Source organism: Homo sapiens, chromosome 8, assembly GCF_000001405.40.
Source record: "Homo sapiens chromosome 8, GRCh38.p14 Primary Assembly".
NCBI classification, from domain to species: domain Eukaryota; kingdom Metazoa; phylum Chordata; class Mammalia; order Primates; family Hominidae; genus Homo; species Homo sapiens.
The window spans coordinates 108,258,849-108,547,206 of NC_000008.11; the positions used below are offsets into that span (position 1 = coordinate 108,258,849).

The following is a 288,358-nucleotide window of genomic DNA, read 5'->3' on the forward strand; positions in this document are numbered from 1 at the left end:
TAAAACAAAACAAAACAAAAATGACTAAAATACTGTTCCTATGTAAAGGAACTCACTGGTTGGTAGAAGGGACAGATAGGTCAAAACTTAGAATTCTGCTGCAGTGTGATAAGTACAACCATAGAGATGGGTTATGAACTATTAATGGAGTAGTTTAATTAGATTAAAATATATACGTATCTTACATCTAAGTGTTTTCTATGTCTTTTTGTAAAATAATTATTGTTTCTTGGAGTATGTATCTTCAGAAGATGACTTTTTCCTGACCTTATTCTCTTGCTCTTGAGGGACCTTATTGGAACTTCCTATGATTACACCTAATGCCTGTGTGAGAATTTCCAGAAGCCTCAATCCTGCTGTCATCCTCATTAAAGAATCACCTGGAGAGAAGATGCCTTTGGAGAACTTTAATCCCCTTCTTTCTTCACTTACCACCTCATATAAAGCTAGGATTGACAGTCAATTTTACTCTATTTCTGAGGCCTCGTAATATGTGAAGTGAAGGATATTGGGAAAGGGGAACTGTCACTGTTCTTTCTCATCTGTCCCCAACACTAGGCCCTGGAATGTGGCTACCCCATTCTTTGGGGGAAGGTAGCAATTTCCAGTAATTGGGAGTATCTCAGAGGAATCTAAAAGAATTGTGGTAAAGCTAGAAGAGTTGACAAGCTAATATAAACCACTAGCCAGTTCAGAACATAATTAAAATACCTATGTATTTGTTTAAATACTTCTAATTTTGTGTGTCTCTTGTAGAATATTCTGTCTGTGTTATCCGTCTTTAAAAATTCCTGCAGTATAGATAAACACTCCCTGCCTGATTACCAGACCAAGTGGTTGGTGATTGTGCTTACTGATAGAAATACAGTGATACTGGAATGCAGCATAGATTTCTAATAATGACAGTTACCCACTGAATGCATTCTCTTGGCTAATAGACAGTTTGAATTATCTGGCCAAAAATCTTATTTAGCATTTATTTAAAATATTTGGTGTGAAAAATACAGGCTCTTTAAGAAAGTAATTTTAAAATAAAATTGTCATGTTACATTAAGTCATGTATCTCAAGCCAATGCTATAATTAACTGACTATGAGGGAATTAAGCTAGTATTGCATGCAAGTCAAGTTACTGATCTAGCCAAAAAATAAAAAGTAAATATTGAGATGATGTAGGGAGCCAGGCAGATATTCAGCCTGGAATTCAAACAGGAAAACAGGGTTTTCCAGGGACTTCAGAGGCCCAAGGCAGAAGAGTTAACCAACGAGAACAGTAATACTGTTCAAAGTTAAGGTATGCCCTTTGTCATGTTGTATTTACTTACCTGTTTACCCATCTGTCCCTTCCACTAAACTATGAGTTCTACAAGGTCTGGAATTAGGTGTATTTATAACTATACCCCATGTACCTTTTGGAAGGAATAAAGAAAAAGGAAAGGAGGCCTGTAGTTAGTTCACAGAAGAACAACTGGGATTCATGGGTGCTTGAATATTTTAACATTATATCAAACTAACCTGATAATGTGAGGCTATGAATATGGTTAGAGAAGTCTTCCCTGACTTTCCTATGTAGAATGGCTCCCCCAGTTTCTCATCACCTTCTTGTCATGTGACAAGAACTAAGTGAAGCCACAGAGATACAAAGATGCCTAAGACGATGGTTTTAAGGCAGCGGCAGATACAAAGCAGAGCTCTGTCTGTAGCTGCTGGAAAAGGTTTATCTAGACTACTAGCTTCACTAATAGTCTTTATCTCTTCATGTCTTTTTTATTTTAAAAATATTGCTTTTCTAATTTTTTTAAATTTCCTTTTTCACTTCCCTTCTTTTTTTTTTTTTTTTTTTTAAGATGGAGTCTTGCTCTGTCACCCAGTGCAGTGGGGGACTCTCAGCTCACTGCAACCTCCACCTCCTGGGCTCAAGCAGTTCTCCTGCCTTAGCCTCCCAAGTAGCTTGGTCTACAGGTGTGTGCCACGTAGCCCAGCTAATTTATGTTTTTCCAGAAGAGACAAGGTTTCTCTATGTTGGCCAGGCTGGTTTTGAACTCCTGACCTCAAGTGATCTGCCCGTCTCAGCCTCCCAAAGTGCTGGGATTACAGGCGTGAGCCACCGTGCCTGGCCAATTCCTATTTCTTTTAAGGCATTATCTCTTGTGTTTATTTTCTCTGGTATTCCTTTTCATTTCATCTTTGTGTTGGAAATGTTTTTCCTTTTATCTCTAATTCTTTTGTCGTTTTGTCCCCTCAGTACTGAGCTTTTCTGATTGTAACTTATAAGTTACCCAGTGAACACATTCTTCCACAAAACACCATTATTCAAAACCTTGAATAATTTTCCTAATGTTCTTAGACTTGTTTTAACGTGTGAAGTTACTATTTTGAGCTGTTTTGTGGGCACATCTTCCTGGCCTGCTTTCCTTGTCTGTAGATGTTTATTTGCTCCTTTTTTTTTTTTAAATAATAATTGTGTATGGGATTTTCCCTCCGTACTCTCCTGGTGTTCAGTTCTAGTTTTTCCCACATTTTTACAATGGGATGGAATGGAGGAAATCTTTTCTGACTTTAAGAAGCTCCCACTTCTGTTGTTTTTGCATAGTGGTCAAAGCGTCAGTGGCTTGCTTTCTGGGATTTCCTGGCCCCGAGCCCTCTCCACTGGACCTTTACTTTTCTTTATCCCATTTATCCCAATGCTGCTTTGGATTGTTTGCAGCAGATTCTTGTCAGTGTGGGGCCATGTCCCAGATGGGAGTGAGCAGTGGCGAGTCACAGGTTTTGGAGTTACAGGCAGGCTGGACTGCTCCGGTGCCCACAGACTGCCAGCAGGAGCGCCACCCTGGCTAAGAGGACAATGTGCTGTCTCCTATCTGGCTGCTCTGAGCAGTGGCCTGCAAGCCCACAGCTGCTGAGGCTCCTGCCTGCACCTGCTCTCACCTGCTGGCAGTGATCTCAGTCCTCAGCTTCATGGCTACCTTCTTCCTCCCGCACAGAACCTGACAGTCTGTGACTGTTGAGGGGTTACCACCACCTGCTTGTATTTTGAGGTCCCCTAGCTTTATTGTAAATGTTGCTTAGGTGTTTTGGCTTTGCCATCTAGTTGCTGTGTGTGTGTGTGTGTGTGTGTGTGTGTGTGTGTGTGTGTGTGTGTGTGGTGTGTGTGTAGGAATTCAGAGATTGACAATTTGGGCCACCGCCATCTCCCCCAAATACCAGTCAACTGCTTTTAAAACTAGGACAAACTAGAAATGAGCATTTATGACCTTCCAGAAAGGCTCTTTGAATTAAAGAACAGTCCTAAATATTTATCAAATGTATTTTCCCATGTCCCTATCAGCACCCACTATTCAGCCACTTATTGTTTTCCTAACCAGTTCAGCTGTGTTCCGTTTACTCCCACCCCTCACTCACAGTTTAAGTAACCTTTCTAGTATGCAAATACGACTATGTCACTTGTATTCCTACTGATTCAATCCTAAGTTCTTTGGCAGGGCATCCAAGGTCCCCATGACTGGGGTCTTTCTCCCTCTTTGCTCTGATGTCCCGTCACTTAGCCTTCAAACTCTGTACATTAATAATACTGGTCTGCTTGCAATCATGTACATACATGATGTTCTTTCAAGCCTCAGTGCTTCTGTGTGTCTTATTGTGTCTGCCTGGATTGTATTTCCCACTTTTCTTCTTCTGGCTAATTCTTACTGGACTTCCCAGGCTTCACTGCCCTTCTCTGAGTTCCCACAGCATCTTGTACTTATCTTTATTCTGTCATTTACCAAGTAAGATATATGTTATATGCTAAAGTGTCTATTTCCTCTACTTGGCAGTAAACTAGGGTCCATATGTTACTCATCCATGTGCCCCAGCATCAAACACAGTGTCTTGCACATAGATAGTTTTAATATCTTCACTGCTTCTTGCTTCTACCTGTCCTTTCTGAGTCATTTTACCTCTCTTGGTATTTCAGCTATGCCCCATTTCATCTACTGCCATGGTATATTAAAAGAGAAAAATATCAGTGCTGATGACTCCCAAATTCCTCTTTCTGACTCAAGCACCTCATCTGAGCTCCAGATCATTTATTCAACTTATTCGTTAACATCTGCAATTGCATGTCTCCCAGGAATCCAAAATCAAGGTCCAGCCCTCCACTAGTGTTCCCTTTCTTGATCAATGGCACCCTGTTGATCATGCCAGAAGACAAAAGTCATGCTAACTCATTGTGTTTTTTTTAATTGCCAAGCATCAGCTTTCGTTAATTCCACCTTCCAAGTTTATCTCAGATTTATTGTTTTCTCACCTTTTCCAGTCACTGCACCAGTTGAAGCCATATCATCTCTCACCTGAAGCCACTGCAAATAGATTCCTAACTATATCCCTGTTTCCACTCTTGACTTTCTCTAATCAATTTACACACGATAGACAAAATTACCCTTTGAAAATGAAAACCTGATTATATTATCCTCTGCTTAAAACCAATCAATGGCTTTTTGTTGTTCTTAGCATGAAACCTGAAAATCCTTAAATTGGCCTGTAAGTTCCTGTTCTTCCTTTTGTGCACGGGCTTTCTTTAATTTCCTTAAATTTAAACAGCTCCTTCCAATCATCCAGTTATGCTGTTTCCTCTGCCTAGATTCTCCTCTCCATCCTCCTTCATCCTCACTGGGGCAAACTCCTATTCTAGCTTTGAAATGGTAACAATTTTTCTTTTTATATTATTTGTTGCATCCCTAAGCACAGTTCCGTTTTGCTTGTTTGTGAACTTTACATAAATGAAAACACACTGTATCCGTCCTTTTGTGACTTGGATTTTATGTTCAACATTATGTGTAAAGGATTCATTCATGTTGCTGAGTGTATTGTTTGTTCATTTTCACTGCTTTATAATATTTCACATTTCCACAAAATCTATTTTAGACTCGATGAAGTTTAGGGTTTCTAGTTTTGGGCTATACTGAGCTATGAATGATGCTGCTATGAACCTTCTACAAATATTCTAGTCTACCCATGCACCCATTTTTTCAGGTATATACCTATGAACTTTGGCAGTTAATACCAAACTGCTCTCTAAAGTGGGCATTCAAGATTACACTCTTCTCAGGAGTATATAAGAGTTATTGTTGCTGTATATCCTTGCTGACACTTTTTAATTCATGGCAATCTGATGGAAGTATATGTTGCATACACTTTTTTATTGTAAATTAGTGTTATATAAAATACTAATATGGTGATATATGGTTGATTAGTTCCAAAAGATGACCACAACAATTCTTCTTACCTCAGTCTCCTTCTGCAATGTGAATCTGTAGCTTCTTCATTAAAAAGTAGAGTCTACTTCTCTTCCCCCTAAATATGGGCTGGCCCCATGACTTGCTTTGACTTCTAGGTCTGGGTCTTCAGAAGCCTAGCAGCTTCTAAGTTTATTTTCATGGAATCCAGCTGCCCTATAGATAAGTTCAGGCTAGACTACTGAATTATGACAGTCTATGCAGAGTGAGGCCAAGTCATCTCCCAGCTCTTCCAACCATCCCAGCTGATGTGGGTTGGATCTGTGTCCCTTCCTAAGTCTCATGTTGAATTGTAATCCCCAGTGTAGGAGGTGGGGCCTGGTGGGAGGTGATTGGATTATGGGGGCAGAGTTCTCATGAACAGTTTTGCACCATTACCCCCTTGATACTGAATAGTAAGTGAGTTCTCATGAGATCTGGTTGTTAAAAGTGGGTAGCACCTCCCCTGCCACCTTCCTCCTGCTCTCAGCCATGTGAAGTACCAGCTTTCTCTTCACTTTCTGCCATGATTGTAAGTTTCCTGAGGTCTCCTTAGAAGCCAAAGCTGCTATGCTTCCTGTACAGCCTGCAGAACTGTGGGCCAACTCTTTTCTTTGTAAAATTACCCAGTCTCAGGTATTTATTTACAGCAGTGCAACAACTGACTAATATACCAGCTAAGATGCCAGATATATGAGTGAAGTCATCTTAGACAACCAGCCTCGGTTGAGCCTTCAGCCGAATGCAGCTGCATGAGTGACCCCAGTCAACATCATGCAGTGACATAATATATGGCTGTTATTTTTTTTCTTTATTACCACTCCCTTAGAACAGCATGAAGGCTGTGATTCTAAAGCCACAGAGTTGTAGAAATTTTATTATACAGCAATAGGTCGTTGAATCACAATATATAAAAAGCCTTAAAAATCCTTATATCCCTTGTATCAGTTTCCTTTAAAAAAGAATCTATCTTAAAGATATATTCAAAATATTATCTTTAAGTGAGTACAAAAATATTCCCTGTAGTGTTATTTACTTTTAAAATATATATATAGAGAGAGATGGGGTCTCACTTTACTGCCCAGGCTGGTCTCAAACTCTTGGGCTCAAGTGATCCTCCCACCTTAGTCTCCCAAAGTTCTGGGACTACAACCATGAGCCACCACACCCAGCCTACATCTTTTTTTTTTTTTGACACGGAGTTTTGCTCTTGCCACCCAGGCTGGAGTGCAGTGGTGCAATCTCAGCTCACTGCAACCTCTGCCTCTTGAGTTCAAGCGATTCTCCTGCCTCAGCCTCCTGAGTAGCTGGGATTACAGTCACCCACCACCATGCCCAGCTAATTTTTGTATTTTTAGTAGAGACAGGGTTTCACCATGTTGGCCAGGTTGGTCTGGAACTCCTGACCTCTTTTCAAAGTGGAAATAACCTCTAAATTTAAAAATTGTAAAAGGTTGTTAATAAAATAAATTATGAGGCTGAGCATGGTGGCTCACACCTGTAATACCAGCACCTTGGGAGGCCAAGGTGGTGGATGGATCACTTGAGGCCAGGAGTTTGAGATCAGCCTGGCCAACATGACGAAACCCTGTCTCTACTAAAAATACAAAAAAAAAAAAAAAATTAGCCGGCCATGGTGGTGCACATCTGTAATTTCAGCTACTCAGGAGGGTGAGGCATGAGAATCACTTGAACCTGGAAGGCAGAGGTTGCAGTGAACCAAGATTGCACCATTGTACTCCAGCCTAGGTGCCAGAATGAGACTGTCTCAAAAAAATAAAAATAAATAAATAAATAAATTATGATGCATTCATGAGATAGAACACTATACAGACAAAACTACATTGAAAGGATTTTAATGACATTGGAAACTGCTGAAGAAAAATATCAGGTGGTAATGAATCTATCTATCTTTCTACCTTCATTTCATTCCTGACTTGTTTAAAAAATTGTACATAGAAAAAGACTAAAATTAAATGGAAAAAAATAAACACATTAACAATGGTTTGATGGTTTGATTTAATTTTTCCCATTCTTTGAAAGTTTTTTACAGAGACCATATGTTGCTTATATATACAGAAAAGAAGCTAAGGTTGTTTTTTGGAGTACAGTCATATACCACATAATGATGGTTTGGTCAGTGACAAACCCACATATACTATATCATGGTCTCCTAAGATTATAGTACATATTTTTACTGTACTTTTTCTATGTTTAGATACACAGATACTTACCATTGTGTTACAACTGCCTGCAGTATTCAGTACAGTAACATGCTGTGTGGGTTTGTAGCCTAGGAGCAATAGGCTATACCATCTAGCATAAGTGTGTGGTAGGCTATACCATCTAGGTTTGTGTGAGTACACACTGATGTTAGCACAGTGATGAACTAGCCTAAGGACACATTTCTCAGAACATATCTCATCTCCTCATTGTTAAGTGACAGAAGACTGTAGTAGAAAATCTGCAGTTAAATTTGACATGCTCTGGCAGAAAAAAATGCCTCTACAGTTGAAATCACACAGGCTGTAGTACTCTACTTCCCCTGGTGGCAATCGGTTCAAATTTCAGGAGCAGACCTGAAGGCTTGATAGCTCAGATTTTTCAAAGTTGAACAATATAGCGTTTCTATCTCTTAATTTATCAGAATTAATAAGAAAAAAAGGCCATACTATTTTACTGTTAGAATTATTTTGTAAAGCAAAGAGCATTTGAAAGTCCTGAAGGTAGGAAGAACATAATCTGAAAATAAATGACAATCCTTTAGATACATCTAACTTTATGAATAAATAACTTTATGAAAAATATGGTCTTATTAATTTTCATTTTTCTATGGACTGGTGGAAACTTCATTTGGGAAACTCTGGCTCAAAGAAAGAAAAAACAATGCTAAAAGTTAAAATTACACAGGGATAGCAAATGTCATATATATTCTTCCTTGGTAGGAAAGCACCTAGGTTTCCCAATAAATTATCTTTAAAGTAGAGAGTAATAGAACTTCTAGAGCCATTGAGTTAAGTTAGGTTTCTTTCTAGGGCAGAGTTTCTCTAAGTGGAAGTGCTTATTAAATAATCGGTCTCAGGGACCCTACCCTAGACCCACCGATATTGAACCTCTGGGATTGTGACCTAGGAATCTAGATTTTTAACAACATCCTCAGGAGAGTCTTACACACTTAAACTTGGAAACATTGTCTTTGAGGGGTTCTCTATCTTGATCTGGTTGGCGGTTACATGGCTGTAGACTATGGAAAGATTTATCAAGATGTACACTTGTGTACTTTACATAAATGACACCTCATTAAAAAGCAAAAAGAAACAAAAAATGCTAGGAATTACATAATGCTTTAACAAAACAAGTAAACTTATTGTTTTGAAATTTTTAATTAACATTTGTGGCCATAATTTATATATTTCTGTTGTACTGAAGCAGATTGTTTTGCATTTTTGTTAGCAAACTTCGGCAGTGGTCATTTTAGAAACAATCTTGTACATACTTTTGATTAAAACACTTGATTTTGTTAGTGAAAAAAGAATTCTAATTTATAGCCAAGAATTTTTGGCCACTATTTTTTTTCTTGGATATAGATAACATTTATTATTTTACATTTTAAAAAATTTATATTACTTTAGGAGGTTGATGAGTCAAGTAAATGGTACTTTGAACACCCTGTTGTCTTTGTTTTGTGGCAGTGAAGAAATGAAAATTTCTGTAAAAAGAAAGAGAGGAAAGAAGGAAGGAAGGGTGGGAGCTGGAAGGAGAAAGGGAGGGAGAAAAGAAGGAAGAAAAACAAGGAAAAACAGAAGGAAAGAAAATGGAAGCAACCATTGCCCCAAGGACAAACTATTCCTGCCCACCCTCTCAAAACTAATCCCCTCAAATAGCCCAAGACGTTTCATATGTTTTTATCCTTAGTTACATCTCCAGCTATTTATTCTTTGATTCCCATCTAGAACAGCCTCTAGCTATTGTAACACTTTATGTTTGAATATATTTTGTCATTGTTTCCATTAGTGTGTCTGTACAAACTTTTTTTTTTTTTTTTAAATATGACTGTTACTCCATTGAAAAGAGAAGAGCAGGATTCACTGTAAGGGGCAGAGAATCTGTGGCCTCTCATTTTGATCCCTGATTTATCACACACCTTCACAGTTTTACCAGTGTCAGAAGGAGGCCTGTTTTCTCCTGGAATGCTACATTCTTTGGGGATGAAGTGTTTTGAGTCTTTAGCACTGCATTGGAGTGTCTCTGGAGTGTTTAGCATCTGGATACAGCCGTCATCACAGTAATGAGAGATAGAGCAGGCCAGAGCTGGCTCTGTCTGGAGGGAAAAACAGGATCAACACCAAATCTACCATGGCTCTTTCCGTTGTTACAAAAATAATGGATCAATAAGGCATCTCTGTGAAATACTTATTCCATCACCCAATCTATTGTTTACACATAGTTAGAAAGTGAGTCTAATAGTTAATGACATTACTATAAAATTTCAGGAGATTATCAACCATAATTTTCAGGAGATTAATAACCATAACAACAGTTGCAGTCTGTTTTTGTAAACTCTGTTTTCCTCATACAAATGTAATATCTTTCTCTTTTTCAATAATAGTACTAATAATATTAGAAGGACTTCTGAAATATAACAAATGGCCCATGTTTGCTCAAATAGTCTTTCGTTAGTATCACCGAGAGACAAAATTCTATGCTAGATAGATCATCTGATGTATTTTGTATGTATAAAAAATTTGCATAGCTTTTATTATAAAAATCACACACGTATGTAATAAAAAGATAAGCTGAAAAGATCATAATTAAAGTCTCTGGTGGAACAGCCACTTAGAGATAATCACTAATACCAACTTACAATAGAGGTATGTTCTGATAAAGCCATCATAAGTCAAAAATATCATAAATCAAAAATGCAACTAATATCCCAATAAACCCATTGTAAAGTCAAAAAATCATAAGTTGAATCATTGTAAGTCAGTGGCCATCTGTATTTGTAGAGATACATCAAGAGTGAGATAGATCATTGCATTTATTTAGCACAAACTATGACCAGACCTTGTGTTATGAATACTAGCTCATCTAGGTATTACTGTTATAAACACTATTTTTACAGAGGAGAAAGCCAAGAAACAAAGTTAAATAATGTATCCAAGGTCATAACACTAGTAGATGGTAGAGCTAGAATTTGAGGCCAAGCAGTCTGACTTTGAAGTTTTTATTCTTAATCAATTGCTAGGGTTACAATTACATATATATGTGTATATAATTTTTTTGAGACAGGGTCTCGCTCTGTTGCCCAGGCTAGAGTACAGTGACACAGTTTTGGCTCACTGCAGCCTCAACCTCCTGGGCTGGAGTCATTCTACCTCAGCCCCACAAAAAGCTGGGACTACAGGTGTGCACCACCATGCCTGGCTAATTTTAAAAAATATATTTTTGTAGAGATGGGGTCCTGCTATGTTGCCCATGCTGATCTTGAACTCCGGAGCTCAAGTAATCCTCCTGCCATGGCCCTCTAAAATGCTGGGATTATAGCCATGAGCTACTGTGCCCAGCCATCAGCATATTTTTAAACAGCTTTATTGAGGTATAATTGATATAATAAACTGCACATATTTAAAATGTACAATTTAGTAAATTTCAAAAACTATTTTTCAGTGTACATTCCAATAGTGTTCAATATATTCATATTGTTGTGTAACACATATTCAGAACTTTTCATCTTGCAGAACTGAAACTCTACCCATTAGACAGTAACAATCCATTTCTCCCTCCCCTCAGCTTCTGGCAACCACCATTCTACTTTTTGTTTCTATGAATTGACTATTTTAGATAGTGGAATCATACAGTATTTGTGATGTTGTTACTAGCTTATTTCATTTAGCAGAATGTCCCCAAGGTTCATCCATGTTGTAGTATGTGTCAGAACCTCTTTCCTTTTTTTAAGGCTGAATAATATTCCATTGCGTGTATACCACAATTTGCTTATCCATTCATCTATCAATGAACAATGGGTTTCTTCCATCTCTTGGCTATTGTGAATAATGCTGCAATTAACATGGGTGTGCACCTATCTCTTTCAGATCCAGCTTTGAATTCTTTTGGAAATACATCAAAAAATGAAATCACTGCATTATACTATAATTTTATTTTTAATTTTTTGAGGAACTGCCGTATTGTTTCCATGGTGACCATATCATCTTACATTATTACAGACAGTGCACAGAGGTTCCGATTTCTTCACATCCTTGTCAATATTTATTATTTTCTGGGTATTTTTTTTTTTTTGGATGGTAGACATCCAAATGGGTGTGAGGTGATGTCTTATTGTGGTTTTAATTGGTGTTTCTCTGATGATTAGTGATATTGAACATCTTTTCATATGCTTGTTGGTCATTTTTATATCATCTTTGGTATATGTGCTGCCAAAGTGAGCACTGTATATCATCTTTGGAGAAATGTCTGTCCAAGTCCTTTGCCCATTTTTTAATCAGGCTATTTTGTTGTTGTTGTTGAGTTGTAGAAGTTCTTTATGTATCCTGGATATTAACCCTTCCAATATATCTTTTTAAACAAATGGAATTACACTTTGCAGGCTGTTTAGCAAACTATTTTTTCATTTTATATATGTTGAATATATTATTTTATATTATTTTGCTACAGGATTTATATTCTGTCATATCTATAGTATACTTTTTAATGCTTTCTCTATTGTAGACACTTTTACTTTTGCTATTATAAATAAAATTATACTGATCATATTTATTAATTTTATGGATAATTTCTGTATTAGCTTCCTGAGGCTGTTGTAACAAAGTACCACAAATTTGGTGGGTAGAAACAATAGAAATTTATTTTCTCACAGCTCTGGAGGCTATAAATCTGAAATCTAGGAGGGCCACACTAATCCAGGGACTCAAGTAAAGATAATGTTCCTTGGATTTTCAAGCTTCTGATGGCTGTTGGCATTCCTTGACTTGTGGATGCATTTCCTCCCTGTTCATTGCTTCCTGCTCATTTGTCTGTGTGTTCTCCCACTGCCTCTGTCTTATAAGGACAGTTGTCATTGGGTTTAGGACCCACGCAGATAATCAAGGATGATCTCATCATCCCAAGATCCTTAATTATATCTTCTTCAAAGACCCTTGTTCCTTATAAAGTAACATTCACAAATTCCTGGGGTTGGAACATGGACATGTCTTTTAGGGGAACACAATTCAGTCCACTACAGTTTTATGAAGATAAATTCCTAAAATTAGAATGGTTAGTTCATGGTATGTAAAATTTAAACATTTTAAGATAAGTATTTCAGAATTGTGCTCCAAAATGACTTTGAATTTTTAATGTTCTTAAACACATGTGTGTATTGTGTCTTCATGCATAGACACCATGCAATAACGTATATGTGTGTTGTGTGTGCATGCATAGACACCACACAATACATATGTGTGTGTTGTGTGTGCATGCATAGACACCGTGCAGTAACATAGGTGCACCCCATAAAATAAAAAAAGGAAAGCAAAGAGAAAGTTGGAGTTAGGGAGAAATGAGAAAAACAATGGTAGGGACCACTCAGAGGTGCCCTTGATAATCTTAAGTACTATCAGTAGCTGTTTCAATAAAACATACTTTATTGGTCTATGTCCAGAAAAATGGCCAAACTTGTGTTTTGATCTATTTGCTTATGTCTGTCTTGTTTCTCTCTAGAAATATGTTTCATTTTTCAAATCTTTGCATTTTGGTGTAAAAAGTTAATCTTCAATTTTGACCAATGAACATTTCCATGAAAAAAAAAAAACTTTTTATTCCACTTTCTTCATTTGTCACATAATCTTTGATGTATGGATTTGTGAACTTTTAAAAAATGATTTCATGAATAAGATCAGAAAAGCTTTATACATACGTACGTATGTATGTATTTTGTTGGGAGGTAGAAAACCACCAGTATGGAGTATTTCTTTTATTAAACATAGTTGAAAAGTTCACCAAAAAGGAGCTTTGTTCCAGGATAAAAGTCATTTTCAAGAGCATTTAGGTAATAAATCATGTGGAATTGTATTTTCAATACTTTATCATGAATAGCAATCAATCACTGGTTTCTTGATAGAGGGTTACTTTTTGTAATCAACTTACAGAGCTCATTACCCATTGAGTGTGAGTTCCTTCAAAAGTGGAAGCAATGCACTTATTCCAGCAATGTGATCATTGCTCAAAACTCATTTTTAAACTTGCCTTAAAACTAACTGCTTTTAAATGGAGCATTAAAGAGTCTCAAAAATAAATCAATTTCATTTATCTGATAAACTCACCTAGTTTTTATTCCATAATGTACATTTATTTTTCAGTTTGACCATTCATTGACTTGACTTTGAATAACTTCTATTTGGTTCCAAAAATCAAGTCTACCTTTGTGGAAAAATAATTTGCCACCAGAGGAGGATACTCAAAAGAATATGCTGCTATATTTTCTAAAAACAATTTAAGCTACAATATTATCATCAGAATAACCTCACCTGGGGAGGTTACTTTGAGAGACAGAATACTCAGAAGTGTTATTTGTGGTATGTTTTTACTAATATCCTGACACAATACTATGACGTAACACAATAGAATCATAAGAAAATAGATTTAATGAGGGACAAGCTACCCTTGGTGTTTTTCAAGTCAAATTTTACAAATAAAGAAAGAGGCAACTTAGGCAACCTAAGTAAGTTACAGAAGGCTAGCCATATTCTCAGTTGGTGATGGAGGTTACGGAGATCCAAGTCTTTTTTTTTTTTTTTTAATTTTAGGGCTTTTAAAAAACCCCTATAATATAGTGAGCTGAATTGGCAAGTGGCTAGCAAAGTTTAATCTGCAGATGTGCTCCTATTAGCTGGAAATTTTAAAATATGATTGTAAATACCTTTAGGTAGGGGGAATAATTCTTCACTTCATATTAGCAACAGGTTTTAGTCATGTCTGAAACATATGGCCCTTGGGTAAAGTTGTTAGATTTAGCAAATAAAAGTTTGAATTTCTGATAACACTTAATTTTTTACTCTGAATATGCTCCAAACATTGCATGGGATATACTCATACTCAAGCTATTCATCGTTCATTTGAAATTAAAATTTAACTGGGCATCATATATTTTATTTGGCAAACATAGCTTTGGAGGATATGAAGCATATATACTGCCATTTTGAATCCAGTCTACCAGCCAGATGTGGCAGAAATATTTACTATTCACTAAACAGGTTTAGGTTCTCCCACATTTTGCAGCTTCCTTAAAATTAGGCAGAGCCATATGACTAGTTCTGGCCAGTGCTATGGTTTTACAAATGCTGTTATGTCAGTTGACTAATATACTTAAAAGCCAAACACAATTCTCCAGGTCACTCATTGCCTGTTGCAGTGAACTAGAACCATGTGTTCAAGATGTTCTAGATTCAAGACCCAGCAGCCTTGGATCCCTGAAGAAAAGTTGGATCGAAGGTACTCAGAAGAACCACGGGACCTACAGCATACTTTGTGTGTGTTGGGAACAATCCTTTATTAGTTAATCCACTGAAATTTTAGGGTTGGTTCGTTCCTGCAGCTTGGCATAAACTATCCGGACTAACACACTGTATCATCACATGAATTAAATAAATTCTGTGAGTCTAACTTTGTTGTTGTTGTTGTTTAATCTTCATGGAATTGCCATCAACTTGTCAGATTTATTTGGAGGACTGAATGAGAATTACAAGTAAAAGTCTTCAGCATTCTGTCTGCTGCCTGGTAGGTTGCAGCAAATGAGACCAATATTTAATGATAACATGTCCATTATGAGTATTATTTTAATTATTATAGCAATCTTATGAAATTGGTGTTATTATCTTTTCCATTTTATAACTTTCCGTATAAATTTTATAAGGAAAATGAAGCTTGGAGTGGTTAATAAATTTGCCCAACATCATTTCACAAAGCTCTTGTTAAAAATAGAGATAAGTCTCTATTCCAGAACAGTCTAACTCCAAAATCCCTATTTTCAAATCCATGCCACATACATATTTTCCTGTGACATACAGAAGCCTGTTTCTGTGTCATTCATTCATTTTTAACACAAATATGAATTCAGATGCAGTGGCTCACACCTGTAATCCCAGCTACTTGGGAGGCTGAAGCAGGATAAACCCTTGAGCCCAGGAGTTGGAGGCTGCAGTGAGCTATAATTGTACCACTGCACTCCAGCCTGGGCAACAGAGGGAGACCCTGTCTCTTAAAAAACAAACAAACATTTATATATATAGATTGATTGTTGACCTCATAAAATGCCATGTGTGTTAGTATGTTTTTGTGTTGCTAGAAAAGAATACCTGAGACTAGGTGATTTATAAAGAAAAGTGGTTTATTTTGGCTCATGGTTCAACTGGACTCTTGATGCGCCCCTAGTGGAAATGTTCTCCTTTGGAAAGCAGAATCTCTAGATCCACAGAACTCAAAGATCTATGCTACAATAATAAAGAAACCTTAAATTTCAGTGAAGATCAATCTTTAGGTCATTTAAACAATTAGCAGCCAAGAAGAGAAGAAAAAGGTAGAAAAGGAGACCAAAAAGGAAGTGGTCAGTTATGAGGAGGGAAAAAAAAGTGTGTAATGTTGCTGAAGCCAAAAGAAAAAAGCATTTCAAGAAATAGAGTTTGATCAATTATTATCAAATGCTGCTCCAAGAAAGGTACAATAAGTTAAGGAGTGAGAATAGACTACTAGATTCAATAAGAATTAATTAACTTGGCTGGGCACAGTTGCTCACATCTATAATCCTAGCACTTTGGGAAGCGGAGGCAAGAAGAAGACTTGAGGCCTGGAATTCAAGACCAGCCTGGCCAACACAGTGAGACCCCCATCTCTACAAAAAATAAATAAATTTAATTATCCAGGTATGGTGGTGTGCACCCATAGTCCCAGCTACTTGGGAGGCTGAGGTAGGTAGATTTCTTGAGCCCAGGAGTTGGAGGTTGCAGTGAGCTATGATTGTGCCACTGCACTCCAGCTGAAGAAATGATGTCCAGACACAGGGCTCATGCCTGTAATCCCAACACTCTGGGAGGAGGCAGGAGGGTTGTTTGAGCCCAGGAGTTCAAGACTAGCCTGGGCAACATAGCTAAGCCCTGTCTCTATTGAAAAAAAAAAAAAAAAAAAGAATTGATGGCCTTGAAGAATGTATTTTCAGTGGCGTGGAGGTGAAGAAAGACTAAAATAGAAGGAAAGAAAGTGAAGATGGCGAGTATGGATGCTTTTAAGATGTTTTTCTATAGATGGGAAGGAGAGGTAAAGAAGGTACCTTAAAGCAAAAGGCACAAAGGATTCCTTTTTAAGGTGGGAGATATTACGGAATGTTGATGGAAATAACCCAGTAGAGAGGAAATGACTAAAGCCGTTTGATTCTTTTTTTGTCATAGGTGTCTAACAAGAAGTTCTCAGTAAATGCTATTTACTCTGATTATTTTATGCCACTTTTAAAATCAGACCTTTATCATTATAAAATCACCTGCCCCCTTATCTTATTGATTTTTTTTATTTCTAGCAAGTTTCCAAGTATGTCTTCAATATACTTCAAATTTCAAATGTCTATGAATGTTGCTATGAAAAATAAGAAATAGGAAAGTTTACTGTTTCTTATGACCATGTGAAAATAAAGTTACATACATTGTTTTGGAGGGAAGGGGTTATGTAAGCCGGTTCGTAATTGAATAAAAACCTGTTATCCTCCACCCCTCCCCCGCAAATAGTTTAGAAGTATGATAACGTTTATTATTTGACGAGACTTTTGTCAGTAGTCAATACTAGAATGCCCTGTGGATGTGTAGGGCCACCAAGCCAAAGAAATAAAAAATACAAACAACCACAACACACAGAATAAAGAATATGTTCAGTGGAACTGTTGCAGAGCATGAAGCCCAAGTTGAGTGTTCAGATAAAAACTCTCCCTGTTTAAAAGTAACTGTGGTGACTGGGTAACTAATCAAGATGTCTGGGATTAGACCTATTAGTTTAGTGAACGTAGGACAAAGACAAAGGGATAGTATGGCATAGAGTTTTGTTATTTTGAGCAAAAGAGAAAAAAATGAACCTCTCATGAAATTGTTCAATTTGTGTGTGAGGAAAAGCCATGGCTATAACCAATCAGAGCCTTCGGCCAAGTGAAAGATTACAGAGAATTATTGTCAGATGCTGGAATTTTCCTTCCAGATAAATGACAACCCTGTACCTTGAAAATTTCAAGAGCAGTCTTCCAAAACCCCTATAAAATATTAAACTAATATACTTGCAATTTTAGTACAAATCAGGAAATGCAAAAATTACAGTACTCATAGTGATATTAACTGAGTTCACAGGGTGCACATCAGGACTTTTATTCCAAAGCAGCCCAGTTTGAGGAGTTAATATTTCTTTGGGGACTAAAATACTTGTATTTTCCATCTTCTCTGAATTAAGATTAGAAAATGAAAATGAGGGTTTACATACTGCGTTTAAAATATAATTTCTCAGCATTGCCAAGATGTTTGGCTGACCTCTGATTTTCTATCAATATTTAAGGGAAAGTATTAAATAGAAAATCATCTTGAAGCAAATTCAAAGAACATGTCATGTACTAGGGCTTTTATATGTTTTATATTTATAATGTAGTAATTTTATTTTGTGACTAGTTTCCATAACATGTTTCTATAAATTAAAAGGAGAAAAATATCTAATTTCTAAGGGCAAATCTCCAAGTTTTTCACTTTTTATGTGAAAACACTGAACAGAATTATGCAGATAACTTAACATTGAACTTACTAATTTTTCTCAGTAAAATTTTTCTCATGCCGTATTTATGTTTTAAATTGCCCAAATATTTTATATTGGCCTAAACATTTTGAAAAATATTCATATTGATTTGAAAGCTGATACAACACTTCTAAAAGTCATGATGGCACATCTTGCCAATGTGAAAATGGACATAAAAATATCTCTGGCCAGGTGCGGTGGCTCACACCTGTAATCCCAGCACTTTGGGAGGCCGAGGCTGGCGGATCACAAGGTTAGGAGATCAAGACCATCCTGGCTAACACAGTGAAACATTGTCTCTAGTAAAAATACAAAAAAAATTAGCCGGGCCTGGTGGCATGCGCCTGTAGTCCGAGCTACTTGGGAGGGTGAGGCAGGAGAATGGCGTGAACCAGGGAGGCGGAGCTCGCAATGAGCTTGCAATAAGCCACTGCACTCCAGCCTGGGTGACAGAGCAAGACTCTGTCTCAAAAAACAAAACAAAACAAAACAAAATCTGTAAATCCTACATTTTTCAACCAAGGAAAAAAAATACAGTCATCTTAAGAAATGTGGCAATCAACCAATATGGTTGTATCATACGGGGTCAGTTTGAGGAGCTCTGTGCAGCTCGCCTCAGCATTATCCACTCAAGGGATGGATGAGGGGGGACTCTTGCCCCTCATTGTGTTAACTCACTCACACTTCCAGGTTTGTGAGTGAGTCAAAATAGCTGAAAAGGTACCCACAGGTACTACAACAAAAATTCCCTGATGTAGAAAACAAGAAATTTTCACTGCAGTGGAGACAAGGTGCTGTCACATCATACTTTTGCACAACTGGTTGTCATAGCAACAGCTGGGCTAGAAGTACATTAACAGGATGTGAGGTAGGGCACAAGAGGTGTCTCAACACCCTCTCATGGCGAATTTTTAAAAAATAACATGGCATAACCATCAATAGATGTGGTTACCTGTAAATGAATAGTTAAGGTGACACAGGACCATGCAAGATTTATCAAGGTGACTATAAGTAAGAATGCCTAATTCCAATCAAATGCTGATTGATTAAAGAAAAGACAAAATATACTATACACTGCTGGTGGGAATATAAATTAGTTCAACCTCTATGGAAAACAGTGTGGAGATTTCTCAAAGAACTAAAAATAGAATTACCATTCAACCCAGCCATCCTACTACTGGGTATCCAGCCTAGGAAAATAAATCATTATATAATATAGACATTGGTCAGGCGCAGTGGCTCACCCCTGTAATCCCAGCACTTTGGGAGGCCAAGGCGCAGATCACCTGAGGTCAGGGGTTTGAGACCAGCCTGGCCAACATGGTAAAACCCCGTCTCTACTAAAAGTAAAAAAATTAGCCAGGACTGGTGGCAGGTGCCTGTAATCTCAGCTACTCGGGAGGCTAAGGCAGGAGAATCGCTTGAACCCAGGAGGCAGAGGTTGCAGTGAGCCAAGGTTTAAGCAATAACCCCAACTCTGCTCAGTGTTCTTCATCTCATGCTACTCAAATTCACCAAGGACCAGTATGTAAACCATGGTTCAACTTTAAAAATTCACAGAATGGAGGTTGGAGCGAACCCGGATTGCACCACTGCACTCTAGTGTGGGTGACAGAGCCAGAACATGTCACAAAAAAAAAAAAAAAAAAAGAAAAGAAAGAAAGAAGGAAGGAAAGGAAAAAAGATAAGATATAGATAAAGAATATATCCCACGTTTTCAATCATGCATATGGGCTCTGGTAAGAGGGAGGCAAAAGACTATAGAAGCTTGTGTACCTTCAGTGTAGTTACAAAACATTGCTTCCTGATAAACTGGTCAAATATCCAGTCTATTTAGCAGCATGGCCCTTAGTGAAGAGGGGTGCCAGGCAATTATAGCTGAAAGACATAAACTAGAAATACCATCTAACTAACTTTACCTACTCTGCTTCCTTTTCACCAAACAGCTTTGTGATTCTACTGAGGCTTCCTTATAAATTGGTGTGCATGGACTAAATGCCCTAATTTTTACAATGTGTAATTGTTTTCTTTATAGTCATATGTATCGTTGTTAATTTTTAAAGTTGAACCATGGTTTATATACTGGTCCTTTGTGAATTTGAGTAGTGTGAGATGAAGACGACTAAGCAGAGTTGGGGTTATTGCTTAAAAATATATCAAGCATGGCTATAACAAGGAAACCAAGATGGTATGACAAGAAGAGGGTTACATTAAGTTCTGGTAGGAAAAGGATCTGAGTGAAAGTTTCTAGTGGAATGATAAATAGCTTGGAAGGAGCAGAAAGTGTAGAGTGTGCTGATTCTTCTTCCTGGCTCTGTGGGCAAAGAGAAGGAGTTTAGGAGATAGTATGGCTTTCAATTAATGGGAGATAGAATGTTTGTGAAAAGGTTCAAGACTATGCTTGGTTATTTTGACAGTGAAAGGGGCTCTACGAAAGACTGCAGACCAAGTTATCCTAAATTTTCAATTGTAATGCGGGGTAATGGTGCCTTCTACTTTAGCAAAGTCGCTTCTCCAGGTTGGTGGTTTGGTTTGATCCATTACCAAAAGTCTTTGAAGATGAGTAATAAAGGTGATTGCAAAGCATTTGGTAAACATAAATTAATATAAAACTCAACATTAGCAACTTTCCAGCAAATGTATCTGAAGTAAGTGGTGTGTTTTGTGTAAAATTTCATAGAGTGGTTTCTTAATACATTAAAATGTTTTTCTCTTATTACTGATGCTTTCATAGTTGGCTTGATTCACTTGATATCGATGATCTACACTATAATAAAATTTAAGCAGAGAAACTTAATACAGTCTGAATTAGGAACCACAGCTTCACCGGGACTTAATGTATCATGTTGCAGCATAACATTCTAATATGCATAATTTCCTATATCTTGCATTGACTTTGGGGAGTACTTAAATATTCAGCCCAATTCTCTTTTAAGCTTTCGGAATACAGTTAACAACGTAATGTCCTGCATGCAGAAGGTAGAAAAGCTCCCCTCCATACCCATATTCTCCAGTAGAGCCAGAAAATGAAGCAACAACTCTGTGAAAATCTCTCTTGCAGAATTATTTCCAGCATATTTTGATTAGACACAAAAGGAAGAAGAAGCAACATTTTTTGACTATCTACTATGTGAGAGCCCTATTACTAGTATTTTAATACACTTCAATCATCAAAATATATCTCCAAGTGTAGATATTTATTATTCTTATTTCACTTTTAAGGAAATTAAGCTCAGAGATGTTGCCAAAGTTAGCACATCTGTGATGGAAGTGAGAATGGAATACAGTTCTGTCTTCAATCTGTTCATATACTTGAATCTATCTAAAATCTACAAAGGCAGGAGAGATCTGTCTGAGAATCCCATAATGGGTATTTTAAAAGCATTATTTCCTCATCAGACAATTTCAGTGCTGTCAAAGTAGACATGAATTTAAGAAAGGACAAAATCTACACAACCTCGTTAAAGGCAAGAAGAGTGTTATCAGGCCAGTCTTTGCTTTCTTGCTTGCTTTTTTTCTTCATAATAAAGTATCAAGCAACAGTCTTTGCTTTCTTACTGACAACAGTTACGTTTCAGGACCCAAGCTCTGATATGTTCCCTGACTATAAACTCCTGAGTGCCAGAGGCCATGACCTTGACTTCCCATATTCAATTTATTTCTGGCTGCAAAAAAATCGTGCCCAGAGTCAAGCCATGGTAATATGTAATAACGTTATGTTTCAGTTGGTTAATTTTTGCTTCCTTTAAACACTGAAGACTCAAGCACCAAATTGTTTCAATTATTTAAAAAATAAACCAATGCTCAGGTTAGTACAGTTCTTTATTTATTTGATACGAATAAATGAAGAAACTGTTGGCAGTTGCTCACTTCGACAGTGAATAGGGTTTGGCTTGTTGACTGAGTGGCGAAGGATTTGGATATGAATATTTTCAGTTGGCAGTAAGGAGGAGAAAGAATTTTCTATTTTCTTTTTGACATTGTGAGTATAAGAAATGCTTTGTGCTGTTATCCTGACAACCTTACAAATCAAAATAAGAAAGAAATGGTAACCTACAGCTTTCAGTGGAAGATAATAAGTGGGGGAAAAGACAAGTATATTTTCATTCTCAAAAGGGTAAAATCTGTCAGTAGGAGGAAGAGGAACTCTCATTTTGAGGTTAAAGTATAAAATATTAACTTCAAATAGCTTCACATGCAGACAGATTAGCATTCACTCTAACTTCATGAGGGAGTTAATAAATACATGTGAAAATGAAGATAACAACTTCAAATAAATAATTGAACAGTCACTTTATAAAGGGGTGTTTTGTATGCAGCCTTCAGAACAGCCGCTAGTGGTCACTGACTCTTGGTATTCTCATTCTTGTGTAATCCCCTTCAATGGAGCGTGGGCTAGACTTACTTTCTTTGAATGAATAAAATAAGGTAGAACTAATGGTGCATGTCATAAAAGGAAGTATGTTCTTTCTCTCTCTCTCTCCTTCCCTGTCTCTCTCTCTTTCTCTCCCTCTCTTTTTGTCTCTAAGATCATTCACTCTGGAGGAAGCCAGCTGCCTGGTCATAAGCAATCCTATGGAGAGGCCCATGAATTGAGAAACTGAGGCCTCTTGCCCAACAGTCATGTGAGTGATCTCAGAAGTGGATCCTCCCAGCCCATTCAAGCCTTTGGATGACTGCAGCCCCAACTGACAGTTTGACTGCAGACTCATGACAGACTGAACCAGAACCACCCAACTAAGCTGTTCCCAGATTTCTGATCCTGGGAAATTGTGTAAGAAAAATGTTTGCTGTTTTAAGCCAGTAAATTTGGGGGTCAATTTGTTGTACAGCAATAGGTAACTAATACGAAAGGGCAGGAGTCATAACATGCCAGCCCATCCTGGAAAGGAGAGCCAGGGATCCACTTCACTGACAGGACTAGACAGAAACATATTATGTTTAAGTAGGCCACTTAAAGTCGGTCTTAATAGCCAGCATGTCAAGCCTGCAGGATCAGAGAGACAGCAAAATTGGCACATTTTAGAAGACACCTCAGTATTTAATCTTAAAGGCTGCATGGACACAGCTAGAGAGAAGCTAAAATTACCTTACAAATTGGAAGACTCCATAAGACAGTGGATGTGGAAGTTGTTATAGTTATCAGCATTCAATCAGTTAAATATGCATCATTGTTACCCTTTAGAAATATTTTTAAATGGCTAAATTGACATGGGCCAGCATATAAAAGGATGTAACTCCAGATTCTAGAAGCACGTTCTTCTTCCTCCTCATCATTCTCTCTGCCACCATCTTAGCTTGAGCTCTTAGCACCTCACGTCTAGCCCTTAATTGCTACCAGGTTGTTTCTCATTCTTTAGTCCTGTCTCCTAGCTAGACTGTAGGCTACTTAAGGAAATGATCATGTCTCCTTCAATAATCCCCTCCAACCACAAGTTATTCTTATTCGAAATGTGAGTCTATACGGACTTATTTCTGTATACCTCCTCTGAAGCCACAAGAATTTTGGATCAACATGCACGAATCATTTCAAGTTGCCACCGTCTTCTCTCTAGTGAGATTTAGGGTCCTCTGGATTATTTGCTTCTACCCTCTTCTGCCTCTCTAGACTATTAGTTATGTTCTCTCCAGTTCTTATGGAGATGTATTGTCATTTTCCTGAAGCTGTGAATATTACCATGTGGCGCAAGTAATGGTGCTAGGTGTTGGAAAGACGTGCTGCCGTGGAACAGATAGACATGGATTCTGCATTCTGGTTATTTTCTACTCACACAGTCTGTACAGTACTAGGAAAAAAGGTAATTGAACAATAGTACACTTAAGCTGTGGCATCTTCTGGGATTGTTTGAAGGCACTACCAGTGACGTGTCATGATATTGCCCAATGGAGGACCTATTTTTTGATCTGACACTATGCAGTAGGTAATATTCCTTACTAAAGAAGACTCCATAGGACTTTCTTATACAGTATGCTTTTCAAAATAGAAAAATGCACTCACATAAAAGGATTCAAAGCACAAAAATGCTGGAGAGACAGAAATGCAATATATATATATATATATATATATATATATATATATATATATATATATATATTTTTTTTTTTTTTTTGAGACGGAGTCTCTCTCTGTCTCCCAGGCTGGAGTGCAGTGGCGTGATCTCGGCTCACTGCAAGCTCCGCCTCCCAGGTTCACGCCATTCTCCTGCTTCAACCTCCCGAGTAGCTGGGACTACAGGCGCCCACCACCACGCCCGGCTAATTTTTTGTATTTTTAGTAGAGACGGGGTTTCACCGTGTTAGCCAGGATGGTCTCGATCTCCTGAACTTGTGATCCGCCCGCCTTGGCTTCCCAAAGTGCTGGGATTACAGGCATGAGCCACCGCGCCCGGCAGAAATGCAATATCTTAAAAACAGGCAGCTAGCAATTGTTACAGTATATTGAAGGGAGGTAAGACCTTAGAAAATAACTTCTAAAACTTTGGGTTTTAAAAATTTTCATTTGAACAAGTGGATATATAGAGCATATTTTAAAAAGACCTTAATACATATCTTAAATATGATTCACTACAATTTTGTAAAATTACTAACTCTTTCTAATTCATTAGGTGTCCATTTAAAGTAATTTATTCCAGGAGTCCCTCCCTTGCAGTTGAATAGTTGTTTTTTAAACATAATTTAGAGTAATTCCATAATTAATTATCTATTTCCACCAATAAATTCTGGGCTTTCAATGAGCAGTGACCTTTCTCGATTAAATGTGTACTGCCAGTTCCCACCACAGTGCCTCACACATGAAAAGTCTCCTAAAAATATTTGTGGAATGAATGAAGGGGTAAGTAAATGGAGGTAAAAAGGGGTTATCAAACAATAATAACCACCACGAGCCCAGTTATTACATACACAATTTCTTTAAAAAGATAAAACACCTGAAAGAAATGAAATCAGCATGTAGGGCTATTCAAGCTTGTCTGATGATAAATAATTCACTAGGAGCACAAGCATTCATTCATTCTTTTTCATTCATTTCTTCATTTATTACCGTCCTCCTTCATATTCATCAAAGCCAGATTTTTCATCTCCTGTTTGTCCTCTGGAACCTTCCTTGGGGACTCTTCCTAGGTTTGGCCCTGGCAGAGAGACAGTATTTCTAGAACTCACTCTCTTTCTTATCTTTTGCTCTGAAGTGTCTGATATTAAACAGCCCAGCTTGTTCATTCATAACAGGCTGAAATGTTTGAACTTTATTCTGCCAGCAATAGCAGTCACAAAAGATGTATGAGCCAAAAAGTGACTTTGCGAAGCAGGGTTCAGGAAGATGCGATTGGAATTGCTTTTTCTCTGAAGGTCTGGTGTTGAACAGCCATAGTTTTTTAGAGGAAGGCCATGAACTGAATGTTAAAGGGTGAGGAGCAATACAATGTCTGTACTTGGTTCCAAGTGGGTGTCACTGGTATGAGTTCAGTGAAGGGGAGATGATGTGAGATGGCAGCTCAGGGACCCTCAGTGATGAAGGAAGACATAAGTTATCTTGGGCACAGCGCAGTGGCTCACATCTTTAATCACAGCATTTTGGGAGGCCGAGGTGGGAGGAATGCTTGAGCCCAGGAGTTGGAGACCAGCCTGGGAACATGGGAAAACCCTGTCTCTACAAAAAAAGAAAAAATTAAAAATTTAGCCAGGTTTGGTGGCACAGACCTGTGGTCCCAGCTACATGGGAGGCTGCGGTAGAGGATGGCTTGAGCCTGGAAGGTGAAGGCTGCAGTGAGCCATGATTGTGCCACTGCACTCCAGCCTGGGTAACAGAGTGAGACCCTGTCTCAAAACAAAAAATAAGTTACCTTTGAAGGCTAGAAGGATTAGATAAGTAAGAATGCATATGACTTGTTTACAGAAAAACATAGACAACAGCTTGGTTGTAGCAGTGGTTCTCAATCTCAACTTCAGAATTACTTTAGGAGCTCAGTAAAATGAAAATTCATGTGATCTGTCAAATGCCCTCCAGCCAAAGCCCACCAGGGACATATCTGTAGTTGAAGGATTAATTACAAAGAGAAAAATTACACACCATGGGTAACCCATGGAGTGTCTCCATAAAAAGGTGTTAAAAAGGATTTGGAATTGTACTAGGTGAACTTGAGGAGGGTCCAAGGAAACAGGCTTTTCCTCTGGATTAGGTGCTGTCACGAAACAGAGGCGCTTCTATGATTATCTTAATAATTTTTATCTAGAAGGTGGGACAAACCAAAGAATGCTGAAACTGTAGTTGGTAAAGAAGCAACAGGCAGTCATACTCACCAGGATGGGGGATATTTGTCTGTTCTTCTGGTTTGCACAATGTTCTTGTTTTTGTCTGTGTTTCTTCTTGATTACAGATTGGTCATCATGATCACCAAAGAGCCTTGTCTAATGTTGGCATTCTGTGAAATTACTTGTGTTCAACAGAAGTACATCATGGCCTCACTGCGAAGCCCAGCCAGCTCCTGGATGTCAGAGACTGCTTTCCAATTTCTCAGATGTAGCGCAAGATAGTGATTCACTGGCAGACAAGAAATCTGTATCTCTAATAAGATACCTATGTGATTCTGATTGAAGGAATCTAAGACCATGCTTTAATAACTATTCCTATGGTAAGAAGTAGGGCTGAAAATGGAGGAGCAGATTGTAAAGATCCTTAAAACACAGACTAATAGGTTTGAACATAATTCTGCCAGCAATAACAACAATTAATGGCATATGAGCAAAGAAGAACCTTCCCAAGTAGGGTTCAGAAAGAGTTTCCTGCTAGTAACAAATAGAAAGGTTAGGTACTGTCTAAGAATGGGGGCGAGCCTGGGGACAAGGAGGGAGAATAGAAGCAGATAAACCACCAGCTAGGAAACTCCTGCAAGGGACCAGCCCTGACAAGACAAGGAGTTAGATTAAAACATTGCCAGTGGGCATGGAAAGAAAGTATTGAATGTGAAAGACATTAAGTAAGAATCTGAAATCCATTCAAGGGCAGGGATTTGCGTTGATAAATTCTTAGCTCCCAGCCCTGTGCTTGGGGACAAAATGAGCATCCAATAAATATTTAAGAGCTAAATCAATTAACCAACTAATTGGATTATGTAACTGAGATGATGTGGGGGAAGAGGAAGAAGGAAAAATCAGGAGTGATTTAGGGAGAGTTAGGAAGGGAAAATTATTTCAGAAAAAGGAGCATCCACTTTAGTCAAGTTTAATCTCTGTAATGGTGAAATATTCTAGCCAGAAGTTACTGATGTGGGTTTGGAATTTGAATTTAAGAGAGAGGTTAAGGGGTCAGGCGCAGTGGCTCATGCCTGTGATCCCAGCACTTTGGGAGGCTGAGGCGAGCAGATCACTTGAAGTTGGGAGTTTGAGACCAGTCTGGCCAACATGGTGAAACCCTGTCTCTACTAAAAATACAAAAATTAGCCGGAATGGTGGCGTGCTACTCGAGAAGCTGAGGCATGAGAATCGCTTGAACTCAGGAGGCAGAGGTTGCAGTGAGCCGAGATCATGCCATTGCACTCCAGCCTGGGTGACAGTGAGACTCTGTCTCAAAAAAAGAGAGAGAGAGAGAGGCTAAGGTAGGGGTTGCAGGATGAATAAGTGGGTAGATTGAAGTCATTGGAGCACGTGGAATTTTCAAGAGTGGGCAGGTGAAGAAAGAATGGAAGACAGGGTCAGCCTCCCACTGATTTGCCATGGCAGTTCTTGTTTTCTACTTTAGAAGATGAGTTGACATCAGGGGAAATAAATTATGACTATTTCAGGAATACAACGTACATCTTCTGAGAATGGTTTCTGGAGTCATCAGACAGGGTTTCCAAGACACCTCTGTCCCACTCAAGCTGTGACTTTTCCTGTGTTTAACCTAAGTTGAAATTTTCTCATCTGTAAAAAGCTGGTGATAAATGTAAAGCAAGCTCTTAAAGATAGGCCCAGAAATAAAATTAAAAAATACAAACCTCGCATGGCAATGTCTGAGTGATGACACGCAGTAAGTATGGTGAAGCTTCAGTTAGCTGATGAGGATATATTAGTTTTCTCAAAACATCATCTCTTAAGTAGGAATGGCCATCCACAGTGACTTTAACCTTCCATATCATAGGACAACAACTACCAATTTAGGCTTATCCAGTTGTTGCCGAATGAGTGGCATTCCCAGAGCACTTTCAGAAACTGAGTATGTAGAAAATAAGAGGAAACACTCTTATCTTGACCAGACAATGCTATATCCAACCATGAATAGGATTGTTATATAAAAGTAAATGTATTTGAGATAGCTCTTGCCTGGCCCAATCAGTTTTGTAAAAACGTATTTTCAGATAGCTCACTTAAAGCATCTGCCTTTCTCATTGAAATCTAACCAAAAGGTGGCGGTATTCTATACAAATGCTAACTAGTCCCTTAACTGTTACCTGTGTTTTGTAAAACAAATGTCACAACAGCATACATTGAGAATTAAATTGCTAAAGAACCACTCCCCTGTCCCCACAAAAAAAAAAGAGTTACCAGGCTTCATTGAGAAAAATTGAGATTTGCAAGAAAAGATTAAAATGCAATGCAGAACACCACCCAGCCCAGTGTGTTAGAGTACTTGTGTACCCACCAAGATTCCTATGATACACTAGATGTCAGAGACACAGGGGGTGCCACATCATTTCCATGCTTAATACATACACAGCCATCTTCTTGCTTATCACACTATCCATCTGAACAGTCTAAAATTTATTAGGGCTTCTTTTTCTTTAGACAAATCTTTATTCCCCAGCCTTCTTCCCAGGGTGGCCTTCCAGTTTATCACAACAGTCTGTGTAATCTGTGGGGAAAAAGCACTGCCCTGTTTCTTTTTTTTTTTTCTTGAGATGGAGTTGCCAGGCTGGTCTTGAACTCCTGACCTTGTGATCGCCTGCCTTGGCCTCCCAAAGTGCTGGGATTACAGGCCTGAGCCACCGTGCCCAGCCCAGCCTCCTTTTTAAGATGTCCAGGTTTTAGGCTGGGTGCGGTGGCTCATGCCTGTAGTCCCAACACTTTGTGAGGCTGAGGCCAGCGGATGGCTCGAACTAAGGAGTTACAGAACAGCCTAGGCAACATGGTGAAACCCCATCTCTACTAAAAAATACAAAAATTAGCTGGGATTGGTGGCGCTGCCTGTGGTCCCAGCAACTGGGGAGTCTGAGGTGGGAGAATCACTTAAACCCGGGAGGCAGAGGTCACCGTGAGCCAAGATCATGCCACTTCCCTCCAGCCTGGGCAACAGAGCGAGACCCCGTTTCAAAAAAAAAAAAAATTCTAGGTTTTAATTCCAGCTGCATCCTAATCAGAAAAATGTAAGAAACAAATATTAACTGAGCATCTATCATGCACTAAGATATATGTAATCTTGCTTAAGTGGTAAAGGAGACCCAATAGGGTAAATATTCTTAGTCCCATCTGATAGATAAGGAAAACTGAGGCTCAGAGAAAGTAAATAACCTATCCAAGCCCATGGACTGGCAACTAGGATATAAACATTTAAACCAACTTTGAAGTTCTCAGTTCTTTCAATTATATAAACTTCTGTGACTACATACTATTTATATTTCTTGATTGTTTGATATTATAATGGGAGGGGGGAGCTACTACAATTTACGAACATTTTTCAGGGTGTCGGGATATTTTTGTAGTTCACAGCATGAGTTAGATGTGAAGTATAAAGATCTGGAAGTATGTCTTCTAGTGAGTATATTTTAGTAAGACTGAATAAAGTAGCTATATTGTGACATTGTTCAGTTTTATACTCAAAGCTTAATGTGAGAGAAAAACACGGAATTACAACATATGATCAGTATCCATACCTTATTTTTATGCATTATCCTACATTTTTTTCCCCAAGGGTCTGCATTTTCCACTACTGTTTAAGGGTTTTAGATTCCCTAGCATTATGTTTTTCCAGCCCAAATCTTTGACAGTCTCAGTCAAAATTCAATTGATGTCGTGGGTTGATTTTTTTCCCTAACTTTTTATTGAAACAGTCTATTGCTCTGGACTATTTTAAGGCTGTTACCATTTCCTGCTGGGTGGGACATTTTTTGGCTATGCTGTTTGCTTAAACTATGAAGCCATTTCAAGTAGACGTGTTTTATCATCCTTTTTTCCTCTTTAGAGGAACCTCCCTGTAATTTAAGGTTGTTAATAACCTCACCAAAATGACATTTTCTAATATTGATTTATTTTTCTCATTGGAAACACGGAATGAAGAACAGTGATTTTTCAGCAGTAACTGTAATTCTAACCTATTTAAAAACTACAATGAATTGTTGACTGTTTACTCTCTCAATGAAATGATGTCATTTATTATTATTTATTTGTTTCTGAAATGATATTATTAAAGGGAGTTCTTTTAAACATAAATATAAATAAAGCTAATAATTTTGAAAACAGTGCCTTAAAATACAGCTTATCTATTTTGAGAGTTGAAAACCAAAACATATGTCCTGAGGTTGCTTTTGGAGAGCAAAAGGCATTGGCATTAAAGCACTTCCACAAGTATTTAGGGCCTGCATATTATTATTTTCCCCATTGTTATTAGTAAGACACTTTATCCACACAAAAAACATTGTGGCATGTTTTCTCATTTACATGTCATCATATAATCAAATCTAGTGACATGCTCTTTGGGGACTTACTAATGAAACAGAATAAAAATGACAACAACTGCTTTAGGCCAACAAATGCAGTGAATCATTAAAGGTGGAGGAAAGAATGGACATCTTTTCCCTTTCACAGATGTAAACTTGAATGCTGTTTTACAAGTTATTTCAATATTTTCTGCTCCACTGAGAGATTTTTCTATTTTGAAATTCCCTTGCAAGGGTATCCTGACGTATTAATACATTACCGTTAGCTGCATTCCAGCATGATGCTAACAAAAGCCAATTAAACCTTCTTCCATCATACTCTTGCTCCAGCCACTGTCCTAATGTAATCCTTTGTTCTAGACCCCATTGGCTTAAAGAGTGTGGGAGGATCAGGGACCCTGGGAAAACAACTCACAAAGCGTGTTATACTGATGAGAGCAAGCACTGCCCTCTCACACCATGCAACATATTCCGTATTTCCCAAAATTATAGGGAAAGTTCTAGAAAGTACTGGACTGGTAGTCAGGAAACTGAGATTCTAGTTCTAACTCCATTTCCAACTTATTAGGCAATCCTTGGCCTCCCTTAGTCTTAATTTCCCAATGAATAAAATGAAAGAATTTTAGGCTAGTCTCTAAGACACCTTCTAGATGTAAGGGTTTAACAAGGCTGACAAGATCTGTATTTAATGACATAATCCAATTGGAATAACTACAAATTTTCTAGGTAAAACACTGAGCACTAGCAAGGGGACTGCACTCATCTGCTGAGTGATGTTTTGAAGCTCTCTAAACCATATGACCCTTTCCAAATATCAGAGCATCATACAATGTATTTTGTCCTATGAGCACGCATGCCATGAGAATGAATAAAATTCCCAGTTACAAAACTGCTTAGAGCTCTTTGGAAATCATCTTCAGTAAACATACAATGTATAGCTAGCTAACTACTAGAATGCTTAAATATGTATTCTAACAAAACATGCTAAGAGAGCTACCAGTCTGAAAGAAGAAAAAAAAATAAGTGAAAAACAATTTTATTTTCTTTTAGAGAAGCCCCAAATGTTTATCTCATCTATTTTTAAATTAATTTTTTAAAGGACTTTGTTTTATCTATTTCTTATTTTTAAAGAGTCTTTTACACAGCAGTTGTAGGTTCACAACAAAATGCAGAGGAAGATACAGATATCTCCTATACAAATTCCCCCACTTCCCTGCCTCCACTTGAGCACCACATCCCACATTATCATCATCCCACACCAGACTGGCACATTTGTCACAATTGATGAACATACATTGACACACCACAATCACCCAAAGTCCCAGGATTCATTCTCGTTGTTGTACATTCTATGGAAAAATGTATAATGATATGTATCCATCGTTACAGTATTCCACAGAGTATCTTCACTGCTCTAAAAATACCCTGTGCTCCACCTAGTCATCCCTCTCTCCTCTTCCAAACTCTGGCACCACTGATCTTTTTACTGTCTTCATAGTTTTGCCTTTTCCAAAAGGTCATGTAGTTGGAATCATACAGTATGCAACCTTTTCAGCTTGGCTTCTTTCACTTAGTAACATGCGTTTAGGTTTCCTTCAGTCTTTTCATGGTTTGATACTTCATTTCTTTTTAGTGCTGAATACTATTCTGTTGTCTGGATGTACCATAGATTACTGATTACTTATCTAATCACCTACTGAAGGACATCTTGGTTGCTTCCATGTTTTGGCAATTATGAATAAATCTGTTATAAATATCTGCATAAGGATTCTTGTGTGGGCATAACTTTTCAACTCCTTTGGATAAATATGAAGGATTGTGATTATTAGATCATATGGTAAAGTTTGTTTAGTAAGAAACCATCAAATTTTCTTCCAAAGTGGCTCCACCATTTTGCATTCCTACCAGCAATGAATGAGAATTCCTGTTCCTCCACTCGCCAGTATTTGGTGTCATTGGTATTCTGGATTTTGGCCATATAAGGGATGTGTAGCGTTACCTCATTTTTAAGTTTCCATTTCCCTAATGACATGTAATGTGGAGCATCTTTTCATATGCTTATTTGCTATCTATATGGCTTCTCTGATGATGTGTCTGTTAAGGTCTTTGGTCCATTTTAAAATCAGGTTGTTTCTTTTCTTAATGTTGAATTTCAAGATTTCTTTGTGTATTTTGGGTAACAGTCCTTTATCAGATATGTCTTTTACAAATATTTTCTTCCATTCAGTGGCTTGTCTTCTTATGTTCTTGACATTGTCTTCCACAGAGCAGAAGTTTTGAATTTTACTGAAGTCTGTCTTATCAATTATTTATTTCATGGATTGTGCCTTAGGTGTTGTATTTAAAAACTCATTGCCATACCCCAGGTCATCTAAGTTTTCTCCGATTTTGTTTTCTAGGAGTTTTGTAGTTTTACATTTTACATGTCTGTCTGTTATCCTCTGTCATCTATTTTGAAGATTAAGAATAGGAAATATCGCCTAATATTCAATAAATTTAACAACTAGGAAGGAGAAGCAGAGATTAGAGAGGAAACAAAAGATGAAAATGGGGAAAAAGAAAAATGAGGCAGATAAAGACATCCCCAAAGCTAAAGAAAGAGGCAGAGAAGCCACAAACACATTGACAAGGGAAACATCAGAAAGACCCTCTACAGAAGTTGATAAGTGGAAAGGCAAAGGCAGACTGGTACTCCACAAATGGAACACGAGTCGTTCTAAGAGAAAGGTTTTCATGGAGAAACAGCTTGGTCAATGGCCTTAAATGAAACAGATAGGTTTCATGAACATACTAGCTAGTTCTGTTTGTTTGTTTTTTCTTCTTTTTCTCTTCTAGTTGATTCGGCAGGTGAGTTGTTTGACACTCCTTAGCGAATTTCGACTTCCATGGCCACCGTCCTGCTCATACTAGCTAGTTTTAAGCAATGACAGTCATATGGAAATGATAACTTCTTGGTACTTACTTCTGGGCCAACTGAAGAGGAACTGAAGACAGAATCAGAGAATCCCCGATGTTATGTCAGTTAGCAAAGATTAGCTTCTTTAACGGGTATCCTTGTTATTGTAAAATGACAAGAACTAACTAGAAGTTTATATATCCCTCCTCTAGAAAAAGAGTGAGAAAAACCCAGGACAACAAACAATGTTTACAAAGTATTTTGTTCTCCGTGGAAAAAATAAATAATTTAAAATTTTTTATGGAAGTAATTTATTTATGACTTTAACATAATATACAACTGTCAACATCAATCTCTTTTATATTATTAACTTAAAATAGAATTTTTAAATATTTAGGTATTGTTCATTTTTTAGCTGTTATAGATGACAGCATAACCGTTACTTTTTAAAAAATATCTTTATCAGTTGGAGATGTAGATATTTATGAGTGAAATTACATGATTTACTTTGATAAAATCTGGCAAAAAATTTGTGCGGGGTATATAGATAAAACAAGTGCCAAAATATTGATAACTGATAAATTGGGAGGTGGGTATATAAAGGCTCATTTCATTATTCTTTTTAATATTGTGTACGTTTGAAAATTTTCCGTAACAAAAAGTAAAATTATTTTTCCTTTAACTGCATCAATTACATATAAAATATTTCACTGTGTTTAGAAGTAGCTCAAATGAATGCAGAATCTCAGTTTCACAGTATCATGAAAGAATCTTAGGTAATTTTTGTTACAGAAGTTTCTTTGGTTCCTACTTTTTTTGCGGTGATTTCTACGACTTTATTTTTCATCATTTAAGTTTTATTTTCAGAACAACTCAACTGTGTTTTTATAAATTTCCACTTCAGAAACACAGGAAATCCTAAGAGATGGATGAGAACCAGGTACTTAGTGTACAGTTTTTCATTGTGTTTTATTTAACCTAACTACCAAATTCTAAAAGCAGAAGTGGAAGTGTCTTTATGCCCTGGTTAAAGATGTCTCAATTGTTCCATGAGAAACCTGGAGAAAGAGCTGTATTTGGAAGCCTTGCTTTGGCTATCACCTGAGACTGGTATCCTAGAAGTGCAGTGCTAAGTCTCCTGGAGAAGAATGCTTGCCTCTTACTCACACACTGCTTTATTTGCAAGCTGAAGTCTCAGAGGAGACTGCCTGTCTACCCAGCTGCAGAATGTGTATGCAATGATTGCATCTGTTGACATGGAAACTGAAATATAACCGATAAACTACACACCCCAAACAGATTAAAATTGACTTGGGAAAACTATGTAGGGTTATTACAAAATTTATGATAAAACATCTTTTTGCTGCACCTCCCTCTATTTAAAATGATAGCCTATGAAGTAAAATTCTCATAGAAATCATTCTCCCTAACAGAGTTTGGTGGTAGTAGCCAGATTATTGCTGAATAAATCCTTAAAGTGGTATAAAATAGCTGCACATTACAGCAGATGGATGAATGATATAAAAACATATATGCTAAACATATATGTATAAGGCTACTGACATATTTATGAAAAATTATAAGTCCACATAATCTAGGCTCAAACATGTTTGAACATGATAAAAATACAACTGATTTGTTTTAACATGATTTACTGTTTCAAAGACATGTATCTACTGTCTTGTTTAATTATATCAACCTAAACATAACAATAGCTATTACTTATTCAGCACTTACTATTTGTGGGAAACTATGTTAAGCTTATTTTATTTAATTCTTGCTATAATTCAATAACTGGAGCCTTTTATTTTTACCCCCACTATAGATGAGAACTGATCTCAAAGAAGTAAAATATCCTGGTCTATAATAGTATGGGTTGTGAACCTTGGTCTGAGTAGCTTTAAACTTTAGTTGTATAAACCTGACTTTATTGACTCTCATTTTTACTGTGATGAAAAAAGCTTATTATAACACTGGCAGCCTATAATGGTGGTATTAGAAGAGCTTCCAATGACATGTTTATATAAAGAGTCTCTACTATACCCAGCTTAAATTTAGCTTGCGTGCTTCTATTTTTGACATATCATATTGTACGTTCTTAGAGGATAGGAACTGAAACTATCATACTTCACAAAGATGTATGAGTGGTGCTTGATTAACACTCATAATGATTAAAAGTCACACAGCTATAGACAAGTAATAATCAACACTTTTGTAGAAAATTAGTTGTTTAAAGTGGAGACACATTTTTATTTTTCTTGCTGCAATGTGCATATCATGTCTAGGGAGCTAGAACTGGTCATTCAGGGAAACTAAAAAATTATGATTGATAATTCTCTCAATGGTATGCACTTAGTAAAGCCTTTTTTGTTTTGTTTAGCTTTTGGCCAAGGACCAGGATTAAGGTCATTTGATAGCAACAATACGTTTTTAAAATTTTTTTCTAGGAAAAAATTTAAATGGCAGTGTATACTAAGGAAGAAGAGCAAACTGGGATTATACTTGAACACTTTTGAATGTTCATTGTTTATTGAATTTGTTATGCATTCGAGATTTTAAAAACAACCTCCCATATTATAAAGAGCAAGAGGACAGCTGATGAAGGACATGTCCTACACAAATTCTGAACAGTTTATTTTGTCTTCTTTCAAGTCAGAGGACTGCAGGATCTTTCTTCCCACTTGTTGCTTTGAAGATTTATAGGAAGGGGGAGGTTATTTTGCAGACAGCTGAAATAAAGTTCCAATGTTCTAAATTCCATCTTTGGAAATGAATTGTAGCTTCTAAAACAGGTAGTTCTAATGGTCCATGTATAGCTACATGGAATGTGAAATGGCCTAGGAATTATAATAACTGAATCTTTGGTTAGTCTCTCTTCTACCATTACCTGGCTATGGATCTCAGACATTTCTGTGCCACTGTCTTCTCCACTGTCAGATCTCAGTAGGGGGTGCCAAATAATCTTTGTATTCCTTTCAGCTCCAATTAGACTCAAACCTTGTGGTACAATGTTTCTGGCTGACCCAACCCTATCCACAATTTCTTTCTTCCTAGACATCTTCCAGTATTGGCCCAGGAGTAACCATGTGTCTAGTTCTGATCAACGAGCTGTTACTGGCTGGGACTCCAGGAAAACTTTTAGGATAGACTGGACTGGAATGTTCCTTTTGGTCTTTTTGTTTTATTTTGTTTGTTTGTTTCTCTGAGACAGGGTCTTGCTCTGTCATCTAGGCTGGAGTGCAGTGGTGCAATCGCACAGCTCCCTGCAGCCTCTACCTCCCAGGCCCATGTGATCCTCCCACCACAGCCTCTCGAGTAGCTGGGACTACAAGCATGTGCCACCATAACTGGCTAATTTTTTTGTATTTTTTGTAGAGACGAGATCCCACCATGTTGACCAGGCTGGTCTCGAACTCCCAAGCCCAAGCAATCCTCCAGCCTTGGCCTCCAAAAATGCTGGGATTACACAGACGGCCACTGTGCCCAGCCCCTTTTGGTCTTTTGAACCTGTCTCCTTCTTGCCTTCAACAAATGCAGTGCCTAGAGGTACAGCAGGTAACTAGTAACCATAAAATGACAGGCTAAATACTTAGGACAGCAGAGGCAGGAAGGTGAGAAGAATGTGTGTCCCTAATGCTTCCTTGAGAAGCTGCACCAACATTGGCCTGCCTATATCTGGATTTCTTGTTATATGAGAAAAATAAAGCCATAGTTTCAGCCACTGTGGTAGGGTTTACCATTATTTGCAGCAGAACGTAGGCCTAACTGATATGTCTAACACAACACATAAAAGTAACATGCTGTAAATTGAAGAATGGTTCTTATGGGGGCTACAAAGGTTAAAACCATGACTGCTTTCTCCAGGAGCTTGTAATTAATAGAAGGCAAAAGACAAGCACTGAAACAGCCACAATACAAGACAATACATTAAGAAGAGGCACAGTACTAACATTTTAAGCAGGATGTAGTCATATTTGCTTTCAGGGAGAGGTGTGGAAAAATCAAGAAAAGAGCCTTAAAAATATACATTTTAGTATTCTTAGAAGTTTATGCTGCTTCCTAATAATGACATCATTTCTCATTAAATTATTGATATAGAACTAATAATTAGATAAAGGGCTTTAATGCTGACCTAGAGATTATGCTGATCTCATCAGGATGTCACATTGTCTTGGCTTGACCTTCAAACTAAAATTGTAGCAAATTTAAAAAATATATATATTTTTAAAATTAGAATTTCATATTTTTGAAATGAAATAGATGATGGTAACCCCATTTCCTTCTGCTTGATCAGCTGCTGGCTTATGCAGCTACTCCTTGTGCCCTGGTAATTTGCTGTTTGGTACAAATATGTACTAAACTCTGTGCCCGTCCTTCCTTTGTTTTATACACTTGCCTCCACCGCTCCCAATGCAACCCTTACCCTAACTATTCGAGTCTTTCCTCAGATGGTATAATCTGATAACTGATTCAACATAGATGAGTTAGTAAATGAAAATGGCTTAGTATGGTACCAGCTCTCCCTCAGTATATATAGTTTTATAACATCTAACCAAATGAAGATAAACCCTGATCTCAAATGGGTTAAAGGAAGCTTTAAAAAATATCAATGTGTGTGCCCGCTCATCTAACCCGGTTTGAATTCAACTGGTCTCCCGTGTGATGCAGGCGTGGGTAGGTTTATTCGTTTTGAAGAGAAACCAGGGCATAGGCATGGGTAGGTTTAAAAGCATTCCAGGTATTGCTAATCTACAGTCAAGGTTAAAAACCAGTGGTCCAATCTACATTCAACATGTGTCCACCAGATGCCTGACATTGCTAGTTACTCTAAAAAGCTACCCTGGGCCTTGAGGGACTAGATGCCTAAAACAGGAATTATTTTGCCCTTGAACTAAAAAGGGAGTTTATTGAAAGAATACTGGATTTTCCCAAGAAAAACACAAGCAACAGTGTTTCTATAGGGTCTATACCCAGTATCAGGAAAGCTGACAGGAACCGACAGCAGCACACTCTCAAGTACTCTCTCTCTCTCTGTTTATTCTTTGTTTTTGCCCTCACATATCTGGTCCATCCTGCTCTTTCAGCAGCCCAGCTTTCTGCCTCTGTAGCTATAAAGGACAGTACTATGGCTACCCAAGGTCACTGCACACATTATACATTTGGGCCCAGAATCTGAAGCTGCACCTACCTAGAGGGCTACCTTTTTCTATTGTTTGTTTGTTTTGTTTTGTTTTGTTTTGTTTTGTTTTGAGACAAGGGTCTCACTTTGTCACCAGGCTGAAGTGCAGTCTTGTGAACACAGCTCACTGCAGCCTCAACTTCTTGGGCTCAAGCGATCCTCCTATCTCAGCCTCCCAAGTAGCTGGGACTACAGGCGCATGACACCATGCCAGCCTGGCTAATTTTTGCATTTTTCATAGAGATATGGTTTCCCCATGTTGCCTAGGCTGGTCTCAAACTCCAGAGCTCAAGCAATCTGCCTGCCTCAGCCTCCCAGCACGTGAGCCACCATACCCGGCCAGGGCTGCCTTTACTAATGTAAGCAAAGACGTCATGCTGGTGGGACCCACTCTCACAGGTATATTACTACTGGTTGTGGGCAACAACTCTCTAGTTCCCAGCTCCTCCATTTAGGAGACAGACGTAGGTTAAAAAGCTTTTTTTTTTTGTCGTCCCAAGTACATAGTCTCTGGAGAGAGAATCTAGCCAGCCCAGCATGATCAGGTTTCCATTCCCGATTGACTGGCTTATGTTCCAAGAAAGGCTAATCTGGTAGAAGCACAGCTGCAGAGGACTCACCTGGTATGGGGAAGAAGACACGTTCAAAAAAGGAGATCACTTATGAGGCAGGCAGTTAACTGAAAAGGTATACTTGATTGCTCAAAGAGCTAAATTTAGACTATGCGAGATAGTTTAAAATTCAAAATGTCTCTTACATGCTGTCAGTGGAATAAGCACATGGGGGAAAAAGTGGTTATATCTGACTGGTGTGTTCTAGAAAAGCGTCACAGAAGAGATACAATTTTTATAGACATTGTGGAGAAAGAGGCAGCCCAGATGGGCAGAAAGATTACAATAAATGAAGACATAGAGGTAAGAATGGGGACTCTTTCAGGTTGATTGGACTACACAATTTAGAATGCAGTGGTAGATAAATCTGGGGCCAGACTATGGAGATTTCTGAAATTCAGGCTGGGAGAAAAGACTCCTAGAAAAGGTATGTTTTTTGAGCAAGAGAAATATATAATCTCTCTCTCTCTTTTTTCTTTTCTTCCTTTCTTTCCTTTATTTCCCTTTCTTTCTTCCTTTCTTTGTTTCTTTCTCTCTTCCTTCCTTCCTTCTTTCTTTTCTTTTCTTTTCTTTCTTTTCTTTTCTTCCTTTCTTTCTCTTTTTTGGCAGAGTCTCTCTCACTCTGTCACCCAGGCTGGAGTACAGTGGCACAATCACAGCTCACCACAGCCTTGACCTCCCAGGCTCAGGTGATCCTCTACCTTACCACCTCCACCTCAGCCTCCTGAGTAGCTAGGACTACAGGCGCCCGCCACCACGCCTGGCTAATTTCCATATTTTTTTTGTAGAGACGGGGTTTCGCCATGTTGCCTGGCTGGTCTTGAACTCCTGGGCTCAAGCTATCTGCCCACCTTGGCCTCCCAAAGTATGAGGATACAGGTGCAAGCCACCGCATGTGTAGAAATATATAATCTGACTTGTATTTTAGGAAGATGGATCTTTTCTAACGTATAAAGTAATAAAAGTGACAGATTCTGAAAGTGGATGAGTAGATCAAGCAAGAGACAAGACAGGGTCTAATCTAGGTTGGTGGCAGTAAGAATAATAATAAAGAAATTGAAGGCATTTTTGAGGACTATGGGGATTTCAAGCAGCATGCCAGAGGCAAGGAGAGAGCTACTTGGATTAGGAAGCATATTCTCAGGGTTCTGGCTGCATTCGAGTATGGTAAAGTCAATCTTCTATAACAAGTTACTTTTTAAAGTGCCCTATTGAATTTGTGTATTTTACTAGATTCATTCCAACAGTCATTCACTCAACAAACATTTATTGAGTGCCTAATTTGATCAGACTTTTATAGTAGGAGGTGGTTCAGATAAGATGAGTAAGATTAGTCTCTTCTAATGAGGATACAGACAGGAAAACAATGAATGAGAAGACACCATAAAAAAGCCAGATTACCTCATAGGGCTGCTGGGAAGATTAAATGAGATCACGTCTGTAAAATGCTTAGTTAGGCACAGTGCCTGGTACCTAGTAAGCGCTCAGTAAATAGTAGTTATTATTCCATACAAAATCCTGTGAGAGCAAAAAGAAGTGATGAACTGTCTTAGGATATTGAGGACAGCTTCAGTGAGGAAGTGAGATAATTAACCAGGCAGAGACAAATATGGACATTCTAGATGGAAGAACTTGCATGAGGAAAAGCATGGTGTGTTCTGACAACACAAAGTATGGCCTGTATAGAGTATGGGAGGGGCATTTAGGAGAGGCACGTATAAGACTAGCAAGGTAAGTTGGGCCTAGATTTCAGAGGACCTCGAATGTGAAGCAAAGTTTAGACTTTGTATTTTAGGCAATCAGAAGCAATGACTAGTTTTCCAGCAGAGAGGGTATGAGCAGATTGCTTATTAGGAAAATCACCCAGGGTAGTCTGGAGGATGGATTAGGGGTGAGAGGTGAGAAATAGGTCAGAGGCAAAACAATCATTAAGCTGCTTAAATTGTTCGGACAAGTCAAGTGAGGTAAGGTTCTTCATGAATCAAGATGGTTGCAGTAGGAATGGAGTGGCAGAAAAAAATGATAAAGCTCTAAAAGTTTATGAGATCATGTTTTAAAATTTTTTATCTAATTCAAAATGTATTGCATTTTTACCAGCTCACTATTATAATATCAATCTCTTCTAAAACACAGGAAAGATCTTACTTTAGGGAAAAACCAAACCAAAACAAACCTTCACAAATATAACATCCATTATAACATTTTGGGTTAGATTACTTGCCTACATAGTGTGCAAAAGTAATTTCATGTAAACATTTTAATGAGTTGTTTCCATTTTGTGTATTCTTGACAATGTTACTTATATATTTCAAGATTATGGAATAGATGCAGCAAAATCTAAGTATTCTGGTGCTCTGATGAAGAATATCTTTTTCTTACTGGATTACATGATAACTGCACAGATGACCTAGACACAGGTTGCACATGGAGACACCAGCAGCTTTCCAGGTTGACAACTAACTAAGGCTTACCTTCCTGGCCCCTGGAAAAGATTACGGGGTAATTGCCAGAACTACCAGAGGTCTTATTAATGTAATTATGTGTATGGTAATGCCCATTCATTAAAAACCCAATTAACTAGAAATTTCATATAATAAGACCTTTTTGACTGAGTGCAGTGGCTCATACCTGCAATTCCAGCACTTTGGGAGGCCGAGGTGGGTGAATCACTAGAGGCCAGGAGTTTGAGACCAGCCTGGCCAACATGGTGAAACTCCATCTCTACTACAAATATTAGCCAGGCATGGTGCACACCTGTAATCCCAGCTATTTGGGAGGCTGAGGCAGGAGAATTGCTTGAATCCAGGAGGCAGAGGTTGCAGTTAGCCGAGACTGTGCCACTGTATTTCAGCCTGGGCTACAGAGCGAGACTCTGTCTCAAAAAAAGAAAGAAAGAAAAAAAAGAAGACCTTTTTTATAGTCCTATGTATAACTCATCCTCATAATGAAAGCACTTGTCAAAACTGTAAAATCTTGTATTTTATTTTAAAACAAACCAGAAACATATTTTATTTTTTAAATTATTTTTGTTGTCTTTTTAAAATTAAACTTTTTATGTTGAGATAATTAGAGATTCATATTCAGTTGTAAGAAATAATACAGAGAAATCCTTTGTACCCTTTGCCCAGTCTCCCCTAATGGCAGTAGCTTGCAAAAGTATAATATAACAACCAGGATATGGCTATTGACATAGGGTAGGCTATTTCTGGGTTCTTTATTCTATTCCGTCAAACTACCCACATTTTCCTCCATCAATAGCACACCATTCGATTACTATAGCTGTATAATAGGTCTTAACATTGAGATAGAGTGATTCCTCTCACTTTATGTTTTTTTTCAAAAATTTTTTAGGTATTGTAGAGTCTCATTTTAGTGCCTTTTATATTTGACTTATTTGAAAAATTTGAAATCCAGGTATATAATATATGGCAATTCCTATAAGCCACAATATTTAATTATTATAATCTCATTACTCAGAATTCTGAATAAACAGGATTTTACTTTTAGACCTTTCTTTTATGGTAGTATTACCATAAGCTAGATTACAAAAGCAAGTAATGGGATCTTCTCTGTCAGTATTTGAAAAACATCTATTCCCATTTAGATATGCCATGAATATCTCAGGTCTCATAACTCTAAGATATTCATCCTTTAAAATAATTTTAAATGCTAAAAGTTGTAATATGTTAAACCAATAGGGTGTTCCATAAAATGTTCTGTTTTATCGACCTTTAGCCATATTTACCTACCTATAACCTTTATAAAGCAATAAATAACTGCAAGCACAGAACATGAACAACAAATCCCAAGACCAGCTTATTGAAATGTAACTTTGTCTTTAAAGAATCTGCTGTGCCATTTACCTTTTGAAAATAAAGGCCAAAAAGGACAAACAAAGCTTCAGAAATGGAAGCTCTGATATTAAAGGTACTTGAGTGTGGCGGATATATCTTTATTCATGAGAATGCATGTTTTCACTGGTGGTGCTCTTTTGTAATTGCCTGATTTAATAAATGGGTCAGAATACCTGAGATAAATCTGCAAACTGTTGAATACACTTGCCAATTACTGAATTTTAAAACAATTGGCATCGTAAAATTTTATGCAACCTTCTTTGATATGTGGTACAGCTAATTTCTTTTTGAGGTACGAGGACTTTTTATTTTCTCCCAGACAATTGATTAAAATATTTGTAGTGTCTTTAAATAATGAAACAGGCTTTTAACACAGTGATCTTTTATTGCTGAAAAATGAGAAATCTAACCCTATCAGAAATCACTGCAGCTTATAATCAAAAGAAACAATATAAAACAAAAATATCCTCGCCATACTTGGCAATGCTTCCTCTATTTAGCTAATGAAATCTTTAAGCAAAAAGAGGTTTTTTAATTTTAATTTTTATCAGCTTTATTGAAGTATAATTGACATAAAACAAACAGCATATATTTAAGTGCATAAAAATATATAATAGTCCATAGTAATATATTGTACATTTAAAAGTTTGCTAAGAGGGTAGGTCTCATGTTGTGCTCTTACCACAATAAAGTAAAAAAAAGTGTATAGGTTTTGATGTATGCATACCCCTGTAAAACCATCACCACAAGCTAGATGATAAACATGTCCATTACCTCCAAAAGTTTCCTCATGCTTCTTTTTATTCGTTTATTTAAATTTCAGATTCAGGGGGTACATGTGCAGGTTTGTTACATGGGTATATTGTGTGATGCTGAGGTTTGGGCTTCTAATGAGCTAGTCACCCAAGTAATGAGCATAGTACTCAATAGGTAATTTTTCAACCCTTCCCCCACTCCTACCCTCCCCACTTTTGGAATCTCCAAAGTTTATTGTTCTCATTTTTGTGTCCATGTGTACTCACCGTTTAGCTCTTACTTACAAGTCAGAATATGTGGTATCTGGTTTTCTATTTCTGTATTAATTTCGCTTTGGATAATGCTCATGCCTCTTTTTAATTCTTCCTACCTCCCCTTCCCCAGCGCAGGTAACCACTGATCTGCTTTCTGTCACTATATATTAGTTTGCATTTTCTAAAATTTTATATAAATGAAATTATGCACAGAGTATTTACTCTTTTATTGTTTGGCTTTTTTTTTTTTTTTTTACTTTTTTATTCTGGGATTCATTCATGTTGCTGTATGTATCCATTACTTTTCATTCCTGAAGAATGGATGTACTACATTTGCTGATCCACTCTCCTGCTGATGGCGCATTTGCATAATTTCCAGTTTTTGGCTATTACAAATAAAAGTGCTGTAAATAGTTGTATACAAATTTTTCTATGGTTCCATTCAAACATATGTTTTCACTTTTCTTGTGTAAATACCTAGGAGTGAAATGGCTGGATCATACAGTAGATGTGTGTTTAACTTTTTAAGAAGCTGTCCAAATTTTTTCCAGAGTGGCTGAGCCACTTCAATTTCCACTAGTGGTGAATGACAATTCCAGTTGTTCCACATCCTCACCAATACCTGGTATGGTCAGTTATTTTCATTGTAGACTCACTGTTGGGTGGTCAGTAGTATCTCATTGTGGTGTTAATTTGCACTTACTTAATGACTAATGATATTAAGCATCTTTTAATATGCTCATTTCCTATTCATATATTTCTTTGATGAAGTATCTGTTCTTTTTTTTTTTAATGGGTTGTTTTCTTATTATTGAGTTTTGAGAGTTCTTTTTATATTCTAAGTCCCATATCAGATATGTGATTTGCGCATATTACATTTCATTTTATTGTTTTCTCTTATGGATTGTGCCTTTGGGAGGCCAAGGTGGGAGGACAGCTTGAGGCCAGGAGGAGTTCAAGATCAGTCTGGGCAACATAGTGAGACCCTGTCTCTACAAATAATAATATAGTAATAATATATTAGGTGGGTGTGGTGGTGCATGCCTGTACTTTGGAGGCTGAGGCAGGAGGATCACTTGAGCCCAGGAATTTGAGGCTGCAATGAGCTGTGATTGCACCACTGCACTCCAGCCTAGGCAACAGAATGAGACCCTGTCTCAAAAAAGAGAAATATTTGTCTAACCAAAAGCCCAAGATCTCAAAGTTCTTATACTATATTGTTATTTAGAAGTTTTTTAGTTTTGAGGTTTTACATTAAATATTTGATCCATTTTGACTTAATTTTTGTATATGGTAAAGAGTATGAATCAGAGTAGGCTTTTTATATATGCATAGTCAAGTGTTTCAGAAACATTTGTTGAAAACAATTATCCTTTTTCCATTGCATTGCCTTTGGACCTTTGTCAAAAATGTTGCCTATGCACTTATGGATTTATTTCTGGACTCTCTATTCTGTTCCATTGATCTGTTTGTCTGTCTTTATGCCAATTCTGTACTATCTTGAGTACCATCATGCCCTGAAATCAGATAGTATTTGTCTTCCAACTTTGTTCTTCTTTAGTTGGTTACCCAGGTATTATGGCAGAGAATAGAAAACATCTCTCAGTTATTCTAGTTGGTCCTGAGAAGATGGAATCAAAAATTCAGTTCAAGATGGCTCTGTGAGGGATGTGGTCACAGGTAATATATGGTGATGTTTTATTACTTGTATCTTGGACTTTGTTGAACATAGACCATGTTTCAATTATTGTGGCTGGAACCCACATTAGTCCAGTTCTTGATAAATACTAATTACTGTAGTATAGATACATGACAAGTAAGTGCTGAGTATAACTTTCAGAAGTTACCTTTGTCTTTTGAGTCCCTGATGCATCTAGAAAGAAACTTGAGGGAGTTTTAATGCAAAACTCCATTAAAAATTCAATAGGATTGAGGACTATTTAGTAACATGAAATGACATGTTTATAAATGAGAAACATAGCTAATCTTCTTATCCAATTATCTGCAACAATCCTCAGTAGTCTTTCCCATCCTTTCAGCCCAACCATTAGCTTGAGACCATGCCTGTGAGAAGTGATTAAAAAGTGGGTTGTTTCTATGACATACTGAGTAGGTACTATTAACTCTAGGTCTTTTCCTTTTTGCGAAAGTGATATTGTCAATATACTCTACCTCAGTTGAGTGTGAAAAATTTACGAATAGGAAATTCTCTCGAAGCTAGACAGCATTATAACTGAGAGCCTAAACTTTGGATTCAGATGAACTGGCTTTAAATATTGACTCTGCCTTGTAGTAGCTATCTGGCTTTGCTTCTGTTACCAAATATCTCTAAATTTCAGTTTATCACTTGGAAATTGAAGATACTACGGTGAGTGCTTGTTAGGATTGTTACAAACATTTACATTAGATAATGTTTATAAAACACTTGGACCATATGCACCTGTATGCAGGTACTGTTATGCACTAGGTCAAGGATTCCCAAACTTGCCTGCACAGTAGCATTACTTGGGACCTTAAAAAAAATTTTAAAGCACAATCACTTGGGATGAGACACAGAGATCAACATATTTTGAAACTCCTCAGGAAAATCCAATGTGCACACAACTTGGGAATCATTACCCTAGGTGATTTATATAAATTACCTTAATTTTATAACACTCTATAATTTATACTTTACTTCCATTTTATAGATGAGAAAACTGAGGTTCACACTGAGTGTGTTGAGTAAAGTCATACAGCAAATAGAGCTTAAAAGATTCAAACTCAGGTTGTCTGACCTCAAAATCCCTGCTTTTAACTATTATGCTGTATTTCTTTAAGCAAGGTTCTTAGAAATTCAATTTTTAGAAAATGCAATCTATAGCCAAAATTATATTGTAAATATTTGGCCCAGATTTGTGACTAAAGAAATGAGAGAATTGGAAACATTTTGATGCCATTTGTGAAGGAGTCTATCATAACCCATTAATATAATCTAACAAAATCAATGAAAATTCATGATCAGGGTTTCAGTATTAGTATCCTGGAGTAAACTCTGGTAGATTACACAATGTAGCTTTATATGCGCTTTATATTTTTTTTCCAGTCCTTGCAGTAGTCAAACAAAGTCCAAGCCACTAGTCAGAGCTTCTACCCAGTGTTTTCCTGAGAATAATTCCCAGATGTGCTGCATGTACAATAGCCAAGATAACCTGATGACTAGTTTTTGGAATACTACTCTGTTTGCTATAAAATGCATTCCTATGGGCATGTAATTTACTCCCTACACACCTAATTTAAGATATAGATGAACCAACATCACAGTTCTAGTGGGAACACTATGACAGGCTTTGGTATCTAAGTGGCAGATGGCTCTGAACATCACCATTGGCTATTGCTCTCCCAGGCTTATAAACAAGTTACATGAACTGAGCAAAAAATGACACTTCTGCATACATGATGACATAATTATGGGTGTAAACCTAATCTTAGAGAAGAATCCCAAAAGAGCTTATGTCAGTACAAATTGTAAAGACATTACCATAAGGGTATTTTTTGGATTTCTTTACTTCCATAGCAATTGCAAAGAACTCAATGTTATTTGACAGCAATTCTATTATTGTGAGAACTTTCTGCTTAAGTAGTAGGCAACTATTCTTCAGTCCTACCTGGCATTTTGAGGCTGAGGACTCTCCAGACTTCATCCACTGAAAGAACAGTGGTTTGTTTTCAATGTAACACACTGATGCAAATCAAGAAGTTAATAATACTTTGACATTATGAAAAGTGTTTTCCCACAAGATAGCTCCAAAACTACCAGATGTTATTTTCCAGGAGGCAATAAAATACTCAGCAAGGTTGATTTTTGTTTTAATTTAAGATTTTCTTTTTTTACAAAGGGGAAACAGTTTATTTTCGTCTTATGTTTATAAAAATATTACCTACTCTTTGTAAAATATCCAAGCCATACAAAAAGATATAATGAAGAAAAAATCACCTGATATCTCACTATGCAGTGAGAACCTCTAGGTATGTAGGTGTTCCTCTCTCCATCCTATCCTCCCCCCTTCCTATTATCTATCTATTTATCTACCATATTTGTCTAAAAAAAGTCAATATATACACATGCATGGGGAAAAAACCTAATGTTAGATAATGACATAAAACAAAAAGCAAAGTTCCCTTCTCTGTTCTTTTCCATTCCTAAACCAGTTTTCCAGAGGTTAAATGTTTGTTTTCTCACAATTATTTACACAGATGACTCCAAATAACATGATTTTACTGACATTTTCTTGGTTTATCAACTTTGGATATCATTTGTTGGCTCCCAGCTACAGAGAGTAAAGATTTAGTTCACTCATTTACTTCCTATTTCTTTTTCCTTACTATCAGTTTTAATAATTATATCACTACTTTGATTTCTATTTGTTACTTTCTAGCTTTAAATATTATACTGAAATTGCTACTGATTATTCCATCAACTGTCAAATTTATCTCTACACTTTTCATGTGAGTAAGATGATATTAACATTAGTATTTAAACTTCCACCTCTCTTGCCCATTTTTCAAGTCTCACTTTTTAGATTTATCATATTTATTTATTTTTCTTCTGCAAGAATCTAAAATGAAGAGACCTTCATTAAACCCTTCTCTTCATTACATCCAACCTGTGTAATATAATTCCGCTAAGCCTTGGTAGTGAGTTACATTTTCATTTTCTTAAAAGTATCTTTGGATTAGCAGAAGTTTCTAATTTTGATAAAGTCCATTTTATAATTTTTTTTCTTTTATAGTTGGTGCTTTTTATATATCAAAGATCATTGCCTATTCCATGACTGCAAAGATATTCTTTATGCTTCCTTCTAGGAACTTTACAATTTTCTCTTTTATTTTTAGATTAACAGTCCACTTAAGGCTAATTTTTTTAAAGATAGGGTCTCACTACATTGCCCAACTAGTCTTGCATTCCTGGATTCAAGCAATCCTGCCAACTGGACCCCCTAAAGCTCTGAGATTACAAGCATGAGCCACTGAGCCTGGCTCTGGTAAAATTTTAATACATTGTGATATACAGGTCAGAATATACAGATATGCAGTTGTTCCAGCATCATTTACTGAAAAGATTTTCTTTCCCCTATTGAATTGCCAATATATTTGTCAATTGGCTGAATATATGGGAAGGTCTACTTCTGGATTTTTTATTCTGTTTAATTCATCTATTGGCCTTTTCTTAAGCAAATAACACACTGTCTTAATTACTGTAGTGCTATAATAAGTCTTAAAATCAGTTATCCTAAGTCCTCCAACATTTTTCTTTTACTTTTTTCAAGATTTTGACTATCTTAGGTCCTTGCATTTGCATATAACATAACATTTCATGTTAGATTATTAATTTCCACCAAGAACCCATTCTGAGTTAGAAGTACGTCAATCTTACCGATCACTTAGGGGAGAAGAACAGCTTTACAATATTGAGTCTTGCAACCAACCAAGTGCATGACATATACATACATTTATTAAGCTTCTTAATTTCTTTTTTTCTGTTTCGTGGTTTTCAAAGTGGAGATCCTTTATACCTTTTCTTAAACTTATACATTTTTATATTTTTGACACTATTATAAAGGGTATATATTTTTAAATGTTATTTTCCAATTATTCATTGAAACAATATAGAAATACTGACTTTGTATCTTACAGCCTTGCTGAATACACTTACTGGACTAATAGATTTTTGGAGACATATAGAACCATGTTGTCTGTGAATAAAATCAGTTTCATTTCTGCTTTTCCAATCTTTAGTCTTCATTTACCCATTTCTTTATATGTTTAGTCTTCATTTACCCATTTCTTTATATGTTATATCCATCTTTTCCTGTAGATGTTTTAACATATTTGTCATAGTTATTTTAAAGTCTCTTTCTGCTAATTCTAACACCTAGGTCCTTGGTTGGTCACCTTCTATTTAGTATAAGTCACATTTTCCCATTTCATCACATGTCTAGTAATTTTTTTTGTTATGCTTTGAGTAATAGATTGCAGAGACTCTCGATCTTCCTCTGAAAAGTGGTGAAGTCTTGTTCTAGCAGGCAGTTAAATTACAGATAGATTGCTTTTAACTGGGGGAGGTCTGGTTTTCTCCTGTCAAGACAAGTCTATGTTTCAGTCTTGATGCTCTTTTGATGCATGTAGTCTCTATTCCTAATTCAATGGAAAGCCTGAAGTGTTTACCAAGCCCTTCTAACTTGGCTAGACTTAAACTCCAAAATTTCTCTTACCTGTGGTGGGCAGCCAAAACTCTCGGCTTAGCTCCTTGAACCCTTCCCAGCGTTATCTTCTGCTAGGCTCCTGAGGTTCTCACTGGCACAATCGCAGTTGAGTCATTTGGCCGTTGATTTTGTTTTTACTGTAGAATCAAAATAACAACAACAACAACAAAAGCTGTAATAAAAAGTCTCCCAGCAAAGAAAAGCCCTGAGCCCAATGGCTTCACTGCTGAATTTTGCCAAACATTTAAATAAGAATTAATACCAATCCTACTCAAATTATTCAAAAAACCCAAGAAAGAAATCCTTCCAAGCTCATTCTATGAGGCCAGTATTACCCTGATACCAAAACCAAAGACATGTCAAAAAAAGAAAACTATACCCAATGTCCCTGATAAACATTGATGCAAAAATACTCAACAAAATACTAGTTTCACTCGAGTCCCTGTGAAGAGACCACCAAACAGGCTTTGTGTGAGCAATAAAGCTTTTAATCACCTGGGTGCAGGCAGGCTGAGTCCAAAAAGAGAGTCAGCGAAGGGAGATAAGGGTGGGGCCGTATTATAGGATTTGGGTAGATAAAGGAAAATTACAGTCAAAGGGGATTTGTTCTCTGGCGGGCAGGAGTGGGGGTCGAAAGGTGCTCAGTGGGGGAGCTTTTTGAGCCGGGATGAGCCAGGAAAAGGACTTTCACAAGGTAATGTCATCCGTTAAGGCAAGGACCGGCCATTTTCACTTCTTTTGTGGTGGAATGTCATCAGTTAAGGCGGGGCAGGGCATTTTCACTTCTTTTGTGATTCTTCAGTTACTTCAGGCCATCTGGGCGTATACGTGCAAGTCACAGGGGATGTGATGGCTTGGCTTGGGCTCAGAGGCCTGACAACTAGCACATTTAATTAAACAAGGTATTAAAAAGATCATTCAACATGATCAAGTGGGATTTATCCCAGGGATGCAAGAATGGTTCAATATATGCAAACCAATGAGATACATCACATCAACAGAATGAAGGACAAAAACCATATGAGCATTTCAATTGAAGCTGAAAAAGCATTTGAAAAAATTCAACATTCCTTTACCAAAAAAAGCCTCAAAAAACTGGGTATAAAAGGAACATACCTCAATATAATAAAAGCCATATATGACATAACGGACATAACAGACCCACAGCTAGTATCATACAGAATGGGAAAAAACTGAAAGCCTTTCCTCTAAGTTCTAGAATATGACAAGGGTGCCCAGTATTGCCACTGTTATTCGACATAGTACTGGAAGTCCTAGCTAGATAAATCAGACAAGAGAAGGAAATAAAGGGCATCAAATTGGAAAGGAAAACGTCAAATTATTCTTTTGCAGAGGATATGATTTTATATTTGGAAAAACCTAAAGGCTCCACCAAAAAACTATTAGAACTGATAAATAAATTCATAAAGTTGCAGGATACAAAATCAACATAGAAAAACCAACAGCATTTCTATTATGTATGTCAACAGTGAACAATCTGAAAAAGAAATCAAGAAAGTGATCCCATTTAAAATAACTACAATAAAATAAAATACCTAAGAATAAACTTAACCACAGAAATGAAAGATTTCTACAATGGCAACTATAAAACTTTGATGCAAGAAATTAGAGAAGATGCTGAAAACATAGAAAGATATTCCATGTTCATGGATTTGAATAATCAATATTATATTGTTAAAATGTTCATACTACCTAAACCAATCTACAGATTCACTGCATACCCTATCAAAATACCAAGGACATTCTTCACAGAAATAGAAAACAATCCTAAAATTTATACGGACCCATAAAGACCCAGAATAACCAAAGCCATTCTGAGCAAAAAGAGCAAAACTCACATGACTGAGCTCAAATTATACTACAGAATTACAGTAACCAAAACAGCATGGTACTGGCATAAAAATAGATATGTAGAACAATGGAACAGAAGAGACAAACAAAAAACAAATCCATACATCTACCATGAACTCATTTTCAACAAAGGTGCCAAAAACATACATTGGCAAAAGAATAATCTCTTCAATAAATGGTGCTGGGAAGACTGGACATCAACATGCAGAAGAATAAAACTAGACTCCTATCTCTCACCATGTACAAAAATCAAATCAAAATGGATTAAAGACAAATTTATGACCTCAAAACTATGAAACTACTAAAAGAAAACATTGGGGGAAACTCTCTAGGACATTGGTTTGGGCAAATATTTCTTGTGTAATACCCTACAAGCACAGGCAAGCAAAGCAAAAATGGAAAATAGGATGCATAAAGTTAGAAAGCTTCTGCACAGCAAAAGAAGCAATCAACAAAGTAAAGAGAGAACCCAGACAATGGGAAAAATATTGGCATATTATCCATCTGACAAAGGATTAATAACCAGATGTATAAGGAGCTCAAACAACTCTATAGGAAAAAATCTAATAATCAGATTAAAAAATGGGCAAAAGATATGAAGAGACATTTTTCAAAATAAGACAAATAGCAAGGAGGTATATGAAAAGGTGCTCAACATTGTTGATAATCAGAGAAATGCAAATCAAAACTACAGTGAGATATTATCTCATGCCCATTAAAATGGCTTATATCCAAAAGAAAGGCAATAACAAATGCTGGTGAGGATGTGGAGAAAGGGAACCCTCATACACTATTGATGGGAATGTACCACCACTATGGAGAATAGCTTGGAGGGTCCTCAAAAACCTAAAAATAGATCTATCATATGATCCAACAATCACACTGCTAGGTATATACCCAAAAGAAAGGAAATCAATATAGCAAAGAGATATCTGCACACCCATGTTTATTGCAGCACTACTCACAATAGCCAAGATGTGGAATCTAGGTAAGTGTCCACCAACACAAGAATGGATAAAGAAAATGTGGTACATATATACAGTGGAGTATTATTCAGCCATAAAAAAAGAGTGAGATCCTATCATTTGGAATAACATGGATGGAACTTGAGGACATTATGTTAAGTGAAATAAGCCAGGCACAGAAAGACACACTTTGCATGTTCTCACTCATTTGCTGGAGCTAAAAATCAAAACAATTGAACTCATGGAGATAGAGAGTAGAATGATGTTGCCACATGCTGAGAAGGGTTGTGGGAGTGGGTAAGTGAGGCTGGTTAGTGGGTATGAAATATAGTTAGAATGCATAAGATCTAGTCTTTGACAGCATAACAGGGTGATTTTAGTCAACAATAATTTATTATAAATCTAAAAATAACTAAAATAGTATAGTTGGAATGTTTGTAACACAAAGAAATGACAAATCCTTCAAGTGGTGTATACTCCATTTACCCCGAGGTGATTATTACACATTGTATGCCATATCAAAATATCTTAAGTAGCCCATAAATATATACACCTACTATGTATCCATAAACATTTTTAAAAAAATCAAAATCTTAGGAGTAAATTTAACCAAGGAGGTAAAATATCTGTATACTAAAAACTATAGAAATAGAAGATGACACAAATAAAAGATATCTGGCGTTCATGAACTGGAAGAATTAAGATGTCCATACTAACTAATGTGAGCTACAGATTCAATGCCACCCTATCAAAATTCGAACATCATTTTTTACAGAAATAGAAAAAAACAATCCTAAAATTCATATGGACCCAAAAAAGACCCTAAATACCCAAAGCAACTGAGCAAAAAGAACAAAGCTCGAGGCATCACACTACCTGATTTCAAAGTATATTACAAAGCTATTGTCATCAAAACAGCATGGTAATGGCATAAAAACACACACGTAGACCAATAAAACAGCATAGAAAGTCCAGAAATAAATCCATTCATTTACAGTCAATTTATTTTTGATAAAGATGTCAAGAACACAGAATGGGAAAAGGACAGTATCTTTAATAAGTAATATTGGGAAAACTGGATCTTCATATGCAGAAGAATGAAATTGAACCCTTTCATGGATCATGAAGTAAATTTTTATGTGTGTTTAAATGAAATTCTTTATTTTCATTAATTTATTTAAAGATTACACATGTATTAGAGTTCTTTATTTTCTTTTCATAGGGAAATAATTATCTTTGCAAGGTAGTCTTAGATTTTTCATTCAAGTATTTATTGCTAGGTAACAAATTACCTCAAACTTAATTGCTTAAAACAAAAAATAGTTCATTTGTCCATGGTTCTGTGGATCAGGAAGTCAGGGATTGGCTACGTAGTTTTTCTTCTTCATGAGGTGTCTTGGTGTCTTGAGGGTGCTGGGATGGCTGGAGGTCTAACATAGTCTCACACATATGGTGGGAGATTTGCTGATTCCTGACTGAGGACTCAGCACTCAGCTGGAGCTGTCATCAGAGACCTTGATTTTTCCCCACAGAGTTCTCTCCATGTGGCTGTCTGGGCTTCCCCAAAGCATAGTGGCTGAATTTACTGAAGGTGCATTATAAGCAGTAAAAATAGAAGATGTATAACTTTTAAGGCCCAGGTTCAGAAGTCACAAAGCATAACATTTGCCATTGATCAAAATAGGTACTAAGACTAGTGCAAATTCAGTGGTAGAGAAACTAGGCAAAGCCCTCATGACTAATCACCTCTTAAAAGTCCCACTCCCAATACCATTACTGTGGCAATTAAATTTTAACATCAGTTTTGGTGAGGACATTCAAACCATAACAGTCATATTCCAAAAGAGCATGTCAAATGGGTATGTGTTATGATATATATACCCATTTATATATATAAATTAGAAGGCTGTGCAGAAGCCTTCTAACTTTATGGATCCCATTTGTCCATTTTTGCTTTGCTTGCCTGTGCTTATAGGGTATTACACAAGATACATACATACATATATATATATACACCTATATGTATATATAGGTTTTCATCTATAGCTCCTGGCTCCTAACCCCCATAGCCCTTGTTACAGTCATTTTTAAATAATGTTGGGTGTGTTAGACCTCAGGGACAGGCCTATGACCTTCTCCTGCCCAACATTCACCTGCCCCAAGGCAGGACTCTACTCTTGCCCTGCCTTTCTGATTGTGAATCTTAAGGCCCTCCTCAGAGGGTCCTGCCCTACACCCTGGAGGAAGGAACGCTGATGTCATGAAGTTCCATAAAAACACAAGAAAACTTGGTTCAGAGAGCTTCAGGATAGCTGACCATGTGGGGGTTCCTGGAGAGTAGTGGGCCCAGGGAGGGCATGAAGCTCTACGTTCCTTCCCCATTCCTCACCCTACACATCTCTTCATCTGTATCCCTTGTAGTCTCCTTTACAATAAACCAGCAAATGTACGTATGTGTTTCCCTGAGTTCTGTGAGCCATCCCAGCAAATTAATCGAACCCAAAGAGGGGGTCATGGGAACCCCAACTTGAAGCCAGTGGGTCAGAAGTTCCAGAAGCTCAGACTTGAGATTGGTGTCTGAAGGGAGCAGGTGCAGTCTTGTAAACTGAGACCCCAGCCTGTGGGACCTGACACTGTCTCCAGGTAAACAGTGTCAGAATTGAATTGGAGGACACCTAGCTGGTGTCTGCTGCTTGGTGTTGGGAGGAGAAACACACACACGTATTTGATCATGGCAGTCATCTGTGTTGATTGTTGTGGCTGGTGTGAGAGTAGAGGAAAGATGCGGTTTGAGAGTTTTTCCCAATATAATGGGTGCTATTGTAATGCTCTTTGGAAACACAGTCCACTCATGCTATCTAATGTTCTTCCTAGTTTACTAAAAACTTTTTATTTTGAAAAATCTCAAAATATATAATAATAGAGAAAACAGTATAATGTACACCATGTATGTGTTCTGTGTTTTCTTAGGTTCTTTCTCTATTTGGCATACATTCATCACAGGACAAACTTTTTTTTTTTTTTTTTTTTTTTTTTTTTTTTGAGATGGAGTCTTTGTTGCCCAGGCTGGAGTGCAGTGGTGTGATCTTGGCTCACTGCAACCTCTGCCTCCCAGGTTCAAGAGATTCTCCTGCCTCAGCCTCCCAAATAGCTGAGATTACAGGCATGCACCACCATATCCAGCTAATTTTTGTATTTTTATTAGAGACTGGGTTTCATCGTGTTGGCCAGGCTTGTCTCAAACTCCTGACCTCAAGTAATCCACCCACTTCAGCCTCCTAAACTGCTGGGATCACAGGCATGAGCCACCGCGCCCAGCCCAGACCAACTTTCTTAACTGTATTTTCTTTTCTGTGTTCTTGATGCTCTGGAATTTGGGGGCCTTACACACCTGAGGAGAGACTGCCCCTCCCAAGATTTGTTAATTCTTTTTTTTTTTTTCTTTTTTTTGAGATGGAGTTTCGCTCTTGTTGCCCAGGCTGGAGTGCAATGGCATGATCTCGGCTCACCGCAACCTCTGCCACCCGAGTTCAAGCAATTCTCCTGCCTCAGCCTCCCAAGCAGCTGGGATTACAGGCATGCGCCACCACACCCTGCTAATTTTGTATTTTTAGTAGAGACAGGGTTTCTCCATGTTGGTCAGGCTGGTCTCGAACTCCTGACCTCAGGTGATCCGCCTGCCTCGGCCTCCCAAAGTGATGGGATTACAGGCATGAGCCACCGCTCCCAGCCAAGACCTGTTAATTCTTAAAGGTCATAAACAACTTATTTGGGAGCATGACTCTCATATGCAAACCAACCATCTCTTTATCTCTCATGCATTGAGCCAATATTTCCCCTGCTCAAAATCATCCCAAGGCCAGGTACCAGTCAACTAGAGACCATCTCTATAGCCCAGAGCCCACCAGAATTATTCAAACTGGCCAGTCTTAAGCTATTTACTCTGCCATACGTTGCCTTTTCCATGGAAACCCCAAATAAAGGCTTTGGGCTAGATTTTTCTCTTGCTCCTGTCTTCTGCCTCCTGACCACACTGGTGCTTCCCCTATGGCCCTGTGTGGCATGACGTGCCCCCTCCTTTCAGAAAATTAGTAATAAAAATCTTCCAATGGCTTTAGCCTTTTTGTGCCAGGACTTAGTCACCTCCTTAAATTAAAATCCCTTGGGTACAAATGAGACAGTATGCATTACCCAGTTTCACCAATCCAGCAGTTAGCAACTCATGGCCAATATTGTTTCATTTAAATACCCACATTCTTTTCTACCCCTCCCCTGCAATATTTAGAAGCTAATTCTGAGTCTCATATAATTTTGTCTGTAAATATTCCGGTGCGTGTGTCTGTTTATATATGAATGTATGTAGCTACGCATATTTTTTCTTCAAATATTATCTCAATATCCTTATCTCAGCAAATAATTTTTAAATATCAGAAATATTCATACAAATATTTTCAATTGTCTCATAAATGTAATTAAAAATTTTTTTTTTTAAATTAGGTCCAGGCTGGGCATGATGGTTCCTGCCTATAATCCCAGCACTTTGAAAGGCCAAGGTGAGGCAGGAGGATTGCGTGAACCCAGAAATTAAAGGCTACAAAACCACCTTTACAAAATTATGACTGAGACAGTGAAAGAGATCTAACTTAACTGACTCCATCTTGCTTCTAACCTCCAAGCTGTCCTTGTTCATTCCTGGGTATAGGCTGAACTAACTTTGGGAGAAATTTACTTTGTAGTTTAAAACAAAGACAGTCCTTTCCCAAAGCGGACCTCATACTTGCCTGGGGATTAGATTGCCTTTGTAGGACTAACATTAGCCACAAGATTAGAAATTATGGTTTAGGAGTCAAGCAGCTGGAAGCTACAAGATCCTGACCCTCCTTAAACTGCTCCTAAGGTCAGTGCTTGACATGTTTCGCAGATCCTGTACTTGATGGATCAGCTGGCACCACCCTGATCAATAAACTTGCTCATCTGATCTTGTGGCCCCCTACCCAGGAACTGACTGAGCACAAGAAGACAGCTTCAACTCACTATAATTTCATCTCTGACCAATCAGCACTCCAGGCCCACTGGCTTCTCCCCCACCTACCAAGTTGTCCTTAAAAACTCTGCTCCCCAAATGCTTGGGGAGACTGATTTGAGTAATAATAAAACTCTGATCTCCCACACAGCCAGCTGTGCATGAATTACTCTTTCTCTGTTGCAATTCCCCTGTCTTGAGAAATTGGCTCTGCCTGGGCAGTGGGCAAGGTGAACCCATTGGGTGGTTAGAGCTACAGTGAGCTATGATTATACTACCGCACACCAGCTTGGGCGATGGAGCAAGACCCTGTCTCTGTAAATAAATAAATAAATAATAAGGATTCAAATGAAATCCGCATATTGCAACTAGTTGATGTGTCTTTTTATTCTCTTTTTAAAATATAGGTTTCTTTCTAAATTCTTTTTATTGCAGATTTCTTCTCTCTCTCTCTCTTATATTATTATTAAAGAAACCAGATGGTCTCTTGTAGAGTTCTGACTCCCCTCATTCTGATTATATTTCCATGATGCCATTCAACATGTTCCTCCACCCCTTTATTTTCTGCAAATTGTTAGTTAGATCTAGAGTTTTATCAGATTTGTGTTTGGTATTTTAGCAAGAGTTTGTCTCACTTTCAGTGATGTTAGCAGCCATTGATTATTATTCCCTAGATCTATTAATTTATTAGGGGTTACAAAATAGTGATATCATAATTCTATTATTTCTTTATCAGCTGAAATACCTCTGTAAAGTAAATCTTTTTGACATCAGTTATTTGCTTTTCCTGATGTATAGTCCATTTTCAAAATAATAATGATGAATGAAGTTTTTAAAATATTATTTTGAACTTAATATATTTAAATATATTGGATTTGCTTCAATTCATTGAAGTTATTAGCCTTATTGATGCTCAAGGTCCCAAGTCAATAAGACAAGCTGATCCCTGAGTTTTTTATCAAGTCCCTAGTAGTCTTTGATAACTTCATTGCTTTCTGCTTGACAAGATGTTGCAGGCTCATCAATACATTTCCTGTTTCAGAACTGGAATCACCCATCTATCCAAAGAGTGCTAGTTCCTTTTATTGGAAAATGGTGCTAAGACACCATGTTCTGTGTTTTAAGAGTGCTTATTGATATTAGGTTTGTTGTTTCTGAAATTTTGTAGTAGACACAATTAGAAAACTAGAAAAAAATTACATATATTTTTTTAAAGTAGTTGAGTTCATATTGATGTTTTTAATTCAAATTTTGGACTAGAGAGATTTTCCTTAACCTCCTATAACTTAATGTGTATCCTTTTCTATGCAAAAAATCTCTTATGCCAACATAATTACTCATTTGATTTTGTACACTACAAGATAATAATATAAATTTAGCTACCCATAATATGATTAGTAAAATATGTCAGACCTTTTGTTGCAGATCCTTTGTCCTTTGTACTTAGGTTATGTCATTTGAAAGATATGAAGTCAAATTACTGTATTTTAAATCACTTGACATAGTTCCTCAATGTATGTTTATGTTAGTAAACTAGATATGTTACACTCATTTGTTTCTTGAGGTTTTGTTTTTTTTTTTTTTGAGATAGGATCTCACTGTGTAACCCAGGCTGGGGTACAGTGGCACAACCATGGCTCACTGCAACCTTGACCTCCTGGGCTCAAGGGATCCTCCTGCCTCAGCCTCCCAAGTAGCTAGGACCACAGGCATACATCACCATGCCTGGCTAATTTTTCTAATTTTTTGTAGAGATGGGGTCTTATCATGTTGCTCAGGCTGGTCTTGAACTGCTGGGCTCAAGTGATCCTCCCACCTTGTCCTCCCAAAGTGCTGGGACTATAGGCTTGAGCCACAGCACCTAGACCACTTGTTTCTTCAACTTTATTTTTTATTTTTAAAACTTGATTTTCCCTCTCAACTTTATTTTTGTCTTATAATTACATAAAATATTTACATACTTCCAAAATCAACTGTATATAGTAAGGAATTTTCAAAGAAATTCATTTTCTATTTCTGTCCTCTCCACTCTATTCTCTTTTGCTGTTGTTGGTAACCATTTGCATGGTTTATGATTCCTTTCTTTCTTTTTCTGTTTTTTAAAAAATAGACTTTATTTTTTAGAAAGACTGTTCTTTTTTAGAGAAGTTTTATGTTTATAGTAAAAATGAGCAGTAGGCACAGTGATTTCCCATATCCTCCCTGTCCCACATTTGCATAGCCTCCCCCACTATCAAAATCCTGCACCAGAATGGCAAATTTGTTTTAATCAATAAAACTACTTTGACACATTTTCACCCAAAGTCTAAAGTTTACATTATGGTGCACTCTTGGTACATTCTATGGGTTTTTGACGAAGAATGACATGCACTCATCATTTTACTCAGGACAGGAATGCCATACAGAATAGTTTCACTGCCCTAAAAGTTATCTGTGCTCTACCTATTTATCCCTCTCCATCTGCCAACTCCTGGTAACCACTGACTCGTTTATTATCTTTACAGTGTTGCTTTTTCCAGAGTTTTATATAGTTGAAATCATACAGTATGTAGCCTTTTCAGGTTGGCTTCTTTCACTTAGTAAATTGCACTTAAGTTTCCTCCATGTCTTTCCATGGCTTGATAGTGCATTGCTTTTTAATGCTGAATATTATTCTGTTGTCTGAATGTACCAATGTTTGTTTAACCATTCACCACTGAAGAACATCTTGGTTGCTTCCAAGTTTTGGCAATTATTAACAAAGCTGTTACAAACATCTGTGTGAAGGTTTTTGTATGGACAGGACTTTTCAATTCATTTGGATAAACTCTAAGGAATGATTGCTGAAGAGTATGGTAAGATTTTGTTCAGTTTTGTAAGAAACTGCTAAACTGTTTTCCAAAGTGGCTCCACCATTTCATATTCTCAGCAGCAATGAATGAGAATTCCTGTTGCTCTACGTTCTCACCGAAATTTGTTGTTTCTTCCTCACTTTCATAAATGTCAGCATATCATAAACATTCCTTTTAAAATTTGATTATATCCTATAGATCATAATATCTAGAGATATTACTCATTCCTTTTTATAGCTGCAAAGTACTCCATTGTGTTGATGCAGGATGGTTTTATTTAACCCATCCCTATGGATAAACATTTGGGTTGTTTCCAGTCTTTGCTATTACAAATAGTACTTCAGTGAATTCCTTGGGAACCTAACTTTGTGAATTTTTGCCAGTGTATCTTTGTGGTAGATTCCTTGAAATGGGATTGTTAATTATGCATAATTTTGCTATGTATTTGCAAATTACCCTCTATAGGAGTGGTAACATTTTGTGTTTCCATAAACAGTGTATTAGGGTGCCTGTTTCATCACAGCTTTGTCAACAGAGTATGTTATCAGACTTTTGGATTTTCTCCAATCTGATAAGAAAGAAATAATAACTCAGTGAAGTTTTAAATTGCACTTCTATTGGTATGACTTGGGGTAAAATATTCTCTTACATTTAAGAGCCATATATATTTATTTTCCCTATGAGCTCTGTTCATATATCTAGCTCATTTTTATGTCATTTTTTTCTTTATTTTTAAAAGTTTATATATATGTTTGAGATATTAACCCTTTATCTGTGACATATGTTGCAAATTTTTATCCCAGTTTGTCATTTGCCTTTATTTTTACTTGTTTTAATAGTCACATTTATATTATTATCTAATCAAATTTATTATTTTAATTGCTTCTAGAGTCAAAGTTTTCACCACTTTCAGGCTATAGAAAAATTCAATTGTGTTTCCTTTTAGCACTTATATAACCATAATAGTTTAATGGGTCATAAGCCAAAACTTTTAAAATAAAATACAATACAATAATATAGAATAGAAAATAATAGCATGCATTGCACATAATAAAGTAAGTATTAAAAGAGCTTGAAAGTTTTCACTCCCATACTAACAATAAGAAAAAGGAACTGAACAAACTGAAAATCAGCTCCTCTTAGATTCATCAGAGAATTGATGTGAAAAGGTAAATTGCTTCCCCCAAAAACTAAAGGGACAGACAGGTGAATACAGAGAATCACAGTTTACCAGGAGCAGAAACTCAACAGGAGAAGCTGGAAGCTGCAGCCATTATTGATAGGTATATTTTAAATTGTAATTGATGAATTGCTGGCTGTTCAGTACAGACTAGTTTGAGTTAAAAATTTCAAGCATCCAATGTTAAGGAGACTTCCACACATTTGTGAGTTTTACCTCTAGGAGCCCTACTATGTTCTCATTGTAAAAATGGAAGAAAAATCCCCTCAGGCAGGAAGAGGGAAGAGTAATTGTTTTAAAATACATCCAGAGTTGTCTGTTCCTCTTAACAAGGCCTACCCTCAAGGGAAACTATTTACCAGATCCTAACTGGCTGGGGTTTTTCTAAATCATAACCTACATGGGGGAAAGAAACACCCAACTCAAGCTCACTATAAGACAGACTTAATCATAGGACTCAAATGCTTTCCCTCCTTGGGGATTACAGCTCAAAGAACTGTAAGCCTCAGGCCCTACAGAAGGAGTCTCTATGAAAACTCAAAGACAACAGTGGAAGCAAAAGCAAAGACAGTAAAGGAAATGTCAGCCTCTTACCCCACAACTATAGTAAACTGTAAGTACAGCCTAACTCCTAGTCAGATAAATATAAAGTGAGTATGGTTTTATAACAATTTTAAATGCTTAGTATATATTAATATAGACATAGTTATGAATGTGTATATTGGATTGTGATTTAAAGTGTATTTCTTACTGTGGATCACAGTAAAAAATGTGGAAAGCTATTGGCCTACAGAATCTCTTGGCTGTGCTCTCTCTAGAACGAAAGGCTACTAGTACCTACAAATGTATTACCCATTCAAGCAAATAAAGAATGTATTCCATGTCAGTGAAGTCATGGACAATGTATGTTCATGAAACTTATTATTTTCATGCATACAATGGGATCTCATAGTCTGGTACTTCTCAACCAGAACATACTCAAACTCCTCAAATCAAGGCAAGTCCTTAATGTCCCAGCAATGCTTCTTTTTAGCTGACTGTGATATCCACGGAGCTAGTAAAAGATATCAAAGATGCTAGAGCCCCTGTGACCCCAACAGACAGGCTTATCCTCATCCTCCTTGTGCTAGCCATAGTCTCTGTAAAACCACTGTCTCTGAAGCATGCAGAAGTTTTCAAGTATAAATATGTCACATAATTTATATATCCTTTAGCACTAAGTCTCTCAGCAATTTAGTCTCCTTAAGATACTAATGTTGTTACTCTCTTGTACTGCTTACCTATGTCTATATCTTTGTTCTGGCTCTTAGATCTCACTTATCTGTAAGAACAAATTCCTCTTAAGTCAAACTCCCCTATAAGATTGTAAAGATTTCTATCTAGGCCTCCTTTTATTTATCTGTCTCCAAGTGTCCCAAGACTTTATTTCCAGAAACATTCTTTTTAACCCAAGAATTATTTACTACCATGAGTATAGTAGTTAATTATTTCACAAGCATGAATCTTGACAGACTTGTCACATTACGAGCTCCTGGAGTAGATGGTCCTTTTTAAAATACTCTTCAGTAGTAAACAGATTGGCATACAGTTGGTACTCAATACATACTTCTTCAGTAAGTGGATTCACTGACATTTCAATACATTAATTCTTTAACAAGGACAGTTGTGGACATATATATGTTAATCTCTTTTCATTTCTATTATTTTTATGAATATGATGAATTATTTACAAGTTCACAAAACTAGCAATTCATGAGATGGGACCAGTACTTATAACCATGTCTTTCTAGAATTTTAAAATAACTGATGATGCTAGCACTCACAATAGCAAAAACATTTAGAAAGATGAATGATGAGGTTAGTCAGCCCTGTAGTCAGATGATAGACCTTCCTACGTAAGGCTATTTAGACACTTCCTTCTGCATGTAGAGTTTCTAATTAACTCCTGAACTCATAATCCCCTGGGGTTTTGCCACAACATCCATCAATTCAGTTCTTCTCTCAGTAATGCATGGATACCATTCAAAATATATTTCTAAGTATAACTCCTTTGCCATTTTTCCACCTAAAAAGTAATCTCTACTACAGGATGAAGAAAAGTCAAAGAACAAACAATATATAATTGAGTTCCGTGCCAAGTACAACTTCTTAAGACTTAAGTTGTATACATTAAGCAGTCAATCTCAACCATTCAACTTTGGCAATTCTTTTTTTTTAAAAAATCTGCAGGGCTCTTTAAGTATCAGCATCTTTGGAATCAATTATCCATCTTCTAATGTACACTGGTATTTCTTTTAGATTTTGGGTCCATAGATACTTCTTAATTAGTTGGGCTTTTTATTTTTTTTGTTTTATTTTCCTTAAAGAAAGGAAAAGTACCTGAACAGCCTATCAAAATCTTCTGTATCCCACTAAGTCTAGGGTCACTCCTTTTGGTTTTAGGTTGAAACTGCTGCCTAAGTAGCCAAATAACCAAGCAGCTGAACTAGTTGCTCCATAAATTCCACCTACAAGTAATTCTGATTAAGAATTTATTTAGTTATGTACATTCAGACCCTTAATTGGTTTCTTACCTAAACCACACATTTTTAAAAACATGATAATTCTTCCTTTTTTATTTTCCATAACAAATTCATTCAGAACTTGGGTTAGCCAGCTTTTTCTGTAGTAATAAACAACCCTAATATCTCTGTGACTTACAACAACAAACATATTACTTGCTCAAGTTTGAGAGGGTGGTAGCTCTGCCCAGTCTAGCTGAGCTTGGTTGAGTTAGACCTTGGCTTCATGAGAAGTATCTTTTTACTCCATAGCCCAGGCATAGGAGTAAGCCACTGTCTTGGACAAGCTGTTCTCATTCTGCAGGGCAAAATCAAGAGAGTGAGTACTATGCTGAGTGAAATATGCAAGCACATTTAAAACTTCTACTCAGATATTCTAGTGGCCAAAGAAAGTAATATGATCTAGGCCAAAGTCAGTGGGGCAGGAAAACACATTTTACTCACAATGAAGGATGGCAAAGGTACGGAGGGAACGAGTATTTGTGAAGTAGTGAAATATACCACAGCCTTTTTTTTTTTCTTAACAAATGTTCACTTCCTTCCTGTAGGCAAAATGTAATCACTTTATCCTAAAGATCCAAAGTCACATCCAATCACAAGATCTAACTTGAAATCCAGGATCTTGATAATACCTCATGCCCAAATGTAGCTATGCAAGGGTGAAAATTCCTATTCCAAAGTCCTATAAACTAAAAGACTTGTTATTTGCACTACATATACGCAACATAAAATGAGGGAACTCACAATAATGTCCCATTTAGAAACAGGAAGGATGGCAGAATCCAGCAATCACTGGGTCCTCAGCAATTCTGGAGTCCCATTGAGCAATTTTTAGCAGGTCCACTAACCTGGGAGTAGGAAAGCTGCTTCATCAATACTCAGTTTTGTTTTCTGGAGGTAGCTTTTGAGTCCATGATTTTCCGTGGCTCTTGGTATCACCTTCTGGGTGGGCCTTTCTTTCCAATATCCTTTTCAGGAGAAAATGCACTTCTTAGAAGATGAGTAGCTATTCAGTCTGCTCACACAAAGTCGAGGGCTCGAGGGTAGTTTACGGCTCAGTCATAAGTTGTTTCGTTCAAACTGGTAGCACTTCGGGTACTGCAAATCTTTGAAAAACATTGTTGGTTTCTTTAATATCTTTGTTTCTTGTTAGCTCCTCCTGCCAATAGCCAGATCCATGATTAGAAGACTTTCCTCTAGGTTGAATTACAAGTAATTTAGACTCTATTGGTTTCCATTGGGCCAAATCTACATTCTCTTTACCCTGAGCCATGTTGTACAAGTGAAATGATTTAATGGGGACCACTTTAAAGAAATCAGAGGTCTTAACAAATGGTGTGGTGATCACAGTCTTTATTTGTTCTTTGTCCCCAAGATTGGGTCTTTATTATTATTGATGTTATTATTATTAATTGGGTATACTTTCCTTAATAAGTTGAAAAGATTAACTTTATATTGTGAGGGATGCTAAAAATGTTTTCATAGGCACTTTACAATGAACTTTGCATAATTGCTCATTTTCTTTTTTCTTTTAAAAATTTCATTTATTTACTTTTTCCCTCACTTCTTTGAATTCTATGCTCTTGTTTTCTGATTCTTATAATGGGCATCTAAAAACTAATAGATAATAAAAGTTTCCACTTCTTCCAATATTTCCTTTAAACGCTATTTGAAATTATCCTTAAAATTGCTCACATATTACTCTGGTACTTTCATATTCAGAATTTGTTCAAGTTGCTAAATTTCTGATGTACTTCAAATTCAGTAAAAATCATTAAATTTTTTTTCATGTAAGGAAATGTACACATAACTAGAAAACAACCAGCCATGCCCTGTCTTGGTCTTTGCACTGAAATTGTGTCATAATTTGAAAATAGTTCTCTGACTAGAGATGAGAAACACTTGTATCTTTCAATTCTGTCTCTGGACTTTAGACTCTCCTCTTCCCTTCCATTCTCATTTGCAAAAAGGTCAGTTCTTTTCTGAGTTCCTCTTTCTTATAGAGCGTAAAAAGCAATTTTGGGCTACCAACATTCTGTCTTGAAATTTCTTTGCCTTTCAAGTTATCTCAGGTGACAGTTTTACTAAAATTTTCACCATTGCATAGTACAGGTATAGGTTGTCATTTTTCCAGCCTCATGAAACATCTGGGCTTCTATAACAGCCATGGTGCGGATATCGTATATTTTAGTTTTGTTGATTTTTTTGAGTTGTTGTTGTTACAGTAGTACCTTATTTCTATGTACTAATTTATTTATTAGTCAACTTATGTTGTGGCAACAAACAATCTCCAAATGTCAGCAACTTACAGTACCAAATAGTTTGTTGTTCATGTTACTGGACTCTGTTGGGCTCTTTTTGGCTCAGCTTGCATTATGTGTCTTCACTGTCTGCACTGAGTCTGAGGAGTAGCCACTAATGGAAACATGTTTTTCTGACTGTGGGAAGCAGGAAGAACAGGAGGAATGTCAGACCATGCAAGTGCATCTCAATCTTCTGCCCAGGCATGCCGCAGGTCAGATCTGCTCACTTCCCATTGATTAAACCAAACCATAGGGCCACACCCAAAGTTAATGGGTGAGGGGAGCATATACGGACCTTTGGGCAAAAAGAAGAATAACTACTAACAAAAATAAAATACACCCTAACAAATACTTATTGAAAAGCAACTGTGTCCCTTCCAGCTGTAAATACACTCTGTAAATGAAACAGTGTCTCTGATCTCAGAAAACTCAGTCTAGTGGAGAATTCAGCTAAATAGAGAGGCAACTACAATGCAATGTAAGGCACGTACAGGAATCTATGCCATCTAATTCAGAATTGAGGCATCAGGGAAGGCTTCCTGGAGAAAGAAGTAACTGAACTGAGCCCTGGATAGTGAATAGGAGTTGAGAAGCCATGGGCAGGAAGAGGGTTCCCAACAGGTCAGCATGAGTGAAGCGTGAGGCCAACAGGAAGCACGAAGGAACCAAAAACATTTGGTATGCATTTGCACTGCATAGACCAACCCTGTCAAGTACACAAAGCAATATTTGAGTATTTCATATTTGAAAGATAAACGTTGGTTTTAAAACTGCTAAGTCAGAAGTTTCATAAATAGTCTCATGGTAGTATACTACTATACACTGAAAACTGAAGAAAACGAAAAAGAAAAACTGCCTTTCAGAGTTGGAATGCCCCAGAGAGCATGGGCATTTACACTTTTACAGTCAGGGTGAAAAACAGAAGTAGTTTCATTAAACTGCCTCATGGCCTGGCACTTTTCTTCAGCATGCTTTGTGGGTGAAATCTTCAGTGTTGAAAATAGAGTTGAATGCAGTTAATGTAATGTAATTACATTAGCAGCAGAAAAATGTCCTTAAGGTTTATAGCTAATATATCTGATCAGAAAATACAGTACTTTTCATCAATTAACTACATAAACTAGATTTTGGAAAAAATAGAAATTGAAATGCAATTTTACTCTAACCCATTTCAAGGGTGTGGCCTTATGTTTGGTCTTAGCAAAGTGAAGAAACTTTAAGAACATCCCTATTTTGTCCACAGTGTAGGCAGCACAGTGTACTGCCCTGTGGAAGAGTCCAGCACATATCGACATGATTAAGGCCCTATTGTCCCCTTGAAATGAACAGCTGAGGAATGTTAATATGCTGATAAAACACATAAAAAATAGCACTCTGGTTCAGTTTGTACTCATTGTATATGTATTTTTAAAGGATTTTAAAAAATCCTTTTAAGTATCAGCCATAAACTGCTCTCAAAACAGGATCTGGTAAATATGGCTTTGCTAAATAGTCCAGGATACAGAATTTGTAAATATTCACCTTTAAGATACACTTCTCATTTGCCCGAAGTGCCTGTGCAGTTCCCTTGCCTATCTCTTTAAGGACTAGTCATAAGAAGAGAAGTTATAGTTGGTAAAAACAAAAATCCAGAAAAAATCATCTGAAGAGATCAAATGTTGATGCAACGTTAATATACTACATGTGATCTTTATTTCACCAGAAACACTGGACACATGGGGATACATTTGCACCTCATCTCCACCATTACATGCCACAGTGTTGTTGAAATCTGCATCTTGTCCTAAGCAAAAGCATAGAAAAGGCAAAGTGTGCCTTTGGTGCCTTCTATCCATTCAGAATCCCATTGCTCTTGCTGCAAAAATAAACCAATAAACAAATAAAAACCTCTTCTTCTCTACCCTCATATTAACAACTACCATTTATTGGTTGTTTAACCAGGCCATGGACACTGTGCTAATCAATGTATACATCATAACTGTAGGAAGTAAGCATATTTCTTTTATCTTACAAATGAGAAAACAGGCTAGCCATGGTGGCTCATGCCTGTAATCCCAGCATTTTGGGAGGCTGAAGTGAGAGGATCACTTAAGCTCAGGAGTTGCAGACCAGCCTGGACAATACACTGAGACCCCATCTCTATGAAAATAAAATAAAATAAAAAATAAGGAAACTGAGACAACTCAAACGATATTTTTTTCAAGGCCATAAAGCTAGTAAAATGGTAGAAGCAAGATTTAAAAGAGAACTTTTTGAATTTAAGAAAATCCATAGTCTGACCATTCCACATTACAAAATTATGTTTTGCGTAATTTAAATCTTTAACTAAAATGAAAAGACTGAAGAAAATCATGAGTTATATTAGTAGCAGACATTTGAATGCAGGTTTTAATTTTCCTGTTTAAGCACACAGGATGTTGGTAATCAGGGCTACTACATTAATCCAATTTATATAAATTTAAAGCTTCTGATACCAATGTAAACCTTTCACTTGTCCTCATTCATAATTTATTTACCAGGCAACTTCAATTTTCCTTTGTTTTCTTACTACTTCTAAAGAAAACTCTTTTCCATATGCTTCCTTATTCCCATTTACTTGCAGAGTTAATTTCTCTCTCTTTTGTATTCCCAAAGCACTTATTATCTCTCTATACATAACAGCTCTTACACAGTACATTGTATTTTTTACATGTTAATTATTTTCATCTTAACAATCCTAAGGTCTACATTGACTTACAGATTTTTAATGAGAGCATCTAACAGTATCTGACACTGATTAATTGCTGAAAAAATAAATATATAATTTCTGTCATTATTTCATATTTGAAAAATGGTTGCCAAAGAGTCAGTGTTACCTAAAATGTGCATCTGCAAAAGTTAAATTTTTATCTATGTAAAACTAATTTTTCTAATTCATTTTTATTTTTTTGAGATGGAGTTTTGCTCTTTCACCCACGCTAGAGTGAAGTGGCGTGATCTCTGCTCAGGGCAACCTCTGACCCCGAGGTTCGAGTGATTCTCCTGACTCATCCTTCAGAATAGCTGGGATTATAGGCACCCACCACCAAACCCAGCTAATTTTTGTATTTGGTAGAGACAGGGTTTTGCCGTGTTGGCCAGGCTGGTCTCGAACACCTGACCTCAGGTGATCCACCCGCCTCAGCCTCCCAAAGTGTGAGGATTAAAGGCATGAGCCACGGCACCTGGCCAATTTCTTTTTCTCTCCTTTACTTGTTCATTCCGTCCTGCTTTCTCTTATACTCACGCTCTTTCAGTTTTGCTTTTTCACTTTTTTTAAACAAATTATTATTTTAATTTAATTATTTTACACACTGAGTCTCACTCTGTCACCCAGGCTGGAGTGCAGTGGCATCATTATTGCTCACTGCAGCCTCAAACTCCTGGGCTCAAGTGATCCTCCTGCCTCAGGCTCCCCAGTCACTGGGATTACAGACACAAGCCACTGCACCCAATGCCTTATTGCTTTTTGCTCTCTCTCTCTCTCTCTCTCTGTCTCTCTCACTAACTCTACCTGTCTCTCATCATGGTTTGTCTCTGTTCAGCTTCATTCTGCAAACAGGCTTTTTACTATGGCTGGGAAGATGGTCACTGGTCCCAGGTTCAGTTTTTCCAAGCTTAGCAACCTAGCAGGAAGAGAAATTTGTTTCTTTTAGCACTGAGAATGTCATTACCCGGCTTTGGTACATCTATCTTACTTTTTGCTGATAATATTCTAACATGAGGGTAGGTCAGGAGGCTTGACCTCAGATACCTGTAACCTGATCTGTTACTAACTTTGGTGTATTAATTAGGTTTGCACTGTGATTATGCTGTGTAAGAAGCAACCCCCCAAAGCTCAGACCAATTCTCAGAAGATTCTCCCTGATTGTTCCAAAATTGTTGCCAACAGATCTCAAGGCTACTTGCTTCTCATTAACATACTACATTTGGCTCACTCCCTCAACCATTGATTTACAATCTCAGGCTTCATTCTTATTGCACTAAATTAGGTCATGCTGTTCTCTGAAACAATTACAAACCAGACTAATGCTAATTAGTTTAGGCCTGAGCCACATTTGCCATTCATAGATATGAGGTAGTGTCCTATTTTCTGAAGTGCATAAACTGCTTGGAGGGCTAACGAGTGATCATTTGAAAGACAACAGGGTGTGAGAGCCAAAAGAAGGTGATAAAAGGCTACTAGAATCAGCAAATAAGCACAGAATATCATGCTTACATTTCAGATTGCTTATTTCACTTCAAGTTTGTGGTTTAGCTAACTTGGGTCTTAGGAAGAAGAACCATGCAATGGCCGTCATCTGAACTCTATGTTAGTAGATACCACTTCAAAGACTGAACTGAGAAAACGTGCAAAGGAAAGATGGAAAGGTGATGAAGAGACACTTAGTAAGGGGTGATATTTTCCTTCCACCACCTGAGCTAGTGATAAAGAGCAGCTACTTGAATTTAAACTTTTTCCTCCCCTGGAATGAATGTAAGAAACATCTGTGGTACCTCAGTCATTTTTCCAACTCTAGGGGGAACATATTAAAATGTTGGTTATAATAGTAGAGAAAAAGTTACCCAGAAAAATTTTTTCTTGGCCAAGAAAATAAAATATATACATAAAAAATGGAAAAGGACAAATGTTAAATAATGCAGGAATTCTTTTTAAAAATCCAGTACATCTCAAATTTCTGATGTGACAAATAAGGATAAAGTTAGGAAATAATTTTAGCAATGGTGAGGACAAGATTATCCCCACTTCTGGGTCATACCCATGGAGTATCTTGGACTCAATGTTTATTCAATGCACTGCTATGACTTATCAATGAAGGATTTTCTATCCACAATTGACTGTAGTTATAAAGCTCCTACCTTAAGTTTTTTTCTATATTTCCCTGCAAGGTAGTTTTGAGCTACCCTGGAGATTTAGGGTGTTCTTCGTAACTCTACTTGCAGCTATTCACCTGGAGAAAGCTCACAACTGTCTGCTTGTTTATATTTTAGGGATGAAATGAAATAATACATGAGATATGGTTGAAATAGTCCTGGGTGGTTGGAAAGTGCATGACCAGTTATCTTTCTTATTGCTGCCTGTTATTTTGATCCATATAATTTGAATCACTTTTCTGTAAGGTCAAATTCTGTGTGCTAGTTGCTGCTTCAAGGATTGGGTGGCAGGAAAGTCCAGCAACACCTTTGTCTGATCTTACAGGATGAATGAAGGAGGCAGCTGGTTTCTAACATCTCTGCTTTGACAGCGCTCAGAGCCACTGGATCCTCAGATACAGTTAAAGTCGTTGGTAGCTTCTGGAGAAAGAGCACTTGAACATCTTCAAAATGCCAACTTTTTTTCAGGGAATAATATCCATGTGTCTCAAAGTGAAAATTAAATCCAAACTTCCCTCATCATCAAACACTTGCTGTTCCTCTTTGAGAACTTGGTGAATCTGGTGCTCGTGAAAACATGGGTTAGTGAGGATCAGTGCAAAAGGCCAAGTAACACGTCTTTTTTCTACTCTTTGACGCTTCATTTTCATGGCCCTAGTAATTCCTCAATAGAATAAAAGCAAACAGTGAAACAAAAAACATATAGAAATGATGCTGACAAGGTACAGAGTCCTCCCACAGTTAATGACACAATACTTGCTAGTTTAATGCAATACAACTTGTACTGATAATTAAACACTGATAATTAAATGACAATTTAAAGGTTTGCAGTTACTGCATTTTTACACCATGATTTATTTGAGTAAAGGTTTTGTGATATGTTTTAACTGCATTACTGAATGAAGACCAGTAAAATAATTTGCATCTTTATTTTGAGGTTTATTTTATTTAAAAAGTACCTATAGAGAAGTTTTGGAAGGTCATGCCCAAAATATAAAATGCAAACTGGAAAAAACAGTAATGAATATTTTTATACTTATTTATATTTAAAGGAATGTAAATCAAAGTGAAGTTTGATTTTTAAAAAAATGTTTAAGATTAGACCAGGGTGAAATAGTGGAGGATGTGGAAATAAGTTGTCCAATATCTTGAAGGAAGAACTATCAGGATTTGTAGATGGATTGGATGAGACATGTGAAGGGAGAAAGAGGAGTCAAGGATAACTCTGATGCTTTGAGTATGAGCACCTGGAACGATGAATTTACTATTGACTGAAAAGAGGAATATGGTGAGCAGAGCAGATTTGGGGTAGGAATGTGAAGAAGAGGGGTTTGATTTGGGGCATAATGGATTTTAAGTTTGATTCTACTATCATAAATGGTTTAAGTACTTTCCCCCAATTTATTTTAATTAGATCTATTGGTTTCCAGAATATAATATTTTTCAACTCTAACTAACCTAAGGAAGAGATTTTAAACTTAATTAATAACCTGGCTTTTCAAGAGCTCCAACACTAAAAAACAAAGACATAGGCTGGGTGTAGTGGCTCACGCCTGTAATCCCAGCACTCTGGGAGGCTGAAGAGGGCAGATCATTTGAGGTCAGGAGTTCGAGACCAGCCTGGTCAACATGGTGAAACCCCATCTCTATTAAAAAAAAAAACAAAAATTAGCCAGGCGTAGTGGCACACACCTGTAGTCCCAGCTACTTTGGAGGCTGAGGCAGGAAAATTGCTTGAACTTGGGAAGTGGAGGTTTCAGTGAGCTGAGATTGCACCATTGCACTCCAGCCTGGGTGACAGAGCAAGACTCATCTCAGAAAAAACAAAACAAACAAACAAAAAACCAAAAAAACACACAAAGATATAAGTATCAACATAGTGTCTAATAACTCCCAGGTATTATCACTATATGTTAAGCACTATACTTACAACTTTACAAATGTTATTTTATCTAATCCCCACCATACACTCAGAGATGGTACTATTATTTCCCAGATTTTAAAAAATTGGGGATTTAAATGGGTCAGGGGACACACAGTACTCAGCACAGCTGGGGGGATCCGTTTGACTGTAAAGTTCATGCTAAAAGCCATTAAAATATATTTCCTGTACTCATTTATTCTTTATGAAAAATAGTAACATTGATTTTTCATACATATATTCCTAAACATTTATAATTTTTATTTATCTCTTACTTTTTGCGAGCATATTCTCATTTAGTTTAAATGCAAAATGGAAACAAATATTTAAATATCAATCACAAAACAATATCTAACATAATTTAATATGACTGGTTTCAATGTAAGAATTGATTTGACATCAGGGCAGCCATATGGAATTGTCATCAGGATGTACAGTCAAAAATACATGCTTAAAATATTGCTGAGTAAACTGAAAAATATGTCAATTATATACACTAGATAACTTCTTTTTTGAAAATCAGATATATTAGCAAATTATTTTAAAAAGCTGAAAGTGTAGGTATTCCAAATACAGATACTCAGTCTAAATATTAAAATATTAAGGTGGGCACCTTAGTCCTTAGGAATGAAGAACAATCTGAATGAAAGAAAACAGGTTAATTAATTACCACTTGCCCTGAAGAAATGCTATCTCAGGATTTTCCACAGGAAACACCAAGTCTGTGAGGGATGTCCTGAACAAAACAAGACCAGAAGAGCAATCTTGTGGTGCCAAGAGCAAATCTGGATTAATCATTAGTGGCTGGTCCTTAGACAAGAGTGGTTTCCTGTTTGGGATGTCACACTCCTGTTTTGAGTTTTGACTACTACCATCAAGACCAGACACCATCTTTTCCTACACCATCAGGCCCTGTGGAAGATCCCATAATATGCCACTCTTCTAGCATTTTCTTTAGAGAAAATCACATTAAAAGGAGCATCAATAGTGGCACTGAAATGGAAAAGGACAGATTGGTGCTTGTGGGGGAAGGAAAGTCTGATTGCCCTGCTCTGGTTGGGTAATGAGGGTTATAAACTGATTCTCCAATAGAATCTTTGCTATAGAAAGCCTTCATATGTTATATACAGGTTACAGCAGTTGTCTTTTTTTCATATTTCCCTGGAGTGTCTATGACAGGCAGTATCCAATTAAAAGAAATATAGAAAGCTACCCCAAAGAGAGAATACACAAGTGCTGGGACAGGTACCACTATTTTAGGCACCCATGTGAGTTAGTGGAGCTGTGAGGGCTTGACAGACTACATTATATTTTCATTTTCAATTCCTGCCCCCTCTTGGTGCTTCTGGTGGCAGAATTAGCATGAACAGACAGGTTATTTGACTGTTTCCATCCTTGCTGTCACCTCTTTCACAGATAAAGCCTTTAATCGAAATCAACTATTGTATTCTACCCTGGGTGGCCTGTCACCTGCCCTTTCCATGCTGACTGGATAAGCCTAGCTAGAGACTTCCCAGGTGAGCCAGGAAGGGCTGCATCCTCCTCTCCCTCTCATGCACCCCCAACTTGTCAGGATGGGGTACAATTCTGTTACCCATTTGGAAAGGCTATTTGTTAAAAAGTAAAAAAAATGATTACACAGTGGACCCTTGAATCATGAGTTTGAACTGTGCAGCTTCACGTATACGCAGATTTTTTTTTCAATAAAAGTTGCACCAAGTGTGCCTGCCTCTCCTGCCTCGCCTGCCTCCCTTTCCACCTCCTTGATCTCTTCTGCCTCTGCCACCCCTGAGACAGCAAGACCAACCCCTCCTCCTCCTCTTCAGCCTACCCAGTGAGGATGAAGACCTATACAATGATCCACTTCCACTTAATAAATAGTAAATATATTTTTCTCTTTCTTATGGTTTTCTTAACAACATTGTCTGTTCTCTAGCCTGCTTTATTGTGAGAATGAATACAGTACATAATACATTAACATACAAAATATGTGTTAATCAACTGTGTATGTTATGGGCTTTGGGTCAACAGTAGGCTGTTAGTAGTTAAGTTTTTGGGAAGTCAAAAGTTATACATGGATTTTTTTTATTGTGTAGGGGGTCAGTGTCCCTAACCTCCACGTTGTTCAAGGATCAACTAATTTTATTATTTATTTATATATTGTGACAAGGTCTGGCTCTATTGCCTAGGCTGGAGTGCAGTGGCATGGTTTTGGCTCACTGCAGCTTCTACCTCCCAAGCTCAAGTCATTCTCCTTCAGCCTCCTGAGTAGCTGGGACTATAGGTATGCGCCATCAAGCCTACTAATTTTTGTATTTTTTGTAGAGAGGGGTTTTCACCATGTTGCCGAGGCTGGACTCGAACTTGTGAGCTCAAGCGATCTGCCCACCTCGGCCTCTCAAAGTGCTGGCATTACAAGCATGAGCCACAGTGCCCAGCCTGTTTTATTATTATTATTATTTTTTGAAGACAGGGTATCACTGTGTCACCCAGGCTGGAGTGCAGTGACACAATCACAGCTCACTGCAGCCTCGACCTTCCAGGCTCCAACTAGCTAATTTTAAAATTAACTAATAGTTAATAGTTTAATCCTATGCATCCCTAAAAAGAGAATTACAGATGTCTCTAAATTAGATCATTCATTTTCAATCGCCAATTAGCATTAATCAAGAAACCTCCTTTACCTCTGAGGCTCTTATGCCTAATCTTATGAAAGATCTATATGATTATGCACATCTCATGCTTTTTTCAGAGGGGCTGAATCAATCCTGAAATCAGACTCTCTCTTTTCCTGAAATTAGTAATATCTGAACTCAACCATGTTCTTTCTTTACTATAATCCATGGATCATCTTCCCTCCTCCCTCCATTTCTTGTTGATATTGACTGTTCTTCATGCCAGCTATCACTTATTACTTGGCACTTTGCTTTCGTTGCTACCAGCTGTCTTCAAACTTTACTTTTTCTTTTCTTTCTTTCTTTCTTTTTTTTTTTTGAAAACTGAGTGTCTTTGCAGAAGCACTCTTTCCTTAATGGTGAATGTAGTCCACAAACTTACATACATTGAGATTTTGGAAATAGTAGGCTTTTTTTCCTAGCCTTATTTAAAACCAGATTCAAAGTGAAATACTGAAGGAAAGAAAGAATCTGATCATCTCTCTTTGAAACAAATACCTTTGGAAATTCTTTTTTTTTTTTTCTTTTTCTTTTGAGATAGGCAGTCTTGGTCTATCGCCTAGCCTGGAGTGCAGTGGCATGATCTTGGCTCACTGCAGCCTTGACCTCCTGGGCTCAAGCAATCCCTCCACCTCAGCCTTCTGAGTAGTTGAGACCACTGGTGCATGCCACCATGCTGGGCTAGTTTTTGTATTTTTTTGTAGAGATGGGGTTTCACCATATTGCCCAGGCTGGTCTTGAATTCCTAGGCTTAAGCAATTTGCCTCCCTCCACCTCCCAAAGTACTAGAATTACAGGTCTTAGCCACTCTGCCCCATCTAGAAATTCTTAATAACCTAAATTAGTGCTAACTAGCAGGCTAATAAAGTCCTGTTTGCTAATTAACATTTTTTTGGTGCCTCATTGAATGTTAATGTGGTATACCTTCATGTTATTCATTAAAAAAAAAAAAGAATCCTGTGTATTTAATGCATAGAAAGCTGTCTTCCTTTTGGATGTCTTAGTCTCTGGTTTACTTCACCATTTCCAGTCTTTATTATTTCTACATGGATAAATGACGATATTTTTCTATTCTTAACTTAAAAACAGGTCACGAGACAAAAATTTGTTCCAATGCAACTAATCTTTAGATAGCTAGTGCCAAAAAAGCAGCATTCATAATATTGTCCTCAGTGGCTTTCCTTTTGAAACTGTGGTGCCAGGAAAAATGATTTACTGCCAGCCTGGACTGAGACTTGAGCTTTGTAGAAAAGATTTATTGGTATCAACTTAGCATAATGCCATAATCATCCTGAAAATACATCTGTCACTATAAACCCTTATTGTCAGGTGCCTGACACTTTCCATAAAACTATGCTTCAAGTGGAAAAGTGATTTGGATTTCACATCCTTTATTGCAATGTTTCTTGATCATTTAAAAGTCTATCATTTCTATGAACTTTCTGGATACACTAGGGCAGTGTTTCTGGGACCCATCTCTAGATTTCCATGAGACAGGGGTGGAAACCACAAATGTACACTTTAAACAAGTGCCTGAGGAGATTCTGTTGCAAGTAGTCTTTGAGAAACTCTCTTTGGAAATAGGTATGGTGTTCTGTGTATTCACTGTGGCTCTGGCTCTACTCTTTTTACATGCATAACTTTGAATAAGTTAATGTGGCCTCTGTGCCTCATTTGTTTCTATATGTATATTTCCTTACATATGCATTCATGGTGCAAGTAAACTTTCTGTTCACAAAGAGTGAAGTTTAAAGAAAATAAAGAAGTACCTAACAGAAAGTATAAGCAGGAAGCAGATGATACATCTTAGTTTTATTTCTCTATAATTCACGACAGCAAACACAAACCCACAAACTAAATTACATGTGTATATACATGTAGCTCTAGAAATAGGGAATTGGTTTCTGATCAGAATGGGAAACGAGGCCACAGCCTGGCAAACAGTCAAGGTTAGGAGACATAACCACAAGCCAGTGTTTATAGCAAGATGGACAATCAGAGAGGGCTTGACTTGGGACCCCAGTCCCAACGAAGACTAAGAAGCTGAAAACATTCCTCAGTATCAATGACAGTCCCTCAGATTTGACCAGAGTTTAAAGTGCTAAATGCACTTAAGGTAGCTTGAAATTACCATTTATCATATTTGTTAACTTGTCAAGATATACAGACTTTAAAACTGTGCACAAATTAATTAGTCCATCATTTATTCTTATCTTTGCCACAAATCAAAGGAGTTCAAAAGTCAACCTAATGGCATTTGTGCATTTCAATTGATTCCAAATGTAGGATTATTATAGCGTTTACTTTTTAAAAATAATTTATAGCGAGCATCCTTTGTAATGTGGATCTGTGAGATCTAACTGAGGCCACTTATTTAAAATGTGTAAGTTGATTTGTATGTAATTGCTGCATTCTGCTTTCTATTTGAAACTCAGAGAAATATCTCCCTTTAATGGGTCTTGGAGAAAGTACAGTGAATCTTGATGTCAATCAAAAGAAAGAAACTCCCAAGCAGCAGGTAGCTGTTTTATCAGGTAGCTGTTATTTCCAGAATTTTCTATTTTGGTGATACTCCAAGATTTACTGGTTAAATTATATACAGTAAAATGAGATATATATTCAAAAAAAGTTTTGCCTTTTAGTCACTGTATTAATCCATTTTCACACTGCTATAAAGAAATACCCAAGATTGGGTAATTTATAAAAAAAAAAGGTTTATTTGACTCAGTTCCACATGGCTGGGGTGGCCTCAGGATACTTACAATCATGGTGGAAAGCGAAGGGGAAGCAGGCACCTTCTTCACAAGGCAGCAGGAGGGAGTGAGTGAATGAAGTGGGAACTGCCAAACACTATTAAAACCATCAACTATTGTGAGAAGTCACTCCCTATCACGAGAACAACATGGGGGAAACTGTCCCCATGATCCAATCACTCCCCTCCTTTGGCACGTGGGGATTACAGGTCCCTCCCTTGACATGTGGGGATTACAATTCGAGATAGGATTTAAGTGGGGACACAGAGCCAACCCATATCATTCTGCCCCTGGCTCCACCCAAATCTCATGTCCTTTTCACATTTCAAAACCAATCATGCCTTCCCAATAGTCCCCCAGAGTCTTAACTCATTCCAGCATTAACCCAAAAGTCCAAGTTCTAAGTTTCATCTGAGATAAGTCCCTTCTGCCTATGAGCCTGTAAAATCAGAAGCAAGTTAGTTACTTGCAAGTTAAAATGAGGGTATAGACATTGGGTAAATATTCCCATTCCAAAGGGGAGAAATTGGCCAAAATAAAGGGTCTATGGGCCCCATGCAAGTCCAAAACCCAGTGGGGCAGTCATTAAATCTTATAGCTCCAAAATGATCTCCTTTGACTTCATGTCTCACATCCAGGGCTGGCTGATGCAAGGAGTGGGCTCCCACAGCCTTGGGCAGATCCTTCACAGGCTGGCATTGAGTGCCTGCAGCTTTTCCAGGTTCATGGTGCAAGCTGTCAGTGGATCTACATTTCTGAGGTCTGAAGGATGGTGGACCTCTTCTCACAACTCTGCTAGTCAGTGCCCCAGTGGGGACTCTGTATCGGGGCTCCAGCCCCACATTTCCCTTCCACACTGTATTAGCAGAGGTTCTCTGTGAGGGTTATGCCCCTGCTGCAGCCTGCTGCAGACTTCTGCCTGGACATCCAGGTGTTTCCATACATCCTCTGAAATCTAGGCAGAGATTCTCAAAGCTTTTTTGTCTTCTGTGTACTCACAGGCCCAACACCATGAGAAGCCACCAAGGCTTGGGGCTTGCACCCTATGAAGCAATGACCTGAGTTGTGCCTTGTCCCATTTTAGCCATGACTGGAGCTGGAGTGGTTGGGACGCAGGGCACCAAGTTTCAGGGCTGCTCTTGCGTGGAGCAGTGGAGCAGCTGGCCCACAAAACCATCTTTCCCTCCTAGGCCTCTGGGCCTGTGATGGGAGGGGCTACCACGGAGGTCTCTGATGTTCCCTGGAGACATTCTCCCCCTTGTCTTGACTATTAACATTTGACTCCTCATTAGTTATGCAAATTTCTGCAGCTGACTTGAATTTCTCCCCAGAAAATGGGGTTTTCTAATTTCAAACCACCTCTTAGTGAGCATATATAACTGATTGCTTTCAGAATCAACCAGGTGTCTTCTTGAATGCTTTGGTGGTTAAAAATTTCTTCTGCCAGATACCCTAAATCATCTCTCTCAAGTTCAAAGTTCCACAGATCTCTAGGGTATGGAGAAAATGCAACCAGTCTCTTTACTAAAGCATAGCAAGAGTGACCTTTACTCCAGTTTCTAACAAGTTCCTTATCTCCATCTGAGACCACCTCAGCCTGGACTTCATTGTCCATATCACTATCAGCATTTTGGTCAAAATCATTCCACAAGTCTCTAGGAAGTTCCAAACTTTCCCACATCTTTCTGTCTTCTTTTCTTCTGAACCCTCCAAACTGTTCCAACCTCGTCTTGTTGTCCTGCTCCAAAGTCGCTTCCATACTTTCAAGTATCTTTACAGCAGTGCCCCACTCCTGGTATCTGTATTAGTCCATTTTTGCACTGCTATAAATACATGAGATTGGGTAATTTATAAAGGAAAGAGGTTTAATTGACTCACATTTCCAGATCACTTCAGTCCAGGAGTTCAGTAGTGAGATTCCATCTCTACAGAAATTTAAAAATTGGCTAGGTGTGGTAGTGCATGCCTATGGTCCCAGCTACTAGGGAAGTTCAGGCCAGAGGATCACTTGAGTCCAGGAGGTCGAGGCTGCAGGTTGAGGTTGAGCAGTGATTGTGCCAAGGCAGTGCAACCTGGGTGACAGAGTGAGACTCTGTCTCAAAAAAAAAAAACAAACAAAAAAAAAACCAAAAAAGAATAAATGATTCAAGAAGAGAATTTTCATGGCAGTGCATCTTTGTGGGCCCAATTTCTTATCCATAAAATCACACACACTATTCCTTCCCCAAAAACCCACCCTCCGAACCCCACCCAGCATTCTTGGGAATGTTCAAGTACTAGATAGGTGATTTCACCATGAAATTATGAAGTAGAAATATGACTTTCTGCCATTTGATGAAATTAGGTTTTAGCTATTATGGAAATGTGTTTCAAAGTGAAATTAGACTTGATAGGTTACATTTTATTTCTGTATTTTAATCATATTTCTAATTCATAATTTCACGGTGAAATCATCCATCTTGTACTTAAACATTCTGAAGAATGGTGGGTGAGGGTTGGAGGGTGGGTCTTTGGGGAAGAATTGTGTGTATGATGTTATGGGTAAGAATGGGTTAAAAAGGATGCAAAGCCAGAAAAAGGATTTCTTGAGAAACTTATGAAAGAATGTTGTTACATACAAAATTAAGCATGCAGTGGAGTGGCACAGACAGTTGAGTGACATATGTATGTGTTTCACTCACCCTTCACGCCTCAGCTTAGAAATCCCTTCCTCCAGGAAGCCTGTCCTGATCACTAAGGTTAGATTAGATGCCCCTCCTATGCAGTTTCACAGCACTCTGTTCAACTCTATCATCGCACTCTTACATCCAATTGCCTGCTCACAGTTCTGCCTCATATAACAAAACAACAACAAGCATTCACTAAACATTTTACTGAATGTATTAGTCTGTTTTCACACTGCTGATAAAGACATACCCGAAACTGGGAAGAAAAAGAGGTTTAATTGGACTTACAGTTTCATATGGCTGGGGAGGCCTCAGAATCATAATGGGAGGTGAAAGGCACTTCTTACATGGCGGCAGCAAGAGAAAAATGAGGAAGATGCAAAAGTGGAAACCCCTGATAAAACCGTCAGATCTCATGAAACTTATTCACTACCATGAGAACAGTATGGGAGAAATCGCCCCTATGATTCAAATTATCTCCCACTGGGTCCCTCCCACACACTTGGGAATTTTGGGAATACAAATCAAGATGAGATCTGGGTGGGACACAGACACAAACCATATCACTGCATAAAGCACTCTGCTTAAAGCTTTAAGTGATTATCTTCTTTAATAATAACAACCACCTAGTAAAGTAGGTATTATTATACCATTTTGAAAATGAGGAAATAGAGGTATAAGGAGGTGAAGCAACTATCCAAGGTGAAAGAGCTTGGTACATTGGAGAGAAAGAAATCAAATCTAGGTAGTGTTACTAAAAAGCAGGGAAAGTATATTTTTATCCCATACTAGCAGAAAGCTGGGCACTTAACATCCAAATATTTGTTGAATGACTCGTTTAATGATTTCAGAGAAGAGGGAGACAGATGAAGACTAGAGCTATAGAGGAAAACTTGCTAGGGAAAGGGTGGAATTTGAGCTGGGCCTTAAAGAATGGGGGAGATTTAGATGAACTTAAGAGGAAGATAGAGAGCACTTGGTGTGGAGAACTTGAGTCAAGCAATGAGAATAGGTATGTTGTGTGCCCTGGGGTCAGTAAGGAATCTGTCATATTATAAAGGAAGAAGCAAGGTAGTGGGCATGAAGACTGGGTAGACAGGTTGAAGTTAGATTGTTGAAGCCCTCAGAATCCAAACAAAGTCACTGAGTAGTAAGTAGAAAGCCATTAAAAGATTTTGTTTATGAGCATTACATATTAAGAGCAGTTTTTAAGTCAAAGCATTATGAAAAAAAGCAAGCAACTATCGACAAATTTTGAGGAATGCATATTTAAACTGATTTCAATGAGGGTAGCTTTCATTTTATAATTTTTACTTAGTTGACTAATGTTAATTGAGTACCTTTGAAACCATCATTGCAAAATTGTAACTGAGGCAGTGAAAGAGATCTGACCCAACCAACTCCATTTTTCTTCTAACCTCCAAGCTGTCCTTGTTTATCCCTGGGCATAGGCTGAACTAACTTTGGGAGGAACTTAGTTTATAATTTAAAACAAAGATAATAACAGGTCTTTCCCAAGGCAAATTTCCTTCTTGCCTGGGGACTAGACTGCCTTTGTAGGAAGCCACAAGATTAGAAATTATGGTTTAGGGGTCATGCAGCTGGAGGCTACAAGATTCTGACCCTCCCTAAACTGCTCCTAAAATCAGAGCTTGAGATATATTGCAGACCCTGCACTTGATGGATCAGCTGGCACCACCCAGATCAATAAATTGGCTCATCTGATCTTGTACCCCACCCCACCCAGGAATTGACCCAGGACAAGACAGCTTCGACTCCCTAGGATTTCTTCTCTGACTTGACCAATCAGCACTCCTGTCTCACTGGCTTCCTGCCACCCACCAAGTCGTCCTTGAAAACTCTCATCCCCGAACTGTGAGCTTTCTAGGTCCCTAGGAAACCATTTCTGCCTTGCTTTACAGGGGTCCTTGGGGCAGGCTGCCCGATGTACTGGGAAAAGGCCACAGGGAGAAGGAAACCTCCAGCTGAACTTTGTAACAATTCCAACTGAATGAGAAGACTCCTGGCCAGAACTCAGGGGAAGGCATGAATCTGGTGTGCAGACTCCACAGGCAGGGAAGCAGGAAAGTCCTTCTTGCTTTCGCAGCTGGGAGGCGGGTAGCCTGTGGCGAGTTCTCAGCCCTGCTCACCCACTCCCTGGAAACACACTCAGTGCTGTTGTGGGGGGCAGGGTGGAAGTAAGATTGGCCTTTTGGGTTGTGTGGGAGCTGGGCGAGGTCTGTGACTGCCAGCTTTCCCCTACTTTCCTGACAACCTGCATGACACAGCAGAGGCAGTCATAAGCTTTCTGGGAATATAACTCCATTGACCTGGGAACCAAACCTTCATCCCCCACAGCAGCTGCAGCAAGACCCGCGCAAGGAGAGTCTGACCTCAGACACAGCTAGCCCTGCCCAACCTGGTGGTCACTCCCTACCCATCCTGGTAGGTGAAGACAAAGGGCATATACTCTTGGGAGTTCTAGGGCCCTGCCCACCACCTGATCCTCTCCATATTACCACAGCTGATGCTCTTTTTAAAGTACCACCTCCTGGCAGGAGGCCAGTGATCACAAAAATGGTAAGTTAAACAGCCAAAACTAAGGACCCTTACAGAACCCATTTCATCCCCCTGCCACCTCCCTGGAGCAGGAGCTGGTATCCATGGCTGAGACACCCACACACAGTTCACATCACAGGACTGTGCAGACAACCCCCAGTAGAGCCTGGAGCCTGGAAAACTTGCTAGGCGGCTAAATCCAGAAGAGAGATAACCAATCACTGCAGCTCAGCTCTCAGGAAGCCACATCCCTAGGAAAAGGAGAAGAGTACTACATCAACGGAACACCCTATGAGACAAAAGAATCTAAACAACAGCCTTGACCCTAGACCCTCCTTCAGACAGAGCCTACCCAAATGAGAAGGAAGCAGAAAACCAACTCTGGTAATATGACAAAACAAGGTTCATTAACACCCTAAAAAAAATCACATTAGCTCACCAGCAATGGATACAAACCAAGAAGAAATCCCTGATTTACCTGAAAAAGAATTTGGAAGGGTGGTTATTAAGCTAATCAAGGAGGCACCAAAGAAAGGCAAAGTCCAATTTAAGAAAGTAAAAAAATGATACAAGAAATGAGGGGAGAAATCTACAATGAAATACATAGTATAAATAAAAAACAATCAAAACTTCAGGAATCAAAGGACGCACTTATAGAAATGCAAAATGCTCTGCAAATCTCACCAACAGAATCAAACAATCAGAAGAAAGAACTTCAGAGCTCAAAGCCAAGGTTTTTAAATAACCCAATCCAACAAAGAATATTCATATATACATATATATATATATATATTTGTTTATATATAGGTTTGTGTGTGTGACTGCCAGCTTTCCCCTACTTTCCTTCCCTACTTACACACACACAAACCTAGAACCCAAAAGCAAATGCAATAAAAACAAAGATAAATAGTTGGGACTTAATTAAACTAAAGAGCTTTTGCACAGCAAAAGGAATAGTCAGCAGAGTAAACAGACAACCCACAGAGTGGGAGAAAACTTTCACAATATATACATCTGAAAAAGGACTAATATCCAGAATCTACAACAAACTCAAACACATGATCAAGGAAAAAACAAACAAACCCATCAAAAAGTGGGCCAATGACATGAATAAACAATTCTCAAAAGAAGATAAACAAATGGCCAACAAACATGAAAAAATGCTCAACATCACTAATGATCAGGGAGATGCAAAACCACAATGTGACACCATCTTACTCCTGCAAGAATGGCCATCATAAAAAAATAAAAAAATAATAGATGTTGGCATGGATGCAGTGAACAGGGAACACTTCTACACTGCTGGTGGGAAGGTAAACCAGTACAACCACTATGGAAAACAGTGTGGAGGTTCCTTAAAGAAGTAAAAGTAGAACCTCCATTTGATCCAGCAATCCCACTACTGGGTATCTAGCCAGAGGAAAAGAAGTAATTATATGAAAAAAGCTACTTGCACATACATGTTTATAGCAGCACAATTCACAATGGCAAAAATGTGGAAGCAGCCCAACTGCCCATGAATCAATGAGTGGAGAAAGAAATGAAGGTCTTATTTAGCAAAGTTGTAGGTGATAAGAATAGAATGTCAGGTGAGTTATAAACCCAGTTTCAAGTTCTTAGTCATCCAGTTGCCTTTTCCCATTAATTAAAAATGCTATTTAGGCTTACATGTACTTTCAACACTTACTGACTAGTTTCAAGAAAGATAGAAAGATTCATTATTTTGTTTGTGTTAGCTAAGAGTACTCAAGAGTTGAACTGGTTCCCTTGCTAGGGTAATTCAAAATTGCTACACTCATGAGATACCAGAATATTTAAATTTATTTTTGAAAGTCTGAATTAATAGAACATTAGCTTTTTTTCTGAGAAGATATATAAGAATTTGCGGCTGTCTCCCTTACGCTCTGGATTTGAACTGGTGAGACCTTGAAACATATGATATCATTACAGGGCCACACCACAATGAATGGGGAGTATACTGGGACGATAACACCTGTGCAGGAAAGTCTGCTTTTCTTAGTTTTTAAATTTTTGCACGTCAACTTATTTCACAATTTGGAGAAAACAAGTTACTGCTTCTCCATTGGTTCTCAGGACAATTGAATGTGGTAATTTGCATTTCTGAAAATATGTCAGTTTGGACATATACTTCAAACTGAACAAACTTCACATTTTAAAAATCACTAGCTATTATTCAAGTTCCAACTGCCAAATAGCTTGAATATTAAGAACTGGTTTTAAAAAGCCAAACCCACAAAGTACTCCAGGAATTGTAAATCAGTCTTCAATTGTCAACCACCAAGACACTTCAATTTAGAAAAGAATCAAGAGACTTTCCCGTTATTCAAGTCTAAATGTCTTAACTCACTTTCAGACTGAGGATAAAACACCCTAAAGAAATGAAAAATGTAACAACACTCACTCTTTTTTTCCTTTGGAAAGCTTTTTATACATTCTTTAAAAGTCAGGTATTATAAAACTGAGTTACTAGTCATTACTGATAGAGGTGAGAGGGAAACTGATGATCTGAACAGAGCTGAAGGAAAGTTGTCTAAGTAATCAAAATTCCAGACTTCCATTTAGACCCCTGAATCATTTCCCAAGTTTTTTTGAGGTGGTTAAGTCCATCTTCTGCATTATTTCTCAAATGCGTTATGATATTGTTACCGTGTGTGTTTTCATTTTTTGTTACTGGTTTTACAATTTACCCTAATTGAATGAAAAATGAGGGCATAAAGTAAAGCATGGGAGTTCTTGATCCTTTTTCTCCTTTAACCCCACACGTTAAATAAAGACTTGCCTCATGCTGATTTTTGTAGCATTTTGTAGGAGGCCCCTATCCAGCAATCATTCTCTGTGACTTCCAGACAACTGCCAGCCATATTCTTGCTTAGGAGAAATGGAGTTTAGAAAACTGACAAAGTCCCAGCCCAAAGCAAAAATTCACCAGGTCAGTAATCATGAAGCATCTAGCATTATTTTGATTATTTCAAAAATATTTTCCTTTATCTTTTTCAAATATATCATCTGAATGAAGTGGGAGTTATGTGATATTGCTATAATTACCAGCTTTTCAAATAACCAATTTTAACTCACTGTGTAAAGTACAGAATACTAAATTTGTATTGTAATTTGTGATAAATTTTAACATTCCCATTTGAAAGGTTAACTTATAATATTAGGACTTTTATTTAATGATTTCAAACTAATAGTGGTTGCTTTTAGACAGATGATACTGAGGAATTGGGAAGGACAAGAGAAATACCAATTATTTCCTATAAACACATTTGTGCTATTGGAGTTCCTTGCCATACAGAGGCAATGCTCATTAACATTTGTTGTTTTATTAAAAATTTTATTTCAAACTACATTAGAGATACTAATTGCAGAGCACTTGCTCTACCAACAAAGGTAGAAAGAATTAAATGGCTTGTCTAAAGGTTCCAGATATGTTAGATATGTCAGAGTTGGGAAGAGAATAAAAAATCAATATTCCAGTGTTTTCCTATCCATGAACTTCTCTACCACAATGCATTTAGATTTGGTTACAAATAAATTTTTATTTCCAATACCTATTTCAGGGTTTTCTTTGTATTTTATTCCTAAATTGCTAACCAATGTTTATTTTATTTGAAGCATATGTTAACCACTCTTGATTATGTTTTTTCCAAAAATGATTTTCCCTAGTGACAACTGAAACTCAAGTGATGATTACAACAAAAGAGATTTTAAGAGTTCTTCCAGAACCAGGGTCATTGGTGACATTTCCATAAATCACACACAAACTCAACAGAGACCATCTTACAGAGAAGCCTCATTCTAATAAGCATAATATACAGAGGTTAAAATAGCCCTGTTGTATTTATCTTTCACTGTGCAGCTTACCAAAACCAAATTTCTGTCATCAACAATTATTAATCATCCATATACCCCACAGAGAATTTTAATAAAGCATATTATGAACCTGGGGGTGGTGGTGGTATGAGAAAGACACAAATGTGATCCAAATTTATAAAAGGAGACGGGGGTCCCTGTTACTCCACCACATCTGTTTGCCACATGTTCATAAATCACATCAATGTTTTGAACATTTCTCCTAGCACCTTCCTGTCACTTCAGTTTTATAGTTCATAATTCTACCCCTCATCCTCACAAAAAGAAAAGAGGAGAAAAGTTTCTCATTATTGTATTTCAGGCTTGAGAGTGACATTTGACCAAGTATGAAGTCAACCAACTGCAGGTAAGGGCTGGTGCCAAAGGACCCTCCAATTTCTTGAGATTTGGTCACAGCAAGCAAAAGTGGTAGTGAAACTTCCCGTTTATTCTAAAGTAACAGTGTAATAACGTGAAGACACCAATGACCACCACTGCCAGACGAAAAGAAAGCTGCATTTTGAGTCTGAATCCACAAAATAGAATTGCCAAAAAGAAAGCTGCTAACTTAGAAAAAGATATTTTTCCTGGCAAATGGGATCCTCTGATACTCCGTGCACACTACTCTGTTTATTTTCATTTTCCAGTGATGCTAATGCATGTCTACATATAGTGCAGTGCCTGTTCTCCAGGAATTTGCTATCTGTGACAACTGTGACTTGTAAAGACAGAGCAACAAGATTCAAGCCTGCATTTTTTTGGACAGTTTATGTGATCCATTCGTTTATTTAATGGAAACAAAATTAAGCAAACTGAGAATACAAAGAAAGTCAAATTAGCTAGGTGGTATCATATAGATAAAACTGAAATTTTTGGTCAACATGGTTGGTTAACTTCCCCAACCACTTGCTTCAAACACTGCGCTGCTGAATAGATATAACAACCCTGAAAACAGGCATATACACATATCTCAGTTTGAAACAAAAAAAGAAAACTACATGGTACCAGAAATGAAGAAAGTCAATCCAAAACTTGAGCAGTGAATTGGAGCTAATGCCAAATGGCCCATAAAGTTACTGAGCCTGGATACTCTCCTAAATTACTGAGGTTTTAACCTAAGAGTAGAGAGTTGAGAAGTAACACAGAAGTTGAGTTTGCAGGCCTGGTGGCATGGGAAGCTACAATTTCAATCTCAACTTAAAACTGAGAGCCTAGAAGGGACTATAAAAGTTCTTTCCATTGGAATGGAGATTTAGGGAGAAAAATGGGCTGCCTGTCCTAAGTCATGGTCGAAAACTAATAATCTTGGAAAAATCTAAACCAATACTATGTGAATATTGGGTTGAATTAACATATCAAGCTTGATTTTTAAAAATCTGAAGTCAAGAAATTATTGTAAAAACTAGCTGAGAGACCACTGGACCTGGCAGAGGTAAACATAAACCACCAGAGTGATAACTTCACAATCCTGAGCCATGACACATCCTTGGAAAGCAATTTCCTCTGAAGATACTTTCAAAGTCTGAAATTTGAAACACTCAAGAAAACAGACCTTGTTAGAGCCAGGAGTCTCTTTTAAAATTATATATATTATTAATATTATTTATATATATTATTAATATTATTTATATATATATTAATAAATGGAGGTGGGGGTCTCACTATGTTGCCCAGGCTGATCTCAAACTCCTGGGCTCAAGTGATCCTCTCACCACAGTCTCCCAAAGTGCTGGGATTACAGACATGAGCCACTGTACCTGTCCAGAGCCAGGAGTCTCAACAAATGAGAATTTATATGCTAAAACCAATAGATCACGGGACAATGTGAAAACAAATTTGCTTTAAATGTTAAAATATGTAAATAAGGACAAAATAAAAATCATAAGGATAACATCTAAAAGAGAAGCAGCAGTTTTGAAAAAGAATAAAATGAAAATCCTAGAAATGAAAGCTATAATAATTGATCAAAAAACTCAATATATAAACTTTATCCAGTGTATTAAATACAAATAAAGAGGAAGAAATTAGTAAATGTGAAAACAGATCTGAGAAATTAACCTTATATGCAAAATAGATATATAGATGGATAGAGGATAGATATGTAGATATATAGATATGTATATGGTGCAGTAAGATGGTACCTAGCACACTGTATGCATGTTATTCCTGAATTTATTAATTATAAGCTCATTGGTAAATAAATAAATTACATTAAAAAAGAAGAAACATTGAGGATGGAATGAAAATCTCCAACATATGTTTAATAACTCTAATACATATTCTCTCTAGAATGAGAAATTAGGAGAGAAACAATATTCCAAAAATGAAAAATAAAACACGAATCTTCATACTCAAGGAGCAGATAGTCTTTAGTAGAGTAATTTTCTGAAAAATCTACACCTAGACTTAGCATGGTTAAGCTTTAGATTATCAAAGATGAATTTTAAAAATTTGTAGAAGAAACCAGAGAAAGTATAGTCCATCTACTAGGGAATGATGGTAGACTTGACATCAGCAAAAGATGCCGGAAGGAATGGTATTTTTATATTGCTGAGGAAAAATAACTGTCTGCTCAACTAAACTAAATGAACATTCAAGAGTAAGGGTAATTTTTTTTTTAATTCAGATGTACAAAGACTGAGAAAAGTTATATTTACAGATCCTTACTGAAACATTACAAAAATATAATTTATAATCTGTCATGGGATTAGAGGAAAAACAAACAAAGTTTAAAAATATAATTCAGTTACATAGCAGGAAAGAGTGCAGTAAAAGAACCAATAATGAACAAACAAAAGACCAAAAAGTACAATGATAGATTTAGGTTTAAATGTATGTGTGTGGACTAAAATAAACTAAAAAATAACACAGATGATGGGATGGGAGAAAACATTTTAAGATCCTTGTTTTATTTCAAGAGAAGAATAGAATTATTGATTTACCTCAAAACTTATTAGGCTATGTATATATTTTTATTAAGAGTAACTCCTAAAAGAATGGAAATAGAATGTCTAACTCACAAACGTACAAAAAGATACTTTCTAAAAGTGACGTAAAGATGGAAATAAACTCAACCATTACAAGAGATATAATCTCTAACCTGTCTGGGTTTTTTTCATTGATTTTTATAGCTTACCAAACATACTAGTAAAAGTAAGATATTACATGCATTTTCAGGAATTATGATGAAGATGAAGCTAGAAGAATTGTACATAGGGTATTTCGAATATTGAATGAGGAAGACAGAGCAAGATGGCAGAATAGAAGTCTATACCCATTAATTCTCCCCAACAGGAACACCAAATTTTAACAACTGTCTGCACACAGAAAAGTGCTATCACAAGAACCAAAAATCAAGTGAGCAATCACAGTACCTAGTTTTAGCTTCATGTCTCTAAAAGAGGCATTGAAGGGATCCAGAGAGACAGTCTTGAATTGCTGATGCTGCCCCCCAACCCCATTCCCCCGCAGTTGTAGGGTGTGGAGACTGGGGGACTGTGCACCTTGGTAAGGGAGAGTGCAGCAAATGGAAGGCTTTACATTGAACTCAGTGCTACCCTGTCATAGTGGAGACCAAAACCATGCTGGGCTCAGCCAGTGCCTGTGTATGGAGGGAGAATTTGGAAGACTCAGCCAGAGGGGAATCAGCCATCCCAGCAAGTTGGAACTTTGTCTGCAAGCCTCGCCCCATGGGCCGAAGTGCTCTGGGGTCCTAGGTAAACTTGAAAGACAGTCTAGGACACAAGGACTGCAATTCCTACGCAAGTCTTAGTGCTAGGCTAGGCTCAGGGCCAGAGGACCAGGGCAGCATGTGTCCTAGGGAGTTACCAGCTAGGGTGGCTAAGAGAGCGCTTGTGCCATCCCTCCCCCAACCTCAGGCAGTGCAGCTCGAAAAAAAAGGTGACTCCTTCCTTCTGCTTAAAGAGAGGAGAGCAAAAATAAAGAGGGCTTTGTCTTGCACCTTGGATACCAGCTCAGCCACAGTAGCATAGGGCGCCAGGCAGAATCATGAGGCCCACATTCCAGGCCCTTACTCCCAGATGACATTTCTAGACACATCCTGGGCCAGAGGTTACCTGCTGCCTTGAAAGGATGGACCCAGTCCTGGCAGGATTCATCACCTGCCGACTAAAGAGCCCCTGGACCCTGAATAACCAGCAGTGATACCAAGGTAGTACACTGTGGTCCTTGGGCTCTGAGATGTGCTGACTTCAGGCATGACTCAGCAAACTTCCAGTTGTGGTGGCTATGGTGAAAGACTCCTCTGAGAAAAGCAGAGAAAAGTAAGGGGGACTTTGTCTTGCAGCTTAGGTACCAGCTCGGCCACAGTAGGGTAGAGCAACAAGCAGGCTCTTGGGGTCCCGAGAGCATTTCTGGATCTTGGAGAGCATTTCTGGATCTGCCCTGGGCTGAAAGGAGTCCACTGCCCTGAAGCCTGAGTCTCAGGCCTGGCAGCATTCGCCATAAGCTGACTGAAGAGCCTTTGGGTTTTGAGTGAACATTGGCAGTGGCCTTGCAAAAACCCCTTGTGGGCTGTTGGTGGTGGTGGCCAGAGGGAGAGGCTCCTTTGCCTATGGAAAGGGGAGGGAAGAGCAGGAAGAACTTTGTTATGTGGTTTGAGTGCCAGTTTAGCTGCAGCAAAACAGAACATCAAGCAAATTTCTAAGGTTTTTGACTCCAATTCTGGCTCCCAGGAAGCATCTCTGGACTTGCTGAGGTCCTGGGGAGCTCATCAACCTGAAGGCAAGGACACAAACCTGGCTGGCTTTGCCACATGCTGATCATAGTGTTCCAGGGCCTTAAGTAAACATAGGCAGTAGTCAGGTAGTGGTTACAGCATGCCTTGGGTGAGACCCAGGGCTGTGCTGGCTTAGGGTCTGACCCAGTACAGTCCCAGTGGTGGTGGCCACAGGGGTGCTTGCATCACCACATCCCCAGTTCCAGGTGGCTCAGCAAAGACAGAGAGATTCCATTTGTTTGGGAGAAAGTAAGGGAAAAGAACAAGAGTTTCTGCCTGATAATCCAGAGAATTCTTCTGGATCTTATCCAAGGCCACCAAGGTGGTACCTCTATGAGTCTGCAAAAACCACAGCATTATTGGGCTTGAAGTCCCTTCAAATACCTGGAAAACCTTCTCAAGAAAGATGGGCACAAACAGGTCCAGACTGCGAAGACTACAATAAATGCCAAACTCTTCAATGCCCAGACACTGACAAACATCCATAAGCATCAAGATCATCCAGGAAAACGTGACCTCACTAAACGAATTAAATAAGGCACAAGGGGCCGGTCATGGTGGCTCATGCCTGTAATCCCAGCACTTTGGGAGGCCAAGGCGGGCGGATCATTTGAGGTCAGGAGTTTGAGACCAGCCTGGCCAACATGGTGAAACCCCCCTCTCTACTAAAAATATAAAAATTAGCTGGCGTGGTGGTGCACGCCTGTAATCCCAGCTACTCCAGAGGCTGAGGCAGGAGAATAGCCTGAACCCAGGAGGCGGAAGTTGCAGTGAGCAGAGATAGTGCCACTGCATTCCAGCCTGGGTGACAGAGTGAGACTCCATCTTCTCTCTCCCATATCCTGATCGCTTCTGTGCCTCTCTCATTACTGTGCAGCAGAAGACTGGGTGACAAATAACATAACATAACATAACATAACATAACATAACATAACATAACATAACATAACATAACATAACATAACATAGTAAATAAAATAAAATAAGGCACAAGGGACCAATCCTTGGAAAACAGAGATACGTGATATTTGCAAACTACCCATCTGACAAGGGATTAATAATTAGAACATACAAGGAGGTCAAGCAACTCTATAGGAAAAAAATCTAGTAATCTAACTTTAAAATGGGCAAAAGATATAGATAGATGGATCTCAAAAGAAAACATACAAATGGCAAAGAGGCATATGAAAAGGTGCTCAACATCACTGATCATCAGCAAAATTTAAATCAAAGCTGCAATGAGATGTCATCTCACCAGAGTTAAAATGGCTTATATCCAAAAGACAGGCAATAACAAATGCTGGCGAGAATGTGGAGAAAAGGGAACCCTTGTACACTGTTGGTGGGAATGTAAATTAGTACAACCGCTATGGAGAATAGTTTGGAGGTTCCTCAAAAAACTAAAAATTGAGCTACCATGTGATCCAGCAATCCCACTGCTGGGTATATACTCAAAAGAAAGGAAATCGCCAGGCGCAGTGGCTCATGCCTGTAATACCAGCACTTTGGGAGGCCGAGGTGGGTGGATCACGAGGTCAGGATTTCAAGACCAGCCTGGCCAAGATGATGAAACCCCGTCTGTACTAAAAATACAAAAATTAGCTGAGTGTGGTGGCGGGCACCTGTAATCCCAGGTATTCAGGAGGCTGAGGCAGAGAACTGCTTGAACCCAGGAGGTGGAGGTTGCAGTGAGCCGAGATCACACCACTGCACTCCAGCCTGGGTGACAGAGTAAGACTCCATCTCAAAAAAAATAATAAATAAAAAGAAAAGAAAAGAAAGGAAATCAGTATATCCAACAGATATTGGCACTCCTATATTGGTTGCAGCACTATTCACAATAGCCAAGATTTGGAATCAACCTAAGTGTCCATCAATAGATAAATGGATAAAGAAAATGTGGTACATATACACAATGGAGTACTATTCAGCCATAAAAAGAATGAGATCTTGTCATTTTCAACAACCTGGATGGAATTGGAAGTCATTTTGTTAAGTGAAATAAGCCAGGCACAGAAAGACAAACATTGCATGTTCTCACTTATTTGTGGGATCTAAAAATCAGAACAATTGAACTCATGGAGATAGAGTAGAAGGCTGGTTACCAGAGACTGGGAAGGGTAGTGAGTGAGGGAGGGGGCAGGTGGGGATGGTTAATGGGTACAAAGAGAAAGAATAAGACCTAGTATTTGATCGCACAATAGGGTGACTATAGACAAAATAATTTAATTATGCATTTAAAAATAACTAAAATAGTATAATTGGATTATTTGAACACAAATGATAAACACGTGAGACGATGGATACTTCATTATCCATGATGTGATTATTATGCACTTCATGCCTGATTCACAATATCTTACATTCCCCCTAAATATATACACCTACTATGTATCCACAAAAATTAAGGATTATAATTTTTTAAAATTTAAATGAGATAATACATTTAGAACAAGATGATCACACAGAAGGAACAAAGTGAAATAGCTCAATAAATGGTAGCTATTATTTATTGTCATTATCATTATATTTAAATGTTAAATTTAAACTTTCAGAGTTAACCAGAAGAATCCTGCACCTTCCTTGATATTAATGTCTAATGTGATTACAAATGAGCATTCTAAACTAAAAGGCAATTTGGCAATCTGAAGCAGGAAGCAGAAGGCCAAAACAACCAAACACTTCTGACATTTATTATACAGAAACAATAATAACAAACAGTTCAGTGAGAGAAAAGGATAAACAAAAGCCTCACAATTGAATTTAAAGGGATTGCATAGATTCATTTGAAAATTGGTACAGCTTTAAAAATGGCGAGAGGAAATTCAGCTTTGAGATAATGCTAGAAAACATTTAATATCTTCTACATTGAAAAGTGGTCTCTCTATTCTTAGAGACCTTACAGAACCTATTGCATTTTCATGCAATTTTCCACATTCTACTGTTTAATAATTTTTTGAGTACTTGTATTTTTTGTTGTATTTTGAGTACTTGTATTTTTTTTCTTCTGGATCATAAGAATTTGAAGGCCTTGAATAATGTTATTCATTTTTGGCTTTCCCCATTTATCTACCACGCCTTGTACATAGTTGAAACTCATTAAAATTGCTTTGTAGATGAAGAGATAAAAATAAATCTTCTAAAAATAACTGCATTTGTGATAAGAGCTGCTTAAATTCGGTAGTACTTACCCTTCCTGTCACAGAGAAAGACAAACATTCTCTTCAACCCTCTTCTCACCCCACCAAAGAGAGACCAAACAGGAGCCAAGACTAAGACTTATCAAGGAATGTATGCATCCAAGCTTTTAAGGTGAAAGTCTTCAAATGTTTCAGAAATAGATCCTTCTGACAGAAACTCAAATATTCCTAGTTTTGAAAGTATCAGACACATAATGGCTCCTTTGTTCTTCATTTAAGAAGCGTGTTACTTTGCAGCACATGACATAATCAAGAATTTTAGTGGATCCTGTTTCTCTCCAACCACCTATTGTACTTATAAAAAAAGAGGCAATGGTGTAGAATATTCACTGAGGCATATTCTTACTGAGGTTTTCCACGTTTACTTCTATCTTCTCTCTCCCATACCCTGATCGCTTCTGTGCCTCTCTCATTACTATGCAGCAGAAGACTGGGTGACAAATCATTGTCTAAATAGTATCCATTAGTTATCCATTAAGCCAAAGACTGCTTTCTTTTAAAGAGTGGATTAAAAACTGCACCTTACTCTTTGTGTTGAACTCTTTAAGTGCCAGATGGTTTCATTTCAACAGTAAGTTGCTGATCTTCCCATGACACTTGCCAGAAGAAAGTCTGGGACACCTCTTCACATGTTTCTTGAAGTAGTCTCTTGATACTAAGGAAACCTCTCCAGATGTAACCCAGTAAAGATAATACCTTACAAACCATAAATAAAATGGCCTCAACTAACTTCACATCAGGAGACGGACAGCCTGTAGGAAGGCATTCTTTTCTTCCTGTAAAACTCAACAAAGAAGGTGGCATGAAATTGAAGGTACAGGGTGTGATTCTCTACTTTCACATTAGAATCTTCCCAGATCAATTAAATTTGAATATCTAAGGAAGGGGGGATTGGGACATTTGCTATTATTTTTTTAAACTTCTTTGGTAATTCTAATGTTCCAGGTTTAGAAACAGTGCTATGAGCCTACTGGCAGGAGTATCATATTTGCTCCTTAAAATGAAAAAGCTATACATGCTTTATTGTTTTTTAAAAGATAGCTATAGATAACCAAAAATAAGACAAACAAAATCCATGTGTAGTCTCCATTTCTAGAGAAAAGAAGTATTAAAATCTGGGTGTATTTTCTTCCAGATCCTTTACTTTGCATGTTTGTGTGAAAACATGCATGCAAGCATAAGCAGTTTTGTTTCTTGCATTTTTTTCACTTCAAAGATTATAAAAAAAAATTTAGGCTTATAATTCCATTGAGAAAATAGCCAATAATGTAGGAAAGAGGGTCAATGTAATTCAGTCTTTATTTATATAATACCTCACTGAAAAAGTCTAATCCATCATTAGAATGACCCTATAAGCAGGAAAGCATTATCTGACTTATTCCTTCTTTCTTGCCTTCTTGCCTTCCTGCCTTTCTTTCTGTTTTTGCATAGGTGAATTTATAAAAGAGATTAAATAGGGCAAAATTGGAGCTCTCACCTTATACATTGCTGTTGAAAATGTAAAATTGTGCAGCTCCTTTAGAAAACAAATTGTCAGTTCCTCAAAAAGTTAAACATAGAATGACCAAATTACATGGCAATTCCACTCCTAAGCATCTATCCAAAAAAAAAAAAACAAAACAAAACATAAACCCCACAAAATCTTGTACATAAATGTCTAAAGCAGCATTATTCATGGCAGCCAAGATGTTTAAATAACACAATGTCCATCAACTCATTACATGATAAAAATGATATTCCATGATACACACTACAATATGAATACCTTTGAATATATGAGGCTAAATGAAATAAATAAGTCACAAAAGACTACATATTGTATGATTTCATTTATATGAAATATTCAGAATAGGCAAATTTATAGAGACAGAAAATAAACTAGTGGTTGCTTAGAACTGGGGTGGGGAAAGAGGAGAATGGTGATTGATTGCTAATGGGCTTTGGGTTTCTTTTAGGGATGATGAAAATGTTCTAAAGTTAGATTGTGCTGATGGTTGAACAATGCTCTGAATATGTTTTTAAAAACATTTAATAGTGCATTTTAAATGGGTGAATTGTATGGTATGTGAGTTATTTCTTAATAAAGCTGTTAAAAAAAAAAAGAGACAGAGGCAAGGTGCAGTGGCTCACGCCTGTAATCCCAGCACTTTGGGAGGCCAAGGCAGGTGGATGATGAGGTCAAGAGATCAAGACCATCCTGGCCAACATGGTGAAACCCCGTGTCTACTGAAAATACAATAATTAGCTGGGCATGGTGGTATGCACCTGTAGTCCCAGCTACTTGGGAGGCTGAGGCAGCAGAAGTGCTTGAACCAGGGAAGTGTAGGTTGCAGTGAGCCGAGATCGCGCCACTGCACTCCAGCCTGGCAAAAGAGTGAGACTCCATCTAAAAAAAAAAAAAAAGAAACTCAAAGCCCTTATTTTACATTTTAGTGTTCTGACTTGACCATTTATTACTTTTTAAAAAAGGATTGTATTAGTCTATTTTCATGCTACTGATAAAGACATACCCAAGACTGGGCAATTTACAAAGAGGTTTAATTGGACTTAACAGTTTCACATGGTTGAGGAAGCCTCACAATCATTGTGGAAGGCAAGGAGGAACAAATCACATCTTACATGGATAACAGCAGACAAAAAGAGAGCTTGTTCAGGGAGACTCCCTTTCTCAAAACCATCAAATCTCATGATACTTATTCACTATCATAAGAACAGCATGGGAAACACCTGTCCCCATGATTCAATTACCTCCCACTGGGTCCTTTCCACAACACATGGGAATTCAAGATGAGATTTGGGTGGGGACACAGCCAAACTATATTATTCCACTCTTGGCCCCTCCCAAATCTCATGTCCTCACATTTCAAAACCAATCATGCCTTCCCAACAGTTCCCCAAAGTCTCAACCCATTTCAGCATTAACTCAAAAGTGCAGTCCAATGTCTCATCTGAGACAAGGCAAGTCCCTTCTGCCTATGAGACTGTAAAACCAAAAGCAAGTTAGTTACTTCCCAGATACCATGGGGGTACAGGCATTGGGTAAATACAGTCATTCCAAATGGGAGAAATTGGCCAAAACCAAGGGGCTACAGGGCCCATGCAGGTCTGAAATCCATCATGGCAGTCAAATCTTAAAGCTCCAAAATGATCTCCTTCAACCCCATGTTTCATATGCAGGTCATGCTGATGCAAGAGGTTCCCATGGTCTTGGGCAGCTTAGCCCCTGTGTCTTTGTAGGGTATAGCCTCCTTCCCAGCTGCTTTCACAGTCTGGCATTGAGTGTCTGCAGCTTTTCCAGGCACACGGTGCAAGATGTCAGTGGATTTACCTTTCTGGGGTCTGGAGGATGGTGGCCCTCTTCTCACAGCTCCACTAGGCAGTGCCCCAGTAGGACTCTGTGTGGGGGCTCTGACCCCATATTTCCCTTCTGCACTGCTCTAGCAGAGTTCTCCATGAGAGCCCCACCCCTGCAGCAAACTTTTGCCTGGACATCTAGTCATTTCCATACGTCTTCTGAAATCTAGGTGGAGGTTTCCAAACCTCAGTTCTTGACTGCTGTGCACCTGGCAGGCTCAACACCACATGGAAGCTGCCAAGGTTTGGGGCTTGCACCCTCTGAAGCCATGGCCCGAGCTGTACATTGGCCCCTTTTAGTCATGGCTGGAGTGGCTGGGACACAGGGCAGTAAGTCCCTAGACTGCACACAGCATGGGGACCCTGGGCCTGTCCCCCAAAACCATTTTTTCCTCCTAGGCCTCGAGGCCTGTGATGGGAGTGGTCTCAATGGTCTCTGACAGGACCTGGAGACATTTTCCCTATTGTCCTAGTGATTAACATTTGGCTCCTTGTTACTTATGCAATTTTCTGCAGCTGGCTTGGATTTCTTCTCTGAAAATGGGATTTTTTTTTCTATGGCATTGTCAGGCTGCAAATTTTCTGAACTTTTATACTCTGTTTCCCTTTTAAAACTGAATGCCTTTAACAGCACCCAAGTCACCTCTTGAATGCTTTGCTGCTTAGAAGTTTCTTCCACCAGATACCCTAAATCATCTCTCAAGTTCAAAGTTCCACAAATCTCTAGGGCAGGAGCAAAATGCTGCCAATCTCTTTGCTAAAACATCATAAGAGTCACCTTTGCTTCAGGTTCCAACAAGTTCCTTATCTCCATCTGAGACCACCTCAGCTTGGATTTCATTGTCCATATCATTATCAGCATTTTGGTCAAAGCCATTCAATAAGTCTCTAGGGAGTTCCAAACTTTCCCACATCTTCCCATCTTCTTCTGAGCCCTCCAAACTGTTTCAACCTCTGCCTGTTACCCAGTTCCAAAGTTGCTTCCACATTTTCATGTATCTTTTCAGCAGCACACACTCTACCGGTACCAATTTACTGTATTAGTCTGTTTTCATCCTGCTGATAAAAACATACCCAAGAAGACTGGGCAATTTACAAAAGAAAAAGGTTTATTGGACTTACAGTTCCACATGGCTGGGGAGGCCTCACAATCATGGTGGAAGGCAAGGAGAGCAAGTCACATCTTACGTGGATGGCAGCAGGCAAAGAGAGCTTGTTCAGGGAAACTCCCATTTTAAAACTATCAGATCTTGTGAGACTCATTCACTATCATGAGAAAAGCACAGGAAAGACACACCCCCATAATTCAGTCATCTCCTACTGGGTTCTTCCCAAGACTCATGGGAATTCAAGATGAGATTTGTGTGGGGACACAGCCAAACCATATCAGAGATCCATCCCCTCAGTTATTCTTCCTTTCCTTCCTTCTCCCTATGGCTCTTTTATAAGTGAGCTGATAAGGAACTCTTCACCATCTGGTGTTCAGGCAATGATAATATCTGCTTAGTTCTAGCTTAAAAGACATTTGATACTACAAATTTCAATGTCCCTAGAGGCTCAACTTCAAACCCATAGCAAAAAGGAGATCTGAGTGAAGGCTGTGTCACTAAAAGATGCTGTCAACATTTGATATTAAAATAACTATTTTCAGGACTTGAATTCTCAGAATGTATTAACTGCACCCAACTAGCTGGGTTTCTGGTTTGTTCTTTATACTGTTGGCTGAAACACACCTTAAAATAAACTCCATGTTATTCTGGAAAAAAAGTTCCCAGTAAAAAATTCTGTTCTCAGAATTTATCTTCCTAAAAAAATTGGTACATAATAATTTAGATTGGCAATGGGTTGAGATGTGATAAGAGGAAGTTGGGGTTGCTAAGAGTGCAGTAGGGAGTTATGAGATTGAGTAGCATTTTGTATTAATAAGGAGGGATATAACAGCAAATGCCTACTTCTTTCCTGATTCTGTGTTGTGGTTACCGTGATTAAAAGGCAAGTTTAGAGTCAACTTGAGATTCAGGGTTGCAATAAACTGGTCAAACTCAACTATTATTTAAAATTGCACTTGGACACTTAGAAATAGCAATTTGGTGCCTTCTGGGGATTTTTCTTTCCCCTTTTGCTTTCAAGTGTTAGAAAATAATGTGAAATTTTCTGGCCAATCATAAACTAATGGAATATGTACAGTAAGAAGTCAACCACTAGTTAATCTCCTAGGGCAGACATCCCAGAACTGGTGGGTATATTTCCTTAGAATTAAAGTACCAGTTGAAAACCTCATAAAGGGGGGTAAAAGGTCCATTAATCTTAATAAAACCCCAAAAGCATTTCCCATAATTTTTAGATTGGTAGTCATGTAATAGCAACTGCAGGAGGAAAAGGTAATTTAAAAGAAGTGGTATATATAGTCCATTGAAACAGAAAGGTCCATATTAAAGTTTTATTCATGGTCCATTCAAGATGAGTCTCCTGTAGAGAAAAAGGATGGTATAAAAAATAAATGATATACTATGACAGTCCTGTGACATGAACTATCATTGTCTCTCAGAGGCATATGCCCTTAACTCATGTTGTGCTCATTCCTTTTGAACAAAAAGCCCAGAAATACTGGATCTTCTCTAAATATAATTACAAAAGTTTGTGGTCTTGAAACTTTATTACTTGACTTTCTTGTTTAGAGCTGTTTTTGGTTTACAGAAAACATGAGCAGAAATTACAGAGTTTCCATATGTCACTTCTCCCCACCTCTATCCTGTATACAGTTTCTCTTCTTACTAACATCTTGCATTAGGGTGGTACATTTGTTAGAAATGATGAGCCAATATTAATACTCAATTATTAACTAAAATCCATAGTTTATATTAGGGTTAATTCTCTATGTTGTATAGTGCTGTAGGTTCCAAAATAATGCACAATGATAATGTCATGTATGTAACATTGGAGTATCATATATAATAATTTCACTGCCCTAAAAATCCTACATGTTTCACCTATGTATTCTTCCTTTCTTACTCTAAACCTCTGGAAACAACTGATCTTTTTATTGTCTCTACAGTGTCGACTTTTCCAGAATGTCTTATAGTTGGAATCATATAGTAAGTAACCCACTCAGATTGGCTTCTTTCACTTAGTAACATGCACTTAAGGTACCTTTATGTCTTTGTGGCTTAATGGCTGATTTTCATTTGTTGCTAAATGGTACTCCATTAAATAGGTGCACCAAATTTGTTTATCCATTCACCTTCTGAGGAACTTCTTGGTTGCTTCCAAGTTTTGGCAATTATAAATAAAGCTGTTATAAACATTTTTGTGCTGGTTTTTGTGCAGACTTAAGTTTTCAACTCATTTGGGTAAACACGAAGGAGTGTGATTGCTAGTTTGTGTGATAAGAGTTTGTTTAGTTTTGTAAGAAACTGCCAAAACTGCCCAAACTGTCTTCCAAAGTGGCTATACCATTTTGCATTCCCATCAGCCAAGAATGAGAGGTCTTGTTGCTTCACATCCTCAACAAGCACTTGGGGTTGTCAGTGTTTTGAATTTTAGCTATTCTAATAGTTGTGAGTAATATCTCATTGTTGTTTTAATTTGCAATTCCTTAATGACATATGATGCTGAGCATCTTCTCATAGGTTTATCTGCCATCTGTATATCTTTGGTGAGGTATCTTTTCATATCTTTTGCCCACTTTCTAGGCTGTTTGGTTTCCTATTGTTAGGTTTTTAAGGACTTTTTGTATATTTTGTATACCAGTTCTTTATCATATATGTGTTTCTCTTAATACATTCCCTTAATGCTATCTTTTACAGTAGCAGAAGTTTTCAATTTTAATAAAGTAAAATTTATCAATGTTTTTTCATGGACCATGGTTTTGGTGTCATAGCTAAAAAACTCATTGCTATATCCAGCTCATCTAGGTTTTCTCCTATGTTATCTTTTAGGAGTTTTATACTTTTACATTTTTCAAAAGGCTAGGATCAATTCTGAGTTAATTTTAGGCAAAGGTATAAGACCCTTGTCTAGATTAAATTTTGATGTCCAGTTGTTTCAGCACCATTTGTTGAAAAGACTCTCTTGTCTCCATTGTATTGCCATTGCTCCTTTGTCAAAGAACAGTTCATTATGTGTGTCTGTGAGTTCTCTACTCTGTTCCATTAAAGTATTTATTCTTTTGCCAATACCACACTGTCTTGATACTGTAGCTTTATAGGAAGTTTTAAAGTTGGTAGTGTCTGTACTGTGTTCTTAATACTTTGTTGCCTATTCTGAGTCTTTTTGCCTTTCCGTATGAACTTTAGAATCTGTTTGTCAATATCCACAAAATAACTTGCTGGGATTTTGATTGGGTTAAATTAAATATATAGATCAAGTTGGTAAGAACTGACAACTTAATAATATTGAGTCTTCTCATCCATGAGCAAGGAATTTATTTGGATCATTGATTTCTTTCATCTGACCTTTGTGGTTTTCCTCATACAGGTCTTGTACATACTTTTAAAGATTAGTATTTATTTTTTCCTTTGGTGCTAAATTAAATTGTGTTGTTTACTCATATTCATATTTCAACTATTAATTGCTGGTATAGTGGAACAACACTGACTTTTGGTATTAAGCTTGTACCCTGCAACTTTGCTACAGTTGTTTATTAGTTTCAAGAGTATTTTTGTCAATTCTTTGAGATTTTCTACATATATAGTTATGTCATATGTGAACAAAGAGTTTTATTTTTTCCATCCCAATCTGTAAACTATTTCTTTTCTTGTCTTATTATATTAGCTAGGACTTCCAGTACAATTTTGAATAGGAGGGGTAGGACGGTAGGACATCCTTATCTTGTTCCTGATCTTAGGGGGAAAGCATCAAGTTTCTCACTATTAACTGTGATGTTAGTTGTAGGTTTTTTTTAGATGTTAGCAAGTTGAGCAAATTTCCTTCCATTTCTAATTGATGTATTTCTAATTGATGTATTCAGATCAATTACATTTAAAGTGATTATTGATGTAGTTGGGTTTTTAAATTTAATTTTATTTTTTTGAGACAGGACATTGCTCTGTTGCCCAGGCTGGAATGCAACGGGACACTCACAGCTCACTGCAACCTTTGCCTCCTGAACTCAGGCGATCCTCCCATCTCAGCCTCCCAAGTAGGTGGGACTACAGGAATAAGCAACAATGGCTTGTGACTTTTTGTATTTTTTGTAGAAGTGGGGTTTTGTCATTTGCCAAGGCTGGTCTAGAACTCCTGAGCTCAAGTGAGCCACTCGCCTCCCAAAATGCTGGAATTACAGGTGTGAGCTACCACACCCAGCCTGATATAGTTGGCTTAATATCTATCATATTTGTAACTATTTTGTATTTATTACTCTTGTTCTTTATTTTTTCTTTTGACTTTCACCCTTCTATTGCCTTCTCTGATTTTAATTGAGTATTTTATATGAATCTATTTTCTTAGCATAAAAATTATACTTAAAATTTTTTTTTAGTGGTTGCCCTAGAGTTTGCAATATACATTTACAACTAATCAAAGTTCACTTTGCAATAACAGTATACTTCTGTTAGTCTGTTTCCATTGCTATGAAGAAACACCTGAGACTGGGTAATTTATAAAAAAAAGTTTATTTGGCTCTCAGTTCTCCAGGCTGTACAGGAAGCCAGGTCCCATCATCTGCTTCTGGTGACAGCCTCAGGAAGTTTACAATCATGGTGGATGGCAAAGGGGAGGCAGTGTGTCACATGGCAAAAGAAAGAGTAACAGAGAGAGGGAAGAGGTGGCAAACTCTTTTAAACAAAGATCTTTCCTAAACTCTCATTACCATGCGGGCAGTATCAAGCCATTCATGAAGGATCCAACTCCATGGCTCAAACTTCTTCCACTAGGCCCACCTCCAGCACTGGGGATCACATTTCAACATGAGATTTGGAGGGGACACACATTCAAACCATATCAATAATGCTTCATTCTTAGTGCAGGTACCTTATAACAAAGTATTCCCAATTGCTGCCATTCATTCTTTTTTTTTTTTTTTTTTTTTGAGACAGAGTCTCAATCTGTTACCCAGATTGGAGTGCAGTGGCATGATCTCGGCTCATTACAATATCTACCTCCCAGGTTCAAGAAATTCTCCTGTCTCAGCTTCCTGAGTAATTGGGATTACAAGTATGCCAACCATGCCCAACTAATTTTTGTGTTTTAGTAGAGACAGGGTTTCACCATGTTGGCCAGGCTGGTCTTGAACTCCTGGCCTCAGGTGATCTGCCCACCTTGGCCTCCCAAAGTGCTCGGATTTATAGGCCTGAGCCACTGCCCCTGACTGCCATTCATTCTTTATAACATTGCTGTCATTAATTTCATTTATTCATAAGCTATAATCACAAAATTAATTTTTGTTATAATTTCAGACAAACCGCTCTTAGACTAATATTTAAAAAGAAAAATAACACATGAATATATGTTATTTTACTTTTGTTTACTCCTATAACACTCTTCCTTTTTTTTTTTTTTTTTAAGACGGAGTCTCACTCTGTCGCCAGGCTGATGTGATCTCGGCTCACTGAAACCTCCCGGGTTCAAGCGATTCTCCTACCTCAGCCTCCCGAGAAGACTACAGGCATGCGCCGCCACGCTCCACTAAGTTTTGTATTTTTAGTAGAGACGGGGTTTCACCATGTTGGCCAGGATGGTTTCAATCTCTTGACCTCGTGATCCACCCGCCTCGGCCTCCCAAAGTGCTGGGATTACAGGCGTGAGCCACCGCGCCCGGCCTCACTCTTCCTTTCCTTATGTAGATCCAAGTTTCTGACCTATGTAATTTTCCTTCTCTCTGAAGAACTTTTTAACATTTCTTGCAAGGTAGTTCTATTGGCAACAAATTTCCTCATTGTTGTTTGTCCAAGAGTCATTCTCCTTCACTTTTGAATGATAATTTCACTGGATACAGAATTCCATACTGGTGGCTTTTTTCTAACTTACATATTTCACTTCACTCTTGAGTGCATAGTTTCCGAAGAGCAGTCAGATGTAATTCTTATAATTGTTCCTGTGTAAATAGGTTTTCTCCACCACCAATCCCCAGCTTCTTTGAAGATTTTCTTTTTGTCTTTGAATTTCTGAAGTTTCAATATGATATGCCTAGGTGGAGACTTTTTGGTATCTATCCTGCTTGATATTCTCTGAACTTCCTGGCTCTGTGATTTGGTATCTCTCATGGCTTTTGAAAGATTTTTAGCCTTTATTACTTCTAATATTTCCTCTGCTCCTTTCTTTCTCTCTTTGAGTATTGATATACTTATTATGCATATATTGTACCTTTTGTAACTGTCTCACCATTCTTAGATATTCTGTTCTGGGTTTTTGTTTTTTTTTTTGTCATTCCTTTTTTTTTTCTTTGCTTTTCAGTTTGGGAAGTTTCTTTTGATGTATTTTCTTGCTCACTGATTTCTTCCTCAGTTATGTACATTCTTTCAGTAAGCCCATTAAACTCTTCATTTCTATTACAACATTTTTTATTTTTAGCATTTTCTTTTGCTTCTTTCTTATTTCCTATCTCTCTGCTTGTATTACCCATCTGTTCTTGCATGTTGTCCCCTTTTTAACTATACCTTTTAGAATATTATTCATAATTATTGTAAATTCCTGGTTTGATAATTGCAAAATCTCTGCCATATCTGAGTATCTGAGCCTGGTTCTGATGCATGCTTTCTCTCTTCAAACTGTTTTTATTTTTATTTTTATTTTTTGTTTCTTTTTTTTTGTTTTTTTGCATTTGTTCATGCTTTGTAATATTTTGCTGAAAGTCAAGAATGATGTATCAGGTAAAAGGAATCAAAGAAAATGGGTCTTAATGTGAGGTTTTATGTTTGTCTAGCTAAGAGTTAGGTTCTGTTTACTGTATGCTGTAGCTGCAGGTGTCAGGGGCTAAAGTTTCCTCCAGTGTTCTTGTTTCTATCCCATCTTTTGTCTTTGAGTTTTTGTAGAGACTCCTTAAACAGGATCCGAACCTGTAGTTCTTTTAGCTATAATCAACTATTATTATTAAGAGCCTGACTGATGGGTTGGTAAGGTGTGGGTACAGAGGATGCATTGTGTAGTCCTATGGTTAGGTTCTAGTCTTTTAGTGAGCCTGTGCCTCTGGACTGTGACCTTCACAATTGCTTCTCAGCTTCCCTCCCTATCCCCCTTAGATGCGGGGGGGGGGGGGAGACAAGACAATTAAATGGGGCTGGGGTTATTTCCCTTCCCCCAAAGGTCAGTTAGGTTCTGGTAAAGTAGTTTCTTTTCTTTTCTTGCCTTTTTCTTTGTTTTTTTTTTCTTTTCCTTTTGACAAAGGGTCTCCCTCTGTCACCCAGGCTGGAGTATAGTGGCACAATCACAGCTCACTGTAGCCTCGACCTCCTGGCCTCAAGTGATCCTCTCACCTCAGCCTCCTGAGGTTGGACACCATGTCCAGCTAATTTTTTTTTTTTTTTTTGTAGAGACAGGGTTTTACCAGGTTGCCCAGGTTAGTCTTGAACTCCTGGGCTCAAGTGGCCTACCCACCTTGGCCTTCCAAAGTGCTGGGGTTACAGGTGTGAACTACTGCACTCAGCCAAAAATAGTTTGAGGGAAGTCTTTGTTAAGAAAAACAGAAGGCCCTGGGTGCATTTCAGGTGGTTACTATTCCTTCCCCTTGCCAGGAACATGAAGGGATTTTTCCCTGCTTCACCCTTAGAACCTAATAGGGATCCTGGAGATAAAAATTATGAAAGTATGGGGTTATCCTAAAACCGAATCTTAACAGATGTCTTAACTCTCATTCTAGTCCACATTGAGCCTTCAGAAAGTCACCGTGTTAACTTTTCCTATCACTACTGCTCCCAATGGCAGGATTTTGCTTTGGGCTTCTGCTCCTGGTCAGTTGTGATTCTTGGTATTTGTCCCTCCTTCCAGTTCTGGGGGCCACAGTTAGCCCTGTGATCTGAATTCTCTGATGGCTCTACGAAGAGTTGTTGATTTTCAGTTTGTTCAGCTTCGTATATGCTGTGAGGATGGGAGTAATGACCTCTAAGCTCTTTACATATCAGACCAGAAATCAGAAGTGATCCTCAAACTCTGATGATGCTTATGCATAATCATCACTGGGAATCGCTGACAGAAAAAATCTCTAATGAAAATCTATTGTAGTGTGTTACTGGTGCAGCTATTCTTAAAGTAAGCTTGTTATAATCAACAGCCGTTAGACCTATACTGTAGCTATTTTCACCCTATATTTTAATATTTTCATGCAAGTTAAGGGAAGAACCAAGGGTTTTTTTTTTTTACACTAATGCCAGTACAGAGCACGTTAATGGGCACAAAATAGAATCAATAAATATTAATTGAATGAACAAATAAAGTAATTAGGGTCCATTTTCCTTTAGGCTAGTCAAAACCTCCAAGCATATGAAAACCTAACCACAGATTAATGGTTACTTTTAAAAAATCCATTGCTTAAAATGCACTAAACTTTTTGAACAACTGGAAAAAATAAATGTTAGAACACTGAATTAGCTTTAAATTGTCTCCACAGGAAACCTATGCCTCCTATTGGGATGTCTGGTAGTGACTCATTAGGGGAAATAGACAAATGTGACTTTAAGAACTGTTTCACAAGGAAAACTAAAGAATTGGGAACAATTTAATTTATCATTATAAAGCAGGTCTCGAGAGAAGTTTTTTTCTGGAATCTTTGTATAAAACCCAGTTTGGTTTCATACTTCTTTTCTTTATAGAATCATTCTCCATAAATCCAGGGCTTTCTGGGGATTAGCTATTCAAATCACATGTGTAAGTTTGAAACCAGTTATAACAATTTACTTATAAGATAAATGTGTAATTAATGACAGGGAGAGAGGCTGTTCCCCACTAAAATCTGTTGATACATTTTGAAAAGGCTATAATTGATGTGCTACAAGAGCCTAAAACAGTGTTTTTCAATTGCCCCTTGATTTTTAGAACAAAAAAATGACTTCTTTTAAAACAGATTCCCCAGTCAAATTCATCTTGGAATTTTTTATGCAATAGCTTGCTCTTGTTAGAGAGATTAAAATGAATGTATTATAACATATTGAAGTTTTAAAAAATTCTGCAGTAGAAAACTACCCAGATTTTAATTAATTTGGTGATAGAACCCATCCTTTACTTATTATTTTCCTCTGACATCTATTACTGTCTCATAAAATACACTTTGGGACATATCCTATTAAAATTTTTTTTTGAATAATCAATTTTGGAATAAATGTTTTGGAAATCCAGGAAAGGTAGAGCTGAGCTAATGAATAATTTAATGCTTGCTTCACTTTTGTCCTGGTATGATAGATTCTGCGGGAGGGAGGTATAATAGAGACATAAGCAATCTAAAATGGGTAATATAGAAGTCCAAATTCTCCTTTTGCTGATGGAGTTTTAATTACATCTGGTATCTACAATGACTCAAGTATAAGAAGATTAAGTGAATGTTTTAAAACTATGGTGGTAAATGTAAAGGTGAATAGATACCCCTTGGAAGGTTTGGATTCGCAAATTGATTCACATTCACCTTGAATAGCATATATTTTATACATTATATGTCTATATACTTTTGTTTCTTTTTAAGAATCATAGAGGAAAAGATTTCATTTCATATTTGTTTTCAATAGTCCATGAGAATTTAATGTATATAATTTGGTGATAACATCAGCCCTCTGTAAAGTATAGTCAGCATATTATTTAAGCACAATTGTAGCAAATAAGATTCAACCTTAATATGTTGTTATCTGTAAAAGAATTGTATTAAATCTAATTAAAATGAAAAACTCTTTCCATGTTAATGTAGCAGTCATTCTGAACCAGTTGTTTTTCAGAATGATGCCTTTAGAGAAGCAATCTCAGATTTAACACAAAAGCCCAAAGAAATGGAAGACACATTTAGCATACTTCCTAAAAGAGGAGTCACATTTCGCAGTGTTTTAGAAGATAGACAACTGAATTTAAGATGTTAATCAGTGTGGAGTGCATTAAAATCACAAGGCTGTCCTCTACGAGACTAACTGTATTAAAGAGAATTCAACTGGCCAAGTAGAATGGCTGATACTTTAAACCTGTATTGACTCATATTTGAAATAGTAAGACACTTGAAATTGAATTCTTTATTTTGGTTTACATAGTCCTTGATGGCTTGAATGTGTCATAGATTTCTCAAATAACTAATAAAAGTTGGAATTACTTTCCATAAGAATTAAAAGTGGTATTTTGGTGCCCATACTGTGAATCAGTGTAATTCTTCAGAGAAAGAACTTCAAAAAAAGCAAATAAACATGAATGTGAATCACTGGTATGGGCCAAGTGATTGGACTAAATCTACTCTCATGTCCCTTAAAACTGTAAAGTATAAACTGTCATGCAGTGTAATGTAAAGCACATGAGTTCTGAATTAGACTGTATTTGAATCTTGCATCTGGCAGTTTTTAGTTACATGACTGCAATGTATTCAATTTCTCTGAGTCTCAGTTTCCTAATAAAAATGATTGGATTAAAAATAAAATACTTCTCTTGAAAAGCTACTGAATACAGTCACCAGAAATGATACAAAAGCGTTTGGGAGGGCTCCCAGATAGCTGAACACATGAAGGTTCCTGGAGGGTGGTGTCCCAGAGGGTCATGGAAGTTCCACGCCCCTTCTCACATGCCTCGCTCTGCGCATCTCTTTATCTGGTGTTCATCTGTATCATTTGTAATGTCTTTTATAATAAACTGGTAAACCTAAAAAAAAAACTTCCAGTAGAAAAGTATCAAACTAAAGTATCTCATGTGAAGGATCAGAAATCAGAATGGTATCAGACTTCTCAATAGCAACACTGGAAGCTAAAGACAATGTCATAAGCCTTCAAAATACTAAGTGAAAATTATTTTCAATCAATAATTCTGTATCTGACCAATCTTTCAATCAAGTATGCTTGTATAATAAAGATAATTTTGGATAGGCAAAATTTAAAAATTTCAATATACTCTTTCCAGGAAGCTACTCAAGGGTAATTTTCACAAAACAAGAGAGTAAATCCAGAAAGAAAGATTAGAATCGGCAAATCTTCTCCTAACCAGGAGCACAGGAGAAGGATGTGCAATCCAGAAATCCATTTCATTAATTTTTAATGAGAAATATAATGGTCAAGTGCCTGCAACACTGTTTATCATCTGGCTGTTACATCTTTTCCCTAGAGGAAAACCTAGGTAACAGACATGGTTATAATCATAAAGCTGTTGCTTTGTTAATATGAATTAAAGTGAAGGGAGATAATCTATGAGGCCAAGAAATCCATGTCCATTCTCAGGGATCTCATCCCTCCTGGGGTAGCGGGGAAAATATGTTAGTGTTCTTATTTGATATATTATCTATCTACATTTAATTGTCACCTTCTGTGTTAACTTGTTCTTTCTATTAACTAGATTAAATTGATGAATTAACCTTTATTTGAGGAGTCCCAAAATTTCCTCAGTCACCTATTTACAAACCATCTTTCTAGACTGAATTAATGTTATACTTCAATGATTATGTATGATTCTTACTTCTTTTATTCAAAGAAAATAACTTTATTTCCAACTTCTGGGGGCATCTCACCATAGCTACTCATGTACTGACCACATATGTACCCCCAACAAACTGAATAAAATTAACAAGAATTCCCAAATAGAATAATCACAAAACAAACTTGTAATTAAGAATATGCTCAAAACATTTACCTTATTCTGAGCATTTTGGTTGCAAGGAACATAAATTAGCTCAAGCAAAGGATGGAGAATTATAATGACAGATCTTAGTGTATCCAAGGAAATGCTATACAATCATGAACAAATGAGGCCTTTGGGGATTTCAACAGCGAGAGATGCTGTATCATTACTCTAGGCTTCCACTACTATTTAGCTTAGCTACACAACTTTCTAGTGTTTCATTATTAATATAACTCAGCTACACTATGTATGACTATTTTCTGTTTCCCAGTCTCTTTGATTTTAGAATATGTATTTTCTGAGACCAAAATACATATATAAATATTCTCTACCTTGATCAGTCAAAACCACTATTGTAATAACCTCACACATGCATATACACACACATACACATATGCACACACTAATGTACACATATCAGCCATTCGAATCTGGTTTCAAATCTAGCAAAGAAAAGCAGAAATAAGAACATTTGGTATAATTTAAGAATGAAGAACAATTTTTGACATATTTTTTAAAGTGTCAGAAACATTATATCAAAGTATAGGGTTGACCCAAGGTTCCTACACAGGTTTGTTAAATTTGATCTATTCTATAATTACTGATATTTCCACTAATCCCAGTCACCTTCGCACTTTGAATCATTAGTCACAGCAGGGGATTCTGATGTAGTGTGAATGGATCAGTGCAAATCCACCCTTATCACTGGAATACTATCTCAAATTGCATGCCCTATAGCGGGTAAGGGTTAACATCTTGATATGTAAGTGATTAATTACAACCACCATTAAAATAATGATAGGGAGCTCATATTAAAACAAGCTAAAAGACAATCTAAAAATATAGAAAGATTAGAGAGCAGAGCAGCTGGAAGGGAAATGCTACTGTTGGGGAAATAAGAAAGATTAAAAGTCAATGTCTGATAGAGATTGAAGGGAATAGGAACAGAGAAATAAAAGAAAAATGAAATATTACAGATGGACTTTAAAAAGTTGAGCTAACTTCTTGTGAGCCATTACATTAAGGCCCCGTTTAAAAGGCAGTGTTCTGGTAATCATTCGAGGACTCCATTCTCTTTACCTTACCATTGCATATAGGTATCTTTAAACAAGGCGATCTTATAGCTATATTGAATGACGAGACTTGTTTCAAATGAGAGACTAATACTTTCAAACTTATCTATGATAGGCAGTTTCTTGATCTTGAATTCATGGTCTCCCAGATGACCATAGATAGAATTTGAGGATCTATAAACTCAGTTGAGAAAGATTATATCTTTATTTTTATTAACAGCCAACTTGAATTTAGCATTTCCTCCAATTGTGATTATAAACAGCAAACCACAATACTATTAATAATACCTGGAACTGTGTCATGGATAGAAGTAATATATATTTTCATGTCACATTACAATTGTTACAGATACCTCAAATTATCATTTATGCTTATTATTCCTTTGAATTTACAATAGTTATTAGATTTGCTTCTATTATCAAATGTGTCAATAAAGAAATACTTCTATTACTATATCACAATTTATTCTTTTTAATATTTTGATAACTATATTTCAATATAATTGGTTTCATTTATTTGCGTGTGTGTGTATGTGTGACACAGGGTCTCACTCTGTTGCCCAGGCCCGAGTGTAGTGGTGCGACCTCCCCAAACTCAGTTGATCCTCCTATCTCTGCCTCCTGAGTAGCTGGTACTACAGGTGCATGCCATTATGCCCAGATAATATCTGTATTCTTTGTAGAGATGGGAGTTTCACCAGGTTTTCCAGGCTGGTTTCGAACTACTAGGCTCAAGGAATCTGTCCACCTCAGCCTCCCAAAGTGCTAGGATTACAGGCGTGAGCCATCACTCCTGGCCTATTATAATTGGTTTCACTTGTATTCTTATTTATTTTATTTTAGGCATTTTAAAACATGATTGTGAGAAATGTTTCATAGATTGCAGGAATGTTCATGGAACAAAGTTTTAAGACCCCTAATTAAGGGGACTCAAAATATCAGTGATATGATTTGGATGTTTGAGTCCTTCAAATCTCATGTTGAAATGTAATCCCCAACGTTGGAAGTGGGGCCTAGTGGAAAGTATTGGATCATGGGGGCTCATTCCTCATAAATGGCTTAGCACCATCCCATGGGTGATGAGTGAGTTCTTGCTCAGTTATTAACAGTTCACATGAAACCTGGTTGTTTAAAAGAGTCTGGGACCTCGCTCTTTTCTCTCTTGCATCTGTCTCACCATGTGAAATGCCTACTCCCACTTCCCCCGCCATGATTATAGGCTTCCTCAGGCCCTCACTAGAAGCAGATGCTGGCACCTGGCTTCCTGTACAGCCTGAAGAACAGCGAGCCAATTAAACCTCTTTTATTTATAAACTATCCAGTCACAGGTATTCCTTTATAGTAATGTAAAAATAGACTAACACAATCAGTGATTCAGTAAGCATTTTCATGTTAATTAAAAATAGATTTTTAAAATAAGTAACACAGTATCATTTTTAATAGGAGTATTTTTAAAAATATCAAATAGTATAGAATATAAATAAAATAGTATATGAAAGAGTCCTGGACAAGTGGACAAGTGTGGTGGCTCACATCTGTAATCTCTGCACTTTGGGAGGCCAAGGTGGGAGAAGCGCTTGAGCCTAAGAGTTCAAGACCAGCCTGGGCAACATAGTGAGACCCTCTCTCTAAAATAAAAAAATTAAACAACAACAAAAAAGAGTTCCTTCTTACCTCCATATACTCCTGTTACCCAGTTCATTCTGTGGTGTCCTTCCTGACATTTTCTATGCATATTTAAAAGATTTCATTAAATGAATCTCTTAAAAATATATAAATATATAAACAGAATCATAACATACATACCGTTCTACAACATGGCTTTTAAATTTAACAATATATTGTAGATATTTAAAAATATCATTACATATAATTGTTTTTTCTTTTTTAAAAGTTATATTTTAAGTTCTGGGGTGCACCTGCAGAATGTGCAGGTTTGTTACAAAGGTATACACATGCCATGGTGGTTTGCTGCACCCATCAACCCATCATCTACATTAGGTGTTTCTCCTAATGCCATCCCTCCCCTAGCCCCCACCCCGCAACAGGCTTCTGTGTGTAATCTTCCCCTCCCTGTGTCCGTGTGTTCTCATTGATCAATTCCCACTTATGGGTGAGAAGATGCGGTGTTTGGTTTTCTGTTCTTGTGTTAGTTCCAGCATCATACATGTCCCTGCAAAGGACAGGAACTCATACTCTTTTATGGCTGCATAGTATTCCATGGTGTATATGTGCCACATTTTCTTTATCTAGTCTATCACTGATGGGCATTTGGGTTGGTTCCAAGTCATTGCTATTGTAAACAGTGCCACAATAAACATACATGTGCATGTGTCTTTATAGTAGAATGATTTATAATCCTTTCGGTATATACCAGTACACCCAGTAATGGGATTGCTGGGTCAAATGGTATTTCTGGTTCTAGATCCTTGAGAAATTGCCACACTGTCTTCCACAATGGTTGAACTAATTTACGCTCCCACCAACAGTGTAAAAGCATTCCTATTTCTCCACATCTGCTGCAGCATCTGTTGTTTCCTGACTTTTTAATGATCACCATTCTAAATGGCATGAGATGGCATCTCACTGTGGTTTTGATTTGCATTTCTCTAATGACCAGTGATGATGAGCTTTTCTTCATGTGTTTGTTGGTTGCATAAGTGTCTTCTTTTGAGAAGTGTCTGTTCATATCCTTTGCCCACTTTTTGATGGGGTTGTTTTTTTCCTGTAAATTTGTTTAAGTTCTTTGTAGATTCTGGCTATCAGCCCTTTGTCAGATGGATAGACTGCAAAAATTTTTTCCCATTCTGTAGGTTGCCTGTTCACTCTGATGATAGTTTCTTTTGCTGTGCAGAAGCTCTTTAGTTTAATCAGATCCCATTTGTCAATTTTGGCTTTTGTTGCCATAGTTTTTAGTATTTGAGTCATGAAGTCTTCTCCCATGCTTATGTCCTGAATGGTATTGCCTAGGTTTTCTTCTAGGGTTTTTATGGTTTTAGGTCTTATGTTTAAGTCTTTAACCTATCTTGAGTTAATTTTTGTATAAGGCATAAGGAAGGGATCCAGTTTCAGCTTTCTGCATATGACTAGCCAGTTTTCCCAACACCATTTATTAAATAGGGAATCCTTTCCCTATTGCTTGTTTCTGTCAGGTTTGTTAAAGATCACATGATTGTAGATGCATGGCATTATTTCTGAGGCTTCTGTTCTGTTCTATTGGTCTATATATCTGTTTTGGTACCAGTACCATGCCGTTTTGGTTACTGCAGCCTTGTAGTATAGTTTGAAGTCAGGTGGAGTGATGCCTCCAGCTTTGTTCTTTTTGCTTAGGATTGTCTTGGCTATATGGGCTTTTTGGTTCCATATGAAATTTAAAGTAGTCTTTCCTAATTCTGTGAAAAAAGTCATTGGTAGCTTGATGGGGATAGCATTGAATCTATAAATTACTTTGAGCAGTATGGCCATTTTCACCATACTGATTTTTTCTATCCATGAGCATGGCATATTTTTCCATTTGTTTGTGTCCTCTCTTATTTCTTTGAGCAGTGGTTTGGAGTTCTCCTTGAAGAGGTCCTTCATATGCCTTGTAAGTTGTATCTCTAGGTATTTTATCCTCTTTGTAGCAATTGTGAATGGGAGTTCACTCATGATTTGGCTCTCTGTCTGTTATTGGTGTATAGGAATGCTTGTGATTTTTGCACATTGATTTTGTATCCTGAGACTGCTAAAGTTGCTTATCAGCTTAAGGAGATTGTGGGCTGAGGCGATGGGGTTTTCTAAATATACAATCATGTCATCTGCGAACAGAGACAATTTGACTTCCTCTCTTCCTAACTGAATACCCTTTATTTCTTTCTCTTGTCTGATTGCCCTGGCCAGAACTTCCAATACTATGTTGAATAGGAGTGGTGAGAGAGGGCATCCTTGTCTTTTGCCGGTTTTCAAAGGGAATGCTTCCAGCTTTTGCCTACTCAGTATGATATTGGCTGTGGGTTTGTCATGAATAGCTCTTATTATTTTGAGATATGTTCCATCAATGCCTAGTTTATTGAGAGGTTTTAGCAGGAAGGGCTGTTGAATTTTGTCGAAGGCCTTTTCTGCATCTATTGAGATAATCATGTGGTTTTTGTCATTGGTTCTGTTTATGTGATGGATTATGTTTATTGATTCGCATGTGTTGAACCAGCCTTGCATCCCAGGGATGAAGCCGACTTGTTCAGGGTGGATAAGCTTTTTGATGTGCTGCTGGATTCGGTTTGCCAGTAGGTTATTGAGGATTTTCGCGTCGATGTTCATCAGGGATATTGGTCCGAAATTTTCTTTTTTTGTTGTTTCTTCCAGGTTTTGGTATCAGGATGATGCTGACCTCATAAAATGAGTTAGGGGGGATTCCCTCTTTTTCTATTGTTTGGAATAGTTTCAGAAGGAATGGTACCAGCTCCTCTTTGTACCTCTAGTAGAATTTGGCTGTGAATCCATCTGATCCTGGACTTTTTTTGGTTGGTAGTCTATTAATTGCTGCCTCAATTTCAGAACTTGTTATTGGTCTACTCAGGGATTCGGCTTCTTCTTGGTTTAGTCTTGAGAGGGTGTATGTGTCTAGGAATTTATACATTTCTTCTAGATTTTCTAATTTATTTGCATAGAGGTGTTTATATTATTCTCTGATGGTAGTTTATATTTCTTTGGGATCGGTGGTGATAGCCTCTTTATCATTTTTTATTGCATATATTTTCTTCTTCTCTCTTTTCTTGTTTATTAGTCTGGCTAGTGGTCTATTTTGTTTATCTTTTCAAAAAACCAGCTCCTGGATTCATAAATATTATTACATATAGATTTATCTCATTATTTTTTCAATTGTGGCATAATATTTCATGGTATTGTTAGATCACGAATTACATAATTGGTCTTCTATTAGTGGGTATTTAGATATTTTCAAACAATGTGCAGTGAACATCTTTATTTGAAGTGATATTGAAAATATTTAACAATCCTTGTCATGGGTACTGGCCAATAAAATGGATCCCAACTTTCATGCTGGAGGGAGGTCCTAGGGGTGCCCTGCTGGGCTACGTATTAACCCTTTCATTGCTGGACCACAGACAAGCCCACTGCAGAGGGCCCAGTCGCTGAGGTATTCAGTGAGGCAATCAGCAAGCTCTGTGCAGCAACCACTTATCAGTTGGCTTAGAAGTATTTCTGTGTTTTAATAACCAGCATGGCTATAACTTTGCCTACTGGCTGACTTTACAGTCCGCTTGTCCATATATCTTTGAGCATTTGTGAGTCTATCTACTGCTTAAACTGCTAAAGTACAATTACTAGTTCAATAGAAATTTATATTTTATACCTAGATAATGTCAAATTGCCTTTCAAAAAAAGTGCACAAATTTATTCTTCCACTTAAAACCTTCAAAAACAATATCATTTTTCATCTTTGTCTATAAGTGTATATTCTAATGCTTAATTTTATCAAATGTCAATCTTTGCATATTATGTGTTAATGGAATTGTATACTGCTCTCTTTTATTTTGCATTTGTAAAGTTATGAGTGGGGTTGAGTGACTTTTTATAGGTTTATATGTTAGTTGGCCTTTTTTTTTGAGCCCAGCCACTTTGAGTTCAGTATTTTGTCCATTCTGCTACTGAGTTTTCATTAGTTTTTTAAAAATGAATCTTTAAGAGTTTTAAAAAGATGTATTAAGGAAATTAGCCCTTTACCACATTTGTCAGGTTCATTTTTTTTCAGGTTTATTGGTGTTTTAAATATGCAGAAAACTTTCTTTTCTATGTAGTCAAAATTATCAGCCTGTCTCTTTTGAATTCTAGATCTTATATCACTTTTTAAAAAGTCTATTAAAAACAGTCTTCTTAGTTCTTTTTTTAAAAAACTACTTCTATGGTTTTAGTTTAAATTTATTTATCCATCTGGAATTTATTTTAGTATAATGAGTGAGGTAGAAATCTCACTTAATTATTTTCCAAATGGCTAGCCAGTTGTCCCAATACTATTTATTGACTAATCAGGTTTTTCTCCACAGACCATACTAAATTCTTAAATGTACTTACATCCATTGTTAGATTTTTTGATATTTTCTATTGATCTTTTATTCTTATTCTGATATCATACTATTTTAATTACTATAAGTTTATGATACATTTTAATATTTACAGGATTTTCCACTTTATTACTCTTTCCTTTTAAATTTTCCTAAATAATCGAATGCATTCAATCATCTGTCATATAAACTTTTAATTTTTTTCACATTTCATAAAATTAGTTTTTTTGTTGTTGTTGTTGTCCCAGGTTTATTAAAAATATTACAGCATTGCAGAACGATTCGAACAGCTCCACGAGGGGTTTTTAAATTCATCCTAACTGGTGCCAGGCGCGGTGGCTCATGCCTGTAATCCCAGCACTTTGGGAGGCTGAGGTGGGCGGATCACTAGGTCAGGAGTTCAAGACCAGCCTGGCCAATATGATGAAACCCCATCTCTACTAAAAATACAAAAATTAGCCAGGCATGGTGGCGCATGCCTGTAGTCCCAGCTACTTGGGAGGCTGAGGCAGGAGAATTGCTTGGACCCAGGAGGTGGAGGTTGCAGTGAGCTGAGATTGCGCCACTGCACACCAGCCTGGGCAACAGAGGGAGACTACGTCTCAAAAAAAAAAAAAAAATTCATCCTAACTGTAGGCTGGAGTGACCTGCAGGTTGGACAGACTGCCAAGGTCCAAAAGTTTCGGTATTTCTGTACTGCCTGGATCTACTTCAATGATCTCCTGATCAAGGGGGCTCAGACCTCAGGAACATAATTGTCTCTTCTTTCTCTCTCCTCCTCCTACAACTTAATGGAGGTACCTCACACTGGGACCCTCTGAGTCTGCTCCATCAGATGGGTTACACAGGCTGCTATCTTGTTCCAGAGATTCTTGCAGGGCATAATGGCAATTTCCTCGCACACATGCTTGTTGGTGTGGAAGTCATTGCCCAGGCACGTGTAGTACTTTTCTATAATGACCCAGGCCACCTTTCTCATGGTTTTGGTGCGAATGTGGCCCATGTTGGTGGGTCCTTAGTAAACGCACAAAATTAGTTTTCTATTTGGGATCAGAGTGAACTCATAGATTAAAAATAATATCATTACAAAGTTCAGTCTCTCTAGAAAAATAATGTTGTCTTCCACTACAATGGCATCTTCAGTAGAATTTTATGTTGTCTTTACTTTTTAAAAAACTTTATTCCTGGCTAGACACAGTGGCTGACGCCTGTAATCCCAGCACTTTGGGAGGCCAAGGCAGGCAGATCACCTGAGGTCAGGAGTTTGAGACTAGTGTGACCAACATGGCAAGACCCCATCTCTACTAAAAATACAAAATTAGCTGGGTGTGGTGGTGCATGCCTGTAATCTTAGCTACTCAGGAGGCTGAGGCAGGAGAATGGCTTGAACCCAGGAGGCAGAGGTTGCAGTGTGCCAAGATCGCGCCATTGCACTCCAGCCTGGGCAACAAGAGCAAAACCGCGTCTCAAAAAAATGTTTATTCCTAGATTTTTGATTGTTCATTTCTATTGTGAATTGGATCTTTTTTCTTGTATAATTTCAAGCCAATTTTTTAGTGTGTATAGAAAAGTTATTGCTTTGTTTATTTTTTAAACTAGTAGGCTTACTGAATTCTAATTGTTTACCATTGTTTTAATTTGCTTTCTTGGGTCTTCCAAGTAAACAACCACACCACTTGCAAATGCTGGCTCTTGTTTAGGATATTCATATCTTTTATTTCATTATCTTGTCTAATTGCATTTTCCAAAATAGGAAAAATATCAGAGTATTAAAAAAGAGACGGGGAATTTCTCCAAGGACAAAATTACATTATGAGTCTTGGATAAACTAAAATGCTAAGAATAACTCTTGCTCAGGGAAGCTCCTTTTGTATATCATTTTCATTGTATAAATCACTCTTGGTTATATTTTCAAGCTCAGCACATTCTCCCTGCCCCATAATTGGTCTAATAATTTTAAAGTAAAAATTGATAGCTGTGGACAGCTATAAATAACAGGCATTAACACCATGCTTTCAAAATGCGCTTGTTTAGCTTTATTTTGCCAATAACTTAAACCATATGGAAAGGGCAAATTCTCCTTCACAAATGCATTCTAAAAATAGCATGCAGTAAATGATAGCATTTGACAAGTTTTTACCAATTTACTGATTCTCAGAGACAGGAAACCAAGTTGCTATAATCAGTTTAAAGTGAAAAAACATGCACCTTCCCAATCCAAGGTGTTTTATTTTTTTATCTTGTATTAAATCATGTTTATAGAACAGCAGCTTTGCCAGACAGGTTGCTGTGTATTCGCTTCTATTTTCTTTGCTACTGTTCCAGAAGCTGAAGGGTCAGTGATGAGATTGGTAACTTTTAGGAGCTTTAAGCTAAAGACATCAATGGACTTCCAGATATTCTAAATCTTTTAAATATCAAAGTGTGAAACTGATGACTGAGTTTCACCACATCTAAAACATTAACTTAGTTTCCTTAGCTGACATGCTGTGGGGCAGGTATAGGGACAGAACATGAATAGGAGTAATGCCCAGAAACTGATTATTTACACCATTGACCCCCTTTTCTAACAGGGATGGGAGGTGAAGGTAAAAGTACCTAATGACACCTAGATTTGAGCTGTGAATATTTATTTGCATGAGATAAAAAGTAACCCCTCTGATGTGCTTATGTGTGTCATGGCCCTTTTCCTATACATTGAACACTTGGACTTGGAGCATGAGCCGAAAGAGATGAGAAGATGAAAGTGATGCCTGTTAGAGGCTAAATGAAGCCAAGGTTATGACTGCTTGAAGAATAGGGAGTTCTATAGCGAGTTAATTCTACTATGTTTCACAGTGAACACAAGTAGTTCTTATCTACACTCATTGTGAAATTGCATATTCCCATTTTTTTTGTATTTTTTGTAGAGACAGAGCTACAAAAATTAGAAACATTAATGTATTTGGCTACTTTTTACGTATTTTTGTAGAGACAGGATTTTGCCATGTTGCCCAGGCTGATCTCCAACTCCTGGGCTCAAGTGATCCTTCTGCCTTGGCCTCCCAAAGTGCTGGGATTACAGGCATAAGCCACTGTGTCTGGGTGATGATCTGTATATATTTACTATTTTATTTGGATCTCTATTGAAGATTTATTTATTTTTTTTCATGAGGCTGCTATTCTAGGTACCTTAAGAAAACCTAAAAGTGACCAAATTTGGTGAAACTATTGAATGATCTAGATCCAGGTTTAAGGGATCTCGTAGTCAATTATTAGTAGAAGCTTTTCATAAGGACCAGGAGCATAAGAAGAGAAAGGAGACAGGTGAGAAAGGATAACATTACAGTCTATGCTTTGAGTGTTGAAAAGTAAAGATAAGGTAAGATAAGCAATGATGTAGGCTGAGATGGTTTCATAGGCCATTATGTTTGCTATAGATACTGGGTTATAGTTGAGTGCCAAGTTCTAAAAAATTGAAAACAGAAAGAACCTACAAGATAGTGATTTTCAATTTTTTAAGTTGACAAAGCAGCCATAACTCTTGGTACTCTGACATTCTACTCCAAAATAGTTACAGATTTATGACATTATATGGCAAGGAATAATTTTACCATCAGTAACTGGAACTGTATTTGATGTATGAGGGTTTCTGAATTTCAGAAAGAATAGTGGATAAAATTTACAATAAAATATATATATTAGGAGGATAGACATCTATCCTAGTTACTTACTTACCTAATTTAATTTAAGGGAGGAGCCTTGCTGGTTGAGTAATAATTTAAAATTTAATAATTTCGGCTGGGCGCGGTGGCTCACGCCTGTAATCCCAGCACATTGGGAGGCTGAGGCGGGCGGATCACTTGAGGTCAGGAGTTCGAGAACAACCTAGCCAACATGGTGAAAACTGTCTCTACCAAAAATACAAAAATTAGCTGGGTGTGATGGCAGGCACCTGTAATCCCAGCTACTTAGGAGGCTGAGGCAGGAGAATCGCTTGAATCCAGGGGCTGGAGGTTGCAGTGAGCCAGGATCGTGCCACTGCTGCACTCCAGCCTGGGTGACAAGAGCAAAACTCTGTCTTCAAAAAAAAAAATTAATAATTTCATGTCACATTATTTTTACATTTGCTAGAAGAAAAGAAAAAGCAGGCACCCAAATCTTAACAGTTCTAGAAAAATTTAACTTCGAGAAACTCCATTCATTAAATTAAATTCATTGGTTTTGAATAAGGAAAGAAAAGCTGAGATAGAAAAGGGGCTTTTTGCCTGGGCGTAGAGGCTCATGCCTGTAATCCCAACACTTTGGGAGGCTGAGGCAGGAGGACTGCTTTCCTCCAGGAATTTTAAGACCAGCCTGGGCAACATGGCAAAAGCTTGTCTCTACAAGAAAATTAAAAATTAGTCTGGCGTGGTGGTGCATGCCTGTAGTTCTGGATGCTCAGGAGGCTGAGGTGGGAGGATCACTTGAGTCCTGGTTGAGGCTGCTGTACGCCAAGATCACACCACTGCAGTCAGCCTGGGTGACAGAGTGAGACCCTGTCTCAAAATTAAATTAAATTTTAAAAGTCTTTTAAATTTTTATGCATTCTTTAGATATGCCCAGTAACTCTTCTGTGTATTTAGGATCTACCTTTTTCTAGGAGTAAAATATTGAAGTAGAAATAAACTGCCTCTATGATTTCTTCTTTTTTTTTCATATTTTGAGGTGTTTATTTACACATAAACACAATGATCAAGTAAATATTTTAAACCCAAAAATTTTCATTATTTCTTCTCCTCTGCCCAGGAATGGCATAGATCACAGGAGTACAAAGACTGGAGAGGGAAAACAGACAAAACTAAATATGGCATTTGTATCAGTAAAAAGCGAAGCTTTGATCTCCAGAATACAGTAAAAGCAATTAGATGCAGACCTTTTTGGCATGCCTGGTGTTTCCTCACTTTTGGGCCCAGGACACCATTGCCACTTTTTTGTAAGGCGAGGAATTACATTTTTGAGAATCCACTTCTCTGTGAGGTTCTGAGTCAGTTTGCCAATGTGAAAAATTTGCCGGAGAGTCGGAAGATGGAAATGAAGAGGAAGCAATTAGTCTTTTTAGAGGTGTTTGCAGCTTGATGCTTGGAAAAATCAGACATTCATAGTGGCTTTCCAGCAATTTTTTTTTTAATTTTACTTTAAGTTCCAGGATACATGTGCAGAATGTGCAGGTTTGTTATATAGGTATACCTGTGCCATGGTGGTTTGCTGCACCTACTGACTCATCCTCTAAGTTCCCTCCTCTCACCCTCCACCCCTCAGCAGGCCCTGGTGTGTGTTGTTCCCCTCCATGTGTCCATCTGTTCTCATTGTTCAACTCTCTCTTATGAGTGAGAACATATGGTGTTTGGTTTTCTGTTCCTGTGTTAGTTTGCTGAGGATGATGGCTTCCAGCTTCATCCATGTCCCTGCAAAGGACATGATCTCATTCCTTTTTATGGCTGCATAGTATTCCGTGGTGTATATGTATCACATTTTACTTATCCAGTTTATTGCTGATGGGCATTTGGCTTGGTTCTATGACTTTGCTATTGTAAATAGTGCTGCAATAAACAAACTTTATTCTAGGTATGTCGATAAAAATCACTCCCATGTTCTTAGTACTGGGAAACCCTATTGATGCTTTAGCAAATTAATCAGGACTCTTTTAGTAGTAAGAGACAGAAAACCAATTCAATTCATTTTGGGAGAATGAATCATAACTTATCGATACACGTGGCTAGGAAGGATACAAAGGTAAGTCATAAAATCCAGGAAGAACTGAACTGGAGTTAAGACTCAATGCCACCAGGACTCTGTTCATCTCTCTACTTGTCTTTGCTTAATTGATTGATTACTTTTTAATTTTTCTTTTCACAAATAAAGCCTCCATTCTGGTTTGTTCTATAGCAAAGCAAATGGTGCATTAGGAGTGGAGAAAAGGGGCCAGAGGTTAAGTTTCCCCTTCTCTCCTCCCATTCACCAAGGTGCATAACTTCTTCAGTACAAACAGTCTAGGTGTCAAGGATTAATCTTCTAAGTCTGAAGAGTTACAGCAGTTATCTAACCAGATGACTTAGGTGAAGGGGACCAGCATGGCAGGACGAAACCTCCATCACATTTCCCAATTTTCATGAGGTTATTCTGAAGAGTTGAGAAAAAAGTCTCCATCTCTAGCGGACCTACACAGATTGGCAATCTCAAAGACCCATTGAAAGTTTTGCTTTGCAACTTTTAGGTAAAAATGGATGATTAAACTTATACACATCCAATTTTAGTCCCCCCACAAATCCCCCCTAAAAAAAACCTACCATAAAAGCGGATTTTTTTTTCAAGAAATGAACCAAAAAAGATGGGAAATTAGAAGAGGAAAAAAATAGCAGAATATTTTGGGACCTGGTAAGCAAATGAAAAGTGGTACTGATTTGGCATATCTGAGAGAGCTACATCTCAAGCTTACAGTGGAAACAGTAAGGAATAAATTTAGTTTATTTCACAGAATCCCTTAAAATGTTGGGAATGGGTGACACACAGTGCTCTTGGAAGGAGGGATAAAGAGAATAGCTAAATTAAAGAGGACTAGTAAAAAACTATTTAAAAAGCAATTAGATCTTCAGATCGACCCATCCTGTCTATACAGCTAGCACCTTACTGAAAACAAGATGTTGAGCTGTCTAGTTCTTTTTGTCCACTTGGTTCTGAGAATCCTGGAAGCCAGGCCTTTATCATCCAGGAGGGACACTGGAGGAGTCTCCTCAGGGGAAAATAGTTATCCTCAAAGAATATATATAAAGATTATGAAATTGGGAGCTCATCAACAAAATATCCTAGGCAAATTATCTACTGTGAAGGTTGTGGTTGATAAGCACTGCTCATGCTCAGTTCTTCCAATAAGTGCTTTGGTTCTCTAACCTTAAAAATGGGCAGATAATTAGGGTTACTGGACAGTTGAGGAAAGACTTTAACATGGAATATAAAGGAAAAAGGAAAAAGCAACACACTGGAGAAAACAGAGGCTATGCAATGAGAAGAACACTTGACAATCATTAATATCCTCAGGGAATGTGGTGATAGTACAAACCTGAGACAAGCAAGAGCTCTTAGGAATTAAAAATATGAAAATAGACTTTAAAAAGTAATAGACAGATTGGAAGATAGAGTTGAGGAAATCTTCCAGAAAGTGGAGCAAAAATCCTAGAGAGTAGAGCAAAAAGATAAAAGAGTTGGCAGGAAGAGAAAAAGTGTGAACATTAGATCGAGAGTCCAGGAGATCAAAAACAATTATGATGTGCCAGTCAGGCTTTACATACACCAAATCATTTAATTCTCAAGAAAGCCTATGATGTAGGTACTTTTATTATTTCTTTTAACCAAGTAGAAAAACTGAATCACAAAAATATTAAAAGTCTCACCGTTTCTAAGGAGAAAATCTAGGTTTCAGGCCCAGGCAATCTGACCCCAAAGCGCAGGGATTTCACCACTTAACTTTTCTGCAGTTCAAGAAGAGAGAGATAGAGATGGAAATAGTGAGAGAGAGAGACAGAGAGAGAGAGAGAAAGAGAGAGGAAGAAAACTTGGTTTCCTGGATAAAAAAGACATTTTCAGACACACTAGGTCTCAAAAAAATTGTCTCCTATGTATCTCTGTTAGAAAGTGGTTAGAGGAAAGCTCCACAAAATCGAAGGAAGAAGACTTGGGAAGAGAAGAAAGGCAAAGAAAATCAGTCCCCAGGGTATAAGCAGTTCAGATGAGAGTAGGTCAGAATGCTCTAAGAATGGTTTTTCCAAGAGATGGAATTAAAAGACTACCTGATATGTCTAAACTTTTTTCTTTATTTTTCTTTTTTTCAGAGAAAGGGTCTTGCTCTGTTGCCCAGGCTGGAGTGTTGTGGCACAATCATGGCTCCCTGCAGCTTCTAAACTCTTGGGCTCAAGCAATCCTCCTGTTTCAGCCTCTCAAGTAGCTAGGACCACAGGCACGTGCTGCCACTCCCACTTAATTTTACAGAATGGGAGAAAATTTTTGCAATCTACTCATCTGACAAAGGGCTAATATCCAGAATCTACAATGAACTCAAACAGATTTACAAGAAAAAAACAAACAACCCATCAAAAAGTGGCGAAGGATATGAACAGACACTTCTCAAAAGAAGACATTTATGCAGCCAAAAGACAAATGAAAAAATGCTCATCATCACTGGCCATCAGAGAAATGCAAATCAAAACCACAATGAGATACCATCTCACACCAGTTAGAATGGTGATCATTAGAAAGTCAGGAAACAACAGGTGCTGGAGAGGATGTGGAGAAATAGGAACACTTTTATACTGTTGGTGGGACTGTAAACTAGTTCAACCATTGTGGAAGTCAGTGTGGCGATTCCTCAGGGATCTAGAACTAGAAATATCAATTGACCCAGCAATCCCATTACTGGGTATATACCCAAAGGATTATAAATCATGCTGCTATAAAGACACATGCACACATATGTTTATTGTGGCACTATTCACTATAGCAAAGACTTGGAACCAACCCAAATGTCCAACAATGATAGACTGGATTAAGAAAATGTGGCACATATACACCATGGAATACTATGCAGCCATAAAAAATGATGAGTTCATGTCCTTTGTAGGGACATGGATGAAGCTGGAAACCATGATTCTCAGAAAACTATCACAAGGACAAAAAACCAAACACCGCATGTTCTCACTCATAGGTGGGAACCGAACAATGAGAACACATGGACACAGGAAGGGGAACATCACACACTGGGGCCTGTTGTGAGGTGGGGGGAGGGGGGAGGGATAGCATTTGGAGATATACCTAATGTTAAATGACGAGTTACTGGGTGCAGCACACCAACATGGCCCATGCATACATATGTAACTAATCTGCACATTGTGCACATGTAACCTAAAACTTAAAGTATAATAAAATTTTTTTTAAATTTTTTTATACAGATAAGGTCTCCCTATTTTGCCTAGGCCAGTCTCAAACTCCTGGCCTCAAGTGATCCTTCTACCTCAGCCTCCCAAAGTGCTGGGATTACAAGTGTCAGCAACTGTGCCTGGCCCAATGTATCTAAACTTTTAAGGGGAGATTCAAGCAAGTGGCAGAGAGGTGAAGGACTGAATTGGAATTCATGGTAAGTATACCAAAAAAATTAAAATAAAGAAAAAATAAGGCAATTATTAACTCCAGGGATAGGGTAAAAAAATAAAAGTAAAGAAAGCAGAGTTATTTCAATGGTACAAGTTAGAAGAGCCTTTAAAAAGTCCTGATATGAACACCGAACAATGATCTAAATAAAATCATGCCTTAACAGTAGTGGAAGGATAAGGGATGGGAAACAAATTTATGTATGATAGCATAGGGAGAGGAAAGAGACCCACATGCTAAGTTCCAGTAGGAAGCTGGTAGATGATGCCTACTACTGAAAAAAGTAAAGTAGCATCACAACCATGTGTTTTTAGAAATCTGAAAGTAAAAAAAATTTTCTAACAGTATTATTTTTCATAATAGTTTCTGTGATTTTTGTAGAACAATTTAGCTCATTACGTATATGAACACCTGATAAAAATAAGAACAAAAAGATTTTCTTTTATTAACATTTTCTTATCACTAAGATTATTTGGAGTGTAAAGTCCTCTTATGCTGAGCTCAGTTAAAACCATTTACATATAGTAATTCGTAATTAGAACCCATACTATTATAATATATAAATGTCTTTTAATTTTATATCTCATAAAATCTCTTAAAAATCCCCTTATAACCATCTCATCCTTAATGTATTCTGTATTCTTATGAGCTAGGCATTATTTTCCATTTAAAACAAAGTTTCAGAGAATTAGAAAAATGTTTAAAATTGCCCAAGATCTCTTAGAAATTTTGAGAGAGTAACAAGATCAGAACATTCCAAATTCTTTGTCTTTATGCCACAAAATCATGTTGAATTTTCCCAAATATTTAAAAAATAATAAAACCCCAAATAATTTGAGAATGCCAAAAAGAAAAAAAAGAAGCAACAACGTTGGGACTATTGTAAACTAATTGTTCATATTTGACAAGGACTCATGAATTCCTGTTAGATATAAAAGTAGAGAAGTAAATTTCTTCCAAAGCTATGACAATCATAATTGACTAAAGACTATTATAAATAAATTTAAAAAGCAGAATGAGCAATAAGATCAAGTATATAATCAGTGGATAAATATGGTGAAGGCTAATTACAGTATTCCTGTGAAATCAATGAAGGGGAGAGAGCTAAACACACACACACACACACACACACACACACACACACCAAACACACACATACAACTTTATTCCAATTATTTTCTATCAGTGGAGCTCATTATTTCTGGTTTTGATTGGCTCTCGGTTTACTTCTTTTAGATCAGAATATTATTTAAATCTAGTTTATATGAAATTCTTTCTCTTTAACAAAATATTAAAAGAACGGAAACAAGTGAGCACATATTAAGTTGGCCTCAGATTTCTCATCTATAGAACTAGGATAACAGAACCCATGTAACGGAGTTGTGAAGGTTAAATAAAACAATGCACGGAAGCACCTGGCATAGTGCTTCAAGAGATTTTAAAGACAAACTCTAATACCAATGCATTTGCTTAGGTCTCTGTCCTGTTCTCCCATTTAGGAAAATATCTTAATGGACATATCAAGATTTTTAAGTTATGCAGGGTCCCGGTGCATAGTCTGGAAAGAGAAAATTGAGCTGGGGAAAATTGAAAAGTTGCTTTGTATAATATATTATGGGAACTTTCAATTGGTTGGGCATGGGGGCACAGACTGGGGGTTTAGAGGTCTTGGACAGGGAGGAGAGGAATGTAATAGAAGAGAAAACACAGTGAGAAATACCCAAAGATGGAAAGACAGCTCAGTTTAAAACAATCTTCTAGTGATTAATTTTACTTTTTTTGCATCTATGCTGGGCATATTTCCCTCCCCAAATGTTTTGTTTAATAAAAAGTTGGCTACTCACCCAACAGTCTTTTGTTAGTGGAGCTTTGGGAAATTAACAGGGGGTTAAGGATACAGACAAAGAAAGGTCACAGAGGCAAGGCAGTAAATAGGGATTGGGACTGGGAATGAAAGATGACTGGATCCTGAAGCCTCTCCCAGGCCCCCACCATCCTAAGGAATACCTGGGAAATTGTGGAGGGCTCTAAATTTCCCAGTGTATACAGAACAAGGAGCTAAACATATCTGTTTGCTTACCATACAAGGCTGGCAAATTTGGGCTTCTCAAGATTAACATCATTAGTGTTTCTTTCCTTTAGCTAAAATAATTAAAAGCACGAATAGTTAGAACAGATGACAGCTAGCCATAAGTGCTTCTCTAAACAATGACACATAATGAGTAAGTTTTCGTGGCATAGAGGTAAGAAATTTAAACGTTTAGAATGTTTAATGTTTTATAAAACTTTTCACAAGCATTAGCTCATGTAATTGTCACAAAATCTCTGAGGCTATGGAATGCCTTTTTATTTTTAATAAGAGAAGCAGACTTGGATATACTAAGAAATTTGCCCAAAGGATCATAGTGAGAATAGGCTTTCTGCTGTACTACAAACAAACACAAACTTTAGTGGGGTGGAGACAGGACAAATCTGACCTAATTTAAATTTTGCCCATACTCTTTCTGAATAGACAAATCAACTTAAAAACTTTCTACATTCCTAGTATTATTGCACCTGTCATTTCAAGACATTAATGAGTGTGATTTGGGTAATCCAAACCCAGAATATTTTTAAAATTTGCCAAAAATTAATGTGCATCCTAAAAGAGGTTACCCTCCAGCAGGATTGTTTTATCAATATTTTTATGAGGAGACATTTTACATTCCCTTCCATCTCCATTCCTTCTTTTTCCATTATAGTTTAATAAGAAAGCTAATTATTTTAATAATAAGCCCAGTTCTATAAAGAGGAAATCTTTAAGCCAAAGTGAAATAAAAGCTAGTCTGCAAATATATCATCTTATTATCAAAGTACTGATGGAAATATGGGGTCTAAACACAAATAAGGCAGAAATTTAATGCCATTTAAAAGCAAATACTCCGGGGAAGGCCAAAAGAAATTGGACTTAGGAACTGAACCATTAGAGAACCATTACAGAGATAAGAGACAATTACAGTTTATGTTATATGTTCATGACAGAGATATATTGGCTTGTGCATTCAAAAGTCTATGCATGAATAACTGCCTATTATGTGGCTCTGTATCATGTGTTTAATATTTGGTTTTCTTATAATGACCCATTGGAAGCACATAGGAAATCAGTTTGGGTACCATATTTCTATCTCCCAAGTATACAGTTCCTCCCCCACTGCCCCCACAATTGGCAGTGATTGCTGTTTACATGGTTGGTGTTGAAAAAGCCAACTTTTCCTGGCTTTCTGGTTTCTATTCATAAACAAAATGAAAACCTATTGATTAAACACTGGTGGAGGCAGTTTGTCAGCCTGTTTGTCAGCTTTCCCTTGAAATTGTATTTAAAATAATATGATATGAGTTTATGTTAAATCGATAGCTATTTTGCTTACGAGTTGAATGTGTAAAGGTTCTCTGTACTTGTGCTTTGCTAAGATTCAGTGCTACTGAATACAAGGCACTCTTCTACCAAATATATCATGCCAAAAAGTTATGTAACAATGGAGCCCCCAAATCTGGGCGATCACAGCAGCATGTTAGCAATAATGCTAACCTTTCTATATACCTTGGCATCATTGTTGATAAATGAAGATAATGATAGTGTATACCTCATGATGACTCAGTCAACATTTGCTATTTATTATTTCTGGTTTCTTTTTAGCATAATTTTTTCATGCTGAATGTATTTACTAAGATGTTTTTAGCTGCAAGTGACAGGCCAAGTTGGAGTGATCCAAACACACAGAAGTTTGTTTTCTCACTTAACAAGAAATCTGGAGATAGGCAGCTCCCTCAGAGGCTCAATGATGTCAAAGTGCTTGTTAGTAAATGTTTCTGGAATTCTTTTGGTTCCTGTGCTCCCCAGTCCTATCCATGATCACAAGATGGCTACAGCATTACTTGAGAGTATTCAGAGTGGAAAGGAAGAGGGCAGGCAGAAAAAAGATTTTCTTTCCCCAAGGAGTAGAGTATCTCCTTAGGTCTCATTTTTCCTGGACTGGGTTGCATGCTAACCTGTAGGCCAATAAAGAATAAGATTCCTATGACTAGTGGAGATTAGTAAGAATTTATTCCCTGGGCCTGGGGTTGGGAGATTACTACCCAAACAAAATTGTGGTGGTGTTTGCAAGGCAGAAGAGTAGAATGGCATTGGCAAGGCAAACAACAGGGTGGCTGACTGTTTTCCTTCTAAGGCTCCTTGTGATCAAGCTTGATTAACACCGTAGAGCTGAATTATTACTGGCCTATTAGTTTTTGTTATTTCAATATGTAGTAAAAAGGAAGTCAGGATTCATTATTTGTTTTTGGCTTCTAAACAACAAAATAAATAACAAGTCTATGAAGTTATATAAGCAAATTTAATGTGTGTAAGTAGGCCCTCTTTGCAGGGTGGGGGTGGTTTGTTCATTTTTCCTGATTTATCCAGATAAATGTTTTCATTCCTAACTATATTCTATATATTTATCCATGGCCTCTAACATAAATACAGATTTGTTTTTTTTTTAAATAGATTGAACAATAATTCCTGTCTAGAATGAATTACATATGTAATATTATGCAAGATATCTTCCAAGTCTCTTATATTTGAAGTTCTGCATACAGCTGATCGCCAAGAGAATTACTTGGCAGTCAATATTAAATGGATAAAAATGTAAGTGGAAATTATATGTAAAACAACTGAACAGAAAACCATATGCATTTGGAAACAATGCAATTATTTGATTTGAGAACTTGGTTATTTAGTTTAAACATTCAAGGAATTTGATTACTTTACATTGTGAATAATAGCTAAATATGAAAATGCCATTCACAGTGTAAATATCATTTCTTAGATTTGTCTTCAGGTTTTGTATTTATTTCATTTTTATTTTGTCTTCTACGAGGCAAGATTTTGACATCAGTACCATTCTTTCTCCTTTACCCACTGCTGCTTTTGGTAAAATGCACACCAGAAGGCTCCCCCATACCAATCATTTCTAAGGTATCATAGTAGCTGGGAGTTATACAAGTATTCATGAGAACACCTGATCATTCGCTCATTTTATCCCCTTTTGGCTGTTCAAGCCCCATTTCGGTAATAATATATTATGATATTTTATAAATTGTACATAACAATATATTATGTCTAAAGACACAAGAATATTCTGATAAAGAACTGAAAAATATTTGAGATGTGTCAATCAACATAGAAATAGAATCAAGTTCCTTTAAAAAAGACTAAATTTTTGGTCTGAAAGCTGGTAAACTAAGAATGCTTTATTCCTATAAAAGGTTTCACAAATGATTTCTAACATACTGTAAATATTTTTTTCAGCACTTTTAAGGAGGTTTTAATAACTGCCTGCAGTTTGTGTTCAAAGAAACTTTGATGAACTGAGTGTCCTATATGAAGGGGCTATGTAAGTCATTCACATGAAATGATATTGATAAGAAAATGTATACATTTGACATCCAGGCAATATTTTCTTTTTAGGAGGTTTTCAGGTCCAAAATACCTCTGCTAAAAATTAAACCAAAAGGCATGAATAAATAATCTTCAATCCAAGGCTTCATTTCTGATGAGGAGAGAATAGAAAAATACATCATGGCCATCAGCCCTGAGAGGTGTGGTGACTATATTCTGAGATTGTCGTCTGTGGTCTCCTAGATTTAATTGGCCTCCTGGGGCACATAGAATGTTGTGTGTTTGTCACACTTATAGAGATCTTGGCACAAACTATTTTCAGCTGTTTGGAAACTTAACATACAATAGAAAGGGCCTGCTGAGTCTGGCATTTGCTGACACAGCCTTGAAGTCAATGGAAAAGTCTGGCTTCTTTTTTGAGGTTCTCACAGTGATGGATCTGCAGACTGTAAAGTATACAAGAAGCTAAGAATCTCCCTTAGCATAGCCAAAGCTCTTCCCCACAGAGACTCCAGGGAGTCTGGCTAGTACACTCTTTCTGCAGGGCCCTGGAATATTTTCACCTTCTCCACTTGAATATTAGTCTCCACAAGAAAAGATTTTACAGCATTTTGCCTAAATTTGCCACACAGAGATTATGCAGAGGCGGCAGGCTGGTAACCTGAGGGCTGAATCTAGCGCACAGGCATTTGCCTTTGTTTGTTTGTTTGGATCTTCATAGCATTTTGCTTTGCTTTGTTTCATTAATTTGAGTTAACTGCCAGCTTTTAAAATTAGGACATTTCACATTTTAAAAAAAATTCCAGATTACTGATTTCTCTAGCAACACAAGGTCTGAGTTCCTGCTTGGCAACAGGTAACTAGGGCTGGGTAGCAGCTGCTCTAGTTTGAGGGGATGTGGGTCTCAAGTGCCAGAGCCCCACTGGAGGGCCTCTTGCCTTTACATTCCCTGTCTGGCTGTACTAGACACTTGAATCAGCAATAAACATGCCTTTAAAATATAAATAGAATATGCCTTAAAATAGATTTCAAACATAAGAAGCAATAAAGAATAATATTGTATACAACATAACCACCTCTTAGCTTGCTTAAGTGGTAACATACTTTTTTTTAAAAGAAGTGAAACATTACATATACATTAACTCTTCCTGTTTATCCTCCCCAAACCTCAATCATCTTTCTCCAACCATACAGATGACTACATTCTGATTTTGGTCTTTATCATTCCCATGCATGCTTTTTTTCTTACTTCTACTTTTGTCTCCACATAAATGACTTTTTTAAAATGTAAATAAGATCACGACTCCTTGTTTAACATTCTTCAATGACATTCTGCTGTGCTTTATAACAAAATCAGAGCTCCCTCTAATGCATAATTTCCAGTCTCAGATCTTACCACTCTCAGCTTCCAATGTGGCTTATCAAAACTGGAGGTTTCACCTCTATTAAGAATCCTCCCTGACCGCTTTATCTAAAATAGTCCTTCCATTCTGTCTTGCCTTCCTATTTCCAATTACACTGTAAAACATCACCCTGTTCATTTTTCACTTGGGTGTGATTCACACATCACACTGTGCAATCATATTGTTTGCTTATTTATTGTCTGTTTCTTCAACTTGAACATAAACTCGACGAAGGCAGGGTGCTTCTCTGTCTTGATCATGCTAGTACCTCCAACTTAAACTAGTGCCTACCATATGGATGGTGTTAATAAATACTTTTTGAGTGAATAGATAAAAATAGTTTTTCCTTCTTCTTCCCTGTAATTATCCTATGTGTAGGCTCTGCACTCTCTGATTCTACCTTGACTCCAAGGAAGAAAATTATTAGATATTGGAAAATCAGTCAAGAATAAAGTTCAAATTTTTCTAGACAGCTATTTAAAATATGTATAATTCCTCCAAAATTTTAGGAATATAAGCTAATGCCTTCCCACTGAATGAGCAGCTTTCTAGGTGAGCTAGCCCACAGGTTCTCGTCTAACTATATTAGTCCATTTCTACACTGCTATAAAGAAATACCTGAGACTGGGTAATTTATAAATAAAGGATATTTAATTGACTCACAGTTTTGCATGGCTGGGGAGGCATCAGGAAACTTACATGGCAGAAGGTGAAGGGGAAGCAAGACACGTCTTACATGGTGGCAGGAGAGAGAGAATAAGCAAAGGGCAAACTGCCTCTTTTAAACCATCAGATCTTGTGATAACTCACTCAATATCATGAGAACAGCATAGGGGAAACCAACCCCATCATCCAATCACCTTCCCCCAGATCCCTCCTACACGTGGGGATTACAATATAAGATAAAATTTGGGTGGGGACACAAAGCCGAACCATATTACTAACCAAGTTCTCTAGGGTTAATATACCGTCTTGGCTGTAGAACTATGCTCCTTATGGTGGTGCCATCCCCATTCCACAGATCCAGGCCCCCTCTTGGCCATGGATAATTATGGAGGATTAAGCATGGTAGCTGACTCTCAGGACTGTCTTGTCATCCCCTTCTGTTTTAGTGGCCTTTCCCAAGAACCTCCTTCACCCTCTATAGGCTTTCTCCCACAAATATTCAAGTTTATTTCCGTCCTGGAAGTAACGGTCCTCAAAAAGATAATAGGTTTAGCATCCTAGCCCTTTGCAACCTAAAACTTCCACACTCTACCTTCAGACCTCAGAAAGTCTAGTCCTTAAGAACATGGTGACATTCACTCATACTCTGGAGACTTTTCACATTCTGCTCCAAATGCATACTTTTTTCTAGAGTACAAGAGGTCAAAGCAAATTATATTTCTACTATGCCAGCCAGAATGAATGGAGAAGCACCCAGGATTGGGGGGTGAGGGATGGAAGTGGGAAAACTAACTCTACAACTAGGAATAAAAGGCACTGCCCAAAGGATATGATTAAGTCCACTATGGTCCAGGAAGCCATTCATTCCTATGCTACAACTCTAGAAAATGGGGCAGGGGTGTGGTTTTAGGAAAAAAATTGATATTTAAAGTTAAGCAAATGTTTATGTCATATCTGGTCTTGTAAGTGGTATCACATAAATTTTTTGAGAGAATAGGTAAAGAGTTGATGAGCCATCATCTACCATTCACATCCAACCAGTTCAGCCAGTCAGCCAGGATCCCTTCTCCTGCCATATGTCTCCCATTGTTTGAAGCTCAGCCTTATTTCAGCTTTCAAGAAGTCTACAGCTAGGTGAGTCCAAGGTTATAATTTCAGGAGCTCAAAAAAATGATCAGAGACCTGTTTTTTTTCTTCTTTTCCCCCAGCATCCTCAACATGTTGGTCTTCATCTTCAGGCTTTTCTGTCATGGTTGCAAAATGGCTGCCATTGTGCTAAGCATCACATCTTCATAAACCCCTATTAAGCAGTAGAAAAGAAGTGACTCTCTGCCTCTGTCCCATTTTAAAATTGAGAAAAAATTTTCCAAAAGGCTCCTAGCAAACATACCATTACATCTCACTGGCCAGTACTTCTACTTCTACTTTAAAATATCACTGACAAGAGAAATGGAGAAATCATGACTGGTTTACACTAATCAACATTCACTCTTCAGGGCTACTGAGGGGCCCATTGGTTATTAGGCTTCCAAACACCTAAACAAAATCAAACTTGTATTGACAATGAATTGAATCAAAATAAGAATAGCTGTTAAATATAGACAGCTCTTGCAGATGCCACAGGTACCCCAACCATACCTGCTAGGCCTACTCGGAAAGATTCCTATGGATAGGTCCTGTACGCACTCATGGCTTCCTATGTCACTATGTTTGAGAGTGTTTTCTGCCAACGGGAACTTGCTCTACCTGGAGGAATCTTCAACCAAAGAAAACAGGAAATAGTGGGTAAATACCTCAGTTTTCCTATTAATGGAACATTTTTGAGGCATCTCCCAGAGGGTCACCAGCAGGATGGAGCCCCAGTTGCCCACAATGGTTGTCTTTCCATTCATGAACCGTTCATTGACTTTCCTCCCTTCAGCGTCTCAATTCTTCACAGTCCTTCCTAAGATTACACCCAAATCTTTGTTTTGGGGTCTGCTTTCAGGAGAGCTCAACTAAGTCACCAATCAACGGTGTCTGCCTCCTGTAGCTCTGGCCCTTCTCTTCTGTGATGTCTTCCCTGATCTTCAATCAAAAGTTACTTATTGGGCCAGGTGTAGGGGCTCACACCTGTAATCCCAACATGTTGGGAGGCTGAGGTGAGAGGATGGCTTGAAGCCAGGAGTTTGAGATCAGCTTGGGCAACAGCGCAAGTCCCTGTCTCTAAAAAATTTAATAAAATAGCCATGCATGGTGGCATGTGCCTGTAGTCCCTGCTATTCGGGAGGCTGAGGCAGGAGGATCACTTGAGACCAGGAGTTCGAGGCTGCAGTGAGCTAGATCAGACCACTGCACTCCAGCCCGCACAACAGAGTGAGACCCTGTATCTTAAAAAAAAAAAAGTTACTTATTCCTTTGTGTGACCACTATATGGTACAAAGCATTAGTATAGCACATTTTAAGTGTGTTTCTTTCCTACCATACTGTATGTTCCTTAAAGTCAGGGACCCTGTTCTATTCATTGTTATATTCCTGTTGTTGAGCACAGTACCTGCCACATGGTAGGTGTTGATTAAATGTTGATTAACAGAACCCAGTATGTGGTTCCTTACCTAGGGACTCCTCTTAAAAAAAAAAATCACAATCCCTTGAGCCCCCACTGCAGTTGTCCCTCACCCTTCTCGCTTTCATTGTCATCACTTCCATTACTCTCTGCTTCAACTGCCGTCTCAGAGGTTAAATATCTGGATTACTCCAGGCAGGCAAGGTATTCATATGGGATAAATATGCTCTCTATAAGTTAATGTCCCTCAAGACATTTATTTTCTTTACCCGTGTTTCAGCATTCCCAATCACTGAGACAGATCTTTTAACCTAAACATTGCCTCACAGCTGGCAGATCGTCTCCAGACCCACTGAACTCCAGCTCAATGAGAAAGCCAATAATTCACTGGCCTAAAATATGGGCAGCAGGGCAGAGGGCTGCCCCTCTGCTGCTGCAAGGAAATTTTATTTGAGAAACTCTAATTCTTAGTGATATATTTACTATATTCCCATTTTTTTCTTAACTTTATTGCCTCAACAGTAAAACTAAAACCTATTTTAAGTATTCAAATAGAGCAAGTCAGAAATTTAAAAAAAAAAGTCAAATGGACAATGTAGGGGCTGCTATGCATTTGTCTTACTCTCAAAAATCTAAGTCTTATGAGAAAAAAATAAACAGAAAAAAATAGTTACTCTTGTCAATAAAATAGATGCCAATTTCTGATGCAGAGTGACAGTTCAGGGAGAAAAGATAAAAGCAAACTTGGGACTTTCAGAAAAATTTTTGAAAGAGAGGAAGAATGAGATTTTCAGACCAATATGAAGCTAGAGCAACGCCAACATAACATGGGATTAGTATCAGTGTACTAACAGCTGTCATGGTGAGGGTGGCTTCTCACACTGATATCCAGTTGGCATTTATTTCGAATGGGGTAAACAGGAATGGCAGGAGTGTGGAGCATGGGTGGGACTGCATTAAGTGTCAGACAGAATAATCTGTGAGATGAATGTGGCTCAAATGTTATGTCTTACAAATGCTGGACTTAAGTGCAAGAAGAAACATGCTGCACTCAAGATTTCAGTCCCGGGGACAGAGGCTGACTCAAAGCAGAGCAAAACGAAGCTTCAGTTTTAGGTTCCCTTCTTTTACACAGGTCCCTTCCAAGGACCAGTATCTAATTTGTATCCATTATTGTTTTTCTTTCCAAATGCTGTCCCTGACCCCGGCCACCAAATTGTATAAGCTTCAAACTCTAAAACACCTACATCTCCCCCTGCCAGACAAATTAATTTTTAAGGAGTTTCCAAAAGATGTTGATGAACATTATAAAGACATACAGGTTTTAAAAAGTATGTAAAGAACTGCAGGCTGGGTGCAGTGGCTCACGCCTGTAATCTCAGCACTTTGGGATTGCTTGAGTCCAGGAGTTCGAGATTAGCCTGGGCAACGTGGTGAAATCCTGTCTCTCCAATAAATACAAAAAACTAGCCAGGTGTGGTTGTGGCACATCTGTAGTTCCAGTTAGCCAGGAGACTGAGGTGGAAGGATCACTTGAGCCCAGGAGGTCAAGGCTGCAGTGGGCCATGACTGGACTGCACTCCAGCCTGGCCACAGATGGAGACCCTGTCTCAAAAAAAAAAAAAAAAAAAAAAAGAACTGCAGTTCTGAAAAACAAATATGAATGAATGAATAAATAAATACGTACATACATAAACTATATCACTTGATATTTACTTAGAGGCAAATTTTTATAACCCCTAATCAAGAGGTTTGAGATACTGTCTCTTTCCTTAAAGATATTATGGTGTAATTTAGGAATCAAGACATAGGTACATAAAAATAACTATTGTCTTAATATTGAAAAATGGGAGGTATTCATTTAGCAAATACTTATTAATTGTGCCTTTGTTCCAGGCACTGAACTAGGCCTCAGAGATCCAATAGTTAACAAAACAAAATAATCAGCCTTTGAGGAGCCTACAGTCGAATGGGAAAGAAATTGAAAAAGTAAATAAATGAATAAATGAAATAATTAAAAGTTATAAAAAGTTCTGTTAAAAAAAAACCCCTATCAGGTTGCTAAGACAGAGATTAAAGAAGACACCTCTTTTACCTTGGGCAGTAGTCAAGATTTGAGAAGGTAACACACTTGAAGGAAGAAACAGCCATGAAAAGAGATGAAAGGAAATATGTTCTGGGCAGATGTGTAAAGACCTGAGGTGAGAAACAGCTCAACATTCTTGAGCAACAGAGGAAGCCAATGTGGGTAAATACAGTAAGTGGCCAGAGACACGAGATGAAGCAAGCAAATGACCCTTGGTATGTTCTGCTTGCAAATGGAGATTTTTGAGTATTTGCTTCATTACATTTCCTCCTTAACCTGGGAAGTGATGGGATTGAAAAGCTAATTTTTATTCTTAGAACATAATAATACAAGTAATACAAGATCCAACCACTGCATCCCAAGAGATAGTTTATAAAAGTTACAGTAAAGGAAGAAAAATTAAGTATGTGTTGTTCTATAAAATTCTTATATCCCCTTTTCTGTCACATATATATATATGTAAGTATGTGTGTGTGTGTATATATATATGCCTGTTGATTTGTGTTTTTATCAAGTTAGAAGATGATGAAAGCCTACCTCTCAAAGTCTCAAATAAGAAACATTGTCATTGGATGTCAACACTATCATTCATGTGGGTCATAAAAGAATGGGGAAGGCTGTACTCCACTCCCACCATTGGAAGAAATGAACAACCATGTTCTTAGACTTAATTATACATGAATTTTTTTTATTTAAAAAATTATTTTTTAAATTAAACAATAAGAATTGTACATATTCATGGAGTACACAGTAATTTTTTGCACATATAATGTATAGTAATTAGATGAGGATAATTAGCATATCCATCACCTCAAACATTTATTTCTTTGTGTTGGGAACATTCAATATCCTCCTTATAGCTATCTGAAACTATGTAATAAATTATTGTCTACAAACATACCACCCTGAATGTGCCCAATCGAATGGACCCTGTTTTTTTTTTTTTTTTTTTGAGACAGAGTCTTGCTCTGTCACCCAGGATGGCGTGCAGTGGTGCAATCTCAGCTCACTGCAACCTCTGCCTCTTGGGTTCATGTGATTTTCTTGTCTCAGCCTCCCTGAGTAGTTGGGATTACAGGTGTGTGCCACCACACTCAGCTATTTTTTGTATTTTTAGTAGAGACGGGGTTTCACCATGTTGGCCATGCTGGTCTTGAACTCCTGACCTCAAGTGATCCGCCCGCCTTGGCCTCCCAAAGTGCTGGGACTACAGGCATGAGCCACTGTGCCCGGCCTGATGGATATTATTTAATCTTCCTCTCTTCAGTTAGGGGAGAAGAGGGGTAGGAACAGCAAGTACAATTGTCCAGAATTCTGAAATTAAAAAAAGAAACACTATCAGCTGAGGCCTGAGGAACTGTGTGGGTAAAATTTCATTATTACTCAATATTAACTTGGATAAAAATAATAAAAGGAATTTTACTGAAAACCTTTTGGCTGGCTTCTTTCTCTTGGAATTCTCTGTCTCCATTTTGCTTCTTAATGAAAGAATCAGTTAATTCCAGCTCAATAATAAAGAGGTAGGCAGGGGCCTGAAAATACCTGGTTTTAAAGCCAATGGCCTGGAGAGTAGATTTTGATTTAAATGTAATGGAAAGCCACTGAAAAGTCTTAGCTTGGAAAATTATTTTGTTCGATTTATGTTTTAAAAAGCTGTACATTTTAAGAAGCAGCACAGGCAATAAGTTCTATATAGGGAGGTTAGTGTGTGCTGATTATAGAGAAGAGTAGAGATAAAACTGGGCCCTTAAATGATAGGTGGATGACAGGAGAGAGATTAAGAGAGGGTATTCATGGTAAGGGCAATGAAACGAGAAAAGGCTTTGAGATGGGCTGGGTTGGAAGAAATATACCTGCCTGACTGAGGGATATTAAGTTATGATCAAATTGTAGTTAGAATCTGTTTATCAGACTAGGAACATTTAGGTAACAGTAGACAAGAAATTTCACATGCGTAATATAATGGAAGTAAAGCTTCAGAGACATGAATTTAATGGAAATGTGGAAAAAGACTTCTTTAGAAAGTGGAGAAGGAAGTTAAAAATTAAAAGAAATAAGAAAAATCAGAGCAATAAAATAAAGCCTGAAGTAAAATATACATTTCCTTTCTTATTTCCAGTTAAAACCTAAAGAAGTTTGGCAAAAGCTGTGTTATTCTTTCAGAGGCTGACAGGGGGAAACAGAGAAGCAAGATCAGGATAAATGCTGCTGGGGCTAACACTAGCTGAAGGATGGTTCCCAAAGGAAGGTGGCATGAATTAAAATTACACTTAACTTGGCGATTTCGGCTTGGGTATAATTGGAGTTGATATTCAGTGAGCTTAATTTGGAAGGTGGCAGGTGGTGGCTGCTGTCCTGTATATGTGTTGAAATAATCATTAGACAGACGGTAGAGTCAGGCAAGTATCCTACTGGGGATAAAGTAGAGGTTCCAGGAAGATACCAGAGGCTAGGTTATCTGTTAAACCCATGATGGAAGTTAAGCAATTTACCACAGTTTAGTCAATATACAAGTATCCCAGTTGCATTTTGCAATCTAGGTTCTAAATCCAAATAGGTGAAATACTAATGAAATATCCCAACCACTGGGGAAAAGAGGCACCTATGACATTGCAAGCCTTAGTTCCAGTGTTCTCAGAACCTGAACAAATCTGAAATGTCCTAATGCAGGGAGGGAGTATAATGTAAAAGAGTCCAAATACCTGGGCTTACATCCTGAGTTCTGTCACTTACTAACTGGTGACAAGTTATCTCTCTGAGGCTCATTTTCTATTTCTAAAATATATGGATACTCATACCTAAATGGCATGGTTGCTATGATAATGCTTGTAAAAGAGCTTGATACAGAAAATGATTCAATAAATGGCAGGGAGTTTGTTTTCTTTTAAATAAATGAGGTAATTAGCAAAAATGGTCTAGGGCCTAGATCAAGTGTTATTCTGAAGGGTTATTACACAATCTGAGATACTTATTCATTTCCCCAGTGCTCTAAGACAGAGGTCACAGAGATAAAAGAATGTTGTGTCTCATTGGACTACAAATGAGCATATACTGATGGCAAATAATGAGGAACATCAGACATAATGGCTCAGAAAGTCGAGTGAGTCCTTGGTGACCCTGGTCTTTATGTTCCTCTCTGGAAAGCCGGTATCTCATGACATTTTAGAAAAGGTTGCTCAGAGTCCAAAGAGAAACTGCTGAAAGCATTAGCCCCAGTATGAAGACATTTCAAGAATGACAGAGCATTCAGGTCACTTGGCAGTTGGTACAGAAAGTGTTTCACACTAAAGCACAGAAAACCCAGCTATTCCCACAAGAGAAGGGACTGTAAAATGTAAAAGACTGACATGATACTTTTAAGTAGAATAAGGGTAAAATCATGCTAAAAGTAAAGTTATTACAGGAAAAAATGGTGGGTATTGACCAAGTGATATAGTAGAGTTACTGAATTTGATCCTATAGAAGAGAGAAATGATTGTTTACACAAGTCCTTCTGTGTTCACCTAGAATGCTGCATTTCCACCACTGTAGCACTTACCATTCTAGAATGTAATAGACCACCTGTCTGTTTCCCTTACTAGATCCAAGCTCTGTAACAAGATGAAGTCAATCTAACTTTACAGTTCTATCCCCAGGATCTTGCACAGTGTTTGACACATAGTAGATGCTCAAAAAACACTTGATATTAAATGAGTAATCAAGCTAGTATCAAAGAAAATACATGTAGAAAATAAGGTAAATTTAAGGATTTTCAAAGGGAGAAAAAAGGAGATGCAATGTAGCACATAGGCAGATATATTAACAAATGGGGAATCAACTTCTCCATCTGTGCTCATGATGAAAAAAGAGAAGTGAGTAAAAAAAGATTAATTCCGAGTTGTGGGTATATAGTAAACTTTAAACTGTGGCCATAGCAGCTCAAAATCAGATGCAAGCTCAAATCAGATGCAAGCTCAATTTATGGTAAAAACCGTTGTCATTTTATTCTGGTTTATGACTTAAAAAGTTAAATATCATTGGTTCTTTTACATATTGGATCCGGTCTTGGCAAAATTTACAGGAAAAGGAGATAGATTCTTACACTATAAAACTCAAATGTAATCAAGCACAGTAAAAACAATATGGTTATTAATTTAGCACCAAAGATGACAAAACTCCAGGTCCAAAAATCTCACAGACTAACTTTGACAAACGTGACCCATGGGCAATGCAGGATGACCAGGAGGTGTTGGAATTGGATGTACAGATCTATTGCTATATGTTACAGCTGGGTGATTTAAGAGACCCCCCCCCCAAAGCTAATGAATATTACAAGGAACCAGAAACTCCCTTGACAGCCATGTATACATGTGTAAAATAACAAAGAATCTGAATGCAAGTGTTTGTACTTCATCACTCAGCCTGAAATTCTATCCAATTCATTCAAGTCCAGAGAAATGTGCAGCTTTAGCAAAAACCAGTCCATCCCCTGAAACAAAATATGAAAGTTACCACTGACATACCCACTTTTCTAGCCCATTCTTCATTTCAGATGTTCTTAATAGAACTCAGACACTGCATCTGATCAATCCATATTAAGGGGCCAGCAATATAACTTGACATTTCTTCTGGAAAATTACATGTGTTAACACAAAATCTGGGCATTTGCCACAGAGTTATTTTGTATTAAGTGAAAACTGCTGCTAGAAGAACAAAAAATTTTGCCTGAAGAAAACTTGGAACTTTTTATCCAGCTTAATTTGTTATAGAAATTCAAAAAATGAGACAGGATAATATATTGCTTTTTCTACGCTAATATTTATCCACCAAATCAAACTACTTTTGCTGTTTGTGTCCTTGCATTTTCTTTGATACAGTTTATCCCACATTAAATCTAACTTTAAAACAATAAACTTTTTTGAAAAAGTAATAAAACTTAGCTTGAGGGAAAAATTGACAAAGTTTGGATGGACTGGGATAATTGGACAACCAGACACAGACTCTTTCTAGAAAGACTGTGGTTTTATTGTGGATAGTTTATATCTTTTCCTAAGATATAAAATGTTATTATTTAATATCAAGAATAATTGCAATTCTTATTAATTTCAGGCTAATATAATAGATGTTGGAATCATTGTTTAATGTCACAATCATCATTTTCAAGACTTGGACATTTAAAAAGAAACTGTGTATCTACTGTAAGCCCTACCTCTTTAATGCATTCCTTAATATGTACTGATTTGGACTGGCCAAAAGATGTTCACTAATATCATTAATCCAATCCAATCCATATTTGCACAGTTTACAAGACAAAAACACAAGCTCAAATTGAAATCTCATATTGGCAAAGTCACATTTAATGATAGTAGATTAGATCAGATGAGCAAAAGTCATGGGCATCAGTGCTCCATGAATCATGACAGCTGTCTTGGGCTAGCCAAGTTCTGCTTTGACCTCTTTCACCTCTTTTCTACTCCAGCTCTTGAGTTTGGAAAGCTTCAGAAATTAGTCCTAGATCCTCTTCTTTTCTCTATCTAGACTCTAATCCCAGGTCATCTTAACCACTTAGAGGGATCTAAATTACATCTCCAGCTCAGACCATTCGCCTATACTCCAATTGCCTTTTATATATCCACTCGGATGTCACATATCCATTTTAGAATCCATTCTTCACAGGGTTATATTTTTAAAATAGGAATGAGATCATGTCTCTTTTCTGGTTAAACTTCTTCATTGGCTTCCATGTGTCTTAGAATAAAATTCAAATGCCTTACCCTGGTCTAAAAGGTTTGCCTGATGATTTCTTCCTAATTCTTCACATCCTCTCTCATTGCTCACAGCTATAGCTCCTCATAGTTCCTTGCAGGAACTAAAGTCTTTGGTCTTTCTATACCTTTACACTTGTTCCTGGACTGCTGTTTTCTCTGCATTTGTTCCCCTGAATTGTTTATTCTTAGCTCTTGGGCCAAGGTGCAAAGACAATCTTCTTAGAGGTTTTCTCTGAGCACCTTCTTAAATCTTGTCCCATTTGCTCTTTCTCATCACCCAGATTTTTGTCATCTCATACTAGTGACAATCTGTGACTGCAGTCATCCCTCAGTATATAAGGGTGGTTGGTTCCAGGACCCCTGCATATACCAAAATTGACCAACGCAAACTCAAGTCCCAGTCTACCCTCCATATATACGCAGGTCTCACATCCCACATATATTCCATACTACGGATGAAGAAAACCCCACATAAAAGGGGACCCACGCAGTTCAAACTCATATTGCTAAAGGGTCAACTGTATGTTATTTTAAAAAATATTTAAAATTCTATAAACACGAGATTGTTTTCCCAAACTTCCTCATTGTGCCACACTCCCTCTTCAACTGAGACAATTGTGCCTCCATTGTCTCAGGAAGGATTAGGGTTACTATATCATGAAAGCAAAGAAAAGAGGGTTCGGCCTATTACAGCCACAGCAGCTATGAAAAATGAAGTTTTTCATTTATGAGAGCTTCCTAAAAAGAAAGGATTTTTGAGGAAAATGCTTTTCCCTAAAGTTCTGAAGGAGTTACACTGTATCCATCCATGATGACATTAAAAGAAAATAGACTGAAAAGTACTGATGGTTGTAAATGAAGTAATGAATGAAGAAGTGTGGACAGTGTAAATGAAGGGTGAACTGAGGTGGATGTGAGGAGACTTGACCATTTTCCACAGGGTGAGTTAAAGGGAGGGAGAGACTGCAGGCCACCCTCTCTGCCTGTAAGACTCAGAATCAGACTTTCTGGGATTGAATTTTAGCTTCTCTGTCTACCAGCTGAGAGACTTTAGCCAGGTGCCCTAGTTGCCTTATCCGTAAGTAAAACTGAATTATATTTCTTACTTTATAGAATCTTGAGGATTATGACAGTTAATGTGTATACAGCACTTAGAACAGGATCTAATATTACTATCCACTTGATAATCTCTCATTCATTGTTTAAAATTGTGGTTAGCCTCATTGCCTCTTTGAAGACTTCCTTTAAAGTTATCCTTTTAATAATCCCCACCCCCTGACAAAATATTTGCACCTCTTTTTTTGTATTTACTTGAATTACTCAGTTTCATGAAGAAATTTACTGCCAATCCAAACATAAGAATGGGTGTAATTTTGCTCAATTACTTGCAATTCCTGTTAAAGGAACAAAGGTTTCTGTGATGATAGTTTCTATAGCAATATATTTAAATAAATTATGGAACTGCAGAATTTTAAATCCCAGATGAAGTTTATTTCCTCAAAGGAACTTTATCAGGCACACTGTTAATTTTTTAAAAAGAATTTGAGAGGATAATTTATAGGCCATTCTCAAATGTTACACTTTTATAAACTAAAAATTCCTCTGAGTGATTTATTAGTGGGAGAGGCATTATACACCCTTATGTTCTGAATCTAATGTTAATGTCTCCATCTTACACTTATGGCATCATTACTATAACACCATGAATTCATACTCCAATTATTCTCAATTGCATATTGTCATACCTTTTTCCTTCTGAGATTACTCTACTTAAAAGTACATCACATGCACTTGTGGAATATCTAGAAATCACATTAATTGAGTGCACATGGGAAAATTACTTAGCTTTCCAGGGTTTCTTCATGGTCTATACTTAGAGAATACATTAGCACAAATGAAGCAAGAACAATTAAATAAACCATAAGTCGAAGGAATGATCAACTTTATTATTTTTTTTGAGATGGAGGTCTTTCTATTTTGCCCAGGCTGGCCTCAAGCTCCTAGGCACAAGCAATCTTCCCTCTTAAGCCTCCTGAAGTGAGACTACAGGCATACACCACTGTGGGAATCACTTTTTTAAAACTGTGCGCTAGAAGGTAATGTGTGCCTTTTACATTATACAATTGCTACTAATCACTTACTGTAGAAGGCTTTTTAAAATACAGGTTGAATCAAAAACTACAGAAATTCTTTATAATTTGTCTTTAACAAAGTGCTATTGAAGCTATATACATATTGTGCTATATATGAAGAAGACTCCAGAGACTAAGTTTCTAATCATCAATGAGAATGATTCAGCCGTAATTTAAGTCTTTAAACAACAGTGCGATTTTAGCAATGTGTTCAATTTCATCTTGGTCCTAGGTGTTAACATACCAGTGATCCAAATAATTTCATAAATGAGATTAGGATCTTTTGCCTTTCCTTATGAAAATTTCTTTCTTTTACTCACACTGGTGTTATAGTTGTAAATGCAGAGTGTTCATAAATATTCATTTCCTTTCCAAGTGATTATGTTGCAACTCCAAGTGTATTGAGCATACTTTCTAGTCTCTATTCTTGGAACATCCTCCCTCTTCCTACCTTTCTTCCTACAGGATATACTTTTCCTTCTGCATCAAGGCTCCCCCAAACTCACCTTCTCCCAAAAACTTCTAAACCTAAATGTGAAGAAAATCATAATGACTTTCAATCTAAATCTCACAAGGTGGGTAAGTTTAATGTGAAAACACTAATTTGTCTTTTTTTTCCAAGCTCTCTCATTCCACCACTCCAATGATTCATTCCTACTATATAGCTCTGCCCTTTAATGCCCCTTAGCTTCTATTTTCTCATCAAACTTTACCTGCCTTGCATTCTATTCCTTCAGGGCTTTCTAGTGATGATTAGATCATATGAGAAACTAATTTGAGCTAATGTAATGTATGGAAGTAGCACTGCCTATGGTCTATAGGTATAAAACACATAATCTGAGAATGTATGAGCTCAAAGAGGGCAGAGATCATCACTCACCTGGCATGGGAACTGGAACCAACTAGCCAGATTCTACAATTAGGAAAAGGCTTTGTTTCTAGTTAGTTTGATAGCTTAAGGTATATATTTTAAGTTTTGGTACCTTAAAGAAGACAAATTTAATGAGCAATAAAAACCTTCTTAGAGAACACAGTCTTTAAAAAAATCACATGGAGTAAAGACATGTTATTGGAACCAAAATGTAATGAGTTGCAATTAAGTATGTAGCCATTGTAATACATTTCTTCTGATTAGATATTACTTTCCTTGAGCATGTTCTGACACACCAATTTAAAGGCCAAGTGACTTCATTCTTCCCATCATGGCAATTTCCCAGCATAACACACCCTGGAATGTATTATTGTGGTTTCAAAATGGGCTGTGTAGTGGCAATTTTGTCATAATTAAGATGTTTTGCAGAAAATAATAATGTGCCTATTAAAATATTAAGTGAAAGCTAATTCTAATTATAAGCATTGACATATGTGGAAACTTAAGTATATAAATATATATAATTTAATACACTTTAACATTTTATATAGTTATATATACATGTCATATTTTATATATCATAATTATATATACATATATAATTTTAAATTACATTTTAACTTTTTCCAGATTTAGTTCACACTCTGTGCAATTTATTTAGTTGGCATACTACTTCTTAAATATAAAATTTCTGAGGAGACTGTTGGTTGAAAAATAAATTAAATGAAGTTTTCATAAATTTTAAAAGGAAATAATCTAACAGCTATGGTAGGGTAGGGATTAATCAGCAAGGTCTCACACTGCTGGTGAAGATGTGTATTGTTAAACTATTTTCTGGAGGTCAATTTGGTCTTTATAGTGAACGTCTTAAAACTGTGTGTACCTTTTTATCTAAAAAGCCACTTCTAGAGTTTCATCCTAAAGAAACAGATAGAAGTATAAAGTTGTATATACAGAAGTGTTCACTGTATCATTGCTTATCACGTTAAGATAATTAGCAGTCATCTAAAAATACAAAGAGGGCTAGGTGCTGTGGCTCACACCTATAATCCTAGCACTTTGGGAGGGTGATGGGGTAGGATGGCTTAAGCCTAGGTGTTCGAGACCAGGCTAGCCTGGGAAACATAGTGAGACCTTGTCTCTATAAAAAATAAAAAAAAAATCAGCGGGGTGTGGTGGCATGTGCCTGTGGTCCCAGCTACATGAGATGCTAAGATGGGAGGATTGCTTGAGCTTGGGAGGTCAAGGGTGCAGTGAGCTGTGATCACGCCACTGTACTCCAGCCTAAGCAACAGAGCAAGACTCTATCTCAAAAATAAATTAAATAAATAAACAAATAAATAAAAATAAAAGTACAGAAAGAGAAGTCTGATTAAATATAGTATATAGGTACAATGAACAATTTGTGCTTTAAAATGATTATCCAGATTACATATGCTAACATGGGAAATGTTTATATGTGTTCAGTGAAAAAAGTCACATTACAAATATTATGTGTAGTATGACCCATTTATATTTTTTAAATACACATTTATACATGCATAAAGTAGACCCTGGACAATGAATATGGGGGTTAGGGACACTTCCCTCCTGAGAAGTCAGAAATCCATGTATAACTTTTGACTCCCCCAAAACTTTACCAATAGCCTACTATTGACCAGAAGCCTTACTGATAACACAGAGTTGATTAACACATATTTTGTATATTATGTGTACTACATACTGTAGTCTTATAATAAAGCAAGCTAGAGAAAAGAAAATTAATAAAGTCATAAAGAAGAGAAAATATATTACTTATTCCTTAACTGGAAATGAATCACTACAAAGGTCTTTATCCTCTTCAACATCTTCATGTTGAGTAGGCTGAGGAGGGGGAGGAAGAGGTGGGGTTGGTCTTGCTGTCTCAGGGTAGCAGAGGCAGAAGATGTGGAGAAAAGGGGAGGCAGAAGAGACAGCCACACTTGGTGTAACTTTTATTGAAAAATGTCTGTGTATCAGTGGACCCTCACAGTCAGACCTGTGTTGTTCAACCAGTATATAACTCTGTGTGCCTGTGTGTATATGCACTTCTTCATGCATGAAGTAAAGTTTACATTCACATCATCCTTCAGTAGAATCTTCCATGATGAAGGACTCCAATATGGTGGTCTCTAGCCATTCTTATGGCTGTGGAGCACTTGAAGTGTGGTTAGTGAAACTAAGAAACGGAGTTTTTAATTTTATTTAATTTTAATTACTTTTCATTTAAATATTACATAGGGCTAGTGGCTACCATACTGGACAGCACAGATTAAGAAGGGTGTACGCCATGATGTTAACACTGGTTATGATTTACTGTTTATTTTTTCTTTTTGTATATTTAATTTTTAAGGTTTACAAATGAATATGTATTACATATATGATAAGAATAAGGGTTCCTTTTTGGGGTGTTTGGGGGGGAAATTTGAGCATAGGTCCAGTAGTCTGAAGACCTGGATTTGAGCACTAGGTCAGCCATTTATTTGCTATATTAATTTTCACTTAAAGTTTTTAAGCCTATGTAATACCTGCAACACTTCATGATATTATCATTTCATGATGCTTTTTATTAAATTATCTAATGTTTGTGGCCGATGTCTTCGTTTAGGGAAAGTTAAGAATAAAAAGCATTATCTTAGAATTTCCATGTGGAAAAGGAAAGAACAGAGAAAAAAGAATTGTAAGATATTGAAATCAACTTATAATTATGATGTTTATAAAATAGAAAATGAAAACTAAAAGATTGCATAGAAAGAAATAAGAGTGGGCACATTTACCAAAAGCAAATGCAATTACTTGAGGCAGAGTTATTAATGTGAATGAAACCTTTGGCTTGTGTCTTATAGATAACTATTAACCATCTTAATAAGACATAATAAAAACAAAAACATTTGTTTAAGAATATCTCACTGATTACATGAGTTATCCAAAACATTAATAGAAGTCATGCACTCTGATTTAATTAAATTTCACTAATTAAATTTTAAAATACACATGACTGCGTAATAAAAATATGGCATTTTGTATGCCCAGTATATAATAACACAGTAGTTGAAAGGCAGTTCTCTGTTTTAAAAGGCTGGTAAAGAATCTTCTTAAGATAATATTTTGTAAATTTAGAAGAACCCTAGTCAAAGAGTTCTTAATTCAATGAAAGGGTCATTGCTTCATGAGGTCAACAGAAATGCCCTCATAGCAGTACTGAAAAAAAAAAAACTTCAAAAGTATTGACTTACCATCATGTCAGATGAACACAAAATTATGAATTTTATACTTAAAATTAAATCATGCATAGAATATAATGGAAGTTGGAAGCTGAGATTTAAAGAAACTCAAAAAGCTCTGTCTTCAATTTTCTGTTTTTTTTTCTTTAAAATGACCATAGGGAATAATGTTTTAAAAGACTGCTGAGTGTGTCTTAGAATATTTCTGTAGTATTCAAATAAGAAGCCAAAAGAAATGAGCTATAATTATGCAGAAAAATAGATATTTATTAAATGTATGAGGCCGGGCACTGTGGCTTACACCTGTAATCCCAGCACTTTGGGAGGCCAAGGTGGGTGGATCACGAGGTCAGGAGATCGAGACCATCCTCGCTAACATGGTGAAACCCCATCTCTACTAAAAATACAAAAAATTAGCTGGGCGTGGTGGCGGGCGCCTGTAGTCCCAGCTACTTGGGAGGCTGAGGCAGGAGAACGGCGTGATCCCAGGAGGCGGAGCTTGCAGTGAGCCGAGATCCCGCCACTGCACTCCAGCCTGGGTGACAGAGCGAGACTCCATCTCAAAAAATAAATAAATAAGTAAATAAAATATATATATAAATATATGAAGAGACAGAAACTAAGAAAAATATCTCAACTCTCCTAATGATTATTTTCAAGTGTTATTATTTTAATATCTGCCTTAGAAAAACTCATTTGTGATCTGATTCTTCTACGTGGCTACAAATGCATGAAAGACCAAAGGACTGCACTAAAATACATGAGAAAATAGATACTTTTCTAAACTCAGAGTTTTCCAACTTATAAATTCCAGTTCTTTCCTCTTAGGTTTCTTAAGGAATTAGCTGAAGTCATCATAAGCCACTAATAATTATTTTCAAGACCTGGGGGATTGGCCAGTTGCCAATGGGCTAGTAGTTGTAAGTGCTTAGAACCACAAGGAAGGAAAATAACAATGTTAGAAATTATAGATTCAAAACATCAACTATATAACTCAGAAAATATTGATAAATACTTCAGACAAATAGGTTATTTTGCATGTCAGTTTTATAGTTTTGCCTTTTTATCATAAAAGTATGAGATAAGATTGATTAAAATGAAAAAACCAAGATAAATTAGTAAATTTATCTAAAGTAGGTAATATTGGTAATGCTTGAAACTAAGGTCTTCGGCCTTTTATGACCATTCTGAGGCAGTATCACACTAAGTACTTATCTGTTGATCCAGGTACCTTTTCTTCATGCATTACCAGATTTAGGAAATGAAAGCCTGATGAATCTTTTCTTTTTTTTCCCCACCCCCGCAACAACTGCATAGGCAGTGTGGCTACTTCCGGGTACCCAATTATTCTTGCTTCAAGGTATGCACTCAATCACATGCCCCTCTGTTTGTAATACAACAGATCATTAACATAAACTTAAAAATAAACTCCAGTCTAGACCTGCTGATTCTTTTAACAGCATAAAATATCAAACCCATATGTAAGCATTATTATAAACTGCTGTTCTGAAATGTCAGGAAACTATTGTCCCAGAGACAGTGAATCATTAGAGCCACATAATTAGTTAGTTTTAAAGCAAAAATGTGTAACAGGAAAGAGATATTTGGCATGTCACTTGCAATTTGCTGGTTCTCCTCTGTTCTTGAGAATTCTTACACCAAAAGGAACAAACCAACTATACCAGGCAAATGAAAATTCAGGATAAAATTGATCAATAAACTTACCTGTGCTTTTACAACACCAGCACAGACAATTAGTTTGGGACTCTCTGGATCAAAAATGAAATGCAAGGTAAAGCTGCATTTACTTTCTGTGTTTTTCTTTGTGGTTATCAAATTACAACCTTGCTTTCAATGGCATCCACAGAAATGTTTTCATTTCCTCTTGAACAAGTAATGGTTAAAGACCAGATACTGATTTCCAAGATTTCCCACATAGTTAAAACCTTCTTACATGTATGATGGCACACATGAAAACTTGAAAGGGTCAACCATCTTCTTATTTCTCAGGGACGACGCTAGGTCATAATGTGGCATGTTTACCCGTTTTCCTATCTATGTGGAGAAAATTTCACAAAGGCCATTTCCAGCCTTTAAAATACTAACAGTCATGTTGGTGGTGAGGAACATTTGATTTGGTCAGGCCTGTCTCTGCAAGGTAAGGTTGAAATCTGGCAAGTTTGAGCTGTGAAGAAGACAACCATTCTTTATAATTCTGAGAGAATATACATTTATTTCCTTTATAGGGTAAATAAACCCAAAATTAATTTAATCACATCTTTAATAAGTTATTTCAATTTTCATATTAATCAGATTTGTAATGCCACTAACAGTGATCTTATTGAAAGAGTAAGCATGCAACAAATGTAGAATTAATGTTCAAATTTGAATTAGCTTTTTTCTGTTTTTGAGACAGGGTCTCACTCTCTTGACCAGGCTGTAGTGCAGTGACTTGATCTCTGCTCACTGCACGCTAGACTTCCCTGGCTCAAGCGACCTTCCCACCTCAGCCTCCCGAGTAGCTGGGAATACAGGTGCTCACTACCATGCCCAGCTAAATTTTTGGTATTTTTTTGTAGAGACAGGGTTTTGCCATATTACCCAGGCTGGTCTCAAACTCTTGGAGGCAAGTGATCCTGCAGTTCCACCTCCCGAAGTGTTGGGATTACAGGCATGAGCCACTGTGCACAGCTTGAATTAGCTTTTAATGTTTGAACCTCTTTTGGGCATTTATTATGTGCTTTACAGTAAGCTAAGTACTTTATCTACATTATGTTGGTTACCCCTCATTAATAATCCTGAGTTAAGGAGAAAAGGATTGTCTATGTTACACATACATTCTCTACATTAGCATTCCCTAATATGTTCCCTAGATGATTAGTTTTAAAAAACATCCAATGAAAATGAGAGCCCTGTGGTCAAATCTGTTATCTCCTCTTAGACATTTAAAACAAGGCAAAGATGTTCCCTTTACTACTTAAGTTCAGCGTTGCCCTGGAGATTCTAGCCAGTGAAATTAAGCAAGAAAAAGATGTACAGTTACTCAAGATCAGAAAGGAAGAAGTATAATTTTATTTGCAAATGCCACGATTGCCAATATAGAAAATCCTACAGTGTCTTAAAAAAAATCTACCAGAACTCAGAAGTGAGTTTAGTCAGGTTGCAAGATAGAATATCAATTATACAAAAATCAACTGTATTTCTAAATACTAGCAACAAACAATTGGAAGTTAAAATGTAAAGGAAACCATTTATATAACTCAGAAACAAAAAGTCAAATATCGCATGTTCTCACTTATAAGTGGGGACTAAGCAATGGGTACACATGGACGTACAGAGGGAAATAATAAACATTGGAGACTTCAACAGATGGGAGGGTGGGGGGTAGAGAGGGATAAAAAATTACCTATCGAGTATAATGTACACTATTTGGGTGATGAGTATGCTAAAAGCCCAGACTTCATCACTACACAGTATATCCATGTAACAAATCTGCACTTGTAACTTCTAACTCTATTTTTTTTAAAAAAGATTAATGATAGGCTGTTTTTCTATCAGTGAATGGAAGTGTATGACAAAGAAACACCTTTGTAAGCTAACCCTTAGAATATGTTATTATAACATGTTTCTTTCTCCATTGGGTCCTATTAAGCCAACCAGAGAAATACAGCAATAAAAGGCAAATGTAAGCATGCTTTCTTTAAAAAAATTAAAAGAAACCATTTACAATAGCATAAAAAAAATGAGATACTTAGGATATGTATTTTGAAAGTAGAGGGAGGTTTATAGGCTGAAAACTACAAGACACGAGTTAGAGAAATTAAAGAAGACCTAAATAAGTGGAGACATATACCAAGTTGATGAATTGGAATGTCAGTATCAATAAGATGTAATTTCTCCCCAAATTCACCTTTGGAGTCAACAAAATCTTAATTAAAATCCCAGAAGACTTTTCTGCAGAAATTAACAAGTTTTATACAAACTTTAAAATTTGTATGAAAGTGCAAAGGACCTTGAGAAGCCAAAGCCATTTTTGGAAAAGAATAAAGTTGGAGAACTCACACTACCTGATTTCAAGATCATAATGCTGTAAAGCTATGGTAATCAGTGTGTGGCAGTGGCCTAAAGATAAACATATATATATATAAACCCTTTTACAAAAGTGCCAAGAAAATTGAATGGGAATATAGTTTTTTCAAATAATTACCATATAACCCAGGAATCCCACTCCTAGGTGTTTTCCAAAGGCAATAAAAACATTATGTTCACACAGAGCTCTGTTTAACGAGTATTATAGCAGCTTTATTCATAATAGTCATAAACTGAAAACAACCCAAAAGCCCACCAACTGCTGAAAGGATAGACAAGTTGTAGTACATTCATGCAACTTAATACCACTTAGCAATAAAAAGGAATTAATTACTGATACATGCAACATCAAGATGAATCTAGAAACATTATGTTAAGTAGGAGAAATCAAATACAAAAGCTACAAACCAAATGATTGTATGACAGTCTGGAAAAGGCCAAATTATAGGGCCAGAAATCAGATCAGTATTTGCCATGGGCTGGGGATGAGGATAGGTTAATGACTACAAAGAAGATGGAGATAACTTTTTGGAATTATGAAAATGTTCTGTCTCTTGACTGTGGGAGTCGTTATACAACTGTATACGTTTGTCAAAACTCAAAACAATTATACATTTTAAATGGGCAAATTTTACTCCACGTAGATTGTATCTCAAAAAACGTAATGAGAAAAAAAGGCTCAGAAATGCTTCATTAAGAAACTAGTCTAAATGTTTTTTTAACTCATAGTTTTCTAAGATTATTTGTTATTTAAAATTTATTTGCTACTTCTTTGACCATCCTGTAGAAGTCTCTATCATGCTCAACTATATTAATTCTGGAATGTTAATCCAAAAGATATTTACTGCTACAGTACACACAAAAAGGCAATATAATAAATTAATAATTATAAAAAGAAAGAAAGTTTCTTAAATTAATTTTAGGATTATAGATAAGAAAGTTTCTTAAAGTAATTTTTAGGATTATGGATATAATAGAGGCATAATATTCCACATGTTTGAGTACTACCTGTAGAGAACAAGTATAGAATAGTTGCCAAGAGAAAAGTATTCACATTTAAGGAAAGTCTACTATTTATTAGATACCGCAAGAGCTGTTGAGAACACAGAGCTAAAAGACACATTTCTTGCCTTCAGGTTGCTCAGCAATAAATGTGAGAGAGAGGCAAGTCACCTGATATTGAAAATTAAGTATAATGAATGAGTACTACAGGTGTTTACATAGTTACATGGAAGCACTCAAGAGGTACCTACAGTTCTAACTCAGAGGAGCAGGCAAGGAATGGCTCAAAGAAAGGTTCCTTGAGGTAGTGCCTGAACGAGGTCTGTTGGCACAGGTTGACTTTAGGTGGCTACAGAAAGCGGGGGAAGGCAGATAGGAACACTGCAGCAGAAGAAAAAACATGTACAACACAGGTGATATGACCCTTGAGAGAAAACTCAAGTGGTTCTCCATTGTTGGAATACCATGATTTTTGTGGAGATTTTAATGAGGGCATGACTTAAATTTGGATTTAAAAAGGCAATTCTAATTGCAATGTAGAGATGTTTGGAAAGGTAAGACTAAAACACAGAAGCCAGGTAGGAGGCCTGTTATGGTGTTTGAGATGGAAAGGTACTATGGGTGGGTATTAACGAACATGGAAAACATGAGACATATGAGAGAAATATTTAGAAGCCAGATTTGATACTAGTTGAACACTGAGTGAATATTTAGAATGAGGTAAAACAAGGGGTTCTTTCTGGGTCCCGTGAAGAAAACACGGAAGTGCAATTCCAGATAAGGATCCTTCTCAAATTACTAGCACTATCCATAAAACAATATTTATACATTTCTATTCCTTACAATCTTTATTCCTTATAATTTTTATTCCTCACAATTTTTATTCCCTGCAATTCTCTTACAATGTTCAACAGGCAGGAGATTCTTAAAAACTGTTTGTTGGATGAATGAACAAATGAACAAACTAGAATAGTGGAGAACTAAATGTTAATAATTTCAGATTCTAGGAATAGGCAGACGAGAGAATTTTTAAATAGAACTTCAAGAAACTACAATTGTTTCTAAGGCTCTGAAAGTTCAATTTCTTTCAAAGCCTTAAGAGTCAAATCATATGAAACACTTTATAAGACTAAAGACTTAGTACTTTTTTTGTTTTTGTTTTTGCTTTTTGGTTTTTTTTTGTTTGTTTTTGAGACAGTGTCTTGCTCTGTTGCTCAGGCTGGAGTGCAGCAGTGCAATCATAACTCACTGCAGCCTCCAACTCCTGGGCTCAAGTGATCATCCTGCTTCAGCCTCCAGAGAAGATGTGACTATAGGCATTCACTATCATGCCTGGCTAATTTTTTTGATTTTTTTTTTGGAGAGACTGGGGTATTGCTTTGTTGCACAGGCTAGTCTTGAACTCCTAGGCTCAAGCGATCCTCCTACCTTGGCCTCCCACACCCTCAGTAGGTTTTGAAACTAAAGTATGATATAAAGCTGAAGATAGTAATAATAAAAAAGAAGTGGCTGGGTGCGGTGGCTCACGCCTGTAATCCCAACACTTTGGGAGGCCAAGGTAGGGATCATCTGAGGTCAGCAGTTTGATAACAGCCTGGCCAACATGGTGAAACCCGTCTCTACTAAAAATACAAAAACTAGCCGGGTGTGGTCGTGGGTGCCTATAATCCCAGCTACTCGGGAAGCTGAGGCAGGAGAATTGCTTGAACCCGGGAGACATAGGTTGCAGTGAGCCAAGATCGCGCCATTGCACTCCAGCCTGGGTGACAAGAGCGAAACTCCATCTCAAAAAGAAAAAGCAGCTCTTTAAGTACTATCAAAGTTACTTACATGTACCATTTCTTTAAATCTTTTCAAAACATTTTTATTTGCATTTCTCTTAAAAGAACTGTTAGAATTTCCCATTCCTATTTTAATAGATCTTATCCTGAAAAAAGCATTTGCATAATTTGTATACATTTAATAAAACTAACTCATGGTAAATTCTCTACCTACTGTTTAAATTATTTTAAATATTTTCTGTTCTTCCCCAGATGCCCATTCCTATTCTTACCCCTCTCATTTTCAGTCAAAGACCTCACTTCTCACTTTACTAACAAAATAAAGTCATCTAGCCTGAACTCCCTCATTTGCCTTCTCTATGCCTCCCAAACGACTGGAAGGAGATTTTCCTCAACAGGAGTTTATTTCAATAGTTCCAGTGAAAGTGATTGATTTTGGGGTATATCAGACAAAAAACTAAACATATACCTTCCTGATATTGTAGTACACAAATTGAATGTGGAACATAAAAGATGAGGTGGACATGCAACCTGACTTTGAGTGATTCAATTACAGTGAGGAAACTGAAGTCCAAAGAAGTTAAATAAACAGTCAGTGTAACCAAGGGCTTTTCTTCACTTTAAAAGTTACCTCCAGGTTCGTCGATTGTAAGAAATGTACCACTTAGGTGAGGGATGTTGATGAGGGAGGCTATGCATATTTGGGGGTAGGGGATATATAGGAAATCTCTATACCTTCCTCTCAATTTTGCTTTGAACCTAAAACTGCTCTAAAAAGATAAAGTCTTTTAAAAAAAAGTCCCTCCAAGCTCTAAAATATATTGTCCTATGATTAAACAGAAAGTCTATGAATAGGTTATGGGTAAGAGAAAGACAAAGGCTAAATAAATTGGCCACGATTTATCAAATTAAAAGTAGACTAGGGTTATTTAAAATCTAGCTATGAATAGGTTAAAAATAAAGAAGACCAGGTGAGGTGGCTCACGCCTGTAATCCCAGCACTTTGGGAGGCCGAGGCAGGTGGAACACGAGGTCAGGAGATCGAGACCATCCTGGCTAACACTGTGAAACCCAGTCTCTACTAAAATACAAAAAATTAGCCGGGTGTGGTGGTGGGCGCCTGTAGTCCCAGTTACTCGGGAGACTGAGGCAGGCAGGAGAATGGCGTGAACCTAGGAGGCAGAGCTTGCAGTGAGTTGAGATCCGGCCACTGCACTCCAGCCTGGGCGACTGAGCGAGACTCCGTCTCAAAAAAAAAAAAAAAAAATAATAATAATAATAAAGAAATATATTAGTGTGTATGTTGACTTATTCGGAAAATATTTACTGAGGGCCTTTTGTGTGCCAGGAAGTGTTCTGGGCTGTGGGGATACAATAGTGAACAAAACAAATAATAATCCTCCTTTTTGGGTTTATATTCTAGTGAGGGGCGATGAAAACATACAACTAAATAAACTGTGCATTATATCAAAGAGTGAGAAGTGTCATGGAATAACAAAGCAGAAAGGGGCATAGTAATTGGCCAGGAGTAGGGTGGAGGCTACGAAGCTGAGCTGGGAGGATTGCTTGAGGTCAGGAGTTCGAGACTACAGCCAGTCGTGGTGGCGGGCGCCTGTAGTCCCAGCTACTCAGGAGGCTGAGGCAGGAGAATGGGGTGATCCTGGGAGGCAGAGATTGCAGTGAGCCAAGACTATGCCACTGCACTCCAGCCTGGGCGACAGAGCGAGACTCCATCTCAAAAAGAATAGTAAGTTATTAGCAGTTTGCTGTAAAGCCTTATATTTAGGCCTGAGATAGAAGCTGTTGGAGGATTTTTGAGTAAAGAAATAATCTAATCTAACTTATCTTTTAAAGGGCCCATTCTGGCTTTTATATTGACTATAAGAGGACAAGGTGAAGCAGGAATCAGTAAAAAGGCAGTTGCAATAATCTAGGTGAGAGACAGAATGTCATGCACATCTGTGTAAAGAGACCATGAGCAGGCTTTGTGTGAGCAACAAGGCTTTTTATTTCACCTGGGTGCAGGGGGGCTGAACCCGAAAAAGGAGTCAGCAAAGGGTGGTGAGATTATCATTAGTTCTTATAGGTTTGGGATAGGTGTACAAAGTACATTCTTAAGGGTGGGGGAGAATATTACAAAGTACCTTCTTAATTGGCTGGGGAGAATATTACAAAGTACCTTCTTAAGGTGGGGGAAGAATATTACAAAGTATCTTTTTAAGGGCAGGGGAGAATATATGTATCAGTTAAGGTGGGCAGGAACAAATCACAATGGTGGAATGTCATCAGTTAAGGCTATTTTCACTTATTTTGCAGATCTTCAGTTGCTTCAGGCCATCTGGATGTATATGTGCAGGTCACAGGGGATATGATGGCTTCACTTGGGCTCAGAGGCCTGACATAGATGTGGTAGGAAGTGGTTAATGCTGAGAGCAGCTCGGTTGGGGAGACCCTAACCCAGTGGCACTAGAGGAATGAAAGACACACACACAGAAATATAGAGTGTGGAGAGGGAAATCAGGGGTCTCACAGCCTTCAGAGCTGAGAGCCTCGAACAGAGATTTACCCACATATTTATTGATAGCAAGCCAGTGATAAACATCGTTTCTACAGATTATAGATTAACTAAAAGTATTCCTTGAGAGAAACAAAGGGATGGGCCATAATAAAGGGATGGGCTCTGGCTAGTTATCTGCAGCAGGAGCATGTCCTTAAGGCATGGATCGCTCATGCTATTGTTTGTGGTTTAAGAATGCCTTTAAGCGGTTTTCTGCCCTGGGTGGGCCAGGTATTCCTTGCCCTCATTCCGGTAAACCCACAACCTTCCAGTGTGGCTGTCATGGCCATCACGAATATGTCACAGTGCTGCAGAGATTTTGTTTATGGCCAGTTTTGGGGCCAGTTTGTGGCCAGATTTTGGGGGTCTATTCCCAACAGGTTAAATTCTGGACCTATTTTAAAGGCAGAGCCAATAGGATTTGTTGACAGATTGGATGTGGAGTACAAGAGAAAGACAAGAAGGTTTTTGGCCTGAACACCTGAAAGGATGGAGTTGCCAAGAATCTGGAAGTGGGGACTATGGGAGAAGCTGGCTTAGAGGAGGCTGGAAGAATGGAATATCAGGAGTTCAACTTTAATCATGTTAAGTATGAAATGTTTATTAGACACCCAATTGGGGGTGTTAAGTAGGAAGTTGGATACAAGAGTCTGAAGTCAGAGGAGAGGTCTATGCTAGAGACACAAACTTAGAAGTTACTAGCCAAAAGATGGCATATAAAGCTATGGAACTGGGCTAGGTGTAGTGACTCATACCTGTAATCCTAGCCCTTTGGGAGGCCAAGACAGGAAGAATGCTTGAATCCAAGAGTTCAAGACCAGCAGGGGCAACCTCGGGAGACCTTGTCTCTATTTAAAAAAAAAAAGAAAATAAGCTATGGAACGGGATGAGTTTATTGAGAGTAAATAGACAGAAGATGTTCAATGACTCACCTTTGGGGCATTCTAATATTGCCAGGCCAAAGGAACAAATAAAGGAGTTTGAGAAAAAGTGACCAGCAGGTCAGGAGGAAAACCAAGAGAACATCTTGGAAGCCGCTGTTTAAAATGCTGCTTGTAGATCAACTAAGATGAAGACTGGAAATGAACCAGTGGATTTAGAAAGATGAAGGTCATTTCTGTCCTTGATACAACATATCTGGGGGATAGAGGGCACAAAATTCTGATGCAAGTGACAACAACATGTTTTATGCTTATTAGCCAAGAGAAAAGGAAATGAAGCAGGAGAGAGAAGAACTGCTGGAATGATGGCCTGAGCTGATTAAAAGGCTTGAAGTCTAGTGAACAACTGCAGGGGTTGACCTTATGTAGGAGCACAAACAACTCACAAATGAGAATAAAGGCAGAATATATGTTTAGAGAAAACAGCTTATGTTCATTTATTACTACTATTTTTCTTATATTTATATTTTCTTTGACATACATTTATTATTTTAAAAGTAAATTACTTCTTTCTGTTTTATTACTGTACATATTTTATTTTTACATGTAATAAAAAAATGGCTTTGTGGCTTTCCTACTTTCAGTCCAAAAAACCTTTCTGAGCTCAAGCAATTCTAGTGTGCTGTAACACTATTTCAAATGGCAGAAATAACTTGAATTCACAGAAGACATTCCAAGACTCTTTACTGTTTTTCCTTAACCATGAAAAAAGTAACCAATATACCTCATAAGGGTATTCCATAAACAGGGATATGCAGGAGTATGTGAAGGATAATACTCTTTTTAGTCTGTATTATTTATCCCATGTAATAATATACCCCAGGGTAATATAATACTCTAGAGTAAATAATATACAGGGAGATAATATTTGGCATTTGTTATATTTAGGCTAAATAAAATACACTGGTCTTCTTTCCTATGATTCATAATTTGGAGCAAGTAAAGTGATATCAGTAAATTATGCATACTTTTCAAATATTTTCAGTGATTCATCAGTATCTAAATATCATTATTATTAGATGAGGTCTCACTCTGTTGCCCCGGCTGGAGTGCAGGGGCATGATCATAGCTCACTGAAGCCTTGAACTCGGCTCAAGTGATCCTCCTGCCTCAGCCTCCCAAGTACATGGGACTACAGGTACATGCCACCATGCCTGGCTAATTTCTTAAGCAAAAATTTGTAAAGACAGGGGTCTCGCTTTGGTGCCCAGGCTGGTCTGGAACTCCTGGCTTTAAGTGATCCTCCTGCCTCAGCATCCCAAAGTGCTAGGAACAGGTGTCAGCCACCACACCTGGCCCTAAATATTATTAATAACCTAAATAACCTAAAATACCAGAACTAGCATCGGGTCTCACAAATTCAAGTTATATGTTAAATATAAATGGGAAACATTATTTTTCAAAAACAGTTTATATAATTCTATTTATAATGTACTCTGTGTGTGTGTGTGTATAAATACACGTATATATACGTGTATATATAGTCAGTTACTATTCAGCTACTTTGCATAGTAGCTGAATTTAAGCTTTTAGTCTGGTAAATTTACTAAAACAAAAAACAAAGCAAATCCCACATGTGCTATTGATGGTACTACTGAATGTATGACTAGATATCAGTTTTATTGATGAGATAAAAAACATCACCACCTTATCTTTTATTAAAATTTAAACAAACACAATTAAAAACAAAGTAAAATAAAACATTAAATTAGGCTGGGTGCTGTGGCTCATGCCTAAAATTACCCAGTACTCTGGGAGCCCAAAGCAGGAGGATCACTTGAGCTCAGGAGTTCGAGACCAGCCTGGGCAATACAGTGAGTCCCTGTCTCTACAAAAAAATTTTAAAAAAATTAGTCAGGTGTGGTGACACATGCCTGTAGTTCCAGCTACTTGGGGGCCTGAGGCTGGAGGATTGCTTGGGCCCAGGATGCTGAGGCTGCAGTGAGCCATGATCATGCCACTGATTCAGCCTGGAGGACAGAGTGAGACCTTTTCTTAAAAAAAAACAAAACACATTAAATTAATAAAATTACCAATCTTTTTCTATTTCTAGAAAATAATCCATGGATATCAGTAAAATTAATTAAAAAATGCATTTTATCTTGGGACAGCATGTGCCACTGACTTAAGTGTATTTTTCTTTCCCCCTCTGTGTGTGTGTGTGTGTTTTTTTTTTCCTGGTCTTAAATAGTGTTATTAGTTTGTTCAGGCAGTTGTAACAAAATACCACACACTGGATGGCTTAAACAGAAGAAATTTCCTCCCAATTCTGAATACTAGAAGTCCAAGATCAAGGTGTCTGCAGGGTTGTTTATTCTGAGGCCTCTCTCCCTGGCTTGTTAGATGGCCCTCTTCTGTATTTTCTTTTCTTTTCTTTTTTTTTTTTTGAGACAGAGTCTTGCTCTGTCACCCAGGCTGGAGTGCAGTGGTATGATCTCGGTTCACTGCAAGCTCCGCCTTCTGGGTTCACGCCATTCTCCTGCCTCAGCCTCCCGAGCAGCTGGGACTACAGGCGCCTGCCACCACGCCTGGCTAATTTTTTTGTATTTTTAGTAGAGACGGGGTTTCACCGTGTTTGGCAGGATGGTCTCGAACTCCTGACCTTGTGATCCGCCTGTCTTGGCCTCCCCCTCTTCTGTATTTTCATATGGTGTTACCTCTGTCTGTGCTGTCTGTATTCTAAGCTGCTCTTCTGGTAAGGACACCAATCATACTGGATTAGGGCCAACATGAACCAACTCATTTGAACTTAACCATCTCTTTAAAGGCCCTATGTCTAAATATAGACATATTGTGAGGTACTGAGGGTTAGGACTTTAACATATGAGTTTGGGGGGGACACAGTTCAGCCCATAAATAGGACAGTATAGTTAGTAATAGGGAAAATGCATGACTTGGAAAAGGCCTTAATTACTTTTCTTTACGTAGTCATAGTATTTTAATTAAATAGTAGCTCCATCAAATTAATCCCTTGAAATTCATTTTATTACAATAATTAGAATGTTCATTCTTTATCATTTTAAACAGAATCATCACTCTGTGTTCTTTGAAAAACCAAAAATGGTGGGATAGATTACACATTGCTTTATAATTTACAAGGAGCTTTCCTATTTTTATTCTTTTTTGAGTCTAGCAACCCTGTGAAATTGGTACTAATAAAAATTTAGAAAAATATGGCTAGGTCTAAAACTTTTGTCTTCCTATTCTTCACTCGAATGGCCACTTAAAAGGTCTCCCTGTGTTGTCCAGGCTGGTCTTGAACTCCTGAGCTCAAGTGATCCCTCTGCTTTGGCTTCCCAAAGTGCTGGGATTACAGGCATGAGCCACCAAACCCAGCCTAATTTAATGTTTTATTTTACTTTATCTCTAATTGTGATTGCTTTAGTTTAAATTTTCAGTTTAAATTATGCTATACATAAAAAAGAGAACAGCAGATGGAAATTTATGTGCATCAGAATTTGGGAGACTCAAAAAATCAGCATAAATTGTAAGGGATTTTCAAGAAGACTGACTTAGGCCTAAGCTCATCATTGCACAATGCTTTTTCAAGTACTGTAAACATGGCTGCCTGCATCTATAAAAGGTGGCAGAAGCAGGGTGAAATTAAGGAAAAAGGATAGGCTTATTTTGTAAATAGGACTAAGCTACCTTTCTGACTACTTACATTAGCACATAGTTTATAATCAGACTTTCCTCAGACTCCAATAAAGTTATTTTAAAGCTTTACACAATGTATAAAACTTCAGATGACTCCCAGGAGGATAGTGACTATGGTAAACTAAAATTCTGTACTCACTTTTAATGCTGCAATTAAGGGTAGAGCCACATTTCATAGGATCAGTGGCAAACACATGATATTCCTTCTCCTCTTCTGGGGATGTCCCCAGAGATCCATCACTCAGCTTGATCAAATTAACTGAATCATTGTTCCACTCATTGAGCCAGTGTGTTCACTGCCTAAAAATTCATAACTGTGCCAGCTGTGGCTATCACTATTATGGTGTGTTTTTTCCTGCTGGCTAATCCCATGCTTTTCAGTGAGCAAAACTATAAGATATTGTAATTGAGTTTCTCTTCAATTTAGGAAAATTCTTCATGCTGATTTTTTCATGTTGAAATCACTAAAGTACTATACCTTGGGGATAAATTCATGACCTGGCAAGAATAAGGAACAGAAGCATCTTTAAGAAGGGAATCTAAATTTATACTTCATGAAGTAAGGAAGAAACGTCTGGTTAAACCTGCCTCTATTTCCTCATCCTCCTGAAGCCACCCCCCAAAAAAATTAATAAGTTTACCAATCTTTTTCTATTTCCAGAAAATAATCCATCAATATTGGTAAAATTAATTTTTAAGAAAAAATGCATTTTATCTTGGGACAGCATGTGCCACTGACTTAATTATATTCTTCTTCCTCTACCCCCTTTGTTTTTTTTGGTCTTATATAGTGTATTAGTTTGTTTGGGCAGATGTAACAAAACACCACACACCAGATGGCTTAGATGGAATAAATTCATTTTCTCCCAACTCTGAATACTAGAAACAAGGAATAAAAAAAATATATATAACAAAAATGAAGAAAAAGAAAGACGATGAGAAATTTCAACAAAATTCTGGAGATAGAAAGCTGATGGAGAGTAGTGCCCAGTAAAGGAAGCTATAACCCAGTGCCTATATAGAAAGTTATCTACAAGATATATCCTTCCTTTCCTTTTTCTTTTTAGTCTTATTTGCCCTCCAGACACCCAGAAAGGTTTAAGACATGGAGGCACAAGGTGTTGGGATGTTGGTAGTGAAGTTTGCTGAAAACAAGGAGAATGGTTGAAAGTGGCTAGGTGCCCAGATTTTGTTTCCTGTCTCACAACCCTAAGCTAACTGATTTCTTCCCTGTTTTCTTCTGACTTTTCACTCTGCAGGATACCAATGTCTTAACCTCTAGTTGAATTATTAGGTATGAGAAGCTCTGGAACAGGGGCACTGGTCAGAGTGAAGTATGAGCAGGGAAAAGGGACTGAAGCCAAAGGGATTAAGTCCAAGTTTTCCTAGTGATTATTGGAACACCAGCCCCATTCCTCTACATTGCTCCTGGAACACAAGCACTAAGAGAGAATGTGATGGTTAATACCGAGGTGTCAACTTGATTGGATTGAAGGACGCAAAGTATTGATCCTGGTTGTGCCTGTGAGGGTGTTGCCAAAGGAGATTAACATTTGAGTGAGTGGGCTGGGAAAGGCAGACCCACCCTTCTTAACCTGGGTGGGCACCATCTAATCAGCTGCCAGCGTGGCTAGAATATAAGCAGGCAGAAAAACGTGAAAAGACTAGACTGATCTAGTCTCCTAGTCTACATCTTTCTCCTGTGCTTGATGCTTCCTGTCCTCGAACATCGGACTCCAGGTTTTTCAGTTTTGGGACTCAAACTGGCTCTCCTTGTTCCTCAGCTTGCAGATAGCCTATTGTGGGACCTTATGATCCTGTGAGTTAATATGTAATAAGCTCTCCTTTATAAATATATCTATCCTATTAGTTCTGTCCCTCTAGAAAACCCTGACTAATACAGAGAAGAAGACAATTCTTCTCTGAGGAACCAAATGACCCCCAAAGAAAAGATCTATTCAAATTGATGCTTGGGAGATACTATTTTTTTAAGCAGCTTAATTACCAATCATTATACAGTTGAGGCACCGTGTTCGCAAACATATAGAGCTTCCATACAGCATTTCAGAGTCTTACACTTAAATATGAAATAGCTAAGTATCATAAGACATTTAAGGAAAGTCTTCAATATGAAATACAGACAACTACTGCAAGCATAAAACAACAACAGCATGCTATAAAAACAGAACAGAGAACAAGGAAAGCTTTTGGAAATAAAAAATAGGATAGCCAAAAAAGTAAGTAAATAAATCAATAGGAGATTTAGAAGAGAATGTGAAAAAATTTCCCAGATAGTAGAACAAAACGTAAAAGAGATGGAAAACAAGAGACAGAGAGTAAAGAACTCAGACAATCTAACAAAAAAACCAGCTTTCAAACAAGAAAATGAGGGAGTGAAATCATCAAAGGAATTACACAAGAAAATTTCCTAGAACTAAAATGTCTAGAAAATAGTATAGATTATACAGTGATGGGCTGGAAGAAATATATTAGATTCTAAAATGCAAGATACTTGAACTAGCATGTTAGCCCCATTAAAATATCATAAATATGCATTTCTTGAAAATTGTCATTTCCTTCTAAAGCTGAAAACAATTTTAAATTACAATTATGTTAAATGACACTCATATCTCAGCTTTCCCGCCTAAGGACATTAAGGGAAAAATTCCAAAAAGAAGAGTGGGAGGAAAAACCCTGTGTCTTAGCAGGGTTTATCAGCAGGGATTTTATTGGTTAAAGAGGTTTCATTTTAGGTTATATGTGGCAAAAGACATGAAACAGGAGTGTTTACAATTTCATTTCATTCCAAGTCTTCGTAGAAAAGATAGTTTAGAGTAGGTAAATGCTTATTTTATAAGGGTAGGAAACCATCTGGGCTTTCTGGATATCTGGCTGAAAATTCAAGACAACTGTCTTTAGATTTTACAAATATAAAGTAGGTGGATTAAAGTGTGGATAAAAATATAAAGAATAAAAACTACCTTTGCTTCTTCTGAAATATTATTTCAAATCTACACGAGACTTCTATTTAATAGTCACCAATAAAATATTACACGATTTGCTAGATCATCATGTACCACAGCTGAATGATGAATGGAAAAGAAAATAGAAATCATTCATGAAGTGATGACTTCATTGCAGTGATTATTTTTAAACACTTAAAATTTATTTTAAGTGGTTAAAACATTCATGTTTATTTTTAACCACTTAAAATTTATTTTACTCAGGTAATATGTGCTTTCAGATATTTTCACATTTAATCTTCTTACGAACCTTCTGAGATAGGTATTATTACCTTCTATCAAATGTGACAGTCAAGGACTTATGCAAGATCGCATTGTCAATAACTGATGAAGCCAGAAATCAAGCCAAAGTTTTAGGATTCTAAGAATATCAGTGTTTTAGTATGTTGGCTACAATTGAAAAAATAACTAATTCAACACAGTTTCTCTTTGGCAGTAACTGTGAGAAATGGCGTGTCCTTATTTTTGTTATGTATTCATTCACATCATTATTTGCATGCCTACAATTTCATCTGGGTGTCTATTCCTTAATGACAATTTCTTCAAAAACAACTGTCTCCTTATAGGCTTGTCCACTGGTAATTCAAAGATATATTTCAGAAGCTCAGCTACATGAGTCTTTCAGCAAAATACTTTTAAATTTTACTGATTAATACTGTAATTTTTCTTCCTCAAATTAATCATTTCTTTCTCTTTTCTCACTTAAAAAAAACTGCCTATTTAAGTTAGTTTCAAGTAACTAATCTTAAATGATCATAATTTGAAGCTTTACAGAACAACTCTCAACATCAGACCAGTGCACTCTGGTTGAACTTTTGTTTTTCAGTTAATTGTGCTTAGTGTGCAGCTCAGGTTGATAATCTTGTCTGTGTTGACACTCAAATATCTACTCATTGATATTATGCTGCCAGTTTTAACTATTTTCATAAGTGATAAACCAAATTTAGCTCCTGATAGTTCCAAAATATTTAACTACTATCATTAACACTTCTCAAAAAATGATGCCAACATCATTTTTGTTTTTCATTTCCTAGCATTTTTAGAATGAGAAAACTCATGCTCAAAATTAATGGTTTAAGATGTTACTTGTCTGTTTATTAACCAAATGACAATGTGCAAGACTTTATATTTTAAAAATATATAATCTGAGTCTTCATATTCTATGCTCATGTTGAAACAGGCTAGATTTAATAGCAATCATAAATACCATTTCTGACTATAAAATTATTCCTTAATAAATTAGGTATTGTCTTAATCAGGGCAACCAATACATTAAAATGGATTATTTTCACAAGTTTGATTGAACATGTTGTGTATTTCAAAAGTGCTATACTCTTCAGAGAAAAGGTATAATTCTTCTTGAAAGTCTGCAGTGCACAGAGCTCTATAATTCATGAGATTTGTAACTTTTCTTCCTGTATATGGATGTTGTTTGATTTACTATTTTACTGATAACTTTAGCTGGGAAACTTGCCAGCAAAATTATTTTGTAACAGAAAATAGTATGCTTTGCTTTCAACATGACTATTGTAAAAAAATTGACTGAAACTAGACTATTAAGGCCTCTTTCCTCTTTTATCCTAAGGAAAGGAAGTTACAATAGAAGGCAAAATAAAAATAAGGAGAAAGCATAGATTTGTGAAAGGATAAGTCAGATTCAGAAATTTCTCCTAGCCTAGAGCATTGCAACAGATACTGCATGCAGGCAGAATTTTTAAGGGAGTCTCCTGTATCATCAAGGGTCTAGATTACATCATCATTGATTTAATCTTTTCCATCCCCTAATTTTGATTGTTTTGCTTTCCTAAAGCTGTTGTAATTTATCCCATGGGTTCTCAAAATAAGTAAAATTTAAAATAGAAACACTGCTTCTGTGTTTTCTTTATTGTCTTTGCCATTTGTTAAAATCACACCTATTTGTAGAGGTAAGAGTATCTTCTGCTCCAGTTCCAATGAAAATGCTTTTTATATATTCACTATTTTGTCACTGAGATCAAGAAAAATTTTTGCGATTTGTAAAATGAAAAACAAATAACACATTTACTGTGCCTTAGTGTAAAACTTAACCAAATGGATTTTGCTGAATTTATGAGACAAGAGCTATATCCAAAATAAATTTGCCAGAAATGGTTTGCATCATGAGATACTTCAAGTATAATTTTATTTTTCTTCTTAGATCAGACTGTAGCAAGCCTTCCCCAAACATGTTTTAAAAATAAAAAAAATTACAGTAGTTTGTACTTTCTAATATGTTCACTTCTTCAGAGATTTACTAGGAAAGAGAGAAAAAAATTCTTGAAGAGGATAATGAGTCCCAGCTGAGAATCATGTGCCAAGATGCTCAGTGACTGTTTTTCTTTAAAAACATAATGAGGATAGGAAACAAGTTTTAGTTAGTTGGAAGTGTTTCTTTAAAAAGAAATTTAAAATCTAGAAGTTGCCACCTTGAAAATAGGTGAGCTGCCATTTCAAATTTCCCTAATTTATCTAGTGGAAGGGATTTAGGAAGTTGTCAGCCATTCTTAAAGCCATGTGGTGCCAATCTAGGTGGAAGTTGTCACTGGTCTTTGGTAAAAAAAGTTAAATTTCCTCTATTGCAGGGACTGTTGTTTCGTGAATCCTTACAACTCCTTTGGTGTTAAATTAGAAATTTTAAGATGAAATGATGTGAACTAAATTGTAGCTGTTACTTTTAATGTCTTTGCTTAGCAAAATAATAAACTGGCAACTTTTATTTTTTTCTCTCCACCCTTTTCCTTAAAATTTTACTGGTTCACAAAGCCCCCAAATAAGTGACCACTGATTTAATGGTTCTTCTTTGTCTTTATACAAATACTTATTGAAATACTCTGGCAAAGATCGTCAGCATGACATACGGGTGTCAAACAGAGCTCAGAGTTTAGTGACCGACACAAGTAATAATTATAATTGATGAGATGGGTGCTTTTGGGGTGAGGGAAGCTGAGCATATGAGAAGGGCACATAACCCCAATCTGAGGAAGTCAGGTAAGGATTTCTAGGAAAGAGAAAAAAAATGTGAATGGGGTATGTTGTCCTCATGACCAAAGTATCTCCTACATGGTATTTAGGTTCTTCGGAAGGCAAATCAAAGGGTTGCTTTATCATCATGTTATTAGAGCAAATGGCTTCGATGAGAATCTGCTGAACTGTGATGCAAGGATCATGCAGCAGCCCAAACAACAGTTCTTTAGTAAGCGGAGATTCATTTCTCTATTAACGGGGTAGTAGGATTTTTTGAATCAATAAGTGATTTTCTTTCTTTCTCTTCTGAAAGTGAAACTTTTTTCACACTTCTCCAGGACCCATATCACTGTTTTAGAGGGAGAGAGTGTCAGGGGGGAAAACTAGGAAGGGGCGAACTGTATCTCTCTGGTTTGGGTTTTCAAAACGCATCAAAGAGGGTATACGTAGGTGTCTCTGGATAAATCACAGGTAAGACAATACCTAGAGAATAAAACACTGAGGATGAGGGGAAACTTCCCCTGAGACTAAAATAGTGCTCTCTCAGGGACTGGGTAGTAAAGGCTGGAGTAGAGAGGAAGAAGAGAGACCCAAGGGGAGCTGAGGAAAGCAGAGTGCCTCCCAGTGAGACAAGCCTTAAGTTTAGTCAGACTCTCAGAGAGGTGACAGTATCCAAAAAAAAAAAAAAAAAAAAGAAGTCTGGAAAGTGAGACTAGGGAGGGAAACCCAAATTCCCATGTGATCCAAACCAAGTTAAGAGAGGCACAGGACCCAGAGACATTTACGGAGAGAAACAAGGGCTGTATTGTGACCTGGAGGGCCATGGGGACTTCTCAATGCCTTGAGACTATATAAGAATGAATGATATAATTGGTATGGCTGTACTGGTTGATAAATTACCAAAACTGATAAATATTAATTACCCCGAATCACTCGCCTCCCCCAAACTAAAAGATTAATGCCTGGAATAGCCGAGGAGCCTCCAGGACCCCGTGTAAGCACTAAAGCCAGTGTCTGCTTTCTTTCTGACTGGCCGGTATATTGCTCATCTATTGTCATATAACATTTTACTCCCCAAATTGGCAGCTTAAAGCAATATTAAGCACTTTTTTTTTATCTTACAAAGTTCCTGTGAGTCAGGAATTTGGGAGCAGCTTAGCTGGGTGGTTCTGGCTCAAGGTATATCAGTTGAGATGTCATCTAAGTCTGTAGTCTTGACTGGGGCTGGAGGACCAATCCTAAAATGTCTCATTCCCATGATTGGCAAATAAATGCTGACTGTTGTAGGAAGCCTCAGTCCTCGCCACATGGACCTCTCTGTGGGGCTGCTTGAGTGTCCTCATAACCCAGAATGAGTGATCCAAGAGAGGGCAAAGCAGAAGCCACATGTCTTTTATGACCTAGCCTCAGAAAGTTATACTCCATCATTTCTGAAAAATATTCTATTGATAACACAGGCCGTTCCTATTCAGTGTAGGAGAGATTACATAGGGGGTACTAACCAGAAGGTGCAAATTACTGGGAACCATCTTGAAGGCTTCTACGACAGTTGGCGACCTTGCCTACAGCTTGTTAAATATTTTGAATATCACTTTCACACATGAGTCAGAGTAGCCTGGAAAGAGGTGGAGGCAGCAGGATGAGGCAAACCTCAAGCTGAGATTAAATTTTTGTCTTCCCCAAAGAATGGTACCTCAAATAAAAATTGAGCTTTACAGACAACCAAAAGAATGTGAGAAAATATTTACAAAGCATACATCTGACAAAGGTCTAATATTCAGAATCTATAAGGAACTTAAACAGTTGAACAAGCAAAAAACAACCCCATTAAAAAGTGGGCAAAGGAGATGAACAGACACTCCTCAAAAGAAGACATACAAGCAGCCAACAAACATGAAAAAATGTTCATCATTACCAATCATTAGAGAAATGCAAATCAAAACCAAAGAGATACCATCTTTCACCAGTCAGAATGGCTTTTGTTAAAAAGTAAAAACAAAAAACAAAAAAACAGTTGTTGACAAGGCTGTGGAGAAAAGGGAACACTTATACACCATTACTGGGAATGTAAATTAATTCAGCCACTATGGAGAGCAGTTTGGAGATCCCACTACTGGGTATATACTCAAAGGAAAATAAACCATTTTACCAAAAACATACCTGCACCCCTATGTTCATTGCAACACCATTCGCAATAGCAAAGACATGGAATCAACACAGGTACCCAACAACGGTGGACTGGATAAAGAAAATGTGGTACATATATACCATGGAATAGTACACAGCCATAAAAATGGATAAAAGCATGTCCTTTGCAGTGACATGGATGAAGCTGGAAACCTCATCCTAAACAAACTAATGCAGAAACAGAAAACCAAATTCTGTACGTTCTCATTAGCAGAAACTAAACATTGGGTATATGTGGTAATAAAAATGGGAGCAGACACTGGGGAATACAAAAGGGTACAGGGAGGGAGGGAGGTAAGTGTTGAAACAAACAAACAAACAAACAAACAAACAAAAACTACCTATTGGGCCGGGTGCAGTGGTTCACATCTATAATCCCAGCACTTTGGGAAGCTGAGGCAGGCGGATTTCTTGAGTCCAGGAGTTTGAGACCAGCCTGGGCAACACAGTGAAAACCTGTCTCTACAAAAAATACAAAAAATTAGCTGGCATGGTGGCATCCACCTGTAGTAGCAGCTACTGGTGGGGTGGGGGGTATAAGGCAGGTAGGTCGCTTGAGCCCAACTCTGGGAGTTCGAGGCTGCAGTGAGTCTTGATCATGCCACTGCACTCTAGCCTGTGTGACAGAGTGAGAACCTGTCTTAAAAAAAAATTAAAAAACAAAACAAAACAAAAAAACCCCCAAAAACCTCAAACTACCTGTTGGGTACTATGCTTACTACGTCGTGGCTGGATTCATTTGTACTTCAAACCTATGTAACAAACCTGCACGTGCACCCCCGATTCTAAAACAGAAGTTGAAAACAAACTGTTTTATAAAAGTGCAAATTTTGTTCTTGCACACCTGAGTTTGTGTACTGAGATTCATAACTACTGTGTCCCATGTAACTGCTCCCTGAAAAGAACTGCCAAAGTTTTCTTCTGTTGCTTTAATTCTTTAAAAGAGACAATCAGCAGCCCTCTTCTGTTGCTAAAAATTTTAAAAAGAGACAGTCCTTCTCTTTGAAACTCAACTTTACTAGTCATGTGAAGTCTAGGAAGCACTCTGCCTCCCCCCATTAGGTACTGATTTCATTATATCATTCCTTCTGGCAGTCCAGAGTACAGACTACTATTAATTACCTTCCCAGAAGAGCATCTGTGCAGCACAGCAGATGCTAACTAAGGCTGCCTTGGCATCCAAGAGAACAGCAAGATGACATTGAGGGGCTGCATATTTACGCAGCATTCATATTTCACACCTGTAATCAATTATCTACTGTTGGAAAATACTGATAAAATTTAGTCTTGCTTAAGTTTATTAACAAGCAACCATCAATGATAGTATGGCAGCTAGCCACTGAATTATCTAGGGGCATTCTGATTGCAGTGTCTTTGGAATTTTCTAGTATTTCAGGGAGAGCTTGAGTTCTAGAATTTTAGAAATGCTGCCATTTTTCAGAGTTATACTGTTATTCTTGGAAAGACATTTCTAAAATTCTAAATTACTTGGATATATTTGGCATCTGGGTAAAAAAGGAGGAAGAAATATGAAGTTCTAGGTAATTTACCAATGGTAGTAGTAGTAGTCTCCACCCATAAGAAGAATGAATGATTTTTGATTTATATTTCATAAAAACAAGCCTCTGTGGATTATATGTATTCTACCAAGTCTTTTCTTCAACACAAGGCAACCATTGCTGGCCTATTTATTATATACTAGAAAAAGACATTCTGTGCAGTCAAAATGGGTAATTTCCATATGTCAAATCACCAGTGACTTCTGAAGAACACAGACCCCTACCTCTCATCAACAATTTTTTACCTAATAGTGTTGAGGTAGTGCACCCCTAGAACGGAAAGATAATAATAATGGCTACTGTGGCAGCCATGAAGTATACTGTTTGAATCTCCCTTCAAAAAAGAACTTGCTGAAGTAGTGCAGGAAGTTGACAGCCTCCAGCTATTAAAGCCTTCAGGATTAATCTCAGCTTTTGAGCGGAGGCCATGCCCTTCTGGGTATTCCCCAGCCAATAAATGAGCATGTCACTACACAAGGCCTGGCAATTTCTGCCCATTGTGGGTCTCTTCTAATGGGCAATCTTTGCTCAGAAACTTCTCATTGAGTTGGCTGATACTTTGTCAGGTCTAAATCATGGTCTATGGCTCTTCCTGCCCAATCTTTCTTCCTACCCACTTGTCTTACACAGGCATTATATATGTGCCATGGTGTAAAAGTTCTCTATAACCAATTTTGCTTCCTCTTTCTATTTCATATAGAGCGCTCCCAATAAATTTCTTGCATTTCTAACTCCATCTCAAAGTCTGCTTCCCAATGGACCAAAACGACACAGCTACTGTTTACTAAGAACCTACAATGCAACAGAATATATCACAAGGTATTTGGGAATATTATTTAACCTCTCCTAACTGTTCCCTCATCTGTAAAGTGGGGTTGTTTAAGAATTAAACAAAATAATCTAGAAAGAGCAGTTTGTACAGTTCCTGGTATACATTAAGTACTCAATAACTGATATGTAAATTGAAAATATTATTATGCCAGACTCCGAGAAATTTTGTGTTTGTTACTTGTAATCCTTTTTATAATTGGCAAGTATTATGCTTGTTTTACACAGGAAACTAGCATTCAGTGAAGTCAGTTTGCTCAAGTTACTTAATGTACATTGCTAGAATGTGTAACCTGAGATTAAAACCCATTAATCTCCATAGATGAGAGGAATGTACATGTATGTAGGCAAAGAATCCATTGCTGTCACCTAGAATGTAAAGGTGCTCCACACCCTCTCTGGCAGGGTATGTACAATGTAATTAACACAAACTATTTTGGAGATTCTTTCATAAATTTAAGTCTATTCTTCTAATTTCATCAAATATATGACCTTAGAATCCATCAACGGGTGCTTAGGACTAAGCACTTGTCTAAAACTTAGAAGAGGAATATAGAATGGCACTGCTACCCCATGATGAGTACCAGTCAGTTATTTTTGTAGAATGGCTCTCAAATTGGGTTTGTCTGATGTTTTCTAATAACTCGATTGAGGTTCTACTTAAAATAATCTTGCATATTGCTAGAAAAATTTTATCAACTGAAATCACCCCCCATCATACCTCTATCCCCACTGGACACATGTTCAAATTCATTATTTAAAGATCCAAAATAAATGTGTAATAGAAACATAATGAACAGAAGGAAATTAAAATATTCCATTGCTGAAATAATTTCTAGAGAGGTGGCAGCAATTTAAGTGGCGGCTTTTGAAGCATGTCTATATTGTTCCTTACTTCAAAGTTTTGAGATAAACAACTTTAATAAAATTTAAAAAAATTATGTTACATAAAATTTTGAAAAATAGAGATCATGCTATTTTCTCAGGAGTGAGATGGTGATGCATAGGTCTAATAGAATGGATTTGGGGGTGGGCAGTTTTGTTAGACATTCTGCTGGGAAACTAGTCTTTTTTCCAAATAAAACCATGGTGCTGACCAAATAGGCCCTCTTAGGTACAAAAGAGAGTGTGATTTATGATCTCAAAGAGAAAATGACCACATTATGCTCAATGTGGCTGTTGGCCTTTAAGCCAATTTTAGCCGAGTAGTCAGCATGACCACAGAAAAAGATGACCAGTAAAGAAAATGACATTCTGGTCTGGTGACCGGAGTAAGATAGCTGAGAACTACATGTCTGAACAAATGACTTAGCCACTTGTAACTAGAGTAATGCTACCAAACTACCAAAGAGAGGGACTATTCAAAAATAAAAATTACATCAATAATAGACTAACATGCATAACGTGACATTCAGTATATCTTTGCATGAGTTTCCCATAATTTATTTATTGTAAATAAACACCTTTTTGAACATTTTTTTCAAGTAAAGGATTCAGTTATAGTCCTACTGTAGAAAGTAGAGTCTAGATGGTCTTCAGGGACTATCAGGTCACATTAAGAGTATTTAGGGACTCCTGGATATTTGGTAACCAAAAGAGATGTTTATGAAAATACATTTTTGCACAAGGAGTTACATTTACACAGATGTATGTGTCTATCAGAACAGAATATGCACTTCGGGGAAATTAAATACATATCACTTGAAAAAGTAGACTCTTAAGTATGGTTATAAATCTCAAAAAGAAACAGCTCTAATTTATAGCCCATGTGGGGTAATTCTGGGTGTACTCTTTCTGGATGTACTTTCCTTTTCAGTGCTACAGCCACGGCACAGAGGGGTAATTATCAGTTTGCGAAATATACTGTGAAAGGACCAAAGCAATCTCACTGGAAATGTTTCCCAGAGACTCCCCTTTCCTTTCTAAAATAATATAACTGGGTATGAAATGATGGCTGGCACATTTAAAAACATATATATTACAAATGACAACAAACTTTAAAAAAAATAGACATGCCTAAATGCTACAGTTGTGCCAGCAAAGGGGGGACTGGGTACTGATTTTGGGGGAAGCATATTAATTATACAGTCTTTTAAAAATGTAATAAAAACAATGTTCAGTAGATTCGTAAAACAATTCCATATTAATCTGGTTTTTGGTAAATAAAATTCTAAGAAAAATTTCATTCTGAACAAGATGCGTCACAGTGAAGGTCTGGTGACATGGAATGAAGGTTATTTTCTGGTGGCACGGAATGAATAATATTTCCACTTAAATAAAAAGGGATTATGGTTATGATCCACTAATTAGAAACAATGACATAATTTAAAAGCTTTGGTAAATTTTATAGGAGAGTTGTAGTGAGACCAACTTACTCTGATGGGCAACTGTCATAGTAAATAGGAGTTACAAGCTGTGTTACATAACATGGGACACTAATTCACTATGACTAAGACCAGGACAAAGCAGACAGAAGATTCTAAGTAAATGGTTTGATGAAGATGCCGAATATTGCAAAATCAACTAGAATAGTATTATGTTCCATCCTGTGAAACAATGTACATTGTATAAATGCCATAAAGTTTATTAAATTTAAGAGGTTGCTTTAGTCCTTCACAATGTCTGAAGATATTAATTGAATTAAGTGAACCATAAAAAAAAGTACTCTAAAGTTCTCTGTGGACTAATTTGGCTTATATCCTGTGAAATAATGTACATTGTATAAATGCCATAAAATTTATTAAATTTAAGAGGTTGCTTTAGTCCTTCACAATGTCTGAAGATAATAATTGATTTAAGTAAACCATAAAAAAGATGTACTCTAAAGTGCTCTGTGGACTAATTTGGCTTATATCCTACCTCAAAGAAAATGTGGGCTTATTCGAAGTTTTTCCTGTATCAATCTAGTTCATTCCGATTTATTGTCATTCCAACTCTTCAAACATAATCTTCCAGGAAAAAAACCAAATCACAATTTAGCTTCACATAAAAAAAATTATAGACATTTTCATTGTGCTGTTGATATCATTAAGTGAGATAATGCTTCCCGTGGTGTCTGACACATCTTATTCATAATGTGGGTACTAGTATAATCTAATATTTGGCTGCCTGGACATTTCCTTGGTATTTGTCACCAATATTGGGCAATGTTCAATCAGAAAAACTGGACTAAATATTTTAAACACATGTGAATGAAAATTTTCCCAATGAGTGAGAGAGGGAGAGGCAAAACTTTGAAGACGTCTTGTAAAGGAGGAGTTACAGAAGGTAAAATTGATGTTTATGTTTTCAGTGTTACAGTTTTATTTATAGAAGGTTTTTTTATTTAGTTATAATTACATGTTATACAATGTTAAAGAATATAGAATTCTTGTCACTGACATACCAGTTTTTTCCTAAGTGTGCCTGAGGAAGGCAAGTTTTATTAGACATGCAAAATGTTATAATCTATAAGCAATCATTTTCCCCACTTCAGAGTACTGTTGGTGACAAAATTTCTCCTAAATATATTTTTCTCATTAATATTTTATCTTTCATCTACGATCTAAACAACGGATCTCCATATGAATCACCTATCTTTGTTACCTGCTAGTGGCAGAAACTTGGGCAAATCATTTCACTTTAGGGCCTCAGGTTAGGAAATACGATATCCATTGGTGTTTTTTAAACTATGAGTCATGACCTCATTTCTGTGTCATACCAGTAGTTTTAGAAAATAAAATGTAGCTGACAGAATTTGAATAGAAAATGTAGGGGACAAGACACATGACAAAGCTAGTTTTTAAATTTTGTCTCAGTTTTAAATACATGTACACATACTATGTGACAATGCAAAACATATTCCTTTAGTATGAGTTGCAGGAAAAAGAGGTTTGAAAAATATTATTCTCAAGATTCATCAGCCCATTCTAACTCGAAAATGAAATTACTCTATTTTCCAGCTTAGAAATTCTGAAAATGATGACTTTTAACTCAGTGTCATACGGCTTATTGCTTGACAGACAATAGTAGCTAGCTATGGGATATTTAGTTGAAGTGATTAGAAAATATGTATTCCCTCAATTAGCTGTAACCTTTAAAATCCATTGCAAGGCTTTAAAAATACCTCCTTGGGCTTTCCCAGAGGTTTTAGACCCCTCAAACCAACCAATGAAATGTTAAGTGTCAATAATTTCATGAAAATATTAAGTGTCTCTTGTATGCAACATATTGTAGTAAGGGCTGAGAGAGAAAAAAATGAATTGGTATGGTCCCTGAATTCACTGAATTTATAATTTTTAGGAAAGTATCGGCTATAAAAAGAAAACATCCTATGCTTAACTAGAGTTCATATGTGTACTATTAAGAAATGTTATTCTTAATAATCATTAATATAAGCTGTCATTTTTAATCTGACTCATTCATTCAATAAACATTTTTACTGTCTCCAGGTATTTTTCTAGGCTGGATGTTCCAAGGTTAAAATAACAAAGTTGGTACTCTGAAGCAGCTTAAAGTGGTGTAAAATACAGAAAGTAAGCAAGTAAACAAACAAAAAATCAAATAGTGATAAGTGTCATTATGATGGATAGGCATTACCTAAGGGCTACTTTTTATTGGATGGTCAAGAGAGGTCTATGAGTAGATACACTTAAAACTGAGATATGAATGACAAAAGGAAGATGGTTTCTAGGAAAAGGAAACAGCTGGGCAAATGCCAGATACAAGGCAGATAGGATCTTGGTCTGTTTGAGGAATAGGAAGTAGATGAGAATGGCTGGCGGCTAGTGAGGAGAAATAGAATAGTAGGAGATGAGGTAGGAGAGGTAGACAAATGTCACCTGGTTGAGTAAAGCCTTGTAAACCATGGTAAAGTGTTTGAAGTACATTTTTATTGCCATGGGGAGCCATTTGAGGCCTATTGCCAAGGGACTTCTGCAGTCTGATTTTTTTTTTAAGACCAGTAGGGTTGTTGTATAAAAAAACAGATTTTACACAGCAAGAATGAAACAAAGGTGGCTAGGAAACTATCACAATCATTCAGAAGAGACGTAGTTGTGGCTTAGATTAAGGTAATAGCAATAGATATGAAAAGTAGATGAACTTTGGGAAGTGCAATATAGAATTTGCTGATAGACTAGATATGGGAGGTGGTGCCAAAAAAAGGAATCAAAGGTACTTCCTGTAATTTTAACTTGTGCAATTAGGTAAATGGTTTCCTCACCTATGACAGGGAAAAACAAGGTGGGAATGCGGAAGGTGACAGCAGGAATCCGCAGTTCTGTGTGGGATATGTTAACTTTGAGATGCGTATCAGCTAGCTATCTGAGTACGTCAAGCAACCAGACTGGGTTTTGGGAAGGTTTATCAGTTTGGGACTGATCAGCATATAAACAGTATTTCTAGACATAGGATGGTACCTCCATGAGAGTGCCACGCAGGGGCTTTAGCTGCAGCATCTGTTTTTATCTTGATTAACAACACAAGGTAGCTATTTTCTTTTTACACACATATTATTAGATTTTTATATATGAGCCTTTTTGATGTTTAGAGAGAAATAAGCTGAAAGTCACCCAGCTACTGAAAGGTAGAGCCTGGATTCAGATCTGGGAGTTCTTGTTCTTCCTATTGCACCAGGTTGCTTTACTGGAGCATTAAAATATGTGAATTTCTGAGTATTTTTTAACTTTTTGAATGAAAGATTTTTAAAAAGTCTGTTTAGAAAGAATGCCAGCTCATTCAGAATTGAATCCAAGTATATACATTCACTAGTCTTCTCTGTTGTTAAGTGACTTCTCTGGGGTCTATGGTTTGATGGTTTTTTTCCTTTTTTTAAACAAACAAACAAAAAAACCTCTGCGGTTGACTGGAGCCGACAGGTGAGGAATGGAGAGATGTTGGTCAAATAGTACAAACTTTTGGTTGTAAGATGAATATGTTCTGGAGATCGAATGTACAGCATGGTGACTACAGTTATAATTCTGTATTGTATACTTTGAAGTTTGCTGAGAGATTTTTAAGTGTTCTCAACACACACACACACACACACACACAGGAAATATGTACGGTGATAGATGTGTTAATTAGCTTGCTTGTGGTAATCATTTCACAGTGTATATTTACATCTAATCATTACTTTGTATACCTTAAATATACACAATTTTTGTCCATTACACCTCAATAAAGCTGAGAAAAAAAACCCTCCACTCTTTTGACTTGTGGGATAGTATTATTTCTACTTCTCAAATCAACTGCCCCTTCTTTACTGACCAATAACTTTCGGCTGCATTGCAGTGATTTTTAGTTTTTTCTCAGCTTACATATTTCCTCTACAATCTCATGTCCCCATTGCTTCAAATACTAAATATACGCTTATCATCCTCAAATTTTTTACTTCCTGTCCAGACATTTCTCCTTAAGTCTAGGAGATGACGTCCAAAGTTTCCTAAAAGCAATTAGTCTGGTGGGAAAGGAGGCTCCCCCATCCACCCAGGAGTAATGAGGAGCGAAGTTCAGGAACTGTGAAGGTCTCATTCGTACATTCATTCCTTATAAGTACTTACATACTCGCGACAGTTTGAAACCTAGTGTGGCATGCAGACATGGATGAAGCAATGACAGGCACGACGAGCGTTAATGAAGGGTATAAGCTAGCGCGAGGGCATTCAAGGGAACTTCAGAGCGCAAAGGAAGAATCCCACTTAGTCTCTCAAAACTTTGGAGTTTATCCGTTTAGTCGATTAAAAAGTGAACGGAAAGCAAATCCCATTACGGAAGGAGGAAAGTTGGGGACAAATAAGGGATTCGTGCAGAAGGCTGCACTGCGGCCGGCCATGAAGAGAATAAGGGTACTTAAGGGAGTGTGAAGAGAATGAACAAGCCTAGGTAGAAAAAACTGAAAAGCCAGGATTGACGGACACTAAAAACCCAGCATTTGTTAAAAATCCACGTCAACACACACACACACCTCACCCCGAGCCAGCACCGTAGCCCCGCCAGCAGCCAGGGTATCCTGAGATTGCGGGAGCGCCACGCACCGCCCACCTAGCTCCGTCCACCGTCCAGCTCGCTCCGCCCAGCTCGCTCCGCCCCCTTCCCCGAAAGCCCCTCCGCAGAGCCGCGTGCACGTGCGTGGCGGATACCGCCCCCTCTGCTCTCTTGGCCAATGAGAAAAAGCTACGTAACTCTCCACCGCCCGGTGGCGGGTCACGTGACTGCGTCTCCCCGCCCTCTCACCCCGCTGCCTCTAGGTTCTGGGAAGATGGCGAAGGTCTCAGAGCTTTACGATGTCACTTGGGAAGGTAACTTCGGGTGGGGGCGGGTGCGGAAAGACTAAAAGCGCTGGGAAGCCGTTCGGGAGTACCCGCTGCTTTCGGGGAGCTGGGTTCTCTGGTGTCTTTTTGGTACCAGAGCCCTCACTGTACGGGCCAAGCTGAGGTGGAGGCTGAGGCTGACCCTTCCCTTGGCCCGGACGCGTACTCTGCAGCGTTTCCCACGGTGTCTGCTCCTCGGTTGACCTGCCCTCCTCCGCGCCAGTCCAGCGTCCCGGGGCCGCTTTTATTTATGAGGCGGGCGGGAGGGACTTGGGGCTGGGGTTGTCGCACGCTAACTGGTTGCTGGGCGGTGCGGAAGAGGCGGAATAGGTGGTTACTGAAGCTTCTTTGGAGCCAAGAAACACAGGGCCTGTAAGGCCCTTTACTAAGTGGTGTGTAAGGATTACAGCTCTGTGCAGAAAAGCTGTGTAAAAGATGCGTGAACAAATGTGATTCTCATATGCCACTCTACATTTAGTTTTCTTCTTAAACCCGGGTTTCCAGTTTCTTTTCCTTTTAGTCTAGTCTCTGTCCCACTCCTTCTCAAAACACATTTACACACACAACACAACTTCTTTCTTACTCCCTACTAGTAGTTTCTTTTCTGAAGGGAAAAATAACTAATTAACTCTGGGCTACGTAAGTGCTTACGTGTGATGGTCACTTTTCCCTATCCTTAGTTGATCTAGAGTGGGATATGTTCTTTAAATCTGGGAACAGCCAAACCTTGGATCAATTCTGTGTGCTTAAGAAACTTGAGTTTCATTAAGGCGTGGAATTTGTGTAATTGGAATTCATATTCCCAGCATTTAACATAATACAGGAGACTTCAGTAGCTAATTTGCTTAACGAATGCCTTCTTGGGATGTTTTAATAATGACCTGAAAACATGTGGACCGAAAGTTGTATTTTCTGTTTTATCGTGAATAAATATATCAGTTATTATAAAGTTGTAAATCCGTTACAAATAAAGCAAAATTTCTTTGTACTTGAACTGAATTAAATGATTTATTGACTTTATGGCCTCTAGCACGTTGTGAATCTCAGTATTTATACCTGAATTGAGGGATTCCATTATATTAAACAACAGTGTTGATTTCTTACTGCAAAATCTTGGCTCTGTCAACACACAGTCCCCACTTCCAAGGAAGTCACAATCTAATGGAGAAAACAAACCTGTAAACACACAGTTTTAAAAGGCTTGTGTCAGGGTATCTTCCGTAAGCTGAGTCGTAGATAAATGGATGTTATTTTTAATGCTTTTTAAAAAATGTTTTAAATATTACATAATTTTTAGAAAATGCTATTATGAAGGTATGTTCATTATAGGTTTCCTAGATGATAGTAGCATATATAAAATCCTGAGGGACGAGTAGCTGTATACTACCAACAGACAAGGTGATTTAACTGAGTAATTGGACCTTACCCTGTGGTCATTCTAAAGAGGATTGATGTAATTAATTTGGAATAATAAATAATAACTACTACACAAATTTGTAGGAACAAAGAAAACATTTTAAAGTGCTTTGTAAACTGTTAAGTACTATATAAAAGGATGTGTTACTATTAGCTAGTGCTAATATGATTATGTCCTTCCTCTGTATGATCTGGCGGTTGCCCATGTCTCCAGCTTTATCTTGAGCCCTTCTCCCTCTCACTTTGTGAGCTGCCTATGCTGGCCTTTGTTGAATACCCTAAATTGCCATGCTGCTTCTTAAAGCTGGCACATGCTAGTCCTTCCACTGGGAGTGTTCTTCCCTCCTTGCCTCACTCTTGCCCCCATTAAACTTTATCATTTATCAATTCCCCACAAAGCTCACCTACTACAAAAAAGCCTTACTTGACCACTCTACTACCCCCTTCCCTTTCCTCATCCCCCACCAAAATTGAAAAAAAAAACCCAAACAATAAAATGAAGCAACAAAACACACCTGCAATCCTTCGATTATGTATTCTATTCTAATACTATTGAAGCACTTACCCAATTGTGTTTTGTTTTAAAATTTTGTCTCTCCTAAGATGAAAGGGACCAGGCCTGTTTCTTCACTGTCACTTCCCTAGAGCCTGACACATGGGGGCGGAGCTCAGTAATTATTTGATGACTAAATGAATTGTTAATGAGATTAATAATAAACACTAACACATTGTCAGAAAAGATTATAAGCCATTTTTCTAGCGTTGAAATAATTTCTTTAGTATCTTAGATACAGGTTTTAGTATCATTCTTCTCTTAGCTTGAAAATGACCTTTTTAGAGAAGCCTTCTCTGACCACCCTTTCCAAAAGCTCCTCCTTTCTCCCAATCTCCTGACTTTATCATATGGTCTTTTAGTTTTATTTGTATAATTTCACTATCTGAAGTTATGTGGATTTTCATCTTTTTACCCTATTATACTCTAAGCATTATGAGTATATAGGAACTTTATCTTTTTCTTTCTTTCTTTATCCTCAGTGCCCAGATCAGGCCTGGCACATAGGCATTTAGGAAATATTAGTTGAGTGATGAAGAACTCCAATATTTACTCCAAGAAGTAAATATTAGTGGAATAATGAAGTATAGTTCCAGTCATACACTATACTGCCTCAAAGAAGGTAGGAATCATTGGGTATCTTAAGAATTTACATTGTAATGAAGTAAATCTTTAGAAATATCTGGTAGTAATTTACAGATTGAATTTGGGTTGAGAGATCAGTTTGGAAGCTATCCTAGCAATTTTAGCATGGGGTGATGAAAGCCTGGGCATGGATAATAGCAGTGGAAATAGAGTAGAAGATGTAAATCTTCGAAATACTTCGAAATACTTCAAAACAATCCACAGGACTTAGATATACAAAACTCCCACAGTGGGAGTCAGAAACAGCACTAAAAAATGGAATGTCAGGTAGTATTAACAGAAGGTGGAATTAACAGAAATGTGAACATTGGGAAGGGAGGCCATATTTTTAGGAAATGAAGATGACTTGATTTTCGGATGCTGTGATTTTGAGGTAATGAGCTATCAAAGGTGAAAACATGTTTTCTTCAAGATGGTTTTATTTTTACAAATAATTTTTTTAGATAAATGTATTTAAGGCATTTCTAAAAGTAGTATGTGGTTAATAGTGCTACAAATGTATTTATTACAGCAGCACTCAAGAGTGTGGCAGGGTCAGCTATGTAAGGTGTATAGCTTAAGGTGTTTATAGGTAAAATGTTGCTTGTTTTGTAAGTTATATTTTCATACACAGTGTTTCTTGTTTTGTGTTCAGCTATTATATTTTAATATGTGACTGTGTGTCAGACTGCCGTTCTTAGAAGTTATGCTTTAAAAAAAGTTCTCTTTCCTATGAGTGTTTTTTCACAATAAGAAACACCTTTTACAAATTAACTCATACTCAATTAAGTATACCTATACATGAATCTTTGAGTGTATGTATAAACTGAAACCAAAGTTGCATTTACAAAGGATTCTAATGAGTATTGCTTCCATTCTGTTCATTTTGTTTCATTCTCCCCCACTGCCCCCCCACCCCCAACAGATGCTGGAAGAAATCCACTGAACCGATTTTATACCCTATTAATGGATTGTAATACACAGTTTGAAAAATACGTCTTCTGGAGCTCTGTGTGCATTAAAATAAATTAACCCTTTCCTTTTTCAAATCAGGTTGCCTTTTCTTTTAGAATAGCTGTTCCCAACAGCCTGCAGCCAATCTGACTAGATACTTTTATGGGACCATGAATAATTTAAAATTTATTATCCTGTAATTATCAACCTTTTAAAAGAATATGCTGGTTTATGTAAATGAATCTGTAAGTGGTATTTCCGAATATATAAAAAAATGAAGTGGAAAAGATACAGGATTGGAGGAAGTAGTTTTGGACTAAAGAAATCATAATTAAGTAGCAGGCATATTTTTCCATCTTTCAGAGGCCACCTCACTGCAGTGACATCTCATGCAAGTTGTCATGGAAGGAATAAACAGAACAATCATAGCGACTCTCTTAACCTTTGACCTTTAGCTCATCTCACAGGATTGCACAGTAGTTAATAAAATGTACAAGCAAGCAGTGAGAAGCTTACTTACATAGTATGTAATAAAATGACCTTGGCTTTGAGGAGCGAGCTTTTTGCAGGAAGGTGAAAGGGTAAAATGAAAGTTTTAAGCCACCTTTGAGGAAAGAGTGAGGGAAGAGCCTTTATTTCTTGTGAGAGGCTGAAACAGTTACCAGATTTTTTTAAAAAATAAAAGTAACTAGAATTTTTGTAGGGCTTCACATTTTATAAAATGCTTTACACGAATTTTCTAGTGTTTGGTGTCCTAAACTCAAGGGCCAAGCAGATGAAAATACATGTAGTTGGGTGAAAGACAATAGTGGTGCCTGTGAAGAACTGGTAAGTGTATACCCTTATCTAAGGGTAATCAAAATCAACTTAAAAACAAAAATATCCAAACTATTGTACGAACCAAGCAACTTTATATATATTTTATGTAATCTTAACTGCTCATCCCTGAGCTAAAGGTAATATTATCTCTATTCATTGGTATTGGAAACTAAGTACAGATTCGGTAAGTTATGTAAGGTCATGTAAAAGATGGAGTTTAGATTCAAACCAAGTGTATCAAGTCCATGTTCTTTCCAGTATACTATACGTCCTCTATGACTGGTGATATGGTTTGGCTCTGTGTCCCCACCCAAATCTCATCTTGTAGCACCCATAATTCCCATGTGTTGAGGAGGAGACCCACTGTGAGATGATTGAATCATGGGGACAGGTCTTTCCCATGCTGTTCTCATTATAGTGAATGGGTCTCACAAGATCTCATGGTTTTAGAAACAGGAGTTTCTCTACACAAGCTCTCTTTCTTTGCCTGCTGCCATCCACGTAGGATATGACTTTTTCCTTCTTGTCTTCTGCCATCATTGTGAGGCCTCCCCAGCCACGTGGAACTGCAAGTCCAGTTAAACCTCTTTCTTTTGTAAATTGCCCAGTCTCGGGTACGTCTTTATCAGCAGTGGGAAAACGGACTAATACAACCAGTTTCTTTTCTTTGAACTGTTTACTCCTTTCCAGTTTATCTTCTGGGGCTTTTTGTTTTGGTTTCAAATTTATTTATTTTTAAAATTGACATATAAAATTTAAAATTCTAGTGGTTTCTTTTTTTTTGCACCAGAATGATTTTCCTGTCAGACAGCCATGATTGTGTTGCTTTTCTTTTGCTCAGCATTTTTAAGTTGTTCTTCTGTACCTTTAAAAACAAACTTTAAAGTTCTCTAGTATGAAATAAAAGTCTTCCAAGAAACTCACTCTTCTTACTTCTTATACACTCATTTCCTGATCCTAGTGTGTTTATTTAATTCCCAGCTACCAGTAGTTCTTTCTGTATAGGATAACTTACTTTGTTATATGCCTGTTGAACTCCTTTTTCAACCTTTAAGAGACAGGGGTCTTGCTCTGTTGCTCAGACTGGAGTGCAGTGGTGCAATCACAGGTCACTGCAGCATCAACCTCCAGGCTCAAGTGATCCTCTCACGTCAGTCTCCTGAGTAGCTGGGACCACAGGCGGGTGCCACCATGCTGCCTTTTTTTTTTTTTTTTGAGACAAAGTCTTGCTTTGTCACTCAAGCTGGAGTGCAGTGGCACGATCTCGGCTCACGCAATCTCTGCCTCCTGGGTTCAAGCGATTCTCCTGCCTCAGCCTCCTGAGTAGCTGGGATTACAGGTGTGTGCCACCATAGTTGGCTAATTTTTGTATATTTAGTAGAGACAAGGTTTCGCCACGTTGGCCAGGCTGGTCTTGAACTCCTGGATCAAGTGATTGTCCTACCTTGGGCTCCCAAAGTCCTGGCATTACTGATGTAAGCCACCGTGCCTGGCCCATTCATCACTTCTAAAGATAGTCATAATACCAGTTGTAATGCTGTTTCAGTCTTCTAAAGGATCTGTTGCCCTTGTTCAATTAATTTTCTACTTTATCAAATTTGAGATACCACAGACTTCTACATGATTGTGAGTTTATTTTCCTTACCTAAAAAGCTGATTTTGTCTTGTCAGGTTTTTGACATCTATCGGATGTGTATGTGTGTGTCTGGGTACATATACACTTAAATGTCATGTTATTTTTTTCAGAAATGAGAGATAAAATGAGAAAATGGAGAGAAGAAAACTCAAGAAATAGTGAGCAAATTGTGGAAGTTGGAGAAGAATTAATTAATGAATATGCTTCTAAGCTGGGAGATGATAGTAAGTTCTTTTATTACATTCAGGCTCAGTACATGCCTCATTCATGGGCCTTTTTTTTTTTTTAACTGTTCTTTCATTCATGATTTTTCTACTTGTCATATTAATTTTCTTTGTGACTTTTTGTCCCAAGAATTTTAATGATAGTTTATTTTGAGAAGGATTTATAATTGCTTGGTAGTAGTAAGCTATCAAATAGGCATTTTGTTTTAAAGCTCACAGGGCTGCCAAATGTCTGGCCAAAATGTATTGTGTATGGACTCTTTTAGAACAGTAAAACTATTAAATAATTGGAGATTTTAACCTTACATTAACATATTTTACACTGCTGAAACATGTAAGAATGCATTCTTAGTTTCAGAGATAATACAATAAATCAGTTTTCAGTTATAAGTAATGTTCTCTAGAAATATCAGAAACTAGAATTCATTAATTTCCATTTGGGTTTGTTTTAATATTAAATTCAGTTTTTTTCCCCCTTTATGTGTATCTAGTTTGGATCATATATGAACAGGTGATGATTGCAGCACTAGACTATGGTCGGGATGACTTGGCATTGGTAGGTATTTAAATGAAGTATATATTTAATTTGCTTCATCAATTGTATACCGTAGTTAAGACTTAATGTATGGCTTATATGGAATGCTTTCAATAGCTAGTTTTGAGTGCTACTCTGAACAGTAAGTGGAACTAACTAGATATTTTAGGACAAAGTATCTTATATCTTTTTATTAGTCCTGAGAAGTAGCTGTTTAGTATCCCAGTTTTACTGTAAAGATTTAGTTACTGAAATTTATCTGCTTAGTAAGTGACTTATCCTATTTTATAGAGTTTAAAATAAGAAAGTTTAAAACAATTTTGTATTTTGTGTTATTGAATGACTTTCACAGAATGTAATGTTCAATACTGTTACACAATATTATAAACATATCTGACATAAGAAAATCCCGACGTATAGAACATAACATAAAATACTAATAATGTTTGGCCAGGCAAGGTGGCTCACACCTGTAATCCCAGCACTTTGGGAGGCCGAGGCAGGCAGACCACCTGAGGTCAGGAGTTCGAGACCAGCCTGGCCAACGTGGTGAAACCCCGTCTCTAGTAAAGATACAAAAAATCAGCCAGGCGTGGTGGAGCGTGCCTCTAGTCCCAGCTACTCTGGGGGCTGAGGCAGGAGGATCGCTTGAACCTGGAAGGCAGAGATTGCAGTGAGCTGAGATTGTGCCACTGCACTCCAGCCTGGGCAACAGAGCGAGACTCTGTCTCAAAAAAAAAAAAGAAAAAAATCAAACAAACCTAATACTGCTTTTAAAATAACACTGTAATGGTAGCTATGTTTTTGGACTCATGCTAGGAACGAAGCTAAATGCTTTACATCATGATTTTATTGAGCCTTCATAATTATTTCTTGATTTGATTTGTGTTTGATGTTATTATTATATTTATTTTATAAATCAGAAAGCAGAGGCATCTGTTAATGTTGTTCCTATCATCTTGAATTCTTAAGTACCGCTTCATGCTGCCTCTGTATTTAAACTGAAAGAAAATATGCAAAAACAAAAAATTGAAATACCTGAAAAAAATTCACATCTGAATTAGTATTGTCCTTTTCAAGGTTGGGTTGGCTATACATGTAATTCTAGTGGAGCTGTTAGTGATGAAAACATTCCACAAAACCTTTGTTGGATTACCTTCAGAACCTATGAGACATAGTCTTTTGAATATTCATAGAGGTGACCGTTTTATGTCTTGAGAGAGGTTTTTATTTTTATTTTTTTTGAAATAGCCAAATATCACTTGATAAAGTAGGAAGTCAAATTAGATAACACTATTGATTAATAAAGCAGTATACACAATTAAACAGTAACTTTATAATGGTTAAGATTATTTATACAGTTAGCTTGCTTGACTGACCAAGTAATATGATTTTGCTTGATATCAAAGAAATAAATGAACATATCTTCACTTTTGATTAACTTGAATATTTTTCTTAGTGTGGCAAATTTCAGCCACAAACTTTGAAGCTGTATTTCCAATTCATATTAAAACTTATTTTATTACCAGTTAATAGTTTCATCAGTAGTTAATGGCATTGTTTTGGTCACACATGCATTAATATGCTTCAGTGGACTATTTGTATCATCTTTAACATTTCTAGGACTTCCAAAACTTTGAATCCTTCATATGTTGCTGAGAATGTAGATACTCAGTAAATATTTGATTATTTATTTAGTCAAGTTGATGAGTCAATTATGGATACTTGTTCAAAGAAATTGGTATTCCATCCGTTTAATGTCTGTATTTTCTGACCCCAAATCAGGATATGTTGATTGAAAGGATGATTGATTGGCTGGGTGCGGTGGCTCATGCCTGTAATCCCAGCAGTTTGGGAGGCCAAGGCAGGCGGATCACCTGAGGTCAGGAGTTCGCGACCAGGCTGGCCAACATGTTGAAACCCCGTCTCTACTAAAAATACAAAAATGAGCTGGGTGTGGTGACAGGCGCCTGTAGTCCGAGCTACTTGGGAGGCCGAGGCAGGAGAATCGCTTGAACCCAGGAGGTGGAGTTTGCAGTGAGCCAGGATCGTGCCACTGCATTCTAACCTGGGTAACAGAGCAAGACTCCATCTCAAAAAAAAATAAGAAAGGTTGGCTGATTAATATAAAATTTCAACAGGGCAAAATTAATCAGTGTTTATGTTATTTGCTAGGAACTTGAGATGACTACTAAAAAACTTAGTTCTTACCAGGAGAATGCTTATGCTGTAATTAGGAAGAAAACGCCAGGCGCTGTTGTCATTTAAGTAGGGGCCTGACACATTATAGAAGTAGTTTTTAAGGAGGAATAATATGATATTAGTACTTAAAGAGTTATTAGTGGTTCTCATAATCTGTTCATTTTCCTGGTTAAGAGCATGATCAGTTTCTGAGAACTGATTGTTGCCTTCACTGTAATGTCATAGTGCTTCTTTCAATCCATTATTTGTTACTGATTAATTTCACTTCATGTTATTAGATGACACTAATGAAATTATTCAAGAAGACACATTGAAGACTATATAGGCCATCCATTGTAGCCCATTTAGTATAAATAATGTAATTACTACTCAACCCTTATTTTTTCAGTTTTGTCTTCAAGAGCTGAGAAGACAGTTCCCTGGCAGTCACAGAGTCAAGCGATTAACAGGCATGAGATTTGAAGCCATGGAAAGGTAACCAAATCTTATCAGCTGGCAGGCATGGAGCCTGTTAATCATGGTGGTGTTAATTTTTTTTTTTTTAATTCAGACATTCTAGAGTGTGTGGAATACTGTCTCAATATGGCTTTAATTTACATTTTTTGATGACTAATGAGGTTGAAAACCTTGTCATGTTTGCTTAGATATTCAAATAACTTCTTTTTGAAGTATCTTCTTTAGTCTTTACCCATTTAAAAAATTGCGTTATTTTACCTTTTTTACTGCTGATTTGTAGGAGGTCTTTATATATTCTGGATAAAAGCTTTGTCAGATATATGTGCTGTGAATATTTCTCCCTATTCTCTTGCTTGAATATTTTATTTTCTAAATGGTGCCTTGTGAAGTTTTTAGTTCTGATGAAGTTCAGTTTATCATTTTTTTTTTAATGCTTAGTCATTCTTTTGTCCTGTCCAATAATTCTTTTCTAATGTTTCAACAATATTCGGTAGTGTTTTCTAGACAATAGGAACATTTAAATTATGATTATTTTTAGTTTGTAAGAGTGCTTTCAGACTATTTTTCTTTTTGCCGTCTTTTAAAATTTTATTTTCAGTACTTCTAGATAATTGATTGTGCTGTACAGTTTAACTGTGTCCTTATATTCTGCCTATTATGTCTGTTAATTATTAACAAAGGAGTATGGAAGTCTCCAACTTTAATAGTGGATTCATCTATTTCTCCTTGCAGTTCTATTAGTTTTTGCCTCATGTATTTTGATGTTCTGTTGTTAGTCACATAATAATAAGGATTGTTGTGTTTTTCTTGAGAATGAGCCCTTTATATTATGTAATGCCTGTCTTTATCCCTACTGATTTTTCTTGCTCTGAGGTCTGCTTTGTCTGAAACTAATAGAGCTCCTGAGCTTTCTTTTGATTAGTGTTACAGCATATCTTTCTCCATCCCTTTGTTTTTATTCTGTTGTATCTTTGTATTTAGAGGGTTTTGTGTAGACAGCATTTAGTTGGGTCATGTTTTTAAATCCACTTTGATAGTCTCTGTCTTTTCATTGGTATACTTAGACCATTTACATTTAAAGTGATGATTAATAAAGTTGTTTCATTATCTGCCATATTCATAACTATTTTCTATTGATTGCTCTTGTTATTTTTTCTTTTGTCATTTGTTTTCTGCCTTCTCTGATTTAATTGAGCATTTATAGAATTTCGTATTTTCTCTCTCTCAGTGTATCAGTTATACTTCTTTTTAAATTTTTTAAATAGCTGTCTGAGAGTTTGCAATATATATTTAGAACTATCCAAGTCAACTTTCAAGTAACACTATACTGATTCACAGTTAGGGCAAATACCTTACAACAGAGTATTTTTAATTCTTCTCTTTCGTCATTTGTAACACTGCTTTCATTCATTTTACTTATTCATAAATCATAATCACCAAATATATTGTTGCTGTTACTACTTTGAGCAAACTGTTATCTGATCGATTAAGAATAAGTAAAATTTTATTTTACCTTTATTTATTCATTTTCTAATGCTCTTTCTTTCTTTATATATTAGAACCTTCCAAAGGTTCTAACCAATATTATTTTCCTTTTCTCTGAAGAGCAGCTTTTAACATTTCTTGAAAGGCAGGTCTGCTGACAGCAAATTGCTTTAATTTTTGTTTGTCTGGAGTATATTTCTCTGTCACATTTAATGGGCAGTTTCTCAGGATACAGAATTCTAAGTTGGTTTTCTCTCAGAACACTTTAAATATTTCCCTCTACTCTTTTCTTGTTTGCATGGTTTCTGAAGAGAAGTCTGATATAATTCTTATCCTTGTACCTGTATAAGTAATGTGTTTTTTTCTTCTGGCATCTTTTAAGATTTTCTCTTTGTTTTTGATTTTCTGTAATTTGAATTTTATATGCGTTGGTGTAGATTTTTTGCTATTTATTCTGCTTGATGTTCTTAGAGCTTACTGGATCTGTAGTTTTGTGTCTATCATAAGTTTAGGAAAATTTTCAACGATTAAACATTTTCTATATTTCTTTCTTTTTTCCCTTCTAGTATTCCATTACATATATATGACATCTTTTGTAATCGTACACACTTCTTGGATATTGTGTTCTATTATTTTTCTCTTTTTATTTCAATTTTGAAAGTTTGTATTGATAATTCTTCAACCTCCTGACTCTTTTGAGTTATGCCCAATCTACTGATAAGCCCAAGCCCATCAAAGGCATTCATCATTTCTTTTGCATTGTTTTTGATTTCCAGTATTTTCTTTTGATTCTTTTTTAGAGTTTCCATCTCTGTTTACATTACCCATCTGTTTTTGCATCCTGTTTACTTTTTCCATTAGAGTTGTGAAAATACATGTCATTGTTTAAATTCCTAGTCTGTTTATGCCAGTACTTCTACCATATCTACATCTGGTCCTGATGCTTGTTCTGTCTTCAACTTGTGTGGCTAGTTTTTACTTTTGTACTTTGGACAAATTGAATCAGTATTTTTTTAAGGGAAATTTTCTATAAGTACTATATACATGATTTGCTTTACTTAACAAAATAAGAATGTAGTAAACGTTTACTGTTATATGAAGATGGAAGACTTCGGTAACGATTATAAATGCATTTAAAGCAATTATAAATGCATTTAAATTAAAATATTAAAGCCAGTTTAATTTTTTTCTGTATTTACTATTTATCACTATATTTTTAAGGTAATAATTGTAGATGTTTCTTTTTCTTTTTAAATAGATATGATGATGCTATACAGCTATATGATAGGATTTTACAAGAAGATCCAACTAACACTGTAAGTTGGCAGATTGTCTTGAAAAAAATCTAAAGTTTAATTTAAAAGATAAAATTAATCGAGGAAATAATAGATACATAAGGAACTAGGTCTTATATTTTTAATTTTTAATTAAAAAATATTTTTATTTTTAATTTTAAATAGTTCATGATGGGCCACAGTTTATTTTAAATAGATTTAAGACTCTCCAATAAAATTTGACTTCTCACCCTCACCAACAGGGTGAAACCCCATCTCTACTAAAAAGCAAAAATTAGCTGGGTGTGGTGGCATGTGCCTGTAATCCCACCTACTCAGGAGGCTGAGGCAGGAGAATCCCTTGAACCTGGGTGGCAGAGGTTGCAGTGAGCTGAGATTACGCCACTACACTCCAGCCTGGGCGACAGAGCAAGACTTCGTGTCAAAAAAAAAAAAAAAGAAAAAAAAAAAAACAACTTCTAGAAGATACCGTATTAGAGAAGGGGCTAGTTGAGATTTGGAAAGAGTAGACTATGTGTTTGCATAAAATATTTTGAAGTTTATGAAATACTGAATTGTTTAATTTGTGCAGTTACTTTTTAGTTGTCTTAATGAAAAAAAAGCCATTTCAATAATTAGTATATGGAATTAATGAAGGCATTTTATTTTGTTTTTGCTTTTTTCTGCCTTATACATGAATAAGAAGAAACATACCCCTTTAATTTAGTGTAATTTTGAACAAGTATATTAGTTTATTGGATAGAATATTTGTTCTGAAGATACCTATATAGTAGTATTTGTTTGAAAAATACCCTGGTGAATTCTGTTTTTGATGTTGAGAACATTATAGTTTATTGCCATAATAGATTCCCTCAGACTTAACCTTTTAACTAAAAAGTTACAGAGAGACTTTAGATAATACATCAGTCATTTTAATGTTTTATGTCATTATTTCCACGCACACATATGCCTGCTAAAAGAAAATAAGTATTTTTAAAAATTTTAAACAAAAACCAGGTTGAGTTTTTTTCTTTTATAGAAGGAGAAATTGTTGTATTAACACAATAAAGATACATGAAGTTTCTCTCTTATTTGGCAAGTATTTCTTTAAAAATATACATTAAAAAATCTTATATAATGTCTGACTGTAGATTTTAAGATGTAAAATGCTTAATAATTTAACAACAGTAACTTGATGTCTGTAGTTTCTAGAGCACATTTATCTCAGGCACTGATCATAAATCCCTTATCTCTGCTTATTTCCTTTGATATTCTGTAATGATACTTATGTATTATAGTAGTTGGTATGTTTCTTAAATGATAGTTGCTTACTTTTAGTCTTTTCCCACCCCAGGGAGATTTTCTGTGGAAATTCCCTAGGGTTTTTGTTTTTCTTTTTGAGTGGGTGTGTGGGGGTTTGTGTAGGGATGTGCGTGTGTGTGCGTGTGTGTGTGTGTGTGTGTGTGTGTGTGTGTGTGTGTGTGTCTATGTATTAGTCCATTTTCATGCTGTCTATGTATTAGTCCATTTTCATGCTACTGATAAAGACATACCTGAGACTGGGCAATTTATAAAAGAAAAAGGTTTATTGGACTTACAGTTTCTCATGGCTGGGGAGGCCTCACAATCATAACAAAAGGCAAGGAGGAACAAGTTAAATCTACTGTAGATGACAGCAGGCAAAGAGAGCTTGTGCAGGGAAACTCCCATTTTTAAAACCATCAGCTCTCACTATCAGAGACTCTTTCACTATCACAAGAACAGTGCAGGAGATACCCGCCCCCATAATTCAGTCACCTCCCACTGGGTTCCTCCCATGACATATGTGAATTGTGGAAGTTACAATTCAAGATGAGATTTGGGTGAGGACACAGTCAAACCATATCATTCTGCCCCTGGCCCCTCCCAAATCTCATGTCCTCACATTTCAAAACCAATCATGCCTTCCCAACAGTCTCCGAAAGTCTTAACTCATTTCAACATTAATTCAGAAGTCCACAGTCCAGCATCTCATCTGAGATAAGGCAAGTCCCTTCCACCTATGATCCTGTAAAATCAAAGGCAAGTTAGTTACTTCCTAGATACAGTGGGGGTACAGGCATTGGATAAATACAGCCATTCCAAATGGGGGAAATTGGCCCAAACAAAGAGGCTACAGGCCCCATGCAAGTCTGAAATCCAGCGGGGCAGTGGAATCTTAAAGCTGCAGAATGATCTCCTTTGACTCCATGTCTCACATCCAGGTAATGCTGATGCAGGAGGTGGATTCCTATGGTCTTGGGCAGCTCCGCCCCATGGCTTTGCAGGGTACATCCTCTGGATGCTTTCACAGGCTGGTGTTGAGTGTCTTTAGATTTTCCAGGTGCATGGTGCAAGCTGTCAGTGGTTCTACCATTCTGGGGTCTGGAGGACGGTGGCCCTTTTCTCACAGCTCCATTAGGCAGTGCCCTAGTAGGGACTCTTGTGTGGGGGCTCTGGCCCCACATTTCACTTCCATACTACCCTAGCAGAGGTTCTCCATGGTAGCCCCGCCCGTGCAACAAACTTCTGCCTGGACATGTAGCCATTTCCATATACCCTCTGAAATCTAGACAGGGGTTCCTAAACCTCAATTCTTGACTTCTTTGCACTCACAGGCTCAACACCACGTGGAAGCTGCCAAGACCTGAGGCTTGTACCCTCTGAAGCCACTGCTTGAGCTCTGTGTTGGTCCCTTTCGGCCACAGGGGGAGTGGCTGGGATGCAAGGCACCAAGTCCCTAGGTTGCACACTGCACGGGACCTTGGGCCTGGCTCATGAAACTACCTTTTCCTCCTAGGACTCCAGGCCTGTGATGGGAGGGGCTGCCATGAAGACCTCTGACATGCCCTGGAGACATTTTCCCTTTTGTCTGTGGAATTAACATTCAGCTCCTTGTTACTTATGCAAATTTCTGCAGCTGGCTTGAATTTCTTCTCAGAAAATGGGGTTTACTTTTCTATTGCATTGTCAGGCTGCAAATTTTCTGAACTTGCCCTGTTTCCCTTGTAAAACTGAATGCCTTTAACAGCACCCAAGCCACCTCTTGAATGCTTTGCTGCTTAGAAATTTCTTCTACCAGATACCCTAAATCATCTCTCTCAAGTTCAGAGTTCCACACATCTCTAGGGCAGGGGCAAAATGCCACCAGTCTCTTTGCTAAAACATAACGAGTCACTTTTGCTCCAGTTTCCAACAAGTTCCTCATCTCCATCTGAGACCACCTCGGCCTGAATTTCATTGTCCGTATCATTAGCATTTTGGGCAAAACCATTCAACAAGTCTGTAGGGAGTTACAAACTTTCCCACATTTTCCCATCTTCTTCTGACCCCTCCAAACTGTTTCAGTCTCTGCCAGTACCCAGTTCCAAAGTTGCTTCCACATTTTCAGGTATCTTCAGCAACACCCCACTCTACTGGTATCAATTTACTGTGTTAGTCGGTTTTCATGCTACTGATAAAGACATACCCGAGAAGACTGGGCAATTTACAAAAGAATAAGGTGTATTGGACTTACAGTTCCACATGGCTGGGGAGGCCTCACAGTCATGGTAGAAGGCAAGGAGGAGCAAGTCACATCTTACATGGATGACAGCATGCAAAGAGAGCTTGTGCAGGGAAACTCCCATTTTAAAACTATCAGATCTTGTGAGACTCATTCACTATCATGAGAACAGTGCAGGAAAGACACGCCCCATAATTCAGTCACCTCTCACTGGGTTCTTCCCATGATGCAAGGGAATTGTGGGATTTCCAATTCAAGATGAGATTTGGGTGGGGACACAGCCAAGCCATGTGAGAGAGAGAGAGAGAGAGTGTGTGTGTGTGTGTGTGTGTGTGTGTGTGTGATTGTTTTGTTCTAGATAGCTGAGAACTTTCATTATTTTGTGAAGATTCTCAGAATATAGAAAGTTCAAGGAAAAATTTTGACAGTTGCAAACCTATCTGTAATAAAAAATAAAAATAAGAAATAGCTTCTATAAGCTAATGTAGATACTGAGAATAAAACGTTAAAATTGGAAAGTTTTTGAATGATTTCCTAATCTAACAATTCTAATAGCTTACTGTCTTAGTTCAACAATTTCTTAGAAAAAGCACCCATTTTTTTCTGAAGATTTTCTCCTGTACTTATTTCTTATTCTTAATTTATAAGACTTCACTGTGGTTTCAAAGATACTCATTTTTCTCTTAGCCATAGATTGAAAAAACTGAAATCAGATTTCTGAAAACAACTTCTGAATTTTATATTTCTCATCCCAGGTTAAAAATCGATGGAATTTAAGTCAATTTTGGAATTAGGAGTACAATATTTTGATTCTGTCTCAGTTTACATTGGGAATTTTTAATAAGTTATTTCACTTCTTCAGACTATAAGATAATATGTGATTAATTATTGCTCTGTCTTTGTAGTATCTTTCATATTTTATGGCTTTTTGTGACTTTTAAAACTGGCTAAAAGAGAAATCCAAATGGTTCCCCTCATAGAATATGTGTGAAGTGGTACAGATTGAACATCCTTAACCTGAAAATTTGTAATCCAAAGTGCCTCAAAATTCAACACTTTTTGAAGAATGAAATAATGTCACAGGTGGAAAATTTCACCCCGATCACATGTGATGAGTCACAGTCAAAACACAATGAAAACTTTGTTTTCTGCACAAAATTACTTAAAATACTGTATAAAATTGTTACCTTCAGGATATGTGTATAAGGTGTATAGGAAATGTAAACCAATTTTGTGTTTAGAGTTGGATCCTTATTGCTGTGATATCTCAGGTATACAGAAATATTCCAAAATTTGAAAATATCTGAGATGTGAAGCACTTCTAGTTTCAAGCATTTTGTATAAGGGATACTCCCTGTAGTAACTAAATCCCTTAGCGGTTAGGTAAACATTCGAGAGCAAAGCGACTTAATTCAGCTTTGCTAAATGTATTATTCTTGTATCAAACATGATCTAATCTTTTTTCAGTCCCTTCTTTCCTTCTGTAAACATGTATTGAATACCTCTCATGAACCATCAAAGAGTTGCTCTTAGTAAGAGTAGAGATACTGTTTCTGTTCCTATATCCTTAGGAAGCACTGTGCTAGACATTGAAGGAGAAAACATAGCCATAAAAGACCTAGAACTAATAAAGTCTATAAGTAGACTTCACTAATATGCAACAGCTAAAGTTACTCCACAGAAGACATCGCCGTTTCTTTTTCCAAAGCAACTTAGTATCTCAAAGGCGGGAAAGTCTAGTTTTATTCTCATTTACTGTTGCTCCCTGCATTGTTGAAAAGTGATCACGTGACCTTTTATTTGTCTTATGCCTCTGTGTTTCTGGATATCCAGTATAGAAATGAAGTTGTTCATTGAAGCTTTAAGCAGCTGTACTTCCTATTCACATGCATTCATTATTCTTTCAGAGAACATTTGTTATGCTTGCAGTGTGCATGGTAGTGAGAACAAACACAAGGATGAATTAGCCTTTTCTGTGCTTCTAGTGAGGTAGCATGATGTGATGAACATGCTGTAGACTTTGAAACTGATTTATTAAATTCTCTTTCTTTGATGACTTGCTGCATGGGTTTTGAGTCTGGAAGGCCTTAAAGGATGAGTGTGACTTAAATGATACAAAGACATTGTATCCCAAGTGAATGCATGAATAAGCCTTTATTAAAGTACAAGCATTATTAAAGTACAAGGCCTGCTTAGGAAAGAAGGAATAAGGTAATTAGAATGGAAGTTTCAAAATTTTTTATTTGAAAGAATGGTGGAATGGCATACCTTCTTCCCATCTTTTTTAAAGTTCTGAAATACTCTATTGAGAAAGTCATACACATGTTAAAAATTGTGGACAATATAAAATGATATGGTAAAAAAAAAATAAGTCTGTTCCTCTATCCCTGAGCTCAGGTCCTCCTTCTCTTAGGGAAGCACTTTTTTTTTATTTTGAGATGGAGTCTTGCTCTGTCGCCAGGCTGTGGCTCACTGCAACCTCCGCCTCCCGGGTTCAAGTGATTCTCCTGCCTCAGCCTCCCGGGTAGCTGGGACTACAGGCACGTGCCACCATGCCCAGCTAATTTTTGTATTTTTAGTAGAGATGGGGTTTCACCATGTTGGCCAGGATGGTCTTGATCTCTTGACCTTGTGATCTGCCTGCCTCAGCCTCTCAAAGTGCTGGGATTATAGGCATGAGCCAATGCGCCCGGCCAGGCAAGCACTGTTAATGATTTTTCTGTGTGATCTTTCAGAGATATTTTTCATGCACAAATAGGCCTGCGCGTGTGTGTGTGTGTTTGTGTGCATGTGTGTGTGTTTTGTGTGCGTGTGTGTGTATTCCTCTGACAGGGAGAATGGTTAGAAATGCAAATGTGGTATACTCTATGTAACAATATAGTTTAAAGATCATGCCATGTCATCACATCCTTTACATTATCCTGTTGAGTAGGATTGCATTGCGTGGATATATAGTCCCTTGTCTTGATGAAAAAGTTTCTTTAAGTCCCCTTGGTGAACTTGGTGAACCTTTAGGATGATTCTGATATTTCCTCTCAGAAACAGTTTTTCAGTGGATGTCATTGGTGGGATGAATCTTTAGAGGTGAAATGTCTGGGTCAGGAGGTCCATGGATTTTAAATTTTGATTGATGTTACAAATTTCCTTCTGAAAAGGCTTTTTATTCATCTGTACCCACTTTCTGTGGCATATGAGAGTGCCACTTTCCCCATATCCTGCCACGTGGTATATTATCAGCTTTTTTCTTTTAATAGTTGCCAGTCTAATTAGTTAAAAATGTTATTTTGTTATAATTTGCATTATGAGTACTGCTGAACATCTTTTAATATTGTTTTTTTTTTTTGAGAAGGAGTCTCGCTCTGTCTCCCAGGCTGGAGTGCAGTGGTGCAATCTCGGCTCATTGCAAGCTCTGTGCCGGGATTACAGGAGTGAGAACATCTTTTAATATTCTTAAACAGCTATGGGATTACAGGAGTGAGAACATCTTTTAATATTCTTAAACAGCCATTTGTATTTTTCTTTCTGAGCTGTCTCCTTTTACGCTTTTTTCAAATTTCATTTCTCATCTGATAAAGAGAGGGCAAGGTTCTGGTGCTCTGCCTAGTTAACTTTCTCCTCCTCCTCTTATTTACTTCTGAGGAAGACAGTATTTTATACCTCTGAGTTGATTCCTTATACAGAGTAGCTAGAAGTACAAAAAGAAGGTCTACATTTGTGAACAGCTTGGTAATTTTTAATTTTTATTCTTAGAGAATGGAGTATGAAGTCAAATTTTGATTAGGTAAATATCATCAGTTAGTTTTAGAGATAATGTGTCATCGAAATAGGATATATTTTGAAGGAGATGAGAAAAGTAATTTGGAGGCTGTTCTTAGGCTAGAGATTATGGGAATCTAAAACTAAGACAGGTGGAATTGGAGGGGACTGGGCTACTGTCAGCCTTTATTTTTTATGTTACTCAAGTACCAGTTTTGGCACTTTTTTTTTCGGCTTGCGTTTTGAAAATGATTGACTTTTCATACTTTGAATCTTCCTTAAGGGGAAAAAATTATATCCATTGAGTGGGAGAGTGCCCAGCATTTGGTAGGCTTCCAGCGAATACTTGTTGAAGGAATGCCTTTCAGAAAGCAGAGTAATTATTGTCTTTTAGTTGATTTCATACTTCAGAAGATCAGATTTTGTCCTGAATTGTGAACTCTGCCTATTGTGATATATCAAATATTTGAAGTTTTATTTATGAATTAGATGTAATTTCCTCTGTGCCAAGGGTAAAGATGGTTTTTTTCGGTGAGGGGAGGGTGGGGGTCGATTTTTATTCAGGCTTCTCACAGTGGTTAGAGCCACTCTATCTTCAGAACAGTCACAACACAGGAAATGCACCACTGAGACTGCCTAGAAAAGTCTGACCAGCTAAATCTTATTGCTTAAAATACACATATTCACAAAAACTGGTAAATGGTAACATGCCTCACACAGGAATGTGTTTGGATTTGCAAATATCCTGACTGGCTGTAGCACCAAACCCTCCACTAACCCCTCATTCACCTGGAACACCAGTGTCACTCACATTTCCCTGGCCCCCTAACTATTCCTTCAATTCCTTATAAAATCTCTCTCTGAGAAGGGTAGCCTCCTGTAGCAGGGGCCAGACTGTGACGTGGGAATTAAGCCCAGCTCTGCAGGTTGCATTTTCATCTTTTTCATCTTCTCACGCCTTGAGGGTAAGATGCTGCAGTGAATCCCACAGTTAACACTCAGCCAGTTCCCCCACTGTAACTGGGGAAAGAAACTTGAGAGGGTCAGAATACATCCATTTGATTAGTAGTTAACTGAAAAAGGGTTCCTTTTGGTAAAACTTTTTCACCTTTGAGTCATTTCAATGAGTTATTTGAGATTCTTTAAAAAAGGTAAAGGAAAGGCATCGGAGGGGCTTTGACACACTCTGGCCAACTCTGGCCATACGCCAGCCTGCTTGTGCCCATTGGACTCAGTGGAGGGAGGCAGGCAGGCCCTGAGCTACCTCCAGTGCCAGCAAAGCCTCCTCCTGGCAATTCTGGGTGGGGATGATGTCTGGGCCACAGCTAGTCCAAGTCTGTCATTGAAGATCCATTCAAGCTCCTGTTTGAAATTCCACCTTCTTCTGTCCCAAGTGGTTGTGGATACCCCCAGGGGTTGGTACGGAGGACCAGGTGCAGCCACAGGGGGCAGATAGGCTCAGAACATGTTTCCATTTACAGGAAACAGAACACAGGCCTCTGTGTGACTGTGGAGCAATGTGCAGATTGCAGTGATGAGTAGAGTAAAACCTCCACTTTGAGCTCAGCATCTCTGGTGAACACAGGGAACTGCAGGCAACAATGCTGCTGAATACACCCGAGTGCACAGTCAGACGTGTTCCGTAAACGGTAAATGTGTAAGACCAATTATCTTGAGAGGGTATCTTGCTCCAGAAGATGCTTTTAAAATGCCGCATTTTCCAGGCTTCTAGGTATAAACCTTGGGGGCAGGGAACCTGGATTCTCCTTTCCTTTTGCTGGTCAACTGTCCAGTTCCTTCTGGGTCCCTGAGTCTGGAGTGAGGCAGGGGGGAGGTTATAGATTGTATTTTGCCGGTAGGCCTTAATCCTTTAATCCTTTTCTAGGTAGTATCTCTTCCCCAGGTAGCCTATTTAAAATAAAAAAATGTATGTCTTTCAGAAAAAATTGCTAGCTAGCCCTATTCTGAGTAATATTATAGAAGGCATGTAGCCAGTTGGATGAAGATTTATTCATGGTCTTTAAAAGTTTGAAACAGATTATATAGGTTTCCGTTTATTGTTTGGCACTAGTGTATATATATCTTTAGTTGGGAAAATCTTACAGGAGCATGACTCTTCCAATTCTAGTCTTCATTCAGGGTCTAGCTGTCCTGTAGCCACCTTCCCTTTGATTGTTTTAGTAAACATCACAATAACCTTTATGCTCACTCCAAAGTTTAAACAATACTGTACTTTTTAGTTGTTCTTTCTCAATTTTATTTATATTTAACACATGTCACTTAAAAGAATGTGAATTCTCTGAAGCCAGGGATTGAACCTTATGTATTCGATGCTCTTTGAAGAAAATAGAATAGGATCTATGTTGTTGGCCAGTTGATTTACTTTTGAATAATGGAGTAAATTGTTTGTGGTTCGTGGTATTCTTTTAGTAGCGTGTTTTTCACTATCATACATGGGTTCTTCAGAACTATTGTTGCATTTCTTAATGCCTCCAGATTGTTTATTCAGAACATCGATTAAGGCTGCAGACAAATTATATGAATTGATATTGGCTAAAAATCTTCTAAACTTTGTGAGGTCAAAAAATGTAATTATTAGCATTTATTAAGGGATGATATAATTTGTTTATTGAGCTGTGATTTTGTTAATTTTTAAAAAACATTTAAGTGAAGCATGTTCAGTTAAAAGAACAACTTATATGGTCATCCAGATTTCTACTTTACAACTGAGAAAAAGCTGCAGCTTTCTACAGAACAGAGTATAAATATGAGGAAAATGGTGAAAGGGAGTGATAGAATTGAAGAAAATGATGATGATGTGATAATGAAGAAAGGAAATGTTTATCAGATATTTACTATGGACCATCACTGAGCTAAACACTTTACATATATTATCCCATTAATTGTCATCATAATCCTTTCAGATATTGTCTTTATTCTATAGGCATACAAGGTCATAGAGAAGTTAAGTGACTTGCCCAAGATCTTACAGTTAGTAAGAAATTCTGGATAGGTACTTTGATTTCAGAAATTAAGGCTCTTTATCATGAGGAAAGAAGCAATGGTAGTAAATGGGATTGAGAGTAGGTAGTTAATACACGTGACAACCAGCTGTTACCCCTACAGAAATTTTATTATTTAAATTTAGTCAGTTAACGAGACTGTACTTGCTGCTGTTGAAGAGTATGTGAAGACTAATAACTTGTTTTTATTTTTAAAAATCTAAGTATAATTTTTATTTTATAGAATATTATGCTAAGGAAGCTATGATAGAATTTTTTTTTTTTTTTTTTTTTTTTTTTTGAGACAGGATCTCGCTCTGTTGCCCAGGCTGGATTGCAGTGAGGCAATTATAGCTCACTGTAACCTCTGACTCCTGGGCTCAAGCGATCTCCCACCTCAGCTTCCTGATTAGCTAGTACTACAGGCGTGTACCACCACACCCAAGTAATCTTTTAAAATTTTTCGTAGAGATAACATTTTGCTGTGTTGTCCAGGTTGTTCTGAAACTCCTGGGTTCAGATGATCCTCCCGCTTTGGCCTTCCAAAGTGTTGGGATTACAGGCATGAACCACTGCACCTGGCCAAAATTGGTCTTTTTTACAAGCCTTTTTTGTGTGCCCTAAATGAGACCCAGAAGCCACAAGAAGCCTTGTTGAACCTCATTCTGGTTGCTTGATAATCATTCAAAACCTAGGGTTTTGTGTGGCTTTTGGGAGATAAGCTGCTGGACTCTTTATTCACAGTTAGACATTATATGAATAAGGAGTTGGACAGCTGAGTATTAAGTGTCCAGAGAGCAAGAGACTATGGCAAAAAAGAGACATGAACAGATTCAGGAGTCCCAGGATTTGCAATGTAAGTCTGGGCTTTGTTTTTTGTCTATGTAAAATGAAGAGATGTAATTATCACTGCCTGCTCCTCAGTTCTTTCCAATTGTAAAATTTGTGATGTATTCATTTATTCTGCAGATAGCTACCGATCTGCAGTAGATACTTCCTTCAGTGTCCAGTACTGTTTGGTATGAATGCGTGGAAACTAAGATGTGCGTTTCTATTTTTATCTTAGTTTTTTGAACCAGTGTTTTTGTTATTATAATTGGTTATTTTATGTATGATACCTTGTATATTGTTTAAAATTTTAGATATGCTTTGAATTATGTGGCAAAACTTTAAGACTTTAAGTGGCTTTTTTTTTTTGAGACCGAGTCTCGCTCTGTCGCCCAGGCTGGAGTGCAGTGGCGCAGTCTCAGCTCACTGCAACCTCCACCTCCCGGGTTCAGTTGATTCTCCTGCCTCAGCCTCCCAAGTAGTTGGGATTACAGGTGCACACCACCACGCTCAGCTAATTTTTTTGTTTGATTTGTGGCATTTGTATGCAATATTTTCTTTTTTAAAAATGTCTATTTATTTTTATTTTTGTAGAGACAGGGTCTCACTATGTTGCCCAGGCTGGTCTCTCACTCCTGGGCTCAAGTGATCTTCCCACCTCAGCCTCCCAAAGTGCTGAGATTACAGGCATGCACCACTGCTCCCAGGTGAATCCAACTGTTTTCAACAAGTTTTCACTGCTTACAGTATCTCATCTCTGCTGTTGCAAATCCTGTAAGGATTGGGACAAGATATAAATATCAAATAAAGCAAGTCTGTGCCAGTCCTTTAAAGATTGCTTAGTTAGAATTTTGTGGCAAGGTTTAACACGTAAACATTAAGTCTAGAACCAAATGTTAAAGAAAGGAAGATAACATTTATTTAATATTATTATATGCTGTGTTAGTTGCTTTATATTGATGCTTGAAGATAGATGGTATTACTGAGGTTTGTAGAGGTTAAAACTAGTAAGTGATAAGAGTTGGGATTCAGTTTCTTGTCTTTTGGATTTCAAAACAGACATTATGCTCTGTATATTGTCTATGGAAGAAGTAATGTCATGAAAAATGAAAGATTAAATTATGTTTCAGATTTTGGTGAAATCAGATATTAAATGGCCGAAAGTTTCCTGATTATATGTTAATTTATCCCTCATCTATTTGGAGGACTAGGGACAATGCTCCCATTTTAAGTCTAAAATTCTTAATGGCTTTAGGGTTTGAGTTACTTTCAGAGCTTTACTTTTACTTTTCTTCTGAGTTCTTGAGACTTTTAAAACTTTGCATTTATTGTGGCACATTTTTGTTTTACTTAGTAAACTTATTTTAAAAATATTTGCTTGTGCCTACTATGTGACAGGCATTGTGCTAAAGGCCTTTGCCATGACCTGATTAATTAAGGATATAGATTCTTTTTTTATTTTTTATTTTTTTTACTCTCAGGATATGCTTAAGGATATATATTATTAAAACATCATTTTTTAATTACCCAAAATATTATAAACATTGCTCTGACCCTTATTTATTAGTCTCTTGATTTCTCTAAACTTTCACTTTCATTTCTTCAGAGCCAAATCACTCTCTTACCACCCCGTAATGAGTAGCTCTTGATACTGTAAAGAGACCACATCCATTTTACTTCTGTCTGCATCTTGTGGAATATTATATCAACAATAAGAAATTTTATTCATAATTAATAAGTTTAGCTTGGCCTCAGTTATAGTATGGTTTATTGTTTATCCTTCTGTATTTGAAGCAAACATAAATAGAGAGGACGTAAATTTAATAATTTATACAGTATGCTCCAGTCCCTGACTGTTTACTTCAGCCAGTACTGCTTTCTCCTAGGCCTTTGCTCATGTGTTCTTCCCACTATGCAGTTTCCATAAATAACTTCCTGTTTTGTTTTTTAATGTCTACTTACTCTTTGTTTCAGTACACGTATCATATGTGGGACCGTCTTTGCTTTCTGTCTTTCCAGTTCGTCCACTCTGACACAGCATGTGTCAGAATCTCTTCCTTATTTTCATAACACCCTAGATATCCCTGTCATTGCTCTTACTGCATTAACTTTTTTATTTGATACGTTTTTGTCATGAGAATGAGCTTCTGCAAGGAATTATCATTTCTTTTTTATCTTTATATTTTCATTGTGTAGCACAATATTGGCAAACAGTAGAAGTCTGGTACATATTTGATGAATGCACAATAAATGGCATTGATTTTTATGTTTATCATTTTAAAAACTTTAGAATACAGCTTCTAATTGTTTTGCTTATCATACAATATTTATTTCAGGACTGTATTATTCTTGTGAAAGACTCATAGGTAGATTTTCTCTTAAAATTGTGAAAAAGTTGTCAGAAGACATATTTATATAATGATATTCAAAGGCCATGCCATGGTGAGATTTTTTTTCCCCTAATCTCCACTGTTCCTCCCCCTCTTAGGATACAGATCTTATGAATGAGACAGAGTAAAGGGCTTTAAGTTGGATAAAGATTAAGATTCCCTGCTGGTTAATAATTATCAGAATCTGGATGATTATTTATTTGGATGAAACGATGCATACATTGTGTGCATCAAAAGTAAAGCATATGTGATTGTTAGAGGAATGTTTGAATTCCCCAGTGGGATGTCATGGGGTATGTTTATAAACTCCCACTAAGCAGTAGTTCTACAATGGAATTTCTCTGGCATTGAGATAATAATTTGCACAGTCAAATTACCTTCTTTACAAAACCCCAAGGAATCATAAGGGCCTAATCCTTTATTAATGTCAACCCACAGGCTGCAAGAAAGCGTAAGATTGCCATTCGAAAAGCCCAGGGGAAAAATGTGGAGGCCATTCGGGAGCTGAATGAGTATCTGGAACAGTGAGTATTTTACAAGAGGATTGTGTTTTGTTATTCTGATAAATCTTTTTTAATTAAAATGGAATTTGCATTTGATTTTCCTGTTTGTTTTCATGCTGTTCATTTACAGAATATCTACACACTTACTTTTTTTTCTTTTCCTCTCACCAGATTTGTTGGAGACCAAGAAGCCTGGCATGAACTTGCAGAACTTTACATCAATGAACATGAGTAAGTTATTAAACACACAACATTTTGTTGAGTGCAGTTTTCATCACTGTAAGTTCAGAAAGCACTGTGGTTTCCAAAGGATTGGTGAGAGGGTGTGAATCATGTCATTTGAAATGAGAAACAGAACAAATCAACAATTAAATGAAAAAGAACAAATCAGTAATTCACTGGTCATAATAAGTGAATAGCTTTAACTAGGTCATTTGTGTTTTGCCAAATTGTTTATGTTTAGGAAATAAGTTTTTCTTTCAAATATAGATGGCATTCTTTGGAAATAAAAAGGCCTGCATTTGCTAAGCTAAGTTTATTTTTGGTAAATCAAAATTGTGAATTTTTAGAGTTCAGATTGTTCTTATATACAAAGAGTATTATACTCCCTGCTGTTTAAAAATTCTGTCAATTGTATGCATGTATTAGCCTTAGTACTAAGAGAATCAACTCTTCCAAAGTAGAAGCATTCTGTTGCCTGGGTAAAAAACTGAGAATAATCAAGAATGTTGAATGCTCTAGGATCTTGCTTATTGGATGTTTAATGTTTTTGTTAGCTTTTTTATTGCTGTAGTGACAGGAGGAAATCCCAGTGTGAGAGGATTAGTCCAGAGTCTTAGTGCAAGTTTTCTAATATTACAGCATTAATGCTAACCTCCATCTAGAGGCGTGTTTTTTATTTTTTTTCTTAGTTCTTCTAAATCTGAAGTATATGACATTGTTTCTTTTCCTTCTTTTTGACAGAATAGAATCAGATTCTCATGCGCATTTTCTTGTGCATGAATATTTAACCTTGTTCTCATACTACAAACAACTGATGAGAAACAGAATGAAGACATTTGTCTATTGTCTGTGGTCTATATATATAATGTGATCTAGAGGATTGAGGTAGTCTATTTGCATAAGTCTAAGGAAAGTGGGAGCTAAAATAAAAGTAATAGCTGTAATTTAATGAATGTATACTATATTCTAGGAACTGTTTTTCAAGTTCTCTGCTATACTCTGAAACAGATATTCTGGTTTTGATTAGGAAATTATTTCCTGAATCACATTCAGTATAGATGATATGCTTGTATGTACACATATGTAAACATACTCATGATTTCTTACACATGTGAAACAGTATATAATACTTATATTTAAATACATGAAATTGAATTTTTAGAGTATAGTAAAAATAATTAGCATTAATTTTATTTTGTTTCTAAAACAGGTGACAGTCATTTAACATTTTTTGTACTTTCTAAAGATTTTCTGACTAAAAGCATTTTAAAACATTTCAAATCAACAAGGAAATTTTTTTTTTCAAGTTAAAGGAATACCTAATGCAGAAAATTTGAGAAACACAGTAAAGCATAAAGACCAAGACAAAAATTACATGTAATTCCAGCATCCTAAGTTAACTATAGTTTGTTTGGTTTTTGTCCTTCCTTATCTTTTAAAATAAAAGCCCAAAATAAAATTATCTTCCGTAGTTTATACTTTCCCTTAGTTATATTTTGTTCAAAAATTTCTTGTCACTGTAACAATCTACAGTGTGTTTTGAATGGCTTTATATTATTTCATCTTACTAATTTACCCTAGTATTTTTAACGAGTTTCCTAGGGAGATATAAAGGTTGTTTTATATTTTTATATATAATGCTGTAGTGATCATTTTTATTTTGTTTCCTTGGGTTAAATTCTTTGAAGTAAAATTGCTTGATTAAATAAGATGTACATTTTCTGTGGTTTTGATAAATAGTTCCTGATTGTTCCCTAGAATGGTAACATCAATTTACTTGCACACCAGCATTTACTAGAGTCCCTCTTTAACAACACTGGATACTATGATTCTTTTTTAATCTTTACAAGTTTGATAGGTGAAATTGGTTCTACCTTTTTAGTTCATTTTTACGAGCTCTTTTTATAAAGGAGAGCAACCATTTGTCAAAAGTATATCCTTGTTATATGCTTTTTAAATACTGACTTCTTAAAATTATAGAAACTTTACATTTTTAGAAAATCAGATTCATCAATTTTTAACATTATCATGTCTGCTGTCCTTTAATAGCTTAAAAATATATCACCTTTTCCCCCTACTTCATTTGCAATTTTATTTTTTTGCATGTATTTCTAATATTTATTTCATCATCAAATTTAGGTTATACCTTATTTTTAACCTACCATTAAATTTACTTATTTTTTTCACCATGTGGTACCACCTTCAGTTTTGCTTTGTTTGGAATCTAAAGAGTTTATTGAAACAGAGGTGAATGTACACTTAAGAGAAATGAACTGAGAAATCTCAAAAAATGAAGATTTACAAAGATGTAGGAGCACCTAAAAATATTTTTTTAGAGAAAATGATAATTATGGTCAGCCTACCCTTTTATCTAGTATCACAAAACTCTTTTTGGTCTTAAAGCTAGTTAGTTACAAAATGACCATTTTTTTTTTCTAATTGAACACTTAGAAGGAATATTTATGTTTAGGTGACTGGAAATGCATATCTACAGGTTTTTTTGAAACTGTGAAAATTACAATCAGTTCACTTGATTCATTTGACATGTTTGAGCAAGTCATTATAGGAGGCAGGAATTTTTTGATGGAATGTTAAATTATCGTAGGATATCAGTTTTAGCACCAGTCTTGGGGACACAGTGGCAAAAACGTAGCAGTTTCGAAAATGTCAGATATATTTAACATTCGATATTCCTTTCTGCATATGAACAGTTGTAAGCTTTTTTAAGTATAATAGGTCGCAGGCAGCTTTGGTAGCCTATATCTAGAACTATTTTTTTTCTTTAAGAGACAGAGTCTACAACATTTCCCAGGCTAGACTTGAGCTCCTGGGCTAAAGTACTCTTCCCACCTCAGCCTTTTGTGTAGCTGGCACTACAGGTGTGTCACTGTGCCCAGCTCTGGAATTTTTAAACTCCAAATAAATATCTATAGTATAATTTTCATATAGCCCTATTTAATGTTTCTATAGAGAGAAAAAGGGATATAGAATTGTGCCATGTAACCTTTTTATATTTTTAAGTTACTTTTATAAGTTTGTTTCTGATTTATAGTTTGTTTTTAGTTATTCCAGGGATATATGTTACATCCATTGACCATATTGAGACACTTGTTCTAAAGTTTTAAAACTACAGTTAATTTTTTTGTGTCAGCACTACCAATATGTATTATAGGTTAAGTATCCATAACCTGAAAATCTGAAATCCACAATACTCCAAAATCTGAAACTTTGAGTGCCAACATGATGCTCAAAGGAAATGCTCATTGGAGCATTTTGGATTTGGGATTTTTGCGTTAGGGATGTTCAACCAGTAAGAATGCAGATATTTTAAAATCTGAAAACTTCTGAAATCTGAAACATTTCTGGTCCCAAGCATTTTGGTTAAGGGATACCCAACCTTTGTAAGCAAAAATACATTCACATTATGAAAGACAAATTTTTTTACTTCATTTGTTATTGAAACTAGATACTATACAGCAAGGAACAGTTAGTATTATACATTAATTATGATTGTGATTATAGTTCCTTTTCATAAGTCCAGCCTTTTAAAATTCCATATCAACGGAATTACCACAATTCTTTAAGGAAAAATTGTGATGTTGGTAAAGTAACACACAGTACCAAATACTGTAACCTTTAGTTATATATACTTTTGTAAGGAAGAGAAGAAAACTTTATTTAGTTCTAGTACTGACTCTAATATTGTAATAACAATTGTTATTCTGTTTTAAGTAGATTCAAATTATTTTTACTTCTCTATTCTTAGTCTTGTTGAGTCACTGTGTGTAATGAATTAACTTCTCTATGCACCTAGAATAGTACTGGCTATGTATTATCCCTGACAAGACTGAGGAAATAGTCACTTTCTGCGTGGCCTAACAATGGCCTAGAAAAGCTGGACTAGACCATCTGTTGAGCTCCTTCTAGCTCTAATTTTATTTAATTCTATATTTTATCCACAAAATTAGTTTGATACTGTACTTTATAAAATTGGGGGAAGGAGTCCTTTTCTCATATGTGATGCTAATTGATTTTTGAGAAAATATCTTGGTATTCATTTTACCCTAAGAGCTGCTACTACCTGCCCATTTTATCTTGCTTTATGCACCAGTGTCACAGTTGTGCTCAACCCATTTAAATGTCTAAGAACTTTTATTCTTAGTCTCAATATGAATTTTTGGCATCATACTATTAATAATTAAAGGAACACATTTAGAAGAGAACTGTCTTTTGATAAAGTGTTTAAGGTAGAGACAAATTTTCCCTTTTCTTTTCGAGTGATAAATATATATTAGGTAGGTAGTCATAACACATTTGTTTTAGACATTTATTCAATCATTTGTTCAGTCTTATTAAATACCTATCATGTGTCAAGAACCAATGCTAGGTTTTGAATTTAAAAATGGAAAGGGCTAAATAGCTGCATGATCTTGGATGAGAGTACACACACACACACACACACACATACATATATATATGTGGTCCTTCATAAATCTAAAATGCTGTAATTATTAGGTAATCTGCAGGGTGTATTTTTTTTCCTCAGTCCCTTTGGGTGTGACTGCTGTACACATTTTCATGTTACCATTGACATCTTCAGTTTTTCAATGTGATGTGTAATGCATATAAGCAGCATATGTAGTGGTTGAAGAGTACAGGCTGTCTGGAGTGGCACAGCCTGGGATTCAGTTTACATCTCTGTGCCTCAGTATTCTCAGCTCTAGCATGTTGATAATAATTTCCTTCTTCCTAGGGTTTTGGTAGGATTAAATGAGTTAATACATGTAACACATTTAGAACAATGCATGACACGTAATAAGCATTTAGTAAAAGCTATTATTAGTATACATGTGTGAAACAGGAAAATAATTTTTAAAAGTATATCAGGCAGTAGTGTAAAGGTAGATCCCTTTGTATACTGGTAAATGCCAAAAATAACTTTAGGTAGCCTCTTTTTGTTGGGTAGTGTCATCACTTCCTCACTGGGAAGAAATCTTGTAACACCTGTGTTCATTAGAATTTCCTGTAGATAGTGAGGATAGTCACATGGCATTAAACGTTTAAAATATATTTAGTGAATTACAGTCACATGCTTTAAAATGTTTTTCCAGAGCTCTTTCTGGCAGTTCTCTTTCCTTAGGTTTTCAGCAAGATTTTTGTTTATTCTACCACAAGATTAAATAATAGTACAGTATATATCAAAACCAACTTGATCTGTTTTTCATGGGCTTAGAAATTTATAACTTCATTATAATTTGGTATTTGACAGTGAACTTAAGTAATGAGAGAAATCTTTGTAATAGAATATGTTGGTAAATATATGCCTGTGAAGAATTTTTAGTGAGTAGAGAATATTTAATAAAATGTTTATTTTCTCCTTACACATTAGCTGTTTGAATATTTTTTTAAATGATCAGTCAACTTCCAGAAGTTGTTTTATATACAGCTTGATCCAAGGTCTTGAAGCCCTTCTTATTAGTAGTGATGGGATGTAGTAGGAGTGACCCAGTTTTTGAAATGTAGTATCTATTGATTGTTTGCAGGCTGCTTTAAGATTTAAGCCTGTGTTTATTAATTTCATGATAAAATTTAATGTCATTGATATTTATGAATTTCAGATGACAAATACTTTATTAATAAAGCTATGTAAATTATATTGGGAATAAATTGTTTAACATGACTAAAGTTGTTTTTAAATTATTTCAAGGTTTAACTAAGATAAAAATTTGTGACTTTAAAAATTAATTTCTCCTCTTGATGTGTTTTTAGCTATGCAAAAGCAGCCTTTTGTTTAGAGGAACTAATGATGACTAATCCACACAACCACTTATACTGTCAGCAGTATGCTGAAGTAAGTGTTTTCAGAACAATGGCATATAATTTTATTTTGGTTACTATTCGGTGTTATTATGGAACTAAGAATATTTCCTTGATGTTAAGCAAGTATATAAATATTTAAAACATCTGATGAGCATTGAATTGTGGGAATAAAAGTTTAAAATTTTTAACATTGCAGTGGTAATACTGACTTAAGACATACTTAAAACAGTGAAATTCCTTGTATTTTTATATTTGTATACTATTTTCTTTCCTAATTATAAGTTATATCACATTTGTCACCACTTAATGGCTTGTGAGACATTTATAGTGATTATGATTGTTAAATCCATATTCTGGGAAATTTGTATTAAAGCCAATTGGGACATAAGTATTTATTTAATTTGCATATTATTAAGAATAGCAGTACAACTGAATGCTATAAGGCTAGAAGGACTTCATTATTAAAGAATGTCCATGCAGATTATAAAAGGACAATTCAATATTTAAGTCCACATTTATAATGCCAGTAATAGAAAATACAATGTGAGGTGAAGCATTTGCGAGGCAGCTGAAATAGAAATTATTCTGGCTTTTTATTGCGGCAGCATTTTTGTTTTAGAAACTACTCAGTCATCTCAATGTTCATAGAATAGAATAGCTTTTTTGGGGAAGGTTATGTTTGAAATTTTAGATTAGCTTTAAAAACCTTTAGGTGAATTCTTTTAACATCTTGTATTTGTTTACAGAGAATATCTGTTTCGATTACTGAATGCCTATGGTATGATGAAACCATGCTATATTTCAAAGTAGTAAAATAAACAGTTTTCAGCACTTTGCAATTTTTAACAGGTTAAGTATACCCAAGGTGGACTTGAAAACCTCGAACTTTCAAGAAAGTATTTTGCACAGGCATTGAAACTGAACAACAGAAATATGAGAGCTTTGTTTGGACTTTATATGGTGAGTTGAGGTGCATGTTTAATGTTATTTTTAAAAATCTGTCACTTAAAATCCATTTAACTATCCCCTTCAATCACTCCTCTCCTGTTTTTTGTATTTTATTGATAAGCATGTTTTTTTCTGTAATTAATTCTGAGCAATAGCTTGTGAGCCAGTTTTCTTTTTGAATGTTAACACAGCCTAGCTGTTTGACATTCTTTTTTTGTAAACTATCTTTTATATCAGAATTGAAATCTGCCCTTATAAAATTAAATAGTGACAGATAGGAAGAAAACATGATTTCTTGTTTTGATATTCTTGGGTTTATGCCCAACATTATTGTATTTCTTCCCTAAATTATAGTTGTATGAGGTATTTTTAAACAGTGCCAATAAAATACATTAGAAATCAAATCCCTAATACATCAAATTAAAACATTTTTTATGGTGTAGAAAAACAGTTTGGAAATTGTGGGAAGTATGTAATGACCTATTGTTTAGGTATGCCAAATGCTGAGCTTAGAAAAGTCAATTAATAAGAGCTGTGGGAAATAGAGGAATAATCTGCTGACCTTTAAAACATATATATAAAGTGAGCACCTCCCTACAATAAGAAACGCTGGGAGAAATAAACTTTAATATTTTATTTATCCTGTTCCTTTGACTTCTTGATGAGTGTCTTCTTGTTGCAGCTCAGTGAAAAGGAACTGAGTGAAGAAATGGAAATAGGAAGAAACAAAAATGAAACAATTTTTAAAAAGGAATGGCAAAATATGGTTAGAAGGTGGTTCAAATGAATTTCAAGAAAATTTTCCTGGATTTTAGCAAAGCCAATTGCAATGGCTTGAAAATACGCTATAGTAGAAGTATCTCTGTATCAAATAAATACTAATTTTAAAAACTAATATACAACAAATTAATAATAGCTTATACATGGCACTTCATGTGCTGGGCATTGTTCTGAGCTCTGTTTTTTATTTTAAATCAATAAATCCGCACATCAACTGTTTGAGTAGGTGCTCTCAATACTATCCTCAGGTGGTGAAACTGAGACACAGATTTAATTAATTTGCCCAAAGATGGGCACAGAGCTCCTAAATGATCGAGTTGGGTTTCCAGCCCAGGAAGTTAACTCCAGAGTTTTTCTCGTAACCACTGCATCTGCTAAAATTCATAAGAAGAAGGTAACATTAAAGTCATAGAGGTATAAAAATCAGATTTGGGGATATAGATTCTTCACTGGCAGAGAGGGAGACATAGGTGAAAGAGCCTATAGCACAGGCTGGCATAAAACAAAGGCTTAACCTTTTTTTGAATCACATGGTCATATTCTTTTAAGAGTAAAATATATTTAAGAATAGGAATCAAGTTATATCTTACTCTTCACAGTAATATATACATTTAATAATTAGCATATGATTTTGGGGTTTTATGGATTCTTTCACAGATCCCAGATTAAGAACCGCTCATTTAAATACATTTTTAAAAAGGAGAGGGTGGATCAAATTGCAGGGACTAATTAGTTCTCTGAAACACAGTTTGAAAACTCATGGTATAGTGAAAAGAGAAATGGATTAGAGATAAGGATCTTCTTTATTTCGAAGACCCATTATTTTGCTTTGGTCAAGTTAAATCTCTCTTATTGGACTTAAATTTCTTTAACCTATTAATGTAGGATGTCAGGCTAAATTATTTTTGAGTTTCCTTTTTCTATAAATATTCAATAATTCTATGATTCTGACATAGCAAGTTATGTAATTCAGTAATAAGAAATAACACCAGTAATATCCTACAGTGGTAAAGTGCTTTTGGTTTATAAAGTGTTCTTCTAGAGCTTCTTTATTTAAATGATATGGAATTTTACCTTTAAGAGCTGTTACAGGTACATAATTAAATAATTTTAGGTATTATTTAAAATATCTTTTCCCTTTCCACTATTTTGGATTTATACTATATTTTAAAATATATTTTCATTTTTAAGCACTAATATTCAACTTTATGTTTATATTAAAAATTATTTTAATACAGTTTTTAAAAATTCTTTATTATCCCATTGCAACCATGTCCCTTATGTTTTTGATTATCTTGACTAGCAAAAAAGGAATTTTGCTTTTGATGTTTTTATTTGTTTTTAGTCGGCAAGTCATATTGCTTCTAATCCAAAAGCAAGTGCAAAAACGAAAAAGGACAACATGAAATATGCTAGTTGGGCAGCTAGTCAAATAAACAGAGCTTATCAGGTTAGTATTTATTGATCATTTTGCTATGTAGGTCAGTTAATGTATTTCTTAGTTTTGTTACTACAAACTACAAAGTCGTATGTCTAGCATTGGACTTATATATGCCTTTGGGGCTTTATCAAATGTGTTGTGTTTTGAATTAATTTGTAGTTTTAAGATTACCTTTTTTTCCCCTCAAGAGGAATCTGTTAGTATTATTATTTCATAATTAGCCTTACCATATGGAAATCTCAGTGGTTCTGCATTTGGCAAACGCAAAGTAATTCTAAAAACTCAGAAAGGATAAATAAATATCACGTCACATTTCAGAAGCAGATTGGGTATGTGAGTGTATTATTAATCATAGGTATCTCAAGAAATAGAAAAGAAGGAAGAAAGCCTTAAACTAATCAAACTGCATAACAAAGTTTGTGCAGTCTGCTTACACTTCAGATCCTTTACTGAAACTTCTCCATTTGTATCTTAGTTTTCTAAAGTTCGTCCTTAGCAGATTTTTTAGGAAATTATTTTTCGTTAGAAATTTGCTCATGGGAAAACACATCTTTTTATGTCTTTAGCCTTATTTGTCTATAGCCTTTATATTTAAAGGACAATTTGGCTTTTTATATACCCGTTAATACTTTACCTAAGTATCTTAAGCATACTGTTCAGTTTTGTTTTGTTTTTAATATAGACGAGATCTTGCTATATTGCCCAGGCTGGCCATGAACTCCTGGCTTCATGTGATCCTCTTACCTCAGCCTCCTAAGTAGCTGGGACTTCAGGTGCAGGCATCACCATGCCCAGCTATTTCATTCTGTTTCAGAATAAAATGTTGCCGTCAGGAAATATGATGCCGTCTTGACTTACTTTTTATCATAAGTGACTTGTCTGGTTACGCAAAGGAATTTTTTCTTTATCTTTAAAATCCAGTAGTCTTACTATGATTTGTTTTATTGATTATTCTTGGGTCAGTTTTCCCAAATACACAGTACACCCATTTAGTACATCAGTTTAGCCCTTTTATTTGAGAAAAGTTGCTTTTAGAATTACAAATATTTTTTTCTCTGCTTAGTTTTCTTTTTCAGGGTTTCAGTAATACGTGTATTAGACTTCATTTTTCTATGTCCTTTATTCATTTTCTTTCAAATTATTTTGTCATTTTCTGTATTTTATAAAAATATGAATTTGATTCATATTTTTCTTTCCTCCATGTTTAAATGAGGTAGTTTTCCTGGACTATTAGGAGACAATGTTTATGGAATGGCAGGGAGTTGGAGATAGGTTAGGGTAGCTTTCCCAGCTTGGCTATTCTATGGCCGTCTCCTTTTTTGCTAAAGAGAATTCAAATATGACCTCTTTGTATAGCCGGTCTTTCTTAGAACTGAGTATGAATGGCCAGTCTGTCTTAGAACTCAGTGTGACTCAGAAAGATTTTCTGGCTTCAGCCCTCTGTTCTGTTTCTAGAGCCCTCAAAGTCTTGAATTCTGAGGTGTTGCTCTCACTTTAAATGTTACATATTGTTGTTACAGTTTGTGTTTCTTCCTTTTTGTTTTGTTTTCTTCTGGGATTGCTGCCTCTGGGCATCACTCCTTTCCTCACCCCTCCTTGTCTGAACCATCTCTCCTTCTTGCCCTGGTGTTTCTGCCCTGTTCAGTTTGGTTTCAGTTTTTAATTGTTTTTCTTCAGGGTGTGAGGTTTTGTCCTTCTGGAAGAGGATGTTTGCTAGATATTTTAGAAATTTTAAGATATTAGACGGTTAGACTTGTCTAATCTCACATTTATGAGCAGTTTTTTACATTTATCTTTGTTTTGGAGCTTATGAAGACTTCTAGGCCATTGGCAGCTGCATCATCTCAGGTTTTCTTGTTTAGTGGATTAAGAATTCATAATTTGTTTGGTTTTTGGTTTCTTGTAGAGTAGTAGGTTGTCCTCTATTACTTTCTATTCCTCCTACCACACAGTTGTTAATCTTTTGTTGGTCATGCTGCTCTTGATGACATAGTCACATTCTAGGGTTTGGAAAATTGACTGTTACCTAGTTTTTTTGAAAATGTCACCTGTGGGCGTGGGTTCTGTTATGTTGGTTTTGGTGCTGGCTTTTTGTTGTTCGTTTTTGCCCTTCTGGTTGGAGAAAATTGAGAAGATTTTACAAATGTAGTGCCTCCATAATCACATCATTGAAAGTCACCTTTGTGTATTTTTATTGTCTGTTATAGAGCATGTTAGTTTTGTTGGCATATTCTAAGTCAGAGTATTTATAAATATTAGTGAGACTGTGCTTCTTCAAATGCAGTTTGGGATAGCTCAGATCTGTAATGGAGTTCCACACAGAGTAGGCTTGGGGGTGTGTGGGTGTGTGTGATTTATGTAATATTAAAAAAAAAGATTTGTGTAATATAAAAGTAACGTTATGCATACTACATAATTGTTTTTAAGATATGAGAAACAGCTACTCAGAGTGCTTTTTTGACATAACTATTTTAAAATCAATTTTTACTAAATTAATAACATAGAAATAAGAATTATAACAGAAAAAAGGATGCAAGTCATAAATGTGCCTTTCAGTGACTAATATAAGGTAAATGTATCCAGGCTAATAAATATAAACATTGCAGCATCCCAAAGCTCTCTTGGTAAGTCCTCTTAATTTCTCCTTTTGTATTCCTTAAGAGTACTCACTTATAACCCTATAGTTTATGGAATCAGCCAGTATGTATTCATTTTTGTCTTGCATATTTCTATCATTATTCAGTTTATGGGATTTATCCTTGTTTGTGTCTGTAGTTCATTCATTTTCTTCTGTAGTTCATTGTATGAATGTTATAATTTAGTTATTGCTATGCATTTGGAATATTTTCTGTTTGGGCTATTTTGAATAAACTATACTGAATATTGCTGTACAGGTCTTTTGGTGGAATATATGTGCAGTTCTGTATACCTTTGAGTGAAAATATGGGTCATAGAATGTATGTATATTTAACTTTAGTAGTTAAAGGCAATTTTCCAAATTAGTTTACTCCCACCAGCGGTAAGAGTTCTAATAGCCCCACATCTTCACCAACACATGGTTCTGTCAGTCTTTGTAATTACAGCCATTCTGGTACATGTGTAGAGTGGTACTTCATGGTTTTATTTTGCATGTCCCTGATGATCAGTTGCCATTTGGATGTCCTCTTTCGTGAAATGTTTTTCTCATTGGTTTGCATGACTTATTTCTTTAGTTTTTTGCTTATGAGCCCTTTTTTAGTTATATGTATAAGCAAATATGTATAACTTCTTACTTTTTTGCTCATATGATCTTGATGAATAGAAGTTCTGAAATGAAATGTGTTCGAATGCCTCAGTCATTTGTTTGTGTTTTTTGTGTTCTGTTTAAGAAATCTTTTGCTACTCACGGTCATAAAGAATTCTGTGTGTCTTCAGAATTTCTATTCTTTTACTTTTCGTATTTAATCCACAACCCATTTGGAATTGATTTATTTTTAATTTTTAATTTTTATTTTTTTAAGACAGAATCTGGTTGGTTCTGTTGCCCAGGCTGGAGTGCAGTGGCATGATCATGGCTCACTACACCCTCAACCACCCAGGTTGAGTTATCCTCCTGCCTCAGCCTCCCAACTAGCTGGTACTGTAGACGCATGTCACCGTGCTCGGCTAACTTTTAAATTTTTTGTAGAGATGAGGTCCAGCTGTATTGCACAGGCTGGTCTCAAACTCCTGGCCTCAAGTAATCCTCCTGTCTCAGCCTCCCAATGGAGTGCTAGGATTATAGGTGTGAGCCACCGCATCTGGCCTGGAATTGATTTTTATGTATGATGTGAAATAGGGGGTCCATTGCTCCCCATATGGATATCCAGTGTTTCTGTCCATCTTTGTGTTCCATCATGAGTCCCGTCCATGGAAGCTAGTTCAATGTAGTAAAGAGAAGATTACAGATTTGAACCCATGTTGTCTGGGTTCAAATTTTGACTCTGATATAATTATTAGCTATGCAAACTTGGATAAATTACCTAACATCTCTTGCTGTATCTTTTCTTCTGCAAGATGGCCATAATGAAATATTCTGAGAATTAAAGAAATTAAAACATAAGTTATTATGTTTTTCCTTTTCCCTGTCTCTTCAGTGTGACAAGACCCCCTTGAGGTATATTGAGATATAATTTACATGTAATCAAGTGCATATATTTTAAGTATACAGTCTGAGTTTTGACAAATGTGTACATCCCCTTACCAGCCCCCCACTCAAAATAGCATTTCCATCACCCAAGAAACTTTCCTTCTGCCATTTTGCAGTCAACCTCATCCCCCACTGGGAGACAGACAAGCACTGATCTGATTTTTATCACCAAACATTAGTTTTGCTTGTGCTATAACTTTGTATAAATGAGTTCATAGGTTATGTGCTCTTCTGTGTCTGGCTTCTTTCACTCAGCATGTTTTTGAGATTCATTCATTTACAGTCCATTTCATTTTTCCTATTACTTTGTCTACCCATGTATTTTCCACAAATTATGTAAAGGTAAATTTAAGCCCAAGCAAGGTATCTCAGTTATTACAATGCATGAATCACTGACCTCTGAATTTGATAAGCAAGTTTTTATTGTTTGGTTGTTTTTGTGTTTTTTTCTGGTGAGTTTTCTTATAGATCTTACAGAGAATTATGAAAGATTTACTTAAGCAAAATCTAACTGTATGAAAACAAAAATACAGTATTTGTGAATAATGTAAAAGAGTATATAACTTTCAGAGAATGACATTCTTGATAACTAGGTAAATCTTTGGGATCTCAGTGAGAATTTCTTAATCATATCTAGGAATATAAACCGGTATAGAGTATATAATATTTCGTATGGGATTTTTCTACGTATTTATAAATTAGGGAAAATTAGGTTTCAAGAACTGCTTTTCTTTCTTTGTTTCCACTTAATGATGAAACAGAATATGGCTACTATTTGCTCGTCAATTAGGTAATTGGTTTAGCATGTTCAGTAGAAGCAGACACATTTGATTAATGCACATGAAAAACTTTAATGTGAACCTACTCACAATGATTTTCCAGATAAATCCTTCTTTGTTGCACTGGTAAATCTGTGCTAGTGATTTATATGATATTTATGATTGCAGCAGTGATTCTGTTACTATCCTTTTGGGAAACAGAAAATTAAATCATGATTTGAGGGAAAAAATGATTCTGACTTAATCAGTTAAATTGCCATACAATTCTGGAATAGACAGAATAATTGCATGTCAGATTAAATTTGAAGTGATAGATTTGTATTTCCAACTTTCTTTTATTTGTTCTGACACAAGTAAATTTATTTGGTTTATTCTAAATTGCACTGGTTGTGAGTAATGTTGACACCATCTCAGTTGACTCTTTAAAATTAGCTAATTTTAAAAGATCACACTGTATTATTTTTATGTTTAAGTATAAACCAAGAAAAATACTGTATTTAAAAATACATGTTATGGTTTTAGCTCTACATAATTTTTTTTATTTTTACTTTGCTATTTAAAAGCAATTAGAATAAATGTTACGTGGTAATGTTACTATGTGATGTCCTATTCTGTACCCCTCCCCCAACCCATAAAACTTTTTCTCAGAATTAGACCTTTAAGTATCTGATTAGGACCGTTCCTATTTATGTTTCATAAATGGTGGTAAATGAAAAAGCTTTCTGTTTCTGGTAAATCCTTGTGTAAGTGAATTTATTAACTGGATAACAGAAGTAATAAGCATGCCTCACAGCCTTTAGTCCTCAGGGGAAATTATAAAAAGACAAAATTTTAAATGTGATATTGCTGTTACCATATTTAACATATGAATTCCTTAAATTCGTGATGCCTTTTGAAAGGCAAGGTGATCTTGATTTTTATGAGAAGCTTTTTTTCTTTTTCCTCTGGCATTTCCCCTAGAAACATCCTTTATTTACTTTTTCAAATCAGGATTCAGCTACAGAAACTAATCTAATGGTTTAGAGTGTAGGAAGTGAGGGAATCATAATGTTAAGCTGTAGCCAGAGGGGTCAGAGACAGGTTACCAATTCCTGAAGCTTGTTACTTCTATGATGTTACCTGTGTTTGATCACTTAATCTTTCTGAACAGGTCATGAGAAGTTTGCCAAATTAAGTTAATTACAGAAGACAAGAAACACATCATAAATCAAGTACTAAGTGCTTAAGACAGCATTGTTACTTGAAGAAATGATCATTCACTTGAAAATGTATTGAGTGGTTTGATGTTAACTTGAAAACACTAGATGTTGCTAATACCAAGTATTTTAATCATATTTAACCAGGGAGAAAATGGGTAACATATATATATATAAAATATATACATAATATATAATTAATATATATACATATATATAATATATATAGGTAACATATATATATAAAATATATACATAATATATAATTAATATATATACATATATATAATATATATATGTATATATATATACACACACACACACATACACACACAATAAACTTTCTCCCATCTCCATCAAGGAACACTTACTTATCTAGTAAATCTTTTGTTTTAAATCAGACTGATAAATGATGGGAATTGTCAGTCCAGTTAACAAACTCATTTTGAAATCAGCATGTGGTATTCAACAGTGTTTCCCTCCAGCGGTTATGTGTATGATATTGAATTTAATATGCCATGAATTTGCTTTTAAATACACAAATATAGGGTATATTTTGTGTATATATTGATGTATTTATTTTGTTTTCATAGTAAAATCCAATCCCAATTAGTTTTATAATGTAAATAAATTACAATTAATAAAGTAGAAATGCATATTTTAAAACATGTTTACATTGTTTTAATGTGTAGCATAGGTTTTTACTTGACAGCTCTTTGCAGAACCATATCATTTAGTTAACTAATAAATCTGGAAACTTAAAAAAAATTATGAGCTACTTTAAATAATTTTAGAGAGTACTTGCAACTTTAAAATGTTTAGTGAAATAACTTGTATTTGTATTGTACCTTTGTTTGAAATTGTAAAAATCTGTTTAGACATCAGACAAGTGGAAGTGGTTCACACTGCTACACTACATAAATATAAGCTAAATTGCATTTTAAAATTATACTTTTTATTTCATTATTTTGGTCTGAATAAGATAGTTTCAAATACATGATTTTATGGGTTATTATATTATGTAAACACTTAAACTGGCCAAGTGTGCAGTGAACTCTCTGTACACTTCAGCTGAAGGTAAGACCTTAAAGGAAAATGTCCTTAATACTCAAATTTTATTCTTATTGAAAAAGCAAAGAATATATTTGATTTCCTACTAGTGATAAAATAGTCAATGTTAAGTTTCATTAACAGTGTGAAGATTGTCATTTTTAACCTGCCACTGAAATTGAGCCTAATTGAGCTTTTTTTTTTTTTTTTTAATTAGTTTGCAGGTCGAAGTAAGAAGGAAACCAAATATTCTCTTAAGGCTGTCGAAGACATGTTGGAAACATTGCAGATCACCCAGTCTTAAGGTTTCAAAAACTCTTTGACATTAGATTTCACAACTGCACAATTGAACTTATTGGCCTGTAACTTATTTACTAAATGCTCAGTGCTATTTATATACTACAGTAATTTTCTGTTAAGAAGGCAGTTGTAAAGAATGTGTTTATATAAACCTAAAAATGCCTTTTACTGCTAAGTGGGGAGATGGGGGAAATCCATGGAAGAGAGATTTAAGACTTATTGATTGTACATCAGTCTCTTCATATCACATATACATGTATATATATAAAACTCTAATGTAGTATAACCTTGTTAAATAAACCATGATGATTTATTAAACTTGCATATGAAGATTCTAACTTCATTTTGTTATACTCACAGTGGATATATTGTTTAAGAACTCAGTTTCTAGTTAACTCCTTACTGGTGATAGCAAAGTCACAGCATATGTAGCTGACCGAAGCAGATTATTTTGACTTTGTTTATATTGTCGAATTGGATTTTGCTGTACATTCCAGTGGGCTATTTGAATTGTTTTATCTGCTGTAATATCCTTCTGATGAATCTTGCTTAAAATATGTCATTCTCCAAAGTTCAGCAATATTTCTTTGTAAAATTTTTGTTTTGATATAGGACATAATTGAGATTTTTACATATAAAATGCCTTAAGATAAATATGTGTTACGACACTTTAACTTTTATGCAAGTTATATTTATTGAATCCTTTAATAGTAAATTACATGAAAGAATATTAAAGAATCATAAAGAGTAGGGATTAAAGGGGTTGTAGTTATTTTTAATTTTGAAAAAAATAAGAAAATTAAAACTATCCTTAGAAACAAAAATGTTAAAATTTTCCTATTCTATCATTACCTTAGTTAGAATTTTTTATTTTTCTCTTTTCATAATAAACAACCATTATGCTACCTTCAACAGTATTTGACATGTTTCAACAAAATAGAAGAGACTTGAAAGTTAAATTTCATTTAGACACAAATCAGTTTTTAAAATAGCAACTGTTCACCGCAAATATTTATGGTATTTGTTTATAATAAATATATTTAAATTTATTTTTACTAAAAATATACAGAGGCATCTACAGACTTGTCATTGCTGCTTTGGACAAGTGGGGATTGTGGAGGAATTGACAATCTAGAAGTGTTTAGAAAGAAAAGTATTGTCAATATCAGCTTCTTTTAACCTTTTGAATAGTTCTGCTAATAAATTATTCTCCATATCTAGTCTAATCTTTCATATTACAGTCATTTTCGTTTTATTCTGCCACGAGTAATAGGCAGCTGATTAATATATTCTGTGAAAGAACTCTTCTCATCTGAAGGTAATTCTCTACTAATCTTTATTACCACAAAGATCCCGTCTTTGTACACATGAAATTAGTAACTGCATTTTCAACATGATGAACCATTTGAAATTTACATTTTCTGTAAAGAAAATAGTGCCTGCACGTTGTTTCACTACCTTTTCCCCTTCAAACCTCCTCCCCGTCAGTCACTGGATTAGTGTTTACTCTAGCAATTATATTTGTGTAATAAGTAATTCAGTGCCTCTTATAGCTGTCTGCCTTAGTTTCACTTTTTTTTTTTTTTTTTTGAGACAGTCTCGTTCTGTCACCCAGGCTGGAGTGCAGTGACGTGATCGCAGCTCACTGCAACCTCCTCCCGGGTTCAAGCGATTCTTGTGCCTCAGCCTCTGAGTAGCTGGGACTACAGGCATGTGCCACCATGCCTGGCTAATTTTGTATTTTTAGTAGAGATGGGGTTTCACCATGTTGGCCAGGCTGGTCTGAAACTCCTGGCCTCAAGTGATCTACCCGCCTCAGCCTCCCGAAATGCTGGGATTACAGGCATGAGCCACTGAGCCTGGCCAGTATCACTTTATTTTTTCAAAATTTTAATAACTTCTTTCCAAGATTTTATATTTGTTAAGCACATTGCCAATCCTTAGTTATTTATAAACTTCAACTTAAATGTACTGATAATCCCATTACAGCAGGCAGTTGCCTACAGCTATTACCTTTATTTCTTCTTTAGCAGTACCTTAGTTTGATCTGATAGTGGCAAGGATCCCTCTTCCTCAAAGAGATTAGGACCTTACCCCAACTCCAGAGGTTGCACCTTCATTGATCTGAAACAGAAGTGGTAGTTTAATTCTGTATAGTCTGATTAGTACGAGGCAGAACTTTTTGCAGTGAAGGAAATCAACCATCCATTCTGTCTCTCTATTGTGGTAGCTACTAACCATATGTGATATTGAGTACTTGATATGTGACTACTGCAATTGAGAAATTGAATGAAATGAACAGAACCCTACTGAGAAGGGCTTTCCTTTCAAATTAAAAAATCAGAGCTTTGTGTGGTAACAGTCATTGCCTCTTTCTCCTCTTTCTGGCCAACAGCATGCCTAAAGGTGCAGCTGCCATCAAACAACCATGAAACAGCAAATGTGAGAATGAAAGTTACATTTCAGAGATAGAACTGAAGGAGGATTAAGGGGATCCTGGGTCCCTGATATGGCATTGTTGAACACCCAAATCAAGATGAGCAATTGCCAAACTCCCCAATTATTAAATGAGAAAAAATAAACTCCAGATTGTTTAAGACACTGTTTGGTTTCCTGTTACTTTAGCCATGTATGTTTCTGACTAATATATCTGCTTATCTACTCTTCAACATTTTTTAAGTGTAAAACTCTTATTTTAGACATGTCAGGGATGCTATTTCAGAATCTAATCATTTAAAGCAAGGAGATAATTCCATATAACGAAAGAAGTAATGTCTTAGTGCAGCTCAGCTCCTAGCATTCTAAGCCAACAGAGGTGAAAAGGGGACATATTTACACAGCTTAACCATAAAAATAATACTGATTTGGGGGCACAAGAGGATGTAGAGAAAAATATAAAGGGAAGACCAGTATTTTAGTATGCTGCAAGCATATACTTCAACTTTTTATTGACAAATATTTCAATTAATCTTTTTGTCTTATATACTGTAGCCCACATATCATCAAAGTAACTTCATTTTAATTCATTTCATAGAACCATAGGATTTTAGACAGGACTTTGGAGATGATTTTGTTGTACTTCATTTTAAGATGAGGATATCTGAGGTTCAGATAAATTAACCTCTTGTGTTACAGAGCATGGACCAGACCCAGGATGTCAGGGGTTTCCAAGTCAGCATTTTTTCTGGTATCCTCTGCTGCATCTGGCTATCTTGTGATGTTCTAATTTTAGAGTGACAAAAATGAGAACCAGTTATATGCAAGGATCATAGCTTGTTAGCAGATCAGGGATTATAATTCAGATGTTCTGATTTGTAAAACAATTTTTAATTAAATAAAAAGGTAAATTATATTTTAATTTAAATTGTGTTTAAATTATTTAAGATGTTATTTCATTTACAGTAAATATGAGAACGATTTCAAAATATTTAGAATATAATATAATGCCATTTTGCTCCCTCCCCCTCTGCCCCCATCGTTAAAACTCTTGCTGTTTTCCATTTATTGGCTCTTAACATGGCCTTTGAGGGTCTATATAGTATCAGAATCAAGGAGAGAATTTAGATTTCTTTAATTGTAAATGATGTCCTTCCACTTTCCCACACTTTGAATTCAGGTACACTTAAAGTCCATGAAGTTGTTATACTTCCTTCTTCCACAAACATTCAGCATCTACAAAATAATATATGATGAAAGACTAAATGCGTTCCTCTTAAGATTAGGAACAAGATAAGGATATGCACACTCACCACTCCTATTCAGTGTAGTACTTGATATCCAGTGCAATAATATAAGAAAAGGGGATAAAAGGCACAGAGATTGGAAATGAAAAAATTAACTTTATATTTGCATTTAACATTATTTTCTACATACAAAGTTCTAAGAAATCTCCAAGAACTTACAAGAACTAGTGAATTTAGTAAGATCACAGAATACAAGATCAACCACACAAAAATCAAATTGTATTTCTATATGCTAATACCATTTACAATTTCAAAATGTAATACTAAGTATAAATCCAACAAAACACCTACAGGACCTTGATGAAGAGTCAAACTCTAAAATATTGAAGAGATTTATTTTGAGCCAAATATGAGTGACTAATGGGCTGTGACACAGCCCTCAAGAGATCCTGAGAACATGTGCCTAAGGTGATTGGGTTACAACTTGGCTTTATACATTCTAGAGAGACGTAAGACATCAATCAATACAGGTAACATGTACATTGATTTAGCTTAGGAGAGTGGGACAACTGGAAGTGGGGACTTCCAGGTCATAGACAAATCCAAAGATTTTCTGATTGGGAGTCGGTTATTATTGATAGATACTGGTGTCTGGGATATGATAAGGGGTTGTGGAAACCAAGGTTTTATGCAGATGAATCTTCCAGGTAGCAGTCTTCAGAGAGATAATAGATTGTAAATGTCTAGACTTAAAGAGTCTGAAACATAACCATTTATATGGATTGGAAGACAATATATTAACTAAGTTGCCCCCAAGTTGATTTATGGGTTTAATACAAGTCCTATAAAAATCCCAGAAGGATTCTTTGTTGAATGATTCTGATTCTAAAGAATCGGAATAAAGCTCATTCTAAAATACATTAAAAAGCAAAGGAACTAGAATATCCTAAGCAATTTGAAAACAATGTAGTTGGAGGAATCACACTACCAGATATTAAGACACATAAGTACAGTAATCGGGACTGTGATATTGGTACTGATTGTGTGGTTTTGGTAGTGATAGACACATAGCTCAGTGATAGACGCAGAATAGAGTACAGAAATAGACCTACACAAGTATGAAAAACTAACGTCTGACAAAGGTACATAAGCAATTCAATAGATGAATTGTGTTAGAAAAATTGAATTTCGAACAAAGGGTGTTGGAACAATTGAATAGTCATAGCTAAGAAAGAAAAACCTCAACCTCAACCTTCTACCTTATAAAAACTTTTACTCCCTAGGCATGGGGGGCTCGTGCCTATAATTTCAGCTAGTTGGCAGGCTGAGGTGGGAGAACAGCTTGAGGCCAAGAGTTTGAAACTAGGGTGGGCAACATAGTGAGAACCTCTCTCTAAAATTTTAAGAAATTAGCTGAGCATGGTGGCATGTACTTTCAGTCCCAGCTACTTGGGAGGCTGAGGCAGAAGGATCACTTGAGACCAGGAGTTTGAGGCTGTGGTGAGCTGTCATCACACCACTGCACTCCCGCCTAGGCAAGAGAGCAAAACCTTGTCTCTAAAACAAAAATTAACTCAAAATGGGTCATGTTCTTACTGTAACATATAAAACTGAAACTTAGAAGCAAACAGGAAATCTTGAGCAAGGGTTAGGCCAACTGGCATTAAAATTCCTTAAAAAAACATTGAATTTTGTAAAAAATAAAAACATTTTGTAGAAGACCCTGTTAAAGAGGATGAAAAGGCAAGCCATAAACGGAAAATATTTGCAAGCACATGTTCAACAGAAAACTTATGTCCAGAATATATAAAGAACTTGCAAAATTTATTAGGAAGAAATAATCCAATTAGAAAATGGGCAAAAGACTTGAACAGACACTTCATCAAAGAAGCTGTACAGATAATAAGCACATGAAAAGATGTTCAGCATCATTATTAATAGGGAAGTGCAAATTATAACAAGATACCATTGAACACCTATTAGAATAGCTGGTAATAACACATGCTGAGATATGCAGAGCCACTTTCAGACATTTTGTCTGAAATTGGAAATTTTACATTTCCACCACAGGTTTAGCTACCTGGGAGGTGGAGGTTGCAGTGAGCTGAGATCACGCCACTATACTCCAGCCTGGGTGACAGAACGAGGCTGTCTCAAAAAAAAAAAAAAAAAAAAAGTGAAACTAAGGCAGACAGCTGTAAGAGTTACTGAATTACTTATTACACAGGTTTAGCTACACTGGAAATCAGTTTGTCATACACTTTTATATTACAACTGTCATGCACCTTTTATTGGGAGAGTTTATCACTTTAATTATATTTTCAGGTGATTATCTGTCTCTCTTAGTAGATTCTTAAGTTGCATGAGGGCAGAGACCCTATATGTTTTTGTCCATGTTTACCTTTTTAGTTTCTAGCATGATGCTTGCATATGGTATGTATTTGAATGAATTAAAAATACTGTGCACATTTAGGTATAGTTTATTTAACAAACCTTACTTCCAGAAGTAGCTTAATTCCACTTCTTCACTTAGTTCCCTACTAAAAGAAACTGCAATCAGGAAGTCACTTCAAAAATCCAATCTGCAGGCCAGGCATGGTGGCTCAAGCCTGTAATCTCAGCACTTTGGGAGGCCAAGGTGGGCGGATTGCCTGAGGTCACGAGTTTGAGACCAGCCTGGCCAACATGGTGAAACCCTGTCTCTACTAAAAATACAAAAATTAGCCAGGCCTGGTGGCCAATGCCTGTAATCCCAGCTACTTGGGAGGCTGAGGCAGGAGAACTGCTTGAACCTGGGAGACGGAGGTTGCAGTGAGCCAAAATCGTGCCACTGCACTCCAGCCTGGGTGGCAGAGCAAGACTCTGTCTCAAAAAAAAAACAAAAAAACAAAAAACCTAATCTGCATATCATGAACAACACAGTAATACTACTAAGAGGATCATGTATATAACACATAAAGAATAGGAAAAAATAATTCTTAGAAATTTGACTAGTTTGAGAAATGTAAACTGGAGCCATTCTTAGCCACCAATTTTTCCCAACTCTAAAGATTATGTGAATGCCAAGAGAAGTTGATGGACTATAGAAAGGTCTAGTTAGTGGTTCTCAAAGTCTGGTCACTTGGAAGCTTATTAGAAATGAAAACTGTTGAGTGCCACCCCATATCTACTGAATGAGAAACTTGAGTGGGGTTCACTTTGTGTTTTAATAAGCCTGTCTGGTGTTTCTGAGGCCTGCTAAAATTTGAGAACCATTGGTTTCAAATAGACTGTATTTTGAAAACAATGATTGAAAGAAGCAAATGATTTCATGGAGATCTGCATGTTACTTTGTTTCTTACATTGTGATTGTGTGTGGCATTTTTTAAGTTATCCCCTCTTCTGATTTATATGTTTTCCCCCATCTCCTATTCTATTTTTTTGGTGGGGAGCAACAATATTCTCCCTAGATGCTATAGTAAAGAACTGAATTACCCATGTTTGTTTTGTATATTGAATATCTTTCTCTTAATAATTTTAAAATTAGTACAGAGAATTATACTATTATTTTCTTTCTCAGAAGCCAAGGTGAATTCACTTGATTTATATTGACTGCTTTCAACAGCTTTTTAAAAAAACTTATAATTCTTAAGGGAGTGAATATGGGCCAGTGGTTTGTTTGCTTGTTTTGTTTTGTTGTTGTTGTTGAGACTGAGTCTAGCTTTGTCACCCAGGTTGGAGTGTAAGTGGTGTGATCTCACCTCACTGCAACCTCCGCCTCCCAGGTTCAAGCGATTCTCCTGCCTCAGCCTCCTAAGTAGCTGGGATTACAGGCACCCGTCACCACACCCAGCTAATTTTTGTATTTTTAGTAGAGATGGGGTTTCACCATGTCGGTCAGGCTGGTTTTGAACACCTGACCTCACATGATCCACCTGCCTCGGCCTCCCAAAGTGCTGGGATTACAGGTGTGAGGCACTGCACCCTGCTGGGCCTGTGGTCTTTAGAAAAAGAATTATTTCTTTATACACATATGTTCATATATGCATCTCTCTATGTATATATGCATATTTGTATTTATTTAAGAACCCAATTGTAATAACCACAGTGGATACAGAAAGTATGAACTTTGTATTATAGTGAGCATAGTAGAAGACAAGAATAATGTAAATACTTTTATTTACTTATTTTTTAAATTATACTTTAAGTACTAGGGTACATGTGCACAACGTGCAGGTTTGTTACATATGTATACATGTGCCATGTTGGTGTGCAGCACCCATTAACTCATCATTTACATTAGGTATTTCTCTTAATGCTATCCCTCCCTGCTCCCCCACACCCCATGACAGGCCCTAGTGTGTGATGTTCCCCGCCCTGTGTCCAAGTGTTTTCATTGTTCAGTTCCCACCTATGAGTGAGAACTTGTGGTGTTTGGTTTTCTGTCCTTGCAATAGTTTGCTCAGAATAATGGTTTCCAGCTTCATCCATGTCCCAACAAAGGACATGAACTCATCTTTTTTTATGGCTGCATAGTATTCCATGGTGTATATGTGCTACATTTTCTTCAGTCTATCACTGATGGACATTTGGGTTGGTTCCAAGTCTTTGCTATTGTGAATAGTGCCACAATAAACATACGTGTACATGTGTCTTAATGTAAAGACTTTTATACAAATTGTTTTTTAATATAAAAAACTGATTAATAATTAGATTTGGATGCCAATAAAAGTTAAATTAGAAGCATATTTCTATAAACCACTTGCAGCCACAAATAAATAGGTGAATTCCAATAGGGTCATTACATCTCTACTACTCCATATAATAATATGTAAACATCACAAGTAATACGATTTGTATTCAAATCATTAGAACCCTGAAGAATGTTTTCAGCTCAACAAACTGCTGCCACCAGCAATAAACTTGGAGACATTAATCTTGCAAATAAGTCACTACTGGGGAAACATCTACCTGCAATAGACCAAGTAATGGTGAGTATTTCCAAACAGAATGGATTCATAACTGAAGAAATCTGAGCTCGTGCATAACTAATTTGAGAGATATAATTAGGCAACTTAAATATTACATGAAAACATGGGTAAGAATTATGTGAAAATGTATGCATATCATCTTTTGAAAACCCTAGGTAAAAATGTGTACTATCAACATCATATCTGTTTGAAATGAAATTGGAGGTCTCCAGAGTGGTAACAATAGCCAGTGATTTCAAGAGTTGTACTCAAATGACAGCTGATTTTGGATTTAGTTTCACTATACTGATCTATCTGTCATACATAGTATGCCAGAGAACATAGGAGACAACACAGCCCCATTGGCTGGCAGTTTTCTAATAGCCCACCTACTCTGACCAAAACCAAACTGCACAGATAAATATGTCTCTAGTTCTTATGAGAGGAATAAAAATTGGTTAGTTCCAAATAGAGGCATTGGGAAAGACTGTATAAGAATGTCTTACTAAAACAAACTTCAAATAGCACCACTGATACGATGATTTAAGAAGAGTAATAGCAGTTGGGACATAGACATGGTACCAAACAAATGGTTGCCTCTTAAGTGGTACCCAGGAGTCAGAGCTGTACTTAGAAACAGGCCCTGTGGTATCAGCTGGCTCCGGGGAGAGTAATCTGATGGTCACCTGGCAGATTTAACGTTGCTATCTTTTTATGTATGCAGAATTGTTCTCAAATATTAAGGGCAATGAAATACATATATTTGGAAAGGACTTCAATGCCTACACAAACACAGTCTTTCAAATACTAGAAAGAGAAGGAATTTCTGAAAATACAAATGTTAAAGATGTAAAAATAGTTTAAAACAATATTCTTTTTATTTGGGGTGTATACTGCTAAATATTTCATTGTTTTACTTTATTATTCTCTAAATAATAAAGATTTCCCCACAAGGAAATATTTACTAGTCTAAAAAGACTCATAATGAGGTATTTTGTGGCTTAAATTATGGCCTAATTTTGTTTAATGGCTTTGAATTTGTACTTAATTTTTTCTTTTTATCTTTTTTTTTTTCTTTTTTTTTGAGTCTTGCTCTGTCGCCCAAGCTGGAGTACAGTGGCACGATCTGGGCTCACTGCAACCTCCGCCTCCCAGGTTCAGGTGATTCTCCCACCTCAGCCTCCCAAGTAGTAGCTGGGGTTACAGGCATGCACTACCACACCTGGCTAATTTTTAAATTTTTAGTAGAGAGGGGGTTTCACCATGTTGGCCAGGCTGGTCTCAAACACCTGACCTCAGGTAATCTGCTTGCCTCAGCCTCCCAGAGTGCTGGGATTACAGGGGTGAGCCACCATGCCCGGCCATGAGTTTGTACTTAATTTTTTCTATTAACAAACCTCAAATGTCAGTGGACAAATTTTCAATTCAAAGTTTTAACAGTCATTGATTAGAAATAATAATAAAGTTTGATTTTTCAATTGGATAATTTTCCTCCTACAAGCTTGTAGAAGTACGCCACCTAGAGTTTTAAATTTTTTAAATTATAAAAACTGCAGGCTGGTTTTTTCTTACTTTTTTTTTTTTTTGGTCTGTTATTTTAAACTAAAAGTAGGCATATTTTAATCAAAATCAAGCCAAATATTATAATAATCGTGGAATTTTATCATAAATTTTATCATAAATCGTGGAATTTTATCATTCTTGGTTTTTACATGTAACTTTCTCGAGATTGCTATATAGGGGATAGAATATTTTTGTTCAATATTTCCGGATTAAACAATTCACCTGTATGCCCACATAAGATGGATAATAAATCATGCTCAGGAATTGTAAAGTCTGATTCAATGATATTAGGACTAATTTTAATATGTTATTATCTGTACCAATTCAAATATATATAAATACTTGAAAGATATAAATAGATCATTGTGTGTGTGTGTGTGTATATATATATATATATATATATATATACAATCACAGTGTATGTTAACCTTGTTGTGTTCAATGGATTTTTAAAAAGTTTAATTGCAGATGACATAGCCATTGAGTAAGCTTAAATACTGGAGATGCGAACATTACCAGTAAGTAACGTTTTTCAAATGCTAATAAACTGTGGATGAAAATAACTTTTTATTTGGCTTCTTATGGTTTTCGGGTGGACATGATACATGCGTATTTCTTGGGAAAAAATCTAGAAAGAATTGGTTTTATAATTTATCCATAGACCTAAATATCTTTATTGAAAAGATAATGAATAAGATGTTGAAGCCTATAGGCTTCTTCAACTAGGCAGTGTCAAAAAGCATTGAGATGTTATAGTGCTTATGATGGAGAAAGATATCATTGAAAAAATTGTAAAACTTTGTTTGGATTTAAAACCAAAGCTATTTGCAGAGGTAAACAGCCTTTATCTTATTCCTGCTTTAAAAGATTCTGTTCTCTTCTGGTTTTTATATCTGTTGATATGTAATGCTTGAAATTTTTACTTTTAGATGTTTAGACTTTAGAACAATTATAGGCAAAGGTTGTTTTCTGCAAGATGGCCCACGAGAAATCAGATTATCTAAGGAAGTACTGCTTTGATTTATTGGTGTCCTGAATTAATAATTTCTAAAAGCTAAACGAAAAATTCCTGTACACGAGGGGAACTTGTCTTCAATTTCCTTTTCCTTTCCCATACAACATCTGACATATATTGAGCCCACAGTGAATGCTTATGAATATTTGTTGATTTCATATTTTGTCTCCAAGCCAGCTAATGGTGAGGAGCTAAATGTCATTCAATTGCTAAACTTTAACACTCAAATTAGGTTATCAGACTATGAATTTGGTTAGTAAAGTTGGAAAGCTGTTTGTGGTTTTGTTTTTTAATTGAATGTGGCCAATTTTATTTAAGGCTCAGCAGGAACTTTGTGATAGCAGTTATCTATTCCAGCAGTTCAGAATGAAAGACTTGGGAAATTTCTCAGTCCATTAAGAATATGAAGCAGACAGAAAAATTACCCATTGGGTAACAGTAAATGTTGGTGTTAAACAAAAAACAAAAAATGTATTTTTCAGTTTTAAGGGATGCATAAATTTTATTTATAGTATAGCCTCAGGACTGAATATGCTGCCTAGAATGTCTTCCAGTTGCTATGGGGAGTTCTGTTATTTGTCAATGTAGGGTTTCCTACTTGGCAGCATTATGTATTTATGATGGCATCTGTGTTTTCTGGTTGTTGCATTTGCAGTGAAACTTGTATTTTGACCAGTTGAAGAGAGAGGGGAAAAGAAAGCAAATTAAACTTGACTTCTTGGTAACGAAGCAGTAGCTTCTTGTTACTTGCATCATTATATTCCAAGAACACCAAATGCAACTGCAGTTGTGTGCCATACTTACTCTAGATATAACTGACTACATTTGTAGTATAATAAAATTTTATAATAATATTAAAACCCAAAAGTTAAAAAGAGTATTATGCTTTGTCAGTTTACATGGCATTTTTTCAAGTGGAATTTTAATATGGGAAATTAAACTATGTAGAATGATGTTTTTTGTTTTCTTTTTAGTTAAAGAAAAACTATCATCACCTATACCATTGTGTAAGTTTTATTAGAACAAGTGAAAATCTAAATGAACTAGTTTAAAAATTGTTTCCCTTCAAATTTTATGAGAGAAATAGAATAAAAAGTGAACTCATAAGTATCTGGTATTTCTTCTTAAAAATTTTTTCAGTATACGTTTTAGATTTCGTTTTACTACACACTTAGCTCAAGCTTGTCTTCTAAATTAATCTGCATCTACTACATTGACCTATAATGCTTGATGATGTTCATAAAGATTATCTTCAGTCATCCTAAGAGTGCCTTTTTAATATTAAGGACATAGAAGCACCCTCTTAGTATTGGTTCTAAATATGAGGAATGAACTCTCAAATGCTCATATATTAAATTATATTCTCCATAATTTGTAGATTTGCAGATTATGTTCATTGTAATTTGTGTATTTCTTTTTATCTGTTGAATAATGGCAGTCTCAGAGGCAAAGTTTAGTTAAATATCTACTAACTTAATGTAAAGCATTGTATATACTCTAACTATGGTACACAATTATATTCCCTGGTTTCTGGAAGCTTATAAAATGAATATACCAGTGGTCCTGGTATGTACAAAACAGAAGGCTGCATGGAGACAAAAATCTGATGCTTAGATCTTGCCTTCAAGGAGCTTGTAATTTAGTTTGTAGATAATGCATAAGAATGAAAATTATTTCCATATAATCAGACTATGGCTTTCCAGTAGGTCAGTATAAAAGTGATTTTTTTTTTTTTTTTGAGATGGGGTCTTACCTTTTTTTTTTTTTTTTTGAGATAGGGTCCAGCCAGGCTGGAGTGCAGTGGCACAGTCTCAGCTTACTGCAACCTCTACCTCCTGGGCTCACACGATCCTCCCATCTCAGCCTCCTGAGTAACTGGGACTACAGGTGCGTGCCACCATGCCCAGCTAATTTTTGTATTTTTTTGTAGAAACGGGATTTTGCCATGTCACCCAGACTGGAAGAGTGACTTTTAATTGCCTAGTGAATTAATATGTTTGTGATGTATATCTTCAGATGAAGATGCCACTAAAGATTGGAGGATTCTGTAAAGACAAGGGAGAAGGGGCTTGGTCTTGATATTGAAAGTTGGATAGTATTTATTTATTTATTGAGACAGGGTCTCACTCTGTCACCCAGGCTGGAGTGCAGTGGCCCAATCTCCCTTTACTGCAAGCTCCGCCTCCTGGGTCCAAGCAATTCTCCTGTCTCAGCCTCCCGAGTAGCTGGGACTACAGGCACGTGCCACCATGCCAGGCTAATTTTTTGGATTTTAGCAGAGATGGGGTTTCACCATGTTGCCCTGGCTGGTCTCGAACTCCTGAGCTCAAGCAATCTTCCCATCTCAGCCTCACAAAGTGCCAGGATTACAGGCATGAGCCACCACGCCTGGCCAAAAGTCAGATAGTTTTAGATAGAGTGTTGGCATTCTCAGTAGAGGGAGCAACTTATGCATCAGTCTTAAAGATGAGAAAACAATATATATATTTTTTAAATTTTATTATTATTATACTTTAAGTTTTAGGGTACATGTGCACAACGTGCAGGTTTGTTACATATGTATACATGTGCCATGTTGGTGTGCTGCACCCATTAACTCATCATTTAGCATTAGGTATATCTCCTAATGCTATCCCTCCCCCCTCCCCCCACCCCACAACAGTCCCCAGTGTGTGATGTTCCCCTTCCTGTGTCCACGTGTTCTCATTGTTCAATTCCCACCTATGAGTGAGAACATGCGGTGTTTGGTTTTTTGTCCTTGTGATAGTTTGCTAAGAATGATGGTTTCCAGCTTCATCCATGTCCCTACAAAGGACATGAACTCATCATTTTTTATGGCTGCATAGTATTCCATGGTGTATATGTGCCACATTTTCTTAATCCAGTCTATCATTGTTGGACATTTGGGTTGGTTCCAAGTCTTTGCTATTATGAATAGTGCCACAATAAACATACGTGTGCATGTGTCTTTATAGCAGCATGATTTATAATACTTTGGGTATATACCCAGTAATGGGATGGCTGGGTCAAATGGTATTTCTAGTTCTAGATCCCTGAGGAATTGCCACACTGACTTCCACAATGGTTGAACTAGTTTACAGTCCCACCAACAGTGTAAAAGTGTTCCTATTTCTCCACTTCCTCTCCAGCACCTGTTGTTTCCTGACTTTTTAATGATTGCCATTCTAACTGGTGTGAGATGGTATCTCATTGTGGTTTTGATTTGCATTTCTCTGATGGCCAGTGATGATGAGCATTTTTTCATGTGTTTTTTGGCTGCATAAATGTCTTCTTTTGAGAAGTGTCTGTTCATATCCTTCGCCCTCTGTTTTATGGGGTTTGCTTTTTTCTTGTAAATTTGTTTGAGTTCATTGTAGATTCTGGATATTAGCCCTTTGTCAGATGAGTAGGTTGCAAAAGTTTTCTCCCATTCTGTAGGTTGCCTGTTCACTCTGATGGTAGTTTCTTTTGCTGTGCAGAAGCTCTTGAGTTTCATTAGATCCCATTTGTCAATTTTGGCTTCTGTTGCCATTGGGTTTGGTGTTTTAGACATGAAGTCCTTCCCCATGCCTGTGTCCTGAATGGTATTGCCTAGGTTTTCTTCTAGGGTTTTTATGGTTTTAGGTCTAACATACAAGTCTTTAATCCATCTTGAATTAATTTTTGTATAAGGTGTAAGGAAGGGATCCAGTTTCAGCTTTCTACATATGGCTAGCCAGTGTTCCCAGCACCATTTATTAAATAGGGAATCCTTTCCCCATTGCTTGTTTTTCTCAGGTTTGTCAAAGATCAGATAGTTGTAGATATGTGGCATTATTTCTGAGACCTCTGTTCTGTTCCATTGGTCTATATCTCTGTTTTGGTACCAGTACCATGCTGTTTTGGTTACTGTAGCCTTGTAGTATAGTTTGAAGTCAGGTAGCATGATGCCTCCAGCTTTGTTCTTTTGGCTTAGGATTGACTTGGCAATGCGGGCTCTTTTTTGGTTCCATATGAACTTTAAAGTAGTTTTTTCCAATTCTGTGAAGAAAGTCATTGGTAGCTTGATGGGGATGGCATTGAATCTGTAAATTACCTTGGGCAGTATGGCCATTTTCATGATATTGATTCTTCCTACCCATGAGCATGGAATGTTCTTCCATTTGTTTGTGTCCTCTTTTATTTCCTTGAGCAGTGGTTTGTAGTTCTCCTTGAAGAGATCCTTCACATCCCTTGTAAGTTGGATTCCTAGGTATTTTATTTTTCTTTGAAGCAATTGTGAATGGGAGTTCACTCATGATTTTGCTCTGTGTTTGTCTGTTATTGGTGTATAAGAATGCTTGTGATTTTTGTACATTGATTTTGTATCCTGAGACTTTGCTGAAGTTGCTTATCAGCTTAAGGAGATTTTGGGCTGGGACGATGGGGTTTTCTAGATACACAATGATGTCATCTGCAAACAGGGACAATTTGACTTCCTCTTTTCCTAATTGAATGCCTTTTATTTCCTTCTCCTGCCTGATTGCCCTGGCCAGAACTTCCAACACTATGTTGAATAGGAGTGGTGAGAGAGGGCATCCCTGTCTTGTGCCAGTTTTCAAAGGGAGTGCTTCCAATTTTTGTCCATTCAGTATGATATTGGCTGTGGGTTTGTCATAGATAGCTCTTATTATTTTGAGATACATCCCATCAATACCTAATTTATTGAAAGTTTTTAGCATGAAGCATTGTTGTATTTTGTCAAAGGCCTTTTCTGCGTCTATTGAGATAATCATGTGGTTTTTGTCTTTGGTTCTGTTTATATGCTGGATTACGTTTATTGATTTGCATATGTTGAACCAGCCTTGCATCCCAGGGATGAAGCCCACTTGATCATGGTGGATAAGCTTTTTGATGTGTTGCTGGATTCGGTTTGCCAGTATTTTATTGAGGATTTTTGCATCAATGTTCATCAAGGATATTGGTCTAAAATTCTCTTTTTGTTGTGTCTCTGCCAGGCTTTGGTATCAGGATGATGCTGGCCTCATAAAATGAGTTAGGGAGGATTCCCTCTTTTTCTATTGATTGGAATAGTTTCAGAAGGAATGGTACCAGCTCCTCCTTGTACCTCTGGTAGAATTCGGCTGTGAATCCATCTGGTCCTGGACTTTTTTTGGTTGGTAAGCTATTAATTGTTGCCTCAATTTCAGAGCCTGTTATTGGTCTATTCAGAGATTCAACTTCTTCCTGGTTTAGTCTTGGGAGGGTGTATGTGTCGAGGAATTTATCCATTTCTTCTAGATTTTCTAGTTTATTTGCATAGAGGTGTTTATAGTATTCTCTGATGGTGGCTTGTATTTCTGTGAGATCAGTGGTGATATCCCCTTTATCATTTTTTATTGCGTCTATTTGATTCTTCTCTCTTTTCTTCTTTATTAGTCTTGCTAGCGGTTTATCAATTTTGTTGATCTTTTCTAAAAACCAGCTCGTGGATTCAATGATTTTTTTGAAGGGTTTTTTGTGTCTCGATTTCCTTCAGTTCTGCTCTGATCTTAGTTATTTCTTGCCTTCTGCTAGCTTTTGAATGTGTTTGCTCTTGCTTCTCTAGTTCTTTTAATTGTGATGTTAGGGTGTCAATTTTAGATCTTTCCTGCTTTCCCTTGTGGGCATTTAGTGCTATAAATTTCCCTCTACACACTGATTTGAATGTGTCCCAGAGATTCTGGTATGTTGTGTCTTTTTTCTCATTGGTTTCAAAGAACATCTTTATTTCTGCCTTCATTTCGTTATGTACCCAGTAGTCATTCAGGAACAGGTTGTTCAGTTTCCATGTAGTTGAACGGTTTTGAGTGAGTTTTTTAATCTTGAGTTCTAGTTTGATTGCACTGTTGTCTGAGAGACAGTTTGTTATAATTTCTGTTCTTTTACATTTGCTGAGGAGTGCTTTACTTCCAACTATGTGGTCAATTTTGGAATAGGTGTGGTGTGGTGCTGAAAAGAATGTATTTTCTGTTGATTTGGGGTGGAGAGTTCTGTAGATGTCTATTAGGTCTGCTTGGTGCAGAGCTGAGTTCAATTCCTGGATATCCTTGCTAACTTTCTGTCTCGTTGATCTGTCTAATGTTGACAGTGGGGTGTTAAAGTCTCCCATTATTATTGTGTGGGAGTCTAAGTCTCTTTGTAGGTCACTAAGGACTTGCTTTATGAATCTGGGTGCTCCTGTATTGGGTGCATATATATTTAGGATAGTTAGCTCTTCTTGTTGAATTGATCCCTTTACCATTATGTAATGGCCTTCCTTGTCTCTTTTGATCTTTGTTGGTTTAAAGTCTGTTTTATCAGAGACAAGGATTGCAACCCCTTCCTTTTTTTGTTTTCCATTTGCTTGGTAGATCTTCCTCCATCCCTTTATTTTGAGCCTATGTGTGTCTCTGCACGTGAGATGGGTTTCCTGAATACAGCTCACTGATGGGTCTTGACTCTTTATCCAGTTTGCCAGTCTGTGTCTTTTAATTGGAGCATTTAGCCCATTTACATTTAAGGTTAGTATTGTTATGTGTGAATTTGATCCTGTCTTTATGATGTTAGCTGGTTATTTTTCTCATTAGTTGATGCAGTTCCTTCCTAGCCTTGATGGTCTTTACAATTTGGCATGTTTTTCCAGTGGCTGGTACTGGTTGTTCCTTTCCATGTTTAGTGCTTCCTTCAGGAGCTCTTTTAGGGCAGGCCTGGTGGTGACAAAATCTCTCAGCATTTGTTTATCTGTAAAGTATTTTATTTCTCCTTCACTTATGAAGCTTAGTTTGGCTGGATATGAAATTCTGGTTGAAAATTCTTTTCTTTAAAATGTTGAATATTGGCCCCCACTCTGTTCTGGCTTGTAGACTTTCTGCCAAGAGATCAGCTGTTAGTCTGATGGGCTTCCCTTTGTGGGTAACCCGACCTTTCTCTCTGGCTGCCCTTAACATTTTTTCCTTCATTTCAACTTTGGTGAATCTGACAATTACGTGTCTTGGAGTTGCTCTTCTTGAGGAGTATCTTTGTGGCGTTCTCTGTATTTCCTGAATTTGAATGTTGGCCTGCCTTGCTAGATTGGGGAAGTTCTCCTGGATAATATCCTGCAGAGTGTTTTCCAACTTGGTTCTGTTCTCCCCGTCACTTTCAGGTACACCAATCAGACGTAGATTTGGTCTTTTCACATAGTCCCATATTTCTTGGAGGCTTTGTTCGTTTCCTTTTATTCTTTTTTCTCTAAACTTCTCTTCTCACTTCATTTCATTCATTTCATCTTCCATCACTGATACCCTTTCTTCCAGTTGATCGCATCAGCTACTGAGGCTTGTGCATTTGTCACGTAGTTCTCGTGCCGTGGTTTTCAGCTTCATCAGGTCCTTTAAGGACTTCTCTGCATTGGTTATTCTAGGTATCCATTCATCTAATTTTTTTTCAAGGTTTTTAACTTCTTTGCCATTGGTTCGAACTTCCTCCTTTAGCTCGGAGTAGTTTGATCGTCTGAAGCCTTCTTCTTTCAACTCGTCGAAGTCATTCTCCGTCCAGCTTTGTTCCATTGCTGGTGAGGAGCTGTGTTCCTTTGGAGGAGGAGAGGCGCTCTGATTTTTAGAGTTTCTGGTGTTTCTGCTCTGTTTTTTCCCCATCTTTGTGGTTTTATCTACCTTTGGTCTTTGATGATGGTGACGTACAGATGGGTTTTTGGTGTGGATTTCCTTTCTGTTTGTTAGTTTTCCTTCTAACAGTCAGGACCCTCAGCTGCAGGTCTGTTGGAGTTTGCTGGAGGTCCACTCCAGACCCTGTTTGCCTGTGTATCAGCAGCGGTGGCTGCAGAACAGCGGATATTGGTGAACCACAAATGCTGCTGCCTGATCATTCCTCTGGAAGTTTTGTCTCAGAGGAGTACCCGGCCGTGTGAGGTGTCAGTCCACCCCTACCGGGGGGTGCCTTGCAGTTAGGCTACTCGGGGGTCAGGGACCCACTTGAGGAGGCAGTCTGCCCGTTCTCAGATCTCAGGCTGCGTGCTGGGAGAACCACTACTCTCTTCAAAGCTGTCAGACAGGGACATTTAAGTCTGCAGAGGTTACTGCTGCCTTTTGTTTGCCTGTGCCCTGCCCCCAGAGGTGGAGCCTACAGAGGCAGGCAGGCCTCCTTGAGCTGTGGTGGGCTCCACCCAGTTTGAGCTTCCTGGCCGCTTTGTTTACCTACTCAAGCCTGGGCAATGGCGGGCACCCCTCCCCCAGCCTTGCTGCCGTCTTGCAGTTTGATCGCAGACTGCTGTGCTAGCAATGAGCAAGGCTCCGTGGGCGTAGGACCCTCTGAGCCATGTGCAGGATATAATCTCCTGGTGTGCCATTTGTTAAGCCCATTGGAAAAGCGCAGTATTAGGGTGGGAGTGACCCGATTTTCCAGGTGCCATCTGTCACCTCTTTCTTTGACTAGGAAAGGGAATTCCCTGCCCCCTTGCGCTTCCCCGGTGAGGTGATGCCTCGCCCTACTTCGGCTCATGCACGGTGCACTGCACCCACTGTCCTGCACCCACTGTCCAGTACTACCCAGTGAGATGAACCTGGTACCTCAGTTGGAAATGCAGAAATCACCCATCTTCTGTGTCACTCATGCTGGGAGCTGTAGACTGGAGCTGTTCTTATTCGGCCATCTTGGCTCCACCCCCTGAGAAAACAATATTTTTTAGAGGCACAGTGAGTAGATTTTTCTTACTAGGATGGAGAATTTTAAAAAGCAAGTAGAGAGAAGGAAGGGTGGGAGGTATTACTATATTAGAACAAATATTTATCTAGCACTTTACAATTTATAAGAGATTTCTATGTAATTCCCATTTGATCTAAATACCTGTGATCCAGTATTTTTATTAATCCTATGTAAAAAATAAATATAGCACTGAAGCAGTTGGGAATTATTGTTATAAAATATAAATGAGCAAAACATAAATTTAACCTTTGATGAGCTAAAGATAAAAATATAACAAAAATTAGGGTGGGGTAGAGGGTAGGTGCAAGGTAGAGTGTGATAATTTAATCTTTCATTACAAAGAGGCTGATTAAAGTTAAGACACATGGTTTCAAAAGTGACATCAAAGATTCTTAACATTTTTTTCTCAGCCTTAGAGAGATGCTTTATTTAGCAACCATATCTTCTGTGGAGGTGAAACTTTATCTGAATTTCAGTATTGTTTTCCATTTATTTTTAAATTTTATTTTTACAATAATCATGATTATTCAATTTTCCTTAAATTATATCTGCTCATCTGAGGTTTCCTTTTACAAATTATGTATTTGTAAAGATGCTTAATAAAAGTTGGCAATGGCTATATTTGGGTGATGGGATATTTGTAGATTGTTAGGGTTTTTTCTTGGCACTTTTTAGTGTACTTTCTAAACTGAATGTGCATCATTTTTTCCTAAAACAATAAAGACATTATTCTTAAAATAAGAACTTCATGCAACTGATGTTCTGAGGAGTATACTTTGGGGACCACTGATATTTATCATTATTTTCCAACCTTTTTGGATGAATGATCTCTTTCACAATAATGTATGATCCTGCCAAATAAAAATAAAAATTATTTTCCAGTTTTTATATGGCATGTAATAAAGTGATTTAGGAAAAAAGTTTTTATAATTATTATACTTTATTAAACATTAAATCATATTGGGTATTATTGTCACTATAGTTTATCTTATTAATATTGTTTTCCGGGGTGGGGGGAGTACAGGAAATATTGATACACTTTTAAAGAATTATAATCAGGCAAATTAAACTAATGGGTCCGAGGAAGGTCATTTTGAGGCAAATTTGCATTTATCCTATTTCTACCCTCATTATCCTATATTTCAACATTTTCTCATATTTCTTCATTCATTGACTGATTATGGACACAAATTATGTCTTAAGGGACCAGAAATAGATGATTTAAAACGAAGTAATGATATGAAGTTGTGACCAGCAGTGCTCTGTTGAGTCTGTCAGTGACTGCACCTGGAGCACCTTCCTTTGATTTCTGATGATTACTGTTATTTTCACTGTGCTTCCACTCCCAGGCTCTCCAAATGCTCCATTTGAGATTAACATTTTAAAAATAATTTTTATTTACATTAAAAAATAAGTACTGAAACAGTTACTATTATTAACTTTAATATCATGATCCCCTAGGAGAACTTCATGAGCCCTTAAGGATTACTATTTGGAAAATGCCTAAATAGGAGCTGATGAAGGCATCGGCTTCCATGCAATTCTTAAGGAAAAGAGGGAATGTAGAGAGAGAAGAGCAGGTTAAGGGGCTAAAGTATCAGGCTTCTTATCCCAGCATTTTGGGAGGCCGAGGCTGGTGGATCACCTGAGGTCAGGAGTTCCAGACCAGCCTGACTAACATGGTGAAACCTTATTTCTACTAAAACTACAAAAATTAGCCGGGCATGGTGGCCGGCGCCTGTAATCCCAGCTACTCGGGAGGCTGAGGCAGGAGAATCTCTTGAAGCCAGCAGGTGGAGGTTGCAGCGAGCCAAGTTTGCACCACTGCACTCCAGCCTGGGCGACAGAGCAAGACTCAGTCTCGAAAAAAAAAAAGTTGGAAGCAGAAGTAAAAAACATGGTAAAGAATGAGAACTAAATAAATATAATAATTGAGAGGTCTGCATTAGATGTGGCAGGGAGAACAAGCAAAAAGAGATTTCAGAGAAGATCACTGGAATTGGCAGAGGCCTTGAAGGGCAGAGTCTAGCATACAGAAGATGTAAAGCCACATTCTGTGAAGGTAAGTAGATGTGTTTACCTCTTTTGCACTGTACTGGTGCATTATGGGGTAAATGTGTATTACTTTTCCTTGTATTGCTTAGCACAGAGTTTTGCCTATAGCAGGCACCAGACTGTGGGCTTGGTAGTACATGACTATTGGTGATTACAGATCAAAAAGGACTTGAAATGATCAGTTTAAGGTCTTGATGGGTATTGAAGACTCAAAGGATGATGGCACCCTGGGAGTGATCCACAGAAGGACAGATTATTTGAAGATGTTAATAACTAAAGACAACATGGATGTTAAATGATGAAAAAAAGTTGGATGGAAAATAAACCATTGGATCTGCCTCTGGAGTCCAAGAAGAATATTATTCTTCCTACCTCCCCCTTACTCTGGCTCTTCCTATTGTAGCCACATGGGTCAGTAATGCCATTGAAAAACAAAATTTTAGACTAAGTGGGGTCGCAGAAATTTTGGTCTATCTTAAATTGATGACATCTTATTAAAGAATTTATTGTATAAAGTGTGCTTATTCTGGCATTTTTTTAATGAAGAAAAAGTGTAATTCAGTGCACATTTATGAATTTCAAAGATCAATAAAAATGGGCAAAGTATATGAACGCATAATCCATAGAAGAAGATATCTGACAAATGCAGTTCAATAAATATTTTTTTAAATAAAAATTAGCCTGTGGTAAGAATTGAAATGGAGAAAGAAATAGAAGGTAGCCAGGTTACCTACAGCTTTGTATATGACACTATAGAGCTAGGACTTTATTCCATAGATGAGGGAAGTCTGCTAAAGTGTCTACATTGAACCCATTATTTTGCTAGCATTGTAGTTGATGTACCTAAAACAGACTTGAGCCGGTAGAGTAAGTAGGCAGACTTGTCCAAGTGAGAAAAAGATGAAACTGTGGTGAGGATAAAGAGAGAAAAGGAGCAGATTTAAGAAATATTAAAACTTGAAAGTACTAAGACTTGATGATGAACTAGATGTGTTAGATAAGAGATAGCATGGAGTCTAGTAAAAGTTCTGTTTTTCTCACTCGTGTGACTGCCTCAATAACACAAAGCTTGATAGGAAATAAACATGAGATAGCACATGGATCTATTACAAGTTTTTGAAATTGAGCTTGAAAAGCTACTTCAAAAAATAAATTCTAGGCCAGGTGTGGTGGCTTATGCCTGTAATCCCAGCACTTTGCGAGGCCAAGGTGGGAGAATCACTTGAGCCTAGGAGTTTGAGACCAGCCTGGGCAACACAGTGAGACCTCTGTCTTTACAAAAAATAAAAATAAAAAATGAGCCAGGTGTGGCAGCTTAGATAGGAGGATCACTTGACTTTGGAGGTTGAGGCTGCAGTGAGCTATGATCATGTCACAGGGTCTCTTTCCGTCATGCAGGCTGGAGTGCAGGGACGCAGTCATAGCTCGCTGCAGCCTCATCCTCCCAAGCTCAAATGGTCCTCCCACCTCGGCCTCCTGAGTAGCACAGCACCACCATGCCTGGCTTTGGTGTGTGTGTGTGTGGATATGGGGTTTTGCCATGTTGCCCAGGCTAGTCTTCATCTCAACCCCTGAGCTCAAGTGGTCCAGCTACCTTGGCCTCCCAAAGTGGTGGGATTACAGGTGTGAGCCACTGCGCTTGATTAAAAAAAAAAAAAAAAATCAAAATGTATTTGTTTTTCAAATTGGTGCTACATGGAGTTAGGAAGTTTTGTATTAGTCAATTAGTTGTATATGGAATGGCATCCATCCTCCAAACTGAAATCACAAAATAAAATTTGGAGACAATTTTAAAAATAGCTTGAGGGAGTAAATGTTGATTGATTATCTATAGTAATAATAGACATGGTAAAATATTTTCCTCAAGTGTGATTAAATACAGTTATTGTAAGGCTCTAGCCATTCAGTTCCAGTTAGTGTCTAAAATAAGAAAAATATTTATTTATATCTTACTTAGAGAACTTAGAAGGGGTACATATCTCATTTAACATTTCCATTTTGTATTAGCAAACACAGTTTTAAATTTAGAGATTCTAATAAAGAAGTTCATTTCAGGTATGTAAATGTTATCCCATGTAAAAACATTCTAACATTCAGTTTTCGTGGCATATGGAAATGCTCTTTCAGAAAGCTATGTAAAACATTTTGAAAAATCCATTTAATAACATGAAAATATATGCTGAAAAGTGATTGATGTCTTCTACTTTGGCACTGCTGCTTACTCAGAGTCAATTGATATAAATTCTATCTGTGAACATTCAAGTTTAACTTCATTTGGAATACTATCAAATAGATTAGACTGAATAAAAGGTAGGAAACAATACCAATGTGCAAAGCAGTGGCACATCTGTAAATGATGACATTATATTACAGGCTTAATAAACCGTTTCATTTCATTTTAGCTTTAGATGCAATACTTCATATGGCTCAAAGTAAATTATTGAATCCTGGTAACAAGGAAATGAATAAGATTATTAGCATTGCAACAAAGCTCTGAAACAAAATATAATTTGGAAAACACAAAGCTGATTATATGCAGGATAAGGAAAAAAATTAGAAACACTTTGTTCAATCAGAGCCTTGCTTTTGAAAATGAATAAAAGGAGTCAATATATTACCATATAAAATATTGTACTTATGAGACCTTCATTTCTAAAGAACGAAGGATAATGTAAGATCTGTATTTTTATAGAGTGGGAGTAGGACCTAGTGCCCCCTTTCCATTTTAAATATGCATGTGCCCTGTCTTAATACTTTAATCTAAGACTGATTCTTTTTGCATTAAAATTCAGGTAGACTAAAGGAAAAAATTACATCTAAGGGAATCTGGAACAGATAAATGTCTTTTAGTACCTGAGTTACATATTACATGTTCCAAAATACTTGTCTTCCACTTTTACATAAACCCAGAGCCTCATGTTTTCCATAAGCAACAGGGCAGAAAACTTTTGTAAGTTAGAACTGCAGAGTAAATGAAGTAAAGTAAAACACTGAAATTATGCACAACCTCACTTTCCCATATGGCAAAATAAAATATATTGTTCTATAACAGAAATTGTAGTGCTTATAGAAAATATTCTATACCACAAAGCATTATATTTTTAATAACGTTAATTCCCAGTGAACAAAGATATTAGTAGGAAAGGAATTCCAAAATTATTTTCCTACTAAAATTCTTTAAGGTTCCAAAATTCTTTGAACCTGAGATATGAAGTAGAATCTGATTTGTACCTATGGTGAAAGATGACCTCCTTAGCTTACCAAGTGTTCTAAGTGTTACTGATCATTTCCTCTTCCTGAATCACTAAGTACATCTCTGATTAGCTATGGTGTTTACTGAATTCTTAGCATTATTCAGCTTCCCTTTAATCAAGTGGAGCCTTGTTACAAATCCAGTCAGTTTTTTCTTTGACATGAGTCAGTAACTAGTTCTTGCATCTGTAAAGCTAAAAATCCTGTTCTGCCATTTGCTTGCCTGGCAGTTTAGTACTGAGTATGATTTAGTTAGAAGGATGTTTAATGTTAGGGATGATTTGGATTGCATGAAATAAGATAGTCAGCTGGTGGAAGCCAACTCAGGCCACACATATTTAAGACTGAAGTGCTGAACCTGCATGGTGCATGTAGCTGTTTGGAAAGTTGCCAGAAAGGAGTCACACAGCCTATGTGCAGCAGACTGGGTGTGGTCTAAAATGGCCTGAGGTTTCCAAATCTCCTGGCGTTTTTCCTCTTTGGATAACACCAAAACAATTTTCTTCATTATTGAAGCATCTGGCTAGCTCTACATTTTCTTTTTCTTATGATTAACTCAGGGAGAAAAATTTATTGAGGGGGAAGAAAGTTACAGCCTAATCCAAAATTTTTGCAGAAGATAAAGCTTAGTGGTACTAGAATGCACAAGTCTGTGTTTGTGTAGCTCTAAGATGAGGAAAATAGCAGTATCTTATTGTGTTCAGAAAGTAGAAAAATTTGAGTATAGTAAATCCATCAATCTCTCTAATATTTTCAGTAGAGGCTGAGTTCTTGCTTCAATTGCATTGCTACTTCATTTCTTTAACACCCATGAATTTACTAGCTTGTATCAAATCTAACTTTACTTTGAATGCAGTATATAAGTAGTAATAAGTTTTCCTTTGTAAAGCCTGAGCTACTCAACAAAAGTGTATTCTTTTACTTCTTAGGCAGTTGATCAGAGCTGTTAGCTCATGTTTCTGTAGATTGAACTTTAAAAAAAGTTATTCCCTAATTCCACGCTACTATTTTATTTATCTCACAGTGTGAGTGAGGAGACCTATCTATTAGCTAGCTGGATTTTTAAAGTAATTCTTTACTCCGTATCTGGGAAAATCATCCCATCTTACTCTGTGTGAAAAATAAAGCTTCTCCATACCCATGTTGATAGAGTTATTACCACACTCTAGGTGAATTACTGCTGCTTTTGGTGTTGTGAAGAACCACATCATATTTCTCAAGTGGCAGGTGTCTCCTTTTTCTCTTTCCAATTTTAATTCCCTTCCAGATGCATATCCCTCCTAATCTTTAACCTTGCCTTAATTATAAGAATTAAAATTATGTCTGTTGACTGAACTTAGTTCTTTTAGTGAAATAAAAGTCGTCACAAATTGACACATCCCTTTGGACATATATAGGTGTATTTACTGATGAACATCAGTTATTATCATCAAACTGATGCAACTGCTTTCAAATAAAGAAGCCATTTTATGTTAACTATATACAGAACCCCAGTTTCTGAAATTGTTTATGCGCAGTGTTGTTTTTTTTTATCCCAAACCAGCCTTCTAACAACATTGAGCATCTGAATAAACACTGTCTCAGGAAATAAAGAAAGGCATTGTATACTTCAGAGATCCCTGAAAGTTCTTTTGTTCCACACTAGATATAGCAACCCTTGGTTTCTTAAAGGTTTTCTACTGTATTTTTACTGTATTCTTTTTTCCAGAAACCTGAAACAATACTCCTGTACACATGAAAAGTCAGATTAGCCATGTAGGCCTAGTTCAGCTGTATGTATTTAATGAAATAAGTTTTTCCTTTCACTGTAGAAAAGAAGCACAGTAGAGAGCTGGAGACTCTACATCAGAGATCCATAAGCAGTAGAACAGAGTTAAAACAAGAAGATATTATACAATATGGGAAGAAAGAAAATTGAGTTGACTACTAAAGAAAGCTGGACATCGGGATGTATATTTTTGGAGATTAGGTACCCAAATTACCCTTTAAAGCAGAATTAAAAAATACTACATAAAATAAAACATTTACATATTTTTAAATGGCATTGATGGGTTGGCAAAAAAAAAAAAAGCCATGTCTAAAAAGAAACCAGGAACCATAAAAGATAATGTGGTATGTACTTTTGTTCTGAGAACTTCTGCTGAATCCTGGAATACTGGCTTTCCATTTTGACAGCTTCTTGGGACATGGAGAATACTAATGAAAACTCAGGGTCCATCGATGGTAGGAAGCCTAACAGGATACCCCTACACAAAGCTGAAGATGTGTAAAGGTGAAAGAAAGAAGGAAACACTAGAGACATTTGCCTGCATTAACAATAATGCTAGATAAGGCCAGGTGCAGCGGCTCATGTCTGTAATTCTAGCACTTTGGGAGGCCAAGGTGAGTGGATCAACTGAACCCAGGAGTGTGAGACCAGCCTGGACAATATGGTGAAACCTCACCTCTACAAAAAATATAAAAATTAGCTGGGCATGGTGGTGTGCATCTGTAGTCCCAGCTACTTGGAGGGAGGCCTGCCAAGGCAGGAGGATGGCTTGAGCCAGGAAGGTCAAGGCTGCTGTGATTGCACCACTGCACTCCAGCCTGGGTGACAGAGAGCCTATCTCTAAATAAATAAAAATTTAAAAATAACAGCAATGCTAGATAAGTGGTGGAAGAAAGTAAAAACTTTTTTGAAAATATAACAGTAATGCCCGATAAGTGACGGAAAAAAGTAAAAACTTCCTTGAAAATATATAAGCACAAGTTCGCCCTCAATGGGTCTGAAAAAAACTTGAGAATTTAGCCTAGAATGTTCCTGGCTAGTTGTGCACCCAGGGGACTGGCAGAAACAAGGAATTTAGTTTCCATCTAGGCCTCAACCACATTCTATCTACAGACATAATTCCAAGGAAGATATTTGCAGTCAAAAATCAACACCCAAGGATGTCATAAGTAAGAAAGCAATAGACCCCAAAACCATAAACATTGGGATTCTCAGGCAGAATATACAACCATATTTAATGTGATTAAAGAAATAAAAGAGAACCTTGAAAACACAGGTAATGTGGATTTTAAAAATAACTACTAGAAATAGAACTTTTAGAAACTATTAATAATTAAAATTCAAAACTCTGTGGGAAGATTAACCAGAAGACTATATGTGGCAGAAGACAGAACTGGTGAAGTAATTTCTGAAGAAAATGTAAAACACAGTCCAGAGAAACAAATGAAGACTATGATACAGAAGTTAATAGTTGTGGAGAACGGAGGGAGAAGGTCTAAAATACTTTTAGTTAGAGTTCTAAAAGGAAACTATAGAACCAATGGGGAAGAGAGAGTAGAATTCAAAAAGAACCCCCTAAGTTGTTGAAAAACATTAGTCCTCAGATCAAGAAAGCTAAACAATAGCCGGGTGTGGTGACATGCACCTGTAGTTCTAGCTATTTGGGAAGCTGAGGCAGGAGGATTCCTGGAGCTTGGGAGTTCAAGGTTTCAGTGAGCTATGATTGTGCCACTGCACTCCAGCCTAGGTGACAGAACAAGACCCTGTCTCCAAAAAAAAAAAAAAAAGAAAAACGAAAGTCAAATAAATTCTAAGATTAAGATTAAGAACTTCCCTTCATCAAAAATCACCATAAAGTGAAAAGATAAACCACTGGGAGATGATACTTGCAATATATATAACAAACAAGTGATTAGTGTCTCTCTAGAATATATATATGTATATAATGTGTATAATGTATATAATATATACATAAAATATATAATTATGCATAAATGTAATACATATAACTTGCAATATATATAACCAAGGTATTAGTGTCTCTCTCCAATGAATACATACATATTTTATATATATAATGTATATATGCACAAAAATATATAATTATACATAAAAATGTTATATAATCATATGTAACATTTTTCTTATGAATTAAAATAGAGAAATGGACAAATTCAACTTATTTCAAACTGAACTTACTATCTTCTTCCAGAGAGCAGCTCCACCTACTAACTCAGGTGAAAAAACCTCCAAATTATCTTAAACATCCTTCTAAATTATCTTAAACATCTTCCTTTGCATGCCTGTAGCCAATTAATCTCCAACTTTTGGTGATTCTATATCTGAATTGTTTCCTAAATTGTCCCCTTTTCTTCTAGTTCCACTGACACTAACTTGGTTCAAATCTTCGGATACATATTCCCTTTAGCCTAGGGAAATACAATTCTAATTGATTTCCCTCTTCTTCCTTCATTATTCATTCTTTTTGCAGTGCCAACAGAAAGTTGTTTTTTGTTTTTTTAACACAGAACAAGCTTGTCATTCTTCTATTCAAAAATTCACCATGGTCTATAAATTTTGACTCTTCATTTTTCAGTTTTATCAAATTATGCATACATATAGCTTAAAGAGTCATGGCCACTACTATTACTACTGCTATAACCATTTGGGTTCTCATAATGAATTTCCTTGGGGGTTTCCAGTGTCTTCTGATCAAACGAAAGAGATAGATAAAGATTTTCATAGTCCATTTTAAAATTTTTCATGAGAATTTCCTTGTCTGTTTATCTTGGTCTGCTATTTGAAGGGCTTAGGATGCCTTTCCTTGTCTTCTCTATTCTGCCTCAGGGACAACTTAAGTCCTATGTAATTAGTTTTGATAATACTTTATATCAAAGCATATAACTATATGACTTAATTTATTACATACTTGGCTTTATTTAACTATTTCATATTTATTATTATTATCTCTTCAGCGACTTCCCAGGCCTATAAAATGCCATCTGAAGTAACTGCTTTCAAAATTTTCTTTCTGAATATTTTTATAATGTCCAGCACCATGGGTTAATCCAGTAACATGAATTATAGATACTTAAATAACATATTAATTGGTCTAAATTTTAGGTGAATACATAAAGGAAGGAAGAAACTCAATCTTCCAGTAATATATACAGTTTTTGGAAATATAAATGCTGCATGGCTGATCATGCTATTTTTCTACTCATCCTTTCTTCCCTCCTCAAGACATTTTCTCCAAGAAGTCTTTTTCAAAACTTCGCTTTATGGTGGTTTTGGAAAAAATAAAATAAAGCAGGTTGACTCAGGGGTGGCAGAAAAGAAACCTTTAGCCAGCCAAAAAAAAAAAAAAGTCTCCCTTACTCCCTCAGCAGAGTTGGATTCCCAAATAGTCACAAATCAACAACAGTTAATGAGGCTGTTCTTACCACTAATAGTGCTTTACATTGCAGGGATTTCTGGTGGATCATTTGGCATTTTCATTTCCTTGACATATGCAGAAGGCATTTAAAGTTGTCAGATTAAAGATATTTCTATTACTTTAGACTTCTTGGAAATCTCAAGTGAAAAAGTACCATCATGGCACATGGAGGAAAACTAAATCTCTCCCTTTCCTAGTTTAGCTAATTTTTGTTGTTGTTATTGTTTCAACTTCAGATATAGTTGGGAAAATATGTGTTTATTTTAAAATTAGCAATATGTGTTTATTTTAAAATTTGAAACAATTACTTTAAATATGGATTATTTAAAAGTTTTGCTAATTAAAATAAGGTATCAACACAGTGAATTTTCAGTATTTAAAAAATTAAGGTATTAACTGTACCCACATTCAAGATAAAAAAGGAAGAGATTCTGCTAAAATGTAGAATTTCGACTGATGGATAAAAACATCAGAAAACACTCTGGAATAAAATTCTGTTCATAGGCTGTGGTTACAAGTGCCTATTTTTAAACAACTTTATTGAGATATAACTGATACACAAAAAACTGCACATATTTCATATACACAATTTAATGAGTTTGGACAAACGCATATACCCTTGAAATCATCACTACAGTCAAAGTAGTTATCACATCCATCACCTCCAAAAGTTTCCCTATGCTCTTTTTTGTTTGTTTTTGTAGTAAGCACACTTAACCTGTGATCTACCCTCCTAACAAAATTTTTACGTGCACAACACAGTATTGTTAGTTGTAGGCACTGTGTTGTAGAGCACATCTCTATAACTTATTCATCTTGCATAACTGAAACTTTATACTCATTGACAACTCCCAATTTCCTCCTAACCCCATCCCCTGTCAACTACCATTCTACTCTCTTTCTTTGAGATTATTTTAGAAACCTTATATAAGTGGAATCATGTAGTATTTGTCCTTCCGTGACTGACTTCTTTCACTTATCATAGTGTCCTCAAAGTCATCTAAATTTGTTGCATTTGGCAGATTTCCTTCTTTTTAAAGGCTGAATTGTATTCCATTGTATGTATTAAATATATACCACAATTTCTTTTTTTAATTATTTTTTAAAAGGTTTTAAGTTCAGCAGTACATGTTCAGGTTTGTTACATAGATAAACTTGTGTTATGGGGGTTTGTTTACAGATTATTTCGTCACCCAGGTATTAAGCCTAGTAAACATTAGTTATTATTCCTGATCCTCCCCCCTCCTCCCAACCTCCACCTTCTGATGGGCCTCAATGTGCATTGTTCTCCTCTATGTGTCCATATATTCTCATCATTTAGCTCTCACTTACAAGTGAGAACACGTGGTATTTTATATGCCATATTTTCTTTATCCATTCATCTATCAATTTACATTTAGGTTGTTTCCACATCTATGCTATTGTGAATAATGACGCAGTGAACATAGGAGTGCAGATAATCTGTCTGAGATCCTGACTTCATTTTTTTGTGTGTATATACCTGGAAGTGGAAATTTCTGGATTGTATAGCAGTTCAATTTTTAATTTTTAGAGGCACTTCTATATTGTTTTCCATAGTAGCTACACTGTTTTCTATTCCCACCAACAGTGTAAAAGGATTTTGATTTTTCCCTGATGATTAGTGATGTTGAGCATGCCTATTGGTAATTTGTATGTCTTCTTTAAATAAATGATTATTCAAGTCCTTTGCCCAATTGTTAATCAGGATACTTGTTTTTAAATTCGATTTGTTTTTGTGAGTTCCTTATGTGTTTTGGATATTTACTCTCTATCAGATATATTGTTTCCAAATACTTTCTTCATTCCATAGGGAGCCTTTTTATTCTGTTGCTTTCTTTGCTGCACAGAAAGCTTTTTCATTTGATGTAGTCCCACTTGTCTATTTTTCCTTTTGTTGCCTGTGCTTTAGGTGTCATATCCAAGATGTCATTTCCAAGACCAATGTCAAGAAGCTTTTCCTTTATGTTTTCTTCTAGGGGTTGTACAGTTTTGGATCTTAGATTTAAGACTTTAAATCCATTTTGAGTTTATTCGTGTGTGTGGTGTAAAGTAGGGGTCCAATTTCATTCCTTTGCATGTAGATATCCAGTTTTCTCACCACCATTTGTTGAAGAAGATTCTTTCCCCATTGTGTATTCTTGGCACCATTGTCAAAGATTAGTTGACCATATATGTGTGAGTTTATTTCATCACTCTCCATTATGTCCCACTGGTCTATACATCTGTCTTTATGCCAGTACCGTACTGTTTTAATTATTGTAGCTTTGTAATATATTTTGAAATCAAAACATGTGATGCCTTCAACTTTGTTCTGCTTTCTCAAGACTATCAAGGTCTTTTGTAGTTCCATATTAATTTTAGGATTGTTTATCCTATTTCTGGAAAAAAAGTCTTTGGAATTTTGATTGTGATAGCATTGAATTCATAGATCATTTGGGGGTAGTGTAGATATTTTAACAACACTAAAACTTCCAATTCATTAATGTGGGATGTCTTTCCATTTATTTGCATCTTCTTTAATATATTTCATCAATGCTTTGTGGTTTTCAGTGTACAAGTCTTTTACCTCCTTGGTTAGGTTTAATTCCTGAGCAAATTATTCTTTTTGATACTGCTATTAATGGGATTTTTTTCTTAATTTCCTTTACATAGTTCGTTATTCGTGTATAAAAATGCAGCTAGGGCTAGGTGCAGTGTTTCACATTTGTATTCCCAACACTTTGGGAGGCTGAGGTGAGAGGATCATTTGAGCCTAGGAGATCAAGACCAGCCTGTGCAACATAGGGAGACCTTGTCTCAAAAAAAAATTTAAAAACTAGCTAGGCATGGTGGCACATGCTTGTGGTCTCAGCTACTTCGGAGGCTGAGGTGGGAGGATCGCTTGAGCCTGAAGGTCAAGGCTGCAGTGAGCCATGATCATGCCACTGCACTCCAGCCTGGGTGATGGCGTGAGACCTTGTCTCAAAAAAAAAAAAAAAAGACAATTTTTACACGTTGGTTTTATGTCCTGCAACTTTACTGAATTCACTTATCAGTTTTAAAAGGTTGGTGTGTCTCGTGTGTGTGTGTGTGTGTGTGTGTGTCTAGTTTTTAGGGTTTTCTACACATAAGATCATGTCATTGGCAAACAGAGATAGTTTTACTTCATCTTTCCTATTTGAATGCCTTTTATTTCTTTTTCTTGCCTAATTGCTCTGGCTAGGACTTCCAGTACTATATTGAATAGAAGTGGTGAGAAAGAGCACCCTTGTCTTATTCCTGATCTACAAGAAAAGCTTTCAATTTTTCACTTTTGAGTATGAAGCTGTGAACTTGTCATATGCAGCTTGTATTATTTTGAAGTAAATTCCTTCTATACCTAGTTGGTTGAGAATTTCTTTTTTAATCATGAAAGGCTGTTGAATTTTGTTAATTTCATTTTCAAACTATTGAGAGTAATATGTGATTTTTACCCTAATTTCTTTTAATGTGGTGTATCACATTTATTGATTTGCATATATTGAATCATCCTTGACATATCAAAGATAAATCCCACTTGTTCATGGTGTATGATCCTTTTAACATCCCATTGAATTCAGTTTGCTAGTATTTTACTGAGGATTTTTGAATCTATGTGCATCAAGAGTATTGGACTGTGGGTTTTTTTTATTGTAATGTCTTTGGCTTTGGTATCAGGGTAATGCTGACTTCATAAATGAGTTGAAAGTATTCCCTTCTCTTCAGTTTTTGGTAAGAGTTTGAGAAGGATTGGCATTCATTCTTTATATATTTGGCAGAATTCACCAGTGAAGCCATTTGGTTCTGGAATTTTCTTTGTTGGGAGATTTGTGATTACTGGTTTAATTTCCTTAGTTGTTATTTGTCTGTTCAAATTTTCTATTTCTTTATGAGTCAGTCTTGGTAGGTTGTATATTTCTAGGAATTTCTTCATTTCTTGTAGGTTTTACAATTTGTCAGCATATAATGGCTCATAATAGTCTCTTATGTCCTTTATGTTTCTTGGCTTTAGTTATAATTTTTCCCCTTCATTTCTAATTTTATTTATTTGAGTCTTATCTGCTTTTTTTGGTTAACCTAGCTAAAGGTTTATCAATTTTGTTTAAGTTTTCAAAAAACAAACTCAGTTTTATTAATTTTTAAAAATATTCTCTATTTAACTTATTTCTGCTCTAATCTATTATTTTATTGCTCTGCTAACTTTGGGCTTAGTTTGTTCTTCTTTTTCTAGTTCACTCCCTTTGTGGTTGGAAAAGATACATGATATGATTTCACTTTAAAATAATTTTTCAGACTTGTTTCCTGATCTAACATGTGATCTGTTCTGGAGAATGTTCCATGTGCATTTGATAAGCACATGTATTCTGCTGCTGTTGGCTGATATACTGTCTACATGCCTATTAGATCCAGTTGGTCTATAGTATTATTCAGGTCCATTATTCGCTTATTGATTTGCTGTCTGGCTGTTCTACCTGTTATTGACGGTAGGGTTATGAAGCCTCCTATTATTATTGTATTGCTGTCTATTTCTCCTTCAGTTATGTCAATATTGGCTTCATATATTTATGTACCCCAATGTTGGTGCATATATATTTATAATTTATATATAATCCTGATGAATTGATCCTTTTACCATAATATAATGTCCTTCTTTTTCTCTTGTAAAAGTTTTTGACTGGAAGTCTATTTTGTCTGATACAAGTTTAGCCATTCCAGCTTCCCAATCAAATTCATCATTTTTTCCATCATATCTGTGTTCTGTTTCTTGGTTAATTGATTTACTAGTCTTTTAGTCACCAAAGTATAAAACTTGGACTCCTTTCTCTCCTTCATGGTCATTAGTTCTGCAGTTCTGTCTCTGAAAGGCCTCTTGAATTTCCTTTCTCCATTCACTTTTCATTTTCTTGATTCAGAGCTTTACTAGCCCATTGCATTATGCTCCTAATTGGTCTTCTACTCTCTCGAGCTTCTCAATGTGCCTTTCAATAACTTTGAGTATTTTGCATTAAGAACTTTGATTATTTTGCACTTGTTATGACATTAACTCTAACTTTATTAATAGAGCAATTAAGGTTCTTTCTAGCCTCAGTATTGTTATTGTTGGTGGTCAAGGGTAGGGCTTTAAAGCACACAGACCTGGATGAAAACTCCATTTTCACCACTTCCTGTGTAACTTACTCAGACAGATTTCCTAACTTTACTAAGACTAGTTTCCGTATCCACAAAGTGGTAATTATGAGAGCAATAATAATTTCCATTTCCTAGAATTTACGTAGGGATTAAATAAGCTATAATCCACTTAAAGTGCCCAGCATGTAGCATACACTTAATAAGTTAGCTTTCATTTTTATTTTTCTACCATTTCATCCACCATTCCTATTGCCTTATATGCTATGAGTTTTTCAGATTTCGTCAGTCTTTCTTCCTATGTTTCCCCTTCTCTAACTGATAAACTTGTTTACTTGTTTTCAAAGTCCGACTTAAATGCCACTTCTTCAGTGAAGGTTTCCTTGGCTGAACTGACTTAATTAATCACTCTTTCTTCTGAGTTTCCTGTTGCATATTCATACTAACAATTGGGTTCATAACATTGTAACATAGCTGTATATTTGAAAAGGCTCTTCCCCTTATACATTGTATACATGCTCAAAGGTTGAGACCATATCTGGTCCATCCTTATATCCTCAGTACCTAACAAAGTGTTGAATGAAAGAAAATGCAAATACTTCCATTTCTATCCTGATTTTAAGCTCTGTTCACCTTGAACTAGTTACCTGAAAATATTGACAGCTGAAGGTCTTTCTCAAGGATAATTTAAAAAATAGTAAATTGACAACACACTACTAATTTAGCAGTACTTTAGAAAGTTTGGAAAATGAAAGTAAAAATTTACCCACAATCATGCAGTTGTCACAGAATTTCTATTTTTTTTTTTGGTGTTTTTCTTTTAATAGTTTAGCTGTATATTTGCATAGCTATAATTCCAGTACATATTTAATTTCTTGTTATGCTTTTTTAAAACACCATTATGTTTTAGATACTTCATATGCTATTATGGAGCATTTATAACCATTGTTTTAAAAAGCTACTTAAATCTTCAAGTGAGTATTGAACAATTTGAAATTTATTGTTGTATATTCCCATCTACCATTTTTCCTCTTTTTGCTAGTATAAATAATGCTGTAGTAAAAAATTGCATGACAGTAGCATTTTATATATGCTGGATTGATTCTCTGATATACATTTCTCAAAGTGAGATTAATGATTTAAAAGTGATTCACTTCAGTTATATGCCATGCTAGGATTGTAACTACAGTATTTAAACAGACCATTAATGAAATTGGAATATATTAGGGTGGAAGGACGAGGAGGGAAATGTCTTTTCAATAAAATTATATATTCTTTAAGAAAAGATACTTTGCCTTACAGTTTTTTGCTATCTCCTCTTGTAAGAAAGCAATGTTTATTTATTAATATTTATTTACAATTTATTTATTGAGTACTTTAAGTGCTGGGCATATTCAAAAGGATAAAGCCAGCTCTCAAAAAACTTACAGTTGACTGGGAGGAACAGACATGTAAACAGGCAACTAGACTATACAGAAGTAAAGACTTCAATGAGTGTAAGTGCATCCATGTATTAAGAAACACACAGAAAGAACAACCAAACATAATGGAGGGTTCAGAGAATTCATTCAGAAAATCCTGGGCTAGTCACGAGAGACACAGTACTGAAGTTCAGGGAGCTCCAAGTCTGAGAGAAAAGACCGACACATATTTCCAATGGAAACTTATTTTTGTAATGACAATCTTGAAGTACTTAGAAAATACTTTCCAAATCACTAAGAAAATAGTGAGCCATTAGCAAGTACTTATTGATCATCTATGATGTCCCAACAACCAAGTAAGCTTGGTATGTTTAGCTCTGTTTTAGAGATGAGAGAACTCAGGTGCAGTACATTTCAAGAATGTGCTCAAGATCACACAACTAGTAAATGATGAAGGAAGTAGTTGTACCAAAGTTTGGAAAGTTTAGAAAGTTTGGAAAATAAAAGTAAATTTTTTTTTTAACCCAGAGTTTAACTTTTTTCAAGGAGTTGACAATCTGGATGGAAGGATGACTAATACAGTTTAAAAATAGAGAATAATTAAACCCAGAATGCTATGCTATAGTAGGGACTATGGGTACAATATTTAGAGGATAGTTTAATGGAGGTACTAATAATTAGACTTCAAGCAGAGTGTTAGATTTGAGTTAGGTCCTGAGGAAATTTCATAGACAAAGTGGAGAGAAAATACTTGGTCATGGAGTAGCAGAGCAAAATAATGCAGGGATAAAAAGCAGAATGGTAAGTTCAGGGTATTTTCAATGTTGCATATATTTAACTTCTTCAAATTTAGTAACCCATTTCCAACCATTATGAGCAAATAGACTTTATTATGAAAATCTATTTTAGATTTTTGGAGACTTAAAAAAAATCTGTCCTGAAAATTTGGGCACAGTGAGGGTATGCAGTTGATCGAAAGTTCTGGAATCCAATATGCTTTCTCTACTACCACACTGCTCTGGGCAGGTGAGGTGAGGGTAATGGGGGTGGGAAGAGAGAAAGCCTAGAGTACTGGGTATTCTCAAACTGTCTCCTTTCCAAGCATGAAGCAGACCCAATTCTGCTTAGCTTCCCAGATTGCAGGGCTGTCAGATGGAAAGGAAAAACAAAGTATGTGAAGTTTCTTTTAAGGTACACACATGTGGATTGGTGTTTCCTTTCTTGGCTGTGGGAAGGCGCCTTCATCACAGTACAAAGGAATGTTCTTGATACTGTGGGGATTTGCTGGCACAAGTTATAATGTGCCACAGAAGCACCTTTTTTCTCTTTGCAGAGTTCTGTAGGATAGGTGACAGGACAAACACACAATAGGCTTCTGAGATATGATGTACAGAGCCTGAAAAGGAAGGGAGATAAATTTGCTCTTTTATCTCAATCATGCTCTTATAATGAAATCATATTGTTAAAAAAAAGCATTTTATAGTTCATAGACATTAGCTTTTTGGCTAGGATATGAGGGCCGCTCTTTTAGCAGACAGGTAGGCCAGAAGGTGTAGAAAATGAAGCTTAAAGAACTGCTTGATTCCAAGAGGATTCTTGGAAGGTCATTCAGTAAATGTCCTTAAAATCTATTTGGGAGGTCTTTAAAAATAGGAGTGATAAATTTGTATATTCTTTGACACTTTTTCACATGTTTCTGCCTACAAATGGATGCAGAGAACTAGATTAGATAACTTCTACTCCAGCCCTGCAAATCTATGCTTACATTTATATCGTTTAGCCTCGGGGTGTCTAATCTTTTGGCTTCCTTGGGCCACACTGGAAGAAGAATTGTCTTGGTCCACACATAAAATACACTAACACTAACACTAACTGATGAGCTAAAAATAAAATTGCAATAAAATTTAATGTGTTTTAAGAAAGTTTAAAAATTTGTGTTGGGCTGCAATCAAAACCTTCCTGATCCACATGTGGCTCATAGACCACAGGTTGGACAAGCTTGTTTTAGCCCAAAGGAACTGGCCTTTAGATATTTACAAATATTTAGTAGAAAAACATTGAAAGTCTGCCTTGTAAAAATAAAATTTCACAATTATTAACATGTTTAAAAATTGGATTCCTAGGATGGAAGTTTTAGAAATTCCTGAAGGGCTTGTTAATTGATACAAACATACCTAAATAATCTTGTTTCTTTGCAGTAGTGGGGGTACCTTGAGATATTTTGCACTTGACACCTACATATAAAAACAAAGTCTGCCAATGAGGGCTATGTTCCTTATTATGCCTCTGCCTTGCATTTGTATTTTGGGCTTGCATCCCTAAATAAATGAGCAACTAATCTTCACAAAACTTGGGTCTTCTGCCAAGTATAGATATTATACGTAAGTATAGATGTTATACTTAAAGAGTCATTGCATGCTACTACAATGTTTATGAAGCCTTTACATTCTCTGGTTGTGGTTTCTAAATGCCTCTAGTTAAAGTGCTGAAATTTCAAGCAAATTGGAAATTGTTACTTCCATATAGGTCTCTTGGGCTCCATTCATTAAGTAAACACCTGCTATGTGCCAGGCACAATTCAAAGCATTAAGAATACAATGAGAAGGCCGGGCGCGGTGGCTCACACCTGCAATCCTAGCTACTCAGGAGTCTGAGGCAGGAGAATCCCTTGAACCCAGGCGGCGGAGGTTGCGGTGCCTGCGCAACAAGAGTGAAACTCTGTCTTAAAAAAAAAAAAAGAATACTATGAGAATATGAAAGACATTGTCCTTGTCACTAAATATTTATTATCTGAACTCCTAAGCTCTTTAGACAATCCAGTAATAATTTAACATAATTAGAAGAAATTTCCTCAGTAAAAAGCTAAATTGTTTTCAGAATTATTGTAATACAGTAGAAAATTTGGAAATTGGAAAGGACCAGTGAATGTTTCCTTTTGAGTCAAGAATACATTTTAAAATGACTAGTAGTTCTAGATAAATCAGGTTTTCCAACTTATTCATAATGTGGAAGAATAGAGTATATTTTCATAGATCCTGCAACAGCAGCTTTGGTAAGGGAAGTATGCAACTAAAACCAATTTCAAATTTTGTTTCTGATTTCCAGAATGGTTTTCTGTCATAACTCTGGAAAACCAGCGCCATGAATTTTTAAAATTATCATTAGGCAGCTCTGGCATAATTTATGTTAAGAGGTTTTGGCCTGTTTATGTACCCTGGAATTTGCCAAAATTAGTAATGTGATATTCCATATTTCACAAACCTATAGAGCAATATAAATAAGGACACATGCCTATTGGGGAGCACTGTTTGTTTAAATTCTTGTTTTGTGGCATTCATGAAATGCAGGGGACTTCCAATTCAAATTCTACAATATTAGGCAGCAAGTTGTACTGTGAACCAAACCAGATGGTGATCAGCTCTATTCCTATTATCAATTCAGTGCAGCGATGGTTACCAGATCTTACTTGTGACGTTAACATTTGGAACAGATTAGCAGCAGTTAGCCTGAAATAAGAAACCTCCATTTTGCTAAAAGGTTCAGAACATATCATGTTGTAAAATCAGAAAGACTGGTAAGAAAACTTATGGAGGAAAGAGTTCACTGTCTACCTTGGTTTTCCCCTGCAGGACGTGTTATTTCCCTTTTATGAGTGTCTATTCAATGGAAATTTAATGTGGGGTATTGAGAGGATTAGGGCCTATTAGTCTATCACCCTCCTGAGGTGCTCTGTCCCTCAGCTTGTCGAATTTATTTCACTGTAGCCACGATCAGTCTAGGCCTTGGGACAAGAGGGATTGTCTGCATTTTCGGAGGTTTCCTTTGCAAGAAGTTTATGCACACACATACATACACACAGCCCTTACAAGTTCAGAGTTTCATCCAGGCTCTGAAATTCATGAAACATTTGAGCTGCCTAGATCTGGCCTGTGGATTTGTATGTAATTGGCTAACTGCTTTGCTTGATCTGTCAATGCCATGTGCTGTCTACTTCTCACAGATTTTTTTTTCTCTTGGCATCTCTTGGTCAAATCAATTCCCAGGGCTTTTATAGGACCAGGAGAAACCAGGGTGTGTCCAGCATTTCCAATTTTGTACACAGGTGAAAGCAAGTCAAGGTGAACACTAAAGGGCAGCAAGTTTTATTTATTTATTTGTTTATTTTTGATTATACTTTAAGTTCTATGGTACATGTGCACAACGTGCAGGTTAGTTACATATGTATACATGTGCCATGTTGGTGTGCTGCATCCATTAACTCGTCATTTACATTAGGTATATCTCCTAATGCTCTCCCTCCCCCCTCCCCCTACCCCACAACAGGCCCCAGTGTGTGATGTTCAAGGGCAGCAAGTTTTAGAGTACAGCTATCAGAAAGAAATGTTGAAATAGACATATGACTGAGTTCAACTTCTATTCTACAGTATAGAAAACTGAGGTACTGAGAGGTTAAAGGATTTTCCCCAAAACACACAGATGATGTGAGTGGTAGAGGTGATGGGAAAAGGCTGTGAATGTTGCTAATATATCAGCATTCTTTTATGACCATGATTCAGAGACAGATAGGAAAAGGTAGACCCTCTACTTTCTATACCCAAATGGTGGCAACCCTGCTCTTGTTCTGGTAAGCCAAACAGCCTACCAGAGAAACCATTCAGAGAGACAGCTACCTCTGTGCATTTCTGTTTATTCTTTAGCCAAGACTTTGCTTCAGGGTTGATTGAAAAGCCTTTTGCCTGCTTCTAGGTGTGATAGGAAATATAAATTCCTCTTTAGGGATGGATTTTTGAAACCTCTTGCACTGTGCAGAGTTAGGGAGGACAAAAACAATGCCTATTTCCAAGAGGATAAGAATACTTCACCTGGTCTACTTGAACTGAATTTTGGGATGCGGTTGTTAGGAAAGCAGATAATGAAGTTAAGAGATCTGGAGGAGAGTGACAAGAAGAGGTGAGAGTCGGGAGGGAGAGAGAGAGAGAACCAGGCAAGGAACAAGTACTACAAGAAGAAGATTGTTCTTTATCATAAAAGTAGAAGAAACATTTTTAAGCATTTCTAACTAAGAATAAATGACATGATAGGATTTACATTTTGGAACTATGTGGCTGCAGTCTAGAAGAAGGATTCTTTTTATTTTTATTTATTTTTTTATTATACTTTAAGTTTTAGGGTACATGTGCACAACGTGCAGGTTAGTTACGTATGTATACATGTGCCATGTTGGTGTGCTACACCCATTAACTCGTCATTTAACATTAGGTATATCTCGAAATGCTATCCTTCCCCCCTCCCACCACCCCACAACAGGCCCCGGTGTGTGGGTGTGTGATGTTCCCCTTCCTGTGTCCATGTGTTCTCATTGTTCAGTTCCCAACTGTGAGTGAGAACATGCGGTGTTTGTTTTTTTTGTCCTTGAGAAAGTTTGCTGAGAATGATGGTTTCAGCTTCATCCATGTCCCTATAAAGGATATGAACTCATCATTTTTTATGGCTGCATAGTATTCCATGGTGTATATGTGCCACATTTTCTTAATCCAGTCTATCATTGTTGGACATTTGGGTTGGTTCCAAGTCTTGCTATTATGAATAGTGCCACAATAAACATACGTGTGCATGTGTCTTTATAGCAGCATGATTTATAATCCTTTGGGTATATACCCAGTAATGGGATGGCTGGGTCAAATGGTATTTCTAGTTCTAGATCCCTGAGGAATCGCCACACTGACTTCCACAATGGTTGAACTAGTTTACAGTCCCACCAACAGTATAAAAGTGTTCCTATTTCTCCACATCCTCTCCAGCACCTGTTGTTTCCTGACTTTCTAATGATCACCATTCTAACTGGTGTGAGATGGTATCTCATTGTGGTTTTGATTTGCATTTCTCTGATGGCCAGTGATGATGAGCATTTTTTCATGTGTCTTTTGGCTGCATAAATGCCTTCTTTTGAGAAGTGTCTGTTCATATCCTTTGCCCACTTTTTGATGGGATTGTTTGTTTTTTTCTTGTAAATTTGTTGGAGTTCATTATAGATTCTGGATATTAGCCCTTTGTCAGATGAGTAGATTGCAAAAATTTTGTCCCATTCTGTAGGTTGCCTGTTCACTCTGATGGTAGTTTCTTTTGCTGTGCAGAAGCTCTTGAGTTTAATTAGATCCCATTTGTCAATTTTGGCTTTTGTTGCCATTGCTTTTGATGTTTTAGACATGAAGTCCTTGCCCATGCCTATGTCCTGAATAGTATTGCCTAGGTTTTCTTCTAGGGTTTTTCTGGTTTTAGGTCTAACATGTAAGTCTTTAATCCATCTTGAATTAATTTTTGTATAAGGTGTAAGGAAGGGATCCAGTTTCCGCTTTCTACATATGGCTAGCCAGTTTTCCCAGCACCATTTATTAAATAGGGAATCCTTTCCCCATTTCTTGTTTTTGTGAAGAAGGATCCTTAGAAGTCAAGAGTAGGCTGGGCATGGTGGCTCATGCCTGTAATCCCAGCACTTTGGGAGGCTGAGGTGGGTGGATCACTTGAACACAGGAGTTCAAGACCAGCCTGGCCAGCATGGCACAACCCTGCTTCTATCAAAAAATACAAAAATAAGCCAGGTGTGATTGTGGGCACCTGTAGCCCCAGCTACTCAGGAGGCTGAGGTGGGAGGATTGCTTGAGCCCAGGAGGTTGAGGCTGCAGTGAGCTGAGATTATGCCACTTCCCTCCATCCAGCCTTGGCAATGGAGCGAGATCCTATCTCAGACAAATAAACCAACAAACATACAAACAATCTGTCAAGAGTAGATGAAGACTAGTTAGGAGGTTAACACAGGAGGAAATTACATACTTCAGATGGATGAAAACTGAATGAGCTGCTCCTTCAAGTCTTTGTTCTACTCATTATCTATATCTACCCATTTCTAAAGCTATATTTTTTAAAATAAAATTTGTTATACCATATATATTAAACTCTGAATTTTTAACTTAACAATTTATTGTGAACATTTTCATCATTTTTTCTGTTATTTTTTAATGACCACATAATATTTCCTCATGTGAGAACATCATAATTTATTGAATCATCCCCTATTGATAGATATCAAAATTCTTAATTTTTCAATGGACACTACTGTAATGACTATCTTTGTAAATATATCTTGCCTATATTCATGATTATTTCATTGGGATAACTTCCTAGAAATAACATTTCTGGGACAAAGAGCAATCAAAAGTCTTAAATTTGCTGGACATTGCCACATTGTATAATACATGGCAGCAATTCAAGTTCCTTTGGCAGTACCCAAGAGACTGCATGTGAGTTGTACCCAAGAGCTGATCTCCAAGAGGCTGCATGTGAGTTGTATGTGTTGTGCAGATCTCCACACTGCATGTGTTGTGATACTTTCTTATTGTGTGACATACCTTTTAAATAATCAATGCACCAGTTACTTCTCTTGTACCAGATATTAAAGTTAAAATTTGGAATTGGAAATGAATTGTAAAATTTGAATTAAAAACCTATTTTTTTAATTAGTGGTAGATCTAGACTGATCAGATTCTCCAACTAATTTATTATGTGATAGAATAGATAAAAGTTTATCTATCCATATCCAACAAATACATTTGCTAGCTATCAGTAAATATAATCCCTGCCTGCAAGCAATAAAAAAAAATAGACTTTTAAAGAGCCGTTTTGGTTTCATAGCATAATGCAGGTATTTTATAATTATAAAAAAAAAAGAAAAAAATCAGGGACATAAATATATACGTACTTTTGAAGTGAAAAAATATTTTTCTTTAAACTTTTTATAAGGTAATATTATAATTGGTTAATAATTGGAAGTACCTACAATAAGGAACTATTATTTAGTAGTAGCCACAAATATGGTGAAGGTAAATGAAATTATTTAGATCTAATGACAGATTTAAAACAAAACATAAGCAGCTGGGTGTGGTGGCTCACGTCTGTAATCCCAGCATTTTGGGAGGCTGAGGCAGGCGGATCACCTGAGGTCAGGAGTTTGGGACCAGCCTGGCCAACATGGTGAAACCCCATCTCAACTAAAAATATAAAAATTAGCCGGGTGTGGTGGCGGGTGCCTGTAATCCCAGCTACTTGGGAGGCTGAGGCAAGAGAATCACTTGAACCTGGGAGGTGGAGGTGGCAGTGAGCCGAGATTGTGCCACTGCACTCTAGCCTGGGCAATAGAGTGAGACTCCATCTCAGAAAACAACAACAACAAAAACAAAAAGAAACCATAAGCAAAACAGATGCTATGTTTATTACATTTTTCTTTCTTTTCCCTAGTCAATATTCATGAGAATTTGCCCTGATGGAGAAAAGATTTTCAGTGTATTGGCTACCAGAGAATTTTTATTCTTACTGTGGCATTTATGTTTCTAATAAGATGAACATATGGCAGACTTGAAAGAAAATAATTTCTGTTTAATACAATTACTTTTTGCATGTTTACATGCCACAAACTTTTTAATTAAAATAATACCTTACTCTGATTCTTCTTTTTTCTAACTTCAAACACAATTCTGTTAAATACTAGATACATAGTAGGTGCTTGGTAAATGCTTGATTAACTCATTGACCTGGAAAGCAGCTGTTAATAGGTTGAAGATTCTCATCATGGATCTGCCTTGCTGTGAAAAGTAGTAGGCATATAACAAAATACTCTTTCTTGGGGCCAGAAGAGCATGTTTTATATAATCAAAGTGAATGCAATAATTTAAGATTTTATTGATATTGTAGGTAGCAACAGCAACTGTTAACATCTCAGTAACATCACCAGTTACTATGTGTTTTAAGAAGTCCACTTCTACTACATATTTAAATTTTCTTAACTATCCTGTTTTCTCATAAAAAAATTAATAACATTTTGGCAGAGCCAGCCAACACAAAAACAATCTAAACATGATTCTAACCAAATCATCAAATAGGAGGCATATATATACGTATATATACATACATATATGTATATATATATGTTTTGTTTTTTTTTTTTGAGATAGAGTCTTGCTCTGTCACCCAGGGTGGAGCACAGTCATGCAACCACGGCTCAGGGCAGCCTCAACTTCCCAGGTACAAGGGGTCCTCCCAGCTCAGCCTCCCAAGTACCTGGACTACAGGCATGTGCTACCTGCCTGGCTAATTTTTTATTTTTTGTAGAGACAGGGTCTCACTATGTTGCCCAGGCTGGTCTTGAACTCCTGGGCTCAAGTGATCCTTCCACTGTGGCCTCCCAAATTGCTTGGATTACAGGTGTGAGTCACTGCACCCGCCTGGAGGCTTATTTCTTTGAGGCTTCACAGGTCCTCATTTAATAGGCCCTTTCCTCTTTCCTACTTGCCAAACACCAAGACGCCTTTGGTGTCTCATTAGACACAACATTTTCTCTGTTAAATCCTTGTCAACTAACACTTCAGAGGGAGAGTTTAAGATATTACTATTTTCAGGAGTAATTGCATTTTATTAAGAAGATCCTTGAAAAGAAAAAAAACTTTATGACTTAAAATAGCAATGTATAGCAGGAAGAATTTTAGATAATAAACTATGGGTGCCATGTGGAAAGTTCTTTTTACCTTTGGCAAATCATACCTGATAAGCTGATACCAAGTTGATTGACATCATCTCTCCTTTTTGTCAGGATTTTAAGTTTTTTTTTTTCCATAATCTGCCTTTTGTATCTACTGTTCTCCTTTCTCTCCTAAATAAAGAAAAAGCTGGCTTTTTTTCTGTGATCTGCCTTCTGATCCTACTATTTACATGAGATTTGTGATGACCCAAAGGCCAAATCCAATGGGTACTTTTTAGTTCCCATCCAGTTTAACAACTTGCTAATGACTTTCCCTTTTGAATTTTTTTTCATTGCAGCATATCATTCTCTTAGTTCCCTTTCCCCCTCTTCCAATATATATTTTTTCCAAGCACCTTCATTAGCTTTTTCTCTTCTTCCCACATGGCGTGTTGGTACTTCCCACATATTGGCAAGCCTCTTCTCATTTTATCCTAGAGTTTCTCCTTGGGTGATTTCTTTCACTCTCTTGTCTTTAGCTCTTCTCTCAATGCCCACTACTCGCTGACAGCCTACTCTTTCTCTGGAGCTCCTGAACATTGCCACGTGTATCCTCTTGAGATGTAAATGAAACAAGCTCAACATCAAGCTCATTATCTCCTATTTTTGTCTTCTTTTGCATTTTCTATCTCAATTAGTGGCATCACCATTTGTTCAACAACTCTCCCCTCCCAAATCTGCTAGATAATTCATATTTATCCTTGAACTCTCACTTCTACATCCAGTTGACCACTGGATTATTTTGTTGGTCCTTCTAAATTTATTTAACAGCTTCTCTCAATCTTCAGTGCTCATCCTTTAGTTTTTTAGACTTTCACCTCCCCTAACCTGTCTTACTACAAAAGTCTTCTAACTGTAGGCAAAGTACCTACATTGTTCTCTTTCAACAGTAGGGTTTTGTCACTGCTGCTGGATGTGTTCATTAAATGCCCCTTTATTTAAAATTATGATAGCTCCCCATGCTTACAAGCAAATCTTTCCTTCTTTCATTCATTCAATTAAAATAATGAATACCTACCAAAAGGCTGAGACTGGGTAAATATTGGTGAACAAAGACTAATACTCTATATTGTTTTCTCTATTCAATGATCTAATTCCAACTTAATTCTATAATACCCCTTCTCCATACCCCTCCTCACTGCCTCCACCTCACACTGCTTCATTCTTTAAAAGGTATTCTTTACTTCAAGTATTCAGTTGTGTTATACATTCTGCTAAAATATCATGCTCTACCATCCTGAAGGCAGTCTTTCAACCCCTTCTTGCTTCATAAGAACAGATCTTGGACCTGGAACACTATTTTACCAAGGGTTAAAGAGTTTTCACAGCCTGTGCTGGTCTTGTCATCTTGTGGGGGAATAACCTTCCTGTTTCAGACTTCATGTGCATTCCTTTGTTCTGCTTAAGCATGTGTGTCATGGCACCTCGCCAACCCCACAAGTATATATCTGTCCACTGTGGGGAGGTGACAAGTTCCTTCTGCAATAGCACAAGAGGGGTGCATCAGGCCAATTGCTTTGCATCAGCTGCTAGGAGGGACCAGCTGGCCATGGGACACTGACACCCACTACTGAAGCCGATCTTGCTGTGTCTCATCTCTGTGGAAGGAAAGTAGTATTCCATCCAGTGCTTGACAACTGCAATACCAAGACACAGTGGGCAGAAGTGCTTGGATTTCTACTCTTTATAATAGGCAACAGATGCCACTTGCTCAACACATAACAAGTTCCAGTTACCTGGTAGCATTTCTAGAACGCACATTACAGTATTCAGTTAACATTGAGTACTTAATGAATGCAGTTCTCCTTTTCCTGACTTCCTTCCAGTCAGCCTCATCTTCTTTCTAATATCTGAAGTGTGAAGGAATTTTTAAAAATTTCCCTTTTAAAGCACATCTATTGTTAAAAATCATCCTCGTTGTAGTCTCACTCTATAACCACTGGAAGAGATGATTTCCTCTAGTTGCTCTAGCACAGTCAGAAATTTCCCCACCATGGAAATGTGTGCATGTTTGTATTGCTTTCTTATTTTTGATGTATGGCAAAATTTTCATGAATTAGAAAATATTTTGTTATTGAACATCTGTAGTTCCAACATTTTATATAAAAGTGGCTTTATCATATTTTATATATCCTTGTGCCTAAATGAAATCACAGTGTTAAAACATTTGCAATTGCTTTTAAACCCTTAAGATATAAACCCCAGCTTGGCATTGACTGAATGAATGTGTTCTTGTCCAATTTGTGATATGGAGAATCACACTATGTTTTCGTTGATGCTGTTAATAATTATTGATCAGACTGTTTTCGTTGATGTTGTTAACTATTCTTTGAGCTTTCCACCATTCAGCCTTTATTATTCAGGTCAACTTTTCTATGATACCAGCTATTATCCAACTATCTTTTAGAGCTGGACATAAAAAGAGTAAGAAAACCATATTTAGGAGAGTGGTGGAGAAGACAGAAAGAAACAAGTTTGAGTATTAATCAAGGTAGAACAAGCCTACACTTCACAGCAAACAGACCTCTAGATCTCTTTGGCTTAACTCAGTGGGCCCAGGTGACTCTCTAGGAAAGTTTCTTCCATATATTAACTTGACCATTGATGCTACTTGGGTCCTGTGGTTTCACTGTCTCTTCACAACAGTAAGACACCTTGGTAGAAGAATAGAGTGAATGGAGGGTTCATAACCTTCAAATCCTACTGGCCAGAGCTTATAAGGCCCCACCAAATTGCAAAGGCTGAGAGTGGTAGTCAGTATTGCCAGTGAAAACATACCTAGATTTGTCTAAATTTTGAGGAGGGGGTCAATCATGAGAAAGAACTTGAAGTCTAAGAGGAAACTAACATTTATTGGGTAGCTTTCTGTAGAAGTTCCCAAACCTTTTTTATTTATGGCATTAAATATCTCAGTATTTTTCTGAATGGATTCCTCAGCCGAAATAACTAACTAACAGTGCCATGGATTGAGTGATTAGGTCCAAACAACTTAAAATGTATTTATACACTAACTTAGTAGCTGTTTGAAAATAATACACATACGTTGAAAGAAAGATAATAATTTTTATTTCAGGCTTAACCACAGATATTTACTCACTAATGAGATGTGTGGGTTTCTTGGACACTGCGCACCTCTCAGACCTTGGAATCATATTGGATCCCACCATCTTCATTTCCTGTTCCGAACTGATTTTCATGTTTACTGGCTTTTTATCCAGCCACCACCAAAACTTAGCTCAGCAGAGATATGACATCAATGAAAGAAATGTAGTATGATCTAATGTTGAAACTCTACACTACCTTGAGCTAGTAGTTCACACGGTGGCTGACAGGTTTCAAGTATTGCAATATTTTCCTCAACACTTTAAAATATCCCATGGCTCCCATGTAAGCAGGCTGCAGTGCCCTCGGGTGCTTCAGTGCATGATTTGGGAAGCATACGTCTGTTGGCCTAGGTACTATATATAAATCACCTACTTCTTAACAGTTTGGAAGGTAGGTACTATGATTTTCAAGTTGGATGTGGAAACTAAAGTTTGAAAGGGGGCATGCATTCTACCCTAAACCTCCTAGTTAGTAATTAGCAGAGCAGAGGCTTGAACCCAAACCTTCTGGCTTTAAACCCCATTGCATCATGCCGTGTGTCATGAGATTTGCAGGATTAAGGTTTTCACAGCTCCCTCTCCCCATGACCTTTCCCTGGTTTCAAGCAACATTGAAATTAGTATTTTTTTAAAACATGTGGAAATGCTTGAAACTCATGGAAATGATTTTAAGTCATGTCTACTTTTTAGCTTTAAGGCACACCTGCTAGAAAATAAATTTTGCTGAGCAGAGATTAAAGAAGTTTACAATGGCCTTAAAATGGCCCCAAGAAAGATTGTTTAAGATTTGAAATCAAGACGGTAAATTTCTAATTAACTTGTAATTATTTTACTGCTAATTTTTAATGTGACATTTAGTAAGAACCACATATCACTTTTCTCCAGCTGTCAGGACAGGTCCTATAAACTAAACCTTCTTCACCAGCTGTTGCCTAATGCAGTATGGTCCATGTTGGAATTTTTTCAACTCCGCCTGAACCTTATTGCTAAGTCTCAGCAGACCCATGCAAAAGTGAACCATAACTATAATCTTTCATGTTACTCATAGCTCTATTTAATTATCTGAAATACTACCTGATAAATAGTGCAATCAGAAGAATTTCAGTTTAACAGTAACTACTTCCACCTCACTTTTCTGCTCTCATCTGATTTGAAACAGGTTTTGGATTACTACCTCTAAATTATGTAAACTCTTAATCAATGATTAATTTAAGAATCTTCGAGCTGCTGGTGTGTGTGTGTGTGTGTGTGTGTGTGTGTGCATGTGTGTGTGTGGGTGTGTGTGTGTGTGTGTGTGGTTCTTATGTGTCAATAAATTCAGCCCTAGTAAAACACTCTTTTTTTCTTCCCTAGACTTTTTAGGCCTTTATTTTCTCCTCAGCTTGTTGAGGGGATAAAGGATAAGTAGATGGAACCAAGGAATAGTAAATCCTTGCAAAAGAAATTTGTTTTCAAAGAAATTTCACTTCACATATAACTAAATGTATATTTGCATTAAATGCCCCTAACACAGGTTATAATTCAGAGAAACATCTGAATAGTGGAAAAACTGTTCTCTACTTAAAAACAAATTCATCAGCAAATGGGAATAGACTAACATTTATTAAGCACCCTGTAAATGCAAGGCATTTAACATCTATTACTTTGTTTGAACCTAAATATAACACTGAGAGCTCAATTTTATGACCTTCATTTTGCAGAGGAGGAAACTGAAGGCCGAGAGTTTTAGGAAATCTTCCAAGTTTATAAGTGAATAAATGTTAGTGTTTGCATTCAAAGTCAGGTGGGTCTCACTTCACAGCCATGGCTTTTGCCTACAGGACTGCACTGCCTTCAGATCATTTATGTTTTATAATGGTGATTGTATATGAAAACAGGGTATTAATTTTTTATTTATCAAATATTTATTTGGTAAATAAAATGTGACCAGCACATTTATAGGAGTGAATTAATGGAAATTATGATTATTGACATTTATTAAAGCTATATATATGTATTTTCTAAAAGCCAGTGATTTATTTTCAGCCTTTTTGTAATTTTTCATTAAGGATCTCAGAAAATCCCAGTGTGTTGGTGAGGATCTGCAATATTGAAAAAATGTTGGACCGCATCCCAGGAGACCTGTGTTTGCCTCTTCCACTTGCTACCTCTGTGGTCAAAAGAGTCAGTTTCTGTATTTGTGGCTCAGTTTCTTTATTTGTATAATGAAGGGATTGGAATATATAATCTCTGAGATTCTTCTGAGTACTACAATTCAATGATTTTACTAAACACACTCAACTTTTATAGGTCGTTCCCAAAAATCCATATGAGTAAACTGAAATGCTGGTGGTGTATATAATTCAGAGCTGATGAAACACCTTCAGATTTGGCTTTGGAAAGTATAAATGAAGTACAGTGAATAAAACTTTTAAAACACGATACGAATTATATTAGTTTTTTACCACTTAGAACAAATTACCACTCATTTTGTATCTTAAAACATTATACCTTTGTTATCTCCCATCCATGGTTTAGATGGGTCCTCTATTCAGGGTCTCACAAGGGTACAATTAAAGTGATATGGCTTGGCTATGTCCCCACCCAAATCTCACCTTGAATTGTAATAATCCCCACATGTCAAGGGCAGGGCCAGGTGGAGATAATTGAATCATGGGGGCAGTTTCCCCATACTGTTCCTGTGGTAGTGAATAAGTCTCACGAGATCTGATGGTTTTATAAATGGGAGTTCTCCCACACAAGCTCTGTTGCCTGTTGCCATGTAAGATGTGACTTTGCTCCTCATTCCACCATGATTGTGAGGCCTCCCCAGCGATGTGGAACTGTGAGTCATTAAACCTCTTTCCTTTATAAATTACCCAGTCTTGGGCATGTTTTTATTAGCAGCATGAGAACAGACTAGTACACAAGGTGTCAGTGAACTGAATTTATTTCTGGAGCTTGGTCTTTTCCAAGCTGAGGTCAATGGCAGAATTCATCTTTTTGTGGTTGTAGAATGGAGGTCCCTGGTTTTTTTTTTTTTAGCTGTCATCCAGGAGCAGACAGTGTTCAGCTCTTATAGGTTGCCTGCAATTTCTTGCTGTTTAGTCCCCTCACAAGCCTTCTTAAAGTCAAGATATTTACTTTTTCAAACTTAACAAGGGATAGTCTCTCCCTCTGTCTGTTAAGACAGAGCCTTATATAACTCTCCTGGGTTGAATACTGTCTCCCCAAATTCATGTCCACCTGGAACCTCACAATGTGATTATATTTGGAAATAAGGTCTTTGCAGATGTAATTGGTTAAGGTAAGATGAGGTTACACAGGAGTACATAGGCCTGATCCAGTGACTGATGTCCTTATAAAAGAAAACAGATACACACAGACACAGAGGGAAGATGGCCATATGACAATGGAGGCAGAGATTGGAGTTACGCTGGTACAAACCAAGGAACACTAAGCTTTGTTGGAAACCACCAAAAGCTGAAAGAAGCAAGGAAGGATTCTTTCCCTAGACCCTTCAGGAAGAGCATGGGCCTATATGCACTTTGACTTCAGGTTTTGTGCCTCCAGAACTGTGAGAGAATAAATCTGTATTGTTTTAGGAGGCCAAATCTATGTTAACTTTGTTTCAGCAGCCTGAGGAACCTGATGTAATAATGTAATGAAATCATGAGGATAACATTCTATTAACTTTCACAGATAACAGTAACCAAATCAAGAGAGCGTTTGTCATATTCTGTCCATGGGAAGCAAGTCACAGCTTCCTCCCACCCTATAGGGGAAAGGACTGACTGGGGATCACCTTAGGATATGTCTGCCACAACAATGCAAGGTTATAGTGTTTTATCTTATGAAAGTGGGCCTCTTTATTGTGTAAGAATTCAGCAGCTCTATCTAATTCCCTTCACAATCTCTAGTTATTTCAAAGTTATATACACAGGTATTTGTTTTATTGAAAAGTTTCAGCATAACTGTTATCTTCTTAAATGATTGCTCTGTTCTTCAGAGTCCATCTATCTTGACATTTAATTGTGCTCTTGTCTTTTAAAAATTGATTTGATGATATATTAGCTGTAGGTTGTTTTAAATATGGAAGTTAGCTGATCATTTGAAAATATAAAGCAGAGAAACAGAGAAGTTTATTAGCTAAACTCTGCCCTCTTAAAAGCATCATTAGCCCTCCAAGAGATGTTCGTCAGTTGACTCAATTTCATTAAGGACCTACCATATATTCAGCATTGCACAAGCTTATTAAGTGTATTTTAGTACATCCTCCCTATTTTAAATGATAAAATGATATGGTTAAAGGAAAGTTGAGACTTGTCAGCCAGCAAAATCACTGCCTTCAGATTACTCTAGGATATACTTATACAAAACATTAGTAGATTCCGCCCATATTCTTAGATTTCACAGAACTGCAGGCCAGGGTTAGCGAGGACCAACAAAGCGAAGCAGTGACTCTATTTAACTATGGATATCCTGTGGTTTTTATATTGATTCGTGAATCCAAACATTTACTGATACTATAAACTGCAGTCAGATTTGTAAACTAATGTTCCAGACACATCTTTCATAATTTCAGGTGGATTTCTTTGTGGGATGTCAGACAAACATGTGTTTTTCTTTGGGTACTGCCATAGAGCTCCCTTATAGGATAAATTTCAGCCCTTATTCAGTCTTGGAGAAAAATAAATGTTTCCCAGTATATGAACTTAGTGCATATCATGTTGCATAACTATTCTGGGTGCACAGTCCCTGTATATTTTGAATATTCTCAAAGATTCAAACTTTCCATTCAGAGATAGTTTGTTTGAAACTCTATTCAGTTTTGTCAGAGATAGAGGTTTACATACTTTCTTATATGATGCGGTCAAAATCCAGTCCCTAAACTATCCTTGATTTTATAAAGACCATAATTAAAAGTCTTTCTTCTTGCCAAATTCCTAATCTTTAACACTGCATGAATAATCCTTTAGGGTAATGGTATTTAATACTGTTAGAAAGAGGTATAAAATGCTATAATTTCAGAAAGATTATTTAGGCAATATCAAACAGGAAAAAATAAGCACACTTTGGGTCCCTAAACTTAGAATTGCCAGGTAATGTGAAAAGAAGTTCATATGGTCAAGTTCCCTGGCTCTGGATTTTAGCAAACTGAAGTAGTGTTCTATAGGCCCCTGACGAAATTTAGATGATCAAAGGCAGCATTTCTCATCTGCACTTTCTGGATTGGGTCTCTCAATGAGAGAGATCAAAATCTATAGATAAAATTACAAGCTCTGGAGTCAGTTGGCATGTGTTCAAAATTCAAGCTCTAGCAGTGTTTAGCTGTAAAATGGGATCGTATAATAGAGAATTTGTAGTGATTAAATAATGAATGTAAATTCATAGCATGAAGCCTAATGGATAGGAATTGCTACCTATATGTTAGCTAAAAAGAAGCAATAAAATAAAATTTTCACTCAACACTCACTTCCAAGTGTCTGTGAAACAAACTTAAACTATGGCTAAATTTACAAATGATCTTGGGGTTTTCTTTGGCATAGAATACTTTGGCACCACCCATATAGGTAGAAAGAAAAAAAAAACATTCATTGGCTACTTGCTGTATGTCAGGTGATATGCTAGACTCTTTGCATTAAACTCATCAAATTCTCAAAATAAATTTATGAGATGTCTTCATTTTAAAATAAATTGAGGCTAAAACAGTAATAATAATTGCAGACCTGTGATTTCAGTCCACATTGGTATGACTCCTTAATCTGAGCTCTTCTTGTTCTACCATACTGTTCTCAAAAGGCAAAGTCCTGTGTAGTTCATGACTTCTGTGGACCATACAGAGATAAAAATAAGAATGGAAAGTGATGAGATTTCTATCATACAAATGTCATTTCCTGTGAAAAGGCAAAGATGATTTCAAATAGTGAACAAGCCTAGAAAGTTTTTAAGGGGCTTTGGAACATGATAGAGACACACAATCAGACATGTTCTCAGACTAGTTCATGTAAGTCTTTCCTTTGTCCTCCCTCCCACATAGAAATGCAGTCACAGTCACCTAGACCAGTTTGTGTCTATTGGCAATCTTGGGATCATTTAGATGGGATGAAGGTAGCTGGGAATGGTGGATTGGAAATAATTACATTTGCATTTTGAAAAAAATCACATGAACTGCCGTGCAAAGAACAGATTAGAGAAAGGCCAGAGAGATGAACATGGGGAGATAGGTTAGGAAGCTATTGTCATAGTCCAGGTAAAAAATTGTTATTCTTAGAGTAGACCAGAAATAAGAGGATGAGAAGTTAATGGATTTGTGTTAGAGGTTAGTGGGACTTTGTGAAGGACTGAGTATGCATGGTGAAGTTAGGAAGGTTCAAAAGAACTCTTAGTTCTGCAAAGTTCATTGAGATAGGGGAAACGGAAGTAGAATCACATTTTAGGGGATAGATCAATACACTAGTTTTTGTATATGATCAGTTTGGATAGGCTGAGTTTGGATATGCTGAGTTTGAGACTTCCAAATGGAGATGTAGGATAGGACATTGAAAATAAAGATGTAAAGCTCAGAGAATAGTTCTGGCTAGAGACATGCATTTGGGAGGGTGACCATAGCGCTGTATGTATGGTGATGGAAGCTATGGACATGGATGTTATTTTCTCAGAAAAGCATAGAGGGTGAGACAGAAAGATTTTCTGTGAACTAGGCTTGTGGAAGTCCAACCCTGTGATGGTTGGGTGGATGAGGATGAACCTGCAGAGGAAACAGAGGATCAGAGATGGAGAAGCAAAACCAAGTGACTGGGGTAAGAAGTATTGCAAAAGAAGACATGATTAAGGCATGTGGCAGTAGATGAGGACTGGAACATGTCCACAGATTTTGTAACATGGAATGAATTAGTGACCTTAGCAAGAGCTCTTTTGGTGAAGTGATGAAGGAATTTTAGAGGTTAGAGGAATAAACAGTAGATAAAGAATTGAAATAATGTATAGAAAAAACCCAACCAACCAACCAAACAAAAAACCTTTTGAGAAGAAGTTTAGTTGGGCTTTTAGAACCCAGGAAAAGCAGTTAGGCTTTCTCTTTCTTAGGTCAACTTCTTTGTTGTAACCTAACAAAAAAGGAAAAAGAGAGAGAGAGAGAAATTCAAGCCAAGGGAAAATATTCATAACTTTTTAAAGTAGCCTGATTCTTCCACCTAGAGATTTTGAACTAAAATGTGGAATGTGGATCTATTCCAGGCCAATACAGAGGAACCTTCTTACTTGAGGAGGGGCAGACAGGCAGCAGGGCACAGTTATGCTGGTGGTGGGTATTCTAGTTGGATGAGACAAAAATCCAGTTTAGCTAAACTACCCTAGAAATTCCCTCATTGTCAGAGCTTGAGTTCTTGATGTTCCCAAGCCAGAGGAGAAAAATCCTTAGTACAAAGCAGAGCAGCATAAAAACTCTATTTCTTAGCAGAGAGAGAATAAGTAATTTTGTTTGAGTCAAATACATGTATGATATGTTTCTCCTTCATTAGTTTTTGAGTACCAACTTGGTAGAAAGCATATTACCAGTGTTTTGATTACTCTTCAACATATTTCTGCCTATAAGCTTTTTGAGGTGAAAGAGCTTATTCTTTTTTTTTTTTCATTTGGATACAGAGTATCACTGTGTCTCCCAGGATGAGTGCAGTGGTGTGATCATGGCTTACTTCAGTCTCAAACTCCGAGGCTCAGATGATCCTCCCACCTCAGCCTCCTGAGTAGCTGGGACCACAGGCAGGTACTACCACATCTGGCTAATTTTTTATTTGTAGAGATGTGGGTCTTGCTATGTTGCCTGGGCTAGTCTCAAACTCCTGGACTCAAGTGATCTGTTCACCTCAGCCTCCCAAAGTGCTGAGATTACAGGCATGAGCCACTATGCCTGCCCATAATTTTATTCTCAATTCTTAAAAATCATATTTTGAAACTTAATATACAGTAATGTTGGCTTTCTTTTGGTGTGCAAGTCTGTGAAGTTTAACACATGCATAGATTCCTAAGCTATCACTGCAACCAGAGTACAAAATCATTCTATCATCCCAAGAATCTTCCTCAAGCCAGTTGTAACCTCTTCCCACCTAAGTTTTTGTAACCATTGATCTATTTTGTGACACTATAGTTTTATCCTTTTGAGATTGCCTCAGCTACTATGAAGAACAGTATGGAGGTTCCTCAAAAAAACCAAAAATAGAACTGCCATAAGATCTAGAGATCCTACTGCTGGGTATATGTCTAAAAGAAAAGAAGTCAGTATATCAAAGAGATAACTGCACTTTCATGTTTATTACAGAAGTATTCACAATAGCCAGGATGTGAAAGCAACTTAAGTGTCCACCAACAGATGAATGGGTAAAGAAAATGTGGTACATGTACACAATGGAGTACTATTTGGCCATAAAAAAGAATAAAATTCTATCATTTGCAACAACATGCATGGAACTGGAGGACATTATGTTAAATGAAATGAATTGGGTACAGAAAGACAAATATTGCATGTTCTGATTCATACATGGGAACTAAAAGAAATTAAACTTATGGAGAGAGTGGAATGATGGTTGCCAGAAGCTAAGAAAGGTAGCAGGGAGAGAGCGATAAAATAGGGTGGTTAATGAGTACAAAAACACATTTAGATGGAATGAATAAGATCTAGTATTTGGTAGCACACTAAAGTGACTATAGCTAATAATAATTCTCTGTATTTTTTTTAATAACCAAAAGAGTGGAATTGGAATATTCCTAACACAAAGAAGTCATAAAGTCTTGAGGTGATGGATATCCCAATTATCTTGATTTGATCATTACACATTGTAAGCCTGTATCAAAATATCACCAGTACTCCCTAAGTATGTATAACTAGTAGGTACCCATAATAATTAAAAATTTTAGAAAATTGAATCATAGAGTATATAACTTTTTGAGACTGGCTTCTTTTACCGAGACTAACACCTTTAAGATTCATTCATGTCATTGCATATATAAATAATTCATTCCTTTTATTGCTGAATAATATTCCACTATATAAATGTATCACAATTTGTTTACCCATTCACCTATTCAAGGACCACAGTTGTTTCCAATTTTAGCAGCTATAAACATTTGTGTACAGGTTTTTGTATGAATATAAGTTTCCTTTCTCTAAAGCAAATAGGAGTAGAATTTCTAGACCTTATTCTAAGTGTGTATTTAACTTTATAAAACACTGTCAAACTTTTCCAGGGCAGCTATACTTTGTATCTTTGTTTTAAAATTAAAATGAGATATACATCTATGATAATGGCTACAATTAAAATGCTGACAATTTCAAGTGCTGACAAAGATGTGGAGCAACTGGAACTCTCATATTGCGAGTGAGAATACAAAATGACACAGCTGGGTGAAAAAAATGGGAATCTCAATTCAATTAATTATAGAGACAAGGTCTTGCTCGGTTGCTCAGGCTGGAGTGCAGTTGTGCAATCATAGATCACTGCAGCCTCAAACTCTTGGACTCAAGTGCTCCTCCTGCCTCCACCTCTCAAAGCGATGGAATTACAGGCATGAGCCATTGCCTCCAGCCTTTAAAATTTTTTTTTTGAGACAAGGTCTTGCTATGTTGCTCAGGCTGGTTTCAAATTACTGGGCTCGAGCAATCCTCCCATCTTAGCCTCCCAAGTATCTGGAATGGCAAGCATGCACCACCACTCCCAGAATTACAATCTTTGATAACTTAATCACGGAAGTGAGATTTCTTCATTTTGCCATATTCTACAAGTTGAGCATCCCTTATCTGAACTGTTTGGGATCAGAAGTGTTTCAAATTTCAGTATACTTTTTGATTTTGGAATATTTGCCTATACATAATGAGATATTATGGAGATGGCACCCGAGTCTAAACACGAAATAATTTTGCTCATGAAACAAAGTTTTGACTGCAACCCATCACATCAGGTGTGGAATTTTCCACTTGTGGCATCATGTTGGCACTCAAAATTTCAAATTTTGGACCATTTCAGATTTTGAGTTTTCAGATTAGGGATGCTCAAGCTGTGTTTGTTAGAATCAAGTTATTAGGTTTAGTCCACACTCAAGGAAAGGGATTTACACAAGGGCATGAATACCAGTAAGGATGGACCACATTGGGAGCCACTTGAGAAGGCTTATGACAATAATAATGTAAAGAACATGAGAAGAAAAAATAATATATTCACATATAATAATATGTTTGCATAGATATTTATCATTTCTATTGCTCTTCCTTTATTACTGATGGTTCCAAATTTCCTTCTGTTATCATTTTACTTTCTGTCAGTGAAATATCTGTTATCAATTATTTCAGAATGGATATGCTGATAATGTATTCTCTTAATTTGTCTTCTATTGGGAAAGCATTTTCTTCACCTTTTTTTTCTGAAGGCTATTTCACTGCGTACAGTAGAGCAGTCTGGGTTAACAGTTGTAGTTCTTTAAAATGTATTCAATTGCATCTGACCTCCATGTTTTCCAATTAATCTGAAGTGTTTTCTTATAAATAATATGTCATCTACTCTGATTACTTTCAGATTTTTTGTCTTAATTTTTAGCGGTTTAATTATGATAGATTTCTTTGAGTTTCTCTTGTTTAGGATTCCTGGGCTTCTTGAATCTGTACATCTACATGTTTCACCATATTTTCAAAGTTACAGCCATCATATCTTCAAAAAAATTTTAGCACTGGACTCTTTCTCTTCTTTGGTATTCTAATGGCACAAGTATTAGATCTTTTGACATATTACTATAAAATGAGGCTCTGTTATCTTTCTCCCAGTATCTTCTTCCCTTTTTTGTTGTTGAGAATTTTAATCTTTTCTTTGATTCCTAGAGTGCTCTCCTTTATTTATTATAAGGTCTTTGTAAGATAATTTCAACATCTGTGTCACTTCAGTGTTGCTGTCTATTGGTTGTCTTTTTCCATACAGATTGAGATTTACTAGTTCTTTATATGACAAA

The 288,358-nt window shown here is 36.7% G+C and overlaps 1 protein-coding gene, 1 long non-coding RNA gene and 1 pseudogene across 8 annotated transcripts, besides 3 other annotated features; 1 reads left to right on the forward strand and 2 right to left on the reverse strand.

The window, feature by feature from the left end:
• Positions 1-7,150: 7,150 nt before the first annotated feature.
• On the reverse strand, positions 7,151-184,624 carry LOC105375704 (uncharacterized). Of its 3 annotated transcripts, none has more exons than XR_928530.4 (3): positions 184,522-184,624; positions 50,488-50,615; positions 7,151-9,574 (listed from the first exon to the last, which is right to left on the reverse strand). It is a non-coding gene; the product is annotated as an uncharacterized LOC105375704 (long non-coding RNA). The 3 variants fall into 3 exon arrangements; XR_928529.3 differs by having other exon boundaries at positions 184,517-184,624; XR_928528.3 differs by having other exon boundaries at positions 184,113-184,624.
• Positions 27,730-28,313: an enhancer, noted in NCBI's record as "OCT4-NANOG-H3K27ac hESC enhancer chr8:109298807-109299390 (GRCh37/hg19 assembly coordinates)". NCBI's record gives its function as "activates a minimal SCP1, AML or CMV promoter by ChIP-STARR-seq in primed H9 embryonic stem cells {active_cell/tissue: H9 hESC(primed)}" and the evidence as "EXISTENCE:reporter gene assay evidence [ECO:0000049][PMID:30033119]".
• Positions 28,314-28,899: an enhancer, noted in NCBI's record as "OCT4-NANOG-H3K4me1 hESC enhancer chr8:109299391-109299976 (GRCh37/hg19 assembly coordinates)". NCBI's record gives its function as "activates a minimal SCP1, AML or CMV promoter by ChIP-STARR-seq in primed H9 embryonic stem cells {active_cell/tissue: H9 hESC(primed)}" and the evidence as "EXISTENCE:reporter gene assay evidence [ECO:0000049][PMID:30033119]".
• Positions 120,311-120,697, reverse strand: RPS17P14 (ribosomal protein S17 pseudogene 14; annotated as a pseudogene).
• Positions 184,610-184,729: a silencer, noted in NCBI's record as "silent region_19467". NCBI's record gives its function as "represses an Ori minimal core promoter by ATAC-STARR-seq in GM12878 lymphoblastoid cells {active_cell/tissue: GM12878}" and the evidence as "EXISTENCE:reporter gene assay evidence [ECO:0000049][PMID:35858748]".
• Positions 184,776-230,348, forward strand: EMC2 (ER membrane protein complex subunit 2). 5 transcript variants are annotated; one of them, NM_001329495.2, is made up of 12 exons: positions 184,776-184,850; positions 187,314-187,453; positions 190,975-191,088; positions 191,580-191,644; positions 194,214-194,299; positions 197,025-197,082; positions 210,978-211,063; positions 211,214-211,273; positions 217,034-217,115; positions 217,934-218,044; positions 220,158-220,262; positions 227,664-230,348. In NM_001329495.2, exons 2-12 carry the CDS (start codon positions 187,411-187,413, stop codon positions 227,748-227,750), a joined length of 897 nt encoding a protein of 298 aa, NP_001316424.1. In that variant the 5' UTR covers positions 184,776-184,850; positions 187,314-187,410; the 3' UTR covers positions 227,751-230,348. The 5 variants fall into 5 exon arrangements, 4 of the variants coding, with proteins under 4 accessions (NP_001316424.1, NP_001316422.1, NP_055488.1 ...); NM_001329493.2 differs by lacking the exon at positions 187,314-187,453 and having other exon boundaries at positions 191,553-191,644; NM_014673.5 differs by lacking the exon at positions 187,314-187,453.
• Positions 230,349-288,358: the final 58,010 nt, after the last annotated feature.

Bases quoted from the DNA above. Each gene is read 5' to 3' on its own strand.
- EMC2 (NM_001329493.2), top strand. From the start codon at position 184,811: ATGGCGAAGGTCTCAGAGCTTTACGATGTCACTTGGGAAG. The intron at 191,645-194,213 runs GTAGGTATTTAA...TTATTTTTTCAG, and splicing joins GTCGGGATGACTTGGCATTG to TTTTGTCTTCAAGAGCTGAG. The intron at 218,045-220,157 runs GTGAGTTGAGGT...ATTTGTTTTTAG, and splicing joins CTTTGTTTGGACTTTATATG to TCGGCAAGTCATATTGCTTC.